This window comes from Erythranthe guttata, chromosome 10, assembly GCF_056151865.1.
Source record: "Erythranthe guttata isolate IM_541 chromosome 10, IM_541, whole genome shotgun sequence".
NCBI lineage: Eukaryota > Viridiplantae > Streptophyta > Magnoliopsida > Lamiales > Phrymaceae > Erythranthe > Erythranthe guttata.
Window position 1 is genome coordinate 4095417 of NC_142542.1, and position 251921 is coordinate 4347337.

The following is a 251921-nucleotide window of genomic DNA, read 5'->3' on the forward strand; positions in this document are numbered from 1 at the left end:
AAAAAAAATAATAATAATAATAATAATAATATATTATTATTATTATTATTATTATTATTATTATTATTATTATTATATTCTATGTATAGAATGCATGTTAATATATATATTCTATCTTTTGATGTATATTAAAATAATCATGTTGGTTTTCTTGGTTGTGGAATTCATGGTTTGAGGGTTATTCTGGCTAAGTTGCCTCAGAAAGTGTGGACAAATTGGAGATCCTATGAAAATCTATTTTTTTAAATTTTAAACTAATTAAAGGCTGATTAATTAAATATGTATATAGTCATGCATGCACCAAGAACACATCATTGGGGGATGCATGCATCTTTCAAATCACTCAGCTTCTGTTTCTCAGTTTATCAATTAAAAAATTATACAGTAGTTTATTAATTATAAATCCCACTGATTAACTTATAATTTGAATCACTTACTTTGATTACAATATTGACCCATTAATCGAATAAATTAATGACTAAATTAAAGGCAATAAAAAGCAACTAAGTCTTGGCATAAAACTAAATTATTGTAACTTGTGCTCTATTTGCTGCCCTGATGTGTGGTCTATGAGATGCTATACCCGGTGAAAATTGCTGGTGACTTTAAATCATGGTTCTATACGTATAATGGTAGACACACATATACATGAGTATATATGTAATTATGTGTAGATCAATAATGAATGATCATCCCAATGTATTTCACCAATTGTAGCATCTATAAAACTCGTGAAATGAAGTAATTAAAATTAATCAAAATATTACTCAAAAAAAAAAAAAAAAAAAATCAAAGTAGGAAACTTGGGCTTTCAGGCCCAATTATTTAAGATATGCTTCTCTCTATTGATTCAAACCAATTAAGATGAAATTTATTTTGGAAATGGTATAATCTGAAAGTTTTTCTGTAGTGGGCTTTTTTGTAGGAATGGGCTTTTGGAGAGAGGTAAAGAAAGGGGATGTGACTTTGTTTTGTGTAAGAACCCCGCTATTTAGCAATAATTTTTTTGCTTATAAGTTATTAAAGATAGCTTATAAGATATTTAAGAGATTATAAGCTCTTTGATAGTGTTCGGTAATTTAAAAAAGAAATCTTAAAAATTCAAAAAATAACTTCATTATCGAAACACTTTAAAAATTGATTCTGAAAATAGACGTAACTACTCATCCACTCTTAAAATAACTTATTAGACGTAAGAGTTTATCAGTTGTTTGAAATAAGCTTTGCCCAACCCCAATGGGCTCTTAGTCACAAACAAATGTGTGTGATTTTGTATTTCTTAAAGTGCAATAGTGTATTTTTCTTTGATTGATCGTACTAACCAAAGTATAGTATTTCGAAAAAAATATTTTGTCATTATATAGCAGATTCACGAGGCAGTGCGAGCAAGTACCGATGAATTTTGTTGGATTAATGACTCAGATAAAATAATATTGCACAACAAAGGATTTAACTAGAGAATAACTAGGTGAAGGATGTTAGTATTAGCGTATCTTTATATATATTACGTATCTTTATTATATATATTAAGTATACCTATTATTATTCTTATTTATTAGGTTACCTTGTGCATTAGGTTTCCTTGTATATTAGGTTACCTTGTGTAGTAGGTTAGGGTTTCCTACATGTAACTATATATATGAGTAATATACGTAAGAGATATCATTCTCTCTTTTCTCCAAATATATTTCTCCTATATGGTATCAGACACTAGGTTAACCTAGCCGTTTTTTTCTCTTTTTCTGCATAGCCGTGCCCTACCCCCTTCTTCTCCATGGCCGGCGAATCTTCATCTTCTTCTCCCTCCACCGCCCCTCACAATCCTTTTCACCTTGCTCATGCCATCTCTTATATCAAATCCCTTATCCCCGTTACTCTAGATCTAAAAAATCCTAATTATCAAAAGTGGAGCCACTTTTTCACGATTACCGTTGGTCGTTTCTGCCTCTCCGATCTTCTCCATGGCAAACCCCGACCGGATTCAATTTCCGCCGACGAATGGCAGCGAGCCGACTATCTCCTCCAATCTTGGATCTACGGCACCATCTCCGACGATCTATCCAGCATGGTTCTCTCAAAAACCTCCTCCGCCAGTGATCTATGGATCGCCATCTCTTCTCTCTTCACCGATAACAAAGACTATCGAGCCATTCAACTTGAAGAAAAATCCAAGTCCCTCAAGAAAGGCGCTCTCTCCATTCACGATTACTGTCAAATAATCAAGACCACGGCGGACAACTTGGCCGATGTCGGAAATCCAATCTCCGACAAACAACTCGTTCTACAAACCCTACACGGCCTTCCGAAAAATTACGGGACCGTCGCCAATCTCATCTCCTTTCAACATCCCCTTCCCACCTTTCTACAGACTCGTTCGCTCCTTCAGATGGAAGAAACAAGAATTTCTGAACCGGAGCAGACCGCTGCTGTTTTCTACGCCTCCAACGCGAACTGTCCATCCAACAGTTGCAACAGTTCCTGCAACAGTTCCCGCGGAGGTAGTTCTTCGCGCTATCAGCGCGGGGGTGGCCGATCCAACCGTCGCGGAGGTCGCAACACTAACCGTCACCCCATGCAGCACTACGGCTATCATAGTGCTCATGGCGCATCTCAACTTTGGCGCGCACCTTACCGACAACAGTCAATTCTGGGATCCGCTCAAAATACATCGGGCCACCCAGCGGCCCAAGCCTACTTTACTGGGCCACCTGAACCCTACACCGGTCACTCGGCTCCTACTCAGGCTCATCCGCAGCAGCAACCGTGCCACAGCTCCAGCAGTTTCATCAACAGTTGCAACAGTTCCTGCAACAGTGCCAGAGTGGCGGATCTCGCAAACCGTTTGAATACGGTGACACTTCAGCAGCCTACCGAGTCACAGTGGTTCATGGACAGCGGGGCGACCTCTCATATGGCACCACACTCAGGTAATTTCAATTTTGTTTTTAATCCTGGCAGTAAATTCCCCAAACATGTCGTCGTCGGTAATGGTTCCACCCTCCCCATAACCCACATAGGCCACACAATTCTTCCCACCACTCCTTTCCGCCTCACAAATGTCTATGTCACACCCAATATCGTCAAACACCTTATATCTGTTAGAAAGTTCACCCGTGATAACTCATGTTCGGTTGAATTTGATCCATTTGGTTTTTCTGTGAAGGATCTTCGGAGTCGAGTCGAGATTTTCAGGTGCAATAGCTCCGGTGACCTATATCCGTTTAGCGTCCCTCCCCCCACCTCACCTCCTGCTGCTTTCCTCACTGTCGCAACACCTTCGTCTAGCACTCTTTGGCATCGGCGTCTAGGCCATCCCGGCAAACACGTCATGTCTCGTTTATTTTCTAGCACTTTTCTTTCCCATAATAAAGACCCTAGGGAGTCTCTTTGTAATGCCTGTCAATTAGGCAAGCATTTTCGTCTACCATTTTTTTCTCAAAAATCTACTACTGTTGCTCCATTTCAAATCATTCATGCTGATTTATGGACTTCTCCTGTTTCTAGTTTTACGGGTTTCAAATATTATCTTGTGTTAGTTGATGATTTTACCCATTATTTATGGACTTTTCCCCTTCGAAATAAATCTGATGTTTTTACAACCTTTGTCAATTTTCATACACTCCTCAAAACTCAATTCCAACATCCCCTGAAAGCCTTACAAAATGATAATGGTCGTGAATTAAAAAATGCGGATTTTCAAAACTACTTCACTAAACACGGCATCCTAAATCGTTTTTCGTGTCCCCACACCTCCCCTCAAAACGGACACGCAGAACGAATGATCCGCACTATAACTAACATGATTCGATCCCTCATCTTTCAAGCCCATCTTCCTCCTACTTATTGGGTCGAAGCCCTTCATATGGCCACACACCTACTCAATATCTTACCTACCAAATCCACACAAAACCGGACTCCTCACGAAGCCCTTTACCTCATCAAACCTACATACTCTCATCTTCGAGTATTCGGCTGTCTCTGTTATCCCAACCTCACCGCCACCACACCACATAAACTCGCCCCCCGTTCTACTCCTTGTGATATGATCCTAACTACATCCAACACGAAGAATTGGAAAACAAGGAAGAGGGAAATTCGTTGGACAAGTCGAATTTCATGCATCCCGAAAGTCCCGTATAATTCTGGTAGAGTACACTATTTCGCTGATAACTTTCTCACCTCAAGTCCAATTAAGGTGATTCAAATTGCTACGGAAAGCCAACTTAAAAATCTAAAACTTTGCTGTTTTGATCCGAGGGAGATTCGGAGTGGAAGAGGTCCGAAATCGAGCTTGAAGTGGAGACACGTGCACAGCCAAATGTCTACTCGAGTTATGAAGAATGTTCGTGTCGTCGACTTGATATTTGGAGTTTAGATTTTATTAAATTACGTTTTTATATTAGGTTTAATATATTTATATTATTTAAGAGTTAGTTATGGCTAGGATTTTCTTATTTATTAGTTTCCTTATTATAGATTAGGTAAGAGTCCCTTTCCTTGTGAAAAAGGAGTGTTTTTAGATCTTATAAATATGTAGCCAATTTGGCTGATTTTAAGGGACGAATTTTGATGATTTAATGGAGTTTATTCTCTTTGGTTCTTTAAGAACTGTTCGAACATTTCGGTGGATTCCGTATGTTCACCCCGACTTATCAATCGATCTTTCGCAATCGATTGTGGCGTCTTCGCATACCAAGGTTCTTGCCTCTTTATAGGCAATGGGTCGCGGTTCCACCCCATTGAATCCTTCTTTGGACGGTCCTGGATTTGAAATCCGAAGTATTGATACCGGGTCTCGTCACGATGTTGGCGTGGTTTGTATCATTTGGTACTCAGAGCCATCTTCCTAAGAAGGTTTCGCCTATCCTTTATCTTTATTTTTGAGTCAATCTTTGTTTTCGTGTCTTTGTTTTGTTTTTCGTTTCGTGTCTATTGTTGTTGAGTCTTCTAGTCTTTCGTTTTGTTTATTTTGAGTCCGTAAACAAATAAAAAAAAAAATAATAAATCGAAATTTATTTTTTGTTTGAAGTTTCTTTGAGTCTAAGTTAGGTTTTGTCTAGAGTCCAGAAAAAAAATCGAAAAAAAAAGAATAAAAAAAACGGAAGAACGAGTGAGTTTTGTTATTCGTTAATCTCGTGAACTCTATTAAGTTTCTTTCTTGTGGCGTCAACATTATAACTTTGGTTCGTGGTTCTATATAGCCATTGGGTCAAGTTGGTTGTTCCATACTTTTGGTTTGCGTTTCTATATAAACGTTAGGTCGGAGTGCTATCAAGGAAAATTTAATCTTGTTCATTGGATGGGGGATTTCATTATTAATTGTTCGTAAAAAAAAAAAAAAAAGTTTCAAATACAGTGAAGAACTTTCTGCCTCATGGATTCGCTTTCAATACTACACGCTCATTCAAAGGATTCGAATTCGAGGACGAATTCTTTTGAAGAAAGGGAGTATGATATGATCCTAACTACATCCAACACGAAGAATTGGAAAACAAGGAAGAGGGAAATTCGTTGGACAAGTCGAATTTCATGCATCCCGAAAGTCCCGTATAATTCTGGTAGAGTACACTATTTCGCTGATAACTTTCTCACCTCAAGTCCAATTAAGGTGATTCAAATTGCTACGGAAAGCCAACTTAAAAATCTAAAACTTTGCTGTTTTGATCCGAGGGAGATTCGGAGTGGAAGAGGTCCGAAATCGAGCTTGAAGTGGAGACACGTGCACAGCCAAATGTCTACTCGAGTTATGAAGAATGTTCGTGTCGTCGACTTGATATTTGGAGTTTAGATTTTATTAAATTACGTTTTTATATTAGGTTTAATATATTTATATTATTTAAGAGTTAGTTATGGCTAGGATTTTCTTATTTATTAGTTTCCTTATTATAGATTAGGTAAGAGTCCCTTTCCTTGTGAAAAAGGAGTGTTTTTAGATCTTATAAATATGTAGCCAATTTGGCTGATTTTATTGGACGAATTTTGATGATTTAAATGGAGTTTATTCTCTTTGGTTCTTCAAGAACTGTTCGAACATTTCGGTGGATTCCGTTTGTTCACCCCGACTTATCAATCGATCTTCCACAATCGATTGTGGCGTCTTCGCATACCAAGGTTCTTGCCTCTTTATAGGCAATGGGTCGCGGTTCCACCTTTGATTCCTTCTTTGGACGGTCCAGGATTTGATATCCGAAGTATTGATATCGGGTCTCGTCACGATGTTGGCGTGGTTCGTATCACCTTGTGTCTATCTCAGTCACCCTTCCTCTCACAAAGGCTACCGTTGCCTTGATAGGTCCACTGGCCGAATCATAATTTCTCGTCATGTTATCTTCGACGAAACTAACTTTCCTTTTGCTGAGTCCACTCCCCCCAAAAACACACTTCCCCCTTCTGCCTTGGACGAAAACACACCCTCCTTGTTCCTCCTCCCTCAGACTTCGTCTAACTGTTGCAACAGTTCCTCCAACTGTTCCAATAGTGAACCATCCTGTTCCAACAGTCCGTCCAACAGTCCTCTAACACAACCAACACCTATTTCCCCTGCAGCAGCACCTGTCGACCACAACCACCTCACAACCCCTTCTCATACTTCCACATCTCCTTCTCCTACTCCCCCACCTCCCCCACCTCCCCTTGCTCACCCTATGGTGACTCGCAGTAAAGTGGGCATCCACAAACCCAAAGTCCCTTTCTCTCTCGTTGCATCCTCTACCTCTCCCATTCCCACCAACTATCGCCAAGCTCTTCTTGACCAAAACTGGCGAAACGCCATGATTGAGGAATATACTGCTTTAATTAAAAACAATACTTGGAATGTTGTGCCCCGCCCCCCGTCCACTAATGTTATTTCTGGTAAGTGGATATATAAACAGAAACTCAACTCTGATGGCTCCCTCGAGCGATACAAAGCACGGTGGGTTGTTCGTGGGTTTCACCAGCAGGCTGGCATCGACTTTGACGAGACTTTCAGCCCAGTTGTCAAACCAGCCACTGTTCGAACAGTTCTCAGTATTGCTCTCTCGCGATCATGGCCAATCCACCAGCTTGATGTGAAAAATGCCTTCCTACATCGCAATCTCTCTGAAACTGTCTACTGCGAGCAACCTCCCGGATTCGTCGATCCATCTCGCCCCACTCACGTGTGTCGTCGCAACAAAGCACTCTACGGTCTCAAGCAGGCACCACGTGCTTGGTACAAGCGTTTTGCATCTCACATTACTACCATGGGGTTCAGAGAATGCAAGTCTGACACTTCACTCTTTGTGTACTGTCGCAACAGTTCACGCGACTGTCGCAGCAATTCACGCGACTGTCGCAACAGTTCATGCGCCTACCTTCTGCTGTATGTCGATGACATTGTACTTACGGCCTCCACACCTGAATTGCTCCGCTCCATCATCGCCGCACTTAATCAAGAGTTCGCAATGAAGGATCTTGGCGATCTTCACTACTTTCTCGGCATCTCAGTCACTCGCTCGTCGAATGGGCTATTTCTTTCTCAACGCAAGTACGCCGACGAGATCCTAGAGCGTGCACACATGGCTTCCTGCAACCCTTGTCTTACGTCGGCTGACACAAAGAGCAAGTTGTCCTCGACCACTGGACCCCCCGTTGCTGACCCTACTCTTTATCGCAGCCTTGCCGGTGCACTGCAATACCTCACGTTTACTCGTCCTGACATCTGCTATGCTGTGCAACAAATATGTCTATTCATGCATGATCCGAGGGAACCTCATATGGCTGCTCTTAAGCGTATTCTTCGCTACATTCGTGGGACTCTCGATCACGGCCTTCAGCTCTCCCCCAATCCGGACCTCTCCCTTATCGCTTACTCCGACGCCGATTGGGGTGGCTGCCCTGACACTCGTCGTTCGACATCGGGATATTGTGTTTTCCTCGGCAACAACCTCATTTCTTGGTCATCCAAACGACAGGTCACGACCTCTCGATCGAGTGCGGAGGCCGAATACCGAGTTGTCGCAAATGCCGTCGCCGAAACGACTTGGTTACGCAACCTACTTTCTGAGTTGCTCTGCCCACTTTCGAAAGCCACTATTGTCTATTGTGACAACTTCAGTGCCGTCTACCTATCGATCGATCCTATTCAACACTCTCGTACGAAACATGTGGAGATCGATATCCATTTTGTCCGAGACAAAGTTGCTTTGGGGCACGTTCGAGTCCTTCATGTCCCATCCGCCTACCAGTTTGCCGATATCTTCACGAAAGGACTCCCTACTCAACTGTTCCAACAGTTTGTCTCCAGTCTCCACGTCCTCTCCTTTCCCGTTTCGACTGCGGGGGTGTATTAGCGTATCTTTATATATATTACGTATCTTTATTATATATATTAAGTATACCTATTATTATTCTTATTTATTAGGTTACCTTGTGCATTAGGTTTCCTTGTATATTAGGTTACCTTGTGTAGTAGGTTAGGGTTTCCTACATGTAACTATATATATGAGTAATATACGTAAGAGATATCATTCTCTCTTTTCTCCAAATATATTTCTCCTATAGTTAGATTTTGATTTTTTTCATTAGATGATCCTGCATTTACTAAAATCCGTTCTATATATTATGTGGTGGTGTTTGGAAAGTAATTATGAGATTTTTTTTAGCTTAGAATTGCTTTTGAAGTGTTTGCAGTGTTTTTTTACTTCTCTTAAAATAAGTTGTTTTAAAATAAAATATAAAATAATAATAATCTATTTTTAGGTGTTCGTATCCTAAATAAAATTAATATCACTACCACTACAAAAATACAGAAATGACCAACTAATAAATCTATGTCAAATTCACAATCCAAACCATTTTCCTTTGGTGATCGAACAATTATTATAGCTTCAATATATCAACATGATCATGGCTTCATAAAATGAAACGTTATTCCTGGTTTTCGTACAAGACTTGTATTCGACCGTACAGATCAACTTATCACTTCGAGGTTGACAATCGTGGTTCGCATAATGACTTAATTAGTGGAGCAAGAAAGTGCATTATATATTATTTAACTGGAGCTTTTCACATATAATTTTTGTCCTTTGTTGAAAATGACAAAAACACATCGCATATAAATTAACTTACAATGGTAAATATTTTCAGAGCCGGTTCTGACTCTGGGCTAGGGAGGCGGCCGCCTCGGACCCACATTTTCTCTAAAAAAAGTTGGGGACCCAAAAAAATATTTCGTACTTTTTATATATACTAGACTAGATGATATTTTAATTTCATCCAAAAAAAAGGACTAGATGATATTTAAAATATATGAATAGTTCAACAATTTGAATAACCATAACTATATTATTTTACATAGTTAAACATTTGTTGGAACTTTTTTACACTTATTCTTGTGTTTGATGTGTATGAAATATTTTTTGATCAATTATAATTAGTTATATATTGAATTCTTCTTTCAAACTTTTATCTGTTTCAAGATTTTCAAATTTTTTTTTCCAACAATCTTTGCATCTTTTAATAATCTAATCGTTTATCTCTAATTTCAAAGAGTTTCGGCAAGTTGAAATATATTATTTCGATTTTATTATCTTTAAATAACCGTTATGTATATATTTACTTGTTCAATAATATTTTATGATTATTTTCAAAAAAAAAATTCAGGGCTCGCCCTGAATCCGGTAAACATTTGATTTACCTTAATTTCATCAGTATTGTAGTCATATTCGAAAGTTCTTAACTGCTTTAATTAGAAATTTTATGTCCAATCGTGCTCGTTAGAATGAAATGTGGCCCATTTTACAAATTCTTAAAATTCGACTAGAGCCCCATTTCTTTAGAAACGTCCCTGAACATTTCTAGTACGTACGATATGCAGAGTTACTGCACTATGGCCACAAATTAAAGTTTACCTAATACATTTTTAGATTCAATGCGAAGTTCACTTATTGATAAAATAAAGTTAATAATCATGACGAACTTATTATTTATAATTAAAGATAAATACGGAATCCTTAATTTCTTCAAAACCATTTATTGCACGTCAACTCTTTGGATTAGGCAAAACTTGTGGCTTTTTTGCCAGATTTTGTATCAGTTACAACTCCTAATGCTACGTCCAGCTGTATTTGTGTGTGTGTGTGTGTTTTGCAAAATCTTTTTCTTTTTTTTCAAGCTTGGGTGGAAAACAGTACATATTCTCACAAATTTTAGCACTTTTCCCACTAATTTTGTTGGAGTGGGGTGAAAACATGTCTGTACATAACTATAAAGTGAAAAAAAGGCTTGGAATTTTTACCTGCTTAAGTTTGTGGAAAAAGCTGTAGCCCATGAATTAAACGGGGGTTTGGCTAAGCTTATAAGCTGTTAAAAAGAGCTTATAAGATCTTTCAAAATGTTTGGTAATTCTTTTAAATTTTTTATTTAAAAATTTAGAAAATAAGCTACTGGAAATCAAATAAGATTATTATCCAAACACTTCAAAAAATAATTTTAAAATTAGGACGTAACAACTTTATCAATGCTTAAAATAGCTTATTAAATGTAAGAATTTATCAGCTCTTTAAAATAAGTTTAGGCAAACGAACCCTAAGTCGAGATTCAAGTAAAAGTCCAGTCATCCACCTTCGCAAATTCGAAGAACCTTTTGTTTTTCTCAATTTGATTATGTTCCAAAAAAAGTAATTTTGTCACTTGCCAAAGATCAAACAAAACACATATTCATTCACACGTAATCATTCAATAAAATACTCTTATTTCCCCCCAACCAACTTTGCAAAAGTTGTACTTGCGGATTTAAAGTGAAACTTTCTTTTGCACTTACCAAATAAATAAATAAATTTCAAGATGAAATACAATATCATTTAATGTAGGTGATTAAAAATAAATAATAATAACTATTGAAAGCCAGCCGATCTTAACACTCAAATATAGGAAGAATTATAACGCTAGCTATATATATATATATATATATATATATATATATATATATATATATATATATATATATATATATATATATATATATATATATATATATATATATATATATATATATATATATATATACACACACACCATATGTAAAGGGAGATAATTCCGATAAAAGTAATTATTGCCATACATAAAAGTGAGATCCGAATTAGGGAAATTAATTAAATCAATTAAATCATGTATCAAGATTCAATACATGGAAAGCCAACTAATCTATATCTTGCCAAAGGACAGGAATGAGCTTTTTTAGTCCCGTAAGTTTATTAGTTGAGAGATTTAGTCCACCACGTTTTAAGATCAGAATTTTAGTCCTATAAGTTACAAAGTTTGAGATTTTTGATCCCATGACCTACTATAACAGATAATTCAGTGGTTGTTTGAATGAGTTGACAATTAATGTATAAAATAAACAGATTAAAAATAAAATCGATGACGTGGTTGATGGTTTGGTCAATTTTGGAGGGAAATTCCATCCTCGATGTAAAAGACTCCAAATGTAAAAGACACCGGATGGAGGGAAGAATTACAACACTAGCTACTATATACATGGAGGAATTATAACGCTCAGTCTTTGATGGAATTTCCCTCCAAAATCGCCACATCATCGATTTTATTTTTAGTCCATTTATTTTTATACATTAAATGACACATTTGGTCAGCCATTGAGTTACCTGCTATATCATGTCATATGACCAAAAAATTCAAATTTTATAACTTATAGGTCTAAAATTATGATTTTAAAACGTAATAGACTAAATCTCTCAACTAATAAATTTACAGGACTAAAAAACTCATTTCGCCTCTTCTCGAATAACAATCAAACATACCAAATATAAAAGTCACGAATTAAAATAAAATTAAAAATATTAAAGAAAAAAGTACAACACTCACATTATAAATTAAGGCAAGTCCACCATAAAAATTCCTGCACATCTTTTCTCTCTCTCAACACTGATCTACAATTGCAAAAGAAAACATTTCTATTAGAAGAAATTAATTTTTTTTCTTTTGCAAATATGGAGATAATTGGTTCGGCGAACCAAAAGAAAGTCGGGGGTGTTCAAAGATCAGTTATTAATTTCTTCACGGCCATGTCTGAAAAATTAATGGAGAACGTGAAAAAAACGAAGAAAATCGGAGAAGATGATCCAAGAAGAATAGTACACTCAATTAAGGTTGGATTGGCTCTTACGTTAGTGTCTTTGTTCTACTACTTCAGGCCTTTGTACGATGGCTTCGGACAAGCTGGAATGTGGGCAATCTTGACTGTTGTCGTCGTTTTTGAATTTACTATTGGTAAGTATTACCCTACCCTAATGCTTAATATAAAACATGCAGCTTCTCTATATATGTTATATAATTGTTTTTATATATTTTGGATTTTTTTTATTGTTTCAGGTGGAACGCTATCGAAAAGTATAAACCGAGGTGTCGCAACATTGTTGGCTGGTGCTTTAGGGGTCGGAGCCGAGTATCTGGCCGGCCTCTGCGGCGACAAAGGAGAGCCGATTGTTCTTGGCCTTTTGGTCTTTCTTCTAGGTAAGAAGTTAATATAATTTTATTCCGTCGTGGTTAGATATAATTAATTACTAATATGTTCGATTTGCAGCTGCAACATCGACGTTTACGCGATTTATCCCACACATAAAGAAGAAGTACGATTACGGGGTGCTGATATTCATACTCACTTTCAGCCTGGTTGCCGTTTCGGGCTATCGAGTCAACCTGATTTTGCAGCTTGCCCATCAAAGGCTGGCCACAATTCTACTGGGCGGGGCGACATGCATCATAATATCCATATTCGTTTGCCCGGTTTGGGCGGGTCAGGATTTGCACAATCTCGTTTCTGGAAATATCGAAAAGCTCGCCACCTTCTTAGAAGGTACATATTACGTGGAGTAATTTGTCCCTAAATTTATGTCGTTTTCTTTATGAAAAGAATTATATTTAGAAACATAACAAAGTGGCAACCCATTAGTCAGGAATAAATACATACATTGTTTAAATAATATAATTTTTTGTTTTTTCTTAATTTTTTTTTGACTAATAGTAATGCATCTAATTGAGCTAAAGAAGCTAACTGTGATTAAAAATGATAATTACAGGTTTTGGAGGTGACGATGATAAAGACAAGTCGTATCTCGAGGGCCATAGAAACGTGCTAAACTCGAAAGCAACCGAGGAATCCCTGGTTAGTAAACATGCTTCAATTATATTATATATATAATTAATTAACAACTATAAGTGATGAATAATTATTAATGATTTTGAGAATATTGATATAATATTTTTTACAGGCAAACTTTGCATGGTGGGAGCCTGGGCATGGTGGTTTTAGATATAATCATCCATGGAAACATTATTTGAAGATTGGTGGTCTTTCGAGAGAATGCGCCTCACATATCGAAACACTCGCCGCATATTCCGTAAACTCGAAAAATACTCAGGCAAAGGTATAATATTACTCATTCAGGCATTTTCACAAACACTTAAACTACATCTCTAATTTCGAACTTCAATTTGCAGGAAGCATCTTCATCAGAGCTGCATCTCAAAATCCAACCATCATGCAAGAAACTGAGCACCGAATCGGGGAAAGCCCTAAGAGAATTGGCCACCGCACTGAAAAATAAGACCTTTCCATCGGCGGCGGCGGAAACCCACATCAAGAACTCGAAATCGGCGGCCGAAGAACTCAAGAGAGTACTCGAGAACTCGTCTCTGCTGCCAACGAAACTTGACCTCCAAGAAATCATGCCCTTGCTCGTTACATCATCTGTACTGATCGACGTCGTTGCCTGCGTGGAGAGAATCGCGGTTTCTGTTAATGAACTTTCGGAAAAAGCGGGTTTTGTAAGAGAAGCGATTTCGACGGATCAGAAGCAGCTGCTTCGCCGTGGGATTGTGAAGCCGGTTGATGATGAAAATGGGGTGGTGATTGAGATTAAAGAGAAGTTGGGGGACTCAGTGGAAAATATAAAAACTGTAAATATTTTATAATTTTTCTTTTAAATTTAATTAGTTGAGAAATGCGATTATATGTCGCCCACACTAAATGATATGTGAGACCGTGTATTTTTTCATTGTACATAGGTTGATGATGTATTGTTTTTCGCCGTCAGTTGCCAGACATTTCAAAAACGCGACATCTTCTAGTTTAAATAATTATTGAAAAATAAAAAATAAAATAATAAAAAATCCAAAACAACGAGAAAATATAGTCCACAACGCCAGCCACAATTTTGTTTTTAATGTTTTTAATAATTATTTAAACTAGGAGGGGTGGTTTTTTTGTAATTTTCAGATTAATTAGATCAAACGGTGTTAAGGTTAAAGGTCCGAAAACTGACAGCGAGGGCCACATTGAGACAATTTTTCAAGTATAGGGGACAAATCGATGCAATCGAAAGTAGTAGAAAGGGGTAAAGTGATATCGAACCAAAGTACAAGGGGAGAAAGTGATATTTACCAAAAAATTATGAGAGGGCCAATAATGCTTTTAAACATGATTTTTTTTAATTCTTATATAAAATAATAGAGATTTAAGAAATGTTGAGGGGCTATGGCCCCTCTGGACCTGTGATGGCTCCGTCACCGAGCTCACCAAACTCACCACTGCTATTTTGAGTATGAGCTCATATCTAGTACTTAATATCTTGGTTCTTTTTTTTTTTTTTTTTTTTTTTAATGTTTGTAACAATTATTTTTGTAATAATAAACAGTTTTAAGCCAGAAAAACTTGATAGAACAAATGAATGGATAAATATTAGTAACTATATAAATGTAGTTAAACCTAAATATTAATGTAGATATATATTGAGATGGATATATGCACGCTGCCCACTATATGAACATAAGTGGTTCTTGGAATCTGTTTGTGCTATAGTGCTATCTATATATCTATATATCTATATATAGATACATTTATTCAGATATTTGTTTTGCCAGGGCTAGACACTGAAAAACATATACTGGAAACAAGAAACTATTTGCAAAATATATATATAGTGTTGTTTCCCACTTGAGGATCTGGTGCAAGTGGGAGAAAAAGAATATTAATCCTCATCCAATCCCAGTATTTTATTTTCTCTTTAGTGCATCTTGGGTAAAATCCTTTAGGCTGTGTTTGGATCGAAGGATAAAATGAATGGGTTTAAAATTAGGTTTTGAAACGACTCAAAATGGCAGGGATTTGAAATCCACTATATAATTGTTCAAAAAGTAACTAAAAACGAAGGTTGTATAGGGGATTTGAAATTGCTGATCAAATTCAAATGAGTCGAACAAAGCTCAACGAATTTGTTACTATAGATTTGAAATGCAGAGGCTAACCCTCATTTCAATGGGGGCAAGAGTTAAGAAAAAATGAATCACGTGGGAGAATTCGATTTCCGATTCAATTTAAGTTTTACATAATAATTGAAAAACTTTTTATTTTTGGCAATTTAAATTTTAACTACAGTACCTATTATTATGGGTATTAAATATATAGAATATGCTTTTAACAATCGATGGATAAGTATGATTAACATGTGATTATGGAAAAAGTTGTCACGTGAAATCTCCCTCAGGTGTATGTACTCCAAATTAAAATTTTATTAGGTACGTAAATAAAGAGAGAGAGAGAGAGAGAGAGAGAGAGAGAGAGAGAGAGAGAGAGAGAGAGAGAGAGAGAGAGAGAGAGAGAGAGAGAGAGAGAGAGAGAGAGAGAGAGAGAGAGAGAGAGAGAGAGAGAGAGAGAGAGAGAGAGAGAGAGAGAGAGAGAGAGAGAGAGAGAGAGAGAGAGAGAGAGAGAGAGAGAGAGAGAGAGAGAGAGAGAGAGAGAGAGAGAGAGAGAGAGTTGTAGAACTAAGAAGATGCAGAATTTTCCAATTCATATTAGACAGATTGATTAGAGGCCGATATACATATGGCTTTGACGTCAGCAAATTAAGACATGAATTATAATTTAATTAAGTGATGGCGTCAGATCATATATACTCATACATGTGATCTATTGGAGATATTAATACTAAATGATACATTTCACTAGAAGCTTAAGCTTTTGGTTGAGATGGTCATTCAACATGGTATCAGAGCCAGGCCAAATGAAAGGTCATGAGTTCGAATCCCACAGCCACCCATTTAAAAATATTTCAAGTGCAAGGCTTCAAATGTAATTCGCCTGCACTTGAGGGGGCGTATTGGAGATATTAATACTAAATGATACATTTCACTAGAAGCTTAAGCTTTTGGTTGAGATGGTCATTCAACATGATCAATTATATAAGACATATATATAACCAGTTATAATAATTTTATTTGCACGTACAATTCAAGGTACTAATTATATAATTAAAAATCGATAAATCGATCAGCTAGATACAAATATATATTGCAGCACGTGATCCGCACAGACAGCTTCATTTGGGTGCGATTAACTACCGTCACCTGATCATCAAACTATATATATCTTTTTACAGCACATTTTCTGATTAATCAGCACCAAATTAATAAAAAATTGTATGTAAAATGCTCTTTGATTTTGGGCTTAGAATTTTAAGACAAGATCTTGAATGTATGTAAACAATCTCTAATATAATTGGATCAAATTTATACTACACATGCTGAATTATGTATATATCGAGTAGATGTCTAGCGTTAATTCGTCTACGGTACATACCAACATATACAGATCGATCTACATACTTAAAATTGTCTATGCTATTTATTTCTCTCAAATAAAAAAAAAATAAAAAAAATTGTCAATGTGATTGAGCTAATTGGCACATTTTAAAGGTCGATTGGCATGAATTTAACTCGAAAAGTACAAAAAGTAAAAATCGATAGTGTCATCTGAAGAAAATATGAACGGTCGCGGAACAAAGTTGGTGTTTCGGTCCCCTCAAGTAGTCGTTGAAATTTTCGTAGTAATTAAACCAATTAAATGAAGTTGAAACATAAATTCTTATGTACATTGCGAAAATTTTGGGGAAGTTGAAAAAAATATTTCAACTATATATAAAGGGGGCAACTATTTCAAATACTAACTTTTGCTTACTTGAATACTACCAAGTTTAAAACCAAAATTGAGTACATATTTATCAGTTTTTTCTTACTTTAATACCAAAATAAAAAGAAAATTACAAAAACACCCTTTTATACAAAAAATCAATTATATCAAATTTTATTAGAAATTACCTAATCAAAAACCAAATAAAAAAAAAAAGAAAAAAATCCCTTTGTTGTAAAAAAAAAACCTCCAACCCTCTCCAACCCTCGCCGCCGCCGCCGCCGCCGCCGACGCCGCCGCCGCCGCTTCTTCGTCCATTGTTATCAACCTGCCGCCGCTTCTTCGTTCCGGTTTCATTCATCCAAGTAATAATTTTTTTCGAATTTTTTTTCTTTAATATTTACTTAGGATTTGATTGTTTGATATGGGTAATTAGGATTTGATTGTTTTAAGGTAGAAATGATCGTTAATTAGTAATGGGTGCATCTAATTTCAGTCGATTTGAGCATTGATTTGAGATTCGTGGGTTGGTTCTTCGTTCACAATTTTCGACCTGTATATGTCGATTTTTGATGAATTTTCGACAGCTTGATGTCGAAAAGTCATCAAAAATCGACATATAGTTGTCGAAAAATGTGAAAGCTTGAAATGGGATTTTTGATAATTCGACAGATAGCTGTCAAAATTGGGATGAGTTTTCGACAGCTAGCTGTCGAATATTCAACCAATTTTCGACAGCTACCTGTCAAATTAGATATGTGTAATTTTTTTTTTATTTTTTTTTTTTATTTATTTTTTTTTATATTTTCGACACTTAGGTGTCGAAAATTGTATCAAAATTCGACACTTAGGTGTCGAAACTTAATAAAATATGAATTGTTATGTTTTCGACACATACATGTCGAAAAATAAGGGTATTTTCGACCTGTATGTGTCGAAAATACATGGCGAGTTTAAAAAAAAAAAAAAAAATCAAAATCGATGTTTTAGCTCAAAAAATACATGAATACATACTTGAATGTGTTCTCCTTGCTCGTAAACTACCATTCTATTGTCATTTGACGCCATTTTGCAAGTTGTGTAAGGTTTTGATTTCTCTTGTTTTGAGGTTTTTTAGGAGGGTTTTTGGGGAGGGAGAAGAAGGAGGTGGAGGAGGTGAGGGGTTTGTGATTGAGGAGGGGAAATGTTTTTTTTAGGTTTTTGATTATTTGGTATTTAAGAAAGAAAAATAGTATTTGTAATATTTTTTTGGTTTTAATTTTCATTAAGGGCATTAAAGTAATTTACAATTAATTATTTATTTTTTATTTTTTTGGTATTCAAGTAAGCAAAAGTTAGTATTTGAAATAGTTATCCCCATATATAAAGCATCTCCTTGGAAAAAAGAAAAATCTTAAACAACAATGATATATTTTTCGTTGAGCTGTAATAAAATTAAACCAAAAGCTAGCTTTCACCACGTCACTGATTAAATTGTTTTATTTTATAAAATTAACGAATTGTTAATTTACCATATGTTATTAATTCCGAATCCAAACCGATATAAATATTATTTAAACGATGTTATTAGTTAATTAAAAATTAAATTATCGAAATTCTACGTACTAAATAAAAAGTTGGCAAATTCAGTTATTACTACGGATGGTAGCAATTGAAAAAGAGCTTGCTAATTTTAAGTCTTTGTACTCTTACTCTAGCAATAGGGTGTTGAGATTGTTCCTTTGCAACGTCAATTGCTGTTCATGTTAATAAATATTCAAATATAATGTGCCCTTAAACGACGGCAATAATTCCATCGACTGCTAAAAATGCATACATCGAATAAAAATTGGATGGGTCGCACTTTTCGAAAGTAAAAATTATTTTCATAACGTACAAAAAAGGAAATTGGCAAAAAAAAAAATAAAAGAAATTCAATCGAGTTATTTGATCGTGAGGAGTGAGAAGTGAGAACCAATTTCCGATCGAAAAAATATCCGTATTTGATTGAAAAAATGTCAAAAATGAAGAGAAACGTTTCATTTAGCATTTTGAATGTGCAAATTTGGGAAACAATAACACTAAATAATAGCATTAAACCACCAGTACACTAAGAATTATTCACCTAGCTATTATCATGCACAGTTTCCATATCAATCCCATATAAATTGTAGCTCCCCCATCAAAACTAGAATACATACCATATATACAAAAATAGAAACAATATTAATTATTCCCAAGGTTGCCCTTCCACAATATAATATCTCCAACATTATTGGAGATGAATTCGCCTACTCAAGAGAAAAACCTAGGAACCGTTGCCCGTAAATGGGATTGGGTTAAGGGCAAGATGGTAAATGCCGCAAAAACGACCAAGAAACTCGGAACCGATGATCCGAGAAGAGTTATACACGCAATGAAAGTAGGATTAACACTCACATTAGTATCTTTGTTCTACTACTTTAGACCGATTTACGATGGCTTTGGAGAATCAGCAATTTGCGCCATCTTAACAGTCGTCGTCGTTTTCGAATTCACCGTTGGTATAATTCCCGTCCATAAGTAATTAATTAACCTTTCCTTCTTAATTATTCAAATATGCATAGAGGTGTATTATACATATACGATCGATAGTAATAAATATGTTTTATTTTTTTATTAATTTTATTTACTTAATTTTGTAAGGTGGGACCCTATCAAAAAGCTTGAACAGAGGTGGCGCGACGGTGCTCGGTGCTGCTATAGGAATTGGAGCAAAGTCGTTAGCCGCCGCCGGTGGAGAGAGAGGAGAGCCGGTTATTCGTGGCTTTCTCGTCTTCATTATAGGTAGATTAATATTATACATAATATTTTCATCCTAAACAAACTTATGTATAACTTAATTTGAGTTTACTGCATTCGAGTACCTCAGCATTCAATTGATAAATTACTAAGAAGACTACGTATGACAAATATTAATTTTGCATACAACTCCTGAATGGTGAGTTCTTACTTCTTAGGGGCAATTTGCTAAAAAGAAAAAAATTGTAGGGGTTGTTTGCTAATGTTTATAACATGGAGAATTTCTTAACAATTAAAGTAAATACATGGGGTGTTCATTACGGCCTATGTAGCACGGAAATTTCAACTTGTTAACGTTTCTGCGTTTCAGAATTGTTATGTGTCGGTAACTTGAAGACACGTGCCGAACACCTTATGAGCCATTTTGCAATTTCTAAAAAGTTAGAAACATGTTTGAATAGCAAATTTCTAAATATTTTTTGTTGTTTTCCAAATTATTTACATGATTAATGATCAACTGCAAATTGATAGTTGATAGTAAAATTTATTTTGAATATTTTTGTATAAAAATATATATATATAAAAATAATAACTCATCATATATGTTTACATAGAATATTTACAAATATATCCCTATACTTTTAATATTTACATGTTTGCCCCAAGTTTCCGTATACCCATTTTTGGAACATGCAGTTTCCCCAATCCGTTTTTTCGTTTTCCTGTATCGCCGTTTCCGTTTTCGTGATACGTAGATTATAATATACAATTTCATTCCAGATTACGGGTTTTATTAATCGTGTTATATGTAACAATAATTATATATATACTTACATAACATAAAATGGTGCAGCGGGCGCAGCAACGTATACACGATTTCTCCCGATCGTAAAGAGGAAATACGATTACGGAGCGCAAATATTCATAGTCACTTTCTGTCTGGTGGCGGTTTCAGGTTATCGAGTCAACCACATTTTGCAAATGTCCCATCAAAGGCTGGCCACAGTTCTCATGGGCGGGGCGGCATGCATCTTAATATCCATATTCGTTTGCCCCGTTTGGGCGGGTCGGGATTTGCACAATCTCGTCGCTGAAAATATCGAAAAGCTTGCCGACTTCTTAGATGGTACGTACGTAGTGCACATATATATTGCTGGAAATTTTATCCTTAGTTAATTATTAATTTTCTTTAATTTGCTATGTACATAAAAACAATTAATTATTAATTTAATTTTCAGGTTTTGGGGACGAGTTTTTCAGTTATGCAGGAGATGAGAAGCCATTTCTCACAGGCTATAAAAGTGTGCTTGATTCAGAGGCAACTGAAGATTCCTTGGTAATTAATACGTAATTATAATTTATAAAAACAACTTAATTAGTACTAAGTATGATTAAACAAATATTTGTGCAAATTATAAACATATATATATATATATATATATATATATATATATATATATTATATATATATATATATATATATATATATATATATATATATATTATATATATATATATATATATATATATATATATATATATATATATATATATATATATATATATATATATATATATATAATTTTTCAGGCACAATTTGCATGGTGGGAACCTCCTCATGGAGGATTCAAGTTATGTCAACCATGGAAGGAATATATGAAGATAGGGAATCTTGCGAGGGAATGTGCCCATCATATTCAAACACTTGAACAATGCATAATTCACTCTAAACCTCAGGTATATATATATATATATATATATATATATATATATATATATATATATATATATATATATATATATATATATATATATATATATATATATATATATATATATATATAGCTAAACCGAGTCTGACCCGGCACTACAAAAAAAAAATTGAGTGACAACACCTATTTTTTACATAGTTAGGCAAAAACTGTTGTCACTATGCTTGTCACTAATGAGGTGTCGCTAATGTTCTATAGTGACAATAAATAAGGATTAAGTGACAATAAAAAGAGCTATTAGTGACAATAAAAAAGATATTGTCACTTAATGTGTGCATTAAGTGACAACTTTTGTATTTGTCACAATAGGTGTGTCGCTAATGCAACTTTTTCTTATAGTGCGGCCTTGAAAACCGGTGTTTGTGAACAAACCAATCGATATTAGTTGACTCGGACCTCAATCACCGTGTGTGTATATAAAAGGGTGTTTGTCTAAACTTATAAACGGGTTAAAAAAAACTTTTATAATATGTTTAAAAACTTATAAGCTTTTCAAAAGTATTTAATAATTTTTTTAAAAAACTTCAATAAATAAGTTGTTGGAGAACATTTAAAATTTTTTTTTTGTAAAACATTTACCCCACACTTTAATTTAAAATCTTATAGTGAGTAAAATAACTTATAAGCTCGTCTTTCAAACACTCTTTAAAATTGAATCTAAAAAAATAAAACATAACAACTTATCTAATATAAGAATTTATCAATTGTTTAAAAATATTCCGGTAATAAAATTGTCAATTCTGCATCTAAATTAGGTTTGTGGATTTAATTTTAGGGTCTACCTAATCCATAGGGGTACTTGTAAAGTTGTAATATAGCCTAGCTAATTAATCATACATTGAATTGAAAAGGGAAAAGAAAAAGAAAAAAAAGTCTATTAATTAGCTAAAATTTCAATTGCAGGTAGCATCAGAAATTCACAGGAAAATACGAAAAACATGCACAACAATGAGCAAAGAAACAGGCAAAGCCCTAAGAGAAGTGTCATCCACAATTAAAGAAAAGAGATTTCCATCACCTTCCCTCCAAAGCCATGTACAAAAGTCAAAATCCGAAGGCGTTGACCTCATAACCGAGCTCGAAGAATTCTCTCTACCCAAACACGACCTCCGGGAAACCATGAAACTATTCGTTGTTGCCTCAACACTTTGTGACATCGTTAGAATTGTCGAAGAGATTACGGTCTCTGTTGCTCAACTTTCTACAAAGGCGCGTTTCGAAAACCTGAAATCCACACCTACATATTGTGAAAAACAACGACAGCTGGCAACCGTTGAGCCCCTTGACAATATTGATCAATGCAAAGACTGCGTTGTGATTGATGTTCGTGAGCAAGAACTGCGGATATAGAATATTCTTAAATATAAGAATATTTTTTCGGGTTTCGGTTTTAGTTTATATATATATATATATATATATATACACGCGCACACATATAATACATATATTATTATCTCTAATTTTTAATGTATTATATTTGTTTCGACTCGATCAACAAAGCATTAATTAGCTAGAAAAACTATCATTGGAGTTATTTTAGGCGATTTATAAATGTCCAACAGCTTGCAAATTACACCATAATTGTTTACATTATGCAATTTAAATATTCTGATTGGATTTGCATTGTAAAGCAAATAAACTTTAAGGAAGACCAGTGAATTGAATATTACTATGAACTAGTGGCACACCTATATTAACACTTTTTCGATATCGTTGCACTTTAAGAAAAAAATTGAAATCGTGAATATAAAAACTAAAAAATAAATATGAAATATAAAATATATACGCGGACATATTACTTAACGTAAGATGCAGGCTAATACTTACTAATAGTAAATTCATCCGGACAATGATATTTAATTAAAAAGTGGACATTCTACTTTTTTTATCTTACAAATATCCATTCAAATTTATTTGATATTAAGAAAAACTTTTTCGTTGAAACTCAATTTCAACTCCTATTTCATAATTTAAACCCTAATTTAGTTATAATTTGACAACTTAATCAATTTATATAGAACACCAGAGTTTGTCAGCAGCCGGTCTTCGGCGTTGACTTTTTATTTCTGAAATTTATTTACGAACAAGTTAGCAGCCATTAACTGCTGCTCTTCGGCGTTAATTTTTTTTGTTTACAGATCAGTTATTAATATCTTCGGCCGCCTAATCTAAATAATAAGGTCGGGTCTGAGTCGTAGAGGCCATAAACATATTTTTATAGATATTATTTGTCACAAACTTATTGTATTGTTAAGTTAAATACGTATTTATTATCCTTCCAAGTATTTCCATATTTATCTGATAGGGTTAATTAAAATGAAATGTTGCTCATGTACAAATACTACTCAACACCTAATAAGGCACAAGCGGTTAATGATTGTATCCTACAATTGAGAGACCAATTCTAAAATGCCAAAGTTTAGTACAATAGAGAAACTTATAAGGAGTTGATAAAAATATCTACAACTTGTTGACTACTTTTATATATAATCTTTTTTTATTGAATGAAAAAAAAAAAAGATAATAAACATTTTATTGAGTGATTACGTGTGAATGAATACATGTTTTCTTAAGCATCCCGGCTCAATCAGAATTGGGCATCAAAAATTATCAATTAAAGGTCTAAAATAGGCCATTAAATTGTTTAGTCCTTAAAACCAACTTCAAAGAACCTACCAAAAACTAATTACAACCATGTTTTCTCTTGCATGCTAGACGACCCGTTCCACCCAACTAAGGATGTAAACGAGTTGAGTTCAGCGAGCCTGCTCGAAAAAAGCTCGAGCTCGAATTTTTCGAGTACGAGCTTTCTAACGAGTCGAGTCCGAGTTCATTCTGAATTGTGTGACTCGCGATTATTATTTTTTTTTTTTTGAATATAGTTAATGTAAAATTAAGTAATAAATTCATTTAAATAATTTATTAAATATATAACAGGTAATTTTTTTATTATAATTTCTAATAATAAAATTATAATATTAATAAAAATTAAAAAATAACAAAATGGGCTCAGGCTCGAGCTCGTACTCGCCAAAACACCAAGTTCGGCCCGTTTACACCCCTACATCCAACCGACCCGAGTTGATCAGCTTTTACCACATTTCCCTTTAAAGCTATTATATATTATTTATAATTTATTCAGGGTGTACAATATGAATAATTTGAAAATAATTCGAGTTTTATGAATAAATTAATTCTGCATAATTCCCTTTCGTGTGGTCCAAAATATACCAAATCCCCATTTGTTACAAAAAAAACTTGAATGAAATTTCCTCCTATAATTAACGGTGTTAACTATTAAAGAAAAAAATAATTTCGTGCAAAAACGAAATGAGTTTCATGCATGGTGCCCGAAGGCCGAAACTCAGAAGTAGGGATTTTTAAAAATAATTTCTTATTTTAGGGATGTGTTTGTTGAGTGCATATACCAGCTAGATGAGAGGCTGTCCTAATTTGTGGTTGTGAATTTGTAATAATAATAATAATAATAATATCTCAATAGGCTTGCACTAGCTATATATATAGCTTTTCCAGAATATATAACAGATTCGAAGAACCGTACCACCTGATTTCATATATATATATTGGCCATTATATTGTGCGTCTGATCAAGATATAAATTAAAAGTGAAGAAAAGGTTTAACATATTAAGATTATCCATTCAATGGTGGGCGCGCGTGTGGAAAATGAAACTTGTTTCTTAGGCTTTACAGTACACTTTTGGACTGTTCTCAGTTCTGTGTGCTGCTTAAGTGAATCCTGCTTGTCTTCACTCTTTACCAACATTGTTTCTCTCTCTCTCTCTCTCTCTCTCTCTCTCTCTCTCTCTCTCTCTCTCTCTCTCTCTCTCTCTCTCTCTCTCTCTCTCTCTCTCTCTCTCTCTCTCTCAAGTATATGCCTGTCATTTTCAACGGCCATCATGAGGAAACATAACTCAAACCCTAATTAACTAGTATTTGAATTTACTTTAAATGAAATATATCAAAACCCCTAAAATGTTAAAAGTGGGATATATGTTCATGAAATACAATCCAAAATAGTATTTTATCCAATATATATACACTAAATACAAAATTGAAGGACAAGCCAAAAATTAATGCACAGAAAGGAACGCCACATTTTATTTCGAAGAACAAATTCATTTAAGAAGGACCTAATCGAAAATACACGCAGTCGACTAAAATATATACGTACGACGAAAATACATGCATGCATGATATTGTCTCAATCATACATTAATTAATAAATCAATATTATTAGATGCTAATGCTTGTCTTTAAGTATTAAATCCCCCAAAGTTGTCTCCTTAATCTCTATAACAACCGTACGCTCATCATCATCGACCGGGTTCACAACACCACAATGAATCAGTCGTTGCTGTTTATTGTCAGTTGAATTTTCTTTCCTAAAACGTGCCTTTTCGGAAAGTTCATTTACGGAAATTGAGATTTTTTCGACGCAATTAATGATGTCTGTGAGTAGGGATGCAATGACAAGCAACGTCATGATTTCTTGGATGTCTGGCTTTCCGTTGGGCGATAACGAAAAGTTATCGAGCATGGTTTTGAGATCTTCGGCTGCCGATTTGGAATTATTTAAGTGGTTTTCAATTACAGCTGATGATGGAAACGTCATGTTTTTTATTGCAGAGGCTAATTCTTTCAGTGCCTTGCTCGATTCGGTGCTCAATTTTCGGAATGCGGGTTGGATTTGCAATTCGATTTCTGATGGTGCAGCTTCCTGCAAATTAGAAAATTAGTTCAAGCTCGCAATTAAAATGTATGTTGTAATATTCAATTAAATAAACTAGTGACTCTTTTTCTAAGATTAATTTAATAGATGGTAATTTTATATATTCGAATAATTGCCTGAGGTTTCGAGTTTATGCATCCGATAAGTGTTTCGATTAGACAGGCACATTCCCTGGAAAATGTTCCAATTTTAAGATATTGTTTCCATGGATGACGAAATATAAAGCGGCCATGACAAGGTTCCCACTGTGCCAGGTTTGCCTGAAAACATTGAAAATTCAATTATTAATATTAGAATCAATAATATTAATAATTGATCAATTAATTAAGTTAAAATATATATAATTAATTAATCAATTAATTATTATTTACCAAGGATTCCTCAGTTGCTTTTGAGTTGAGCACACTTTTGTGGACATGAAGAAATAGCTTGTCCTTGTCACCATCATCCCCTTGAGAAGTAAAAGATTCACCTCCAAACCCTACAAAAGGAATAGTGAATTATTTAATTTGTGGCTAATAATTATAATCTAATATAATGGTTCGTCATCGATCAGTTGTCACGTATGTATCCATTAATAAGACGTACCTTCTAAGAAGGTGGCAAGTTTTCCAATATTTCCGGCAACGAGATTGTGCAAATCTTGGCCCGCCCAGACCGGGCAAACGAATATGGATATTATAACGCACATCGCCCCGCCCATGAGAATTGTGGATAGCCTTTGATGGGCAAGCTGCAAAATCTGGGTGACCCGATAACCCGAAACGGCAACCAGGCTGAAAGTGAGTATGAATATTAGCACCCCGTAATCGTACTTCGTCTTTATGTGTGGGATGAATCGCGTAAAAGTCGATGCTGCAGCTGCATTCAAAATATTTAACACATCATTAATAAATATTTCCCCATGCATGTAAATGATTATATATATATCTAGTTCTTGCATGGTTTTGCATTTTGACGTGTAAGTATATATGAATCTAAAACAAGGATTTATATATAGACAAATATTTCAAATGACTTATGTAGGATATTAATATTTATGACTTCAAATAGAAGTTTAATTTATTTATTTTTTATAATTCAATATTAAAAAAAAAAAAAAAAAAAATCGGTTTACCGAGAAGAAAGACGAAAAGGCCAAGAACAATCGGCTCTCCTTTGTCGCCGCAGAGGTCGGCCAGGTACTCGGCTCCAAGCCCTAAAGCACCAGCCAACAATGTTGCAACACCTCTGTTTATACATTTTGATAGTGTTCCACCTAATAAATAAATATTTAAGGAAAATAAAAAAGGTAGAGGGGTTAAACTTTATTTAACAAAACAATATATATATATATATATATATATATATATATATATATATATATATATATATATATATATATATATATATATATATATATATATATATATATATATATATATATATATAAGCCAAGAAAAGAAGAATATAGAAAAATAATTACGTACCAACAGTAAATTCGAAGACAACGACAACAGTTAAGATAGCCCACATTCCAGCTTGTCCAAAACCATCGTAAAGAGGCCTCAAGTAGTAGAACAAAGAAGCTAATGTGAGAGCTAATCCAACTTTAACGGAGTGCACAATTCTTCTCGGGTCATCTTCTCCGATTTTCTTCGTCTTTTTCACGGTCCCCATAACCTTGGACTTAATCAACTTTATCGGCATAGCTTTGGAAAAACTACATTTGTGATCAACTTTGTTGTTCGTTGAATTAATTATTTCCATGGACGACGAAGACGAAGGTCTCTTTACGGGCAATGTCGTTCATGCAAATGCAGAGTGCTATTAAAGAGGGGAAGAAGAGCTAGCTAGAGAGTGTGGAAAAGTTGTGAAGAACTTGTGATTGTGGACTTGCCAATATATAGGACGAATATAATTTTAATAATGTGGTGATCAGGTTAAATGTGATTTAATCTAATTTGGAGGGCTTTAATTTGATTACATATCTACCAGAGTCTATAATGTTAGTGTTGCACGATTCTTGTTTACAAATTACACAACAGTTATATAAATTGCGGTAGGCATATAAATCATGTGCGACAAGTTTGATCTAGAAAACGTTGACAAATGAATTTAAGCTTAAATTATTTAATTATGCTCTCTCTTCATCCACTAACTAGGCAACTCTTATGAACTGGATTGTGTCAAGGAATTTGGGGTGTAACATAGCCAAGTTCAAGTCGAGCGTGATTGTTTTGGCGAGCTCGAGCTCATTTAGATTTATTTTTTTCTTTTTTTTTTGGAACTCGATCTCGATGGAGCTCATTTTGTTTAAACACTTTTTTTAATTTGTATTCTATTTTTACTTTATTAATTATATTATTTTAAATTATTTATATTATATAATAAAAAGTTACAAAATAAACAATGACTTTTAATTTGTTTCCATATGTTTTATTGTATTAATATCATATTATATACTATTTATATTTACATTGAGAAAGAAAAAAAAAACTTGTAAGCCGGCTCGTGAACTTATGATGAACCACTAAAAAACAAGCCCGAACTCGTTAGAAATCTCGAATTTCAAGCTCGAGAAAGTTAACGTTCCGATCCCCAGTCCTTTTCATTTTAGTTTTCGTTCCGGAGTACTAGTGCACACGCATTAAAAAAAACTAATAAATGTGTCTGGATTTTATGAAAAGTTTAAATTGTATTGTCTTAATTAAAATATGTTTTTGCAAATAATTCAATTAAAAATCGAGAATGTACGTAGCTCCCAACTTCCAATTTTTTTTAATCCACCTTCATCCTATTACGAATTATTACGAATTATCTGATGTATTTCACCCGATGTAGCATCAAATATATATTATATCGGGCATGCATGCCTCCTCCTCTTTACTAGGAATTCCATATATAATATATCATTGGCCAAGAAAAAAAGAAATAATAAAAAATAGCACACTTGTTCACGGGCGGTTTCACTTGGCACACAGAAATTGATAAAACCATGATATATATATATATATATATATATATATATATATATATATATATATATATATATATATATATATATATATATATATATATATATTCCAGGACATTATTCATTCATGAAAATATCAAACAACAGAACGTACTACGATTAGCACTATGTATGTATAGTCATCTTTCTCAAAACCCTAATTCTTTCGGCATGCAAGTTGGCCACTACACTCAACGACAAAATTATCTTTTATATATATATATATATATATATATATATATATATATATATATATATATATATATATATATATATATGTATGTATAATATTTGTGAGAACAAAATTTGTAAGGAATAATGGATTTAAATAGGTTTGATCGATGAGATTCATCTTTATGAGTTTTGAGTTGTTTCCCACTTTGAATTCTGTGTCTCAGGCAACTAACTGGGTTCAACAACTCATGGCCAAAAATCGTTTCTTTCCGACAGTGCGCTTATTATATATATGATATATCCAATTCCTAATTGCCTGAGAAACAAAATGATAATTATATATTATTCTGGATATTGTAATTTCTTACGTGGCATGGCAGTCTCACTTTCTCAATTGATTGTTTAGTCCTATATTAAGGGTTCGAATCTTTTTTAGTCCCTGTATTTTTTAGTAACCAGTTATAACGTTATCAATTTGTCTCAACTACAAAAATAGTGATGAGATATATATTATCATCTTTTGAATGAGAAAAAAATTAAATAGAATTAATTAATATATATGTGTAACTATATATATATATATATATATATATATATATATATATATATATATATATATATATATATATATTAGCAGCAACAAGAGCCGCATATTTAAAAAATTTCCGACATTTTTTTTATAAATAAAATATAAGTGGCTGAGAAAATTCAGAAAGTTAGTGGACACTATGTAATTTCATATCGTGCCTCTTCTTTTGTCTGTCAAGTGATACTACTTGCAGATATACAGCTATATATATATATATATATACACCAAATATAATCGGAGCAACTAATAATAAAATTATGATATACTAACTAAATTACAGGGCTATGAAATGACACACTACTCTTGGTTGAATATAGAGATTGTGTTATAATATTTTGTGTAAATTACAACTAGCTCTTTGATGTAAAATGTAATTACGGAAAAACTTTTACTTTTGCAGTTTGTAAATTTCTTATTTCCACCCCTACTAAAGGGTGTTGATGTTAACAAATATACAAATTGCAAGGGATAAATGTAATTATGAAAAAATGATGTGATTTTTTTGTAAATAGCACTTATATGGTTAGATCTACACTATCGGTTTTGTGGCACATGCTGTGGACGTAATTCCACGTAATTCCGCTGCTGAATGTATATATTATAAAGGCTCCTTCGACTCTACACCTGGTGATAAACACCGAGTAGGTCTTCTGTTGTCACGTGTCTTTTTTTTTTCTAAAACCACTAAAGGTAAACCCTTGTGAGGAAATATATTATAAAATACAAAAAAATGACACGTGGCAGCAGAAGACTCACCCGATATTTATCGCATGTGAGGTCGAAGAAGTCGTATTATATATTAGTTAGATTCATATTTATGAATAGGATTCCACTGGAAAAACATTCCTTTAATTTTTGGTTCCCACCGGATAAGCAATAATTAAATGTCAGAAGAAATGATGACTAGCCTTTTATCTTTCATTTTTCGTTTCACGAAAATAAATTCTTGCCTTTCGGTATTTGTCATATTTTAATGATATTCCATCGAAAATAATTTATGAATTATATCGTAGAGAAGCAAATAAAGAAACTGAGACAAGAGTTCTGATGAAGCTATATTTACATTCAACACACCTATCTCCATACTGTGTAACCAACCCTTCCATCACTACAGATCGAAACGACGGGAGACGAAAACAAAAAATATATATGAATATTTAAGCATTATCGATATCGAAATCCAAGTCCAAGCTAATGCTGTGATATACCCTAATATCTAAAACCTTATACGATGCAGAATAACGATTTACAATTCGTCACGTATCAGTTTCTACCACCCGTATATAGGATTCTCTACGTGCGGAGGCAAGAGACGAAGATCTTTACAGTGCTGTTTATCATAATCCCTCGTTCCCGGGGTTGCCCCTGTGCACAGCCTAAGAAACTCATTTCCTGTGAGACAGTAATGCGCAAACGCAAGCCCTCCATCGACTAGTTCGTTCAGGTTCGGCATCGAGGCCGATTTGGTCAGACCGCTATTTCTCCTACCGAAACGTCTGTCGACACCTGAATTGCTCAGAATCTTGTCGAGGTCGGAATATTCCATGAATCTTTGCGTGGCCGCTTCCCAAGAAAGGTTGTACCTTTGCTCGGGGGTGAGGGGCTGAGGTTCGTTGGCCATGGCTTCTTTGACTTTTTCGACAAAGTCTTCGGGGGTTTTGTAGGTCAAACAGTTGGGGAATTCCCTGAAGAAGTCGTTCGATGGGTGGTCAGCACAAACGACGAATTTTCCCATTGCGAGAGCCTCTGCTGTAGCTGTGCAGAGCACGTCGCTCACGCTTGGATTTATGAAGATTTTGTAACTGCAGGGCAAATAATTTGAATTTGTCAAACAAGGAAAAAAATACTAATAACAACATGAATGAAGTTAATGCTTAAATTTATCTACTTATATGCATTTATTTCACTATAGAGAAGGTCAAAAAAAAATGAAGGAAACTAACCCTTGTAGAGAATCGTCCGCATGGTCTCTGCCTTTCATAAAGTTGAGGCTCAAATTTAGCCTTTTCGCAGTGCTCTGGACTTCATGTGCATCCTCTCCGTTGCCATATACATCCAAGTTGAATCCATCGAGGTCCTTTTTGTGCTTCGATAACAAATCTATCAACTCTTTGTACCCTTTTGCCCATACCATCTTACCTAGAAAATACGCTCCCTTCGAAAAAGTCTGCTCTCCACGCTCCTTTTCTGCAGCTACTTTTTCTCCAATCCTCAAGAATTTGGGATTTACACCATGAACATTGCAAATCACAGACTTCGGTAAATCCTGAGTTGCAGCTGATAGACGAAGGACCTATACGAACGATAATTACAGTCATTTACAAGTTTCGTTTTATTCTTTTTAAATTTCTATAGTTGAAAATATAATGGTAAAGGAAAACTACGGAAAACTACCTTGTGACAGTATGCTTTCACAACCCAATTGTTTATGTGTTTAACGAGAAAAGCTTGGAGAGCGCCATTCTTTTCTCTCTTGATGTATTCCAAGTAATTTGTGTGAACAACGCCGACCACATGATTGAATTTATCGGTCCAGCGTTTACCATGATGGTACCAGTTCAGATGTTCCGGTTCTTCTAGAATTGCAATGTCAGCATCCTTCGACGAAATGAACTGAGACGTATCTCCAGCTGGTATAATACTCCGCCTTGCTTTTGAGAACTGGGACAACAAATTAGAGTGTCAAAACAACGACCCAAACTTCCAAACATATTCATAAACTATATGGCACGAGACAGAAGGCCCGATTCAAAAGAAAACAAATTTATCAATAAAATCTACCTTTCCAGGGTAAAAGGAAATATTAAAGTCAGCTTTAAAGCCAACCCTTTCCTCGAGCCAACTTCGTATATAAGATTCTTGCTCCTCTGGGGAGCTGAAAGTGAGGTTATTTGGATAAACAAGCTCTTGATCGGATCTACAAAGCCATGGAACCAAAAGAGTGACATTCTGCTGAGCGGATTTCGCTAAATACGCTGCACGGAATAGTGGATTGACAGCTGTTCCTGTCATCCAAGGAAGGCTGGCGGTGGTGACAATGGCAACATGCCTCTTTTTGTCCGACACATCGTGTTTTCCAAAGTCACTCCAAAATCCATTCCAAAAGCCACCTTCGTAACAGTGCCCTGTACTCTGGACAACACTGGCTAGCCTTATATCCAGCTCATCATTGATGTTCTCACTTTCAATCATAGATGACTCTCCTGCAGGTAAGGAACGTAGCAGAAGTTGGTTTTTGCGTTTGCTGCACAAGCTTTCCACTATCTTGTCAGATATGCCTGAAAAATATTATGAAGTGAGAACAAAATTTAACTGACAACTGAACAAAGGTAAAACCTAAATACGACCCTCATTGTTTAGTAAGATATCACTGGGTCACATTTAGTGATCTCGAATCACCCTGGGACAGGACAAAATTGTAAGTTTTTTAGCTTGCAAGAAAAACATTGCACCCTGTGTTCCCTCTTTAAGCAAGAAAAACAAACCCCTTTTTCTAAGAACCATCTGGACACAATTTCCTGGCAGAAATTATCTGATTACATTCCATTTACCACAAAATGCAAGCTGCTGCAGTTTCATATATATACCCATGGCGGGTTATAAGAGCAGACCAGACATTGCATAAAACAAAAGAATACAGAAGTATCTGACCATGGATTTTGAACTATTTGAATTTGACAGGTAAAATCAATTAATCATTGGCTAGGTCGAGAAAATGGTTAGATGTAGGAACAGTATGCAAATGACAGAAATCATTGCATAGGAACCGCATACCTTTATTAATGCCAAATTGATCCAGTAAGGGGCTAGACTGCCTCACCAAACACGCCAGCAATTCTGGTACATCAAGGGGTGGAACTTCCTAAATAAAGGTCAGGAGAAAATAGAAATAATTTAGTAAATAGGTGGAAATAACTTAACCGATAACAAGATATGTAGATGGAATTTCTCCGAGTTTTAAGTTCTGTAGATTCCTCCCTTCTTTTTTTATTAATTGACCATACATGTCATGTGCCGTTCAATTATGATTGTGAAACATCAAGTAAGATCTCGGAGATTTACAGCTACAGCAATTTATTAAGCAATTCTAATTATTTCTGATACTAATTCAATGTCTTAATCGTTTTACATTTTTCCTCATCTCGTCTCTTCCAGATGATTCAGCAGGTATTATTGAGATCGCACGCATATAACACAAATAATAGAAATACATCTCGGAATACCGTGTGGGCCACAAATAGATAGAATAACAGACTAACCTTTGACTCATATGGATCCTTGCAAATTGCTTTCTGCAAAAGATAATTTGAATGAGAAAAGAAAAGAAAATCAGTCCAGCAAAATCAAATGTCAATTCCAATACCACAACATATATATATATATATATATATATATATATATATATATATATATATATATATATATATATATATATATATATATATATATATATATACGGAAAGCCCTAAACAGACCATGTCGCCTGGAAACATTTACATCCCAAAAAAATCTGTCTTGACATTCAAATACTAGATTGTTTCAATCAAATGATTTGTGTCTAAGATTCTCAGGGGTATATTCTTCACCACTAAATTATACAAACCCAGCTTCTGTCAAGGAGACAACAGTAGCTAATTAGAGAACAACCTATCTTCCGTTCATTTTTATTTTTTAAACTTCACGGAATCAAGGGAGAAGTGATATTAATTTCTGAACAGCAAATTTAGCTCAACTTATTATATAACTTCAAAATGGTAACAGTATATAACCTAAAATCTACATACTTGCAAAATGAAACTCCGAAAAAAAGTATCCAATTTTACTCTGGCAAAACCAATTTCAGCGTATGGCTTATTTTCTAGTTCGCAATAAGACCGACTTTGCCTGCTGCGGTCACAGATAATTTTGCTGCCTATTAGGAAAAAAAATGGCAGAAAGTATGTGTATACCTAATCTCAAGAACATGAATCAACTATATAATGAAAAATTCAAATACCAAATACTGCTAGAAAAAAGTACAATGAAATGCATACCAGGCTAGACTTGACTTTCTCGACGAACTCACTATTCTTAATCCCCTCCAGAATCTCACTGGAGCTCTTGTTCTCCAATTCCCTCAACCTTGATTTTATAGTCTTTATTGGTTCCCAGAACTCCCCAAATTGCCCCTCCTCTCTCGCCCTCTCCTTAAACCTCACCCTCGTCGTAGTACTACTATTCGTGAACCTATCACTCTCATCCTCCACTTCATCCTCGCCCACCTCAGCAACAATCGCGTTCCTAATCGAGGACAAATTCACCTTAATCTGCGGCCGAGGGTAGAACTTGAAATCCGGCGACGAATACGCCCTCCTGATTTCCGATAATTTCGGCTGGAGCTTCCTGACGAAGTCAATTTCAGCGTGGGGGGCGGGATTCAGGGTGGCGGAAGCGGTAATCGACGGAACACTGAAGGGCGATTTGGAGGCGGAGTTTAGAAAATTCTCGAGTTCTCTGTCGGCTAGGTTTTTGAATGAGTTGGCTCGGTTTTTCAGCAACTGGAGATCGGCGTCGGCGGAAGAGCGGACCTCGCGCCACCCCTTCGATATGAAAGATAAGGCTTTCTCCGCCGTTACGGTAGAGCTGCCCGAGCCGTACAGCGTCGCCGTCGAAGAGGCTGACCGCGCCTCCGGCGGCTTGAAATTCATTTTTCCCCTCTTTTATATTTTATCTCTCCTCTTTTCTCCGATCGAGTTTTTTTTAGGGCCGCTGAATTTTTCTGATGAATACAAAAAAGGGTTGAATGGTGAAGAAGCTGGGGATTTTTAACGGCTAAGATATTGGTTTTACTTATGAGTATAATAATATATATTATATGTGAGAAATAAACAATGTATAAATATGCGAGGGAGTCGGGGTGGTAGAAATAAGTAAATAACTCGAAAATGGTGGGGGGTCTTGTACGCGGTTACCCTCGACGAAGGAGAGAGTGCCATGTGTGCACCACACGTAGGATGAACGGTGTTGGTTGATTCGGATTTCGGGGTGGTGATTTGGCGCCGTTTAATGTGATGAGCTGTGTGGTAGCACGTGACATGATAAGGGTTAATGGGGTCTTTGTCTTTATAAACAAGAAAATCAAAATTCTTTTGAGGCCCAAGACGAAAAAAAATATATTAATAAATATATAATAAATGAACAAACAAACAAACAAAAAAAAAATTAATAAAAAAATGTTTAGTAAAATATTTTTTTCTATATGAAATCGTATATTCCATTTTTACAAGTTAATTAAATAAAATAACAACATACATTATTGAACATATAATACTAAGAACATTATTTATTTTGGGCCATATATGAAAAGGGGCCCCAGGATCCACCTGGCCTTGGGGCTGGACAGCCAGGTGAATATCGGACGGATCGGATTGGAATTAGCAACTTTGGAAAAAAAGTCAATTTTTCTAAGTGAAAAATTAGCTCTAGTTTTGTTCTAAAAATTTAAAAAAAGCGAAAATTTAAATTTTGAAGATTGAAAAGAAAAAAAAAAAAACTTGTTTCAAGATTGGAAATTTTTGGATAAAATATCAGTTGAATTCGAAAAGTTCAATATTAATTATAAGTGAATTTTTCGAGAAAAGAACATAACTTCGGAAATTATTTTGAAAATTAAAATCAAATTAGAAATTGAAATCTCATATATTTTTTTTGTAAAAGAAATTTCATATATTTCAAGTTGAAACACGTGAATTAATTTCACAATGTGTTTTTAACTTTCCTTAACTTCTAAACTAAATCTTAGTTAGTGGGCTAAGTAGGGTTAAGTAGTGCTTAGTGGATTTAATTATGGAATTTATCTTAACTTCCTAACTAACCCACTAACCCATTATCTTGAGTGCTTTTGTGGTTGGTTTTCTTGCAGGTCATGGGCTGAGGAGTGGAAGCTTGGCAAGTCTATAAATACCAAACTCAAGACTCAAGATTGATATAGATTTCGAGGAAACAAAAATAGAGCTGAAGTTTTAATCTCGAGAATTTTAGTGTGTTTTCTAGGATCTGTTGTACGTACTCCTTATGAGTACATTCTTTGAAATCTAGAATTTTTAATATTTTTCTTTTAGTATCTAGATTTGGTTGTAAGAGTGATCTTGAAAAAGATTCATTCATAAGGAAGAAGTTTTCGCACTCTTCTGTTTGTATTCTTGGAATACTGATTTTAATATATTTTTCGTCCTGTAAAGGGCAAGTTCACAAGTCTTTACTTGTGAACATTTTTAATTCTGAGCATTGTCTTTTAATCGTTATATTTCCGCTGCATGTTGTCTCAAGTGTCATAACATTTTAGATAACATCTCTGTATAATACGAATTCGGGACCATAAATTCTTTCAATTGGCATCAAAGCCAACACTTGACGTATACTAAGTGTTTGTTCCTATTTTCTTTACAGAAACGAATTCGTGATGGATACTCAGATGACTGCTTCTATGCGACCTCCTGTACTTGATGGCACGAACTACACCTACTGGAAAGTCAAGATGAGGGCGTACATCAAAGCCATTGATGAGAGAGCATGGAGATCTATTCTCACTGGATGGAAGCCACCAACTATCACAGATGTGGACGGAGATGTTTTTCCAACTCCAGAATTACGGTGGACACCAGACGATCTATCAAATGCTAACCAAAACTCAAAGGCGTTAAATGCAATTTTCAATTCAGTAGATTTAACAATGTTTAAATTAATCTCTGTATGCACTTCTGCAAAGGATGCTTGGGAAATTCTTCAGCTTCATTGTGAAGGATCAGATAGTGTCAAAAGAACCAAGCTCAGATTACTCTCTTCCAAATTTGAGAGACTGAGAATGGAGGAAACTGAAACAATTTCTCAGTACAATGAGAAGTTGATTGATTTGGCTAATGAATTTCAATCCTTAGGTGGTCCTTTGAGCAACGAGACACTAGTGAATAAGGTATTGAGAACTCTTCCAGATAGGTTCAGCATGACGGTTACTGCTATTGAGGAGGCTAAAGATACATCATCTCTACGGCTGGACGAATTAATAGGAAGTCTCAAGTCCAGAGAGATGAACTTCGAAGATCAAAGAAAGGAGAAAGGAAAGGCTATCTCAAATGCACTCCAGGCAGAATTAGAGAAGGAAGATGTTGCTCCGGAATATGATGATGATGCAGAAGAATGCCTCAACAATGTGGCATTTCAGATTCAGAAATTCAATAGGGCGTACAGACGAAGTGGAATCAAGCCCAGGCAGTTATTTTCAGAAGGGTCTCCACAAAATCGACAAACTCAGCCCCGGAACAGATCTATTCCACAGAGAACATTTCCTCAAACACCTTCTCAAAACAATTTAAAAAATTCTTCTTTTATTCGTTCAAATTCTGAACCACCTAACTTGGATCATATTAAATGCAGGGCCTGTTCAGGATTTGGACATTATGCTAATGAATGTGCAAATACCTTGAGAAGGAGAGGAATGAGTTTGATTTGTGCTGTCAGTGATGAGGAGGAAGAACAACCTGAACAAACAGAGGAACAGCAATCCTCTAAACAAGTTCTTTCTGTCAGATATCTTACTGGAAGTTCCTCTGAAACAGAATCCCAAGGAGTCTCCCTGGATGCTGCAACACTTTCTGAAACACTTTCAATTTGTGAGTTAAATACTGATCATTATACATGTTTAAACTCTATTTCTGTGAATGCAGCAGAATCCAGTAATGAAGCAGTCAGTGATGATGAAGAAATGTGTAAAAAGCTTATCAGAAACTTGGAGAAGAAGACTCAAGCTCTAGATGCAGCCAACAAGGAAAATTCCTCCCTCAAAGAAACAATCACACATTTGGAGGTTGGAATCACCAAGAAGGATCTTGAACTGGCAAAAGTGAAAGAAGAACTCAAAAAGGCAACTCTAGCAATCAAGAGGATGAACACTGGCACAACTAAGCTCGAAGAGATTGTGTCAATGGAAAAGCACTACAAACATGAAGGGCTAGGGTTCAAAAAACAAATGAAGCCAGTTAAGAAGAAAAAAATTGTCTTTGTAAAAGAAAAGGGTGCAAACAGAAAGAATTGCAGGAAGTCCACAGTCACCACTCCCGATTCCAGAACAAGAGGTTATGTTTGTCATTACTGTTTCTCACCAGGACACATTCGTCCATTTTGTGAAAAACTCAGCAGTGACAAAATGTTGTATAAAATAAGCCACAACACTTCAAGGAACACCTCAAAGAAAAAGGTAGAATCTACCAAAAAAGAGTGTAAAATATGGACTCCCAAAGGTAAACTTTTGTGCAAAGCAGTATACACCTCTTTAAATGCTAACATTTCAGGTTCATGGTACTTTGATAGTGGATGCTCTAGGCACATGACTGGAACAAAGGAATTTCTATCAAACTACCACACACTTAATGGAGGACGTGTAACCTATGGAGGAGGAGCTAAAGGTTCCAGATCAATGGATAATTGCTATCAAACAGGTGACACCATCTCATGCAAGAGCTCAAGAGTAAGTGAAGTAGAGCTGTGGCACCAGAAACTAGGCCACACAAATTTCAAGAATCTGAAGCTGCTCAACAAGTACAATGCTATAAGAGGAGTACCAGATCTCAAGATCAAGGATATTCCTATATGTGGAATGTGCCAGAAGGGAAAACAAACCAGAGTACCACACAAAGTGTTGCAACATGTTGGTACCACTATTTGTTTTGAACTAGTACATATGGACCTTATGGGTCCTATAGAGGTAGAAAGCTTAGGTGGTAAAAAATATGTTTTTGTGTGTGTTGATGATTTTTCAAGGTATACTTGGGTGTATTTTTTAAGAGAAAAATCAGACACTTTTGATGTATTCAAAAATTTGTACAGGTTTGTTAAAACTCAATTTCAAGTTTCTGTTCGTAGGATAAGATCTGATCATGGAAAAGAATTTGAGAATGGTTTGTTTGTTGCATTTTGTAATAAAAAGGGTATAAAGCATGAATTTTCTGCTCCAAAAACTCCTCAGCAAAATGGCATTGCTGAAAGAAAAAACAGAACCATCCAGGAAATGGCTAGGGTGATGATGAGTGCAAAAAATCTGTCTAAGAGGTTTTGGGCTGAGGCTGTCAACACAGCCTGTCACATCTCAAACCGTGTGTACCTAAGATTAGGATCTATGATGACTTCATATGAAATTCTTTATGGTAAGAAACCTAATCTAGAATACATGCATGTGTTTGGATGTGTCTGCTATGTTCTAAATGATAGAGATCATCTAGCTAAGTTTGATTCAAAAAGTGATTTGAGTTTATTTATGGGATACTCTAATAACAGTCATGCTTATAGAGTATATAATCTAAGAACTCGAACCATTATTGAATCTGTAAATGTGGTATTTGATGACTTTGCTGATCTCCGCAGTAAAACAGCTGAAGATGAAGTTGATGACTTAATTGCTGAAAGAGAAACAACAGAAGAAGACACTTCTACTACAGAGAGCCCAGACACAAACAGTCCAGTCTTAAGAGAAGAAGGTGTTGAGCCAAGTGTCACCACATCTGACTCAACACATCCTACAGAGACTGAATTGCAGCCAACTTTTGATGTCTGCAGAAAGGAACCATCAAGCAGAATTCAGAAAAATCACCCATCAACTCAAGTAGTGGGAGATATTTTTGATGGAATAAGGACCAGAAGAAAAGAGAGAGTAAACTACAGAGATATGGTAAGATTTGCAAATTTATCTTCTGAATGTGCACTAACTGGAACCACTTGTTTTGTGTCTTCAGTGGAACCAAGGAATATTGCAGAAGCTCTGAAGGATGAATTCTGGGTCAATGCAATGCATGAAGAGTTGAATCAATTCATCAGGAATGATGTTTGGTACTTAGTTCCCAGACCAAGCCATGTAAATGTGATAGGAACTAAGTGGATCTACAAAAACAAAACTGATGAAAAAGGTACAGTTGTTAGAAACAAGGCTAGGTTAGTAGCACAAGGATACACTCAAATTGAGGGTATAGACTTTGATGAGACCTTTGCTCCAGTAGCTAGAATTGAATCTATTAGATTACTTCTTGCTATAGCCTGCTTTCTTAAAATCAAACTGTATCAGATGGATATCAAAAGTGCATTTCTGAATGGAGTTTTAAATGAAGAAGCATATGTAGAACAGCCAAAGGGTTTTGAAGATTCTGCCAAACCTAATCATGTTTTCAAGCTTAAGAAGGCACTGTATGGTCTTAAACAAGCTCCTAGAGCTTGGTATCAAAGACTCACTGACTTCTTACTTGAAATACAGTTCAAAAGAGGGGAGGCAGACAGAACCTTGTTTGTTAGAAGAACTAATAATCATATCATTATTGTTCAGATATATATTGATGACATTGTTTTTGGCTCTACTTGTGCTAACCTTTTGCAGTCTTTTGTAGATTCTATGTCTCACACTTTTGAAATGAGTATGGTAGGGGAGTTGAATTACTTCTTAGGACTCCAAATCAAACAAACAGGTGAAGGAATGTTTGTGAATCAAAAGAAGTATGCTCTCAATCTGGTCAAAAGGTTTGAGTTGGAATCAGCCAAGCACATGAAAACTCCAATGGGTTCCAGTCAAAAACTGTCTAAGGATGATGTTGCAGAAGATGTCGACAGCACTCTCTACAGAAGCATGATTGGAAGCCTTCTGTATCTAACAGCAAGCAGGCCTGACATTATGTTTAGTGTTTGTGTGTGTGCCAGATATCAAGCTAATCCCAAGGTCACTCATCTTAAAGCTGTGAAGAGGATTATTAGGTATGTTGCAGGTACAGTAGACTTAGGGATTCAGTTTTTCAAAGACACAAATACAAACTTGATAGGCTTTAGTGATTCTGATTGGGTTGGGGATATTAGTGACAGAAAAAGCACCTCAGGTGCATGTTTCTTTATGGGGAATAATCTAGTTTCTTGGTTTAGTAGAAAGCAAAACTGTGTATCTCTTTCAACAGCTGAATCAGAATATGTAGCTGCTGGAGGGTGTTGTGGTCAACTAATTTGGATGAAACAAATGTTGGGGGATTATGGGTTAACCAGTGATACCCTGACCATATATTGTGATAATTCAAGTGCTATTGACATTTCAAAAAATCCTGTTCAACACTCACGAACTAAACACATATATATTAAACATCATTTTATTTGTGATATAGTTGAGAAAAATATTGTGTGCTTAAAGTACATTCCTACAGAAGATCAGCTGGCTGACATCTTTACAAAGGCATTAGATTATGAGAGGTTTTCAAAACTCAGAAAATCTCTCGGGATGTGTACTCAATAAACATGTCCTGAAACGTGTTGCAGCACCTCATCAAATATCTTAAGCTGCAACACAATTTACTGAAGCATTAGCTTCATTAAATAATGACTTCACTGTGATGTATTATTTCCTAAATCAGTAACTGGAAGTCTTTCACCTTGAAACGTGATCATGCTTCATGTAAACATTTAGCCAATAATTACACTCACATAAGTCAAACTCCTCTATTTTGATAGTCATATCTTAGTAACTGAGGAACCTTCAAACTGAACACTTGATCATGTTCCATGTGAATTGTTTGACTTGAAAATAAGAGTTTATTTATATATATATATATCATATAAAAAAAAAAAAAATATATATATATATATATATATATAGAAAGAAATATAATAAATATATATAATTGTATCTATGCCTGTCAGCTATTTTTTTTCTCACTATTAATCATTAATAAATGTGTTTTTCTATTTTTGTGAATATTTCATGAGTGCTACGGTGTTATTTTTATTTTTATTGAATTATCCCTATTTATATGGGTCATGGGTACATGGGTTAATCCCTTATTTTTCCACTAAGTCCACTCCTCATTGTGCCATGTGTCACGGTTTTTATTTAAACTGCCAAGGAAATTTTATTCTCCTTAATCTCACTCTCCCCAAGAAAAACGGACACCACTTCTTCACCTTCTCCACTTCAATTTTTCTTTCTTTCTTCAGCAAAAATTAGGGCTTATAAATTTAGTGCTTCTTTTCTCAAAAACTCACACTCAAAAATCAAAAGCACAAGAAGCTATTTTCCTTCATCTACTGTATCATGGCATCCCCACCTAGAAATCCTCCTCCAGCCGTCGATGGTGATGTTCACAACGATGCTGCAGCACCTGTACCAGCAGACCCAAATCTGGCCATCATAGTTCACCCAATCAACTTCGATGCTCTACCCATCAGCTACATTGAGCCCGGAGATGAGCTGAACCCGATTGACCCAGACAATTTTGATTTTGTGGGTCCCTCTTCCACCGCCGGAAGGTTTCCAACGCGCCGGTCAAAACGCACGAACCCTTTTCCAGATCTGAATACTGCGGTGCCACAACGCCGAAGAGGAGAACACTCTCCCCGAAGAGGAAGCAGAGGTGGAAGAAGAGGAGGCAGAGGTGGCCGCACTCCAGTTCAGTCAAATCCACGAAGAGGTCTTCATCTGGTAGATGAAGAAACTGATGATGAAGCAGGGGATCCTACCTTTGCTGCACCACAGGCTCAAGCCTTGTCCTCCAGCTCCTCCGAGTCATCATCCAACAACTCACCTTCCCCAGCATCAACTTAGGGGGAGACGTCACAGCCCAGCATGGCAACAGCAGCCTCTCAACATTCTGCTCCAGAAGATGCTGCAGCACCTGTTTCTGAAGGTGTTGCTGCACATGCTCCAAAAGATGCTACTGCACCTGTTTCTGAAGGTGTTGCTGCACATGCTACAGAAGATGCTGCTGCACCTACTGTTTCAGAAAATGCTCCTCAGAATGCTGCTGAGGATGCTGGCCCTTATCAGGATGAAGAAATGCCTGATTTTTCTGGAATGTCATCAGCAGAACATGTAGACATTCCATCTGTGGATGCTCAAGACTTCACCACTACAGAAGAAACTCCATCAGCACCTCATGGAGATCCTCTGGAAACTCTGGCAGAAGCAGCAGTTCAAGCAGATGCAACTCCACTTCAGGCTGAAGAACCAGAGAAAAGTGATGACAGTTGGGAGGTTCCTCTAGCTGCCTTTCGCAAAAATTTGCCCTCCTCTGATTCTGACAGTGAATCCTCTGAAGACTCTTCTCAGCAAGAAGAAGGTGTTGCCCCACCTGCTGCATCACCTGAACCAGCATATGTCCCTGATGAGCTTGAAGATTCAGAAGATGATGTCTCCTCAGAAGAAGAGGAACCAGACTTGGATGGGAAGAATTTGTCAACTCCTTTTGAGGTAACCAATGCCTTCAGTTCTCATTTTTATTTTGAATCTGATTCACTGTTGAGTCCTCAAGTCATGAATTGTCAATTCATTGAGGAAAAGAAAATTTCTAAGGAAGAATTTGATAGGCATAGGATAACTGCTTTTCTTCACCAAAGAAAAATCCTTAATCTAGTTGAGATTGCCTGCTCTTATGATCCCTTGGTTGTGAAGGAATTTTATGCCAATTTGCAAACCTCCTTTTTAAAGAAAAACTCTCCAAACTTTGGCAAAGTTTTTTGTGCGCAATGCCATTTATTCTTTTTCTCCCAAAATTATCAACTCTCATTTACAAACTCCTACTGTGATTGATGAGGATAATTATGGTGATTTTACTGAGATTTGCAAAGTTATTTCTGGAAACCGTTTAAGAAGTTGGCCTGCACACCCAAGAAAATTTCAAGTCTCTCAACTCACTGCTTTTTACTCTGTCTTATTTAGACTCACAGTGATGAATTGGATTCCATCCAAAAATGTCTCTGTGGTAACAAAACCTCATGCTGTACTCATGTACAAATTGGGGATGGGATTACCAGTGGATTTTGGTAAACTGTTCTTTGATACTATTGGTCATCTTGCCCAGAAAATTTCACCCTCCACTCACCTTCCCTATCCTTCTCTCATCTACTCCATTTTACTCTCTCAAAATTTGGGCCAAGATGACTCAGAATATCTTCACACCCCACAAGGCATGATCACTGTGTCTCAAAATTTTCTGAGGGCTCCTCATGTTCAAGATCTTCCCTGGAATGGAGATGATTTTCTCTCAACTGAATCAGGTCAAAATAACATTGGTACTGAGGGTGTTGCACCTCATATTGACAACACTTCTAACCTTCTTGTGTCTGTTCCTAGAGATCTTCTATTGCAGCAGCTTACTCATTCTCTAGCTCAGATTACCTATCATCAGTCCATGGTGGAGATGATTCAGAAGGCTCTTTCTGATCAAAAAGGGGGAGAAAAAAATCATGAAACTGAAGCAGGAACATCTAATCCTTTGGATGCTAGAGGCAGAGAGCAAGGAGTCAATGAAGAGGAAGCAAAGAAAGAGGGGGAAGCTCAAGAAGAAAGCAGTGGATCTAGTGATGGAGGAGGAGCAGCAGCTGAAACTGAGGAGACCTTGGAGACTTTGGATATTTTACTTTAGATTGTTTTCATGAACAATATTTTTTTGTTTGTGTTTTGTTTATTTTCCCTCTGAACTTTTGTTTAGGACTGCACTTTGATTATTTCTTTTGTTGGACTATCTTGCTGAATTTGGTTTTAATTTATTATTTCTATGTTTTTCAAATGGTATCAAATTCAGGGGGAGTTCAAGCAATATCTCAGGGGGAGTCTTTGACTACGATTTAGTTTTGATCAGAAAGTTAAAAAGGGGGAGTTTGAAACACGTGAATTAATTTCACAATGTGTTTTTAACTTTCCTTAACTTCTAAACTAAATCTTAGTTAGTGGGCTAAGTAGGGTTAAGTAGTGCTTAGTGGATTTAATTATGGAATTTATCTTAACTTCCTAACTAACCCACTAACCCATTATCTTGAGTGCTTTTGTGGTTGGTTTTCTTGCAGGTCATGGGCTGAGGAGTGGAAGCTTGGCAAGTCTATAAATACCAAACTCAAGACTCAAGATTGATATAGATTTCGAGGAAACAAAAATAGAGCTGAAGTTTTAATCTCGAGAATTTTAGTGTGTTTTCTAGGATCTGTTGTACGTACTCCTTATGAGTACATTCTTTGAAATCTAGAATTTTTAATATTTTTCTTTTAGTATCTAGATTTGGTTGTAAGAGTGATCTTGAAAAAGATTCATTCATAAGGAAGAAGTTTTCGCACTCTTCTGTTTGTATTCTTGGAATACTGATTTTAATATATTTTTCGTCCTGTAAAGGGCAAGTTCACAAGTCTTTACTTGTGAACATTTTTAATTCTGAGCATTGTCTTTTAATCGTTATATTTCCGCTGCATGTTGTCTCAAGTGTCATAACATTTTAGATAACATCTCTGTATAATACGAATTCGGGACCATAAATTCTTTCACAAGTGAAGTGATAAGTACATGTTTTAAGGAACTCGAGACATTTTCAATTTTAGTTTTTAACCCATCTCACAATTTATCATCCCTCTACTCAGCTCGTTTTAAATAAAATCCTACAATTCACTCGTATATTTTATTTAGACTATTCACTCGAGCTCGGGTGTGTATTTTTGTGCAGTTGTTAGCTGTTGCACAAGAGCGCGATCTAGGTAGATTAACTTAACCTGGAAATAATTGAATTGGGTGATTCTTTTTTTCTTTCTTGTTTAATAAACTATATTACTCTTTAATTTAGAAAATTGGGAAGTTTGGTTGGCGTTTCAATTTGCATGATTTAGATTTGGTGGTCTAATTAAGTTCAAATTAGTTATATTCCAATTTTCATGCAAACCTTGTGCCAAACAACTAATTAATAAAATAACGTGCAAATTTATCTTCAATAACTGTTGATCTTGACAAAGTTGATACTATGTTTGACAGCTGCTGCCGGTAGGCTTATTCTTTAGGCCACGGACAAGTGGCATGTGCTCATTGGTCCAGCTTAGAATATTCTAGAGCAGCGAATATCCGTTTTAGGTTGGCCAAACCTAAAGCCTTGGAGCACATCCAGTGTGTGTCTGTGTGTGAATATGTCATACGCCTATTGGCTGGACTTTATGACTGCATTATGAGAGTTTTTAATAAAAAGCAATAATTCGATGCTCTTAATAAGATTACTAATACAATAAATTCAATATATTAAATTTTAATCGATAATAAAACAAATAAAAATTATGGTAAATTACGGCCACCCATGAGATAATTAATGTCAAGTTACACAAAAAAAAACCCTCATGTTTAAGTAATTACAAGCACTTCTAAACATGAATTTTCTACGTCCTCCTTTGCGAGGTCAAATCTAGTAGAATCTTCTAAATTATATGGAACATTCTCCAGTTTGTACTCGTTTTACCTCAATTTGAAACAAGATGATCATAAGATGTGTTTCTTGGCTTGTAAATATCATATTGTGGTGCATCAGAAACTGCATATTTCAACAAAACGAGTACAAACTAGAAGATATTTCATGAAATCTAAAAGCTTCTGCTAAATTTGACATCATAAAGGTAAACGTACAAGAAGATTCATAGTTGATGAGTAATTGTAATACCCAACATGAACCGATTTTTTGTACCTTGACTTTCATAAAATACTAATTTTATTCAATTACACAAGCACACAAAACCTTATCCCAGCCTATCTTAATCTTATCCTAATCGACCTTAAAATATTACTATAGTACTTAGTCATTATTCAAAGAATAATCCATGCCAAGATGCTGATTCATTTCTCTAGAAACTAACACTAAAAATTTAGTTCAACTTTTTTCCACACTCTATTAGTCTTATTAACGAATTAAGAAGAGTCTGGTGCGTAACGATTCGATTTCGATCCTCTTCTCCCGTACAATACTTAACTCAAAAATTGTCACACAATAGTTTGACATGATTTAACCGCTACAAAATTTTAGATCTTGGGTTTATTCATAAGTTGCGACGGCAAATACCGGGAAAAAATAATACTCTTCTTTATCCAATATATACTATACCCGATTTTTTTTTCTTTTCACCGACAAATATGTATATATATAAAAGAAATGTTTGGGAGATACGGAAGTTTCGAGGAACACGGCGAGCAGTGTGGTTCTTTGTAGATAAAAGTGGTTTGTGGAGTAAGAAAAGTGTGAACCCACAATAGCTTGTGAGTGTCGACCTCACTTGTCTATGCATTGTCTCAACTCTCAATGACCAATTCAACCACAAAATACACACTTTTTTTCAATTTTGTTTTTTTGTTTTTTTTTTTTTTTGGTCGACAACTATGTAACGGAAATTTCGAGAACTCGCAATTTGTGTGTTAGTGACGTTTTTATTTTAAATTTGCTAATATTTTATTTCCATTTATAAAAGGCCAATTATATTTAAAAAAAGAAAAGAAAAACAAATCGCTTACAAGCCCACATCATAAGGCAATACATAATCAGGGTAAATGGGCTTTTGCTTATATGAGGGCAATATCCAATAACGGAGTCCAACAAGTTTTGTTTATTGTCGTAACTAAATTAAATTAGATTTCAAATGGGCGGTTACATACACTTTGGACAGGCCCATAAAAGTTTAATTTGGAGGGCAAATTTGTCTTTTACATTTTGATAATTAGGGGTAATCCGGTTTGAGATAATATAGGGTAAATTACACCTACATGATGTATGTTAAAATAACTTTAAGTTCTATATGATATTGGTAATTATAGCCACACCCCTGAAACAATTACATGAGCCAAAATTTCATGTCCTGAGGACCGATATAAATTATATTTGTTTCCCGTGGGGCTGTTAATGCAAAATAACAAGGATTTAAGAAGTATTAGAACAGTTTATGTCACCCTTAGCTCTATGTTGTCTCCATAACTGCCTGAAACTAATAGTCTGTTAGAACCGTTATGGAATAACTTGCATTACTCCGTTAGGAATTCAACAATGTTTCAGAGGTGATTGCAATTACTAATACTATAGGGACTTTAAAGTTACTTTAACATACTTCAGGGGTGTAGATGTAATATACCCTATAATATAACCCGGTGGTGGTGGTGGTGGATTTGTTCGATGCTACACCCGGTGAAAAACACCGGGTGGGTCTTCTGCTGCCACGTGTCTCTTTTTTTGTATTTTATAATAGATTCCCCGCTAGGGTTTACCTTTAGGGGTTTTAGAAAAATAAAAAAAGAACACGTGGCAGCAGAAGACCCACCCGGTGATTTTCACCGGGTGTAGCATCGAAGGAACCGTGGTGGTGGGACCCTTGGGTTGTACTATACCGACACGGTGACACGATACTTAGCTGCTAAGATTCGAAATTTGCAACTAAAGTCAAGGGCAATTTCGTCATTAATAGTTGCACCATTAACCGTTGTATTGTTGCAGTGTAAATATACAAATTCAGGCACCGCCGATATCAGAAAAAGCGAAAGCTTCGAATATACAACCACCGCAGTTTCTTCCCCAAATCTAGCGCAGAGAAATCCAAGGAAGAAGAAATATGGGGCTGCTCTCCAATAGGTACTACTTTTCAATTGCTTTTTGCTTCAGCAGAGTTTCAGTATCTGTATATCTTTTCCAATTAAAAAATTCATTATTCTGATTTGGGGGTAAATTTGATTGATTTGTGTATTTTTCTGTTTTTCTTCTTTCTGTGATCGTGAAATACACGCGCAGAATCGACAGGGGCAGCCTCAAACCAGGGGATCACGTCTATTCATGGCGCACAGCTTATATTTATTCTCACCACGGTTAGTTTTCAGTAAAATATTTGTTCGAAATTCTTTGGGTGCGGCTTCTAGATTGGGTAATTGATGTATGTATATTATTTGATGCTCTTTTAATTAATAATTTATATTTTTTTGCTATTTTTCTTTTAGTTTTTTTAGTGTGGTAACTGGTAAACCTAGAGAAAGCTGACTCCTTTACAAAAAAAATCTTAACAAAATTGTGTGTACAAGTGAATTGTGTTTTTCATAGAACAGTATTTCTTCAAAGTAAGTGTTTGAGTTGTATCTAAAACTGTAGAACTTGCGCGAAATAAATAATTTGTGTTTCTACTATTTTATAAAACTTCACATAATGCTTTCTGCTCTGTGCATAAATTTCTAGAGATGGATGGACTCCACTGTTTAATTGATCATAAGTTCATTTTTTTTTTCTTGAGGCGACTTTATTCGGTTTGTTATTTGCAAGTTGCGACATTCGAGATATAAAGCAGTTAACACATTGAAACTCTCCTTCTTATACTTTTTCACAGGAAAGTCTGCTGTTGATTGTTATATTATTGTTCCTCTCGTACTTCGTTGAGCTTAATTGTTCATTTATAGTTCAGTCTTCGCAAACCAGCCATCTTTTCTTTCGACTTTTGCGACCCAAAACCAACCTTCTGTTGTCTTCTTTGCTTTGCTACGTGTGAATTAGAACCGATTTTGTTGATTTAGTCTGCGTTTAATGAGTTCTTGGAAAAGAAGCTGATTAGCCCTTTTTTTTTATGAAATCTAATTTAATGACGTTAGTTCGTTGAAGGAATGAGAAAGTTGCATGGGAGTCCTATTTATAAGTAATTGTAGCATGTTTGTGTCTATGGAAAAAATATTCTCAAAATTATTCTACATATATACCTGAAACATGTTTTGTTGCATTGTTGTTCGGACGAGAATAGGCATCTACATCGGTGACAACAAAGTCGTACATTTCACAAGACGCGGCCAAGAAGTAGGTACCGGAACGGTGTTAGATCTCCTTCTGGTAAGTTCAGGACCAAATCGCTCCCACATTCCATGCGACACCTGTATCCCACCAGTAGAAGGGCACGGTGTGGTCTCCTCATGCCTCGACTGCTTCCTCGCCGGAGGAATTCTCTACCGCTTCGAGTACGCCGTAAGCCCCGCGCTCTTCCTCGCAAAAGCACGAGGCGGCACCTGCACATTGGCAGTCTCCGACATCAACGATCTAGTGGTTCACCGAGCCAAGTACCTGCTCGAGAACGGGTTCGGGTGCTATAACGTGTTCAAGAACAACTGCGAGGACTTTGCTATCTACTGCAAGACGGGTTTGCTTGTTCTTGATCAGAGTACGATGGGGCAGAGCGGGCAGGCTGTTTCTATCATAGGTGGGCCCCTAGCGGCTGTTTTGTCTACGCCGCTCCGTTTAGTGACGACTAATGTTTATGGTATGGCGGTGACTGCTGTTGGGGTTTATTGCGCTAGCAGATATGCTGCGGATGTTGGGATGAGGAGCGATGTTCTGAAAGTTCCGGTGGAGGATCTTACTACGAGGCTTGCTACAGGTATGCTTCAGGTTCTTGAACCTAGTTTCCAGGCTCTGGTTGCCCCTGCTAATTAATTAGCTTTGTTCGGTGAATTTTTAGTCCAATATGTTGAAATATATATTTCTATGTATGGATCTATGCGTTAATTACGAGACTAAGTACTATGGTTCCTTGGTTATAATCGTGGCAAGAAACTACGGCTTTGTTGTATATGTTGCTGTACTTTATTGAAGTTTGTTGAAGTAAGTTTTTTTATGGATATTTCAAGTTATATATTGCGTGGTGTTGTGCATAAACTAGATTTTGGTGTATGTTTGCATAAGAAAAGCTGATATGTTTGCGAACTCGAACTCCCGAACTTATTAACCTGCCTGCCAGCCCGCCCACCTTCCCTATTATAAATCATGGCCCGCCATTGCTTATTGTTTCATCGGACGTGAAAAAAAAACTAAAATAGAAGACACATCCAAACGCGTAGGTTTTTTCTCGATTTTTGTTCTTCTTTTTCTTTTAACTCAGATTCTTCTCCAAACGCGTTTTATCATGGGCAAATTATCCATCCATTTTGTAGTGTGAAATCTTATTTTATTTGATAATTTGGCTGCTGAAAATTGAAGGATTCTGCTGCTGTGTTAACATCAAGCAAAAGTCACATTATGTATTATGTAATGTTAGTAAATAATTAAATACAAGTTAGCGAGTCTTTTCTATATGAAAAATAACAACTCCTGCCAAACCCCTACTTCTCCATTCATAGTGTGAAATCTTATTTTGTTTGATTATTTGGGTACTGAAAATTGAAGGATTCTGTTGCTGTGTAAACATCAGGAAAAAAGACAACATTATTTAATACGTTAATCAATAATTAAATACAATTACCAAACGCTTCTTCTATACGCGAACCGATTACTTTGATTAATGGCAAGAAACGATGCTGGTGACTGCTGCGTTATGAATAATTTACGGAGGTAGTTTGATTTACTTCCATTTGGTCATTAGTTTATTTGGTTGTTCGGGTCAAATCAATTTCCATCCATACAATAATACAATATATCCCGTAGTTCTGTCGATGAGAGGCAAATAGTTGGTCCGCAGGACCGCGACTCGGTCTCGCCAGAGTTGGAAGGTTTTAGCAGAGAGTAGACTTAGTAACAACACTAGTACATTTATTGAGACAATAACAAGTCCCAATTGAGCTGCCAATTATTGTTGTATTCTTTATCCTTTTTTTTTTTTTTTTTTTTTTTTGACAAACCTTGCGAAATCGAAATCTACGGAAAATCTTTGGAGAAGCCAACCCGTTTAAAAATTCAACGATCAATTGTCGACCCACTGATGCGGCGCTGACGGAGCGGGTGACGAGGTTTCCAGTGTACTGCTTCTTTACACCGATGTATATATAGATTGGCGAACGATGATCTAAGTGGCAAAGTTGATCGTAGTGATAATTATACAAACCTAAGAACAATGATTTAAGGGTTTTTTGGTTCCTGCGAGAGTTATGGGGAGAAAAGCAAAAAAAAAAAATGTAAAGAAAAATCAGAGCAATAGATCTATTACCACGTTAGAATATCATAAATATCATGAAAATTGAGTTGTGTATTTTTCTCCTATGGATGAAAAAAATATAAAGACTAGTTTCAATCTAACTATTTTTTTTATAAATATAAAGTCTAGTTACAATAATATTATTTTTATTTTATTTGTTAATTAAATTTTTTTTACTGTGTTGACCGATCAACACATTATTATTGTGTTCACCAGAAAAAAATTGGTTATAAAAAAAAAAAAAGGTAAAAAAAAAAAAAGAAAGAAAAAAGAAAACAAAACAAAATTCAAACGACAACAGTGACTGTCGGGGTCAGAACTGATTTTTTTTTTTTTTTTGACAAAATTGGTTATTCGTAAAATTATGGTTAAATTAAGGTATGACATTGAAGTAAATTAGAATTTGATGAAATATTTTTGTCTTTGATGGTATTTTAGGCCTTATCTAGTAAAATCGTTTTTTTTCGTTTACACATTAATTAATAAGTAGTCCACTATCAGCCCGTAGGTTAAGATCGCGATTATTTATTGACTAACTAATCAAAAATTTAATTAAATATGAAGTCATCAACATAAACAAATAATGTTGTCAATTTGCTATAGTATAGGATTCTACTATAAAACACAATGATTATAGCTTCAAATTGAGAATATAGCAACATTTTCTTCCCGTGGTTTAACACCTAGAAATCAAGAAAGGAAGATGGGGCTATTTTCCAATAAGTATGTAGTTATAATATTTTAATTATTTTTCTTTACTACTTATAATTATTTGGAAATCTTAATTGTTCTCTTCTTTTTTCTTTTCTTTTCTTTTTCTTTTTCTTTATGGTTGAATGAACCTAAACGCAGGATCAAAAGGGACGAACTCCATCCAGGGGATCACATCTATACATGGCGGCGCCTTTATATTTATGCTCATCACGGTTAGTTTTTCACTAAGACGTATATGTTTTTTTTTTAACATGATATATTTAACATGATACGTATTTGATTGGATGCGATCGAAAATATATGTATAGGCATCTACATTGGGGATGATACAGTGATACATTACACAAGTACGTTGATGGTGGAGTCCTCGAGTCTCGAAACATTCCTCGACGGTGGCAATTTGTACCGCTTTGAGTACAGCGTAAGCAGTAAGTTGTTCATGGCAAAAGTACGAGGAGGAACTTGTACGACGAACGTTTCAGATGCCGCTGATGAGGTGATCCGTCGAGCCAAGTACCTGCTCGAAAATGAGGGAATATTCGGCGCGTACAATTTGATCGACAACAATTGTGAAAACTTTTCGGTCTACTGCAAGACGGGGTTGCTGGATCGGAGTACACAAAGGGGCATAGTGGACAAATTAAATCGCGTCTCTGGCATGTTCGTCCGGATCCTCCGGCGGCGGCGGAAAGAAGTGGTTTGGTACTCCGTTAGTAAATTATAGTAAAGATCGTTATAATTAAAGGGACACTCGCATGAAGACACATGGCGTGAAAGTTGCCGTTGAGGATCTTAAGAAATTTCTAGCCACAAGAGACCTTTGATTGATCCAACTTCCAAGTGATGTTTTCTGTTTTTGTGTAATAATTAAATTACGTTCTTGGGTTTATTTTTTCAGTGCCGTACAATAAATCATGCAACAAACTTGTTCAGTTGTTGCGTATATGTTTTGGTACGTACCGCATGCATGCATGTTAATTTGCTGGGTCTGCTGGTTTGTGAAGCTTTTTAATTTATGCATGACGATTTCGTGTTGTATATATATTGAATTGGGTGATGCTATAAAGATAAGGGTGAAAAGCAGTTTGCCCCCTAAATTAAGACCTGTTTTGCGCTTTGCCCCAAACAATTTTTTTTTGCAAAATTTTACCCGAACTCGATATTTTGTTGCGCGGTTGCTATTTTCAGGCAACATCCACCGGAATCTGATACATGTGCAAATCACGTGAGTTGGAAAGGGGCAAAGTAGTCTCTTCACTTATTTTTTCCCCTCAAACATAACACTTCGTTCTTTCCCCAAATTCTTTCTTAAATTCTTTCACATTTTGTAGCACGCCAATGGCTTCTCATTCAAAGGACACTTGTTTGAAAGCCCACTATGACAATGGCTAACACCGTCGTGGAGGCCTACGGCGGCGCCGCCGCTGAAATCCCACCTTTCACTTGTTTCCTTGCCTTCCCACTTCACACCAGCTTTCTCTCGTCACCAATTTTCAAAATCCGAGCAACTGACTCCCCTAATTGGATTTTCATTCTCATATATATATCTAAACATCGATTGAAATTCAGATTTCTGCTATCTTCCTAAAATCTCGATATGCAGATTTCATTTCTCTTATTATTTATCTATCATTCAAATTGAAACCTAGATAATTTTCTAAAAACCTAAACATAAAAAAAAATCTCTGAAACAGCCGCATCAATTTGTTTGGTGGACAAAATTACAAATTCTGAAGAATGGGTCACCGTTGAAAGAAGAAGAAGATGAAGAAGAAGCGGCGAGGAGGGAGGACGCAGAGACCGAATCAGTGGATTTTTCGGCCACTCTGCTTCCACCATTTATGACCTCTTTAACCTCTTCATTTGTGGAGAGATAAAGCTCCAAACTCAATTTGCCTGCATCGTCCTCAAGCCCACGGAAACACACAAAGGGCGGAGAAGAAGAAGAAACATAGTTGATTTATGAAGATAGATGAAAAATGGTGGTGTGGGAAGAGTTTCGGGTTTTTTTTTAGTGGCCAACGGGATGGTGGCAGCTTTTTTTTTTTTTTTTTTTTCTTTTTTTAATTTTTTTTTTAATGATTAGTTTATATTAATATATAGGATATAGAATGGACAAATTTACCCCTACAAATTTCACGTGCAACACACATGGTTTCCCATTCCGGTCAAAATTGCCGGAATATTCCTTTTCGGAGGCACCGTGCAATGAATTAACAAGTTTAGGTAAAAACGTGCAATTTTTTTTTTTTTGGGGGGGGGGGGGCAAAGTGCAAAACAGCCTTTAGTTTAGGGGGCAAACTGCTTTTTACTCTAAATATAAACTGGGGCTTCATTTTAAATGTTCATCTATTATTTAATTTCTTCGAATTTTAGTTAGCTCGAAGATGAACAAATAAGATCTTTTCTACTTTTATTGGGGAAATGGTAAATATATTGATGGGTAAATTACAACCACCCCTGGTTAAATTACGAAAAAAACCCTCTGTTTGGATAATTACAACTACCCCATCAACTATAAATCTTCTTACACATCCACCCTTTCAGTGTCAAATTTAGTGGAATCTTCTAGATTATATGGAATATTTTCAATTTTGTACCCGTTTTATCACATTTTGAAGCAAGATGATCATAAGATGTATTTTTTGGCTTGTATATATCAGATCGTGGTGCATCAGAAACTGTATTTTTGTACAAAACGATTACAATCTAGAGAATATTGCACGGAATCTAGAAGATTATATTGAATTTGACACCATAAATGTGAACGTGTAAGAAGATTCATAGTTGAGGAATAGTTATAATTATCTAAATATGAGATTTTTTTCGTAATTTCACCATACCTCATGGAGTGGTTTTAATTTACCCTATATTGATTAAACAAAAAAATAAGAGGCAAATAGTTTAATTATTAACATATCTACTCTAAAAGGCCAATTTAATTTAGTGGGCCTACACATGAATCGATTCACCACACACAAAGTAAAGAATTTACCCAGTGGCCCAATTACTATTTACTGGGCCTAATGCAAGCCTGTAGGATTATATAATATAAAACTCCAAAAAAAAAACACAAATCCTTCACTCAAAATGAAAAGGCTAAATAGCATTTAACCTCCATGTAGTTTGAGCTTTTGTACATATGAACTAGGGGTGTAAACGAGCCGAGCTCGCCTCTTTTGGCTGGCTCGAGCTCGAGCTCGAGCTCGTGTTAATTTTGTCGAGCTCGAGCCCAATCTCTTTTTTTTTTTTTTTTTTTTTAATATTTTTTAATTATTATTTTATTATTAAAAATTATTTTAAAAAAATACAAAATAAAAACTAAATTGTGATTATATATTTTTTTAATATTTGTATTTATTTCTATAATATTTTATATTATTATACATTATTTAAATAAAAATAACATATAAAAAACAAATAAAAAAAAATAATAATAAATCCGGCTCGCGAGCCGTTGAACAACTAAAATTCGGCTCGTCAAAAAGCTCGAGCTCGCGAGCTCGAGCTCGAAAACCTCGAGTCCGAGTTCGAGCTTTTTACGAGCCGACTCGTCGAGCTCACGAGCCGGCTCGGCTCGTTTACCACCCCTAATATGAACCCCTTATATTTTCAATAAAAGCAATAATTTCTCTGAAGTTTGAACTTTTTGCACATAAGCCCGTTATTAATTTAATATAAATATATAACTCTTTGTACTTTTAAAAATTTCACCCTTCTAATGAACATGATTAAGAGGTCTCATCTGCTGCATTAAAACTATAAGAGAATTATGTGCGCAAAGTTTAAAATTCGTGACCATAAATCCAAAAAAGGTGAAATTCTTTCTCCTCGAGGAATACAAGGATGTTTGATTCTAGTTTCTGCTAAACATTAATCCCATGCTAAAAGCAAGAAACTAGAATATTCTTTAAAGATGCCCAACCACCAAAACGGTTCTCATGCCAATCTAAGACAAGAAAAGATAAAGATGGAGTAAAATAATTTAATTGTTAAATATTTTAAATATTAAATACTGGGAAACGGCGCCGTATCAACTTTTTTGACCAATTGGAGTTTGCTTTACCCTACATAGACCAGACAAAAGGCTTACTAGATTTTGGGGCCCAATTTGGTCCCAACTCATTGGCTGAATCAAAAACCACCTTTGCACCGCCACACCAATCCAAAACCTAATTTTTATCATTCTCTCTTAAACACTTTACCTAATTAATTAATTAACTACTAATTAATAGAAAATTAATCATTAATTGGATATGGGAGATCTTAAATGGCCCCTCGAGAAACTATTGTATCCAATGTAGTAGTATTAATAAACTATGTTGTTTTTAGTTGTGCCAGGATTTCGAACGTGATTTTGACTATTTTATATACCGAGTAAAATTCAAATCACGAAAATTGTAGTCCTTTCAAAAAGATTTCTAACCCTACTCTAATTAATTAGATCGAATGTTGGATAACGAAGTTATGCATCAACGAATCATATTTTAAATTTCAGATAACTTAAAACATTAAATTGTGGCATGCGAGTTATGTTCATTGATTCATGTATATCTTTCTCACGCAACATTCAATCTGCGTGATTCATGTTGTATTAGTAAACTAACTTGCATAACCATAATTCTACGTTTTGACGATTTTTGCCAAATTCAGCCCCAAAAACAGTCAAATTACATTTGAAATCGAAACGGTATTATTAAAATTTAAACAACATTATCACATCTTTCAAATTTTGCAATTTAAGGTACTATCTTATTGGGGAACTTGAGCTCGTGACGAAATTAAAAACAACATTAAAATATCACATCTATTGTGATTTAATAGGTTTAGTTATTGCATGATAGCTGGCTTAGCATATAGAGGTTTTAATACTAATTTAAGATTTTATCCCATAGTTTAATTTCATAAAATTTTATACTTATCAAAATCTTTTTATTTTCTCCTTTTTGAATTTTTTTTAGTGAAATTGACCAGCATTTCCATGTATGCAACAACAAATCACAGGACTAAAACGACCACCACACTTTCACATTGTTGGATATATCTTATGTTATTTATTATCCATATTGGTCGTCTTTTTCATTGCACCTACACCACAAAACGATTTTTCATTTTTAATCGGATTAATCGGTAGTTGATCGTGTAATTATCAATCAATCGACTTTCGAGAATACTGACAATCACCAGCTGACACATATCTATGTGTTTGATCGGTCCAACTTTCACGAGTGAATCTGCAAATGATTATCTAACGACTCAATTAGTAAGTAAAATCGACTTATTCCCAGCCCTAATAAATCGTTATACTTCGATTGAATCAAGTGCAAATAGTTAGTTACCTAGTAATAAAAAATAAAATTTATATATTAAAAAAGTACCAATATTAATCCGAAGGATAATAAATCATAAAATACAAATTAGAAGGTTGTCCGCGCCAATAATCTTAACGGGACAAAAATAAGAGATTCAAATTATAAAAATAAAGAAATAAGAAAAAAGAAACACACTCGAGTTAGTGCTGAGTAGTGCTTAGAATGTAGTAGCATGGCTGGACCCCGTAGGACCATGTTTGGATGTCGGTACACCCAAAACTAAATTATATTTATTTATTTTGGTCAATAATTGGAATTCAATAATTGAAAATTGGAATGGTTGGTAGCATAATACTCATGGGTTAAAACTGGTTTATATAATCTTACACCGGGTAAAATATGTTGGTATATTTATCATTATTCATATACATACAAACACGCACAGTATATGTGTTTATATGTGTGTATGCACAAAAATTAAGCCAAAGTCGGCTCAGATTAATTACACAAGTTCAAGTTGGCCACAATATAAACAAACAGACTCAAGTTAATATACTTATTCATAATTCACGAGCAGCCTAAAATTCAATTTTGAAAATCAATGGGCCAAAAGATTATTGCACATTCACTTTCAGAACAAACAAAGAAATGTCTAATACGTCTCTCGTGTGATTTGTAAGCTATTATACGATAGTGTAATTTTACCCAATACACCTATACGATTGACTGCAGATTTCTCGATTAAAAAAAATGGCCAATATATGCATGGAGTCATAAATAGCTCAGGACAAATAAACCAAGCAATGCCCTATCCGTGAAGTCATAAACATAAATACAATTATAAAAAATAAAAAATAAAAAATAAAAAATAAAAAATAAAAAATAAAAAATAAAAAATAAAAAATAAAAAATAAAAAATAAAAAATGCAGTCTGGTGAAAAGACGGAATTGCCCTCCCCATTATTCTACAAAGAAACAAGGAACACCCATATGTATCAAGAAAAAGATATCCACTGCCAACTCCTCTGTCTGAATTTCCACACATACACTCTCAATCAAGATTCACAATTTCTCTTCCTTAAGTTTAATTTTCTTCAACCCCCCTCAATGCTTGGATATACACACAGTTCTTCCTTCTCAGCTTCAACCCACTCCCCATGGCGGCCATCAATTATTACAACCAGTTAAAAATCGCGGCGGCGCTTTTCCTGCTCACCATCTCCGTCGTTCAAAGCGTCACAGACCCAAACGATTTAGCCGTACTGAACCAGTTCAAGAAGAATCTGGAAAATGCCGAGCTTCTGAAATGGCCCGACAATGGCGGCGCCGGCGACCCATGCGGCCCGCCGAGCTGGCCCCACGTATACTGCTCCGGCGACAGAGTTACGCAGATTCAGGTCAGAGGGTTGGGTCTGAAGGGGCCGTTACCCCACAATTTCAACCAATTGTCCATGCTGCAAAATCTAGGCCTTCAGCGAAACCAATTTAACGGCGAGTTGCCGTCTTTTAACGGACTATCCAAATTGAGATACGCCTATCTGGATTACAACAATTTCGACACAATCCCTTCAGATTTCTTCAGAGGGCTCGTCGATTTGGAAGTTTTAGCACTAGACAACAACCCTCTAAACGCCACAAACGGCGGCTGGGTTTTACCTTCCGATTTGCAAGATTCAGCTCAGCTTAAAAACCTCACGCTAATGAACTGCAATTTAGCCGGCGGTTTACCCCCATTTTTGGGAACCATGTCTTCTTTAGAAGTTCTGAAATTGTCGTTAAATCGTCTCTCAGGCATTATACCGAACACCTTCAGTGGCTCTCTGTTGGTGGTCCTCTGGTTGAACGAGCAGTCCGAGGGCTTGACCGGTCAAATCGACATAGTCACAACCATGAAATCGCTCGTTAGTCTATGGCTGCACGGTAACCGTTTCTCCGGCAAAATCCCGTTTAGCATCGGCGATTTGATCTCCTTGCGCGATCTCAATCTGAACGGCAATGGTTTCGTCGGTTTGGTGCCCGCCGGCCTGGCGGACATGCCGTTGGATCGATTGGATTTGAACAACAACCACTTGATGGGGCCCGTTCCGAAGTTCAGAACGGTTAACGCTACGTACGGGTCGAACCCGTTTTGTCTTCCGGATCCTGGAGCTCCGTGCAGCCCGGATGTGATGTCGCTGTTGGAGTTTCTTGATGGAGTGAGTTATCCGGACAAGCTTGTCCGATCTTGGGTTGGTAATAACCCGTGTCGAGTTTCTTGGTTAGGTGTCGGGTGTGATTCGAATGGAAAGATTATTACTTTGAATTTGCCAAATTCGAATCTTTCGGGTAATTTGAGCCCTTCGATTTCGGATCTTGATTCGCTTACGTATATATATCTGCAGTCGAACAATTTATCGGGCGAAATTCCGACGAATTGGACGAGTTTGAAGTTTTTGGCATTGTTGAATTTGAGCAAGAACAATCTTTCGCCTCCGATTCCGAGGTTTAGTAGCAACGTAAAACTTATCTTAGATGGGAACTCTCTTTTCAATCCTGATAAATCCCCATCTCGAGAAAACAACACATCCCCACCGACCGACGGTTCTAATAATTACAACCCCGCCAGTCTCACGCACGAACCTTTTAAAGAAAAACGTTCGAGTAAGTTATTCGTGATTGTGGCCTTTGCCGGGAGTTTCGCAGTTCTTGTTTTCTTGATTATTGCGCCGATTTCGATTTGTTTCTGCAAGAAGAGGAAAAATAACCGAAACCCTTCTCAAAGCTCACTCGTGGTTCATCCAAGAGACTCATCTGACAATTCGATCAAGATCGTGATTGCGGATAATAACAACAGAAACAACAACAACAACAACGCAAGTACGACCTCATTGACCAATAGCTGCTCGACAAGCGCCAACAGCACCGAATCCCACGTGATCGAGTCCGGCAATCTCGTAATATCGGTACAAGTCCTTCGAAACGTGACGAAAAACTTTGCCCCGGAAAACGAGCTCGGCCGAGGGGGGTTCGGCGTAGTGTATAAAGGAGAACTCGAGGACGGGACCAAAATAGCGGTTAAAAGAATGGAAAACGGGGTGATTACTAATAAAGCAATTGACGAATTTCAATCGGAAATTGCGGTTCTCTCGAAAGTTCGGCACAGGCATTTGGTGTCGCTTTTGGGGTATTCGGTCGGAGGAAACGAGAGAATTCTTGTTTACGAGTATATGTCGCAAGGCGCGCTTAGTCGGCATCTATTTAATTGGGAGAAATTGAAATTGGAGCCACTTTCTTGGAAGAGGAGGCTGAATATAGCTTTGGATGTTGCTAGAGGATTGGAGTACCTTCATAACCTAGCTCATCAGAGTTTTATACATAGGGATCTTAAATCGTCGAATATTTTGCTCGGTGATGATTTTCGAGCCAAGGTTTCGGATTTCGGTCTCGTGAAGCTTGCTCCGGATGGTGAGAAGTCGGTTGTCACGCGGCTAGCGGGCACTTTTGGATACCTTGCGCCGGAATATGCGGGTAAGAATTGCGTTTCGTGTTTTTGTGTGTTCTTGATCTACTTTTCGAAGAAAATTTCATCACCAAATTTAGAATAATATTTTTTTTCCTTTTTCACAATTTTCTTCATAGAGTGCATGCTAAAATAGATTTGTGCATGATTATGGGCGGAAATCGGATGGATCGTGATCGGAATTAGCAATTTCGAAACAATTTATTTTTTAAGAAGTGAAAATCTAATTCCAGTTCCGTTCTAAAGAACAATCGAAAAAATCAGAATTTTAGAAATTGGAATAAAAAAAAATTGTTCCCAAATCGGATTTTTTTTCTTTTTTTTTATCGGAATCAGTAAAAATTCGGAATTTCCAAAATGTTATGTCACCTATAACATACTATACATAATTCTAATTATATTATAAGTTCACTTTTCGAAATTAAAATCGGAATCTAATAAGTATTCCAATTCTATTAAAATCAGAATAAAAAAATATTGTTCCAGAATTGAAAATACTCGAAACAGAATTGGCGGAATTCAGAAATTCGATTTCAATTTTCACCCCTAGTTTTGAATTTTTGATCATCTAATCCTTTTTTTTTCTTTAACTATATTTCTCATGATAATTTGTCTTGTTAAAAATAAATTAATACAGTTATGGGTAAAATCACGACAAAAGCCGACGTGTTCAGCTTCGGCGTCGTATTGATGGAGCTATTAACCGGAATGATGGCCCTCGACGAGGACCGTCCCGAGGAGAGCCAATACCTAGTCGCATGGTTCTGGCACATCAAATCGAACAAAGAGAAGCTAATGGCCGCAATCGACCCTTCTCTTGACACGGAAGACGAAACCCTAGAGAGCGTCTCGATTATTTCCGAACTAGCAGGCCACTGCACGGCGAGGGAGCCCGGTCAACGGCCCGATATGGGCCACGCAGTGAACGTTCTGGCGTCGCTGGTCGAGAAATGGAAACCGCTGAAGCACGAAGCGGAGGAGTATTGCGGGATCGATTACAGCCTGCCGCTTAATCAGATGGTGAAGGATTGGCAGGAATCCGAGGGGAAAGACGCGAGCTTTATGGATTTGGAGGATAGTAAGGGCAGTATTCCGGCGAGGCCTGCCGGATTTGGGGAGTCGTTTACTTCGGTCGACGGCCGGTAGACTTAGGTTATTTATTACTCTGTGATTTTTGTTTATGATTTGTAGATATAGATGTAGATAACTTGTTTGGGTGTTTGTGTGTGTGGTTTTTTTTTTTTTTTTTTTTGTGTAATATTAATTTTGTGGGATGTAGATATAGATCAGTGAGCAGTTAGCTTCTTGCAGCTGCCATTCTTGTTACAGTTTTGGATGATATTTGTTGATTTGTTATTTTTCTTACATTTAAATTTCACCTATACTTGTGGTGGAAATTGGAATCACTATTCCGGATCCCGCCGAATTCGATCCGGGATTTTGGATTTGATAAATGTTTTTCATTCTGAATTTTGAAAGTTTCGATCCTATTTTTTTTCATGGAATTGTAATACATATTATATTTTGATTCCCGATACAATTTGCATTTCCGTAGATTTCAATTGTTTTCCAAAAATTACACTTGTAAAATAGCAATATTTATTATTTATTTTGTATTGCACTCACAGACTCACTACAACATTGGAGTTTCTGAACTCTAATGGTTCTAATCGAAAATTTCATTTTCTTTGGCAATTTCATTTTAAAAACATAAATAATATTTTTCATGCATAAGGAAAATGGTCCCATATTTCCAACAATTGGAAGTGGATTAGTCTCAATCTCACACACACACACACACAACACACACACAAAACACACACACATGGTTCTGTACCAAACACGAATATTCTTGAAGAACGCATCAAAGTCACTAATTTGATTGGATCTTCAAAAAGATGATTTTGTTTCTTTGATTTGTGGGAGAAAAAAAAAACATATATAGTGCTTCAAAAGACATTTGATTTGATTAGTATTTAAGAAAAGAAGTCATGTGAAAATGTTGTAAAATAGCAACACGTGTCGAGATCTAATAGGTTAACTTGAATGAATGATTGATCCAGAAAAGTAGATTGATTGGATGTAACATGGTGCGTCTATGTCAAGGGCTCAAGGTTTTGAGCGTTAATTTTCAGTGTTGGTATCTTAATTAGTTGCCACGTGACCAAAAAATTTAATTTAATTTAATAAAATAAAATAAAATCTTAGTTGCCACATGATCAATACGTGGTTGGCAGGGAATTATTGTTGAATTATTACAAGCCCATTATGGTTATGAGTTGTCACGTTGGCTATATGTAAAATTAGGGCAAATTACGGTATCTCAGAGGTAATGTTAGATTATGAAAATCCCTCATGTTTGGGTAATTACAATTTACAGCCATTCCCATTAATTATCTTATATATAAAAGAAAGAAACGTTGGGCTTCGGGCCAAGGGATGGGGGCCTGGGGGCGAGGGATTTCGCATTTTGGTGCAAGAAATAAACGTTGGGCAACCCTAAAAAACCCTAATGATATTTTTTTAATTAATTATTTTTAATATTTTTTCTCTACTAATTTTCAACAATTATCAATCTCCTATTTTTCATCAATATATCTCCAATCTTAAGAGACAAAGATAGAAATTCAATTTATTAAGAGGGTGTTTGGCTAAGCTTATAAGATGTTAAAAGGAGCTTATAAGATGTTTTAGAGCTTATAAGCTCTTCTAAAGTGTTTGGTATTTTTTTAGAAAAAAATCTTAAATTTTTTTAAATAAGCTGTTGGAGAGCAAATAAAATATTTTTAAATAAGTATATCTACCCCACCTTTTTATTTAAGATCTTATAATGAGTAAAAATAGAAAATAAGCTAATTATCCAAACACTCTAAAAATTAATCATAAAAATAAGATGTAACAACTTATCAGCTCTTAAAACATCTTACCAGACGTAAGAACTTATCAGCTATTTAAAATAAGCTTAGCCAAACACCCTCTAAATCTAAATTTATATATTTGGATTATAAATCTTAGGGTAAATTCCACTTTACCCCCTCGTACTCTGCCCAAAAATCACTTTACCCCCTCGTACTCTCAATTTCATCGATTTACCCCTTTGTACTTGTACAATTTCCCTATACAGCCCTCTTCGTCAACTTTTTTCGATTTTGACTTTGACGCCATTTGGTCAAGAGTCAAAATATTGACGTAAATATTGATTTTTTCGATTTTGACTCTCGTGATTAGAAAAGAGAAAGTTTCACACATTCATATATTTTTTTTCTTTGCACTAGGTGGAATCGATCAATTTTTGGGTCTTGATTTTTACTAAGTTAGGGGTTCAATTTGGGGATATCTTGGAAGGGGAAGTGGTGGGAGAAGAAAAAATGACAATATTGACGGAGGAGAAACAACGCGTTATAGGCCGTGGCAATTTTGTAATTTACAGAGTTGACCAAACAGCGTCAGAGTCAAAATTGACAAAAGTTAAAGAAGAGGGCTGTATTGGGAAATTGTACAAGTACAAGGGGGTAAATCGATGAAATTGAGAGTACGAGGGGGTAAAGTGGTTCTCGGGTAGAGTACGAGGGGGTAAAGTGGAATTTACCCTAAATCTTAATATGTAAAATTTAAACAAACTAATGTTATATAAAATATGAATAATAAATATTAAATACTACATCATTAATTTTTACTATGTTATGTACTAGATTTTCTTATTATGTATTAAATTGATTTTTTTTTTTACTCGTGAAATAATATCCCGTGCATCGGACGGGGAAAAAATGCTAGTGTATTTTATAACAAAAAACAAATTCTTCAGTAAGTAAATTTAGGGGTATTTGTTTGGCAAGACCGTACTGAATTTTCGGTAAGCAAAAATTTCGTACTGTTTACCGAATCGAAATATGCGGTTCAGTTCGATATTCGATTTTTTTTTTAATATTTTATAAATATAAAATTGTATATGTAATATTAGTATTTAAACTAACATCTATGACAAAATCATAATTTCATATATTTCACTAGATTGGACCTTATGAGTGGTAATTATTGGGCATGGTTTTGTGTTTTGTTGTTGAAATTTATTCCAAAATGGCCCATTAATAAAATAGAATATTCAGATAGGCCCACTAATTAAAAGCGTTAGGCCCAAAACAAACTTCCGTCACTCCCAATCTCCCCTCTGGTTTTGTGTCTTAAACCTTAAACTAAACCCCGCCTTTGGATTTCCGCTCTCACGGAAGCATTAGTTAACGGCAGCCGTTTTTCTTACCGCCGTTCCCCTAACGTCCGTGCAGAGAGCGATTACCGGCCGTTATCTTACCCAGCGGGAACCGACTCGGCTAAGATTATTGGATAGGTAGAAAAATTAACATTGTAAAACCACCGCGGTAGAAGAAAGGGGATAATGGGGAAACCTAAATCTCAGAAAAAACCTAGAAAAGGCGGTGTGGATTTCAAGGTAAGGATCGTAAATTCGTCTAATTAATATTGGGGAGAATGAATTCTGAAGCTCTGTAATTTTATGTTGGCAGAAAATTAAGCGGAAAATTGGAAGGAAATTACCCCCTCCGAAGAATGCTACAAACACTGAAATTAAGTCGAAAGCTATAGTTCTTCCGGAGCAAAGTATAACGGCTGAGAAGGCGGGTTTAGCAGTCAGCAAGAAGGGTTTGACATTGAAGGAGCTTCTTCAGCACACAAGCCACCACAATAACAAAGTCCGAAAAGGTCTGGTCTTTTTCTCCTTCCAACTCCGCAATTTATCTTTCAGTTATATATGGTTATGGAAATGTCACTGGATATTCAGTCGAAATGTACTTTAATTCGTTTGATGCAGAAATGAAAATAAATGTACGGCTGTGATTGAAGAAAAATAAATGATACTGAATATGATTTACAAATTTCTATAAATTCGTTTATGTTAAGGTTCTTGGACGTATGAATTATCATTTTTGTGATTCGTTTAGCATGAAAAATTGGACGGAAGTTATCTGCAATATCGACATATACATGAGATGGCAAAAGAGTGCATTATTAGTTCCCTTAGATATCATTTTAAACCTTCAATCTAGATTGGATATCTAAAAAGCTTTATAAACCTTATCGTTGACCCCTTGTAAATACCATTCGGTTTTATATGATTTTTTCATTATTTCTCACGATTATATACATTTCAAGTTTACCGAACTGAAATAAATAAATTTTCCGAGCGAACATGTACTATGTTGTGGTTTTTGTAATTTCTAGTGATTATTTTTTCCTATTTCAGATTTTTCGTCTCACTTTTTTTTTTTTTAATTATGAAATACTAACTAATTGTTTATCCGTACTTCAGGTGCATTATTAGGTATCAAAGATATATTGCTTAAGCACCCAGCTGAGCTGAGGTTGAATAAAATTGCTGTTATAGAAAAACTGCGTGAACTCATCAGTGATGATGATAAGTTGGTCCGTGAAACACTGTATCAACTTTTTAAGACAGTAATTTTCCCGGGCTGTGTAAAGGTATTTATTAATATTTATGGTATATATCGCATGCTCGAAGATATTAAAATTTATTTTTTGCATTATCCAGTGTGCAACTATCTTGGATTAAGGTTGTTTGAGATTTAACTTTATCTGAATTCTTACTTGAAATATATTAAAAAAGATATTCCAAATCTCACTTGAAACATATATGTTTTTTACTTACTCAAGGCTTTATTATGGTGTTACTTTATTTTCTAGATAGTAGAATTGGTGGTATACTGAATTTCCATGCCAAAAGGAAATCTATTACTTACTATCTTAGGATTTGTATGTATACATTCGTCATTTCTTTGTGGAGATGTAATTGGAAGGTTGCTTTTGTTAGTAAATCTTAATACAAGTAACAACTAATGACTCGGGGAGCATTGGAGTCCAGTTTTCATTGCATGGTTTAGTATGAGAGGTGTTAGTTCATCTTTCTTTCTTGTTAGATCCTCATAGTTAACTTAACTTTCCCCGACTCTCGAGGGCCAGAATATTGGTTCTTATTATGATGTGGTATCTTGTTTGTTCTCAATAGTTTAGGGGGTGGTTTTCACTTCTTGGTGTCATTATGTCGTACATCTTAATTTATTGTACCGGCATTTTAAAGATATTTTCAGTTAGATTTGAATAGTTGATATTATGATTTTCTTTTACAGGATAACCAAGGACCATTAGTTTCCTTGATGATGGCATATATTTTTGACGCCATGACTAATTTAGCACTAGATGTGCGATTGATGGCTTTTAAAATTCTTGACCTTGTTGTCCAGTTTTATCCCTCTTCATTCGCCTTGTATGCTGAAAAGGTATGCCCATCTTTTCTCATTTCCAATGCCGAATCTTGTATTTCATCGCATACATGTTTGGATTTTCAGGGATAGTTTTGTATAACCTGTAGCTGTCTACATACTCTTGAAATTAACGAGTTCTGTCATTCTCAGTGTATGCCACGGACAAATTCCACTGATGGGATTTTAGTTTGGATCATTCATCTTTCTTTCCGTATGATCACATGGCTGATTTGTGAAGTTAGTTTAATCTATTTCATCATTATTTACCTGAAACTTTGACATAATATCTGCAGATTCTCCCGAAGTATGAAGATATAATGCGGAAGAAACATTTTTTAGAGGATAAGAGCAAATTAAAGAGCATTCTAGCCGGACTGATTCGTTGCTTATCACTGTTACCATCTAATGAGAGGAATCACTCGGCAGTTAAAAATGTATTCTTTAATGAATTAATGTTACTAGCATGATTATATGCATTAAATTACATACACTACATTTATACATTTAGATTCCTAATGCAAATTTTCATGCTTAAATTTTCAAAGTTTTCTCTGTTCTGTTATTTCTTCTTAAGATACTGTGCGTGTGTGTTTTTGTTTATCAATGTAGCTTTATTTTAATGAAGCCTGGCCCTGTAATAAGTTTGGATGTATTTGCGGCTATCTTATCTCGTCTACTTTCATTAGTTGTCCTATGCTAGCCAGGTTGTCATCTTTTTTTTTCATCAACTGTGCTTTAGATTGAATACTAAATCAAGACTGGCTTTTTACAGGATACTCAGGCTGATGGCATGCTTCATGCTTATGAGCCCGAGGATGCCAAAGAATCTATTGATCAGTTCCAAAAACTTTCACTTCCATCAGGTACATTATTTTATTCTCTACCTCTTGTCAGAATTTCAATTGATTTGAGGTCCGTTTGAGAAAAAAAAAGGTCTAGAAAATTTTCATTTCTGAGTTTGGTGATATGCCTTAAACTCGGGTGTGATTCGATTCAATTCCTAATGTGGAGAAAACTGCTTAACACCAGAACACTTTGATTCCGTGTTTGGCAGGGATTAGCGACATTACGAAGCAGTTGAAGGATCTTTTGTCCATTCTAGTTGGTTGTTTCCATGATTTCATGCCATCTCTGCACAGCACAACCCAACTAGATGTGCAATCATGTGATTGTTTGCAATTTATACTTCAGAGCGTAGATTTCATTATCGGGTTTTTGGTTAGTGGGATTTGCAGAAGTGAACCGGACCCACATATTCTTCTACCTTTTCAGAAGCCCGGTGCGATCACATATGATCAATCATTATCGCCAATGATGTTAAAGAAGTTATGGAATGTGTTTCCCCTCAACGTAGTTCATCATCTCTCAGGCAAGGTATATTTTCCTATTTCAAGGAGTAGTTTATATTGCACATTTATTGGCTAATAGCTATATCCACTGAAATGAAAAAATCACGGTTAATTTATTTCCGATTTTTTAGTTGTAAATAACACCAAGAATTTCCCTTTGTTTTGGAAGGACATAAATCTATAATTTTTCTTTGCTCTATTCTTTGCAGGAAGAAGATCGGATCTTCATGCTAGATACTGTAATTACCAAAATATATTTGCAGTCGAGTAAATGCAGCTACTCTCCTTCTGCGTTGTTGGACAAGTTTCTCGAATTTATTGAGAGTTCACTGTATACAAAGGTTTGCTTATGGACTTCTATTTCATGGACATATGCATATAAGACGAAAATCGAGATTTGAGTCTGGTGCTTTGCACATTAGGCTTTAGCCAAATACGTATAGATTAGCTGGTGCGATACCATGACTTGGTTTCTTCATGAAGTTCTCTTTCTGCTGCTTCTGTTTTACCTCTTCACGACTGAAATATTTGTCCTATATATGAAATCAGCTCTGCTTTTTTTTTTTTCACTCAATCACCACAGCACATTTTTCAATATATAATGGATACATTATTCGCAGGCACAATCGGGTAAAGTTTTTCAGGAGAAACACTTGCTTCCACTTATCCCATACATTCCAAAACTTATTACTCAAATTTCTGGTGACTGGAGGTCTCGTATTCTTCAGGTTTAAATATTCAACTATTGCTTTGCCAATTAGCTGTTTATCGTCATTCTCTGTTTTATCCCGTAATATTCTTATCCTCTTTATGGGGCCTCTAATTTTAACCAACATTTGTCGTTGCAGGCTTTTACTGAGGTTTTCAGGAACTCGAGTCCAGAATCTCCGATGAAATTGGCTTGCCTTTCCGTAATTGAAGAAATGCTTGCTCCTGTAAGATGCCTATTTGCTACTTTTCTGAGTCATATCATTGTAGGATTAGTTTTAACAGTTCAACTTAGGATATTGCACTTGCATGTAACTCAGAATGTCATTTGTTTTTCAAAATAATTGCCAATCAATAATTGTGGTTTCTCAAGATAAATATTGGGTTCACTTTTTTTTGTGCATCAGGAAAGGAACCTTGATGCAAATGATCCGACACTGTTAGACTATCAGATTACTTGGATGCATTATCTTCCTTCGTTGCTAATTTTGCTGGACAACAAAAGCCCACTATGTTCCGAGGTACTTTCATGTTGTTTCTATGCTGTTTTAGAAATTCTCTCGTAGACCCTGTATCCCACGAGCGCAGCCACTAATGATTGTTCTTTCTGCAGGCTGTGTTACGCCTTCAACTTCACGTTGGACAAGTTGCTCCAGTTAACTCTATATTTTCTCAGGATTTTGACACTATGCAGTACAGTTTTAGATGTTTTTTCAGCCAACAAATCGATAATGGTAAGTATCGTTTAATAGGGTTTTAATTTAACGGTTCGATTTTTCGTAATTAAGTAACATTAAGGGTATACTTAAATAATTTGTATGTATATTCACGATATGTTACTGTACGATTATGTTTTTTTTCTTTATAATAAAAACTGTCCTGTTCCCTAACCTCCCCGTATGTGCATTAACTGCTAAATTCAGGTCGGGATAATTGCCATCACTTCATTCCTCTTTTCTTCTTGTTACATTTGCCATATATTTAATATAATATATGCTTCGCAGCTGTATGCTATGGTCCCTTTGTAAGGCTGGGAGCAGATATACAGGAGCTCGCCGTTTGTTGCCTTTATTATTTCTCGTTCATGGACGCTCAGCTTTTGCAGTCACTAGTTTCATGTTGCTTATGTAAGTATCATGTCACACACCTAAGATCCATTACTTTTCATTGTTGGATTGTTAATTGCTGCTTTCAAATTTTCTGTATTTCCGTTCGTAACTATGCCCTTGTGTCGTCACTAACCTCAGGTGATGATATTGAGCCGTCGATGATTTTACGTATCTTAGAAGTTCTGCAATCTGCGTTCAGAGCCGGACATATTCAAGTCGCAGATTACACAAGTTTCCATGTCACTTTACTCTCTCGCTTCCAAGTTTATCCAGGTATCTTAGAATTCAATTCAGCTGCATCTCGTTTCTATTGTTGCATTGAAATTATCGTAGATTTTTTCTTTCACTATTTAATTTTTTTGGATTGCTTTGCAGAAAAAATCGAGTCTGCTATCAAGTATAACGGGAAGTCCAATCCCAAAGCATTCAAATCCGTCACTAGCAGTGTTTGCTCATGTTTGTCACAGATCGGCGACGATTATCTTGTTTTTCAGTTACTGGAGAACATAATCATTGATCAAATTGTATGTTATCTGACCATAAAAAAATCACGACCATAATTCTCTTCATAATCTCCATGCTTAATAATTTTCATTTATAATAACTTTGTTTCAGTGCGGTGAAATGCCGATGGAAAATAAGTGCGGTTTCCTCAGAATGCTCGTCACACTCGACTCACGACCAACTAGACTTTCTGATCGGAGTATTGTCAAGTTAAGCCTTGCTCTTGCGCAATACTTGATCGATGTTGTATCTGTGAGCACCTCTACTATTTTTATAATTTTAAGTAGATATTTACTCTGTCATCTCGTGTCAGAATTATCAATTTACGTAGTTGCCCCTCTGTCCTTGCTGCTTTTTGATGCAGACATTTAAGGAAGATGATCAAGAGTCGACCCCTGTCACTCGTGCAAAAAGGAGAAGTTATTACTTGTTACCTTCCTTTCATCTGTTTTATGGGAGCAAAAAACTATCAAGTCTTGTCCTAAATACGATGGGATCTTGGATTTCGGAGCCTAGTTCATCAATTGGTTCCCGTCACACTCATCTCACAGTGGATCGTTCAATTACGATATGTGCCATCGGCTCAGTACTCTTCCACATGAACAAAGATGTCAAGATCAGACAAATTCTGTTGTCGTGCAAGATTGAAAGTGAGACTATGTTGCAGAATCTACTCAATTTGCTGGTATGAGCTTGACTTTTTATTTTATATAGGACAAAATGCACTTCACCCCCTATAAATTTCCCATTTTCGCACTTTCCCCCCCTAAATATTCAAAAAGGCCCCTTCGAAATATTATTTTGGCAGCACTTTGCCCCATAAGCCAATTTTTGGAGGGCATTGTGTAACAAAAATAACATTTTAAAGGGGCAACGTGCAAAAAAATAGTGTTTTGAAGGGGCAACATGCAACAAAAATACTCAATTCCGATGAATAGTCCATCAGAGTTTTGCTATCGGGGGCCTGTGCAACAAGAATAACATTTTGAAAGGGGGCATTCACTTTTAAAAAATTGAGGGGTAAAGTGCGAAAATTAGAAATTTACAGGTGGTGATGTGAAATTTTCCCTACTTTTTATTTATTATTATTATTATTTTTAATCACATGGTAATAAACCCTACTGTTTTTAACACGATGATCGTGACATCATCACTCTCTTACAGTCTGCTGAAGGGACAAACTTGACCCTAGAGGAAAGGCATAAAATTCAAAAGGCATATGATCGAATGAGAGCTATCGCATCAAACGAAGTGGTGTGACACCCCTAACTTGGAAGATGTGCCAAAGTATGTGTTTCTTCATTCTTAGCTTTGGTTGAATTGGTTAGAATTACATTCCTCGTATTCGGCAATAAATACCCTTCACAGGATTGTGCAATAATAAGATTCGCGTTTGGACTATATATCCTTCATATGCTTGATTAAAAGTTGACCCGAAACTTGAGACGAAGCTTGTTTGTATTGTCTCTTTTTATTTTACTTAAAACATTCTCTTTCTGACAAATTTCACTTTTTATGACTCTAGGATCTTGGATCACGAAGAAGACAGATTCGATAGCATATTTGATCTTGTACCGACCAGTTTGTTTGTTGGCCCATGCAAAGTATTCATACCTTAGGAGCTGCTAGTGAAATACCAACCAATTTTCCGGGTTTTTTTCCTTTGGTTTTTCCATCGAAGCAAAATTGATTTTTTTTTTTCTTTTTTTTTTAAAGGTTGTCTTCTAGTTTTATGTTTGTACGAGTAACACTATAATTATTAAGAGTACTGAAACCCTTTAATTGATATGATTGGAGTAAAGGTTATTTGTACAGTTAATATGAACACTTCATACTTCAATTTGTGCCTCTCCCTTCTTTCACAATGGAAGACATCTCTCTATATATATATATATGTAATAAATCTTGGTCCACGGTAATTAATTTGTGCCTTTCCGTTCATGAGATAAGGTATAATTACAAAAAAAAATCCTCTTGTTTGTATAATTACAACCACCCACTTCAACTATGTTATGTCTTACGCGTCTGTTTTTACAATGTTAAATTTACCTAAGAGTGTTTTATCTAGTTCGTAAACCGATTGAATTGAATCGAACGAAAATCCGTATATGCCGATTACCAAATCGTTAATTCAGTGGTATTCAGTTTTGTTTTATTATATATATATAAGTAATATTAGTATTTAAACTAAAATTAATTAAAAAAATTCAAAATTTTAAATGTTTTGAATAAAATAATGGTAATTCGGTTATTTATTGAACCCAACTCTAAACAGTATCAGTATGAAATTTTGGCTTACGGCAATTTCTATACAATTTTACCAAATGAAAGCTCCTAAATTTATCAACTGACTAGATAATATATAGTTGAAAGGTGCTTATACAAATACGAGGGAGTATTTTCATAACCTTAGGGATTATCGTAATTTGCCCATTCAAATCTCTATATATAAAAGAAAGGTTTTGGGCGAAACCCTAATCCTATTTTTGTAAAATATTTATACCCTAAGGGCTTTTCCGTCTGTTCATCTTGAAAATTTTGAACTCACCCTTTTCAACTTCTCCACTCGAATTCTCCCGTCCTTTTTCCCTGCCTCTCCGCCATCTCAGATTTTCTTCATCACCCACAAGAAAAAAAATACTTCCGTTCTAATCATGTTTTTCTCTTCCTCCAATTCATCTTCAATTTTGGTTTGTAGCATGTGAAGTCAGAATCGGCAGTAACCCTTTTCAATTTATTCTTATGACTGAAATTTAATGCTGTTTTCGTTGCGCAGGATGATTCGTTCGTCACCAAACAGAGGAACATAATTTCATCGAACATAATTTCATTTGTGCAAGGCAAGTCTTCAATTTATTGAATTCTACTGATTTCCCTTTCATTTTTTCTTCAATTTTATCTTCTTACATAATTATAGTTTTGCAGAGACAGTATGACAAATAAGAAGCCTCCATTTTTTTTTTCTCTTTAAATCAAACAATCTCTATTGGCATGTTTTTCCTTCATAATCTCTATATATAAAAGAAAGGTTTTGGGCGAAACCCTAATCCTATTTTTGTAAAATATTTATACCCTAAGGGCTTTTCCGTCTGTTCATCTTGAAAATTTTGAACTCACCCTTTTCAACTTCTCCACTCGAATTCTCCCGTCCTTTTTCCCTGCCTCTCCGCCATCTCAGATTTTCTTCATCACCCACAAATGAATAAAGGTTTATGTAAGTTGGTGCAAGGTGCAAGGTTTATGTAACTTGAAGAAAAAAAAATACTTCCGTTCTAATCATGTTTTTCTCTTCCTCCAATTCATCTTCAATTTTGGTTTGTAGCATGTGAAGTCAGAATCGGCAGTAACCCTTTTCAATTTATTCTTATGACTGAAATTTAATGCTGTTTTCGTTGCGCAGGATGATTCGTTCGTCACCAAACAGAGGAACATAATTTCATCGAACATAATTTCATTTGTGCAAGGCAAGTCTTCAATTTATTGAATTCTACTGATTTCCCTTTCATTTTTTCTTCAATTTTATCTTCTTACATAATTATAGTTTTGCAGAGACAGTATGACAAATAAGAAGCCTCCATTTTTTTTTTCTCTTTAAATCAAACAATCTCTATTGGCATGTTTTTCCTTCATAATTTTTATTAAATTCAGAGGTTTGGGACTATTGGGGTGAAGTTTTGCATCTCATGCCCTTTAGTTGCATTGGGGTGAGGTTTGTCTCTTTGAATCTTTAATTGAAAGCAGAGGGAATCAAGGCTTTGTAATTTTCGTTCAATTGACCTTTCGATTTCACAAATATTGTTAATGGTTGGATCGTTGAACCCTTTCTTTGTTCGACTAATTTATTGGCTTCACTATCCCAAGTTTTTCAATCAACTCATCCTCAAAGAATAAGTGCTATATTGGAATTGTTGTGATATTGGAGTTGAGGATGAGTTGATTTTTGTTTAATGCGGGAGGAAAGAATTAACTCAGACATATTGCCTTCCCGATTCTATGTTACGAGAATTGGAGGGTGCATTAATATATAAATGGATTTGCGAAGATTGTCGACATGTAATGTTAAACCAAAACATGTATCATTCTTCTTCTTCCATTTGTAATTTTTTTGTCTCATATTCTGCAAAAACAAAACTATTTTAATACTCATGAAGCCATTGTGGCACATTTTGAGAAATCCTATGGGCATTTTGGTTGAATGTTGGTCACCCCAAGGTATTTTTATTCATTTACCTTTAAATAATCTAAATAGTGAGTAATTTTATGAATGTTTTTTTTTCCTAAGGTCAAGACCGTAAGAAATTATTATTTAACCAAGATTATTAATTTATTGAGTTTCTATTGTATCTAACAAAAAATATATTTTATGCTTTTTTTTTTTTTTTTTTAATTAGACGCCCCGTGCTGCACAAAAATATATATTATGCTTTTCAATTATTATTCTTTTATTTTAGTAGACGCCCCGTGCAGCGCACGGGGAAAAATACTAGTTTTTATTAAATTCAGAGGTTTGGGACTATTGGGGTGAAGTTTTGCATCTCATGCCCTTTAGTTGCATTGGGGTGAGGTTTGTCTCTTTGAATCTTTAATTGAAAGCAGAGGGAATCAAGGCTTTGTAATTTTCGTTCAATTGACCTTTCGATTTCACAAATATTGTTAATGGTTGGATCGTTGAACCCTTTCTTTGTTCGACTAATTTATTGGCTTCACTATCCCAAGTTTTTCAATCAACTCATCCTCAAAGAATAAGTGCTATATTGGAATTGTTGTGATATTGGAGTTGAGGATGAGTTGATTTTTGTTTAATGCGGGAGGAAAGAATTAACTCAGACATATTGCCTTCCCGATTCTATGTTACGAGAATTGGAGGGTGCATTAATATATAAATGGATTTGCGAAGATTGTCGACATGTAATGTTAAACCAAAACATGTATCATTCTTCTTCTTCCATTTGTAATTTTTTTGTCTCATATTCTGCAAAAACAAAACTATTTTAATACTCATGAAGCCATTGTGGCACATTTTGAGAAATCCTATGGGCATTTTGGTTGAATGTTGGTCACCCCAAGGTATTTTTATTCATTTACCTTTAAATAATCTAAATAGTGAGTAATTTTATGAATGTTTTTTTTTCCTAAGGTCAAGACCGTAAGAAATTATTATTTAACCAAGATTATTAATTTATTGAGTTTCTATTGTATCTAACAAAAAATATATTTTATGCTTTTTTTTTTTTTTTTTTAATTAGACGCCCCGTGCTGCACAAAAATATATATTATGCTTTTCAATTATTATTCTTTTATTTTAGTAGACGCCCCGTGCAGCGCACGGGGAAAAATACTAGTATATAACTAGAAAAGGAGTATATATTTGAATATATACTAGTATATAATTGGGCTGAATGAAAAGTTCCATTTACCGGGAAAAAATCTTTTCAGGTCACAAAAATATTTTGGCGGGAGAAAAAAACATTCGAAAACCAATTCCTCTCACCTTTCGCCTTTTTTCACACAGATCTGCCGATCGATAATCGAAGAACGATAGCAAAATCGGCGAATCGAAGGAGAGATGCAATCAAAGATAAGCGCATTCTTCAAACCTTCTTCACTCGAGGAATCTTCTTCAAAGCTTACCCCCAATTCATTTTTTGATGTTTCTGAAGAATTACAAGAATACCCAGAAATCACTGTCACCTACAAACGCCGCACGAAATCTATCAAACAGGGGTAATTTTGTTCATAGGGTTCTTCTCAAAAAAAAAATAATTCTTGTTATTTACTGCGTCGATTTATTCAGTTCTAACATAAATCTAGGGTTTTCTCTTATTTCCTTTTTTCTGGTTGTTAGTGTTCTAGGTCGGTGAATTTTTGGAACTGAATAATCATGTTACTGTATGAAAAGTCCTAGGTTTCCTCCAATTTCAATGTTTGTTATTATTTATTAATTATTTTTTTGTTGGTGGAAATTGAGGATTCTTTCAATTCAGCAGATGTTGAAATTTTGTATGTTTTGCATTCTTTGAATTAGTCTTCTTGTTTTAGGAATTACTACTGTTATTAATTATACTGTTGCTGATTTATTTTTTGTACTCTTGAAATATTCCGATTGGTTTACTATTCAGTTAATCTAGTACCCTGGGTATTTCGGTTCAACGTTGCTCAAGTTCGAACGCGGTTCGTTTTGTTTGTCATGTAGTGAGATTAACAGCGAATCAAATTGCGGGGAACGTGATTACGAGGAAAAATTAACCAAACCGGAGCGAGTCAAGTGTAGCAAAGTTCTGAATAAAAAGAGAAATTATGCTCAGTTACATTTGGAGGTTGGTCAATCTAATTTCTTATTGCACACATGTAAAACATGTGGATTTAAGTATGCTACTGGCGATGAAGGCGATGAAAAGGTTCACAAAACATTTCACAAGAATTACACTCACGGGATTCCACTTAAGGTAGTCAACTATTTCAGTTTATTTAATTATTTATATTTGCTATTTGTTATTTATAATTTTCTCTATTTTCTTAGGGTTGGCGCAGCGAGAGGATTGTAGATACACTTGAAAAGGGGCGCGTTATTTTGGTGCAGGAAGGTGATCCTGTTGCTCAACATAATAAGGTAGTGATGGATAAGAGTTTTCGTATTTGACGAACAAATTTGGTTTCGTTTTCTCTGTTTTAGCAATTTTTTTTTAATGTTGAATCTAGTGAAAAAAATCGCAGGTTCAAGAAGTTGTGGACATGATGGAAATGGAGCTCGGGAATGGGTGGATTCTTCACAAGCACTGTAAGGTATAGCACAATACAATTCAAGAATCACAATGGTTTTTAATGCAATTAATTACCAATTGAAATCCGTCGGTCAGATACTTTAATGCAATTCTTGAGTTCAATTTAACTTGGGAAGAAATTTATGTGTTTTACTCTTGGTAGGTGTATCTATTTATTTCGTCACAAAGGGTATCCGGATGTATAGTTGCCGAACCGATAAAAAGGGCTTACAGAATTCTCTCGAGCTCAATGGGAGAAATACGTAATGTTTCAGCAAGGGGAAAACGTAGGACTCTCCAATTTGGTGGTATTAGTCTCGAAAGAGAAATCATTAGAAGAGATATTGTAAAAAGTCCCGAAGATGATGGAGTTATTTTGTGCAAGGACGAAGCGTTGCCAGCTGTATGTGGAATTAGAGCCATTTGGGTCGCTCCTTCTAACAGGAGAAAACATATAGCAAGCAGTTTACTTGATTCCGTACGGTAGGTTTAATTTATTTATTTTATTCGTTCGTCTTTTCGGTTAATAAAGCGAGTTAAGGTTTTATTTAGTTTTTTAAGTGAACTCGGGTTTTCGTTGGAACAGGAAGAATTTTTGCATAGGCTCGATTCTTGATTGTACAGAATTGGCATTTTCTCAGCCCACGACACTTGGAAAGGCTTTGATTTGCAGTTATACAGGAGTAAGTTCTTTCTTAGTTTATACGACAACTGATACGGAATAGAGTTTATTGCAAATGATAGTTAGATCATAAATCCTGCTTTCGCAATTTTGTAATTTTGGCGTAACGATAATGAGATTGGTGGTTAATTTAAATGCTTTGTCTAAATCGCGAAACCGTTTGTTTTTAAGACCGGTGGTTATTCCACCGTACGAGTCTTGCTAATCCAATTGGAGTTCATGTAATTATTAGAGTTCAACTCTCGCCATTTTTAAAGTGTGATGTTCATTCTGTATATCAATGTTGTCCAAATTTCGATGATACCAATTTCAAATTTCTTGGTTCATTCGGGTAAATTACAACCGCCTCCCTGAGGTAAAGTATAATTACAAAAAACTCCTTTCTGAGAAATTACATCCATCCCCCTTTAGTTTGTGAAGTTTTACATCCAACCCCTATAAAAGAGTGTTAATGTAAGAAATCTATAAATCACAGGGCAGTGGATGTAATTATGAAAAAAATGAGTGATTTTTTCTTAAATACACCTAACTTTAGGGACCAGTTGTAATTTACCATTCATTCTCATCTTGAAACTTAGACTAAATTGCACAAAGCAAAATGATGGTCACACCCCTCTTTTTTTTTTTTTTTTTTTTTTCCTAATGTGATTTCCTTATCAAATCAAATCACCAACCGATCTTTTTCTATGCAATTCTTGAATACACTATTTACTGAAAATGGTAATTTGAAAGCAATTTTAATTTATATGATAATTTGAAAGCAAATATTGTAGCACTGAATTGTTCAATTCCGCATTGCACATGGTTCCCATCATGCACATGACATGCTAATTTGCACAATTGTGTGAAACAAGAATATTACTTTTTTTCCTAAAAAAATAATTTCTAATTTTATTATTATTATTATTATTATTTTTGTCTATCACAAATCTCTTTATGTAATTGTGAAAGACATTGTCCAACTACTTTTTTCTCTGTTTTAGTCCAAATAATTAAAATAATGGGGCAAAAATGCAAATTGTGATAATCCTTTTTATCTATGCATACAATTAAAAACAAAAATATATACATACCAAATCGATATCATTATTCATTACTTGTTAGTCAAGTCTGAGTGTTAATATTCCCTAAAGATAGGTCTCACCCCTCAAAAAGGAAAATTACTTTGAAACAGAACCACCCCACCCCACAACCCGGAAAAGACAAAAAAAGAAAAGAAAAATAAGGTTGACTTGTAGTCAAACCCTGAAAATAGAGGGCAAAACCGTCCATTACGAAAACTACAAACAACGAGCATCTTATTTCCTGGAAATAAAATATTAAAGGGTAAATTGCGAAAACCTCCCTAGACTTAGATTAAATTACAAAAAGCACCTCCACCTATTCGTAATTACGAAAACCCCTTGAACATTGTTTATGTCTTACACCAACCAGTTACAGTATGAGTTATTCTTGGAACTAGACTTTACACAATTTTAGATATTTTCTTTTATTTCTCACTTATGGTACCAAAAGGCCAAATCTCTCGCCCTCAGACCCCCCTCCTTGGTCCGACAAGTATTTGATGGAAGAATGTAAATCATGGTGACTCAGTGGTCTGTTAGCATAGTTGACCCGAACTTGGTGCCTACAAGGAATCAATCCTCATTGGAGTTGAAATTCCCACACTGCGGCTGTCGGGGTTCGATTATAGGACCTTGTACCAACTTACGACCATCGGAATCAGTTGAGCTATACCCATGCGAACTTTATTTCTCACTTATTGAACATAATAGTAGACTGTACATTTTTCTGTTAAAACACTCGATCAACAGTTAATCAGGGGATTTTGGTTATTACGGATATGTGGGGTAAATTTCGTTATTTAACCTAAGACCAGAGGGTTTTTAATAATTTAACCAATATTAATTCAAAAATACAATAATAGGAATCACGCGGTGGCATGACAGTTTGACGGTATACCACATATACTGAATTGCTTGGAGCACAAGTAATTTCCCTTTAGAAGTGTTCTCTCGAAGCTACTCTGCAATCCCACGTAATCTTCCTTTTTAATCTTTTTTATCCCCAAACTACCCCCACCGTCATATTTTAATACCCCTGCTATCCCCACCATAAACCCCCAACCCTCCCCTTTTCTCTCTCTGTTTACATACTTTTCTTTCATTCTCTCTGTTTTTTTTCCTTCGTATTTTTCAATTTCTTTCGGTCATGGTGGAGGGCGGCGGCGGACCGGCGTTCCCGGTGCTGTTCTTCGACGGCGAAAGGGAGATGAACATCGGAGATGTCAAAATCCACCCCACGCTCGAGTACAAGCCGTTTCAACTCATGCTCAGCCAGAAAATCGGGATCTCCCCCAATCAAATCTCTATCTACCTCGTCCACCTTCCGAGATCGAACCACAAGTCGCCGTTCCCGGAGGAACGCCGCCGAATTCCGATCACCGGAAAAGTCAACTTCGGCCTGATTTGTCGCCAGAGAGACTGCTGCTTCCTCGTCGTCCTGAAGAGGTCGCGGAAATCTAGGAATCGGAGGGAGAGGACGGCCAACGCCGTCGAGTTCGCGGATTTTCTGCTGGAGAACGAGTTCTCTCCGCCGCGAATTCGGTCGCTGCCGGTGCCGGAGAATCTGATTCTCCTCCGGAGGAATCAGGCGGCGCCGCCGCCTCTGTACGACCAGTTTAATCGTTCGGATTTGAATGATCGGTTGGAGAGCCTGAGGATTCAGAGAGAGAATTATCAGATGGCTATGGCGAGAGTAAATTTCGATTCGGATCCGAATCCGAATCCGAATCCGGGTACGGGTATGGGTATGGATTCAATTCCGATGGTTGACGGTTGGTACGACGTTCCGTCAACGGCGACGAACAAGGAAATAAAAAAGGCTTATTGCGAGGAGTGCGCGAACGCGGAAAAGAACGGGTACACGGCGTCGTTTCACCTCTGCGTTAACGACCCGGTTATCAAGCCGTTTGCAACGCGGTTGGGGCCCATTAACCCACCCAACAAACCGTTCCGCTGAAATTTGCTAGGTTTTGTCATTCAATACCAACGAAAAAAATAATTTAATTTAAAATTGGTATTTGATGCGTAGAATATTCTTAAAAAAATACATTATTTGTTTTTTGGTTTTTTTGGATACACGCCTGAAAAAAAGTTCTTATCGAACCGAACGGTGGAGGGATCCAGTGAGGAGTGGCACATGGTAAGATCCAGTAGGGGCTAATTTGGGGGTGGGGAAGGTTAGAGAGTGGCGGTGTCAGTAGTGAAACGGCGCCGGATTTTCTTTTTGATTGGTGGTTTTAGTTAATTGGGGAAGGGTAGAACTGTAAATTGGTTTGTGGCCCCCTTTTGTCAGATTTTGGTGTTTAGCATCAAATTGTGAATTCTTCTTTTTTCTTAATTCCCATTTTGAGGAATTTAAATTGCAGTATAGTTTTTCCCTTTAATCTATTTGCAAGCAATTTTTTTTGGTATATTATTTTTCATGATTTTCTGCAATTTCTGCAATTCCACTTCTGATCATTTCTAGGGTGGAAATTGAATGGAATTTTCGAGTTTCGTCAATTTCGATCCGAGAATATTCGAATTTAGAGCTGTATATTTCATTCCGATTTTTTGTTTTTTTGAATTTATTTGGAATGAAATTGGAATTGTATATAAAATTGTCGGAGATTCCAATTTCCAATTTGATTTTAGTTACGAATAGTTTGATTGCTTTATAAAACATATAATATAATTTTGTGATATATTTTGTAATTCCATAATATAACTTATGTTGTTTATTAGATTTTGTCGAACTTTCTTTTGGATTCTTTTGACTCAAAAATCCAGTATAGAAATTTATTGTGAAATTTCCACTATATTTGAATTTGGAACAAAAAATTACAAATTAACATAATTTTCAAAATACTCGAAATTTCGATGATTTCAAGGCATATTCTTTTGAAACATAAATTATATCTCATCTTTATTTCCAAACAAAATTGGAAATGATGATTGCGAGGCATTCCGAAATCAAAATGGATTTTTGCATTCCTATTCTTTTGAAATAGAAATTAGAACTCATTCTTACTTCCGAACAAAATTGGAAAGTTTTTTATCCCGATTCTTCCTTCCGATTTCCGGTCCTAATCATTCCAATAGAGTAATAAACAACGCCCGTTTAAATTCCTATTATTTACATAAAATTATATTTAAAAAGATTGTGTTTAACGCGTCATGTTAATCGTGATTTTGTTTTGGTCATAAATTCTCCTTCCTTAGCCAAGAAGGATTAGTGATACTAATATTATTTCTCATTACTGTTAGACTGAGTCCAATTGTTAAATCAAATTCCAATCAAATTTAAGTATAAAAAATATACATATTAAAATATATATATATATATATATATATATATATATATATATATATATATATATATATATATATATATATATATATATATATATATATATATATATATATATATATATATATCAAATAGACTCTAGCTCCACGTAATTCTTCAACATTTGGCTGTTGGTGCTCACTGTCCAATATTAATTTATTTTTTGTTTACTACTTCTAATGTATTTTATTTTTAATTTATGTTTCAGAATATTCGGTCACCGAATTGCTTTTAAAAATATATTTTTCTTAATACATATTACATTAAATAAAACAAAGGTACATATCATAATTAAAAAATACAGGAAAGTGGTAGTTTTTTGACCTTTGTTAAATTGTTTTGAACTTTCAATTTATTTTTTAAATATATACATATATATATCTATCTATCTATAATATCTCACACCTAGATAATGATACGTTGGACAAGATACATTTTAATTTAATCTTGTTTTTTGTTATTTCCATAAACACCCTTGCCAAAATAACTAATAAGCACATTAGATTCAAATTATCAAAAAAAAAAAAAAGCACATTGGATTTTTTCCTTGCATCAACGATAATGGAACGTTAGGTGTGAATATCAAATGGAACGTATTATAACGAGCACTTTATAAAAAATCTATCTTTTGTCGGAGTGAAAAAATAATTTTATTTTGATCCCAAAAAAATAATTTCGTTTAAAAAGAAAAAAAAAAGTTAAAAATTGAGATTTTTTTAATTGGAATTTGTTCAAAATTGGAAATTTCATTTATGTATTATCACCCTTTTCCTATACAAAAATCATAAAACCATTACCACTGTAGTAGAGTGTACCCCTTGTAGAAAATCGTGGCCGATAATTGTGCAGGCAACAAACCTTCGTGCGTTAAACAATCATCGTCTTTCATTCAGCTTTTGCAGTTTGCAGAACTTGAACTCGTAACGTCAATTTAATTTAAAATTACCTTCTTTACCCCTTTCCCTTCCGACCATTAGAATTCCCCCCCTCTCTCTCCAATTTCTCTCTCTAAAATAATTAAGTGCAGAAATGGCGGACGATTTGGATGCTGAGAATTTGGAAGACGGAGAGCAGTGGCTTCCTTCTGATTTCTTCTCCATCGACGAAATTCAGCTACTCTTCTTCTTCTTCTTCCCCAAACCCCTCTCGCACGGCGGAGGAGGAGAGCTATCAAAGTTTCTCCGCCTCCACTTCTCTACAGCGCCACCCACATTACCACCATCTCTGCAAACCCCTCCCCAATTTACAGGTACATATCACACGCATGCATGGCCTTCGCCGGCGTTTCTTTTTCATTTTAACACAGGTCTTATTCAGTTTTTTGCACTTTGTTACGAGTAGTCATTTTCCGGGTTTTAAAATTTGGATTTTACAGCCTTTTGGGCAGATAGTAATTTTGGTAAAATATTAAATACTCTGCAGAATGAGAGGTTTATTGGGGAAAGAGCTATGGCTATACTGCATCATCAGAGACAGCAGCGAACCCGGTTCAGTATGAACCGGGTTTTCTCAGGGGTGGGGATGGTTCCGGGTCATGTAGGGACAGGTGTCTTTCTTCCTCGCACTGCTTTGCTCACCAAAAACAGCAACATTCATCACAACCTTAGAAAGGGACTGCGTGAGTTTTTAATTATTGCTCTAGTTAACCTTTTTTGTTCTTATTATTATTATTAATATTAATATTATAATTATTATTATTTCCATTTTAGTGATAAATGGAAGTATTATTAGATGGCATCATAAATTTGTTAAGACATATATTGTGTAATAAGAATGAGAAACCACAGAAGGATTCGAGTGTGCACAATGTCGACTAATAGATTTTGGTAATTAAAATTTTAAATAATCTATCTAGGTGCAATCACTAGCGGAGCTGGGATTTTAAGTGGAATTTTAAGTAAGTTCGCGGGGGTCGAATGCATTAAAAAAAAATTATTAGGGGGTTTGGATAATGCTAATTATATGCGATTTTTTTTTTTAATCTTTACATAAAAAATAGGGATTCGAGAATTGTTGGGGGGCCATGGCCCCTTCTGGCCCTATGGTGGCTCCGGCACTGGGAGCAATGTATGCAACATTTGTGTGTGTGGCTATATATGTTTGGATTGTTGTCTTGAACAAATGATGCTTCGCGTTGATTTGTGTGGGGGCTGTCTACTTGTTGGGCGATGCACATTAAGTACAATGTTATTGAATTACGCCTCTGTTTTCGTGGATAATTAGGATTGGACTTTTAATTGTGCTAATGATGCTTCACTTTAATTTGTATCCGATTGTGTTTATAAATAAAAATAAGGACGATTTGAAGCGTAACTGCAAATTCATCTGGTATTAAGAACAGGAAATATTGACGAGTCAAATGATATACGATGTTTTTGCTTCTGCTTTAACTCGGCTTTCGTCTTTGCTTTCCATGACAAAATCAAGTTTGAGATTATTTTCTCAATTCTTGATTCTAGAAAGTAGGAACAATCGAGTGGACACGAGTTATAAAGCTACAATTCCTTTATTTTCCGAACTAGTTCTTACAGCATATATTCAACTTCACCATCACACTATTAATTCGGAAAAAAGAAATAAAAAATTGGTTACACTTGCTGATCTGTACGTATTCTTTTCGGTGCTGAATTGCATTATGCATTATGCATATGATCTTGTGTTTCGGGTACCCGATTACTGCATAATAGGATTGCTTAATCTTGTCTGAAAATGGTTTAAGGTTTTTATCTAGTTACACAATAATTAATTTTTGTTTTATATAATATGTGACAGGCACGATGAATTCCCGTGAATATCAACTCCCCCCTCGGAAGATTTTGCTCAACAGGAGGCAAGAAGAATGGCCCGGCTACGCTGCTACTCGTCAGGTGCGCGTGCCTAATAACCGGAACTACTGACAATTTATTTCTCTGGCAATTATTTAAAGTGTGCTTCATAGTATGCTATTAAGGTGACACTCTTAAATGATGTGAAATTGAAAAAAAAAAAAGAAAAAAATGGGTGCCCATGTTTTGTTGTCTTATTTCCAATTGATTATAATCCATACCCCAAATAATATATATTGCAAATATTACACAAGAAAAGTATAATAATAAGTTTCTACAACAAAATAATCTCATATTATATTATCATTAAACACCGTACTCTACCTATGTAGCACGGAAAAGGGAACACGAACACTGCGAAACGGTGAACGGATACGGGGAAACTCCGTTCTGAAAACATTGATATGGGAATGTTGGGGAAACGTGTAAATATTGAAAAAATATAGGGGTACATTCATAATTTCTAAAAAAAGTATAATATTGTTTTTATATACATCGACAATTACATACATATACGTATCTACAAATTATGTATACATAATATTTACAGATTCCAATCCGAATTATCATTCCATAAATTACATTGGGGGCATATAAATTTATGATAGTTCGGAATTAGCATCTACAAAAAATATTAGAACATCATTAGAAGTGAAAAATAGACATAAGATTTAAGATTTTTTTCAAGGGTATGCAATTTTGAGTTTTTATTTAAAATAGGTTTTTGATTTTTTTGGGTGGAAACGTGTTTCTATATTTTTTCATGATTAGTAAAAACGTCCCTGAAACTTTTAAATATTTATGGAAACGGCCCCGAAACGTTAATGACACCTGTCATGGCTTTTTGGTTTTCCGGAATGTTTCCGAAACGTGAAAACGCGCTTGGGTAGAAGTTTCCGTGGATCAAAGTACTCCCACTAATCCTCCTCCTCAATCTAATTAAACTTGCAAATCATGTTCAACATTCTCAAACATGAAATGTAAGCAAAATTTGGGAATAAATTTGCTTTATCAATGTAAGTCATCTACAAGTTACATATAGTCTTTGAGACAGGTCTTATTATAAATAGTCAACGCTTACATTTCATCATTTGTTTGACTCTCCACCTCAAATTTCAAATCCTAAAATTGGGATAAACCATCTACAAAAAAGTTGACCAAGGATCACGTCCAACGCCTCGTTTCATTTTCCATCTTCTCAAACACTAAAATGTAATTAACAACATAATCTCTCTTCAATCAAACAAAGAACAAATGTACTTCCATCTCCATTATCATTATCACCACCACCAAATAAAACTAGTCAAACAATCATAATATTGAAAAATCAAACTTTAAAAAAAAAAAAAAACAGAGTTTCTTCACACACAATCTTATCTTTTCTTCCATTCAGGTTCTTCTTTCTCTCCCTCGTCGATAATAAAAAACAAAAAATCACGGGAGAGAAAGAAAATCCAAAATGGGAGTCCCACCACCCGAAGACCCGAAACACAAGATCGTAATGGGGTACCCTTCCATGGATAGGTACCACTTACAAGCTACCCCCGCACCCTACCCACCGCCCCCTGTTTACGGCTCGTCGTCTATCCACCACCATCAATTATACCCCTCCACATCATCACAACCACCACCACCACCGTTCCAGCATGACGGACAATATCCAAACGCCGCCCCTCCGTTGGGGGGCAATCAGTACAACCAACCGTACAACGAGTACTACTACCAACAACACTACAAGCCCCTCGTCCCACTAAACAACAACAACGACAGCGACAGCTCCTCTTTCGGTCGGGTGATGTTGATATTGATGATCGTCCTGGTGGCGAGCATGTGCATGATGAGCCTCGTCATGTGGTTCCTCTTCGGGACATACATCCCCGAGTTCGAGGTCGCGTCCCTCAAGGTCTCCAATTTCACCGCCACCGACACGACCCTGACGGGCACGTGGGAGGTGGAATTGTCCGTGACCAACACCAACAAGGAGCTCGCGGTCAACTTCGACCGCGTGATGTCGTCAATATTCTACAAGGAGGCCCTTCTGGGGATTTCCACTCTGCAGCCGTTTCAGGTGGACCAGATGAACCGGTCCACCGTCAACTTCTCCATGCCGGCCGAGCAGAAGCCGAACGACATGAAGCTGCAGAGTTGGGTCCTCCCGACCCTGTCGCAGGACCAGAGCAACGGGGTGGTGGTTTTCAGCCTGAGGTTGGCGATGAAGACTAACTTCACGACGGCGAATTTGGTTTACAGACAGGAGAACTTGAGAGTGTTGTGCGAGAATGTGCAGGTCGTCTTTACGGTGGGCGGCAAAGGGACCATGTCCCCCGGCTTAGGGAACATTTGTTTGATACGTTTGCATGACGGCGACGAGGTATCTCAGTATTATTCTATGCTGCACCCGGTGAAAAACACTCATGATAAATATCATTGTATATGTCAATATTTTGATGATCATATGTAGTTATACTTTTTTCTCTGGCAGGATTAACGCTAAAGATCGGTTGGGGATATGCATCGAAGAATCACAAACCAAAAATCATTAGAATCTTGTGTGTGTGTGTATGGTTATATATATATATATATATATATATATATATATATGCATGCAGTTACATACATGTACAGATATCAAAGCATTACATTCTTATGCATGCAGTTATTCATGTTTTGTAAATCAGTAGAAATTCGGTGGCATTTGATTAAGTATCCCGTCAAACAAAAGATACCGACCGAGGAAGAAAAGATTTCTTAAAGATTTCATCGATGACAGCGTCGATGTTTCTTTCTCGTTGAGGCGGAAAAAAATTAAGGGTGCTTAATCAGTCACCTGCACAGGTTTTCTGCAGGGATATATATAATAGAACAATTAGGTTATATATAAGGATTTATTTGTTAATCATTGTATTTGTTTTTATGATGACCTCCTTTGTTTATTCCCCTTTGATTTCTTCTTTTTTTTTTTTTGTTAGAAACATTTTTTTCCCTGTGAATATTATTTATGGTTTGGAAAACCTATCTTGTAGAATATATCACAATTATATGTCAAATTTGCAGGATAATTACACTTTTGGTCCCCCTTGTTCCAAAGTGAACAAAGTGCACCTCCAAGTTTCAATTTTAAACACTTTTGGTTCCCGCCGTTACATATCCGTTAGCAAGTAACGGAAAACACTATTCTGGGGTGAAAATTGAAATTTTAAAATCTTTTGGGGCTAAAAATAGTTATAAATTTAAAATAGACTACAGTACTTATAATTTTTAATAATAAAAAGAAAAATCAACGAAACAAATTATGTTTTGATATACTTAATATTATTATAATTATACTACTTATAATTATTTTTTTAATAATAAAAAAATTAACTAAACAAATTATTTTAATCATACTTAATACTATTTTTAATTATACCACTTATGATAAAAAAAAATAATAACAAAAAAATAAATTAAGTAAACAAATTATTTTTAATTATAATTAATATTATTATAATTGTACTACTTATAATTATTTTTTAATAAAAAAAATAAATTAACTAAACAAGTTATTTTTAATTATATTGCATAGTATTTTTAATTATACTACTTATAATAAAATAATAATTAAAAAAAAGAAATTAGTTGAACATGTCATGTATAATTATACTACTTATAATTATTTTTTAATAATAAAAAGAAATTAACTAAATAAATTATTGTGCATTATACTTAATATTAGTTTTCATTATACTACTTATGATTATTTTTTAATAATAAAAAAATTAACTAAATAAATTTCATTATACTAAGATATTATTAAAAGTTTAATTATAAGTAGTCTATTTTAAATTTCTAATTATTTTTTACCCCAAAAAAAATAAAAAATTTAATTTTCGCCCCAAAATAGTGTTTTCCGTTACTTGCTAACGGACATGTTACGGCGGGGACCAAAAGTGTTCAAAATTGAAACTTGGAGGTGAACTTTGTTCACTTTGAAACAAGGGGGACCAAAAGTGAAATCATGCCAAACACGAGGGACTAAAAGTGTAATTATCCCTCAAATGTGCCTATAGCTATAGTTATAATTAAATTTAACTTGTTATACGCGCATTGGATAAAATGACGGAATTGACCCCGGCGACCGAAAAATAGTTACATTTATACCTTGTTATACAGATTGATATGCCTCCAATTATAAAGCTTGTCTCCGATTATACGAGCTACCGGTTTTAATACAAGTTGTTGGGTGACCACAGACATTTAATTTTGTTGGAAAAAAAGATCTGAGAGACAGCAAATATTCCAGTTCTTAGGGCCACCATGAATTGACGAAGACGAAAGATGGTCGTTTGAGACAAATCGATGCAGTTGGCTGCCTCATTATCGATTTTTTAAACTCTGATCTTTATTTTGAAATTGTTTGTTTCATTTGGATAAAAGTACTTTTTTTTTTACAATGTTGCGTGTAGTTTTAAGAAATATACTTGGAAATTATTTTGTTATCTATATATATATGGGTAAATTACAAACACCCCCTGAGGTATGGTCAAATTACAAAACCCCCCCTCTTGTTTGGATAATTACATCTACCCCCTCAACTATGATTTTTTCTTAGACCTCCACCTTTATGGTGCCAAATTCAACATAGTCATCTAGATTCCGTGAAATGTGCTCTAGTTTGTACTCTTTTTGTGTAAAAAATACAGTTCCGATGCACCACAAACTGATATATACAAGCTAAAAATCATATATTATGATCATCTTGCTTCATAATGTAGAGTTTGAATGGGATAAAACGGGTACAAAAGTGATAATATTCCATATAATCTCGAAGATTCCACTAAATTTGATGAGTTGAGGGGTGGTTGTAATTATCCAAACAAGAGGGGTGTTTTTGTAATTTGACCATACCTCAGGGGGGTGTTTGTAATTTACCCATATATATATATATATATATATATATATATATATATATATATATATATATATATATATATATATATATATATATATATATATATATATATATGCATGTAATAATTAACTAGGTTGATTAACTAAATAAGAGTGTAGTGGGCTTATTTGGCATTTACTCTTTATTTCGAATCAATAAAAAAAGATCATAGTAAAGATTTAGAAAATCAATAGTAGTATTGACTCAAATAATTGAGTGGAATATATTTGTAGTAGTGAGTGAAGTGGCGAAGAAAAGTCAGCAAATCTTTAGTCCTCAGCCAATTTTCAAAGACCATTAAATGTTGGTGTCAGCCAACAACTTGTATTAAAAGCAGTTCATCTCTCTTTCCATACCGACAAAACAAAATGGTTTTATTAATTATTATAAATTGGTTTCTATATATTATCAAATTTTGCTTCACTAATTTTAGTGGAGAGAGAAAACCCATCAGGAAGAAAGATGGGGCAATCCTCTAGTAGGTGGTATGTTTTCTAAATCTATGGTGCTGGTGTTTGAAACAAAAATTAATTTTGGATATATGATTTTTATATTTGTGAAAACCAGCGTCACAATCGAAAGAAACAACCTCGAAGCAGGGGATCACATCTCTACGCTTGGCTTTGCCGGTTATTTTTATCATCATGGTCAGCTTTTTATCGTCTCTCTTGCTTTTTCGGCATCTGTAAACCATCTCTATCTCATTAATTTATTAATTAATTTCAAACATTATATATACATACATATATATTTTTCAAAAATATGATATGCATGTACGTTTGCCATTTGTCTGGATGATGAATGATACTATAGGGATCTACGTCGGGGAGGGCAGAGTAATACATCTCACGAAACTCAACGGCTGGCATGGCGCGGTCTACTCAACTTTGGATAGCTTTCTTAACGGCTGCCCCGAATTACGCCGCACCGAATATACAACTGATGATGCGGCCTCGGACAACGCCGAAGTGGTTCGCAGAGCCTATTCCGCGGTCCAGTTTGGATTCGGGGACAACATGTTGGACTGTTACGACAGCAAAACCTTTGCTATGTACTGCAAGACGGGGAAATATATATCTCGTTCAAACTACAGACACGGGGTCCCCCATATGAGAAACCATCGCAGCAGCAGCACCATACACGAGTTTCGTCGTCCGCACCACATTGATAACCCTTTTCCATCAGCGTCACACCGCCATGATATCGATCGTATTCATGCATTTAATAGGGACTCTCGTCGCCGCATGGAACATGAATCATTGCGCCCCAATTCCCGCCGTCCCTAAATAAAATAACATCTCGGTATATCTTTTATATTGGGATTTGTTATTTTTCAAATGCATCTATTAAGTCGTAATTGTTGCGTGTCCCCTGAATCGTCTATTTTGGATAAATATGGAACTCGATCCGTTAGATTTCAAAATGACTATTGTGTTCTTTTTATGAATTTCCAAGTTTTCTGGCTGGTGCTTTGTACTCTAATCTTTCCAGCAGTTACGCTTGAACTAGTACCGAATTTCGGTTTCGAAATCATAATATTATGGAGCTATTATTTCCAAGGTCGATAAGTTTAATCGTATGGTGTCTTTTTCATAATATCCAATTTATTTTTTGTTGGAAAGATGTTACCAAAATAATTTAGTCAATTAACCGAAAAAAATTAGTCGATTAGCTAAATATATGATACTGATTATGTCAGTATATTGTAGTTGACTATATCAATCAACCATCAGTATCTTATGATTAGGGACAAAGATTTCAAATTTTGATGGGCAAAAATAAATTAATAAAGTGAAATAACTTTATTTTAATGAATCAAACAATTTCAAAGAAAGGAATTCAATCAACTGCATCTTTCGCCATTCCTCCGACCCTTCAAATAGGTGTGTAGCATGTTGTTCTTCGCCCGGGACAAGGATGACGAGTTGGTTTGTACTCTTTCCAGTTATGGGAAGTTTTATGCGAAGGATTATTGGGACCTTCTTGCAGTTACAAGAGGGCGTCGCCGGTGGGCAGAGAAATTGTGGCAGCCATATATCCCTTTTAACCCGTCGGCCTTTTTATGGAAAAGATTTCACTACGCTCTCCCGGTGGATATGACCGCATAGTTCAAAAAGGAGTCCATATTGCTTCGAAATGTAACTGTTGTCTAGTGGCTCGTTCGGAATCCATACAACATTTGTTACTTTCCTCAGATTGTACCAATGAGGTGTGGAGTCACTTCTCGCATATTTTTCACACTCCTTGAAACAAGAACTCTATTGTGCACAACTTGATTTTATGGTCTTATCAAACGAAGGACTATACCTCGTTTGCGGCAATTAAATTGTCGGCGTGTGTATTAATTATGCATGGGATATGGAAAGCCAGGTGTAGCGCCCGGCTTGACGAAGAATTTATAAATCTTTTATCGATTATTCGGAGAATTATGTATCAACTGGGATTGGTGGCGATGCAGCTAAAACCAAAAAAGAACTCTCCGCTCCAAGATAACATTCTTCAAAGTTTGAGGCTACCGAGTGCTTTGGTGCGCGAACCGGTTTGCCGGTGGTTCTGGTGGGAGAAGCCTCCGTTAGGTCATTATAAGCTGAGTGTGGATTGGTCGTCTAAGGAGGGGTTGTGTGCGGGTGGGGGAATAATCCGAGATGGTCAGGGGAGATTAGTGGCCGCTTTTTCTTCTTTTTATGGTCATGGTTCGAATAATAAAGGTGAATTATCGGCTCTCTTAGATGGATTACAGGTCTGCCAAGACTTGCAGCTGAGTAACGTACTTATCGAGAGTGATTCTATGATTGTAGTCAATGCTATACAGGGGAGATCGTCAATTAGTTGGGACCTTACATATTTGCTTCGCCAATGTAGTTAAATCTTTCCGTCGGGTTATTCAATTACTCATATTTTTCGGCAAAAGAATGTTGTGGCGGATTGGCTAGCGGCTTGGGCATACAATCACAAGGGGTATAAAGATTTTTTTCAAACTCGGGATCTTCCAAGCTTTCTTTGGGGTATGTTTCGTTGTAATGAAGATGGCGTGGTGGGCTGACCTTTTGATATTGCATAGTTGCCCCAGTATGAGGCATACTGATGTTAATGTACTACAAGTTTACAGGGATTTCGTCGTTTCGAGGTAACTCTCACGATTTTTTTTTTCAGTACACATAAAATAGTACAAATATGTGAAAAATTCAAATTAATATAATCATCTGCAAATTTTGGGAGAAATTCAGAAAGATTTAGAGAGAAAATTGATGAAAATGGAGAACTAGTAAATGAATTTTGTCTAACCTACCTTCTATTTGCAATTTAAACCCCCGTCATATTTTCAAATACAAAAGAACCCCATACTATAAAGAAAAAAAAAGTTTCTCAAAAATCAAGGGTGTGATATCCTCAGGTTTGGAATGGAATACAATATTATATTTTCCAAAAAATAGCATATTATATTATAATTTTCTGATTAATACATAGTTGTTGCATTTTGATTGGATGCATTGGAATGTAATATATACATTGGGCGCGACACGTGATACATTACTGATTACACTAAACTCGGGGAGGGGCAAGGCGTGCTCTCCTCAACCCTAGCTAGACACCTTTCTCCGCGGCGGCAAACTATGCCGCTACGAATATTCTTCAAAACCCGTAGCGGTTTTTCTAAAAATAAGAGGCACACGCACAACCACCGCTGGCCTCCGATGAAGCCGATGCTAAACAGTTTCAAAGTATGAATTTAGAAAAAATAAGTTGGTGCCGTCGTCAGCCAACAACTTATATATTAAGGTGGTGTTTACAGAAAATTTCCGAAAGAGCTTTTGAGCTCTTCTTTTTTTTTTTTTTTTTTTTTTTTTTTTTCTTCTTATAATATGTTTTTAGGTGTTTGTAAAATCAACTTTTAATTATATTTCTCTTAAAATAAGCTATTTCAAGATATTTTCTAAAAAACATTCATATATTTGCTTTCCATTTAAGTTGATTTTCAAGCATTATTTGCAAATATTTCCAATTTTTAGAAATAATCATTTAATATATATTTACTTAATACACAATCAATAACTTCTACTTTTATAATAATACTTTTAGAATAAGTTTTAACAAACACCACCTAGGAAAAAAATTAACTTAGTAGGGTGGTCAGTTTAAATGAGTGTTATTTAGACATTTTCTTTTCTTTTTTTCTTTTTTTTTTTCTTTTTTTGTTTTTTTTCTTTTTTCTTTAAAGAAGAAAATGAATTGTTGACTTCTAAAGTCTCCCCCTGCATAAATATAAATATTAGTTAGTATGACTTCAGGCTTATATATTAATTTTTCCCGCGAAAAAGCCCCACACGGCCACGAATCTTTGAAAATCGTAAGCATAGCTTACTCAATCATATCATTTATATTTTTTATTTTTTTACTTCCACTCGTTTGTGTGGTGCATATAGGAAGAAGAATTTTCCTTCCAGTATACTTCTACACACGTTATTATTATTATTATTTCTCACACCACCGTGTGTGATAGTGTTATATATATATATATATATATATATATATATATATATATATATATATATATATATATATATATATATATATATATATATATATATATATATACTACTCATATTTTGATTCATCATCTCTCTTTCTATATCGAAAATTTATTTAATTATCTGCTTAAAGTGTTAATATCTGCAAGAAAAGATGGGGCTACTCTCTCACAGGTACATATGTAGTTTCTTATAATTACATTTTCTTAGTGTAGTTACAATATATGTATCTATGTATCAATATTCTAAATAATATAATAATCCGGAAATTCAGATTTTCGAATTACCTGATTCTTTTGCTTTGCTTCGATATTGAAATACATATGATCAGATTTCGATTTTTTTTTACTTTTTTCTAGTTTCTGAAAATATTTTCGAAAGTTCGTACTTTTTTTTTTTGAAATTACGCTAAGTAGTTATGATAAGTTTGTTCTTCTTATAAAAACACTTACGCACATACAGAATCAAAAGGAGCAGTCTGGAAGTAGGGGATCACATCTATGCATGGCGCATCGCTTATATTTATTCTCATCATGGTTAGTTTTCAATTTTCATTCTCGAATTATAACTGATCCGATCTGATGAATTACTTGATGAACTAATTTTCCCCATTATTTCCTTGAGTTTCTTGATTTCTAGTATGTATACTTGTGGGAGTAAACTGCAAAAAGTACCCCTGTGTAATCTCTAAATAGCGAAAACCCCCTATGATAAATAAACTAGCAAAAACTCCCCTGTGAAATTATTTAAATAGCACACTCGACCCATTTCTTATTTGAGTGTTGACTTCATATAAAATGACACAAATACCCCCGGGATTTTGCAATTAATAAATTCTTATGTTTTTTAAATATTTTAATTATTTTATTTTTGTTATATCTTAATTATAAAGGTACAATGAGGTTTTTAATTTATTTTTATTTTTATTATCACATAATTTTTGTATATATTTTAAATTATCGCTACATCAAAAGAAAACTTTAATTCCATTATTATTTATTTAAAAAAATCTATACTTAATTTGATTAACAAATTTTTAATTATTTTTTAATTTAATTATTTACTGTTTTTAACAATGTTTTAATTTCTAAACAATCAAATTAAAAGAAAAATATATATACATATAATATATATACATATAAATACATTTTTAGGGTCAATTTCGTTATTTCACGTCCAAAAACCAACTACCAGTCGTGCAACCCGTGAGTGAGCCACACTTAAGTCAACCGGGGGTTTTTTTGCATTTAACTAAATTTCACAGGGGGGTTTTTGCTAGTTTATTTATCATAGAGGGGTTTTGCTATTTGGAGATTACACGGGGTACTTTTTGCAGTTTACTCATACTTTTGGAGTATACAAAGTATGTGTATTTAATAATGAATTTTTTTGAACAGTCCAGTAAAATTGAAAAACAATGGCTATGTTTGGTAAGCTTTTGGGCTTTTATTTCCATTTTATTCTGGAGAAAGATGTTTTAGGAGAAGAATTTGAAAATAAAATAAAGTTTGTTTGTGTTTTGAGAGGAGACAATTTGTACTGTGGCAAGTCAAATCATATCTAAAATGTGTTGGAAAAAGTTATTTTGAAAGAAGAATTTGAAGGATAAAGTGATTTTAGTTTGTAATTTAGTGAAGACAATTTTCACTGTAGCAGTCAAATCATGTTTGTTAGATAGAGAAAAAATTGAATTCTTTTTGGGGAAAGTTTTTGAAAATATTTGAAAAATATAATTTTATTTTGAGGAAAGAATGAAAAGAATTTGAGAGGCGTAACAAACATAGCCAATGATATTTTTATTACATGTAGTCAAATTGCTTCGCGCCAAACAAATATATTCATATTTCACTGCACCTACTTTTTGAATGTTTAATTTTATTTCATGTACTAAACTAAATAAATCTTGTAGCTACTAGCATAGTCTATTAACTGTTCAAAAAAAAAAAAAAACTGTTAAGATTCTAATTAATAGTAGATCTTTAAATTAAAAAAAAAAAGAAAACAGGAAAAAGAAAAAGGTAGTAAATAGCATTTACGCGTCCTGTGGTTTAACCATTTTGCACATAATTAACTTCACTGTACTTTTAATATAAACACATAACCCCTGTATAATAAATAAAATATTATTATACAGGCATCTACATTGGAGACGACACAGTCATACATTTCACAACACATGGTGTGATCTCCTCAAGTGTGGATGAATTCCTAAGCTTCTGGGAAGTGGGCCGCTCCAAACTGCGCCGCTACAAATACTCCTCGAAATGCTCCTCCGTCGTTTTAAAACCAAGAGGCACTTGTACCACCGCCGCCTCAGACGACGGCGCCACGGTGGTCCACCGGGCGAAGAAGCTCCTCGAGCATGGGTTCGGGAGCTACGACTTGGGCAAGAGAAACTGCGAGAACTTTGCAGTTTACTGCAAGACGGGGCTGCGGGTTGCGAACGGTGGCAGCGGTGAGGACATAGCAGGGCTGAGCGCACAGGTGGCGTCCTTCACCTGCAAGGCCGTCGTTGGCACCGCAGTTGGTGTGCCCCTTATTCTCTTGGCCGCCATTGCCGCCACTGCCGGCACCGAGGGTATTGTGGTCATATCGGTGCTGGCGTCTTATGCCGTTATTTTCGGTGGGGTTGTGTATTACTGTATACGGCGATGTGATAAGGACATTGGCATGAGGGATGATGTGTATGTTGCCTATTAATTGCTATCTAGCTCCCCATTGTTCCTTTTATTTATATATATATATATATATATATATATATATATATATATATATATATATATATATATATATATATATATATATATATATATATATATTCTGTTTGATGTTTATGCATGGTTTGTAATATTTGTGTGCATGTTTTCCTTAATTTGTAATATGTATTGTTTCGTAATATATGTGACATTTGTTTAAATACAATAAAATAAAAATATAGTATATTTCAAGTTGCCGAAGTTATTTGAAGTTATGTAACTAATTATAATTTAAGATATTTCATTCACATCAAATACAAAAATAAGTTTAAAAAATTTCAAATACTTCAACTATGTAAAATAATACAGTTATGGCTATTCAAATTGTTGAACTATGTATATGTTTTGATAGAGGTTTTTGTTCGTCATCATTTGATCCTGAGAAATTATGATTGCATCAATGATAAATAAAAATAAATAAAAAAGAAAAACCCTAACTAAGCGAGCTCCGTAACAGAAATCCAAATAAGCGAATTCCATAATAGAATAAATGAATGAAGACCATATAAGAAGTCTATGATTGCATCAATGATAAATACAAATAAATAAAAATAAATAAATAAAGAAAAACCCTAAATAATTAAGCGAGCTCCATAAGAGAAATCCAAATATGCGAATTCCAAAATAGAATAAAAGAATGAAGACCATATAAGAAGTCTAATTATAAGTGAGGAGATTGGGAAAGATTGTCTGCAAATATGTGAAAAAAATCAAAATTAATAAATTTATCTGTAAATTCTCGAAGAATTTGGGAAAGATTTCAGAGAGAAAATTGATGAAAAATTCTAAACGATTGGTAAAATCAACTTATATTGAGGTAGTGTTTACAGAAGCTTTTAGAAACACCTTTTGAGTGTTTTTTTTTTTTTTTTTTTGCTTATAATTTGTTTTTAGGTGTTTAAACAATCAACTTTTGCTTGTATTTCTCTTAAGTTAAAAGCTGATTTAAGCTATTTTCTAAAACAACACACATATATCTGTTTTTCTATTTAAGTTGATTTCAAGCATATTTGTAAATATTTTCAATTTTTAGAAATAATCACTTAATATATATTCACTTAATTCACAATCAATAACTTCTACTTTTGAAAATATCACCTAAGAACGGTCGCAAAAAATAGCTTAATACGTGTCGACTCAAGACTCGTGAGGCTTATATATTAATTGGGGACCATTTCGGAAATTAATGTTGTTAAATACTTTCAATCCCTTCCCCAAATTTTTGTAACTCTATTTTGGAATGTAATATATCTCCCCCTTGCACCACATTTTTTGAGCAATTATGAGATATATTTAATTTAAATGAAGCTTCAACGAATTTTACTTCATATGGGGTTGACTACATAGACTATAGTCGTCGACTGTATCAATCATTATTTTTCGAGTGGGGGTTATAATTGTCCTTTTTTTCAATTTAGATGAGATCGAGTATTCAAATAAAAACAAGCTAAGTGCCAGTCCCTAATTGTCCATTTTTTTCTCGCTGGAATACCCCTCTTAATTATGCTTAGAAGATTTTAAATTTAATTTTGTAAAAAAAAGTTAATAACGAAATTTGTTTATTCTTATGGATCAAACAAATTAATTTAATCCAACAAACACTAAAAAAACATCTTTTTAGTTACAACACTTATTTAATTAATTACTTAATCAAAGTAATTAATTAATTAATCAAAGTGAACAAAAAAGAAAATCACACAACGCTGTGAAAGGGGTGAAGTCGAGAGGGTAAATACTTAGAAGGGGAGGTGTTGAAAGCGGGCGACTTCTTTGGATTTAGCGCCGCCCCACTCCGTTTTCAGTAAATAAGGCATAGCAGATTTTTTAAAGGGGAATATTTTTCGTGGTGACTAACAAAGTGGGCTTTCTAGCACCTTATAAATAAATAAACAGAAATTTGGCCCATTTTATGTTTGGATATTACATTTATATTATGACTTGACCCAAATGTTGGCCCATTAAAGTGTTAACGTCACATGTTATTTCTTATTTAAAATATAAAATAACGCTTAGAACTATTAAGTTAATTTCAAATGTATTTTTTTTTTTATTAGAGGTCGAATTCGAAATATAATATTGAATGACAACGAACAATGTCGAATCCAGTATCGATGTAGCTTCATTTAATTACCAGCCTAGACAAGTTCCCGTTTTTTTCAATGGAAAATTTATCAATAGGACAAATTTCGGCCACTCCCTTGAGGTAAGATCAAATTATTTTAAAATAAAATTGTTAAGATAATTACAGCTACCTCTTAACTATGTATTTCCTTACGAAAAAAACCTCTCATTCAGTAAGTAAATTTGACACCATAAAGATGGACGTGTAAAACAATACGTAGCTGATGAAAATGTTTGTAACCACCCAAACAGGAGAGTGAGTTACGTAATTTAATCTTAACTTATGAGTTGGTCATAATATATACGAAAGAACGTTTTATTTCTCTTTCATTTGAAATTAATTAATTCCAAGAAAACAATTCCATTCTACTTATAGTTCTGTATTGTAGAGTTTGTATTTTCCGACAAACCTATTTATTTATATTTTCCCACTCTCGTATTTCCACCTTTTTCAAGGGTGTGCAAGAATTCCAATCTATAAAGAATTATTATCACATGTCTTTTGTTTTTTTATTTTTACTTTAATTTTCTTTATTTTTATTTTTATTAAGTTCAACCCTTTCGAAATTCAACTCATGAAGGACGAAGCAATGTGGACTCGTTAATGTTGTGATGGATTTGGGACCGACATACGATGTGGTTCTCTCGCTCTCATTGGTCGTAGACAAAAATCAAGTTGCCCACTATTCTTGTTGTCCCAATTCGATTACATTTTGGGTTATTACGCACATACATATTAAAAAATTCGACAAATGTATATATAAATTATAGTAAAAAAATATAGAAAATTACTAAAATATTTTCACATTAATTATTTTACAACTAATTAATTCAGAGTAATAAAGAATAAAATTAATTAAAAATAATGCGATTAATGCTTTCATTTGAAAATTTAAAGTTACTAATTTGAATGCCTTTTTATAAACTAACTAGTATTGCACCCGTGCGATGCACGGGTCAATTTAAAAAGAATAAAAGCTTTAGATAAAATAATAAATTGCATCTCTGAATATTTGATATATAATATGATATAACAGGTAGGAAAATAATATTCATTCTATTTGGTTCAAATACTAAATTAAAATATAAAATATAAAATATAAAATTTGTGATATAAAAAATAAGATACATCACATGGTAAAAATACACCTGACACTGCAAAAATAATTATACATATAAATAATTAAAAAAACCATAATTATACGTATAAATAATTAAAAAGAACACACACGTGTTTAACAATGCGTAATTATATATCAATCCGCTATGTTTAGACATACTGGATTCTTATATATTGAATTGAAAAAATGTGAATGTTAAAAATATGTAAAATTAGGGAATATTTGAATTGATTTATCCGTCATTATAGGCATTAATTCCTAAATTATAATGTTAAAACATAGGAATTCCACAAAATCATGTAGATATATGAATAAGTAATATGTAAAATTGCAAATTTATAAGGATGAAGGAAATATAATTGAAGAAACATAATCACAATAAAGAACCTATTTACATGTAAACAGTAAATAGATTAAAAGTACATTAATCCTTCACATCTGTTACACTTTGTGTAGATATCTAAATCTTGCTTCAGCCAAACACGGATAATTTATTTTGCCAATCATCTACATTCCTCTTACTTTATATCAAGGGATAATTTGTCACCACAAATCAAATGTTCAGACAAACTATCCATTAAAAGTAATTGCTTTCGCAAGAATTCATGAAAGAAAAAGATACGGGAAAATAACCTCGTGGTACATGTGCTGTAATTATATTAACAGCAAAGGGTTCTATTTGAGGCCAGCCGAAAATCGATGAACCATCCACTTGGGCCACAACATCGTTCTTTATAACAACAGCAACACCAAACTACAACCACCAAGAGACAATTTTATATAGTATAGAAATTAAGAATATCAAATCAATTAATATCTACTTAAGAATTAAATGGATGGATGGAGGTGCAAAAAAACTCGTCTACTAATTTCTGAAGGCTCCCCGAAAACTTTAAAAGGAGTATTTGTTTGACTGACAATTCACCTCTTCATGATAAATGTGTTCTATAAAGAGCAGTGGCACTATATCTCTACTGTCATGATGGCAAACCTGTATATATATATATATATATATATATATATATATATATATATATATATATATATATATATATATATATAAGAAAAATATATAATAGTAAAAAACTTAAATTTACGGTATGTCTAAATGTTTGTTGGTGTGCAACAATTCAAACATACAACGACCTAAAAATAAGAAACTCATGGCCCTTTTAGTAGTAAAAAACAAAAGACAAAATATGAACTCAAACAAATTCTTAATTTTGCTTACTACCTAGTGACCATATCCCTGCTTAATATACATATGAGAAAGATCCGGGCAACCTAGTTTATTAAACAGGGAACATATAATTGGGGTGTTTCGGTAACCTAGTTTGTGGCCATTGTATAATTCATAACAAAGAAGCAAGACCTCCCTCGTGAAGAAGTGTTGCCAATACAAAATCCCCTGTAAATTCAATACGGTAAATAAACTATATCATTGTTAACCTTGAATATCAATTTAGCTAAATAAAAGATGCTGAAAGGGTCAATAAGATTGTATGATATAAAATGCAAAGACCTGTAAGTAAACAGACAAACATTTTAACATTAATTTATAATCTTACTCACCTATCTAGTAGTTTGTGTGGCTTGAACTTGCATTTCAACATTAATGGACATTGTTTTTCCCTCATCACCACTTTAATATAACGGAACGCTGAAATACACTTACAGTTGATTGTAAATGAATGAACATCTTCATACCTAGTGGAAGCAAAATCCTAATCCAGAAATAATAAGATTGAACAGAGAAAAAATTTCTAAAAAATAATAAAGAAACAATATAGACAGTATTAAATAGATGGCTAATGAAGATATATTAAATAACTATACAAAAATCTCAAAATTAGATGTAATATATCACCAACCGAGCACAAATCAATCAAAATAGAGAATATACAAAAAAGCAACATTTGAACTGTCACATAACAGTGTTGATAGAAACCAATTCCGACGCAATAGTACGTTTTGTCGAAAATGACATCCATTCAGATTTCATATATTTTTCATAAGACATTTTAATATCTTATAGAACAACTTTTGATTTGTTAACATCGAAATTGAGGGGTATTTACTTTACTCGGGTTGTTGAAATTTGGGGAATGATTAAGCATAAGAATGCACAATATTATATAACATATTCGTCATTTTATCGAAATTTTAGAAACTAATAAAGCAAAGTCCTTATCAGACATGCATATTTGCAAAATTGATCTTTTTAAAAACTCCAAAATTCAATTGCTCTATCAGGGAAAAAAACATTGATCATACTGCATATGTAGCAAATTACACACGCAACAAATAAATTAAACATGGAAAATTCAATTGCTCTATCAGGGAAAAAAACATTGATCATACTGCAACATGTTGAATGTAATCGGACAAATATATTTTGTCGGAAGCAGCCTCAAGAAAAAGATAGTTACCTCGAGAACTATTGCATTAAAAAAAGCCTTCTCGAATAGATGGTGCTATATATTGAGTAAATTTGTAAATCATGGAAGGAAATATTTGAACCATGAAGTTCCTCCAAAAACATACAGAATCTGAAAAAAAAAAAAAAAAAAAAAAAAAAAAAAAAAAAAAAAAAACCACTGCTGCTAATAGGCACACATGCACAATAGCACAAACATCACAATGCTTGATGGAAATAAAATGCATATCAATCTTAAAAAACCAAAAAATACAGTACTCTAGATTTATGAAATTTAAAAAATAAAAAATAAATAAAAAAAAGGGAAAAAAAAAAGTAGAGAAGAACAACACTGTAATAAAAGACTAATAAAATTATAAAAGAATGCAAGAAAACACCCAAGCGAAATTACCGTCCCACATATTTGCAGAATTTTTTTATCGGAAGTTATTATATATATATATGATAATAATAATAATAATAATATTAATATTATTAAGACAAGTTGTTCATGATTTTCTCGGAAGCGGTTTTGTAAAAGAACAAAAGAGATATTCAGATTTTTTTATTACAAAACTACCGAGGGAAACATAAGAAATTACAAAAACTGCCCTTAGGGTTTCTAACCCTAAATGTGCCATGTGTCAACATATTAGACCAAGGATTGTCTTTAGGGATGGCAATTTGACCCGCCCCGACGGATCCCCGCCCTGCCCCGCCCCGAAATTTTCGGGTATTACCCGCCCCGAAAAAAAATGGGGCGGGTATGGGGATTGAATTTTTTTTTTGACCGGGTACGGGTACGGGGATGGGTTTGCCTATACCCGCCCCGTACCCGTCCCCGTACCCGCCCCGCATTATTTATATATATAATATATATTTTTTAATTATTATATTAAATATAAATAATTAAATAGTAATAATATATTAAATATTAGTTAAAAAAGGGGATTTTTAGGTTTCCATTATATAATTAAATATTAGTATTATAATTAAATATTGATTTATTTGTTGAAATAAACCTTTAAATTATAAGTAAATTGCATATTTATTTAATTAAAAAAAAAAAAAAATAGACGGGGATTTTTACCCGCCTCGATACCCGCGGAGATTTTATGGGGCGGGTATGGGGATTCTTTTAATACCCGTGGGGATTTTTGACGGGGATGGGGATGGGGATTTCCATAGCGGGGCGGGGATGGGGATTGCAAAACCCGCCCCATACCCGCCCCATTTCCATCCCTAATTGTCTTTTTATATATATATAGATTTGTTCGTGTGGGAACAAAAAGGACATGGCAACATTAATGCAGGAATCAACTTTTAATTACTTTTATCAGTACAGTGCAAACTCTTTAAACTTGTATTTAGTTGACTAATTATTAATTAACCCGTATCGTAATTAATGAGCAAACGTACTTTGTATAACCGACACATTGTATTATTTTAATATTTTTCACTTGTGACCAACAAAAAATTCCAATTAGATCAATGGTGATCTTGTTCATTAACACAAGTCTTGGCCGACCTTTTGGAAGTTTTGTGCCGACCGTTAGGTGAAAAATTGTCGAGTTACCGTTAACCCGAGCATGTATTTAAGAAATCGGCGATATGTATACATGACGAGAAGTTACATGCTACATCTGATTATTTTACGCTGAATGATTATTAATTTGTGTTATGTGAAGATCTACAATTAACAATAAATCAAAATTAAAAAGGAAATCAGGATGGAAATTGAAATAACATTTTTCGAATTTCATCAATTTAGATAAGAAAATTTATGACTTTACAATAAATATTAAATAAAATCATTTCGTTTTTTCTTTAAATTCAGATAAAATTCTGTGTACCGACTTCCATGATTATTTTCTTCATGAAATTATAATACCATGATTAGGTTTTGACCATTTTTATTAATGTGGGACCAATTACAGCCTACCACGTGTCAACCCTGGAATTTCTTAGTCCAATCCCCATTACTGTGTCTGTGAGGGTTTTCATACTTGCAAACTTTATTATTTTTGTTTTCGTATTTTCCCTGTAATTATTAAATTATTTTTTGTTTGCCAGATTCCACTTGATCACTTGCACTAATCAATATATTATACTGCTTATTTAATTTCAATCACCATTGATTACTGTTAATGGTGATTAAAGAAGCTTAATAGAATTGATGTCAGTCCAACGAATATTATATATAAGTTCCCCAGTGAAGTTAATTACGTATATTATTTTCATTTAGGAATCACATTAATTGGAATTTTGATATTCAACTTTCCCGAGATATAAAAATGCATCACACGGACATAGGTATCAAAAAATTAACTACTCTGATAATCTATATGAACTGATATGAGTCAATTTTAAATATTTATACTTATATATATAATTGAGTAAATTACCACCACCCATGAGGTATGGTTAAATTATGAAAAACCCTCTCATGTTTGGATAATTACAATCACCCACCTCAACTATAAATCTTCTTACACTTTCATATCTACGGTGTCAAATTTAGTGTAATCTTCTAGATTGTATATTCTAAATTTGGTACCCGTTTTATCCCATTCAAAGTCCACATTTTGAAGCAAGATGATCATTAAGATGTGTTTTTTGGCTTGTATATATCAGATTGTGGTGCATCAGAAACTGTATTTTTGCACAAAACGAGCACAAATTAGAGACCATTCTACGGAATCTAGAAGATTATGTTGATTTTGACGCCATATAGGTGAACGTGTAAAAAGATTCATAATTATAATTATCCAAACATCAGAGAGGATTTTGTAATTTGACCATTCTTCAAGAGTTGGTTGTAATTTACCCTTTAAAATTTGATAATTTATGTATTGCTTGTGTTTGAAGCAAATAATTATCAAAATAATAAAACTAGCATTAAATTAATATTTTATGATCCATTTAAATATTTTGCATGGTCTACCACATCAAATAATATCAATTAATTAAATAGTATAATTTCACATAGTGGATCAAAATAAAAGAAAGACCCAACTAGGTAGTAGGTCGAGTTTGTTGGTCTTTATTAAATACAATTGAGCTACAATGCTGAAATTAAGCCAACAGCAATATCTGTAAAGACTCAAACGTTCACAAAGACTTTGAGGTCAAAATATTTATAATACTATATTTAATTTTGTTTAGGAAAATTTTAAGTGAAAATACATCACATTGTCTTCTAATTAGTAATTACAATTTGTGAAAGTAGCATGGACAAAATTATATTATAGTTACATATATAAGACTCTTAACCACCGGTACGATGATCATATCAGTTTAATTTATTATATGTTACAACCGGTGAAGATCATTAAATTATTTTATTTTATTATGATACACTGTACGTGTAGATCCATACATATTTTCATGTATATTTTTTCTTAAATACTAGACACAATAAAATTAACTTATGATATATATATATATGGCATACACGACATGATCAAATCATTGAATCCCACGTACAACACGAGCATAAACAGCGAGTATCGATCTTTAAGCCTTTTTCATCTGAAATAAAGTTGGTCTCGAACTCAAATTCGTACATCCTGATCAGAAAAGTCCTGTTAAAAATAATAAATTCAAAATATTTCAGTTTTTATTCCAAATCCACCCCATGCCCTTTATCACTTAATAGAAATTAATATTGGTACATATGACCATACCATATCATAATTAATAAGCTCTTTCTTCTTTATTCATTACTAAAAACTTCAAATTTTGTGAGTCATTCTTTTCTTTGTAAAGTTGTAGATTCCCCACTCTCATTCTTTTTCACTTTTAATTCCTTTCTTTTCCATCTTTTACGCTCAAAACCAAAGCTTCTCTTTATTTCCGCACTGAAAGTGAGGGAATTAAATATCGAAAATAAAGTATAATAATTAAATATTTTTCAGGAAAAAAAAAATATTGGAATTGGTTTTAATCCTCGTAAGTCTTAAGCTTGAATGATCGAAAATAAAGAGAATGTATGTAATTTATAATTCTTATCTAAAGTACTATTGGAGTCAAACTTGCTACTAAAATGTGTCATTTAATTTCTGGTTTTTTCCTACAAAAATCAGCCTGATCACTTTTGTGGGTTCACATATGCTTTTTACCCTCACAAAGTTTCTTATATTTACATTCAAATCCATCTACAGCTCACTAATATCAGAGATATTATATTACTTAAACGAGGCATTAATTAATGCCTCAATTTTGATTTTTTCCAAAAATATAGAGTAACTTAAGAGAGGAATCAATGTTATTTCTATGCTACACCTGGTAAAGGTTATACCGTGTGATCTTTTACCATTGATCTACACACATTAATGTTTGTGTTTGTGTTTGTGTGTATATAAATGGTAATGATCTACCCGATGTATTTCACCCCGTGTAGCATAGTATAAATCGAGGGATCAAATATTCCTAACAAATTGAACTATTAAATTATCATTTCACAAGATGGCATATAGGATCGGCAATTGACCGAGGTCTAACCGAAGTCGGACGGCTCGATCTGATTATATTTGAGCAGTGTCTATTTCTTAGAGAATTGAGCTGAGTTTTGAGTCATTTTACTAAACTCGATTTATATATGAGTTGAGTTTGAGTCTATTGGGTTGGGTAAATTACGAGTTCAATAAAAAATATCAAATATAGTTTAAAAACTTCAAATTGGTTTGGGTAAATTACAGCCCCCTTATATAAGGTTAAATTACGAAAAAATGTCTCATGTTTGGATAATTACAATAACCCCTCAACTATGAATCTTCTTACATGTCTATCCTTGCAGTATCAAATTTAGTGGAATCTTCCATATTATAATATTTCTTGGAATCGAGAAAATTATGTTAAATTTAACACTATATATATGGTGGACGTGTAAGAAAATTCATAATCAGGGAATAGTTGCAATTACCCAAACATGAGAGGAGTTTCGTAATTTAACCTTACTTTAAGAGTGGCTATAATTTACCCAATTAGTTTCAATGGAGCAAGTTTTCACGGCTAACTTTATTGTGCACCCATTGGTATAATTATTCAAAGCAAACATTAATTAGGTTCCCCTGCCTTTAATTTGTATATATAAGTTGAAAATCAATCAATCATTTAAAAAAATAAAGTTTATGCTCAACTAAAGTTTCCAAAAACAATAAAAAGTAAAAAATAAAAAATAATATCAATTTAACAATATTCACACACACACACTACACACAGTAAAAGGCACACACACACACACACAAAAAAGTCTCCCCCCATATCTTAATTTCTCAAGGCCTATATTAGCAGACACCCAAAGCCTCATCTTCTTATCTCCTCCACACCTCCACCTAAAAAAAAACCCCAAACCACCACCACCACCACCACCGCCTCCGCCGCCGCCGCAACCATGTCGGACAAAGTGTGCAGCCACCACAAGAGCAAGAAGAGAAAGATCCTGCGGCGGTGCTGCGCCGGACTGCTAATCTTCAACTTCATAATCCTATTCCTAATCCTACTAATCTGGGCAATACTCCAGCCCAAAAAACCCAGATTCACAATCCAAGACGCCACCATATTCAACCTAAACGTATCCGCACCTAACGTCATCTCAACCACCGTCCAAGTCACCGTCAACTCCCACAACCCCAACTCCAAGATCGGCGTCTACTACGACAAGCTCGACGTCTACGCCACCTACCACAGCCAGCAGATCACCTACTACACCGTCATCCCGCCGGTGTACCAAGGCCACAAGGACGTCAACGTCTGGTCTCCGTTCATCTACGGCGTCAACGTCCCCGTCGCCCCCTACAACGGCATCGCCCTCGCACAGGACCAAACTAACGGCGCCATCCGGATCACCGTTAAAATTGACGGACGCGTTAAGTGGAAGGTCGGGACGTTTGTCTCCGGCCGTTACCACCTCCACATATCCTGCCCCGCCAATATTCCGCTTGGCAATAGCAAAAACACCGGGGTTATTATCGGCAACGCAGTTAAGTATCAGCTTTCCCAGAGTTGTAGTGTCAGTGTGTGACAAATTTAAATAATAATATTTATAATTTATAAAAAAAAATTATCAATTTCCGATTATATTTTAATTTCCGTTTTTTTTAATTACTATAATTTACTGGAGAAATTGTACATTTTTCTGTTGAATAAACTACGTTAATTAAAATGTTGTAATAATTAAGAATTTGTGCAATGATTATATCTTTGATTAGTGGGTTATTAGTGGAGGTTAAGGTGTCAATTTCTTGAATTAATTAAAAAAAGTTTTAAGTCCTCTGTTTTAATTTAATTAATGATATGCTTCTTCTTTACTCTAATCTATCTCGATTCTATTAATGATTTACTTAATTACAGCTTGTTGATATAGTTCTCCAGTAGTTGGAATATTGCTTTTAATTTTTAATAAACTTATTTTATATAGTATTATATAATAATAGTAATAATAATATTGTTTATTAAATGGAAATTCAACTTGTGTGAGCTGTATCTGTCTAGCAATATAGAGAATGGGCAGGGCATGCCATGTGATTTTTGCTCCTCCTATATTTGCTCTGCCAAACAAAAAAATACATTTTTTTTTTAAAATTAAAATTCATGGATGAATTATAAATTAAATGCAAATTGTTTTCTAAAGGCCAAATTAATGCCGCGGTTCCTGAGGTAAGCTTAAATTACGAAAAAGAAACTCTTATGTTATGATAATTGCAAGCACTCCTCAATCATGTAATAACCCAAATATGAAGGGTTTATTCATAATTTAAGTATATCTCAGGTGTTGCCGTAATTTGACGAATTCTAAATGAGGGTTTGTTTTTGTTTTTGGCTGTTGTAATTGTCATTATTAGTAATGGGAGAAGGTTATTTTTCCCTTCCATATAAAATTTTGCAGTTTAGTTCAATTAATATTTCATCAACTGCATTAATTAGAGAGAGAGAAAAAAAAATAGTTTTCAGGTTGCTAGAAACATTAATATGCATATATATATTTTTTTAATGGCAATTACTACATTTAGTTTGTGCAAAAGGTTATATTAATATATATAAGTTTGTTATTGATTATTGATTAAGAAAATGTTTGTTACAATTGAGTAAGGTTTGTAAATTTAACCTATAATTAAACTCGTAGTCTAATACTCTTTTTTTTATCACATAAATTTGTGGGAACAAGAAAAAGAAAAAAAAAATATATAGATTTGTGAGTTGCCGCATAAGACAAATATGAAATCAACTTTACATAAAAGATAAAGGGAGGCGTACCAATAATAGGGATTGGTGACCTAATGAAGTCGAAAATATTAATAAGAATTTAATGTTGCCTACATTATCATCACATAAAATTCCACCTCTTCATAATGTAGGTGGGTGCATCTCAATTTATGCTACGTTGCATCGTGTGAAATATACTGGATAAATATTTATTATTAATAAACACACAAACACATCCACACTTATATTAATGTATAGATCAATGATTAAAACAGAGAATTAATAGTGCATATGTATGCTATGCATTTCTAAGAGTCTTTGATAAATAAATAAAGGGATGTGATAAATGTTGTTTTAGTTTTCATAATGTTGTTTTGACTTCAAACGTGATTTTGACCATTTTAGAGTTTGAATTTGGCAAAATTCAGAATATGGAATTTGTAGTCCTTTGAGTTAGTTTTCTAATCTAATTTGAATCGCCAAGATTGGATGTCGGTTGAGAAAGTTATGCATGAATCGATGAACACTGCCCGCAAGTTTGATGTTTTAAATTATGTAAATTTTAAAATGTAACTCATTCATGCATAATTTTACCATCCGACATCCAATCCAACTGATTCATGTTGTATTGAAAAACTATCTCAAAGGACTACGGTTTTCGTATTTTGAATTTTGCCAAATTCAAAGTAGAAAATAGTCAAAGTCACTTTCGAAGTCAAAACTATATTAATAAAATTAAAACGACATTTAACATTTCAGATAAATAAATCACCAATATCATATTTAAATATATAAACTTTTTTTTGGCAATATGTTTTCATCCAATAATCACCAATTCCATTTAAATACAATCGAATGGATACATTAAATACCGACCTTGTTTACGGCTACAAGTCACATGGATTAGATCTGAAATATATATTTTTGAAAAATTCTAATATTTTTCGAAAATCGAATAGCACTTGTGATTCCAAATCGAACTTTTTCGGAATTCAAAAATTGTTCCTAAGCCCAAAATTTAAGGAAATTTCGGAAATTCCAAAAAAAAATCACAATTGAAACAATTTTTGGATATTTAATTGAAAATAATCATAACTTAATTGGAATTTTTGAAATTTTCAAAAGAATCACAAATAAATTGTATCTATTTTAATGAATCTTTATTTAATGAGCTAACTAAAAATTACCCACTTATTAAAATATAAAATATGTGATATATATATATTTGTATGTATAATATTATTTAATAAAATATCTCAGAAAGAATCGGATGTATCGGAATTATTTTGTCGGTGTCAAAATTAGATCGAAAATCGAGTTTAATTTCTAATATAGCTAACACCAATAATTCCTAATTTCAAAAGTTAGACTTAGAATAATGTGGAGAGAAGAGTGTAGGGGTCTGTCTTTCTTGATTTTCCGTTGTGTCATTTTCAGTGTCCATTGTTAATAATTGCGATACAGAAAAAGACTTTTAAATAAAATAATAATATCATTTTCAATTTCCAAAATATTTAATTTGTGCCAGGTTCATATAATAACTTTTCACTAAATACATAAATATGTACATATGTTGTGATTATGTGCAGATCAACGATTAATAATTAGGTGACTTATGTGTAGGCTTGGGGGCTTCCGCCCTTGCAGAATTTCTTTTTTCTTTTACCAGTTTTTTGTTAGTTTTTTATTTTTATTTTTGGTATTTATCTATTTATTAATGGACTTTGGCCTCTCCAAGATTTAAACTTTGTACATTTTAGTACAGAAAAATATTTTTTTTCTTCTCTTAATTTACATCCATATTTTGGCCGTTCCACCAAAAAACCCTTACTCCGTCCCTGTTAATAATCACTCGGTGTATTTCACCGAATGTAGCATCAAATAATTGCATGTTTTAAAAACCCACTGTCATTTACTATTTCTATTGTAAAAAATAAAGAAAGTGTTTTATGTTTAATTGCATTGAATGTTTTAATTGAATGTTGAGAACTTGAGATGAGTATTATAATTCACTATACTTGAGTAATGTATTTTATAAATTAAATGCGTTGATAAAATATAATATAAACAAAAATGGTATGGAGTATCCAACATAGGTTTCGATCGATCAAAACTAGGTTACAACTTACAACAGTAATTGAGCTTATGAATCCGGCCCAAAATGTAAGTTTCTTACGGGCGTGTATAAATAAAGTTGGCCCAAAATATTATGCACGTTCTTTTAACATTGAAAAATTACAATTTCCACCACTCGAGTTTGTATTGATTTCACATATGCCCCCATCCCATGTTCATAGAAAATACATTTGGTCTCTCATATTTCAATAATTTAACACTTTCCGTCAATTTATCGTTAGTCCATCAGATAAGACAGTGCTGGACACATGCTTGATTCCGTTAGTACTAACAGAAATTACTAAAAATGTTGAATTTCTGAAACATTATGGACCAAATATGTTTATTGTGAACATGAGTGATCAAATGTGAAATTGAGGCAAACTTAATGATCGGAAATCGTACTTTTTCCATATTATAAAAGAGAAGAGACCCGATAAATGCATAACGACTTTGATACTTGATTTAAAAAGTCAAAACCTAACATCCCCATCTTATTTTTCAAACATTTTTTTGGTCTGTTTTGATTATATTATTTTATCGTAACATTAATCATCAACGAATAAAGTTATCTTATTTAGAGCATAATACGGTTCAGAATGACACAATTTATACGACCAAATTTTACTTCAATCCAGTAAAATAGTTAAAATTCGAATTTCAACAACACTAGACGTAACGTAATAAGTGCAAATGGTAGAGTATAGTCGAGGTTTTTTTTTTTTTATTATTTAGAGTTGCTGTTGGAAGGATGATGAATGGGTCGAAACGGTTGAACAATTGATAGAATATATCTTTTACTAAAAGTCGTCATGCAATTAACATTTCCGATAAAATAAGTTGATATTCTTTTTTTCTTATTACTTTTCAAGATTCTTCAATTTATTTTAGATTTGTCTAATTCTTTTAGATTGTAATCAAATTTTAAAATTTTCTTCAATTACAGTTTAAGAGAGAGAGAGAGAGAGAGAGCCACCTTGGCAATTTATTTTAGAATGTATCACACTTTCCAAACATAAAAGACAGAAAAATAAAACCCAGAAATCAATCCAACATTAAATTATAATCATTACAGATATCATAATCAAATACATTTGTCTAACTTATTAATACATAAATAAATTTCAAGTATTTCCATTTTCATCCAAACATACATTTGATACCAAAATTATAAAGAAAACAGTCACCAAGTATTTCATAATTAATTTTTCCAGATCCCCTTCTTGAATATATTTTTTTAATAAAAATCAAATAAACGTATATTATCTCTATTAGTTATAAAGTATATAATATTGCGACGCTGTCGTTTCACCTGCCACATTGCTCAATTACTACTGTTATTTAATAAAATTTGCTTCAGATACAACTAAAAAGAAAAAGGAAAAAACATATTCAAAATTTGAATTATACATTTATATTTTATACTGTAACGTAAAGCTCCTGCTACCAATTACTCCATGGGTCCCACTTTTTTTTTTAACAAAATGCCGTTTGGATAATACTTTCTCAAGTTTTGACCTCTTCTCCAACGGCCACTTTACTTTATCTATTATCTCTACTAAATTTTTTCCAATTAAATCGAATAAAAAAACCATGGAAAATCATAAAATATTATATAAACTCGTTATTTACTCACATAAAATATGAATAAAAATTAAATTGAAATTAAGCAGTCGAAAGGAGATTAAGATCTGTATCAGCCGACTGATAAACAAAAGAATAATTGAAATAGCAAAAAAATTCGAAGCATCGGAAAATTATTATATAAAAGTGCAATTATATATATATATCAGCGCCAATCGAAATCGCACCTCTGAGATTGAAAAGCCGCCGGCGCCGCCGTGGCGTTTGAACTCAGCGGAATTCTCAAATCGCAGTCGATCTTCGGCTTCACTTTGCTTGATTTCAGGAACACAAACTTCAATCGGATCCGCAGGTAGAGCTTCACGTCGATGCTGTAGGTGCCGGAGCTTTTATCGTCGTTGTATTTCGACATCTCTTTGGCTCCGAGCAGAACCAGATTCTGGCCTTTGAATTCGGCTCTCTGAGAGCTGGTGTTCTTGTGGCCCTGGTAGAAATTGGGGAGCTGCACGGTGGAGAATCTCTGCCCCTGGTAGAAAGCCCTAGCTTCGATTTGGTCGTAGTAGATTCCGATCCGCTTGTTAGGGTTTCGGATGGTGAGGTTCAGCGCCAGATTGTAGCGGAGCGTGTTGTTGCTGTTGATGGTGAATTCGATGAGGGAGGCGTCGTCGGCGTAGAATTTGACGGTGTTCGGTCGGAAAATGAACCAGATTACGAGGACGGCGAGTCCGGCGATGATGAGGATGGTGAAGACGATCTGGCAGATGCAGGTGCAGATGCAGTTCATGATGCAGCTGCAGCAGCAGCTGAAGGGGTTGCAGCAGCATCCGCCGCCGCCGTCGCGGCCGGGGCGGTGGTAGGTCTTGGACGGCGGCGGGATGGAGGGGCCGTAGTAGGCGCCGTTCAGATGCGGTTGTTGTCGAGTTTCTCCCATTGGTGGAGAAAACTTTTGGGGGAGCGGTTGAGGGTTTGGGCGTAGCAGATATTTTTGTGTGGGGTTCAGATTAAATAGGTTTCTAACTCCTCTATTTGTACAATAGAATAATAAAAATTAAAAAAAACCATTTGTGTATTTATAGGGAAAACTTTCCTGGGGCTGTCTACGGTCCGAGAGGGTCCGTACTACTCGGACCGTACGAAACCAATAAGAATGCGCCACGTAGGATTAGTACGTACCCAGTAAAAAAATGTACGAACCCTGAATTACAGATAAAATTACATAAAAACCCTTTTTATATAAAATAAAAAATATAATTAGAAAATCAATAATTTAAAAGCTTATTACAATATAATTATTACGATCTAATTATTCTCATTAAACCCTAATCTCTTCAATCCTTTTTTTTGTTTTCTTTGTTTATTCATCGTCTAAAAAAAGAGAAAAAAACAAATCTCGTCGCCATCATCATCAATAAAAATAAAAATCATCTTCATCAATCGTTCTTTTCCTGCAGGGATATAGTCGAGGTATAATCTTTCTTCTCTTCTCTACGAATTAAGGAAAACAAGAAAGTTAAGGTGTAGGGTTTTAATTTTTGTGTGTATTCTAATTCATGAATTGGATAAATCCATATATAATTGTGTTTCATGGAGTTATTGTGTACAGGAAAACAAATTTGACAATGTTTCTGGGGTTATCAAAGATTTAGACGGTTGTTTATCGGTTTATCAATTAATTTCTTCAATTAATTTACTTAGAACTACGTGTTTGATTGATTTTTCGTAACAATCTATTTGGAGTTGGGCTTATTGAAGGATTGCGTGTTAATGATTAATTACAGTTCACACCATACTCGGTGTTCTAGTTTGTCGGTTTTTGTCAGTATGAGAGGTCGACAATTGAGATTCCATTCCATGAATTGTACAGAAAACCAGACATCCACAATTGTTGATGTTTAGAATGATAGTAGTTTCAAATAAATATATATATAGTTGGAAGCACAAAGAAATTCTACTACAGATCTATCACTGTGATTTAGTATAATTAATTTCACAACTGAGAGCAAACCACTTTAATCAACCCCAATATAAATTATATATTTCAACTATTGGAATTAGTGGTGCCTTCTATAATTTGTTGTTACAACATATATATCCAATATGGTCTCTGTTGATTTGTAAGATAAACAAATAATGATTGATAAATCTTACGTGGTGTACTGGTGTTTAATTAATGAGGGTTCGGTGGCGGGTTATACAAGTTTAATTGCAAGGTTGGGCTATGTATATAATCATTGTCTTCAGGGTCTACAGCATGTACATGTCTTTTAAAAGATGTTTTATTGTTATTGACATATTTTTTCAGAAGTTAAGATTATAATAGTGTCCAGTGGCTTAAAGGTGAGATTTGAAGTTTAAAATTGTATGGTTTCTCTTTACCTATTTATGATGGCGATAGCCTGATCCTTCATATTGTGATTACAAAGATTACAGTTGCCAAAGTTGCTTAATTCTGATTATAGTCATATCTTAAAAAAACTGAACAAGATAACACGAAAGCAGGTACCATGGAACTGCATCATGTAATTTTATTCCTTGAGCTTTATAACATCCTTGATTTTGTATTTTCTCTCTTTGTAATTGTAAATGAAATTAGAATTATATGTCATAATCATATTGTCCATAAAATATTTTATATTACAGTTCTGTGTTGAATTGACATTATTTTCACAAACTTGAGTTGTTTTATGTTCTAGAATATTTATATTATACCATGGAATTGATCTTGATAGTTGATGTGTTTTAGCATATTTTCCGTGTTTAGCCGTTGTCGGTACCAATTTATATCGGTACCAATTTCATTTATTTGATATTTTCTCATTCGACTTAGTTGCATCTAGTGACTTAGTCGCATCATATATATATATATATATATAATTAAATTTTATCTATTTATCCATATCTTGTATTATAAATGCTTTTCTAAGCGACTTGAATTTATTCAAAAAAAATTTATTTTCTAAGCTCAAATAAATATCTACAATGTGATTTTTAGATTTTTTTTTTAAATAAAATAGGCACAATGGATTTCAATATTGGAATTGAGGAAGCAATCCCAGATTCATCCGATGATGAAAGTTATTCCAGACACAGTAGCAATTGTGAAGATCCACTCAATCATGGTTTGGATGGGGGAGGCAATTCAGTTGGTTTTGATATGAAAAGTATTAATGAAGATGTGGTCCGGCAACTCATATTCGAGAGTATTGATGATGCTGAAAATTTTTACTCATCATACGCCAACTCAGCTGGTTTTGGAATTCGAAAACAAAGTGTGAAACGTAACTCCGCGGACCTTGTAAAGTATAGGGAGTGGGTTTGTACACGTGAGGGGTTTCGCAGACGGCCAAAGGATGATAATAATAGAAAACGAGAGGCGAAAGCTCTTACTAGATGTGGTTGCAAAGCTGGCTTACGTGTAGCACATGATCGTTTTTCAGGACATTATATTGTGACGGATTTTGAATCTCAACATAATCATGATTTGCAAGGTTTCAAGAAGAGGTACATAATTTAATTGATTCCTTTCGTTATAAATTTTTTGTCTCAAACTCATGCAATTATGGACTCAAATTTATTAGGTAATTTTGTGTACAGGTACATTTCAATGCCCGATAAATCCATGCTGAGTTTGATGACAGATTTCGGATTTAGGCCATGTTTGGTTATGGATTTGTTGAAGCAACTTGCCGGAGGCGCTGACAAAATATCTTTTACAAAGAAAGATGGCTATAATTGGTTGAACAAGGTACGACAAGAAAGAATACAAGGAGGCGATATCAACACATTACTAGCCTTATTTGAGAGTATGAAAGTAAAAGACGACGACTTTTTCTACAAATACGAGGTGGATGAAGAAGGTGCGCTTTCAAGGATTTTTTGGTGTGATGGAGCTTCAAGAGCTGAATATGGACTTTTTGGGGATGTTTTAATTTTTGACAGCACGTACAAGACAAATAAATACTTGTATCCTCTCGTTATTTTTTCTGGAGTCAACAATCATGGTTCAACATGCATTTTTGGAGCATCTTTCTTGAGGAATGAGACAATTTATTCGTATCAATGGTTGTTGGAAGCACTTCTTGAAGCGATGAACGGCAAAGTTCCTAGGTCTGTTTTGACAGATCAAGATTCATCTATGGTAGCTGCTATTCTTTCAAAGTTTCCTAAAACGAAGCATCGGTTATGTGGTTGGCATCTTGGAAGAAATGTTCGGCAGAATATCAAAGTGCCGGGTTTTTGTTCAGATTTTTTGAGATTGTTGAAGAAATCATGCTCAGTTGATGAGTTTGAGGCACGATGGGCAAATATAGTTGAGATGCATGAGGTAGCAGATAAACAATGGGTTTTGGATATATTTGAAAAGAAAGAAAAGTGGGCCGAGGCATATTTTCGCGGACATTTTATGGCAATGACATGGACAACACAAAGGGCTGAGTCAATGAACTCATTAATTAAGCTTGCCGTCGATCAAAAGATGACTATTACTGAGTTTGTGAAGCACTACAATTGCACGCTACAGAATCTAAGGAGTAATTTTCTTACTGAACAAGATGATTCAGAGAATACGAAACATGCAATTAGAGAAAGTCCTCTTAAAAGGCTCGAGGAGCATGCAGCCAGTATATGCACGAAAAAAATCTTTCATGTTATACGTGATGAGATTATAGCAGAGCAGGGCCTTTTAATGGAAAGTAAACGTGAGATAGGTAGAGAACAATATGCATTCTTGTTTGAAAATTACGACAAACCTGATGGTGCGCAACATTCTGTGATTATTGACAAGTTAAATCACGATTTCAAGTGTGATTGTCTGATGCTTGAGTCTGAGGGTGTACCATGCCGACATATCATAGCAGCCTTCAAGTTAATGCGGATTACGGAATTTCCATATAACAGCATACACCATCGTTGGCTTATTGACACAGGTAGGATACTGAAAAATAAATATCCGGAGGCTATCCCCGTAGTCGGAGCACAGCAGACACGATTTGCACTATTAAACAAAGAATTGTTAAATTTGTCATACACATCATCACAGACGGAGTTGGGATTTAATGAAACCTTAAAACGGGTAAGGAAATTTTCTGACGAGGCAACAAAGGAATGCTTAAAGCATAATGACATTGGGGCTCATACAGTTGGAAACGGTGTTGCTGATGCTTCGAAGAAATTTTCTGAACATGTTGGAGACCCTCATTTAGGTTGTAATGTGAATGATCCTGGACGAATAAAGACTCGAGGTGCAAAACGTGCTAAGCAACAGAATTGTGGTTTTTGTCGGTACGTGCTCATTCTTTTTTGTAAAGACAAATTTCTGACTTAAATTTAATTAAATATTTCAATTAGTACTTATGATTTCTTTTATGGTGTTTTTTGCAAGGGAGCCTGGCCATAAAACTACCACGTGTATTAGAAATCCCGTCAACATTGATCGACGTACAAATGCTTGTGCCAAGAAATCAAGAAATATAGTGGAAACTAGCAGTACTCAATATGACTGTAGTCAGAATTCAATAGGATCGTGTCTATAGATGGATGGTTATGGTGACCATAGAATAATTTTGATTATGATTATCCTTGGATTTTTGTTTTTACCGGCGGTTTTGGCATATATTTTGTTAAAGATTTTGTGTCTATAGATGAATATTTTTTTTTTTTGTAATTCGGGCGAGAAGGAAAATGTTTTCTTTCGTGTTTACCTTCCTAAGAAGTGCCTGTACTGTAATAAAATCCAAGGGGTTCTCCTCCCCGACAAATCCTTCGACTTCAAGAAATTATTCTTCAACACGTCACATTGAGCTTCCACTTTATATTTCAAATTTTGCCAAAATTCCCCAAAGCTAAAATCCCAGTTGGAATAAAGCTAAAATCTGATTTGAGGTTTCTCAAAGTTTGGAATTTTAAAATTTAGTCCCAGCTTTCAAGTTTATTTTTGACTAAATATACAATTTCAGAAATTACACATTTACCAATTAATCAAGATTTTCTACGTTCGGAAATTAATTTGACTAAAAAAATTTAATTACACTCCAGCCTTTCAAGTATTAAAGTTTATGGATTTGGGCAAGGGGCAATTTTTTTTAGTATAATGGAACCTGCTTCTAACAAATTTTTAGCTCACCTATTTAATGTTCTTGATGACATTGCTATCAGAAACAGAAAAAAATCTATCACTACAAAAATAAAAAGATAAAAATATAACTCTCCAGGCCGTAAGAACTCATTAAGACCCACAATCCATCACTATAAAAATCATTTAATCAATAAAATCAAAACATACAATATCCCCAAAGTCCGTCGGATTCAAATTTATCCTAAACCAAAACCCAAATTCAATAAAAAAAAAAGAAAAAAATCAGTCTCTAAAATCATCTGCAATTAATCATTAAACGAAAGAGAAAGAAAAATACGGAGGACCACAAAATATGCTAAAAGCTAACAAGAGTAACTGCTCCCAAGACAAACGAGCTCCAAGATTAACTATGCACGAAGATGAAAAGCTAAAACTCCATAACACCTATCAAAGCACAAAATAACAATGAATTAGCCCCACAAATATACCTCGAAAGAACCACTACAATGCAATACAAAATGCAATACATAGATAACAAATGCATTAAAATCATACTTACCATTATCAAGAGTCTATATCAAGCATAAAAGTTCCTATCTCGGCGAAGCGAACATATTGTAATTGCTTCTGTATAGATTAATGGCAATTTGTTGTCGGAAGATATCAGATTGCTCCTAATAGGCAATAGATTCATTAGGCCACAATAAAATTAAGCATATATGTAGAAATTAAATTATGAAGTTATCTAATTAAAAAAATTACTTCTGACAGCTCAAATGCCCCCATCTCAAACATCATCATCATGCACACATATACTCCACAATCGAACCTGTTGTTACATTATGCATACTGATTAATGGTGATAAATAAATTACAGAATATCTTAACACATTTATAAATATGAATAGAAATACCCATTTGGTTGTAAAGGAACCCAATCTGGATCCATATAATAGAACTTATTCGTTATATTTTTTATCTTGTACTTCTCTGGCTGCCATTTTTGAAGCACCTTCTCCATTCGAACGATCTGCAATTATAAAATAATATTAATAGAATGGTCGAAATTTATTCAAATAACATGTTCGATTTTTATGTATTTTTCCAACCGCATTATTGACTATCTTTTTTCTATATTCACGCATCCCACTGACAGGGGCTGAATCACAAATGGAGACAGTCCCCGAATCCAAGTCAATAATAGCAAGGTACCAATGACGATCACCGTCATGTATTGGTAAGTATATTTGAGCACAGTCTTCTATTCGACTTTTACAATAATGAAGCATATTTATGATCTTCTCATCAGCATAGTGTTTCATCGAAATAACTTGCTGCAAATAAAAAATTATTTGTATTAGTAATTAATAATATATACAAAGTTATCTAAAACTCAAAACTTTAGAATTAAAATTAGAATAGGTATCGCATCATACCGCAAACATCGTAGGGAAGCACCATCGATCGTGATACCTCGGATCCTCTGTTGTACTTCGTGTGCACATATACGCTACACAGTCTATCACCTATATTTTCAAAATTTATGTAAAATTAGCTACCACCTAAATTTGCAACATTTTATGTAACATTAGCTATCACCTATATTTCCAACATTTTATGTAAAATTAGCTGACAAATAATCAAAATACTATAAATTGAAATTATGCATATGCTTACATCTGCAACTAAAAACTTGCCAGGCTCCAAACATTTCAAGGTACTTCTGCTACATCCCAGTCTTCCAAAGTTTACCACCCAAGTGCTGTACATTATATAAGAAAAAAAATTAAAAAATAAATTAAAATGTACATAAGATAATTAGAAGTGCCTAATTTACCTCGAATCCAAGTTAGGATTAAACAAGTATTCAAGAAGGACATCGTCTGTTGTTGTTAGGGGGTTCGGTGGCACGCTCTCACGTTTCGGGGTTAGAGGTTGTTCATTGTCAGGGATGACAATTACAGAGTTCTCTTTTTTTTTTCTCAACATAGAATCATCGGTGTCGTCACCTGCGACATTAATGTTTGATGAAATAGGAGTGTTACTCGTGCTCTGACTGATTCCAAGCAATGTATTCCGGATTATTAATGGAATTTTGGACTTCAAATTGTGCAATTCTTGAAGTACACTGTCGATTTTGTCAAAAGATTCTTGAATGCTTGTTTGGTATCCAAATCGGTCTCCATTGACATGTCGGTTCACCAGCTCATCCATTGTGCTCATTAACTGGGCAACTTGTTTCTCGCTACTACTTACTCGTGCACTTAACAATGAAAACTGAGTTCTACTGCCAAAGTCATCACGTACGCAATATTTTTGTTTTTCAATGCTACTTACTCGTGCACTTAACAATGACAATTGTTCTCTTGTGTGTAAGTCATCACGCACATTCTCGATTTGTTGTGTCACATGTGGATTCCCGATCGCCTCGCACACATAATTTTTTTGTTTTTCGATGCGACTTAATCTTGCACTTAACACTGACAATTGAGTTCTTATGTATGAGTCTTCCTGAACATTCTCTTTTGGCACATGTGGATCCTTGACCTCATTACTTTTGAATAGCCCAGACACTCTACAATCACCACCTTGTTTGTTCACAGACCTCCGTTGCTCACTTGGCGAATCTTCATTTACATCATGAACTACTCTCCTCGCTGTGGTTTTATCCATGGAATTCGTAGGCATGGACATGTCATCAAAACCGAAAAAGTTTGCCTAGAATTTTTTTTTAAATGAATGAATACAAAATTTATTTGAAATCTATAACTAATGATAAACAAAACATAAAGAATAAGTTACCTTATCATCACGGATCCCATTTGAATCTATGACCTTATCATCATGTTCGTCAATCAGTACATCAGGAACTACTCTCCTAGTTGTTGTGTTATCCATGGAATTCGTAGACATAGACATGTCATCAAAACCGAAAAAGTTTGCCTGAGGAAATTTTTGAAAATGAATGAATACAAACTTTATTTGAAAACATATAATTAATGGTAAACCAAACATAATGAATAAGGTACCTGCTCCCTCAAATATCTACTATCTTTTTGCACATCAGCAGTTAAGAAATTGATCCTTTGCTTCGTTAGAAAGGCCAAGAAAGGCCTTTCAGTGGTTAAATTGAGCACAAACGGTGAATTTTGTGGGCGTACAATTGCAAGATAGAACACCTATAAATGACAAAAAAAAAATTCAGTGAAAATGCTTTATCAAAATTAGATATTGAATTTAAATGATTGATAAAATTTATACCTGGAAAAATAATAAACATCCAGATATGTAAGTGCCTTCTTTATTCTTCCACTTCCTGATTCCATCATTTAGAGTATTTCGGATGAGACCCGCCCAATTAAGGTCTACAATATTATCTACGGCCACCAAAAGATTCAAATAGTGTACCGGGAATTTTTGACTGTAACTCGGAAATAAAACCGTGCCAAACAGTAACACCAAATACATTAACTTAAACTCTGTATCAGTACTCGTGCAACTTTGAAGTTTCTCCAACAAAGCTACTATGTCTATTCGTCCATCAACGATTTTAAAAATATGTCTATACTTTTCCAGCCCCTCTGTGCTTGTAGTGTCTAGTGTAATATCTTGACCTGTTGCAGGTACCCCTAATGCATTTCTAACATCTACATCACTGATAACATAGCGCTGAGATTCAATACTAAAGCAACTACTTTCTGGGTCATATCTCTCTATAAACCATTTCAATGTAACTTTATCTATCTGATCGAGCTGAACTTTGGTAAGTGAACCAAATCCCATTAGTTCAATCACTTTTATCTGAGAGCTGTGAAGATTCTTATTGACATCTATCAACTTCCGGAGAGAAGTTCGGTGTTCGAACATTGTAACCTAAAAAAAACAGGTTCACAAATTAATATTTAATTATATATCAAAATTCATTTGTAAAAAGAATTACCATATAAATTCATTTATGATTAACATGGCCATAGAAAAAAGATACATGCCTTCTCCTTATTAACAAAATCGTGACATTCTTTGCGATGCCGATCCTCGTATTTATTAACAATCTTGTCAACGTTACTCAATCTTTTTGCTTTCTTGACATTCGTAAGTTTGGAGACATGCATTTGGTGTAAATAAAAATAATATCAATTACTTACTGAATAACTTAAAAAATAATCCAAAATCAAACAGCATGATACCTTGTTGGACTGTGTTGATGTCGATGGCAACTCAACCTTCTGTAACTTTTGAAGAGTTTCCATTTCATATTCCAATTCCCAGCTCAGTGAACGCTTTAGTTCTGCAGATCCTTTATCACCACCCCTACAAACAAATATGAATAAAATATGTTAAAATATCCTTTATCATCATTCCACATGTAAGACCTCGTTCATACACTTTTCTCCTCTTGTCCCAATTTATAAATGGCAAAAATGTGTTAAAATTCCTCTTCATGTTACAGCAACACAGTTTCTATGAGCTTATTGGAACAAGGCCAGAGGCAAAAGTGGACCGGTAATGTCCTGATTGTCAGTCCCTAAAACTTTGCACTTATAATGCCGAGCAGCAAAATCTAGAAATATAAAACAAAAAAAAACGGTGGACCGAAACAAGAGAAATATGGACCTATTTTTTTCAACAATACATTGAGAGGGAAAGGAACATTCATTAGTCTGATATTGGGCATCAATTTCAATTTCATCGATTCAAATATGACTCTATATAAAACTAAATTTTAAACGCATATACTATTAATCTTTACAATTATAACTGAATATTAGTTTCCAATAAATATTAATTTTTCAGATACATAGAAAAGGGGTTTGAGTAATATAATCACTTACATGAAGCAGGCAATACCAATGACGTCCTGGATGAATGACTTGACACGATTGGAGAGAGGAGCGTGTGATAATTGTTGACCTAGAACACAAAAAAAAGAAAATTTTATGAGCGCGTGAAATTCTTAACCTAGAACGACAAAAGGGAAATTTTACGATTTGTATTAGGGTAGGAATCTTAATACGCAAATTGAAATAAGCAATACCCAGTATTCCAGCCCAGCCAAGCCCAGCTAAGCCCACCCATTAGCATTATACTTTCCCAATTCGTATTCTCTTCGTCGTCGCGATCAGCAAGAAACACCCATAAGACCGTAACTAGACTTGCTTTTTGCGGCTGATTCCATCCATCTTGAAAGGATATAGGCAGATTCGGGTCATATGTGATTGAAGAAAATATACGACGAACATGAAAATGAAAGTAAAGAGAAAAACGAAAAAAGATGTGGACTTTGTCTGTCTGTGAGAAATTAAGATGGGTCATATCACACAGCAGGAAGGTGAAGAAAGAAAGCATAAGGGAAGACGAGGAGGGCAGAGGGCTTTGGGTTGGGGAACTCTGCGTGAAGAAGAAAGAAGAAAGTGGGAGAGGAGTGATGACATTTTATTATTTTTAATTTCCAATACTTCCCATTAATTTACTACATTTTATAATATCAGCATTACCCTATATTTTATATTAGGGTTAAATACAAAATCACCCCTGTACTATGGACTTTGTATCAAATATCCCATGTACTATACATAAATACAAAAACCCCCTACTGTTATATTTTTTCTAAAATCTAACGAAAATACCCATGTTAAGCCAATAAATATAGGGGTTTGTTTGAGCCATTTTTCACTATATATTTTACCATTTTCGGTCAACTTTATGTGGAAAATTTTGGTATTAATATTTTTTCTCAAAAACATCTAATTGCTAAAATTTTTGAAAAAAAATGTAATGTGAGGGGGTTTTTTGTTTTAATTTTTTAGTTCTTCCAAAAAAAAATTTTAAAAAAATAAATACATTTTGGCTATGTACCACGAAAACTTCAACTTCTTAACGTTTTCGCGTTTTGGAAATGTTTCGTGTCAGAAACTCGAAGTAACATGCCAGACAACTTATGGGTCATTTTACAATTTCGAAAAAGTTAGAAACATGTTTGAATAGCAAATATACAAATATTTTTATTGTTTCACAGTTCCATTAGGCCAATCTTCATGATCAATAGTTTTCAGGATTGCAAATAATGGAAATGAAGAAATCTCTCGATCAACTTATTCTTTACAAAATAGAAGATACAATATATGCAGATGTAGTTACAAAATATATGCAACAAAATGGAAGATGCAATAACATATGCAACTACGATTTGATCTATTAATGTTGAATTTGTTAAGAGTAAACTGCAAAAACTACCCCTGTGTAATCTCGAAATAGCAAAAACCCCCCTGTGATAAATAAACTAGCAAAAACCTCCCCTGTGAAATTATTTAAATAGCAAAAACCCCCCTATGGAACTATTTGAGGGTTGACTTGATATAAAAAGACACAAATACCCCTGGAGTCTTGCAATTAATAAATTCTTATATTTTATAAATATTTTAATTATTTTATTTAAAAAATAATCAATTTAGTTGTTTACTATTTTTTTTTAATTTCTAAACAAACAAATTAAAAAGAATAAATATACATATAATATGTATATATATAAATACATTTTGAGGGACAATTTTGTCATTTCAAGTCTAAAAAATCAGCTAGGGGGGATTCTGCCTTTGACTAAATTTCACAGGGGGGTTTTTGCTAGTTTATTTATCACAGGGGGGTTTTCGCTATTTCGAGATAACACAGGGGTAGTATTTGCAGTTTACTCAATTTGTTAAACTATATTGTAACATCTGATAGTCAATAATAAATTTAAGATCTTCTTAGAAGTAACTTAACGGCAATATTCAATGATGTGGAGTTGCAGGGAAAGAAAGATTGGGATGAATTAGTTTTGGTAGATTCCAAGGATATTCAATCAGCAGGTTGTCTCGAAAAAGATGTTCAAAAGGGTATTTCATCGGCGGCATTTAATAACAATAAGCCTTATCCGAGTTCAGCAGCTTCACCTTTACCAGGTCTTGCTGAGCTGTCGCAGCCTGATTGGGGACATTGGTTTACTCTGAGGGATCTTCAAAGTGCAACAAACAACTTCTCAAAGGATAATGTTATTGGAGAGGGCGCCTATGGAATTGTTTATCGTGGCCAACTCGTAAATGGTACAATTGTGGCTGTTAAAAGGCTCATAAATAACTTGTAAGCTAACTACCTTGACGATGATAATTAAATTGAGTTATTTTTCATTATTGTAACTCTGTTTTTATTTATGTAATGCAGAGGTCAGGCAGACAAGGAATTTATGGTGGAAGTAGAGGCTATTGGTCATGTGCGGCATAAAAACTTGGTTCGACTTCTGGGCTATTGTATTGAAGGCACCCACAGGTAATGAGCATGTAAAACACATTCAATGATTCCATATATATATATATATATATATATATATATATATATATATATATATATATATATATATATATATATATATATATATATATATATATATATATATATATATATATATATATATATATATAAGGCCGTTCAGTCGGTGGACTTGATGATGATGATGATGGATAAGATGAAATTCAGGGTGTTGGTGTATGAGTATGTAAACAATGGAAATCTGGAGCAATGGCTCCATGTAGGAGATCAAATGTTCCTAACATGGGAGGCCGTACGAAGATTCTGCTTGGAACTGCCAAGGCGTGAGTATCTGATTTTATCAACTGTATATATATGTTTGATCTTACTGTAGAATGAAATTAGTGGCGGTTGTCATGATGTGTAGGCTTGCATACCTGCACGATGCAATAGAGCCGAAAGTCGTGCATAGAGATATAAAGACAAGCAACATACTAGTTGACAGAGATTTCAATGCAAAGATATCTGATTTTGGACTAGCGAAATTGATGGGTGCTGGAGAGAGTCATATTATAATAAGAGTAATGGGAACATTTGGATATGTAGCTCCAGAATATGCAAGCAGTGGCATCCTCAATGAGAAGACTGACGTTTATAGCTTCGGTGTCGTCCTTTTGGAAACTATAACCGCCCGGGGTCCAGTTGATGACAATACTGGAAATCTGGTTGAGTGGGTAAAGATGATGGTTGCAGCAAAACGGTGTGACCAATTGTTGTACGCAAATATGGAGATGAGGCCATCCACATCTGCCTTAAAAGAGCTCTTTTGACAGCACTAAGGTGCGTCGACCCAAACTTTCAACAGAGACCTACTATGACCCAAGTTGTCCGAATGCTCGACTCTCATGAATATCCATTAATACCAAGACAACCTCGTACAAGACACTGATTATACATTAATAACACTGTAACAAATATACAACTAGTAATATACAATGTTTCATCCAATATTCCTCACAATCAAATCAAAGTACTTTTACAAGAATCAACGAAACAACCAGGTCCACAAAAGAATGCTATTTGTAATCTACATTCAATAGTTTTTTGTACTTTGTTCCCCTACACTTGAAACAGGTCTTGATAAACTTATCAATAGCTCAAGATTTAGTAGGCATTCAAAACTCTCAATACCATCAAAAGATAAATAATAATAATAATAATAATAATAATAATAATAATAATAATAATAATAATAATAATAATAATAATAATAATAATAATAATAATAATAATAATAATAATAATAATAATAATAATAATAATAATAATAATAATAATAATAATAATAATAATAATAATAATAATAATAATAATAATAATAATAATAATAATAATAATAATAATAATAATAATAATAATAATAATAATAATAAATAACAGCCACTTTCGTCTTGTAGCACTGATAACAAATTTATTGTTTCAATAGTTTGGTGTTTCAGTAGTAGGAGGTCCAGATCGAGTATTCAAGAGAGGCTGGCGAGCTTTTACTACAATGCTCATGTTTGGCCTAAAATCAGCTTCATATTGCACACACAATGCCAGCAACTGCAGCCACCTGTTTTTACCAATCAATAATCCATTAGTTATCCGAACACAAATTCAGTTTATTAAATGTTTTGGACCGCAAAAGCACACTCAATAATTACCTTTGCAACAGCCTTAGGAGGGTATTCTCCATTCAGTCTACCATCCACGCACTGCTTTACCTTGTCTTCGCTTAACTTTGGTGTTGCCTGATTCAATTTTGCCCATTAATCAATCAGTCATGTTCAAATTACAATATATATATATATATATATATATATATATATATATATATATATATATATATATAGAGAGAGAGAGAGAGAGAGAGAGAGAGAGAGAGAGAGAAAATGGCATAATATCCATGTTACAAGACTCTGTTGTCCCCTAGGCAGTGTATGATCAACTGGTTTACGCCCGTCAATAGTATATTTCTATGGAGAAAACAATGTATACAATGAATGAAAGTATATTCCATTAATACTATATACAACAGAAATGGATCAAATTGTAGTTCAAATTAGAGTTTCAAAGGAACTCCAATTCATTAGTCATAAGAATATCATACCCCATAAATCGAGCTCTAGATCCCTAGCTTAGAAATCGTCCCAATCCTCAAAAGTAAACAAAGTCTACGAAATTCCAAATTCATACATCAACTACAGATACGGAATTCCAGTTCCAGACTTTCAATTCAAACAACAATAACTAAAATAACCAGAAGCCTAAAATTTTGAAAGCACACTTTTTATCAACAAAAAAAAAAAAAAAACCCACCTATATAGAGCTCTGAATCTTTTTGCATTAATTTTTACCATTTTAGAGTTCCATTAATCTACAAAGGAAGCAATTTACTGTGAAAACAAAAGAAATAAATATTTAACAAGAATTTCAGTGATACCTTTGCGGAAGTCTTCGATTTCTCCGGTAGTGATTCGAAGAGACGATTCACAATAAAAAGTACAAAATCGAAATGTATATCGTTTTTCAATCGGTTGTGAATCCCGAGCCGCATTAAATAACCCAATAATTCCATCTATCATCCACCAATCCGAAGCAGTCTCTTGGCCATCGGAGAAGATTGAGAGTCGGGGCGGAGAAGATTGAGAGTCGGGGCGGAGAAGATTGAGAGTCGGGGATGAACACTTACAGTAATTTTCTCGAAGAATTTTCTCGAAACGATGAAGATTGAGAGTCAGGGCAAACGATGAACCAGTCTCTTGGCCACCAGTAATTTCTCGAAGAATTGTGTTGGATAAAAAATGTTAATTGGTAATTAGGGCTGAGATTTGACTTTTGAGGAAAATAATTAAAAGCTTTTACGTTTTAATATGTTATTGATTTTTTTAATTCTCAAAAAAAAAAGATTTTTTTAATTCTCTAGTTTAATTGTGTAATGGTAATATTGTAATTTTACTTGAAGTACGATGGAGTACGATGAAGTACGATATGTGTACGATCTAATTTTACTGGGTTCGTTCTAAAATTAATAAATACCTAGGTTCGTACTGAGTCATACTTGGATCGTACTTCAAATCAGCGGTTATAATTTTTTATTTAATATTTTCAACGCACCAGATTTATTCGTTTGGGTCCGAGAAGTACATACCCTCTCGGACCCTAGACAGCCCCCAACTTTCCTTCTATTTTTGAAAGCAAATTGGAGTTATTACTTATTAGAATGTTTATCTTTTAATTATGATGATTAAGATATATTAACATTTGAGATTAGATTATATTAGTCATGGACTAGGAGTCTAGGACCCATAATTAAATTCGATTTTATCAATTGGGAATCTTCTTGGACTTGTAGCTATAATCGTGGGCTTGTAGTTGTGATTTTGGGTTTAGGCCCATTAGTAGCAAATTATAGGAATTTAAAATCCAAATAAGTGATCTCGAATTGCATGGATTTTACAATTAAAGATAGAGCTATCTTAATTTCATTCATACAAATCCAAACTGAGCAATTTGTTTAGTCTAAATAAAACAAAAAAAATAAAAAATAGGTTTACCTAGTGTACCTATGTGGCTGGTTGCAGATTCTTTAATTACTAAAAAGGAAAAAAAAACGAAGCTCCAAAGCTATTTAAAAGTTACTACATTTTCGAAGCAAATAAGAGTATAAGACAAACAACAAAACCCGGATATCAATCTCCCGTCGAATTAAAGAATCTCACAATGCATAAAAACCTTATAAATTGAACATTAAAATCATATACATTAATTTGTCTAGCTTATATATAACATAAGAGTGAAAAGCTTCTCAATTGTATATTCCTTCCTTCCTCTAAAAAAGAATATATATTCCTTATTTTGAAATTTTCCCTGATTCCCTTTTTCAAATATATTGTCAAAATAAAAAAATAAATTAAAAATTAAAAACGACCAAATCATAGCACATATTTTGAAGAAGTATAAAACCTTTCATTTTTTATTTTTTTATTTTAGTTTGACAATTCAGTAAATATATTAATATATAATCTTTCAAGTAAGCAATTTTTTTGTATTATCTCATTTTATTCCTTTTTATTCAAAGCAAGTTTATAGGGACGTCTGACCTGCCACATGCTCACTTATTAATATTATTGTCAACTTGTGCTGCCAATTCAATGTTTTAATTTACACTGCAACGTGAAGAAAGCCGTTTTTTTATAATACTCCTGATTATCTATATGATTGAATGGATTTGATTCGTATATTTGATCAAATAACTACCAAATAAGTATACGTATACACACATGAGTGTGTAATTATGTGTAGATTTATGGTTCAAATTCACCTAGTGTAATAACTATTTCTAAATACACCCGATAAAAAAATCATGGAAGTAACAGAATGAAAACTAGTCGTTATTTATTCACAAAGAACACGTATGAAAAATGAAATATGTATGATCGGAGGACGATCGTATAATTTCATGACTAAACAAAAGAATAATCGTATAGAATAGCAAAATGATATATAAGAGGTAAATCAACGCACACGAAAAAATCGAATTAAAGCAGTATATCGGAGAATATATATATATCGGAAAATGTGTATAAGTGCGATCAGCGCCAATCGAAATCACACCTCTCGGGTTCGTAAACCCCAGACGCCGACGCGGTGCCGTTGGAAGTCAACGGGATTTTCAAATCGCAGTCAATCTTCGGCTTCACCCTCCATGATTTCACGAACCTGAACTTCAATCGGATCTTCAGATACAGCTTCACGTCGATTTCGTATCTGCCGGAGATTTTCTCTTCGTTGTAGTCCTTCATCTCTTTGGTTCCGAGGAGGACGATTTGCTGGCCTTTGAATTCGGCGATCTGAGAAGTGGTGTTCTTGTGGCCCTGGTAGAAATTGGGGAGCTGCACGGTGGAGAATCTCTGGCCGTGGTAAAAAGCCCTAGCTTCGATCTGGTCGTAGTAGATTCCGATTCGCTTGTTAGGGTTTCGGATCGTGAGGTTCAGAGCCAGATTGTAGTGGAGCGTGCTGTTGTCGAGGGTGAACTGGGTCAGAGTGGCGTCGGCGGCGTAGAATTTGACGGTGCTCGGCCGGAAAATGAGCCAGATGATGAGGACGGCGAGTCCGACGATGATGAGGATGGTGAAGATGATCTGGAAGACGCAGGTGCAGATGCAGTTCGCGATGCAGCTGCAGCAGCAGCTGAACGGGTTGCAGCAGCATCCGCCGCCGCCGCGGCCGGGGCGGTAGGAGGACTTGGCCGGCGGCGGGATTGAGGGGCCGTAGTAGGCGCCGTTCAGGTGAGCTTGTCGAGTGTCTGCCATTGTTGTTGATTGATGTGAGAGAAAGTGTGTTTGGGGGTTTCAGATAAATTCAAAGTGGTGGTGAATCGTGTATTTATAGGGTCTATAATGCAATTTAATGTAAATTATTAAATATCAAATATGTACGCGTTGTTTGATTGTTTGTTTGTGTGTGTGTTGTTTGTGTGTGTGTGAATAAGAGAATAGGTAAAAGGAATTAAGGAACACGGTGGTGGCTCATTTTGATTTTTGGGAATTTTTTTTTATTTTTTATTATTATATATATAGATACAAGGTAAATTACAATCACCCTAAAGTATGATTAAATTATAAAAAAAAAGCCTATTGTTTGAATAACTACAACTATCCATCAATTACGAATCATCTTACGTGTCCACCTGATGATATTAAATTCAACATATTTTTTTACATTTCGTGGAATGTTCTCTAATTTGTATTCGTTTTGTGCAAAAATGCAGTTTATGATGCACTACAAGCCGATATATACAAGCCAAAAAACACATATTATGATCATCTTATTTCAAAATAAGGAGCTCGAACGGGATAAAACGGGTACAAATTTGAGAATATTTCATATAATCTAAAAGATTCCACTAAATTTGACATCGCAATGGTAGACATTGCGATAGACGTGTAAGAAGATTTATAGCTAAGAGGTGATTGTGATTACCTAAATATGAAGGGGTTTTTCGTAATTTGACATCACATCAAGGAGGTGGTTGTAATTTACGTTATAGATGTATGTTTTAATTTATTAGGGTTTGAAGTGTTGAAATTAAATTAAAATTGACGCGGTTGCTTGATGGGGATGATGTGCTATGTTTGTCTAAGAGGGTGTTGCTTGGTATTTACCTAGATATTGACTAAATAAGGGATGGGTCCCATTGACGGAGCTTCTATGGGGCAGGGGGCTGTTGCCCCCCAGAATTTTTTTATTTTTTTTACTACTATTATATATATATATATATATATATATATATATATATATATATATATATATATATATATATATATATATATATAATATGCTAATGCTTATTGATATTGAATGGATATATATACACAAATAATTAGTAATTGGTTGGTATATTATCTACTATTGTATATTAATTTTTTATTTACAAATATTTATATATGGACATTAAAAAATAAATTATTATTTCCACCTTTTAAGTTGAACATTCTATTATAATTTATCCTATAAAATATTTTTCACAATATCAATCCCTTATCTATATTAAAGCTTATGATAAAAAAATAATATAACATAAAAAAGAAAGTATTTTTTTTCTTTCTTCTCAATGTTTAAAGTTTTCAATGTATCGAATTTCTATGTATTTCAAGATTTTATTTTTTAAAACACTTTTACGTATTCAACTAAATGTATACTATATTACAATTTTTTTACATAAGTTTATGAATATTGTTTTGACAACAATATCTATTACTCATTCCTTATTTGTGTTGATTTTTTTTTTATAAATATCCCTAAAAAATTTCGGGGCGCTGCCCCTGAACCCCCGCCATATTATTATTAACTCTCTAAATTTTTCGGCCCCCTACCAAAAAATCCTGATTCCGCCCCTGATGGGTCCTGTTCTTGCAATTTGGTTGTACTTGATATTATTATATACATATAAATATAAATATTTATTTTTCAAATTGCCACTTTTATTCATAAATTAATACCAAATATTAATTCTCACAAATAACGAGAGTAATAAATAAATAATTAATTAATTATTGGAAAGTTTAAATAATAGTTATTAGAATACTAGTATTCACCCGTGCGATGCACGGGGCGACATATTTTTGAATGAAAATACATGTCTCAAAAATAAATTTAAGCAGATAACAATTATTACGGTCACTGAATCTAAGTACATAACGTAATCGACCAACGATAATAAAAATATGTTATAAGTGTCATGTTCTTCATAGTTATAATATAAGAATACTATTAAATATTAGTATATCGTCAAAAATAAATCGTAAAGATAATAAGAATTGCACCGAGCACCATAGGGAAATGACTGAAAATAACATCGCACCGGGGAAAATATATAGATAAGAAACACCTGCAAAAGAATAAGTTCTTTAAAAATAAAATAAAAAACATGTTACATGAATAAATGATAAATATGAAAATATTTTCTACCTTCAAATTCGATGAAATACTTCCTTGTACACGACATTTCTAGTAACATTGGTGAGTTCACCCGAATCCGACTTGATGAATATCTTAATGCCACCTCTGCTCTTAACTCTGGACACTGCAACATATAGTTGACCATGGCTGAAGACAGGCCTAGGAAGATACAAACCAACATGCGAAAGAGTTTGGCCTTGGCTTTTATTTATCGTCATTGCAAAAGAAACAATCAACGGAAATTATCTTCTCTGAAATTTAATTGGCAGTCCGGAGTTAGATGGTATTAAAGTCATCCGAGGAATGAACATCATGTCACCGATATTTTTTCCGGAAAGAATTTTGCAACTCAGAACGTGAATTCCAGTTCTAATAATTTGAAGTCTGGTACCGTTGCACAATCCTCTAGCTTGATCGATGTTTCTTATTAGCATAACGGGTGCACCAACCTTGATCCTCAACGCATGAGAAGGAACTCCGGAGCATCTTATTGTGTTGAGGAATTCAGTCGAATAAATTTCTGCATTATCCTCCGTTGTGTGCTCGTCCCTACACATACTATCTGAGCTCAGGTACACCTTCTCCTCTCCTGGAAGGAGAGACATTAAGTGATCGTTCACAGACTCGACGCATTCATTAGTTGGTGCAAGAATTGCCCTCCCTTGAAAATAATCTCGATCGTACATGTTACTCAACAAATCCGGGTAAACGAATTCGAGTAGGTCTCTGAATGGATCTTATGAATCACCAATCAACATGTCATCTGGAATCTCTATCGAAGCTTCACCATCATTGTCTTCCCCAACATCCTCATTACCAACATTCAGTATCCAGTCTCCAAATTCTTTTATCTCATCCACACTAGATGGAGAAGAACATGACTGCAATTTCATGTTCTTAGTCAACTTCATGACACGACAGAAATTCCACAGCGGAGAGGAGTTTATTGTAGCATGTACTATGTTCTGCCTTGATGCTTTGAGCACAACTGGTAAAATCTGCCTAAAATCACCTCCAAGAACAACCACATTACCACCAAAGGGTTTGTCAGCCTGTAATATTGACTTCCTTGTCTTGTCAAGGGCTTCAAAACAGTATCTATGCATCATAGGAGCCTCGTCCCATATAATAAGCTTTGTCCTTATGAGCAACTCTGCCTGTGGACTTTGTTGCGATATGCTGCAGGTGGAACTCTCATGTACATTTATGGGTAGTCCGAATGGATAATGAGCTGTTCTTCCACCGGGGAGCAATAACGATGCTATACCACTCGATGCAACGTTAATTACAATCTCTCCATTCGAACGAACTGCAACCGGAAGAGTTTTCCATAGAAACGTCTTTCCCGTTCCACCATGGCCATATAGAAAGAACATTCCACCACTGTTATTGGTTACTGCATCCATGAATACATCATAAACCTTTCTTTGCTCATCTGTAATGGAAGCAAGACACTGTTGAAGTTCTCTACCCATTTCAAACCGGTCGTAATCCAGTTCATCTAACACCAATATGTTTTATGTGTCCTCATATGAGTATTCGATTGGAACTGGCATAGGCGCGTAATTTTGCAGGCTTTTACCATTGCTTTGCAATATTTTTTCTATTTCGGTGAGAGTATAGTTCTTCAAGCTTTCATCCGATATATGTAAATCTTCAACAATAAAAAAATGGATAAATTATGTGCATCTAGTTGAAATTGTACAGAGACAATATTAAAAGAATGATTAATACGTAAAATCTAATTGAATACAATGCCATACAAATTGCCATACCTGGATTTTTATGAAGACGTTGTTGTTTGTAAGCAATACCATCAGCCAAATCCAACCAACAACTTTGCCAAACATGTTCGGGCCGACTTAAGCTATTGGAAAGCAGCATAACCGCAAATAGCCTTCTTATATAAGCATCTATGTATTCTTTGTCGTCATCTAGCAAACCCAACACATAACATGCATCCCTGAACGTAGGGTAGACGATGTCAAAAACTTTTCTGATGTCCTCGTAGCACGTGCATCCCTTTTGAATGTTAAGTAACAACCTAAGGTAATAGTCTTCCCCCTTTCCAGGGGGAACATTCGCAATCCTACCGATAGAAAATCCTTTTTTCCTTGGCACCCAAGTTCGAGAATCCTCTTTATACACAAATTGTTGTGGAAAATCTCCGTACCTCAAGTCCCTTGCATGTGGATAGTTCTTGTTGGCCTCAAACCACGCCAGGAACATAGTTTGCTTGGCAGATGGCCTATCCAACACACTTTGTAACGACTGGTTTTCATTGAAGACAATTGGCTGATGATCGGGGAGATGAAAGCTTAGCTTAATTACGGATGGGTCTCTGTAATGAATATCAAAGTTAAACAACCTCCACATTGCCTCACACGCCGAAAGATATCTGCAGTCGTAGTACATCTTTATCTCATCACGAATCTCAGCACCGCCATCTGTATTGCGTGTCTCATAAAATGCCGTTGTGACTCGTTCATGCCCCTTGTTTACGTATTTGAACAGGTATTTAATTGACTTGTTTTGGTTGTATAGCTCGATATTAATGTGAGCTCGGTATTTACTCAACAATATACGATTGTAGGGGACCACAAACCCATTATCAAGAGTAGTCTTCTTCTTCGTAACTGTTCTGCCATCTTCCCTTTTCCTATACACTGTAAACCCATCTGCATCTGATTCAGTGCGCTGCACAAACGGCTTTGGAAATCGCTTCGTGCAAACTCTATCTTTCATACATGGAGATTTCAAATTCGCCTGACCGCACGGTCCATGTATCATATACTTCTCCACCAACTGGTACATCTTTCTGTCGTTTTCTTCGTCAGGAATTTCAGCACATATGATCCTGTCAATTTCTTCTGGATTCTTGGGCTTGTCGTCATTATGTAACCACAATAAAATATGTGCATGCGGTAGACCTCGTTTCTGAAATTCTATTGTGCATACATCTGCATAAAAAATGTAAACATACGGTATTAAAAAATAATTTGAAGAATGTGGCTTGATTATTGAAAATAACATTGGGTTAGGTAGATTATATAGTTTGGAATATACGCATAATTTGGAAATTAGATTAAAAATTAAAAATTCAAATTTTAAAATGAGCTTTAATCTAGGAATAAATGATATATAGTGATATTTTAAAAATATAATTGATTTAAGTTAACATTGCATAAATTAATACTCTTTCTATAATCAAAATATTTCAAAATATATGAGTATTTAAAATAAAGTTAGAAAACACACACACTATATTCATATCAATATTTAATTATTACAGTCCACGGATTTCATAATTAATGTCAAAGTTAATAGAAAAAAGACTAAAAATCTTATATAGATGATTAATATATTTGCCTTAAATAATGTATATTTTATTGAAAATATCGGATCCTATTACCATAAACACAACGCGAGATTAAAAAACATAAATATTAATAGGTTTTAGTAGAATGTAAAATATTTAATTTCCATATTGAAAGAGGCATTTACGTGTGAATAAGTTGGTTACTAAACATGTTATAATAATTTATTATTGTTAATTTAATACATGTAATTATAAAAAGTATTTTAACCGGTATTAATTTATCAATTTTATTTGAAAATATATTAACACATGGGTGATTAATCTGATTCATACGTAAATGTTTCATAAAATATATTACGTAGATCGTAGAATATAATATAAATTATTATATTTATAAATACAAATATTTACGTAAAAATAACAATGTTATCTATATGGGTACTCTCTTTCGTATGTCAATGTATAATCTTTGTAACGCAATTAATGTTCAAATATATAAACAATTTTATTAATATGCATAATTCATTTTGGCATAAATGAATAAATACGTTTGCCGCATTAAAAAACATAAGTAACTTTATTGAAATAAGCTTCATGCAAAAGTATTAAGGACATTGTCTCAAAATAGAAAAACATATTGTGTCTCTAAATACGAAATACCAAAGAAAATCGAAATGAATAACAAAAAATGACGAATAAATTTAAATAATACATTACTCCATTTTCTCTTGTTTGATCTTTTTCAATAATTTGGTGGATGATTGCTGGACGGTAGGATCATTGAGAATACTATCCAAAATACAATCGTTGGATCGCTTCATTGGAGTAATAGCGTTGACATCATCATCCACAATAGCATTAGTTGTGATATCACCATCCACAACGCCATCGTTAAAATTAGAACACGTTCCAGAGTCCTATAAATTAGCAAAGAATTACGTAAAATATTTGTGTATTTGTGAAACATCTCTTACGTGCAGTGCAACATATGAACAATTAATCAAAAATAAATTGTCAACCTTTGATGAGAAGATACACCCATCGTTGTCATAATTGACACTCAGCGACGATGAACCATTATCATGTTTCTGCAATATTATAAGATACATACACATTCAAAACCACGTATTAAAATTAAAAGAAAGAATTATATTAAAGTTAATTATCAATACCGCATCCATTTCGTAATGCTTAAAAAATGAAGCAATGATAGCATCATCTGTGCAAACTTTTTGGACATTGTACGTTTTATGATCTTCATTGGCAACATTATCACCCTTGATAGCAATTTTGAATAACATTCTTCGATCAATTAACCCCTCAAGTTCCATAGGATACTCCACAAGTTCTTCTCCCTTCATAGCATTAAAAATAAATAAATGATAAAAATACAAAATTAATTGATTACTCTAAAAAAATATATATTTTAGATAAAAAAAAAAGGATGAGTGGTTGATCAATGTACCCTGTTTTGGACTGTTTGAATTAATACTTCTACAGGAATATCTAGCATCCTTTCAGCTTCTTTCCCAAATACAATCATCGAAGCTGAATTTGTATCGTCCATGACAATGACTTCAACTTTATAACTAAAGACAATAACAAAATGTGAATGAAAAGTATTTGTAGAATAGTAATATAATTAACCCAAATAAATAAATTAGAATAATAAATAATTAATTAATTATTGGAAAGTTTAAATAATAGTTATTAGAATATTTGATAGTCAAACATTGAAAAGACACTCTGTTTCTTAAATTGACTTAGCATGAGTAGGGATTAAGCTTCTTTCATTTTGTTCCCATATTAATTCAAGCTTTCATTACTAACTTGTAGAGAAAATAAACCGATTATCAAAATAATAATAATAATAATAATAATTATTATTATAATTATAATAATTGTGTTCACCTATATGCTCTATCCAAACGGTTAGCCCACCAACACAAAAAATCAACTTTGATTAAAGGCGGTCTTACCTTTTATACTTAACTTAAAAAATATTAAATTAAGATATAGCGACTATACAAATTCAAAAAAATAATAAATAACTTAAACAAATTGAAGTTGTAAACTAAATTATGTAACAAATAAAATTAAAATATAAATGAACATCGTTGACTAGCTAAAAACTAAATTTCGTAAATTATAATATAATAGAGGAATGCCAATAAATTAATATTGCGTCCAAAACTTAATTATTAGGAAAATAGATGCAACACAAGAACCAAGGCCGCCATGTTTCATGTAGTCCGTTCTTATATGTACATCAGTTCGTTTTTAGAGCGTTTTATAGATGCTACACCTGATGAAATATACTGAATGGTCATGGATTATCGATTTATACATAATAAAACACACACACATTATATGTGTGTATTTAGTGTACAGTTATTTGTATAAATCGATAGTGCATTATCACCAGTTATATTTCATCGGGTGTATCATCTCATAGATCGTTTACATTGCCATTTAGCAGATCCTCGAGCTTTATGAAACCACGAGCTAGGCTCATGCAAACTTGTTGCCCTACCTGAGGTTCTTTTTTGTTTTTCTATTTGTTAACACCTCTACTTTTAGGGTAACTTGAAATTTTCAATATAATAATATAGGAATTCAATCATTTTGAATTTATTTAATGGGGGGGAAATGATGAAAATATGACGATTGCAAGAGGTAATTTCAAAATCAAGATATTGATATTTAAAAAATGAAAAAAAGAAAAAAAAAATAGAAATCGAGATGCGTTCGAAGAACATTGTTGGGCTTCTGAGATTACTTTACAAGACTCTTTCGTTATCCAATCAAAAGGGCTACCCATTTTCGGCCTTTTATGGAATTCAAGTAAGCAACTTTGCTTCTATGTGGGCTGTGGCCCTATGTCTAAAACCCATATATTTGATGGATGTAATAACTATTAGAAAAAAAACAATTCTTTTTTAATTTGGAATTTGTAGTCACTAATGATCAGATAAACCAAGATTTCAGAAAAAAAAAAAAAAAAAGATCTCGTCTTTGTAAGTAAACCGAAAAATCGTCAAATTATGCTACGCCGGTGAAATTTACCGGGTTGTTTTTCACATTTGAATACATATGTAAAATATAACCCGATAAAATTCATCGGGTGTAGCGTATATCACATATTTAATTTCATATACATTTTTGTTGATTTTGGTTTATATAGGATTGATGGATTAGGTTGAAATTCAACTTTGACCTCTATCCAGTTTGTAACAAATTAATTTGACCACTTGAGCCAGTGATTTGAATTTGAACTCATTAACATATAACAAATAAATTATGTAGATATCTTTTTTTATCAAATAAAAAATCAAATTGAAATATAGATTTCTGATAATATATATGTATAGATGTAGGGACAAATACATTAAATAATCTGCACATGGACACCCATAATTTAAAAGAAGAAGAAAACAAGAAAAGAGCACGGGAATATATATAAGAGTAAAAAGCAATTTGCCCCCTAAACTATGGGTCGTTTTGCACTTTGCCCCCTAAACAAAAAAATTTTGCACGTTTTTACCTGAACTCGTTAATTCGTTGTACGGTGCCCCCTAAACTTAAGTTTCCGACAATTTTGATCGGAATGTTAAAACACGTGCGTTGCACGTGATATTTGCAGGGGTAAATTCGTCACTACATTAATATCCTATATATTAATTATGAATTAATAATTGAAAAAATAAAAATAAAATAAATTTAAAAAAAAAGTATCATCTTCTTCTTTCTGTCGCCCACCACCCTTCCAACCCATCCCAACGGCCAACCAGAAAATCTCGCTGCCCCCAGCCGCCGATTCACAACCTTTGACTCTGGACCCTGAAGAAAAATAAAACCCTGTCCTAATTGGAGGCTGCAAATAAAGCTCAAATCCTCAAAAAAAAAAAAAAAAAAAAAAAAAAAAAAATCTTTCATACTTTCATAATCAGAATTAAAAAAAAAAATCTTTCATAATTTCAGAATCAGAATCAAAAAAAAAAAAAAAATTGATAAAAAAAAACAGCAATAAAATCGTCAACTCCTCCAAAGCTCAATTTCACTTCTTACAGAGCTTCTAGAAGAAAATCGTCAACTCCTCCAAAGCTCAAGCATTGCTTCCATGTCTGAAAATCAATTACACACAGCAGTGCTTCTGGGACACGTGGAATTCATCAACAAACTTCTTAGCACAAATTCCTAGCTATCAAAATCACTGAATTCAAAAGGGTCTTCAGCCCTTCACTTTGCATCAGCAAAAGGGCACGTGACAATAGTGAAGGAGCTAGTTTCGATAGATTCTTCGATGTGCTGTGTTTTGGACGGAGATGGGAGGAGCCCACTTCATCCGGCGGCGATCAAGGGCAGAACGGTGGTTTTGGGTGAGTTGCTGAAGTCAGACATGAATAAAAGTAAAAAGACAAATTTGCCCCTCCAAAACTCACGTGAATGGCACGTGCGTGAGATTCCGGTCACATTTGCCGGAAAATACCACATTTAGGGTACCGTGCAACAAAAAAATGAGTTTAGGTAAAAACGTGCAAAAAAAATTTGTTTCGGGGGCAAAGCGCAAAACCGGTTATAGTTTAGGGGGCAAACTGCTTTTTACTCTATATATAATATATATATATATATATATATATATATATATATATATATATATATGGTTGTTCGAATATTTACCTGCATACACTCAACAAATTGAAAATCAAATTAACCCACTACCACAATCTCCAGTTACTATCACTAGTGGACGGTGTCGTTTACCACCATATAAAACAGCTTGTAGATAACTGCAGATTCTATCCTTCAAAAAATCAACTAACATTGGTGTTATATTTCAAATGTGCATAGGTTGAATATATTTGATCATACTTGAATTACCAAGGCAGGCCAAACTCAGAGCAAACACGGCGTACTTCAAATTAAATCGAACAAAACTCGAACATTTAAATCGATATTTCAAAAAGAAAAGCATTTGATTTTAGAAAAAAAAAATTAAAATTAAAATGAACAACTAGTGCGAGTAGTATACGAAAGCCATGTGATAATTCCAACTCACGTTTGTTTGCATTCCTAATTTCCTAGGTGTTTCACATGGCCACCCGATCTTGCGCGTTGGCGATGAGCTATCAATTCCATCTTTTTCGCAAACCAACTAAATGCTTTGTTGACGACCGCACACTGGTTGTTTATCTCCACCTAATGCCTTTCTATATATCTCGGCTCTCGCTAGTAATTACTAATATATCATGTAAACTCTATTCACAAATTACAATTGATCTTTTCGAGTTTTCATATTTTGGAAAACTTTCATTTTTGTGGCATTATAAATTCGGCTAATTAATCTGTTAGGCTAAACTGGGTGGATTAAAATAAATAAAATAATACGATATCATGTAATATAAATTATTTGAATTGAGAGTGGGTTCAAGTTCACCATATAGTCAAAGGGCGGACTTCTTTTATTCGGTCGACCTGTTCTTGATCTTTGAATTGGAAGAATAATGATGCAGCTCAAATGTATGTCGATTGAGTAAGTAAAGAGTTTTTGAACTCAAATGAATGAAAAAATGTCGTAAATCACTGCCACGTGTATGAGGTAAATATATTGAGCACGACGACGAAATCATTTGTCATTTTCCTTGGCACATTTGGTACCACCATAACTCCATTTATTACCCCAATTTTGGCTATCTTGTGATGAGCATTTATTTCCCAATTCCAAAACCACAAAACAGGAATTGCTAAATATATGTTAATTAACGGTGAGTTAAATGCTACACCTGATTATTTATACTGAGTGGATTTGAACCGTAGAATTTATTAAATAACTATCCACTAAACACACATACACACAATTGTATGTAATTATATGTTAATTTACGGTTCAAATCCATCAAGTATAAATAACAAAGTGTGGCATCTAATTTCCCTTAATTAACCTCATTTGCACAATTGTCTCTTGAATCCAAGCCTCTCATTTTCCAAATCATACTCCATGTAAAAATTCTGCTGCTGATAATTACCCAAGATAATTGCAGGGCCCGGCCCGATTCCCTCCCGGGTCGAATTGTTCGTCACTACAGTCATGCAAATCACCGAATCATCCAAGAAAGAGAAGTAATCCGCCAACGGCAGAACCATTTCTGCACCCCCTTTGAAATGGAACGACAACTCCGGCAAGCTGACGGAACCCTCGCCGGAGACATTGAAACATGGCCTTAATCCCGACCGATCTTCGACTTCGCGGGCTCTGCTGTAATTTCTCCGGCCGACCTGCTTCTCGAACTCCTCCGCCACCGGCTCGAACACCCGGCTCTCCATGAACGTGAAGGTGGTGCCTGAATCCACTATCGTGCCGCCGTCGCCGGCGGCATCCGCCACTAGGAATTCGTACGGCGCCTTCACGTGGACCCCGCCGACCGTGATTTTCCGGAGCGTAACGTAGTAGTAGACCTGGAATGCGGGGTTCGCAGACTTTGGGTTCTTGCGGAACGGGGTGTACTCAACTCCGGCTGCGGCGCCGGCGGCGCCGCCGCCGCCGACCAAAACTAGATCGCTACTTACCGGCTCGTCGTCGAAGCGGTGGGAGACGAGACAGTAAGAGAATCTCTTAAGACCCATCTGAGCCGGTAAGGACTCCGGGCCGCGGCCGAATCCGGCGATCCCCGCCGGCTGCCGGGATGAAAAAATTGAGCAGCCGACGAAGAAATTTTCCACCGATTTTTCCGGGAAGAATAGGGTTTCGGACAGCAGTAGCCCAGTCGTCGATCCTGAGCCGTACTGGATTATGTACGGCGGGCAGAATTCTTTGCAGGTGGTTGAGTTTTGGTCGCAGTTCTTGCACTGGACGTCGGGAAAAATCCATCTGCATTTGGGGTTCTTGCAGCCGATAATCATGGTGGAAGAAGACGATTTCGGCATGAAGATGGATATATTAGAAGGGTTCACGTTCACGAAGTTGCAGGAATTGCAGGCGTAGCGCTGGGTGCATGGGAACCAGACGAGGCTGCTGCCGGTGTCCATGACGAAGGGCAGTGTCTGCGGCGGCGTTCCGAAGCTGAGGGAGATGGAGTATCCGCCGTAGCCGCGGGGAAACAGTGGCGCTTTGGTGGCGGCGGCGGCGGAAGTGCTGGTGTTTGGGTGTTTGAGGAGGTGGGCTCTGGTGGAAGACGCGGCGGAGAGGTGGTTGAGCCTCTGCCATGGATTGGCAAGGGGCGGCGGCGGCGATGCGGTGGTGGGTGAGAGGGAGAGGGTGGTGGAGTAGGCGGAAGAAAGAGAGAAGATGGAAATGAGAGAAAACAGAGGCAGAAGAGAAAGGGAAGAACTCATTTTTTAATTTGTGTGGAGTGTGAGGAGGAAGTGAATTATCTGTTATTGAATTCTTTTTAATTTCTTTTTGGGTATTTTTTAATAGGGTAAATTACAACCACCTTTGAGTATGTTAATTTAAAAAAAAAATCTTATTGTTTGGATAATTACATCTATTTTGTCAATTATAATTTTTTTTTTACACATGGTGTCAAATTCAACATAATTATCTAGATTTCGTGGGATATGCTCTAGTTTGTACTCGTTTTGTGTAAAAATACAATTTCTGATGCACCACAATCTCATATATATATACAAGCCAAAAAACACATATTATGATCATTTTGCTTGAAAATGTGAAGTTCGAAGGGGATAAAACGGGTTCAAAAGTGATAATATTCTATATAATCTCGAATATTCCACTAAATTTGAAACCGCAAGAATGGACGTGTAGGAAGATTTATAGTTGAGGGGATTATTGTAATTACCTAAACTAGAGGGGCGTTTTCATAATTTGACTATACTTAAGGGATGGTTGTAATTTACACTTTTTAGTTTTTAATAATATTTGGACAACAAACGTTTGCACTTTGGTGGAATCTTTGTTTGATTATATGATCCAGTTTTTGGCAATGGAAAGTTTCTTTGGGCCCCACTGGTTTTAGGGAAAAGGAAGATAGAAAAAAATATGTTCGATTTAACTTTTGGAAAAAAAAGTTAAATTTTTTTTTTTTAGTTGAGTAGGAGATATTTTGATTCCGTGGTGATTGATTGGAGCATGTTTCTTCCCATCTAAGAATATAGGGTAAATGACTAAATTCCATAAAAAATCGTGAATCTTTTTCCATGTCTACCTTTATAATAATTAAATTTAAATTCATTTAAAAACAAGATTTTTTTAAAATACAATTAATTATAATTGTTCTAGCAATCACAAACTTAAAAAAAAAAATTAAAAAAAAGATACAAGCAATAGATTTCGTGCCCGTTAATGCTTCATCGATGACAAGAGGGAAAATGTTGAATTGGAGCCCACTTAGCCGTTGTGAAAAGTGTACGTTACAAATGAAAATTCAATTGTTAATTATATACTTTTGGTTGGCTAATTTAATTTTTTTTTTAGGACAAAAGGAAGAATTTCATTAGGCTATACTAGCTAAGATTGGAAGGAGGTGAAATCGGGCCATCGTTACATGATTTGATTTGTCGAGCAAGTTAAAGCGTGCGCGAGACTATTACTCTATCTCGTAAAGAACGAGAAAACACAATAATTAATCGAAGTAGCTAGCATAATGCAATCTACAATACACGCCATGAAGGGAAGCAAATAAGTATATATTGCCATCTTGTAAAGTCTCAATAACCAATTTTGTATCTCCTTCAAGCACAAGGGAATTCCACCCTTTGGACACCAAAATAGAAAGCGTCGTTTGTGCTGCTCGAGCTTCCCATTCAACAACATCCGGCTGACGGAAAACTCGCTCTACGCTCTACCAAATGCACTTGCTGTTCCCGTAACGAAGAAATCCTTCTCGGGAGGGAAAGCTACGTAGAAATTGACCTTGACTTGATCCTCACTATGCAGAATCCATTCTGATTAGAAACCGTGAGCTGGTTCCAAACACCATGGAAGAAAAACTTTACTAAAACTAACAATATAACATGTAGTATCGCCCTCAACGTTGTGCACTTCATTGTTTCGCATTACAATTGTTGCCAATAGAAACATGTTCTTCACTAGAAAATTGCGGACGAAGTCAACCTAAATTTTTTTTTTCACAACGATAAGAATAATTGTCTTTGTTTGTTTGTATTTTTTTTTTGAATAAATTCTAGTCCATTATAGGGGAAGTAGGGGAGGGAGGACTCGAATCCTAGACCTTTACCCTATTGATAAATGTTAGGTACCAAACCAACTCTCCTAACGAGGGTTGGTAGAGTAAAAAATGCCCTCCTTATTGGTATTAAGAATAATTTAGAAGAGTGTCAGTGAAATTCTAAATTTGTTAAAGTGAAATTTTCTAAACAACTATTAAGAATTCCAAAATTTCTTTCTAATTTTCATTTGATCATTTTTATTTTTTCATTTAAATATTAAATATTAAATATTATTATTATTATTATTATTATTATTATTATTATTATTATTATTATTATTATTATTATTATTAATAATAATAATATTATTATTATTATTATTATTATTATTATTATTATTATTATTATTATTATTATTATTATAATTATTATTATAATTATTATTATAATTATTATTATTATTATTATTATTATTATTATTATTATTATTATTATTATTATTATTATTATTATTATTATTATTATTATTATTATTATTATTATTATTATTATTATTATTATTATTATTATTATTATTATTATTGATTTGTGAAACGGGTCAAGGCTTATAACAAAGTCCATTTCATGGGCAAAAAGTTATTACTCTTCATTGGATTTATAGCAGGGTTTGGGACAATGGGCCATAAAACTGGACTGAGGCCCAATAAATGAAAAGGACCAAATTACCCTCCAATGTACCATAAATTACGTTGCTTGTCCCGGGGCATATTTGCAATTTGTCGATCCCCTTCCCATTTCGCAGACGGGCAAAAACCAAATTAATTCCTCATCTAACGGAGTACACCTGCGACGGCGTCCACCACCACACCCACCGGCGGAATTAGGTTTTGTTCCGCTCTCTCAATTCTCTTCTTTTCAAAATTTTCTGTAAAAATCATTTCTTAAACCTTATCACATACGAAGCAATGATGGTTAAATTCGTTTCAGTTCTACGGGAAACCACCATTGACAGACTTCTGATTTTTCGTTCTCTCTCTCTCTTTGAAATTGTAATTGAATTTTTTTTATCGCTTGATTGGATAGGGCAATCGTCGAAGGGTGATTTCGGACTCTAATTTTTGTTTTGTTGCGGCGCTTCATGAAATTGGAGCAGAATGGCGAACTATTCGGGAAAAGGTGCCCCAACGAATGGGACTGTTTATGTTTGTAACTTGCCTTTTGGTACTGATGATGATATGTTAGCTGAACACTTTGGTACTATTGGTTTGCTAAAGGTATTCCCTTTTTTTTTCTTTTTTTTTTTCTTTTTCCGAGTTGCCTTTGGGTATCCATAAGATCTAGTGACTTTTGTGTGTGGTTGCAGCTTAATGTGAACATATGTTTGTAGAACTGTAAGAAGAGTTGAGTTTTTATGCATGTGCATGTGTTCGTTTATAGAGTTACAATTTGGATCTAGGTTTCACAAACTTTACCTCCCATTAATCCATGTTTCCGTGTTTGCACATTCATGGGTGTGTGTGTATCTGAGCATTATTTGTTTCGTAAGTTGCTTGTGGACTGAAGTAATACTTATGTTTCATAGAAAGACAAACGAACCGGGCGCCCCAAGATATGGATATACCATGATAAAGTGACAAATGAGCCCAAAGGTGATGCCACAGTCACGTACGAGGACCCGCATGCTGCGTTAGCTGCTGTTGAATGGTTCAACAACAATGATTTCCATGGAGCAACAATTGGAGTCTTTCTGGCGGAGTCCAAAAATAAGGACGATAGTGGGAGTCATGCTGTTGATCAAGTTATAACTAGTGAAATCAATGGAGTGGAGGAAGGAGCTGTGGATGCGGATGTGGATGTGGATGTGGATGATGGGGCTGGAAGAGGTCGAGGTCGAGGCGATGGTGCGGGAAAAGCATGGCAGCAAGATGGAGATTGGACGTGTTTGAATACAAGGTCTGTGATGTGATCATTGGTGAGCTGCTCATTCTTGCTCTTTTTACTTATCTTTTCTTGTTTCGCCCGAAAAACTTGCTGTGGACACACTTACTTATACTCTCCCTCTTTTTTTTTTTTTTAATGGAAACAGTTGTGGCAACGTAAACTTTGCATTTCGAGGTGTGTGCAACCGTTGTGGAACTGCACGCCCTGCTGGAGCCGCTGGTGGTGGTGCAGCAGGTGGTGGCCGAGGAAGGGGCCGTGGTGGCCCTGATTCAGGAGGTGCTCGTGCAGTCGGAGCTCCAGCTGGAGGAGGGCTTTTTGGTCCAAATGATTGGTCTTGTCCAATGTAAGAATTTGTATGATTTACTTGAACTCCCATTCCCCCAACCCCATCTCTTAAAAAAGAAAATAATAAGTTCCTTCACGTTGAAATGATGTTTCATGGTTTAGTTATATCGGAGAGTGGAAGTACACCTTTCTTTCATTTTTGGGTAAATTTCTAAATCTTTGAATTTTTTCCAAAAGAAATGAATAATCAGAAGTGGTCCAGGCAGTTTGACTGGCCAAATGAACATGCCATTCCAGTCCGATTTTTAAATCGTCGCTTAAATCAGACAAAATCATCTGGAAGTCAAAGCTAGTGAATTGGTGCATTGGGTACATGTCAACATAGGTAGTTTTAACTCTTATGACTCGTAACAGTTATACACCGTTTCCTTCAAAATAAGAGCTTCCATGACTAGGAATGCATGTTGAAAAGATGCCATAGCATTTATTGAGCTGCTGCTTATGTCTCTTGTAGAGGAGTTTTTTTTTTTTTTTTTTTATCATTTACTGTTTAGACATTGAAATTTCAAGAAGAACATGTTCAGATATTCACGACCGAGAAGTAGAATCTATCGGATATATAATGTACTTTATCCGTTGGGTGCTGGGTGGGCAATATCGAAGTAATAGTTGTATATAGACTGAGTGGGCAATAGATTAACCACGACCAATGTATTTTGAATTTTTATTGCTATTTATAGTGTTAAGTTTGTGGCATAATTTGTAAGTTTATACATCTAACTATCAAACGGGAAACCAAGAAACCAGATCTGGGTTTAGTTGGAATTTGGAAACCTTACGTGTTGTTGCTGGAATCCTTTGTATGGACTTCCATGAGATATTGTTAGGAGACGATGATTTCACTATGGATGATTGTTCCAGTCAAGGTTTTCACAGAATCTTATGATGTGAATGTAAGAAGGCTTGGCATGCTTGATTTGTTTGTGTTCGTTTTTTTTTTGCCTAAAATAGCAGTCTTTTGGTTCTAATTGAATTATATTTCAATCTGTTATGTTGCTGTTGCTTCCTATTGTAGTTCTTTATTCATGGAACTGGATTTGCTTCCCTTGTTTTGATGCTCACGTGAAAATCCAATTCTTTGATTAATCTTTTTTTTTTGTTTGTTTGCTCTTTCTACATAGTTTCTTGTTTCTTTGTTAATTCAGGTGTGGGAACATTAATTGGGCAAAACGTTCAAAATGCAACATCTGCAATACCAATAAACCTGGAACTAATGAGGGAGGTGTGAGGTATGTGAAGAATATTTTTTTTCATCTTTCTGGTCTCTTGATGTATCAACTCCTTTACTTTACTTTTTAATTGAATTACACGAGAGCTAAGAATTTCAATTTCATGATACCAATTATTTACACTTTCGTATTTTTTAATAAGATCAATTAACTATGGATTTCATATCCACTCAGTATTGGAGTCTTTTGAAACCCGTAGGGCTAAATATTCCTGGAATCCAAATTGTCAATCTAGACATATAGAGAGGTGTTCCTTAATTCAAACATGAATATTTTTTTAATATAAGCAGGAGGATTTTTTTCAAGGATTGGGGTTTGCAACTTGTTTATTGTATGGGATAAGTTTGTTTCGGGAAATCATACAAGATTGACGAATATGCATATTGCCCATTTTCTGGACCTTAATTTAACCTACCTTTTATCTGTCAACGTATATTTAGGCTGTAGGTCGTAGAAGAGAGGCCATTGTTATCTGTCTTTTTTACTCTGTATAAATATATCTAGCTCTTGTCTGAATACTGACCTTGTTCCTTTGTTGACTTTTTATTTAGAGGAGGGCGTGGTGGAGGCTACAAAGAACTGGACGAAGAAGAAATTGAAGAAACAAAACGGCGACGACGAGAGGCTGAAGAAGTATTATATTGCTCTTCTTTCTTTAGAAGTGTGGTTCAATGTACGTAATCTCAGTCAATAAATATGAATGTGTTTATGTTCGCAGGATGATGGTGAAATGTACGACGAGTTTGGCAATCTCAAGAAAAAGTTCCGTGCAAAAACACAGCAAGGTGAAATGGCTCCTGGCATCCCTGGTGTTGGACGTGCAGGATGGGAGGTTGAGGAACTAGGTATTTTTTTTTTAATGGATTCTATTGTGTTGTCTGAATCTCACATATGCTCATTACATTTGTAAAAAGTAGTTACTACAATGAAGAGATTTACTAAATGTATATTAACAGGTGCAGGTGAAAAGGATAGAAGAGAGAGAAGTAAAGAGAGGGGAAGAGGGCGTGACGAGAGAGAAAGAGACAGGCATCGCAGTCGAGAACACGACAGGCAGAGGGAGAGAGATCGAGGTTACGACTATGACCGTGACAGAGATTATGGCCGTGAACGAGAACGCGATAGGGACCGCAGCAGGTACCGCAATTGATGATGTAAGCGTATGAGAAATGCTTTTTTTTTCTTTTCCTTCTCTCTCATGGTTTTTTTTTATAATGGACGGAAAATGTGCTTAACTTTGTTCGAACAAGTTCGATGATTGTCATTTTGAACTTTGTATTATATCCTTATGCCATGGTTTAGACCTTAAAAATATATTGTGGTATTGAAAAAGAAAAGAAAAACGGAATGGCAAATGTGTTGCTGAATTTTGATTGCAGACAATGAAAGAAATGATTGTGTTTGAGCTATATATATGTTTTTTGCATCGATGTTAGAAGGACCTGGAAAAATGATTGTGTGTTATTGCGTGTGGAAGGGCAAACATGTAATTATATACAAAAATGAAATTTGCTTTGGTGATCTGATATAAGATCTGCTATGTTGTTTCTATGCAATATTTGTAATCTATTATTTTGTATAATGATTAAATTGCGTTATAGTTTATAAAATATTCGAAATATTCGTAAGATTGGACGATGGGAGCCTACAAAAAGTTCATAAGGTATAGCATTAATCAAATCGTCTTGCTATCAAAAAGTCGTTTCTGTTTTAATCGTCGCTACAAAAATAATGTATAATTAAATCTGTTGCGATGTGTCTGTATTCGTAGCAAACTGGGCGCGAGAATTTGGGAGGATGAAAATTATAGCGTCGTCGCAACTATTTATTACAATAACACTAAAAAAGAAACAAATATTGATCCCAAGTGCAACGTTTTTCAAAATCGTCGCAATTTGAGCTGGGAAAAAAGTAAAAGCAATACTGCTGCGACATTCTTCCAAATTCGTCACCGGGTTAACATTGTTAAAAAAATGTCTAAAAAAAACATTATAAAAAATAAAAAAAACTAATTATTTTATTTGAGACAATTCAAGTTTCGTCGCATGGATGACCACAAAACAAATTCTATGAAATTCATTGCGACGATTCGTTGTGTTTCTTGTTGAAATGTAATTATGGAATAAAAAAAATATTTAATATGTAAAAAAAAAGGCGGAAATAATTTTTTGAACCAGAAATCAGAGCAAAATATTCGTCGAATAAAAAATAAAAAAAATAAAAAATCCATCTCATGAGGATGATTTTCTTATAGAAAAATGTTTAATTTTTGTATTTCAATGAGTAATGAATGGTGTAAGTATTCAACAGTATATTTGGGCATAAAAAAAAAAACATTTGTTCCACCAGTCATATATGTCTTAACAGACAGCACAACATTATGACAAAACTCAAGTAAAAAGGTCAAAAACCAAATATATATGTAGTTCTGTAAGAGATGTATATATCCATCATACAGCAACTTTCAATGTCTAAACGATATGTTCACTGCAAGTTGCTGTACTGATGAAACGATATAACACGAGCAGCAGAAAGTTTTATAGTACTAGTTGTCACGGACCGCTAGTTTTGGCCCAATACTTTGTCAGTTTCCCTTGGGTTGGGAGGTTAAGAATTCCAAAAGTTTAGCCCAAATATGATTAGACCCAAATTGACCCAAATGTATAGATTTGTATAGAGATATGTAGAGATTCTTGAGGATTCTAGAAAGATTTCTAGAACTCTCGTTATAGATATGTTCTAGTGAACCACTCCTAGCCATTAGATCAAATAGATATTCACCGTCCATTAAAGAGGTAGTCTATTATAAATAGGGGTAGGGTCATCTCATTTGTAATGATTCAACAAGAATCCAACAAAATCCAAGACATCTCAAACATGTTTTGATGTTCTAATAAGATAAACCTAATAAGACATACTCCTAGTGTAAAATTTATGTCTAAAATCTCGATCTCGAACATAAATTTCTGTCTAAAATCTCGATCTCGAACATACTGACTTGTTCTAACTCCTTAGCTGTAAAATTTCTGTCTAAAATCTCGATCTCGAACATACTGACTTGGTGTTCTAACTCCTCAAGTGTAAAATTTGTGTGTAAAATCTCGAGTGTTCTAACTGTGTAAAATTTCTGTGTAAAATCTCGATCTCGAACATACTGACTTGGTGTTCTACGATGGTGTAGAACATACTGGTGTTCTAATAACATACACGCCTTGGTGTTCTAATAAGATATACTCCTTAGGTGTAAAATTTATGTGTAAAATCTCGATCTCGAACATACTGATTTGGTGTTCTAAGATACTAAGTGTAAAATCTCGATCTCGAACATGCTGACTTGGTGTTCTAAGACACTCCTTAGGTGTAAAATATCGAACAGACTGACTTACTGACTTGGTGTTCTAAAATACTCCTTAGGTGTAAAATATCGAACAGACTGACTTGGTGTTCTGAAATACTCTTTAGGTGTAAAATATCGAACAGACTGACTTGGTGTTCTGTGACAAACACAGTAAGATTTGTGACAAACATAGTAAGATACTCCTTAGGTGTAAAATCTCGAACAGACGTTTCAACCTCTACCTCTAGTGGAAGTGGTGCCCCAAAACCGATCGGGCGTAAGACGGTTGGCATATCTTCCCGATCGGGTGCAAGACGGTTGGCATATCTTCTTGATCCAACGGATACAGTTGAAGTAAGATATTCCTCAGGTGTAAAATCTCAAACAGACGTTTCAACCTCTACCCCTAGTGGAAGTGGTGCCCCAAAACCGATCAGACGTAAGACGGTTGGCATATCTTCTTGATCCAACGGATACAATTGATGAGCAAACTGCAAAAACAAGTAATATGAGGTAATTCAATAGATGCAAAAAAATAAAAAGCACAATCACCAGCCATGGTTATTTAGTTACTCTATTTAATAGAGATTAGTCATTTTAATTACTTTTTGACTTTCAGCAACTGCATAAGCTAGTTTGTTCATGCTTTTAGCAACTAATGCAATCTGGTACGTCCCGATCATATTTATTAGACCCCCGTTGCAAGTAACAACATCAGCACCAACAAATACAATGTCTATGCAAGAAATGTAATGGGCCACAACAGCTTAACATGAATGCGAAGTTGTACAAGCTCATGGCATAGACGTATCCCGTCCCATGTGCGCCCCCTCTGCATTTCAGAGTCGTTCTATAAGGAGAAGAAACTCAACATACTAATGAAAAAGCATACTATCATTCCCAACTTTCTATCATATGTATCTCTATCATATGCACTTCAGAGTCGTTCTATAAGGAGAAGAAGGGCAGACCTTTCAATAGAGAAGTGCGAAATTGTTAAGCTCTCTCTGTTACTGGATCAAAATATGGTTGGATGAGTTTATATTAATTGACTGATGGATTATTTATTCCTTTCGGCACCTCTAGATCTAATTTATTCTCTTTGCATCAGTTTTCTCTAAGCAAATGCTTGATAAATTTTGCTTCATGTTGCCGATATATTGACACTTGAAGAGGTAATTCTCACTTTATCCTTGCAATAAAACTGTTCTCCTATTGGATGTTTTTTGTTAGGGTAAATTACAAACACCCCCATGAGGTATGGCCAAATTACAAAAACTCCCCTCTTGTTTGGATAATTAGAACCACCCCCTCAACTCATCAAATTTAGTAGAATCTTCGAGATTATATGGAATATTATCACTTTTGTATCCGTTTTATTCCATTCAAACTCTACATTATGAAGCAAGATGACCATAATATGTGATTTTTAGCTTGTATATATCAGTTTGTGGTGCATCGGAAACTGTATTTTTTACGCAAAAAAAGTACAAACTAGAGCACATTTCACGGAATCTAGATGACTATGTTGAATTTGGCACCATAAAGGTGGAGGTCTAAGAAAAAATCATAGTTGAGGGGGTAGATGTAATTATCCAAACAAGAGGGGGTTTTTGTAATTTGATCATACCTCAGGGGTGTTTGTAATTTACCCTTTTTGTTATAATGTTGTAGTAGAATATAGTAATGTGATGCAGGTTTTTGCAAAATATAATAGATATCCTCACAGCTTTATAGTTTCTCAATTTATATGTACGAATCAATAACATATGTTTATCACTAAAATCTAGACATTCATTACATGAAATTTGTAAATTTAAGATTTGGTGAATTTAAGATTGAACCAAAAGAAAGTTTGTTGTTATTAAAGCTAGTTTTAAGAAACATACAGATGATTATTATTTACTTTACAGGATATCAGAAAATTGAACATCTTGTTTCTACATTTCTTGTTACTTTATAAATACTAGAACAATTTATCTATGTACTTATAGCAAATTTAATTACTGAGACATCTGAGTTCCACCTATTCATTTTATGACAGAGCAAGTAGTTAGAATGAAAAGTGTGGAAAACAAACATTTATAAGAATATTGGGAGAACAATAGCAACGAGGGTATGCTACAAAGTAAAATACTTAAGATAGCGTTTTGAACAATTTTCTTGTCAAATAATAACACAAAATATGTGCTATAAATCAACTGAGCACAACGCTAATAAAATGCTATTATTGGCTAAACAATAGCTAAAATGAAACGCTATAAAACGTTATATCATAGCGCAAAATAAATGCTATTGTAAGTAGGAACTACGATAGCACGTTAGAAACGCTATAGAAAAGACCGGACCTATTACAGCTCCGGCAGAAATAACATTTGTAAAAACGCTATAATATACTACCATAGCATTTTTTGTTTGAGCGCTATAGATCACGTTTTATGTTGTAGTGACTAGTCTAGGCATATGTAGTACATTCATCATATTAAATATATTCATCATGAATTAATCCTAAAATATACATGTATCTAAGATTCATGATGTATATATCATATTGTGTGAGACACTCGATCTATACAGTTTTGTAAGGAAAAATATCAAACTCCGAATTGGTAGTCGCTGCGCTCTTCTTATTACACCAAAAAAGTCATATTTGCAAAAAAAAAAAAGATGGAAAACAAAAATTAGATTTTGCAATTAGGGCTGTAAGTTATCTACATAAATTATACAAACATGCATGTATTTGTAATGTTCGATTTGTTTTAAGTTATTTATCGCTTGAAGGAAAAAAAAAAAAAAAAAAAAATCTTCTTCCATGGAACATCATTCTCTTAATTTTGTCATTATTACTATTAATTGGTTGTGAGAAAGGTGGTGAAAATAAAATTAATTAAAAAGATATTTTGGTTATATCATCTTGTATATTTATAATGTTTTTAACGATACATTGAACTTTGGTTGGGAACGTTTTGGACCGGATACTCCAATTCAAAATTTGAAGGAAGTATCATTTTATACTTTAATTTGACCAGATACTCTAATACAAAAGTTGATATGTTTTACATTAACGTAGTGGTAAAGCACTTGAAAATTGAAATTAATTAGTAGTGTGTTGAGGAATTATAAAATATGATTGATATAAGATTTATACCAGAAGATCGTGGTTGGAGCGAGTGAGCCAGTGTCAATTGACTCAAGTTCGAATATTATTGTCAAATGTCGCTAGGTGGAGTTTGTCATACATAGTTAGGCTAGTGTGATTTACCTCTCTCGTATGGTTTGTAAGCTATTTTACGAGAGTGTAAGTTTACCCAGTGCACATATATGGTTAGTTGCCGGTTCCTTCATTACCCAAACAAAAAGACAAAAAGAAGTCCGAGTTACAAAAAGTTAAGGGATTCTAATATGAATAATCGTTATATATTTTCATTGCATATATAAAGGTAACTTATACATGATTAATTTGTAATTCGATAAAAGAATAGGGAAAATAGTTAATAGTGTAAATGTGTAATATGAGATATTTAACAAGAATAAGTCTTGGCTTTTATTGATTGGGTGAATTAGATTAATTTGGATTGAGTTGAATTGTATTAAAGGTTTATTATTCATAGTGTTTTTTTTATCAGCTGCACAACTTGCACTGCGTAATAATTTATTTGTTGAGATATTCTTTAATTTTTTTCAAATTATCTCAACCTTCAAATCTTAAGACTTTCCAAATCGTCATTTTTTTAATTGATAGTATCAATTAGAACGCAACAATAATTATCAATATGACCGATATCGATCCCAATATTGAGGTAAAAACAAAATTATTTTGGTCGAAATTCGACATTTTTTATGCATTTCGTACAAGATTACATGAAATGAGACATATCATTTCGTGTAATCGTGCACGAAATGATCAACATATTTTGTTTTTGTATTATTTCGTATAGAATTACTCAAAATGAGATATTGCATTTTGTGTGATTCTTCGCGAAATGACACGTAAAAATAATATGTTGTTCATTTTGGGTAGGACTACATGAAATCACTAGTATATTTCTCTTGTTTTTTTTTAAAGTGTCTAACTAGTTTATCTTTCTTTGATTCAACAACAAGGAAACTAAATGACTCGCATTTTGATCTTGTTGTTTTTTTAGCCGCACCAATATGAAGATTATGCTCACTTCTCCAAAGTTGGTATTGTACTCGATATAGTAGAGAAGAATTAATTAAGTGAACAAAAGACACTACATTTAATCATTGTCAGTCTAAAAGGGACAATATAAGGTATTTGACGTGTGAAAAATACGTACATGGTCGACAAAAGAATATCGATATGAAAAATCTTAGAAATACTGGATACAAAAATGTGATTGTCCGTTCAAATTAATCGGTTATAAGCAATGAATGTTTGATGAATTATGGCGTTTGACTGTTAGTAATAATGGCAATCATAATCATCGTCCGGCCCGGTGTTGTTTCCTCACGTACATAATACGACTAGCTGTATAACTCTAGAAACTAAAGAATTGAGAAATTCTCACGTGAAACTCATGAATAGATTGAGAAATGATGATACAAATTCGAACTTCATTCAAACGTAATATAATAACTTTAGCTAATTTGTATCATTAACTTAATGTTTGGGATAAATAATAGGAATGCGTTTATATCTTCTTATCCATGAACTAATAATTAATTAATTAATCAAGCATCCTGCACGATTGAGATCTTAAATTATTCTTAATATTTTTGGAATCTCCTGTGAGTTGATTCTATATGTTACTTGAATAATCTACAAGTGTTTGTTTATTTATTGAGATTGTGTTTGTGGAGCAAATATCATTTAAATTTAATATACACAAATGATCGTTCATGTATTATTTTCTAGATTTAACTAATAATTTATTTATTATGTTGTACCCGACTAGCCAAATCTATTGTTTAAATTAAATCATTGATTAATTGAAAAATTAAATAAATTTATTTGGAAGTGACAAGAAGATTGGGAAAATGTGGAAATAAGTTTAACTTAAATGTGATTCGATGTTTTAGACTGACAAATTAATCATTGCACTTTTTGCTTGATTTATGCTCTTTGACTGATTGATATGTTTACAATTTCTTGAGAATTGGAGATATTTACACAAAATACTTTATTTACTACTTTCACCTTTACTATCGGATTATGCATATTTAGTTTCATTTTTAAAAATTATATGTTAAACTTTTAATTGTTAATTGTTAGTAATTGTTAATTGTTAATTATCTGGGTGGATTTGGCAATCGAAGTTTAAGATTATGCGAAGCACCAATTGTAACTTATGGTATTTGAATTTTTCTTATACTATCATCCTACCAAAAAGTGCAATATAGTAATTTACTAGTTTTTTTAATTTTGATGAGAAAATATTACATACTCAATTTATGATATCACGTAGAGCGAATTTATTCATGTGTTTAATAATTAAAACCAAGATGGGTAAATTACAACCAATGGTCAATTTACGAAAAAAACTTATTTTGTTTGGATAATTACATTTACCTTCTCAATTATGGTTTTCTCTTACATCCCCATCCTTATGGTGTTAAATTCAACATAGTCATCTAGATTCTGTAGAATGTGCTCTAGTTTGTACTCGTTTTGTATAAAAATACAGTTTCTGATGCACCACAACCTATATATATAAGACAAAAAACACATATTATGATCATCTTGCATTAAAATGTGGAGTTATAATGAGAGAAAGTGGGTACAAAATTGATAATATTCCATATAATCACGAAGATTTCACTAAATTTGAAACCGCTAGAATGGACGTGTAAGAAGATTGATAATTGATAGGTGATGGTTGTAATTATCCAAACATAAGGGAGATTTTTGTAGTTTAACCATAGCTCAGGAGGTGCTTGTAATTTAACCAAACCAAGATATATACGAAAGGATATAATGAAAACAAATTAACGAGAATAAAAAATATAAGATATTTGCCAAATACGTTTTTGGTACAACACCAATAAATGCTAGCTATTATACTTTGGTTTATTTTTCCATAATTATCAGTTGGTACTTGGTAGGCAATGATATTCATTAATTTTTTAATTTAATTTATTTATTTGTATAGTACAAAAAAAAATCCATATTACCAGACATATTAGATTGAGTTCGTCACACATAACTAGACTAACGTATTTTACATTTACGTTACTCAAATTCTATTACGTCACTCAAATTCTATTATTCGGTTTGATCTTTGAATTTGACTTAGTTATAGGCGTCACCGTCAACGGCTGCATCACATGTGATGGATATTTTAGAGTTTTTGACACATGTTTTTTTTTAATGAATTAATTTTATTTTATGTTAAAATTGGGAGGAGAGATTTTGTATTAATTTCATTTGATGTAGAGATTTTTGGTGATTTGATTTATTATTAGTGGAGAGATTTTGAAGGATACGGTATAAATTGATTATACATATTTTTGGCACATATCATATAATAAAATATAGAAAATAGAAATTATGAGGATTTTTATTTATATAAAATTAAAGAATTAAAATAATTAATGAAAAGATATGATAATGAATAAGTGGGATTAATACTAAACCAAACGGCAACCAACCAAAAGAGAGACCAGTCGTTTCAAATCTTTGTTGAACACACAATTCCTTATATATATATAAGATTATATATTATAGAACCCTGATACTCGTTCTCACTTATATATTAGAATCATTTTTCATACTTTCACTGTGTGTTGTGTGTGTGTGTGTGTGTGAGAGAGAGAGAGAGAGAGAGAGAGAGAGAGAGAGAGAGAGAGAGAGAGAGAGAGAGAGAGAGAGAGAGAGAGAGAGAGAGAGAGAGAGAGAGAGAGAATGGAGGAGGAGAAGAAATCAAGATTCAAGAGAATTTGTGTGTTCTGCGGCAGCAGTTCCGGCAAGAAACCAACCTATCAAGAAGCCGCCGTTGAGTTGGGAAAAGAACTGGTATTTTTTTTATTTTTTTTTTTAATTCAACCATATTTTATTTTAAAGCTTTTTTCGTGAATGGACGACTCTCTGTAGCATAAAATTCGAGTTTCGAATTTTTTAGGGTTTAGGGTTTGTTTGGCATGAGAGAGAGAGAGAGAGCTGAAACTGCAAGCTGTCATCTGCCTGTACATTAGAGCAGTGTTCTTGCGTGATCTTAAGTTCGTTGTAATAAATAAAAAAAAAAAAAAAGAAAAAAGAAAACTGGTTTTGTAGGGGGAACCAAACGTGCCCTATTGATATGATAACTGTTTTCGGCTTGTCCATTTTTTTTCATTCATGGGGATTCATTTCTTTTCATGCACGTGTAATTATACATGTATGCCCTCCAGCATTCCAAATTCCACACCCCTAATTTTATTTTTGTTTTTTCTATTAATATTTCTAATTTTATTTCGATGTGTGTGTTTTATTATTATTAATTAATAAAAAAAAAATAAGGTGGAGAGGAAGATTGATTTGGTGTATGGAGGTGGAAGCGTGGGTCTGATGGGTCTTGTTTCTCAGGCAGTTCATGATGGTGGGCGCCATGTTCTAGGGTACCTTTCTCTCTCCTCTCTCTCTCTCCTCTCTCTCTATCTCTCTCTCACACACACACACACACACTCACACACATTAAAGTGTGTCAAAAGACAAACATCATTTTTTTCTACCATCTTTTTGTGTCCTTGTTTAATTCTTACCACCCAAAGGCAGACATCATGGGATATATATATATATATCTCAAGTTTCTGATTTTGCAAGTTTTTTTTTTCTTTATGTATGCATACATATATATATATGTATAATCACTAATATTAAGAATTTAATCTGATTATATATGTTGCAGGGTTATTCCAAGAACTCTTATGCCCCTAGAGGTACCAAAAATAATTTATATTTACTAAAGAAAATATTTAAGTCCTAATTCTATAACTACTTAAAACAATAATGTAACCCTTTTGTTATTCTATGCATTTTTTTATTTTTATCATAGTAAATAACATTTGAAGTTCTAATTGTGTCACAGATAACGGGACAAACGATTGGAGAAGTACGAGCTGTATCCGGTATGCACCAAAGGAAGGCCGAGATGGCCCGACAAGCCGACGCCTTCATTGCCCTTCCCGGTATTTTATTACATCGTACATATTTTAGATTTGATTTAACGAAAAAATTGTTGTGAAAAAAAATACGTGATTCTTTCGAATAATCGATTATCCTTTCATTTTTGTTTATTTTAGGTGGTTATGGGACTCTTGAAGAGTTGCTTGAAGTTATTACATGGGCTCAGCTCGGAATCCATCGTAAACCGGTAATCTACTCATTCCCTAATTTCGTAATGCCGTTTATATATATAGCGTATTATTATAGTACAATATATGTGTGTATTTTGTGTAATTGAATGTGTTCCCATTACCAATTTTGCACACATCCATATGTATATATATATATATGTCTTGATTGTGTACGTGTCTGATTATGTGTAAATCTATTGTATAAAATTACTCGTGGCGTAGCATCTAAAAGACCGATATTCTATATGTTATTACATGTGACTTATTTCCCTTTTTTTTTTTGCCTTTCAATTATATATACGATTACGGTCAAAAGGAAAGAAATAGGAAATGTATCAATCCATGTGGAACTTGTAATATATTGCTTGTTTCTTTATAATTATGTAGTATATAGAAAATTAAAATCGGATTAGAAAACGGGTTTACATCTAGCACGATGTACTTTCGTTATTTGTCTAGAACGAGACAATACTAAAATTATCAATATTCTTATTAACGATACGATCAAACCGCAGGTGGGGCTGTTGAATGTTGAAGGTTACTACAACTCGTTGTTGTCATTTCTTGACAAGGCCGTTGACGAAGGCTTTATATCTCCAACTTCTCGTCGAATTATTGTTTCTGCCCCGTCAGCAAAACAGTTGGTCCGAGAGCTTGAGGTATATATATTACATTTCATTCATTCATTCCCTATAACAATAATTAATATTAATAAATTTCTTTTTTTGTTGGTTGAATTTTCAGGAGCATATTCCAGAATACGATGAAATTACATCGAAGTTGAACTGGGAAGATGTTGAGAGACTGAATTACATTCCTGATGAATCTGATGTTCCAACGTGACGCAGAGATGACGAAAAAAATGTCGATTTTTGGCTCTAGATCAACTTTCTAGCATATATGACTTTATTTTTGCTGCACAGGAAATCCTTTTTTTATTTTCTTTTTTTGGGAAACTATGCTCAATTCTTGACATCAGATGGTATTAGTAGGCTTTAGATGAATGTTTACATAATTCAATCTTTAATCTTTAATATATATATATATATATGTCCAATTACCTTGACTATATATCTTAATGTACATGTTACTTTATCAAAAAAAAAAAAAGGAAAAAGTTTTTACAAGAAAAGTTGTTGAAAGTCTATTCCAAGCTTTAATTAAGGAGTGGAAAATAATAACTAATGTTTATTTACATATTAAGATCATATGTATTAAGATTCTTCATCATCTAATCAACATATTGTACATTATGTCATCATCTTAAGATTCATAGCCAATCTGTATCATATTATATAATGATTAAATTTGATGGCTTGTGACATGTCTTAGTTGGTAGAGATTGATTTGTAATTCGCACATGAAGGTGTACATGTATGGTTCTGATTTCACCTCGTAGGTTCTAAAATTTCGTTAAATAAAATCGGAAAATTAGAATGAAAAACCTGTGTCCAAATTTGAAAATTTGAATCGTAAAATGTCGGAATTCAGACTTTTTTTTAATAAATTACATAGTAATATTATTATTATAATGTAATCTTCGAAAGAAAAAAAGAACTAGAAATTAAATTCGGACTAGTCTCATTATCATATATATTCCAATTTCCATAAAATAATTCGGAAACTTACGAGTTCGGAATGAGGTATATAAGAAGAATGTAACATCTAGGAGCGAATCCTAGAGAGTCGATTTCAGACGATATATAAGATGAGATCCTACACTAGATGAAACACAGACCAAAATTACATCTATCATTAATCGACGCACAATAAGACATTCAATATCTATCATTAATCGACGCACAATAAGACATTCAATTTGATCGGGGGAAACCATTCAATTTTAAACATTAATGTCATTTTCCAAAGCGTTGTTCAGAACTCAACAATGAACTCCAATAAATAAATTAAAAAAATAAATTTAAATAGTTACATGAATAACAAAACTTTCTGCAGCCTCTTTCTAACAAACAATCTCGATTCTCATCGAAGAGCTTAAATAGCAGCAAAGTAGTCCTTGCTAAGCTTAGGGTCTGGTTTCATTGATTTCTCCCCAGGCTTCCATCCAGCTGGGCACACTTCATCTGGGTTATCTTGCACGTATTGCAATGCCTGCACGATAATCAATCAACCAACACGTGTGAATTCCCCCGACACTTCCGAATTAGAATGTTCTGGAAACGGCCTAGGATGTTCTAGAACATTTCGTAACAACTTTATATAATTCGACCATGATAATGTTTTTTATGTTATAACATTACCTGGAGTGTTCTCAGTGTTTCGTCAACACTACGGCCGATTCCGAGATTGTTGATAGTGGAGTGTTGAATGACTCCCTCCTTGTCAATGATAAAGAGTCCTCTCAAAGCAATTCCCTGAACAAAGCACCACGAAATAATCAGAAGATCAATATAATAGGATCATTATTTTTTTATTTTTTCATTCGATACGAGAAGGTTAACTATTTGCAGCTGCAATTTTTTTGGATCATAATTCATAAATGAAGGGAAAAAAAAAGGAGGAAATGAAGATATTACAATACATACCTGGTCTGGAATCAGCACGCCGTACGATTTTGCAATCGACTTAGTTATGTCAGAAACCAATGGATATGTCAAATCACCCAAACCCCCGGACTTTCTTTCCGTTTGGACCCATGCAAGGTGGGAAAACTACAAGAAAAAAATAAGCAATCAATCACACGGTAAAATCAAATTGGGATTCGAAAAAAGTCGTCCTATACAATGTAACATGAAAATGGCCAAAATATTCAGACAGCGCAAGATTTAAAAAAAATGATAATAATAATGCTTACCACACTGTCTACGGATACACCGAGTACTTCTGTGTTCAATTTGCTAAATTCTTCATAACGGTCACTGAAAGCGGTGATCTCTGCAACATAATGAATTGAACGATATGTAAAATGCAGTTACCGTTTTTGTGATGATGTGGCCAATATCAAACCAGGGTTCAGTTTCAGACTTACCCGTGGGGCAAACAAAGGTGAAGTCCAGTGGGTAAAAGAAGAGAATAACATATTTCTTCCCTATATACTCAGAGAGCTTAACCTGCACCCATAATAGCTCTTATCGGTTAAAGATCGTCACTATATATGACAAAAAACACGTTTATTCACAGTGTTGAACCCACAGTATGCCGGAAAGTATGGGGTTATGTTTGAAACTTGATCGAAGTAACATAGCTAACTATTCCAGAAATAAATCTTTTTTTAGAAAATAATGTTATCGAGTGCATGATAGAAAATCCATTTATTTTAGGATAATTTAAGTTGCAGTTGAATCCACGCAGTCTTCCGCCTATATATCTTGTGCTATTTGTTTAAATTGTTATGCTGTATTTTTTTAATCCACCTAAAATTCGATTCGTTTTTTTTTCTTTCTCAAATCCGAATCCTTCCGGCAAAATGCAAACGTAGGTGAATATTAACCCTTCAATTGACAACTCGAACCAAAATTCATTACATACTATCTAATGCTGTAAATAGAATCAACACAAAGTTAAATAAAAAAAAAAAAAAAAAAGTAACTTTAAAATGTACGATGTTCGAACATAAATCGGCATTCTGGTGGAGATTACCTTAATAAATTCCTGATCAAAAACTGCCTCTGCCTCAAAATCCGGAGCTACGTTTCCAACCAGAGGAAGTTCACTCTGTCAAGGAGAAAAAATATCTCACGATGAGAACATTGGTAAAAAAACAAACAAAATAATCTAATGAATTACATAATTCAACCAAATTGAACAGCAATTAGTCTTAAATTAAATCGTTAAATACGCATTCACGGGAAAAAGAGAGAGTCTAAATTCTTTTAGAACCGGTTACATAAATTCCTTGTTACATTGAATCAAAATTTATGTAACTATATATACGTAACAAGGATTCCTCGAGAAGAAATAAAAAAAAAAAATGTGGCCACATTGTAGAAATCTGAAGCTCAAGTAGTGAGTTAACTCAGTACATAACTGAGTCAACCAAAAAATCGAACATTCACGCCAACAACAATCAGAGTTCAAACCAAAAAAAAAAAAACAAATGGAAAGTAAGAAATTAGAGTGAACAGGAAAAACTTACAGCACGGACGACCAAACTACGTCGTTTCGAAGAAGAAACAGAGATGGAAGAGCGAGAGCGGGATTTGCCGGAGAATGAGGAAGCAAGGGAAACGGATTGGGGAGAGATGGAGCTTTTGGGAGAAATGTGAGCTTTGGGATTGGGATTGGGATTGGATGAGATAAGAGCGGCCATTGACGTGGCAGCTGAGCACGCCATTGTTGTTCAGTCTGGATCTAACGGAGAGGAATAACTGTGGCTGATTGGCCCAAGTTTTTGGGGGGTTTTTAAAGGTGGAAGAGTGGTTGGTGGAGGTAGGAGAAGAAGATAAGCGCGTGAATTTACTGCAGAGCTGTTGTGGGCTTGGGCTATGGGGATTGGGTTTTTCCTTTTTTTTTTTTTTTCCCTTATTTGTGTGAATTTCACCATTTTTGAATTATTTATACCAAAAAGTCCTTAATGAATTTGAAATCCAAAAAATGGTTTAATTTGCACCCTTCAAATATAAATTTTAGCACTTTACACCCTCAAAACACAATAATCTTGCATAATGCATCCCAAATTAATTTTTAAAGGTAATAAAGGTAATTTAATATTTTTCATGGTAATTTTTTTGGATGACAAATGTTAAATTATATTTTTTTATTCATCAATCATTTTGAAACTATATAGTGCAAAAATAAGAATACTTCTCATCAACATATCTAAAAATTATTTTTTTTTATAAAAAAAATATTTTACAAGAAAAAATTATTCAGCTATTTCGTTATCAAATTATCTGAAAATCATATTTTCTTCCAAATATTTTTATGTAATATTTCCACGAGTTAAAAAGTTTGGGGGGAACCCTCTTCTCACCAGAATTAACGTTGAAAGTCGGCATTTCCCCTTCTTCCTTAGTGAGATGGAAGTTTCTAGACATGACTTCTGAGATGCCGTCCATATTAAGATGAGAGATAGATGAAGGTGCAGTTAACAAATGAAACGAGTCTAGCGCCGCCGTCAATAGGGTTCTGAAATGGGAGAGCGGAAGAAAATAAGTTAAAAAATAGGAAATATTGACGATAGATAAATCATAGTAAATAAAGGAGAAACAAAATACAAGTAGAAAAGTGATTAACGATCGAATCTGCCAGATTCCTGAAGACAAGATCAAGAACCATGTAGATAGAAGAGAGAAAAAATGCATATTTCAATGCTTGTTAATCCCTTACAACATGTACATCTACACTATTTTTACCATTCATCTTTCGTACCTTCTATTGTAAAAAAGAATACGGGTTGAAATCGGAATGAAATGTACGATTGCACCGACTTCAATTGAAAAGTTTCAATTTTGGAACAATATTTTTCACTCTCTGATATTCCGATATTTTTTTTTCTCAGAATTGGAATTACATATATAATTCCCATAATTTCGGATTTTTTATTAAAAAAAAAATCGAGAAAATACATGTAGTGTCAATATTATTATGTATCTATAAAATGCATTTAATTATTTTTCAAGTAGTGAATTAACTGTTATTAGGGGTTGGGCATTTAAAATTAACTTATTGGGTCAAATCCAACACCAATGTTACTCAATAATAACATTGGGCTGCAAAAATCGATCTGGGCTAAACCATGTGCAAAAAACCTTCAATATTTTACGAATTAAAAAAAAATAAAAAAAAAATAGCCCTTTTAACAATGGCACGTGGCACGATGAAGAGGCAGTAGCACGAACCACTGTGTGCACCGCGGCTGCAAATATGCTAAACAACTTTTATTTTTAGGGTTGAATAAGACGCGAGGAACGCGGATACTGCCCATCTCCCACTTCTTTCTTTTCATTGCACTGCTCCTCTTTTTTCTATCCCCTTTTGCAATTCAACCCCCCCTTTTAGCTAATATTCTAATCACCTCCTAACATTATTAATACCTTTTATTGTTTCATCAACTTTGAATTAACTAGAATAATATTTGCACATACTGTCACCAAGTTAGCATTTTGAGAGTAATATACAAGTGCCTATAATGGAATTAAATAAATTTAATCATCATTTATAATAATGTTTCAGGAATATAATGTTATGTCATCTATAAATTCGAATACTATATTATTTATAAAAAATATGGAATTTTCGTGATATTTTCAAGTTCATATTTGGAATCCTAACTTGTAACCAAATTACAAGCAACATGACAATAATAAACCAACTTAAAATTATCATATATACAATTTAAGGTCCTCTCGATGCTACATTTAATCTCCGTCATCTGGTATTTATACTTCATATCATACAATACAATTTAAGGTCTTTTCGATGCTACATTTAATCTTCATCATCTGGTGTTTATATTTGTGACGCGTGTCCTTGTCATTTAAAATTACTTAATAGTAAAAAGGATAAGGATTAACTAAATTACGTCGCCAACTCGCATAATTAATACCTACGATAGAACAATCAGTGCACGATTTTAAATGAAAATAAATGCTATTATAATTCAGCTACATGCATAACAAAAAGAAAAATTGGAATGATATGAAGTGGAGTCTATTTACCTCTAAAAAAAACTCATTTTGTAAATGCTAAAACGGGTTAAAATTGAAAATAGGTTAAAACAGTAACAAAAGTAATTATACGAGGACCAAATAGCAAAAAGGGGGATTCCTCAATTGATTTTTGACATATTTCTCTCCACTTCCCTCCACATCTATCCGAACCAAAATTCCCTCCCTTCCCTCGTTTTCTACTCCCACCCCCTCACCCCCAATACGCACAAACACACACACACACACACACACACTAGCACTCGCACACCAAACTTTTTCTCCCACAGAAATTATCTCAAAACCCTCGTTTTCCCTCTCTATCTGGAATCTAAAACCCCTCCATAACCAATCCTCCAACTTGATTAACTTGATTCGATTAATTTTAATCACCTTAATTTTAACAATTCAATGGCTGGGCGCGGCGCGCCGAACCGCGGCTCCGCGGCGGCGGCGACTCCTCCGGCGTCTAGTGGACAGATCCTCCACCAGCAGCAGACCCCGCCGGCGTCGATCAGGCGGCATCTCCCCTTCGCGTCCATGAAGCCGCCGTTCGTTTCGTCAGACGACTACCACCGTTTCTCCACCCCCGCACGCGCCGCCGCCGCCGCCTCCTCTGCCGATCACGCTCCCGAAGCTATTGTCGTCAAGTCTCCCGTGGGTTCACAATTCACTGTATCGTCTATTTAACTGCTGTTTTTTGTTTTGCCCTTGCTAATTTCCGTGAATGTAACTATTTTTTGGTGTTTATTGAATGGGTTTTCACTGAGCCCTGACTTGTTGAATTTAAGCGATTCAAACCAGTGAGTACAAGGGTAGTTAGATTTCTGTATAGATCTGCATGTTTTATAATTGAAATTTGGAAATGGGGGATAAATTGATTCTAGAATCATATAAAGGGGAAGTTTCTTCCTGTTTATTTTGTAAAATTGACACATAAAATGTGCTCTGACCATTCGATTCCCTCTCGATTTGTAGTTTGAAATACTCCATGTCTATTTTAGCAGCTTCCCTTGAGGTTGTCATACCATTTCTTTTAAAATAATCCATTGCCACTCATTAATTGGTCTGGGTGTTTGACGAATTTGATGTAGGTTCTGAAGTTCCTCGATCTCATCGGTAGTTTTAACTGTAAAGTTATAGTCTTTTTGTTTGATGTGTATTACATCTGCTGACTACAGTATTGTCTATCAGCCTTTGAAGAGGAAGAATGGGTATCAAAACAATGACGTCGAGTCTAGTGAGTGGGCAGCAAGTCCAGGATATAATAACATCCCCAACAGCCCCTTATGCACACCTGTAGCTAAAGGAGGAAGGAGTCGTTCGAGGGTCACCAAGAACAATAAATCTCTACCGTCAACCCCCATCTCTAATGTTGGTGAGACATATTCCCCTTTAATTTTCAGAAGTTATACCAATGTGTGACCAACAATTGTGAGAGTGTTTTTCCAAAAAGAATAATTATTTTAGTTGTATTGTGTATGCCACTGCCGTTTTCTAACTCAAACTTTTTTATGTCCTTGACAGTTTTATTAATGGTTTATATAGACGTAATTCTGATATTGTTGTAACTTTTTACAGATGCGCCGTCCCCTCTTACTCCTGCTGGCAGCTGCCGATACGATAGCTCTCTGAGTAATAACACTAATCTGGATTTGAGGTTTCAATGCTAGCAAATTGTAGTTGCAGATGGTGTGTTGCTGATTAATGTTTGCAATCGGTTTCAGGTCTCTTAACTAAGAAATTTATCACATTAATAAAGCATGCAGAAGATGGTGACCTTGATCTAAATAAAGCAGCTGACACCTTGCAGGTGATTATAATCTGTTAGGTGAATGTACTTTTTTAAGGGTATCAGAATTGTAACTGAAGTTCTGTTATGCAGGTTCAGAAGAGACGTATATATGACATAACTAATGTCCTTGAAGGGATTGGTCTTATTGAAAAGAAGCTCAAGAACAGAATTCATTGGAAGTAAGACTGTGTTACATCTCAGAAATATTATGGTGCTATGCTTTTATATTTCATGTCTTAATCAATATGGGGAGTGGCAATAAAACTAAGAACTTAATGGGGATCAATATTTACTTGCCAGGGGGCTTGATACTTCACGACCTGGAGAAGTGGACAAGGATGCAACTCTTTTACAGGTGAGAGTATACATAGTTCAATCAAATGATTTTTTGTTTGTCGAAAAATGTTTTTAATGTTAGCTGTTGTAATTGTCAATGGGATCTCCCTAAACTTGCAAGCCTTGATATTTATTGTGTTAGACTTTTAGTTTTGACATGTTGTTAGGTTTGAATAATCAGCAATGTGATTCTATCTCGTTTTCATCTGCAGGCAGAAATTGAGAACCTTTCCATGGAAGAAACAAGTTTGGATGATCGAATAAGGTTTAATAATTCATAGTTTATAATCTCTGAGAAGGGAGTGTTGCTATCCCTGTGTTTTCATGTATTGTGATTACTCGAAACATTACAGGCAAATGCAAGAGAAGTTGAGAGACTTGAGTGAAGACGAGAACAACCAAAGGTATATTTCTTTCGTATTCTTATTTACTTTGCTTGAATATACTGAAAGGAGTTTATTATTTCCTAATGACCTGTTTCACTTTGGCTGTGATAGATTGCTTTTTGTAACCGAAGATGACATTAAAAATTTACCCTGTTTCCAGGTTCATCTTTTATCCTTCTATGGCAGTTAACGTAACCATATTTTTAGTTATATGTTCTTATTCCGTAACTGTTAATGCTGGCAGAACAAAACCCTCATAGCAGTCAAAGCGCCGCATGGGACAACCCTTGAAGTACCAGATCCCGACGAGGTATATCTAAGATGACTGAGCTTGTGGAGCTGCACTAGAGTTGTTTCTGACCATTTAACTAATTGTACTTTTTGTACATAGGCTGTTGATTATCCACAAAGGAGATATAGAATTATACTTCGAAGTACCATGGGCCCTATTGATGTGTACCTTGTCAGGTATCATGGTCAATCTCTTTATGTTTTGCAAAAGATTATTTATTATTCACTCCTTTCACTTTTTGAAAGTCTTTCTGTTTTGATTCAGCCAATTTGAGGAGAAGTTTGAAGAGATGAACGGAGTAGTGCCAGAAGCAGAGAGACCCTTCTTGGCGCACGATGCTCCACAAAATGAAGCTCAGAATCAAGAGAGTCACGAGGACTCTGAGCTTGGTGCTTTGCAAGAAAATGCTGGAGGAATGACGAGGATTGTCCCCTCAAATATTGATGTAAGTGAAGTTAATTTGTGCGTTTGCGTCTTTATTGGCTTTACTAAATGTTACCCCACTGATATAACCTCTTGTTTGTCTTTTCATTTTTGAGTATCTATACTTGCTACCCTGATTAAGGAAGAAAAGTTTTTTGGTTACCAATACAAGATTTTGTCAGCGAACAAATGCTCATTTGGCTAACACTGTTTATGAATTGAAATTACCTTACGGTGCAGTTTATTAGCTATATGGAATGCTAATCAAGATCATCTAGTGTATTCTCAACCTGTCCCTATTTTTCTCTACGTTTGATTTACTGTATGACCTGAAAATTTTCGTGTGGCTGCAAGAATGCTGTCTACCTCTCTAACCAACTCTACATGAAATTTTTTCAGATGTTATTAATTAATCTCGTCCTTTTACTTTTGCAGTTCAGAGACACATTTTAGCTATTGGTTACCTTAATAATATGCTCAAATCTAATGTCGTTTTTTTTGCTTCTCGTTTTGCAGAATGATGCAGACTATTGGCTTTTATCAAATGCAGATGTCAGCATGACAGATTTGTGGAATAGAGAATGTATGCATTCTTCTGCAAATGCTCGTTCGATTATTTATTTTTTCCCATACTTAATTTTTCGTTCATAATAAATCTTGTTTGAAAGCTAATTTTCAAGTCATAATGCGCAGCTATTATGGAGTGGAATGATGTAAATTTGCTGCCCCCCGAGTTGGAATTGGCTGCTATTGGTACACCAAGATCAGAGACTCCAACATCCGGCATTGCAGATATCACACCTAGGTGATTACAAGACTATGTTATTTAGCTCTCTTTTCATTGCCGAACCATTTCTCGAGTTACTTCCAAGATATTTGTTGGCAGTGAAGTAAAATTTCGGAGGAGGACACACCAGAAGAATGAAGGTGAATTGCTCGGCCTCCTTCATACTTGATTGGTGAATAAATATTATTCGATTTTTGTGTCATTTCCGTTAAAATGTAGAGCGCGTTATATAACATGGACTAGTTAATTTACTCATATAGAACATGAGCTGAGAGTGAAAATCAAGATTTCAGTTATCTTGAACTCTTGATTCAACAATAGGATTTTACAACAACATTTCATTGTGAACTGATGTAATTTATTCTGCTATCTGTAGTGCATTAAGATATGAATCAGTAAACATTATTACATGTTTAGAGATTAGTAATTTGATTATCAAAGCAAATTGCTTGATTACGTTACGGACAAACAACAAAATTATGGTACCTTGTACGCTACTAGTTGTCTTAAAATCAATTGATGTAAGGAAAGATGCAAATCCTAATCTTATAGTACATTCAACATAAATAAGTGTCTACGGCATTTGATTGTGGGCCGTCCATATTCGGGCCTCCTCGTGTGAACAAATGCCATCAAATCCAGGCTAACGAAAATCCCTCCAAATAACAATATATGGGCATTTGAAATCCCCATATATATATATATATATATATATATATATATATATATATATATATATATATATATATATATTCTTTAGCGGCTATGTTTGGTAAGCTTCTCAAATTCTTTTCATTCTTTCCCCCAAAATAAAATTATATTTCTGAAATATTTTCAACAACTTTTTCCAAAAAGAATTCAATTTTTTTTTACCTGTAACAGATATGATTTGATATAATTTGACTGTTACAGTGAAAATTGTCTTCACTAAATTACAAATTAAAATCATTTTATCCTTCAAATTCTTCTTCCAAAATACATTTTCCCAACACCTTTTAGACATGATTTGACTTGCTACGGTACAAATTGTCTCATCTCAAAACACAAATAAACTTTATTTTATTTACAAATTCTTCTCCCAAAACATCTTTCTCCAGAATAAAATAGAAATGGAAGCCAAAAAGCTTACCAAACATAGCCAAAATGCTCGATCTCGATTACAATAAACGAATCTAAATCAAGCCATACTAGTCTTCCATATCCCTTAGCAGGAAGCGAAAGAAAATTGCACAATAATTACGATATTTATTTATATATATATAATGTTGAAAATCTTATTAACTATCCGACATTATTATACATAGAGTAGGAGAAGTCGGATATGATATGATGGAGGAAGCATTTGTTCGAAGCGATAGGCAACGATCGTAACCGGAACAACCAACTCTTCAAGTTGTTGTTCACGGCTCCTTCTCATCCAAACACGATCAGCAACTAATTACGGCTTTATGCCGTCTTTTAGATCCGCTCAGCAAATTCACGAGTCCTGCGCAAAAGTGAGAAATCATATTATTAAACAATAATTTGTTGTACATTTATTATAAACCTGTATCTCGATCCAAACTGTTAACCCTTTCCTTTTTTTTTTATAAATAATAATAAATAACACACACAGAAACACTCGCACACAGAGAAGTTTATATAATTTACCTGTATATAAGTGAAAATTTCCTATACCGCCCATACCAACAGCATTTGTTGAACCACCATTGTTGGCGATTTTGGACAAATGAAGCACGTGATCAGCACGGATCTTCAAAATGGAACCCATATTTTTCTCTCCTCTATTTCTGCAAATTCTTGTTTGAGTTGCAGAAGATTTAAATAAAGTAATATGGATTGAGGTCGGCCAGACTAGATGCCATTGACCTCGTAATTAATGTCCCTTTTTTGTCTTTAATTATTTTTCATTCCAAAAAGAATTAGTTTTTGTTTTATTGAACAAGTTGTGTAGCAAAAAAACAAAAATTCATTTATCCTACATAGCATGCATGTGTACAATTGGGAGTTGAGTTGACATTCTAATTTGTCCTAGAGAGCAATTGGAATTCCTTTGTCGGCTTACAATTAAGATTCATGAAATGCACCCTGTAATTTTAAACCGTACATCCACATAAATAATTATACACTAAGCATACATACACATAAATATGTGTGTTATTATGTGTAGATCATTAGCGTAAAACTAAATATGTACTTCACCGGGTGTAGATTCTATAAAATCCTGAATTGCCCGTGTTGTCCATTTCTAGCGGTTTTCCCGAGAGGCTTGTACCTTGTGCATTTTCTTTTGTACCAATATAATTGCCCCACTAGTTCTCGTATGACGTCTCGTGATTGGACAATGCTTATCGATCCACTTGCCTTCCTTTTTTTTTTTTTAATTTCTAATTTAGTGTGAATGGAACTTATAAGTTCGTCTCCAGTCTCCACTAGGACTGACCGAGTTAAATATTTAAAGTTTATTGTATTCAGTACGACGACCGTTTTACATCGAATTGCTAAAAAAACTATTCATATCATAAATATTAGCAAAATATAGAAATTGTGGTAGTACCAATATTAAATAGCAAAAACAAGATTAATTCTTAACAAACTCCAAACAACTCATCAACAAAGCTATTACATGCAACAAATAAAATTAAAAGCCACACCCCTAATTAAGTAGACTCACTTATATAAAGGTTATATATATATTAAAGAAAAGAGAAAAAGGAGAAATAAATAATAAATATTGCATTTTCTATTTATTCATAAATTGATTTATTTTTTGGAGAAGTTTGTTGGCCACTTGCGAGAAAGGCTGGTTGACGAAAAAACCATGTTGCTCTGCTTCGAATACCACATATTCAATTTCTTTGCCCATTTCTTTAAACTTAACGGAATATTCCTCGATTCTGTCCTTCATAACTTCACTCCCTCCAACAAGAACCAAAATTGGGTCAAGTTTTGCAGAATCCAGATTTGGGCTTAACGGCCCAAACGGGTTTGCTAACGGATGGTCCGCTGTGTTTCCATCTGGCACTGCTAATCTCCAAAATCTAATTTTTTTTTTGTTTTCCCAATTTTTATAAGAAATAAAAAATTAGGGTTAGCCATATAGCTAGGGTTTTATATCTAATAAAAAATAAAATTGATTGAGGTTTCTATTGTAGAGAGTGTTAACAAAAATGCATTCGCTATATATCCAACAACAAGTAATTAGATGTTACACCTGATTATTTGTACTGGATGAATTTCAATCGTAGATTTATATATAATTACGTACACATACGTGTGCATGTGTGCTTAGCGGCTGATTATTTAATCAGACCTACGATTGAAATCCACCCGGCATACATAACCAGGTATACGTTTATTAATGACATTGCAAATTCATTTTTTTTTAACTAAAACTCATTTTTAATTAAATTAAATTTAATTAACCCAAGCCCACGTATTTGTTTGACTGCTTCAAAGATTTGAAGGAGAGTTTGAAAAATGGAAGAAAAGAAGTTTGAAAAATTGAATTTCTTGGCCTTATTTTATTTATTTATTTGACTGCTTCAAATGTTTGAAGAAAAGAAGTTTGAAAAATTGAAGATCTTCAAGATTTGCTGACAATATAATATAGGATGATGTCTCATTCTCAATTTTGCAATAATGTAGATGGGAGTGTAAATTAAGACATTTCAACTACGTCATTAATTAACTAAGATTTTTTTATTTTTTTTCTATAATCATTATCGTATTGAAAATGAGATAATTTTTTTTAAGACTAGAAATGAGATAAATACAAAGAGGAGAAAGAGATGTTTTATGTGGATAATGTTTAAAATATTTTACTCTTATGAAATACCAGTAATAATTTTGGAAAAAAAATGACTCTTGTCAATTCAAAGTAGTTAATGATGTGAAATAACCTCTCACTAAATATATATACACATAGTTGTGTGTTTTATTATGTGCAGATCTATGTTTATCTAGTGTAATTAATCGAATGTAGCATATTTTCTTCTTCTTAATTCTGTCGATTAGATTTTCATTTATATTATTCAATGAGTCAAAAGATCAACTTATTGTGTCGTCTCTATATATTAATAAAAGAAAATTCAATTTTTGGAGAAATATTTCATAAATTCCTTGTTTTTATGCAAAGAATCTTTTGGTTCACACTAATAAGATCTAAAATTTGCCTTTGAGAAAGTGATCCATGGTCCTATAATCCTAAAATTACCTAGAGCAAATGGGATTTATACAATCCGATCAAATATATTGAGTAGATCTTTAAAATTTATATACTCACACATCTACATAGGTGTGCGTAAATCAACGATAAAAAAATACATTGTAGTCTTCACTAGGTATAGCATAAAAATAACCAGCAAATAAATTATCATATGTTGCACCAAGTAAAATACACCGAGTATATATGTAGATCTCCAAAACTTGTGAAGGTATATTCATTCATACACATATTCCACACAAAATCTATTGTCCAATCATAGAAAAGTGGGAATGACTAAGATAAGATTGGGAAAAGCCAATCTTATGAATGTGGTTGTTAGTGGATTCCTATATATTCTTCATGAGTCTAATTAATTAATTAATTTCCCATGTTTTAAAAGGCCAACATTCTTTTACAACCACATAGAGGCATATGTCACACACACACACACACACACACCTATATTATATATATATATATATATATATATATATATATATATATATATATATATATATATATATATATATATATATATATATATATATATATATATATATACTTTTCTAATGTATATTGGGACAACTTTGTCTATGAATGAAAGTCTCTTGTCTAAATCTCAATGTCTCTATCATCATAAAGTCATTATCAAGAAAGATTCAAAGATCCAACACTATCACTTGTTCCACTTTTATATATGTCACTAGACTCATTCTTAAGTTGGTATAATGCATAGTATTTGGTAAATTAAATTAGATCATATAGTAAGATTGTATTTTAATTTAAGGGGTTACAATTAAATATAATAATTGAGTAGTAACCTTTAGATTCGTAATATTAGCTTAATTTATTAATTAATTAGATGCAAATTAATCATGCACCAATTCGTATTTAGGATGTACAAAAAAAATTAAGGGAGAACAGATCATTTTTTTTATGTTCTCTAAAGTTGGGTTTCGCTTTCATTGCTTTATGAAAATAGTACTAAAGTGGATTATTGGAGCTCTCTCAGTTGTCAACATTATTTATTATTATTATTATTATTATTATTATTATTATTATTATTATTATTATTATAATCATTATTATTATATTTATTATTATAGTTATTATGACTATAATAATAATAATAATAATAATAATAATAATAATAATAATAATAATAATAATAATAATAATAATAATAATTATTATTATTATTATTATTATTATTATTATTATTATTATTATTATTATTATTATTATTATTACAAATTAATTTATTGTTATCATTGTTACCGCAATATAAAGAGCCCGATTGGATCAATTATTGCACGATAAAGTGTCACGCTTTCAGTACTCGCATAAATAACTAATAATTATACTATGTTACCCCACCCACAAACGCATCAAGATTATTATTATTATTATTATTATTATTTTTCTTTTTAATGTTCAGATTATTGAAAAATTAGGTTGGAAGAAGAAAGAAAAAGAAAAGGTCAATTCCAAAATATGAGATTGTGCCTTTTTTTCCCTGATTTCTTATTCACAATTTAGAATAGATATATTATTTTATCATTTTTTTGTGGGGAGGTTGATTTTTAAAATTTTATATGTAAAAATCTTACTATTTTTCACTAAAGATATATTTTGATATACTATTAAATAATTTAATTCATCGAATAATAAATAAAGTAGCACTTGAATTTTTGATTACTAGATAGAAAATAATTTAGTACTCCATCTGTTCCACAATAACTGTCTATTTTTTAAAATATTTTTGTTCCATATTATCTGTCACTTTAAATTTCCAATACTGCATTAAATGCATTTTTCTTGTTTTAACCTTATTAATGAAACTCTAATCATTATTTTTCTCTTATAAATCATTAAATAATAAAAGTTGTTTTAGTCATTTCTATATGATTTTTCTAAAATGAAGATATATTTATTGAGTTTCTTAATATTTGTGAAAAGTGAAAAGAGAGACTTGTAGCTCTTTAATTAAATACTATAATATTACCAGAAAATGAAGTAATAAAGCCGCCAAAAATTAACCTAATTCATATTCCCATGCAAATTGAAAATTTTCACGTAAAATTATTATTAATATTAATTTAATAAATACCTGTCGAGAATCTCTATGTTCAAGAATTGCTCAGGCGGCCCTTCTGCTTCAGACTTGGTTCTCACCGTGCCGCCAAAAAACGGAGCCATGAGCACGTAGCCGCGCACACGCACCGGCGCCAAGCTCGGCGATCCACGCCGGAGCTCCACCGCCAGATGATGGGCCAGGTTCCCGCCGGAGGAATCTCCCACCACGAAAACCCTGTCGAAGTCCACGGATCCTTTCGCCAGCCATTCATCAGCGCCGCCGTCGTCGGACAACAGAGCCTGGCTCTGGAGCCACTTCACGGCGGTGAAAGCGTCGTCCACGGCGGCGGGCAGCCTGTGCTCCGGCGCGAGGCGGTAGTCCGGCGCCACGACAAGAACTTGCAGCGCCGAAGCGAGGCGGAGGCAGCAGCTGTGGCAGTTGGGCCACGTCCTGGAGCCAACGCAGAAGCCGCCGCCGCGGAAAAAGTACAGAATGGGGAGCGCGGCGGCGGCGGCGGCGGAAGGGGAGCGGGGTTTGTAGAGGCGGAGGCTGAGGTCGTGTTCCTTGTCGAACAAGCAGTCCTTCCATACGGCGGAGCCGTCGTCCTGAACTTCCATCGGGAATTTAACGTCGTCGGAGCGGCTAACGGAGCCGTCGCTAAAGAGCTGGACAATACCTAGGCAGTCTTCGACTATATGAGGAAGAGAACCCATTTCTCTCTCTCTCTCTCTCTAGAATTTTTCTCTCTCTAGATTTGTTTTCTGGTGGTAGGGTTTAATAATGTTTAATTAGGACAATTCAGCCATATAAATAGGCCGTGGATTATTGATGGCAACGGAACCGGAAAACTGAGTTCTAATGGATAATGAGAAGGGCATTTATGTCATTCCAATTAATGGGGAAAAAAATAGCTAAATAGATTTGGCCCCATTATACTATTAATTATTTTTGGAATAATTCATTTAATAATGAAAACGTTTCTTAAATCCTCTCATTAAACCCCAATCCTGCATCCAAACACACCGTAGAGGTAACTCGGATTGGAAGATATGATTTTGGGAAACAAATTTTAAATAACAATAAATCAAAATGAGATAAATTTTCAATCCACCAATAAAAAATTAGCTCAAAATAAGATCAAAGGATTTTAAATTTATTGTAAAATATAATGTTCATCCAAACAAGTTTAATTGATTTTATTATGGATTTTAAAACTTACCCTAAATCCAAATGTAAATCCAAATGAAGCCATAAGGTAACTGTCACGTGATTAAGATTATTTAATGTTGTAATTTCCAAGTTCTTCGATTCTAGTTAAAGAGATACTCCTTCCTTTCGATTTTATTTGTTACTTTGCGCTAAAAAAATTGCCGTAAATTCTTATTAATTTAAAATTTCAATGAATCATTAATCGCACTTTTGTTAACAATATGTCATTGGCACTAGCATTAATTCCAACCACACTTTTGACCGTACATCTTGGGGTGATTTAGAATGAACTAGCCAAGATTTTGTAGGTTGGACTAATTTTGAAGGAAGATAAAGTAGGCGGTCGTCTACGGCCCCCATATTTTTAAGAAAATTTAAGGTTCTTAAATATTTTAGGCCCATTTGGTTGCCAAGATAAGTCGCGATTAACTAAATAGTTGGACTTAATTTAATGTTTAGTACTTCTAATAAATTGACGAGTCGACCCGCCAAAATATATAATCTTGGCTTATCTTGCCTTATATGAGACTTATTTTTTGGACGTCGCGGCGAGCTCCAATAAAATAATTAGGTTTTATTAGATTATTTAATCTTATCTTGGCTAATCTTATATTGTCAACCAAACGGGTATATTAGTACTTTTTTTAAAATTCAGGGCTTCCGAGTTGTTCTTCAAACCTCGTCTCCCCCCTCCCTAATTTAAAACGGATTAGTTAACCCGATCTACGAATTTATTGTGACTCAGTGGAATTTTGAAACCGAGTCAATTCTTTCAAAACTGAGTCACTTGTCCATTGAAAGTTAGAGGAGAGCAGGAGACGACGCTATTCGCCACTTCTAAAACACCAAAAAGCCAAAAAGATAATAATAGTTCATCGGATAATATAATTAAAATTTATTTTTGCCACTTCTGAAAATCTAATAATTACTAAATAGGGGTCTTTACAAATAAGCTCATCAATGGTACTTATTTATAAAGAGATCAAGACAAAAAACTCATTTACCAATAAGTCCACACATGGTCCAAATTTTTGTAAATGACTAAAATAACCACTCATACAGTCATACTTTAATATGCTCTAATTTCATCCTTAACTTTATTTAACCTCAATTTGACCCCAAATTTCACAAATTATTCAATTTTGACCCAAAATTTTTATTTTTTCAAAAACTTTTTTTTCCCGCCGGATTCCGGCGTTGACTTTTTTTTTTCTTCATCCGGATATTTTCGCCGGTTTCCGGCATTGACTTTTTCAAAAAAAAAAAATTCTTCTTTTCTTTCTTTCTGTAACTTTTTTTTTTCGTTTACACAACAATATTGCTGTGATGGACAGTAATATTAACTATCTTACTGTTAAACACAGAAAAATTAACTAAACTACAGTTTAACACTGTAATATTGCTATATTAATCTCTAGCACAATAATATTAACACAACAAAACTCATTATTATTGTGTAATAGAGTAATATTCCTATGTTGACCGTTCAACAAATGTAAACATAATAAAAAGCCAAAAGAATTAATATTACTGTGAGTGACAGTAATATTACTATAACAACAGTAATATTACCGTCAACCACAGTAATATTACAATAATAGACAGTAATATTATTACGTTACTCCGTGAATAACTCAAACAAACAAAAAAATACAAACAAAATAATAATATTGATGTGGTTGACAGCAATATTACTATAACAACAGTAATATTACCGTCAACCACAGTAATATTATTGTGTTTACAGTAATATTACAATAATAGACAGTAATATTATTACGTTACTCCGTGAATAATTCAAACAAAGCAAAAACCCCAAAAAAATAATAATATTGATGTTGTTGACTGTAATATTATTGTGTTTACAGTTATTTTACTGTCAACGACAATAATATAATTACGTTGACTTGTCAACAAATCAAACAAAATAAAAAAAAATAACAAAAAATAAAAAATAATAATATTACGTTAATTTACTGTCAACGGCAGAACAATTAGATAAATGTATTGTCAACGGCAGTATAATTACGTTAATTAACTATCATTGACAGTATAATTACGTTAATTTACTGTCAGAGACAGCACAATTACGGTCAATGTTTAGCGACGGACGTAAAAAAAAAAAAAAAAAAAAAAAAAAAAAAAAAAAAAAAAAAAAAAAAAAAACTTAAAAAACTCTAAAAAAAGTCAACGCCGGAGACCGCCGAAAAAATCCGGAAGAAAAGAGAAGAAAAAAGAAAAGAAAAAAAAACGAAAAAAGTCAACACCGGAAATCCAAAAGAAAAAAAAAATTTGAAAAGTCAACGCCGGAATCCGGCAAAAAAAAATATTTGAAAAACAAAAAATTGGGAAAAAAAAATTGGTGTCAAAATTGAATAATTTGAGAAATTTGGGGTCAAATTGAGGTTAAATTAAGTTAATGATGAAATTGGAGTATATTAAAAATTAGGTATAAAGGGTTGAGGGTAATATTGGGATATACATGAATGTTTCCTTTATTTATAAATAAATATTAAAGGGATGGGCTTATTAGTGAAAGAGATATAGCCCCTAAACTTAGAATATAAAGGTGTATGGTTGGAGACTTCACAAAAACCTCATCTAAATATTTTTATATATATTATTTCTCAAGTCTGAACCTTATCTCTAGCTTAGTTCATCGGATTTTTTTTTTAAAACACAAGAGTTGACTTTGCAACAATATCTAGATCTTAATCAGATTTTCTTTCCTACTTAAAAAAAATCTTGTTATGTTAGAAAACGTGGAAATTGAAGCTTAATTGACCGCTAACTTGTCCTTCTCTTCGTATAATCTATTCGACAAACTTAGAACTTGCCTGCATGGGTGTAGCTCAACTGGTTCCGGAGGTGGTAAGTTGGTGCGAGAAACTTAGAACTTTCATTTATTTTTATATAATAAATGTATGTGTGTATTATGCAAATTCTGTGGATGTTAATGTTAGTACTGGATATCTTAAAAATAAGTTGTTTGAGAGCTTTTAAGATATAATTTTAAAAAGTATATTTACGCCACGTTTTAAATTTAGATCTTATAATTAATAAAAGTAACTCATAATGTCATTATCCAAACTTATTAAAAAAAAATTAATTCTTAAAACAAGGTATGGCAGTTTATCATCTCTTAAAATAACTCATCAAACGTAAGAATTTATAAGGGTTGCGGCTATATGCAATACTCATTCCACTTGTGCAAGACCAAATTAAAGAAATATTCCAAAAGATTCTATTTTATTAAGATGGAATAATAAGTATGCCCATAAATTAAATTGACTTTTTTTTTTCTCATGTAAGACCAAATACAAATAATGAGAAAAAAACAAAAATCGACACCAAGGTGTCGAAAAACTATGCTACAAATCGACACTTAAGCGTCGAATTTCATAGGTAAAAATCGACATTGACATGTCGAATTTGTAGCACAAATTCAAATGTCGAATTTTATACCTCAAAATCGACATCTAAATGTCGATTTTTACCTGTAAAATTCGACCTGCATGTCGAATTCGTTTGCGCGGGATTTTTTTTGGAAAATCGATATTACAGCTAAAAAAACCTGTAAATGCATACATTTTTTGGTTCTTCCATCGTAGAATCTTCTATTTTGATGTCTTCTGACTCCATACTTGCCATCTATGTAAGATTTGTTGAGTTTTGATGATTTTGAATTTCTAGGTTTTGTGGGTTAATGGAGGAGGAAGGAGAAAGGTCTTGTGAGTTTTGGAAGATGGAGAAGATGATAGTTGGTCTTGTGATTTTGTGGTCTTGTGATAGGGTTTTTTGTGTTTTTGAATTTTTGGTCTTGCATATTTGGAATTTTTTATTTTTTTAATAAATAAAGGTATTATAGTATTTATACATTGAAAATTTTAATTTGGTCTTGCACAAGTGGAATTAGTCTTCCATATAGCCGCAACCGTTTATAAATTGTTTAAAATAAGTTTTGTTGAGCGGAATCTTACATAAGCCACTATATGCAAAAATCATGAAGCAAAGAATAATGCTACTTGATCTATAAATGGAAGAGTGTTGTAACGATATATATATATATATATATATATATATATATATATATATATATATATATATATATATATATATATATATATATATATATATATATATATATATATATATATATATATATATATATATATATATATATATATATATATATATATATATATATATATGTGATGATGCTAAAAAGTATTTATATCACCTGGGGTGGTGTAGAAAATGAACTGGGAGAGCAAAGCAGATCAGTAGCTTGACAACTTGATGATCCTGAGGTACCTGCGATCATAGAACACATGAACTAAGCCGGGGGTTGATCCGGCGGAAACCCCTCCGACGCTCAAGTCAGACGTGCTGATCATAGAAATAGTCCAGAGAATACGCGTTTTTGTATTGCTCAGTTAATAGGACGTACCTTAATAAAATGAGTAAAACCTCTATTTATATGTCGTTTATTGGGTTGGGTTTGCTTTGTTGGGCCCAAGCCTTACTTGAATGTGTTTGGGCCTCGGTGATATTAGTCTTCGATATTGGGCTCGTAGCCCAGTAGGTAAAGAAATTGTAGGCCCATTGGGTTGGCCCAATTAGGCATATCATTAAGCCCCCCACTCTCGAGTCGATGTGGGGGCCATGTTGTAATGGGTCTCAAATCGTGTCGAGAGTAAAAATTGTAGAAGTCGATCGTTGACGTATGGCCTAATGGTATGCGAAAACGCGTTGGAGCGTGTGTCGGAGGGGCGTGAATGCGCGTTGGCGCATAGCGCGACAAGGTCGTCGCGATGTAAGTTAATTGAGTCGTCGGTTTTGTCCCGCGACGATGTAGTAGCGAATTATCTCCTCGTGGGAGTTGTCTCGTCGCGGGGTAATAGTGTTGATCGAGTTATCTCCTCGTGGGAGTTGTCTCGCGATAATGTAGTAGCACGGATCAAGTAATCTCCTCGTGGGAGTTGTCTATGGGGTAATAGAGTTGATCGAGTTATGTCCTCGTGGAAGTTGTCTCACGATAATGTAGTAGCACGGAGCTAGTATTCTCCACGTGGGAGTTGTTATTTTTCGACATTGTCGATGTTTTGACGCGTTGCTTATATGTGTTTACATATAGCCTTGTGCGTGATGTACTTGAGGAGGGGATCAGACTCTCAAGATTTTTTTATGGGGGTCGTGCCCCTTGTTAGACCTCGTGGGTCTTAAGTATGTTTGGACCGTGGCCACGTTTTAATGAGGGACCCGTCGAAAACAAGTAGATAAATTTGAGTAATCAAGCTGGCCAGGCTATATAGATTCTCATAATATTTCTAAGTGTTTCTAGGGTTGTAATCGTGCTAACTTGAGCTTGCGATTACATAGTGAGTTTCGGGCGAGTTGTCTCCTCATGGGAGTTGGCTCCTCGTGGGAGTTATCTCGCTGAGGGTTCGTAGTACCGAGTGAGTTGGCTCCTCGTGGGAGTTATCTTGCTGAGGGTTCGTAGTACCGAGCAAGTTGGCTCCTCGTGGGATTTTCCTCGCAAGGGGTTGTAGGTCCGAGCGAGTTGTCTCCTCGTGGGAGTTGTCTCACTGCGGGATGTAGGACAGAGCGAGTTTGCTCCTCGTGGGAGTTGTCTCACTGCTGGATGTAGGATAGAGCGAGTTTGCTCCTCGTGGGAGTTGTCTCACTGCTGGATGTAGGACAGAGCGAGTTTGCTCCTCGTGGGAGTTGTCTCGCTGCTGGTTGTAGGACTGAGCGAGTTTGCTCCTCATGGGAGTTATCTCACTGTGGTTTCGTAGATCCGAGGGAGTTGGCTCCTCGTGGGAGTTGGCTCGCAACGGGTAGTAGCATTGAGCGAGTGGACTCCTCGTGGGAGTTATCTCGCTGCGGGTTGTATTACTGCGCGAGTTGGTTCCTCGTGGGAGTTGTCTCGCAAGCCCCCCACTCTCGAGAGGATGTGGGAGCCACGTTGAAAAGGGTACCGGATCTTGTCGAGAGTAGATCGGTGTTGTAGTCTTGCGTTAAAAGTTGGCATGGTGTGGAGAAATAATTTTTTTTTTCTCCATTTGATAGCGAACGCAATTTGGTAGGTGCGTTAAAGAGCTCGCGCAATTTGGTGGAACGCGTTGAAATTCTCATGCGATTTGGTGAAGCGAGTCAAAATCTACGCGCAATTTGGTGGAAGGCGGTGAAAGTTGTGCCCAATTATATGGGAGCGCGCGCTCCAAGGTTGCCTTGGGAGGCGCGCGCGCGTGCATGGGAAGGCGCGCTCCTCTTCCCCTTTTTTTTTTTTTTTTATTTTTTTTGCTGCTGGCGCGTGCAGTGCACGCGCGCATCTGGCGCGTGTAGGCCGCGCGCGCGTGCTGTGTACGCGCGCGTACTGGCCCTTTTTTTTTTTTTTTTGCTGCTGGCGCGTGCAGTGCACGCGCGCGTCTGGCGCGTGTAGGCCACGCGCGCGTGCTGTGCACGCGCGCCTCCTGGCCCTTTTTTTTTTTTTTTTTTTCTTTTTCCGCGCGCGCGCGGACCGAGGCTCCCTGGCCAACCGCGCGGTGCTGATGTGCGCGCGCTTCCTTGTATTTTTTTTGTTTGTTTTTTTTCCTTTTTTCTTTTCTTCTTTTTTCTTTTCTACTTCTTTTTCTTTTCTTCTTTTTTCTTCTTCTTTTTTTTTCTTCTACTTCTTTTTCTTGTTTCTTTTTTCTTCTTCTGTCTTCTTCTCTTTTTTCTTCATCTTCTCTTTTTCTTCTCCTTTCTTCTTCATCTTTTTTCTTTTTCTTTTTTATTTGGTTGATATTCACCCCCTTGGGGATGTTTTATTTTTTGAATAGGGATATTACCCTCATTCCTTGAGATGGGATGTGCACCCCTCTTGGGGATGTTCTATTTTTTAAGTAGGGAGATTATCCTCGTTCCTTGAGATGGGATGTGCATCCCCTTGGGGATGTTCTATTTTTTGAGTAGGGAGATTATCCTCGTTCCTTGAGATGGGATGTGCACCCCTCTTGGGGATATTCTATTTTTTAAGTAGGGAGATTATCCTCGTTCCTTGAGATGGGATGTGCATCCCCTTGGGGATGTTCTATTTTTTGAGTAGGGAGATTATCCTCGTTCCTTGAGATGGGATGTGCACCCCCTTGGGGATGTTCTATTTTTTGAGTGGGGAGATTATCCTCATTCCTTGAGATGGGATGTGTACCCACTTAGGGTTGAAAGGTAAGGGTGATGCCCAACCTTAGGATGGGGATAACTGCCCACTGTAGGATGAGGCGTTCGAGACCTATGGTCTGAGGTGGATGCGCATGGTTGTGCCATTGGTTCGCGCGTGCGCGTCATACCATTTTTTCTGTTTTTGAACTAGGGACGTGAAACACTTGATGGGATGTGAAACCCCTTGGGGTTGAAAGGTAAGTGGATGTACCACCCTTGAGATGTGATGCCCAACTTTAGGATGGGATAGCGCCCCATTTAGGATGAGGCGATCACGAACCAGTGGGGTGAGATGCCCCACCTTGGCGATATATGGTGCCACTGATTCAGTGGCAGCACGAGTTGAATCTTCCGTGATCATACGCTGAAGGTCTTCTTCGGTTATCTGAACCGTTCGAGAATTAAGTAGAAATTGATCATGTTGAGGACCCAGTGGGGCCTCACGAGGAGGAGCGTTGGCTCCTGCTATGACGAATGAAATGTTTTGGGGGCGATGTGATCCCCAGGGAGTCGATAACCCTTGGCGAACGAAATATTTTGGGGGCAGATGTAAGCCCCCAGGGAGTCGATAACCCTTGGCGAACGAAATATTTTGGGGGCGATGTAAGCCCCCAGGGAGTTGATAACCCTTGGCGAGCGAAATATTTTGGGGGCAGATGTAAGCCCCCAGGGAGTCGATAACCCTTGGCGAGCGAAATATTTTGGGGGCATATGTAAGCCCCCAGGGGGTCGACGGCGGTGGTGCCATAGATGGCTCCACATGTGGAGCAGGTGCGGATATCGCGTTGGGAGCATTTGCTCCCATCGTGCCGATATATTAGGTCACGGCCTCTATGGCAGCGCGAGTTGAAGTTTCTGCTATCATGCGTTGAAGCGCATCCTCGGTTATTTGAACCATTCGAGGAGCAGGGAGCGGTGGATCGGCGAGTGGTTGGTCCCCAAGGGGGATCACCTGAACCTCGCGAGGCGGATCCATGGGATGTGGAGGAGGTGGCAAGCCAGAGCCTCCACGAGGTGGGAGGTCGTTTGCTGTGTCCTTTTCTCTCCGAGCAGACACCTCAGGAGGATCTTGTTGGCTACGTGATCTGGTTTGCATCGTTCCCACAGACGGCGCCAAAATGATGAGGCTAATTACTATTTATATCACCTGGGGTGGTGTAGAAAATGAACTGGGAGAGCAAAGCAGATCAGTAGCTTGACAACTTGATGATCCTGAGGTACCTGCGATCATAGAACACATGAACTAAGCCGGGGGTTGATCCGGCGGAAACCCCTCCGACGCTCAAGTCAGACGTGCTGATCATAGAAATAGTCCAGAGAATACGCGTTTTTGTATTGCTCAGTTAATAGGACGTACCTTAATAAAATGAGTAAAACCTCTATTTATATGTCGTTTATTGGGTTGGGTTTGCTTTGTTGGGCCCAAGCCTTACTTGAATGTGTTTGGGCCTCGGTGATATTAGTCTTCGATATTGGGCTCGTAGCCCAGTAGGTAAAGAAATTGTAGGCCCATTGGGTTGGCCCAATTAGGCATATCAATATATATATATATATATATATATATATATATATATATATATATATATATATATATATATATATATATATATATATATCCCTACAAACTTTCCAAAAGTTTGATTATAAATGTGATGATTCAAATATATGATGAGATGATGACTATTGACTAACCTAAAATTGCATGAAATTCAAAAGAGTCCCCTTTAAAAATGAAAAGATAAAAATCACTCAAGAATCTGCATTTTGGAATTAATTTGAATTTCAAAATTTTATTTTTCTCGAATTGCTATTAAATATTTTGAAACTGATAAATGCACATAGCGAGTGGAACTAGGCAGAATGAACATACTTTTAGTCCAAAATTTTATTTTATTTTGAATAAACTAGGTGGCGGCATACCAATTAACCAACCCATTGTGGAACCAAATATTTGGTTGTCAACCATCAACCGACCAACAAAGGTTGGTTCGATAATGATTTTTTAAAATTAAAGCAAAGTTAGTTTGTCAGATAGGTCGGTTTTTGAGCCGGTAATCGACGACCCCAACCAGTCCCAGCCCTAAACCTATTTTTCACCATCCTCTGTCTTGATATAGATCAAGTCGCTATCATGAAAAGTAATCAAGATTATTAGATTATTATTATTATATATTAATTACTAGTGCTTAATTACTCTGCATTGATCGACAAGCACAGCTTATCTACTTTTCTTTTCGAAATAAATAATGTCACAATATATATGGCACTATAAACATTTTCACATTCTTTATCACATCAAATATATTGGTGTCACATAATCAATAATATTGCTGGGATTGTGACCCGGCCCGGACGCGAATGGATATGTGCCCAAAAGTTTATATATATATATATATATATATATATATATATATATATATATATATATATATATATATATATATATATATATATATTTGGTAATGGTAGTATTTCATTTGTTCAACAAGTGTTATTTTTTCTTTTTACTAAATATAATTAATTCCTAATATTTTTTGAATAAAATTTTGGATTCGTCATCAATTGTCAATCTTAAAATGTAATGTATATAATATAGATAACGGGCAGATTACGACCACCCCTGAGATATGACAAATTACCAAAAGAAAAAAAACCTTATTATTTGAATAATTACAGCCTCGTTTTAAATAGTTTTACATAAAATTTATGTAATTCGGTTATTTACCGAACCAAATCGTATATTCAGTTCGGTAAACGGTATGAAATGTTGGCGTACCGAAATTTCAGTTCGGTTTTACAGATTTAACATCCCTAAATTTACATCTGGAGAGGTAATTTCGTAAGATGATACGTAGTTGAGAAGAGTGACTGTAATTAACCAAACAAGAGTGAGTTTTCGTCATTTGACCATAACTAAGAGTGGCTATAATTTGCCCTATAGCTAAATTATTGTACTATTATTATCACAACAATATTGATGACGTGGGGATTTACTTTATAGAAATCTAATCGACACCAAAGATTTTATTGCGATATAATTGGATGTCATTTTCATTCTCTTTTTCTCACATCTTTTCATGGTGGCTGCTCTCGTAAAGTCAAGAATTGGCCATGATTTACATCCTCCATCAATCCTTGTCGGGCCAAGGGATGGGGGCCCTGGGGGCGAGGGATTCGCCTTTTGGTGCAAGAATTGGATATATTTTAAATAATTTTGTAATAAAGTTAAGAACTTAGTTACCATATAAATTAGGGACTATTAGTCATAACCCCCTCTAGTGTTTTTTTAATAATGGGGGATCCAGCCATATTTTCAATATTGGTAGGAAACCCACTATTTTAATTAATCCCGAAAATAGCCTTTTTGGAGCCACGTTATGTCTAATAAAAAATCACTAAAAAATCTGGAAAATAAACTGCTGAAACGTGTGAGATTTTCTCCCCAAATCTCGTTCTTCCTAATCTTTCCATAACTCCCACTGCAAAACCCTAATTCTGCTAAACAACTACGCCGGCGACAAAACCTATGGGTAGAGAAATTGAATCGCTGCCAAATTCTTAAACTCACTCACCCACCATAATCTGCGATACAACCACGCTGTTCCGTTACCTGGGTAAAAAAAAAAAAAAAAGCGACGAAACTCCCAAAAAAGTGAAATTCTTGAAGCTATGAACACATCGCAGTCGAGAAATAAAGCAACGCCTGGGAGCAGTAAGTATCCCCCTGAAATAGTCTTGTTTACTCATATCCTCTTTTCGATTATATCAAAAAACACAGCCTTCAAATGTGTTTTTTTTACATTTTGTTTTTGTGAACAGGAGAACGCAGCACGAAAGCATTGAACGACATTCGGCTAACCGACGCAGGTAATTATTTTGATTTCCTGCTATAATTTGTGCGATTTGTTTGTATGACTTGAATCCCTGCTATAATTTGTGGGATTTATTAGTGAACTGTTTTTGGTAACTTTTAACAGACTATTTAGATAATAATGCAGTAGTTTTACATGACAATCTGTAAATAGACTATTATGCGTAGATATAAATCGACTATTTTGTATATTAACTATATTTTTTAAAATAAGCCAATCTCCATGCCATTGTGAGGCAGAATAGTCTATTTGCTTGGGTGTCTTGAATGTTGTGTAATTATTATTGAACTATAAATAGACTATTCTGCCTAGATATAAATTGACTATTTTGTGAATATACTTTTTTTTTTTAAAATAAGCCAATCTCCATGCCATTGTGATTCCAAATAGTCTATTTGCTTGGCTGTCTTGAAGGATGTGTAATTATTATTGAACTGTAAATAGACTATTCTGCCTAGATATAGATTGACTATTTTGTGAATATACTTTTTTTTTTTGAAAATAAGCCAATCTCCATGCCATTGTGATGCCAAATAGTCTATTTGCTTGGGTGTCTTGAGTGATGTGGAATTATTCTTGAACTGTAAATAGACTATTCTGCCTGCAAATAGTTCATTAGTATGTACATAGACTATTCTGTAAATAGACTATTCTGTAAATTAACTATTATGTAAATATACTATTCTGACAAGATTTTTTGGGACAAATATAATCAGACATGAGAATGGGCAGCGACTGTTTGGGCAACGATTCCTAGGGCAAAAGAAGAAGCCAGCACCAATAAACGGGATAGTTGTTTTCAGAGGGCAAAAGAAGAAGACGACGTCATTAAATAGGATAGTTGTTTTCAGAGGGCAAAAGAAGAAGCCGACACTGACGGGCAACGATACAAGTACCCGTTTTGTTATTTTTCCAAGTTGCGGACATAAATTGTGAAGATTTTCTTATGTTGGGGAAATCATAAGCACATCAAGAAGATTAGTTTGAACGATAACGCCGCTTGATTGTTTTGGTTTTGTGTTGTTAAAAAATTGCTTAGCATTTCTTTTGTTTTGATGTTTCTATGTTGACATATGGAGTATTTTTTGATTGAGTTGTTTTTCATGAAGATGATTTTGGAATTAGACCTTTTGCACAACGATACATTCTTTTTTCTAACAACTTTTTTGCTCGACAATATGAATATCTGTTCTGATGATAGCAGATTTTGGGTAATACCTGTTTTCGGTTAATAGTTGTTGTTTAGAAATAGTTGTTTTTTATGATAATAGTCGGTTTGCAAGAACTTGCATTTGGATAAAATTTGTTTGTTGATATTATCAAAAAGATTATTTCCACAATTTTAGCAAAACGAATATGAATCCAACTATATCCAAATTAATTGTTATCAAAAGACTATTCTGGAAAAATAACTAGTAAACGGTTATGTTTCAAAATATCTGCACCTCTAAAAATCAAATCAACATAAACTATGTATACTAACAAAATTATAATGACATGATTACATAACAAAGACAACTACAAATTGTCGAAAAAAAAAAAAAAAAAAAAAAACACCCAAATTTCCAACGAAAACTACTATAAATTCATTATTTCTATTCTTTGTCATAGCATAGAGAGAGGCCAATGTCATCTCACAACTCCCAACAATGTTGGCCTCAAGAAGCCCTAGCCTCCAGTGCTCTAATACTACAAAAAGAAATTTATGAAAGTCAAAATCAATTACAAAAGTGACATAAACAAATACAAAAGTAACAAAATAATGACAATCTTCCCAAAACAACTACAAATATTATGGAGCCAGTAGAAAAATATGAAAATCTCCTCTGGTGCATTCTCCCATAGAGCTCTACAACAAGCTTTCGGACATCTTCAAATTAAAGTATATTCAAATACCTAACAAGACATATTAAACATAAAAATTAAATTATTTACCAACATAGAAATCGACTGTATAAACATAAATGCATACATCGACTATAAAGCCTCCGCATAATCAACTCAGGACAATCGTTCGCACATCTGAATCCAATTACAAAAAAACTTCATGTAATTAGTACGGAATGCAATTAAAGATGAATTTCAATTTATAAAATAAAAGCAACAGTAAAAAAATCGTTCACACATAGGAACAACATAAAAAATCTCGCCTTCTTCAATTACAAAACCGCCGATGAACTCGATGAGATCCTCTGAACCAAAAAACGAAACACCAGTTCGCATATACGAAATCAATTAGAAGCCACTTTCTGCAATTACATCAGTTCACCATATATATGAATCCACATTTGATGCATCGAATCAGCAGTAAAACACAACTGCGTTGCAAAAAAAAAAAAAAAAAAAACTCAGCCTTCTTCAATTACATTCGTCGACTCTCTGAACGGAACGAGATATGAATATCAACACGCGCCTTTGGAACGGTTCAAAAATTAACACGATGTTTGAGAGAGATGAGGCGGTTATGGAATATGCCGATATATCGTGATTTCAAAGATTTTCTTCAAATCACGTGTTTAAAATAAATTAATTACACAAGGGTGAATATGTAAATGTCAATTATGAAATTATTCATAAAAATTCGAATTTAATACATGGGGGGTTTCACTAATTATGAAAAGGGGGTTAAACCCACCCTAATATATGTAAATGATGTGGGGGGTTTTCACTAATTATCCCTATAAATTATGCCCACAATTTCACCGATTAACCATTTTTATTGTTGACCACCATGGACCGCCATTGACCGATCAATTTCATTTATTTATTTTTAACCGCCGATCTCCGCCTTTGACCATTAATCGGTTATTTCTTTTGGTTCGACTATTCAGTTGTTCGATCAACACAAACACAGTATAATAGCGGTCTACACAATAAAATAGCTGAAAAAGTAATAAAAAGGAAAATTGATCGGTCAACACAGTAAAATAACAATCCAAAATAAAATTTTAACCAAGTCAACACAGTGAAATAGCGGTGAACATTTTATTTTACGCCGGTCACTATCAAAGAGCCAACTGTTGAAATCCGGATTAAATTAGGGTTACAAAATTGAGTTGAATGCGTTGAAAGAGGATAAACGAACGAGTAAAACTAGAAGCAAATATGGGAAGGAATGAGCTTCCCAGGATTCATAATCCCATTGGGATCTAAAGCATCTTTTATCCTTTTCATAGTCTTCAATGCCTCTATTCCGAGCTCCTTTTCCAGATACTGAAACAAATTAATACGACGATTATTTCATTAATAATCACAAAAGCGATAATAATCAAATTCACATTCATTTTGATAAAGTTGAGATTTATTTTGAAGTGTTCGTCGGTGGATCCGAACATTTACCTTCATTTTTCCAGTGCCGACACCATGTTCCCCAGTGCATGTTCCTGCTCCACCCATAAATTCGAAATATATTTTTAAATACCGAAAAAAATATATTAGTTTCATTTAATGAGTAGATAATTTTGATTGCAATAATATATACCTTCCATATCTAAAGCTGCATGAACCATGAAATGGTTCAACCTCTCAGCTTCCTTTCGCTGTTCGTCTTTATTGGGATCGAATAAAATGACTGTGTGGAAGTTTCCATCACCAGCATGAGCAATCACCGTGCTGTTATGTTGTATAGAATATAGGTGGAATTAGGAATGGCCAAATCAATTAATTGAATTATGGGTTAATTACTAAAAAACCCCGTAAAAGTTCAAGAGAAGTACGATCTACCATACTAAAGACGAAGCATCAAGCTCTTGCTTGGATTTCGATATTATTTCAGCAAGGTGTGACAGTGGAACACATACATCCTGCAAAAAAAAAAAAATTATACAAAATAAGACACGAGTTGAATAAGAAACAAAATACATGTCCAACTAGAAGAATATTGATGGAATTGATCGATTGATTAAATTGGATGGGATTACGTTGTCCAATATAGTGTAATATGTGGTTATCTTATGTTTGAGATGTATGATTATACAATCCTTGTATTGGGTAATATCCTTCATAGGATTGTGTAAGAATAGCGGTTGTTTCAAAAAATCCGCTAAAAAATGATGATCTGTTATTTTAAACAGAGAAGAAAAAAAGGAACTAACCGTTATCATTGCTTCGAAATTTGGTTCCATTGCAAAGCAAGCCCAAAGTGCCTCCTTTCTTATCTAAATGAGAGAATTTAGAGAATCAGCATTATTACATGATAGAAATAAAAAAAGAGCATGCAAAATATATCTACAAAACACACTGTAATAAAAAATACATAGATACGCACAAACAAAAGTAACAATAATAAATAGATACGATAACTGAAAGCCAAATCTCCAAAGAATCTGAGCCAAACACTTCTGCTGTCAAAATAATATCTGATAAATGGGCTACACTGTTTTACGTAATGAAACGAGGGAGTTATATCAGAGGGTAATGAGTGAATTCAGAAACTCTGGTTCCTTCAAAAACATTAACCTACAAGTTATATAAATCAGACCCGAAGGCTTAATATTCAAGATAGTGAACAAGCTGAGTTTGTGGTTCACAAATTACTGCAGTCAATTGAAATGCACATTCGAATATCAATGAGCAAGCATATAATGAAACTCTTCAAAATATGATGAAACTCTCTTGAAGATTACTTGAAGAAACTTCGAAAACCAGTGCAGAGAAAACAAAAAAGAAAAAAAAAATGATTTAACGTACGTATGATCGGCTAAGATGTACTCCGGAAAGGAAATACCAAAGCAAAAATTAAGATATTCATACAAATTGATGATGACTTGGCCATTAAGTAGTCGACATTAATGTGAGATACCTTCCAAAGTTCCTTTTTTGCTTCGGGATCCTCTGCAAACACAAAATCTGACCCATTGTGCTCTGAGGCTATCTTCTGAACTATAAGTGTCTGTTCGCGTGAGTATGCTTCTGTGGAGAACCAAAAAAAAAACATAATCAGTTAAAAGGATGAAATCGGGATCTTAGATAGAAAGAAATATGATACAAGCGTCACTTCAACTATCTCGCTTTGCCAGTCACTTCCTAGAGCAAGATGGCAAAAAATTGAACCTCAATCAATCCATTTTTTAAGCTAGAAGAGTAAAAATATGCGTATCGGGAGTTAAATCAATTCACCTGTGCCAATAAATTCAAACATCAAAGTCGGGGCTTCAGGCAATTTTTTATCATTAGCGAGGTTGATTGCTCTCACTTGGACTTCATCCAAAAGTTCCACTCTCGATACCTGTTACAGGATAAAAACAGAAGATGAAGAAACAACAGAGGAAATGCAAAACTCAAGTATCTTGTATTCTAGTTAATCATATTTGAAATTTGCATCAACTTAAGATGTGAGTATGATTCCTCCTTCACATAGATGAAATAACCAAGAAAATGATTGTCCAAATGTTTTAAATGTATGGAAGAATATATGTCTTAGTACTTCACAAGATGATTAGAAGTGCAGCATGCACTATGAAGATGGAACTGCTGCAAGAATTTAATCTTTATAGCAGAATGCTCTTCTTTAGGTTATCTTTTTTTTTTTAAGATGGTTTAGGTTTTCTTTAATCTACTAAAAGAGAGGCAATAAAGATTAATCTTTTTCTCTCCTTGTTTGTTTGAACAATTTTGAGGACTCAAAGAATAAGTAACAGGCGGAACAGCCGGACAGGTCTTATAAATTCAAAACAAGAAATATATAAACGTGAAAAAGAAAACGACACGTAAGAATCATGATGATAACTAGAAAATTGAAAAATAGCCTTGAAAAGAGCAATTTCAGCAAAACTCCCTGACCTGTATGCCAGACAGCATAGATGCAATAGCAACATCCGCTGCATCTTTAATTGTAGGGAAGTTACACATCGCCACCTGTTAAATATTATCGACCGGAAAAGGGAATTACTCACTTAAGCGTGCATGCAATTTCAAAATAGACTAATTATATCAAAACTAATGTCATATTACATAAATCTTTTTTTATTTCAAGTGAACTCTCTAGAGAAATTGAAAACCATTTGAATCCTAGACAATGGCAACCCACATAAAACATATGAATGATTATTTGTCATCATCATTATCATAGATTCATAGTTATTACTATTTTACAGAGGTAGCCCTCACAAATTTTATATATTACATGTGATGAAGATATTAGGGGTATCTAATAAAATCAAGCAGTTTTCCGAAAAAAACTTCAAATCCAAGAAATCTAAACTGCATCTTCAAAGTTTTCTTAGTTATATTCAATTAGTGATACTATCACTTCCCATACATAGGTTACTTGAAAAAAAATTATATACGAGGTAGAGACTTCACGTTTTCAGTTGTATGTTGCAGCTCTATTGTTATGATGGACAACTGAGCATGCTGCCATGCAATCTAGTATTCTGAAGGCGGTCATTTTTCGGTTTGAGAAATGAGAACAATCATGCAATTTGTGGAAAGGTGGCTAGCCAACTCCTGTGACGTTGAGGAACAGTATACATATTGTATAATTTAGGACTTTTCTTTTACATGTCAAAACAGCATTTTGATGAGAGATCTTTCTTCTTTCGATTAGTTTGATGGATAATGGGGTAGTGCAGTAACTAAGACAACCTCCAGTAGTCCTCACAGCAAATAATGGAGACTAGGGTCGAGAGAGAGAGAGAAGCATAATGGAGTAATAATGACATACCACCGAGTATTGAGGGATCTTCTGCAGGCGTAATGTAACTTCTGTTATAACACCCAAGGTTCCTTCACTTCCAATCATGAGACGTGTTAGATCATATCTGTAGTTCCACAAGTCAGTAATGTTACTTGGTGAAGATGACCAAGTAAATTAGTTTAAACAAAGAAGATACTAAGATATCCTTAACAAAGATTTCATACGTCACAAAAACAACATTTTATAGGTAAGATGACCTTTTCCTACAATAAATTGAGGCAATGCAACATGATATTGTAATTTTAGTGAGTAGAAAGAGAGTCAACTCGAAATAATGCCAGGCTAGATATGCAGACTTTGTGATCAAGGAGATGGAGCATCGTGCATACATCCACATATATAATTAGCTTCAAGTGGCTTAAGAAATGAGGACAGCAAAAAAACAAAAACTTACCAATCTCAATTAAAATGGTTAGTTACACTTTACCATCTGAACTACTCATGATTTTACACTTCACCCCCCAATTTTTTTTGTTAAACTTTTCCTCTTGAACTTGATAGTCTTTGCACTTAAACCAATAGAAGTAAAAAATGATGATTTTTTTAACCATAATTAAGTTGGATGACCAGCACTCGTGACTTGATTAAAAAGACGGCCTTATTAGAGAGCAAACTGCAAGTGATGTGAGCTGGTCTGGTTAAAAAACTACCTTTTCTTAAAAATCCTGGAGTACATGAGGCCTTGATAACAGGAAAAATTCAGCGAGTGTAGTATAAAATTCATAAATAATTAATCCGGCAAAGTCTAACTAACCGCAATTACAAATAAGAAAGAACTATTTTATGTAGAAAACATCATAAGTCATATAGCACCAATGGTTCCAGATATTTCTGTCATTTTTATTTGCCTAATACAGCAAAAATATTATAAGCTAAAGCTAAAATAGTGCAGTGGGAAGGAAACAAATAGATTATGTAAACAATACAAAAATACTTCCAAGTTCAATACTAATGAGAATATGGAAAATAACTACTATTGGTGCAGATTCAAAACAAGGACCATACCCTGCGGCACTTTTCCTGGCACGAGATCCAGTCTTGACAACCTCTCCATTGGCTAGAACAACCTGTAAGAGAATAAGCATCATGGCCATGATCTCTATGACCAAAAGGCATTAATAAGAATAAACAAACCTTAAGGTTGATGACATTTTCGCGCATAGTTCCATACCTACATGCTAGAAACCAAATAATTAAGCTCAATTAAGAATGCGTAGAATACTTTAAGAAAGGCATTTTATTTCATGCCTCGATTAGTTAAGAGTTAAAACCCATTGTTATAGAAAAACTTGACCAAGTATAAAAACCTAAATTAACACACAGTGCAGTAACTAATGAATGTTGCAAGTAAGTTAGAGTAAAACATGTATGTATATGTATCGTCAGCCACTACTAAGTTACCACAAACTCATGCTCAATCACAATGCAATACTTGAATGTTTGGCAACTAAGATACCGTGAGTATGGTAAATGATCTTTATTCCTGTAAAATTGAAGGCAAAGCAACTACCTTACAGCTAAGGAACCAGAGCACCGTGTTGCACACATTCCACCAATGGTTGCTCCAGGACCTGAAGATCAGCTCTAGTTTAAAAAACAACATGAAAGTTATGAATGTCTAGTCAATTTGTAAAAACATGGTAAAGAGACAGAATGCCACACTAAAAATATCTAAACTTCAGAAGAAAAAAAAAACCCAACTAAGGCTTAGCCTAGTGGTATTGGAGCTTCTTCCATAGTGGTGTAGGTGAGAGGTCCGAGGTTCGAATCCCTTTGGGTGTGTGTGTTGTAACGCCATGTTCTTTTAACTTCAGGAAAATTTTCAATATAACCAATTAATGTAATTTTCTATAAGTTCTTTCCCCGCTTGGCTACAAAAGCTCAATCACCTACTCAATATCCTCAATGCAAACGGTCTTGTAAATTACAAAGCCCTCGGCATCATGTATGAGCCATTCTCCACCATTAATCAAGGCTATGTATGGTACAGACGTAAAGTCTTACAAAGAGATTCATAAAACTCATCCTAAATCATAAATAATCATATATCTATAAATAAAAAACAAAAGCATCACATAACCAAGACATGAGAAAAATCACCAGGATCCAGAGGGAAGAATAACCCATAAGGTTCAAGGTATTCATTAAGCTCCATCCACCCAATCCCAGGTTCAACAACAACATCCATGTCCTTAACATTTAGTGATTTGACACGCTGCAATGAGAATAGTTTACAAGGTAAGTAACAAGGATTACTCCCGACTGTGGTTACATTCACTATTAAAATCGAACACAGGCCCGTACATAAAATTCAAAAGTGAAGAGTAAGAACTTGCATAGAGAACAGCTTATCAGCAATTTGACCAAAAAGACTTGATATCTTCCAGAGAAAGCAATTGAGATACCAAACAAAGAACTGAAGAGAAAATCAAACTATTTCTATAGTCATTCATACTTTCATTAGCGTCATGTCAATGCACACTCCACCACTAGGGCATAATGTGTGGCCTTCGATTGAGGTCGCTCCGCCGTATGGCACAATAGGAACCTGTTAGCACAATTTGGAGATAATGAGTCAAAACTTCCTCACGATTCAAAAAAATCAAACTATATACAGTCTATAAATCGTATAAGTTACCAAAACGCAACAAGATCAGAAAAGATAAACCAGTAACTGTAATGCACAATCATTAAGTTTTGAAATATAATAGCAGCTCCAAACCTTGTGCTTGTCACAGGAAGCAACTATCTTAGAAACCTCCTCTTCTGACCTGCATATTAGTAGGCAGATGTAAGAAGTGCACATAAACTGCGCAACGAGAAGACTTGCGCAGCTAAGGCCTAAATGCTAAAGTGAAATAATCGAAATCTAAAGTTAAATAATGAGCCTAGATTCTGACTTTACTTAGTTATGTTGCTGTTAATCAATATCCTTCCAGCACCTATATTGGATTCTCAACGATAGTTTCGCTTCTTCCACCATTTGCTGTTTGATTATATCGATCCAAATATCTAGGCCAATCACATAATTTTTTAGAGTTGCGATCAATCTTACCTTGGGAAAACGATAATATCCGGGATGTTCACTGCTTTGTGGAAGCTGTTCTGTGGCTTCCCATGAAAGTATCTTTCATCATAGTCCATTGTCATATTATCCTGCAACGAATAGTAAGCATTTCAGATGTTAATCGTTTCAAACCCCCACCGGAAACAATTTTAACTAATAATTAAAATTGAGAAATAATACCTTGCAGATGAGCTTCAATTCTTCAATAAGCTCCTGTGGGATTTTTTTGAGTGAGCCTTTCACCAAGTAGTCTGTGCTATCTTTGCCTCCAATTCCCTTACTTCAAAAAATCAAATGTAATCAAAATACATATCACTAACGCTATTTTAAGCTTCAGAAACAAATTCACCCAGCCAAAACATGAAACTCCAACGGCGAAGCATAGCAAACAAATACACGATACTTACGTTTGATCGAGAATTGGGGATTGACAGTAGGATGGGCAATTAACGCCGTTTGATTGAGAAATAAAAGAGCCGGCGGAAACGGCAAGAGCCAGTGGAAGTAGGGAGCGAGCCCAAGGTGATACGGGTGGTTTCCGAATATGCCGACATCGCAGAATTATTTCCGCGGCGAGACTTGGCGGCGGTGCGGTAGTCGTAAAGGAGTTTCTGAATTTGGTGTAAATTGGTTTTGAGGAAGAACGCAGGCGAGAAATCCACGAGGAGAACGCCATTGATGCAGCTGTGCAAAGCTGGGGTGGGGGGAGGAGTGACTGAAACCGAAGTCACACGGAGACGATGACTATTAAAATCATTATCCGAAATGTCTAAAATGCCCTTCGTTAAATAAATTTGTATTCTCTTTTTTCTTCCTCATTTTTTTTATCTATACAAGTAATTAAACACTTTTCTCCATCATTCCAATATATAATTAGACCCGGTTTTTTGTTTTTCCATTTTTAGATGTCAAACCCGATTCATCGACGGGTCATGGTTGAACCAATTTGACCGATCGATTGATCCAGTCCAATTCTGACAACATTGCAAAATAGAATTGACAGTACAAAATTACGTAAAATGATACCAAAAAATAAATGACAATAGAAAAAATAAAATGCGATTTATCCTGAAATAAAATCAACCAACAATTTATTGAAATCTATTCTTATTAATTATTTACTATTGACTATTGAGGCACATGCATGCAATAAATGGATTGCCCAATACGCATAATCATCTTTTCTGTACAATTCATTCCTGATTCATGGATCCGAACCATCCATACACTAGTTTTTTTTTTTTTTTGAAATAATTGTATTTAAAGCAAACTTAGTATTCTTTATGACATAATTATTATTTTTCTTTGATGAATATTAGAGAAAAATGGCAAATTTTGCTTTTGCTCCAATTTCCTTTTTGGATTATGAAAGTGACAATTGCATACAAGTTATAGCCTATAGGACCGGCTCATGGATTGGAAATAGTGGTGTAAATCAGCTGAGCCGGCTTATGGCCTCGATCGATATATAAGCTGGCTCAACAAAAGCTCGAGCTCCAACTCGAATTTTTCGAGCTCGAGTTCTACAAGTTCAGCTCGACTTGAACTCGAATTTGAGTTCGAGAGTTCGAGCTCATCAAATGAAAGGTCGGTGAGCTTGAGCTTGAGCTCGAGCTCGAGCTCGAACTCACCAAATATGACTCGAGCTCGAAAAAACTGGCGAGCTCTATTTGGAAGAAGGTTTCTGGTCTTTATATAACCTAGTGACGTCTGGGAAAAAGAAAAAAAAAAAAAAAAAAGCCAATACAGTTGAAAACTAGACCGAAATAATATAAATTGATTAATCGAACCAAACACAATGAATCAACTTTCATTACTTACAATTTCTAACTTTCTGAAACTATACTATATATAATTTAATTAGTTGCATCATCTGAAAGTTGACCGGTTGATCCACCGGCCGGCAGCCCGCAGCCCCTTCTACCTTCCATTCCTCATTCCCCCATATCCACGTTCAAAATCAACAATACAAAATAAATAAATAAATATATATATATATATATATATATATAGCTCAAAAAGAAAAGTAAGTAAAATTAAAAATAAAATTGAACATGCATGTGAAATTAAATTAAATTCCCGAGGTAATTGCAAATACCACCCCTGTGTAATCTCTAATTGTCAAATACCCCCCTGTGGAAAAAAAACTCACTAACTCCCCCCTATGTTAACAAAGTCAAGGCATCCGGACCCCTAGAGGCAAATCGTGCATGTCACTCGCGGAATGTGCGATTTTTTATTCTATTTTCAGGGTGAAATGACATAAATATCCCTTTATAAGAGGAAAAAAAACCAGATTGATTTAATTATAAATAATCTAAAGTTATAGGACTAAATTGTAATTATCAAAATTGTTAAAACAAACATAAAGAATACAGGAAAAAAAAGAATAAAAAAAAAATCCGAAGGAATTCATCGTCTTCTTCCCCAAATTTCTTCTTCCACCGCCTCCCCTTTCCTTCCACCAACCGCCTCCTCCACTCTTCTCGTCGGTGATACCGTCCATAGCAGAGGTTATTCCCTCTTCGCCTTCATGAGTATCTCATCCTCCATCGCCAATTTCTCTTTGTCGCCGCAAAGTTCTTGAAGAACCCCACCCCTCTGGCATTCGTCGTCGATAATGAGGATTTTCAGCCCTTGCGTCCTTCAACCACGGTTTTCTAGCGAGAACGACGAATGCGGGCAAATTTTTCCGACGAGATCTAAGGGCGCGGGCTGGTCCAAGGTAGGTTCGACGGGGCAGGCTTTTCGGCCAAATCTTCCGACGAATTCTGAAGGTGGGGGTTTCGTTCGAAGTAGATTCGAGAGGGGCCAGTGTTTTCCGGGCAAATTGAACGGAAACACTTTGATTCCGGCGAGTTGTGAGGCATTAATATTGAAAAATATTAAGAATCAACGAAGATAAATGTCTTCTTGATGATTTAAATGAAGAATTATAGATTATAGATTTGCCGCCGAGATCTCTCCGCCACCAGAACATAGATTCGCCGCCGCAGGTTGAGATTGTGGTGGTGGTGTAGCAGGGCGGCAGCAGGTTGAGAAGATGGAGAAGATGGTTGTGGTGGTGGGCAGAGAAGAAGAACTTTCTTTTTTCTTTTTTTTTTTAATGATTATTGTTATTTAATATAAAATGTAACAAACAATTACAAAGCATATAAAAATACTATAAAAAAAAAAGAATATAAGAATTTTTAATATTACAATATATATTTAATTCTTGTTTAATTTTAATTTTAATTTTTAAGAATTAAAAATAAATACATAATATTTATAAAATTAAAGTGATTTTAAAATTTAGGTATTATACTTTACTAATTGGTAAAAAACCCCTAAGGGTATCTTTGTCTATTCACAGTTAGTCAAAACCTAAAATAAAAAAGGGTGCAGTGTGCTTCGAAAACGTTAACACAGGGGGGAATTAGTGAGTTTTTTTTTCACAGGGGGGTATTTGACAATTAGAGATTACACAGGGGTGGTATTTGCAATAAGCTCTAAATTCCCCTATGTTTATTCTAATTGTAAAACAATTCATATGATTCAATTTCTTTAACAAAAATAATATCCCATAAATATGTGTAGTTTTATAACAATTCGATATAATACAATGATATTAAAATGCAGTAAAACTCAAGATATAAGTATCTATGATCTAGATAATTCAAACTGTAATTTTGTAAGTATATATATATATATATATATATATATTTAATTATATATTATCCGTTGGGCCTGGTTGCTAGTGGAACCACCTCAGCCAACGGCGTCGACAGCGGCGACGGCATCGGCGACGTCCGGCAGACGGGGCACGTGGGGTGGCGGCGCAGCCACGGGTCGACGCACTTCAAGTGGAAGAGGTGGCCGCAGTCCGGCAGAACCCTAAGCAGGTCGCTGCTCTTGTAGTCCGCCAGGCAAATGGAGCAGCAGCTGGCGGTGGAGTCCCTGTGGTCCACCTTCGGCGCGTCGGAGTACAGCATCTTCGGGTACGTGCTCAGCGTCGACTCGTCCAGCCCGGCCTCCACGTCGTGGTCTTCCGGCGGCTGCGCCGCCGTCCGTGGATTCCTCTGCGGCAGCACGAACGCCGACGCGGCGGCGGTGTTTCTGGTGCAGTAGTAGGAAGCGAGGGTTATGGTGGTGATGAGGAGGAGGATCCCGACGGAGACGCCGATCCCGTAGCCGAAGCCGCCGATGTTTTGTGAGCCGAGGAAGCCGCCGCTGGCGGTGGTGCTGTTCATGATGTGAGAGAAGGAGATTTATTATTGCGGTTAAGGTGGTCAACGGCCATGGGTGCAGGGGTTTGAGGAATGGGGCTTATTAGTTGTTTCTAGGTTGTTCAAAGTCAACGGTAACAAATTGGGGGAGATTTTTATTAAGGGAAGGTACATTTGAATTTAAAAACACTTATATAATAGAGAGGTTGACGATGAAAATATTCTACAATTATGATACTAAAATAGATACATACTTCAAATTATATTATATTATTTTATATTAAGTAGTGATTGCATAGTAATTAGTATTTTTAATCAATAATGTAAAATATAGGGTTTTTTTGCAAAAACCACCCCTGTGTAATCTCGAATTGCTGAAAAACCCCTCGTGTTAAAAATATTAGCACAAAACCCCCTGTGAAAAATAGTCAAAGCCAAAAAAGACCCTACGAGCTCGATGTGTTATACACTCGCGCTTTGTGCGACTGGGCCTCGTGTTTAGGAACTAGAAAGACCTAAATACCCTTTAAATCAATTTTTGAAATTTATAAATTTACCCAAAATATTTTTCATAAGCTCAAAATGAAGTTTTCAGAATTTTCAATTCAATCCCAAGTAATTTCAAAAAAGCCCTCTCTCCAAATTGCATAGAATTCTAATTGCAATTTTCATAATTACTCAAAACTTCATCATCTTCTTCCCCTCTCCTTCAGATTTGCTGCACGCCAAATAAAAATAAAATAAAAAAAGAATAAAACAAACAAAAACCACCGATTCATCTTCATAACCTGCCCATTTGCAAAAGAAGAAAAAGCAACAAAAGTTGCTTCCTCCATCTAAACCCGCTAGAAGAAAAAAGCACTTCAAGCACAAAAAACACAGCCCTAGTACAATACACACACGCACAAAACGTAACTCGATCCAACATCTTGATTTACAAGAGATACGAAAGAACCCATCAAACATAAAGCATATTTTTTTTGGGGGTGGGGATGCGGCGGTGGTGCGGCCGTGGTGTTGGTGATGCGGCGGTGGTGCGGACGTGGTGGTGGTGATGCGGCAGTGGTGCGGCCGTGGTGCTGGTGATGTGGTTGTGGTGCGGCCGTGGTGGTGGTGATGCGGCGGTGGTGCGGACGTGGTGGTGGTGATGCGGCCGTGGTGGTGGTGATGCGGCGGCGGAGGGCTCGATGGAAGAATTGGGTTGCGGCAGTGGTGCGGACGTGGTGGTGGTGATACGGCCGTGGTGGTGGTGATGCGGCGGAGGGCTTATGGAAGAATTGGTTTGCGGAAGGAAGACGATTGCCTGGGTGAATTTTCTTTTTCTTTCTTTTTTTTCTTTTTGCATTTTATTTATTTAATTAAAACATAAACTATTAAAAAATATGAGGGTTACTTTAGTCATTTCATAAAAGTCAACTGCTAATTTCGAAATAAGGGCCAGTGTGCTTTGTCAAAAATAATATAGGGGGGTCTATGCTAATATTTTTAACATGAGGGGTTTTTTAGCCATTCAAGATTTCACGGGGGGTTTATGCAATTAGCTCGTAAAATATAATATATAAGTGTTGTAATTTAATTTATATAGACCAAAAAAATTGGTTTACGTGTCTCTCGTATGATTTGCAAGCTATTATATAAGAATGAAAGTTTCTTCGGTTTGTTGTAGGTTCCTTCATTATAAAAAAAATGTTTTCTAAAATTAAAGGAAATTAAATAAAAGAAATGAATAAAGTATTGGCCGGTGAACAAAAAATAATATAAATTGTCAACGGTTAGGAGATGCCCTTTACGCTTTTATATTTATTTAAATAATAATAAAATATGAAAGAAATAAATGTTGTAGCTATATATTTAATTAAACTCTCTTGTTCAACGCTATCTGTCAATCTTGCACTGCACGATCTAGGCAGCATTACTTTAAGATCAAAATGGATGTTCCTATAATTTAAGTATGAATAGATTTATTTAAGATTAAATATGTCGATCGCATTAATTGTAAATTAAAGATAACTTATATTTACAAATAACAAATATATATCAATAAAATTATATATATATATATATATATATATATATATATATATTTGGTTTTTTAAGAAAAAATATATATAATATATAAAGCTCACGAGCCTGCTTATGAGCTCATGAATAATTAAAAATGGGCTTCAGCTCGAGCTCGAGCTTTTGTCGAGCTCATTTACATTCTAGTAGAGATCAATGGTGTATGACCATTTCACTGTATTTCACGGAGTCTAGCATCTATAAAACCTGATACACTTATATTGTTTACAATTCAATCGACTAAATTTTCAAATACATTATATACATCGGTGGCTATTGGGCCAGTGGCCCAACAAGCATACATAGTAAAATTTATCTTTTGAACAAAGTAAAATGAAAGTAGAAAATCAACTTGTTATTCAAAATTAATTTCATTTTAAACTGATTAGCGTGTTAAATCCTATACTAAAATTTACTAAACTTCACACATAATTAAAAAAAAAAATCTCTCTAACTTCTCTCTTTGATAATTTTATCTAAGTCACTCAAAATTCGTTAATTTTTCACGTAAATAATTATAAAAAAAGAGTTCAGTTATTTAGTATTTATTCAATTTCATTATGCCTTTTTAATTATTCAAATTCATATCGATTCGAATTTTTCCTCAAATTTCAACTTTATTTTAGTTTGAACACGTGGAGATTTTTTCAAATTCGAGCTTGAAATACTAGGGACGTTTTTAGTGTGTGTTTGTGAAAAAAATAGCGAAAAAAAAAAGCGTTGGAAAGGAGAAGAGAAGATTTTAGAGAGAAAAATATTTTCAGTTGTGTGCATGATTTGATAACATTAATGTGAGATTTAGCATTCCAGTTAAAAATATTAAGAACAAGGGATAAAAGTTAGAAGAGGTTATATTTTGACTATTTTCTTAGTTTATGTGGGAAAGTGTATAATTTCCATATTTTGATGGGCAAAGTTGTTAATTATACATAGTTGAGGGGCAATTTTGTCATTCACAACCAAGTCCCCCAGTCCAACAGCAGAAGAATCTGCCCAGCAAAATCACAGCTAAGCCATCTTCTTCTTCTTTTTGAACTTCTTCAACTCCAACAATGGCGATTCACCGGCCATTGATAGCTCTAGTAGCTCTACTGAGCATAATTTCTTCAGGAGAATCTAAGAACACAAACAACGTCTTCTCTCCGTGCGGAGACGCCTCCGTGCAGAGATCCGACGGTTTCACATTCGGGGTGGCGTTCGCGCAGACAAGGGCCTTCTCCTTCAACGGAACTCAGCTTTCGCCGTGCGACAGCCGCCTCTCTCTCACCGGAAGCTCTCAGGTCGCCGTTTTCCGCCCCAAAGTCGACGAGATCTCCCTCCTCACCATCAACACCTCCACCTTCCAACCGGTACTGTTTCCCTTTTTTATACTATTGCACTTAGATAATCAATTGACCGTCGTCTGATGCTTATGCGCTCAAATTATTACCTTTTAAAAGAAAAAATTAAAAGTAGCAATTTGTGGTTTTTCCCTAACTGTGTTGAAACGTATGGTATACGATTTTCCGATAGAAATTGATATTTGCGTCCATTTGAATAGAAGGAGTTGATTTGGGTAAGGATTTGAAATTACTCCAATTTCGAGTCATTCGAAATCCACCCCAATTGCTCCAAAAACAACTAAAAATGAGGGGTGTCGATTTGAAATTCCTTGGCAAATCCCTCGCTCCAAACAAGTGCAAGGGATTTGTTTATTTACTTTTGGACTTGCATATGTCCTTAGCTTGGGCTAGTGTTTGGAGAAACGGGGATTTTTCGTTTGAAGTCGAACATAATTCTTTACGGAGAAGAGTTTAGTTACAGGTGTAGTTATTTCATTTCCCTTACAAAGTGAAGTTTGATTACAAGTGTAGTTATTTCTACATGGTAAAAATTGTTGAAAATCTTCGCTGAATAATAGCAATTTGGGCAACAAAAGACTGCAGATGGTTTAGCCAAGGAAGGGAATATTCTGTGTCGGACTTACCGACTATACTACGATTAAGAAATGGCCCAAGGGTTTACATCTAACTACATTGGCATCTTCGACATCTTATTACATACACCTTCGCACTTCTACTAAGAGACATAATGACATATTAGGTGAAGCTTTGTGAAGTTATAACTAAAGAAACCTTCGTTTTAAGCAAAATTTAGCCATCTATATGGCCCGGACACTGAGTAAAACCAGGGTAATGTTTCAGTCGGCATGTTATATAAATTGTTGGATTGATTTAGTCGGCATGTTTTCGTATGGGGTCTATGATTAACATAAGCTTTAGCCAATAATTATTGATTTATCTCTATGACAAAGTGAGGATGAAGTTTCGAACTTAAGGTTGCACCAAATTTCAATGACTTTTTCGTGTGGTTTTCAATCCTGAAATAGACGGTTGAACGAGCAAGTCATTACCATTGTTAATCATGTGAATTCTGGGAATCTTATATTACATGTAAATTCATGAGAAGAATTGGCATAGCTAAGCACTGAAAAAGCTGTTCTGTAAGAAAATTGCATTTATATGCATGTACATTATCTTCACAACTTCAAGCAGTTCAAATAAAACTAGGATAAAAACTTTGTTCTCCGTTCTCACAATGTTTTTTATTAAGAATGTTTTGATCTATATTTCTTAACCTCTTCCAACTTTTTCTATACCATTACAGGATTCCGTAGGAGGTTATATGGTGGCATTCGCTGGTCGAAAATACGCCGCAAGATCCATGCCTGCTTTTGTTGCAAACAGCACGTACATCGTCACCAGTTTTACTCTGGTAAGAAAGTCGGCACTTGCCACATCATTAATGCCCACCTCGAGTCGAATCCATTCCCATAATTAAAAATGATTTTTTTTATTTTATAATTTTTTTGATTCAAGGTTCAAGAATTCAAGAAGGGGAGGCTTCAAAACTTGTACTGGAAAAGAGACGGATGTGCTTCGTGCTCGCGCAACTCAAGCTTCGTATGCCTCAACAATCAAGACTGTGCCATCAGAGTCAACAACTGCAAAAACCGAGGTGGGAATGTGGACTGCAGCATCGGGATACAGCTGGCGTTTTCTGGCACGGATAAGCACGAATCGGTTTTCAATTCCTGGTACGAGGTTCAGAATCTTCGACAGTACTCGCTTTTCAACCTGTACTCCAATCTCAGGGACTCTCTCACTAGTCAATACAACAGTTTCTTCTAATTGCGCTTCACTTGTCTGTAGATTTTCTTTTCTTCTTTGCTGTAATTCTGTCTTGTTTAAGTGTGTCAACCAAACTCCATTAATCTCTGTAACTTTTCTTTTTCCGTGTGTAAATTTTTATTTAAATTTCTTCACCACTGGAGTTGGCGATTTTTCGTCGGGTGCCGTTTCTTTATCTTGATTTCGGTAATTATTGATTTCGATGTTCAATGAGAAATATCATATGATGACTGTAATATCTTGTGACTCTCTCTCTCTTATCTGAACTTTCACTTGCAGCTTCTTATTTAATTTTTTTTAATTCAATTAAATATAAATAAATATGTATACACATGGGAAGTTAAATATATATACTCTGCTTGTTGTTGAATTTAAGGATCTGAAATGAATGACAGTAAACATTTGTAAACATGCAAATGGGAACACTTTGTACCAGAAGCTACAATTTGCTCTTCATCATTTTGCCGAGAAAATCATACGCTGGTGCCGCCATTTCCAAGACACCGTTTCACAGAAACTTTTCTCGGCCACCGTCGCAACTCCTCCAATCAGAAAACTCCGGTAGTCCAGTCGCTGCCCACAACAGGCAAAAGCACAGGCAATATTTGGGCAAGCTCCTACTTTCGCCGCCGGAAAATATTATCGATAACGTTCTTTACTACAAAACAGTTCATGGCCAGATTATTTCATCAGGGCTCGCATCAAACATTTTCCTCGGTAACATTCTTATCACGGCGTACTCAAGGGAGGGTGATTTACAGAGTGCAGCTTACCTGTTTGATGGAATGCCCGAGAGAAACTTAATTTCTTGGTCTTCGATGATTTCGGGGTATAATCAAAATGGTTATAACGCAGAAGCCTTGACTTCGTTTAGGGAGTTTAGAGAAAGTGGCAATGGCTATCCGAATGAATTTATTTTGTCTACTGTCATTCAATCGTGTACTCGGCTAGCTAGTACCGTAGACGGTCTGCATTTGCATAGTCTTGTGATTAAATTTGGTTGCGATCAAAATTCCCACGTGGGCAGTTCTCTTATCGATTTCTATGCCAAAACTACTGATTTGGACGCAGCGAGATCTGTTTTTGACGAGTTGGGAGTGAAAAATGTGGTGGCATGGACTGCAATTATCACGGGATTTTCGATAAATGGAAGAGGTGATGTATCGCTGAATATGTTTAAGGAAATGGTGGAGTATGATATTCTCCCCGATAAGTACGCACTTTCCAATGTGTTGAGAGCATGTTCGACGCTTGAGCTGCTCAAAGTCGGAAAACAAGTTCATGCTTTTGCCCTGAGAAGAACTGGTGCCCACATGGATGTATCAGTGAGCAACACGCTTATAGATTTCTATTCCAAGTGCGGAAAACCGGAATCGGGGCTCAGAATCTTCGAACATATGCTTGTTAAGAATTCTGTTTCTTGGGCAACGATGATTTCTTGTTACATGCAGAGTGGGCTCGATTACGAAGCGATGAATCTGTACAAGAGTATGAACAGATTAGAGATGAAGGCAGACGGATTTTCTTGCACGAGTGTCCTAACTTCCTGTGGTTGTGTTGGGGATCTAAATCTCGGTAAGCAGGTCCATGCTTACACCATCAAAGTCAATCTCGAATACAACGACTTCGTTGCAAATAGCTTAATCGACATGTATTGTAAGTGTGATTTCTCGACTGATGCCAAGAAAATATTTATTGCTGCTGGAAAATGTGACACCATAATCTCTTACAATACGATGATCGAAGCATACTCGAGAAACGGGAATTTGTGTGAGGCAATTGATCTTTTCAACCAAATGAGGGATAATTTAATCCCACCGAGTCGACTAACGTTCGTCAGCCTTCTTGGTGTGTCGGCTTCTCAAAGTACCCTTATATTTCACTCTCTCGTGATAAAATACGGGTTTTGTTCGGATAGCTACTGTGGAAGTGCCCTAATCGATGGTTACTCAAAGTGTTCGTTTATGGAAAGTGCAAGACTTGTATTTGAAGAAATCGACGGTAAAGACATTGTTGTCTGGAATTCGATGTTGTTCGGGTATGCGCTTCTCGGGTCGGAAAACGAGGATGCTCTTAGGCTGTTCTTAGAGTTGCTGCGTGTTGGAGAACGACCAAACGGGTTCACATTCGTTGCCGTAATCATGGGTTGTAGTAATACGGCAAGTTTGTTACACGGTCTCCAATTTCACTGCCAAACCCTAAAGACAGGCCTCGTAGAAATCGATCCGTTTGTCACGAATGCGTTGATGGATATGTACGCGAAATGCGGGGTTGTAGACGCGGCGGAGTTATTATTTAATCGTGCCGTTATAAGAGATATCGCGTGCTGGAATTCGATTATATCAACGCACGCGCATAACGGAGACGCGAATAAAGCCCTCGAATTATTCGAGCAAATGAAATCCGAGCGCGTAATAAGACCAGATTACGTCACGTTTGTCGGAGTTCTCTCTGCATGTGCAAATGGTGGTCTTGTGAGAGAAGGGTTTCGTTATTTCGAGTCCATGATTGAATTTGGAGTGGGGCCCGGCCCGGAGCACTACGCATGCATGGTTTCTCTATTGGGCCGGGCCGGTGAATTGGAAGAAGCGAGATCGTTTATCGAAAATATGCCGTTCGAGCCGAATGCTTTGGTGTGGAAGAGCTTGCTTAGCGCGTGTAGAGATAAGGGCGATGTTGAGCTGGCACGATACGCTGCTGACATGGCGGTTACTTGTGATCCGAGTGACAGCGGGGCGTATGTATTGCTTTCGAATATTTTTGCGTCTAGAGGTATGTGGATTGATGTAAAGAGTGTGAGGAAGACGATGGATGAAAACGGTGTGACGAAAGAAACGGGGTTTAGTTACGTTGGATCGAGATAAACGATCGAGTTCACTCGTTTGCTGCATCCGAAAATATTGAAGATATATATAGATACAATTTTGAGAAAATAATAATCATACATTAGAGGGTTTATTTTCTTCTTTTAATTTATAATTTTGAATGAAAAAATCATAAGAATGAAAGTAAGATGGAATATTCCATCAAATGTATGAAGCTAATATTAAATTATAAGTAGGATTAGTTTTCTTGCTAATGTCAATCATGAATTTGGTTAAATATAATAATGATTTTCAGCAGCTTGTTGTTGAAGGGAACAAAGAGGATATTGAATTGGTCAAAAATTATTATTTATTAATTTGAACTTTAAAAAAGCTAATTTACATTCTTTAATTGTGGTTTAGTACACAAATATAATTAATTAATGTAATTGGAAGTGTGAATGAATGTGATGTATATGTTTCTTTCAATATAGCGTGAATGGGTTAACAAACTACTCCATCCTACTCATTTTATACGTCAGTTTTTTTCGGTTGCGCACATATTAAAAATTACTAACAATATTCTTTGCTTGATTATTTTTCAGGTAATTAATTAAAAATAATGAAGGGTAAAATTGGAAATAGTGCAATTAATTTTACATTAAAGTTGTAAAGTGACAAATAATATGTGACATATGAAGTATATATAAAATTTCATTCAGACTGAATTATCAAATTATCTTGAGGCCAAATTAATGACAATAATGACAATTATCTTTGATATTAATATTTTTCAAGATTCTCTTAACTTAGGTATCTTGTATATTGAGATTAGACAATGTCATTTGGGCAAATTGTTAGTTGGTTTTAATATGTGCTAGTAGCAAAATGTAAGCATCAAACTTCATGTTTGAACTAGTATCCCAAATCACTTGAAAGTCAGCTATGTTTTGTCCCAAAATAAAATTTAATTTAATAATAAAAATAAAAATTTAATATCCAAAAAAAATTAGAGAAAAAAAATTAAAGATTTATCTCTCCTTCAAATATGATTTCACTGCAGTAACAAATCTAACTATTAACATAAATGTTTTTATTCAAATATTTTTCTTTTAATGATGTGTTTGTTACCCCTATGTTATAGGTCGTTCTATATTACACAATAAATTTGACTGGATATCTTGCCATAAACGTACATAGATCGATACATATCTTCAAACATCAACCATATGTAAAATAAAATAAGATGAAAAATTACTCAATATATATTTCATCGGATGTAACATATAGGAAATTGTTCGATGATGCAACACAAATGAAGTTTTGCCCTCGGGGCATAATGGGCATAATGGTAGAGGATATGGAGTGATATTATGTGTTCGAAAGCTCCCACGTGGGGACCACTTTATTTAAGTTTTTAATTGTAATTTAATTGTTTTTTTGATCATGTATTTGTTTATTTATTTATATTTATTTAGAGAGGTGGCTCTTCTGACCAGCCCGCCATTCCAAATATACCCCTTTTGTCTCCCAGCTTTGAGTTTTTCATCACAACTGATAATCCTCCTCTCTCTTTCTCTCTCTTCCATCTCTCTCTCTCTCTATCTCTCTCTCTCTACAGAATTTCACGAAAAACGAAGCACAAATCGAATTAACTAGAGAAACAAAATACCGAAAACAGACAAAAACAACGCCCAATTTTTCTAGGGTTTCAAATTCCTCCCTCCAATTTCCACGGGCACTGATTGATTGTTCATTAATAATTTCCATTTTTTTTTTAATTCCACCTCAATCGCCATTTTTTTTTTCCTCTCCAGGAAAACCGTTTCCTCGTTCAGATCAGAATTAGTAGCGAAGAAGAACGAACTCCTATTTTTTTTTTTTTGTTTCCTGGATCAGAAATCACGATGGGGAAATACTTTCCCGGGAAAATTTCAGCTCCGGTTTATGGCCTTCTTTTTCATTATCAAGCTGCAAGGTACAAAATCACCATGCACAGTCTTCATACACGAGATATTTAAATCTATCTGTGCGCGAAAAAATTCGAAAGCTACTGTAAAGTGTTGAATTTTATGATTTTTTTTATTTAACATTTTGTAGGTAAGTTTTGGAGATTGTGATTTGATCCGAAAGCGTAAGTTCTATTTGGTTCTCTGAGGTTGAGAAAAAAGAACAGGAAATGTATGTATAATCTGAAGTGAAATTTTATCAGTGTGTAACCGCGGGAGGTATTGATTGGAGCTTTTGGTGTTTGTGGATTTTAATTTTTTAAAGATTAATTCTTGAGCATGCTTGTAGTTTGGTGTGTTTGAGGTTCTGTTGTAATGGAGTCTGATAATTCGACCCCGTCCACCAGCCTGATAAAATGCTGCGACTGCGACTGCGAATATTGCAGCAGCTCTTCAATGATGAAGAGGTCTCTTTCAAGTGCTTGTCTTAGGTCTGTGAAGCGTAAGTACGACGAGTTTGAGGAAGAAAAAAATCAATTCACAATCCCAGGTTTCATCGTGCCACAAAATGCACGTGTAGAGATAGGAAATGAATGTAACGTGCTTCGTGAAATGGTCACCAATCAGCAGAGTAAAATTCAGGACCTCATGTCCGAGCTGGAGGAAGAGAGAAATGCCGCCTCGTCAGCTGCCAACGAAACACTGTCCATGATTCGTAGATTGCAGAGGGACAAGGCGGAGGTTCAGATGGAAGCGAGGCAGTTTAAGAGGTTTGCGGAGGATAAAATGGCGCACGACCAGCAGGAGATTCTGCGATTGGAGGATTTGTTGTACAAGAGGGAGCAGACCATACAGTCACTTATGTGTGAGGTGAACGCGTATAAACACAGGATGATGAGTTATGGGCTGACAGGGCCGGAAGCAGATGGAGACAGGGGTACTTTGAGCCGGAACACTAGCATGATTGAGTACCCGGAAGGGCAGATTGAGTTTCCTCCTTATGAAATTTACCCTCCTTTAAAGTGCAATTCGAACGATTCACAGGCTTATCCAGATGGAGATGATGAAATTCATGATATGGAGAAATATACGTATGGGGAAACTCCACATCCTCGGGATCAGTTGAAGGATTTGGAGGATCGAATCAATAAATTGGAGAGAAGTCCGAGGGCAATCCAGTCTGAAGGTGAATTCATTAGTGCGAAAAACGTGCTTGAAAAGGTAATAGTGGGTCAGTCTCCAAGACTGACGAATCACATTAGGAAGTATTCTACCGACAGCACGAATTCAATTCATGCAATGGGCCCGGATCTTGCCAGAGATTCTCCCAAGTATGGAACCAGTTTTAAGAAAACGCAATTTTCCTATCTTGAGGAGAATTCTAATTCGAGGAAGGTGGATAATGCATCGGAAGTTGAAGAGGACTTGGGTGACAGGGTGTACACAATCGACTCTGTTTATCAGGCAACTTCTATTAATGGTCTTATGGGTTCCAAGGTTTCTGTTGGAGTTGGTGGTGATGAATGTCTCGACGCCCCAATGGAGTCACTTAATCATTCTGATGATAAAGACATAGAGATCCAGAAGCTATATGCAAGGCTTCATGCTCTTGAGGCTGATAGAGAATCGATGAGGCAAGCCATTATTTCTATTGGGACTGACAAAGCACAGGTTGTACTGTTGAAGGAGATAGCTCAGAACTTCTATAGAGATATGTCTCTGCCAAGGAGAATGCCCGTAAGGAGTCCGTCGGTGGTTGCAAAATTTTCCTTCATGTCGATATTCAAGGTAACGGTGATACTAAAATTATTTCTGTTTGGTGCAGAAAATGTTAATTTTGTTTAATTCCTTTGTGCTTCCATATCGCAGCTCTAAATTTTAGCATATGTATTACATGATTGATTAAATAGGTAAGTTTCTAGGTAATATGATTGATATTCGAGGTTTGTTGGTCCAATCTTGCCTAGACCCCAGAAGACAACAAAGCCTCAGGCACAAGATATTAGTTATCCTCGCCGGACTGTAATCGGTGCAACGGTCAATTCTTGTTTTACGTGTCACAAATTTATTTTAATTGGAGGATGAATAAAAATAGCATAGTCAGTGTTTGTTTGTCCTAGTGTCAGTTAGCAATTACTAAGCCAGAGACCTTCTAAAATTGCTCACGAAAAAATCAGTAAACTTTATTGTAGAAATCAGTTTAATTCTGAGTTCCTTTCTGTATTTAAGACGTTTAGCATTGGAGATATTAAATGCTAATGCGAGATATGGCTTTCAGATAATGTGAAAATCTAGAGTCCAGCCAATTAAGACTATCCTACTAAGATTGTCTTTAACGCTGCCTGATTTTTTGCACGTTAGTGCATGCTGAAATTATAGTAGGAAGGAACTCGGAATCAAGTTCTCTATTTATATGTTATGCTGCTTCTGTTTGAGAGCATGCTTTATTGCTATCTCTACTACAAGCATATGTAATTTTTTTTTTTTTTTGTGTGTGTGTGTGTGTGTGTGCCCGCTCTTATCTTTTCACTTTCCTCAAGTCAATTCTCATCATTTTTCTTCTTATACAATACCATAGTATGGCAATTGTAAATTACAAAATGATTCCCGGAAAAGGAGTTCATAATGTTTATAAGTGAAAAAAAACTGCTATGCCTATCTTTGAACCATTTATGAAGTCTGAAGGTCATTATCATCTAACATTTATGGTTTGCCCGTCATATTTTAACGATCTCTGCAATGTATATTATTATCATCCATCTTGTATCCTTCTTAATTTTCTCATATGTTCTATAAGTATGGATTTGTTCCTTAATTATGTGACACGAAAGATATTTTATCAGTTTGACTAATCCCAAGAGCGTACTATTTCGTAATGATCAATAATATATTTCTCCTCTTCTGATCAGTGGCTCGTTCCCCTTGTTTTCTGGAAAAGAAAAGCGCGCAGATGCAAGTGAGTGCATATATCTATCAAACTTTTATTGATTGACCTGATAAAGTAGTATCCATCATATATGTCTGTGTATACGTTGTCTGATATACTTTAGAACTTCAAGCAACTACTAACAAAAACATTACATAATGTGATAGGTACATGTTCGGTTTATCAGCCAACAATGCAGGCCTACTATTGCTTTTGGACCGAGGTCCTCGTGTGGGGCAGTGGAGATGTATATTCAGTACGAACATGCAAGTCAATAATACGGACTAACATATGTGTGTCACTTATCAAAGGTTTCCGCTTTGTTTCACGTTTTCCTTGTTATGGTGGGATTGCAGGTATTCGTTTTCGTGTAGGATTGCGTTTTATTGGCAAAAAAAGGAATACTTAGTATTCTTGTGGTCGTTATATCCTCATTTGGTTTTGTTCAAATTTAGTCGAGGTTTTTTTGGTTCTTAGTTTGTTTTTCTGCTGTATATATACAAAGATTGTTGATGGATTATCCGTTAGAGGCTTAGAGCACACAGTGTGTTATTCTTTTATAAGTGAAGAGCTTTCACGTTCAGTTGCCTCTTTTGTTCACTTGGGAGTGATGTTCCAGGTTTTTGTGGATTTAGCATCTATTCTGGTAGTGGTGGAAATCGAACAGATTATATCAGAATTGACACTTTCGGAAAGAAAATCGATATTTTCAATGTAAATGACTACTTTCAATTCAATCCCCAAAAACAAAAAAAACAAAAAAAATTGATTTGTTATTCACCTACAATATGAATAATATTATTAATGTCGATACTATCATTGTAAGTTTTCTTTTTAAATAACTGGGCTTTTCGGAATTTAAATCGGCAGAAATTTTCGAATTAGTAACACAACAAAAAAAGTACGTCACGATTTTCAGCCTTTAAGACTAGGTATTGATCCAGCAGCACCTGTGTATCATTTTTTCAAGCTAATAATTTATGTCTACCATCTCAATAATAATTTCTTGTTATATTTATTTTCAATTCAACATGACAGATGTTCTAAATCCCAGCTGCACAAAAGTTGCTTACATCAAATAAAATATAACGGAAGTCGTTAAATAATGGCAGAGCTCAAAATAGAAATCAAATGAATGAGCTGTTGTTGATCTTTTACAGTACTTCAAGTGTATTTACAGAGATCAATTCCCAACTCTTACTCGCCTATCTGCATTCGAAAAGATTACAAAAAACAATTCCCCCTCCCATTTTTTGCAGATTGTATAGGCCTGAAGAGCTTATAATACAAATCAAAATTGGAATTGAACATCACACACTTCTTACAAAAGGCGAAAGTCAGTCCAAAAAGGACATGGAAATTTTAAGTTACAACGTCGTTAATCTATTCAACCGGCGATAGAAAAGCTGTGTACGAGCTATCTCCACACTTCAATTCTCGTACATAGGCAGAATGTCCTTGAAGTGAAAGAGTTGTGTTTGGAATGCCCAAAGAATAACCACTTTCTTCCAATAGTTTCTCTGCATCGGCTACCGGAAGAGGGTTGACCTTTGTTGTGTCTAGACCAATATTCAAGCCAATCGAAGAGGACTTCGTCACAAATCTGTAAACAAAATTCAACGAAAATTAGAAAGAAAAAAAAAAGAAAAAAAAAAGTAAGAAAAAAAATACACCTCTCGGATAATCAGACACTAGGACACCCCAAATAATCAGATCGTGTAATAAACTGATTATTTGAACAAGTTCTAAACAGTGATTTCAGCTTCTTATCTTGCTTTGTGCAATCAAAAGGTTGAGATTAATATTACGAGGAACCAATTTTGACGGTTTTAGGATTATTACGTAAATTGCAGTAGACATAATCTATCAGCAGGATTCGAGTTTTGGCAAAAATGAGAATTTGGGATACCTGGCTTCAAAATCAGCTCCATTAGAGCGCATAGAATTGCAAATGCCACAAACTATCCATGGCGGAATATAGGTATCTCTAATTTCAATACTATAGTGCATGGCAGGAGATGATCTGCTTTTAGATTCATTATCAATATTAGATCCCATTAGCTGGGAACCCGTATAGTCGACCTTCTTCGTCTGTTTGCATTTCACCTGCACAATGGAAAAAGAGCTGGCTAGTGATAAGAATGAATTTTGCAAAAGTAACTCGGAAAAGAGAATAATGTAAAAAAGTAATGATAAAAGGTCAAGGCACAAAGGATAATTTTATGTGAATTCTTATGTCAACCCACATTCACACATTCCTTTTCAATTAATTTTACTTAAAATGAAGGTGGTAGGGTACACCCATAGCTAGACAATTGATTTAAACTGATTTAACCAATATTTCCATTCCAGTAAGATCTGAATAAAATTGGAGAATATCTCTAGACTTCGTGGTGACATGATATTCATTCCACAAAATTTACTAAAACAACCGTTATTCAACATGTCCAATTAGTTTAATCAAGAACAGTTAATGCATATTGCTTTGTTGATAATAAATAACTGTGCCTTACAGAAACCACATATTAGTGGGGGCTCACCTCCGGAGCAGAAAGAGTGGCATTTTCAAAAAGAACTGGCGAATACAGCATGGGAACATCACCACCAGTAAAAGATGCAAAAAGGGATCTGGAATCAAAACAATAAATCAATTTGAGATAATTACTACATCAAATAAAAAATGTTAAAATTGCATGTTATAAGCACTTTTCTCGGCAAATAAAATTTACAGAAGCAAGCAAATACCATATACCAACCTATAATTTAACAGAAAATCATACAACGCATGTACATTCTTGTTCCCAGTAAACATCAATAAAGATTGTGGGGTTTTATCAACATCAACCGTGGACTCCGTAGCTCGAGTCTGCATCATTCAGTTCAATTATGGGTTAGCTGCAACCTTAATAAGTTTATGGAATCAAAGGTAACCAACAACTCTTATATACCAGGAAGAATTTAACATCAATACAAATAATGGAGTTGACTAAATTATTTCATTTTCTTTATGCAAAAGGCCCCTTGGATAGTAGCATCGTGAAAATTATATTTTGCATATTTTGGAATGGCCAAGAGCAATACCTCACCGGAATGGGAAATTAACAGCCACTTCTGTTGATAGCTCTCTATAAACAGCAATTTTTTATTTATGAAGTTACTATCAATCCAACAAGGGAGCAGTTATAGATCCCTAAATCAAGGATACCAAGCAGACATCATCCCTAACATGCTACATAGTTTATCCTAGACCTCTGCTCCGACATTCCAAGAGATATAATTAACAGAAAATGGATTCAAACCTGCCCCAGATTGTATTTTTCAATTTGAGAAAGTTCAACAAGGTCTTCTGCTGTAACTTCTTCTACTTTAGAGCGGCAAAGAGGCATCGAGAAAGACACGTCCTGCAGTCAAATATGGCATAATCTTATTTTGTCAGTAACAAAGTAATACTCACACAAAGAAGCAGAAGAGCCACCAATTTACAAGAAAAGTAATTCGAATAATATGGACAAACTTGGGTATGTGCTTATGAGTACATAAGATTTCTACAGGCTTATCATTTTTAAGAAGAAAATAGACTTACATGTTCTTTAAGGAGTGACCTCAAATTTCTCGTTGACTGAGATACATAGGCGTAGCAAGAGCACTCAGTTTCTTTTGGAGAATCAGATGCAATGAACATAACTACAAACTCCGCACCACACACTGCAAAAGATCAAAGTAAAAGTGTAACTGAACTTGACCTAGTATGGATGTCCTAAGAATATACCATACTGCCAATGATATGTCAACTAAAAAATTCGAGTGATGTCCAATCTTAATGCCGCTTCAAAAACCATAGTGTGTGGGTATTTACAACGGATCATGTTAAGAAACTGAGGTACTGGGATTTGAGATAGATAAGAAGATGGCACATCAGAAATGAAACTGAGGGTACATAGCCCAAACAAGAGATGGATCTCTAGCAAACTTGGACTATAATGATATCATAGATGGGAATTTCCTTGAAGATAGTAAAGGTGAGGATAAATTGCGGCAGCAGCTAGTACTATACGCATGCTCAAGTAAGAGCTATGACCTTATCCACCAGAGGGTAGAACTGGCCTTGCAAGTATATACATTTAAAAGTCTAACACTGACGGATGGTCCAAGTACAAATGCAATTTGATCAGAATATAGTAGAACATACCACTGATTGGTGTAACTCTAGCAATGAATATGGTCAAAACATAGCATTCCTTCTATGAATAAAATCTGTGAGAAGTTGTGTTGGTTCATGGATATTTTAAATATTATATGGCAAAAGATCATTACCATAAAACATTTTACTAACTTTCTTCCGCAGCATGTAGTAAAGACATCGAAATGAATCCTCCCATGCCTGTTGCCGTTTACTTAGGAAGTCCATTTGCCCTTAATAAAGGAAACAATATTAATAAGGAGGTACAAGGAGATAGATTGAGGGTACAAGAATTAAGGTACAAGATTCTCAACAGAATACCTCCTGATGCAGAGGTCAGTGCTGATATAACTTCACGAGGTAGAGTAGATTGAGGGTGCACCCAAGAATGAAAATTACCACTAGTGGAGGTAGGTTCTGGCGAGCAGGCCATACTTTGACTTTGACAACCACTTGAAAATAGTCCCATGTCATTTAAGGTGGCACAATTTATAAGTCGATGAAACCTACAAGAACCATGAAGTATATTGATGAAGCATATTAGTATGAGATAATACATGCTTAATGATTAGAATCGTAACGAGAGAGAAAATACAAGAAAAACATGCCAACATAATCGCATACCTACTTTTATATTAACTAAAGATAAAATAAGGACAGCAATGGAACGTGTTGTTGGGTTTAATTGCCAAGAATGAGAAAATAAATTCTTATTGCACAGTGACTGCAAGGGATAGATAGATATCACAGATGATAAATAAGAGTCAGCAAAAGACCCTACCAGTTCAGAATACGATGCCAACAATAATTAGTGAATACAAACAACATGAAGTACATGGTTAGAACCACAAGTCCCTGATATACTACTATACAGATGGTATTTCTCTTTTACATTTACTATCTATGGACCTATGGTTTGTCCATGACTTTACATCATCTAGATGATGATAGTATTTGCAGGATTCAGAAATGTGGCGGTGGACTTACCAATTCACAGGGAACGAAGACGTCAATCGCATGCTAGTTTTTAGAGTCAAATCTAGCGGAATCTTGTGGCCAGGTATATGAAGTTCCGAACAAAAGCTTTTTGCCATATTTTTTCCTGTCTTATCAATAGACTCAGGGAGTAGAGCTGATGCAGCATGTGGGTCACATGATACCAGTCCTTTCAAAGCTTTACCCTGTAGATAAAGAAGATTGTTTTACCAGACCTCGACATACTCCTTTTATCTTCAAATACAAGAGTTATAGGAAAAGAATACCATATCCACATATGAGAAGCCATTTAAATTTTCAGCACCCAGTGATAACTCCCGAACGCTCTTAAAAGTGTTAATTGGATTTGAAGAGTCTTTCCCACCTTCTGAAGCAACACTGTCACCCTGACTTCAAGGTCATGCAGAAAATTATTTCAATCACAAATGCGAAGAGGGGGTCAAGAATATACATTCGTAATAACCCATACCATGAGTTCTGCATTTGATTTTGGGCATTTAAATTCATCGGAATACTGAAACTCTTCAGACTGCCAACACACCTGTTAGGAACATTTTCCTGCCAATTGTACATTACATCACACTATCAAAAAGTGAAAGTTATCATCTAATAGTCTTAGAACGAGATACAAATTATAACATGTAAGCCTTATAACGAGGTACAGTTAGTAAAACTTATACAGTGTGTGATATAGGAGAATGCATTGCCAAATTAGACGTAAAAAGAAAGTCTTATAACCTTAGAATTTTCCTTTCTGGAAAGCAGCCTACTTGTTTTAGTGATTGGATAATGATCATCGATCCGTGTGGATCGTGGTGCTTTTGATGAATCCAATTTCTTGGCCTTAGAAACTGCTCCATCTGCATTCCTAAAGGAACAAAACAATTTATCACAGATCTTGAAGCAATGTAAGAAAATTATTGGAAGAAAGATCTACCTCATAAAACTAGTAATGGATGGAGATTCGTCTGCAAGCTCCACTAAGTTCTTTGGCTTCAGTAGTTCTCCCTATCAAATAACGTAAAGAAAACATCTAGTATGTTACATTTATAATAGATGCAACACAATAGAATTAGAAGGTAGGTGCTGCTTTTCACTCTCATTCAATTAAACAACACGAACGGAAAAAGAAGCCTCCATTGCCTATTATATTGTATTACAATTTAATCTCATTTGAACAAATCATTTACAAAACAAATTAATGGAATTACACCACCTCTCTAAACCTTTTCTCTGCAATTCATTGCCAAAGTCAATTTAATTCCACTCAGTTCACCAAAGCACACAACCACCACTAACACTAAACATCGAATACAGAACGAAGCATGTAAAAAACCACATTGCAAGATCTAGGGCTGTAAATATTACCCTTAACTCGGTGGGTGTTTTCCGCTTCAAAGTGCTGCCGCCTACTGAGGCCGCACCGCCAAAATTAAGAGTACTAGATTTGGGAAATTGACCGGCTGCAGCAACCTTGGCCATCTTCCCGGTGCGCAAATTCTGCATATAACCAAACAAAAATGTAAACTTTACAAGATGCGCACATAGAGATTGGCTTAAATTGGGGGGAGAAAAAAAAATCCCCAAAAATTGAATATTATTCACAAAATAAGAACATAACCTAGATTACTGAGAAGAAGAAAAAAATAGGGTTTCAAATGAGGGAAATCTTCACCTGAATTTCGCCGGATTGTGCCGAAGGGGAGAGGAATTTTGAAGGGCGGGATTTGGGAGCCCTGAGGCGGCTTTGGATTAAATAGCAGACGACGCAGTTTTTGGGATTTCGGTTTTTGAATTATTTGGGTTCCCTCTACTGTGGATGAGCCGTTAGTCGACGTTACTGATTTGACGGCCGTTTAGCGAAATGTTGGCATTATGGGTCGGACCCACTATCTCCGAACCGAAAAGGATGTGATGGGTCGGGCGAGTAACGACAACTTTAATTAATTCCAGGAAAAAGTTGGATTAAAATATTCAACAAAAGATTAGAAATGGGAATATTGTTATTTTTAATCCTACTAGCATTTTTTCCCCGTGCGATGCACGAGATATTATTTTAAAAGTGAAAAAAATAATCAGTTTAATACATAATAAGAACATATAGTATAGATTTATAATCCACATATATAGATTAAGATTTAACGAATCGAAATTCTATTTTTATCTCTTAGGATTTGAGATATATTGACGAAAAATAGGAGATTGATAATTGTTGAAAATTATAGGTAAAAAATTAGTAGACAACAAATATTAAAAATAAATAATTACAAAAGAACCGTTAGATAGGATTCTTCAGGATTTAGTTTCAATTTTGATAATTGTTAAAAATTATAGTTAGAAATTAGTAAAAAAAAAAAATATTAAAAATATTTAATTACAGAAATATCATTAGGGTTTTTTAGAGTTGTCCAGCGTTTCTTTCTTTTATATATAAAATATAAAAAATGTGATAAAAATCAAGAAAAAAACTGAGATCGAAAATAAATAAAAAAATACAAAAAATATGTTGGAGATAAAATAATATTAAAAATGTGATAAAAATCGAAAAAAAATAATATGCAATATGCTGGAGATAAAATAATATAAAAAATGTGATAAAAATCGAGAGAAAAAACTGAGATCGAAAATAAATAAAAAATTTACAAAACATATGTTGGAGATAAAATAATATTAAAAATGAGATAACAAACGAAAAAAAAATTGAGATCGAAAACAAATAAAAAAATTACAAAAAAATATGCTCGAGATAAAATAACAAAAAAAAAATTGAGATCGAAAATAAATAAAAAATTATAAAAAAATGTTGGAGATAAAATGATATTAAAAATGTGATCTAAAAGAAATAAAAAAATTACAAAAAATATGCTGGAGATAAAATAATACAAAAAAAAACTGAGATCGAAAATAAATAAAAAAATGCAAAAACTTTGCTGGAGATAAAATAATACAAAAAAAGAGATAAAAACTGAGATCGAAACTAAATAAATAAATGCAAAACCTTTGTTGGAGATAAAATAATATAAAAAAAAACTGAGATCGAAAATAAATAAAAAATTACAAAAAATATATTAGAGATAAAATAATATTAAAAATGTGATAATACAAAAAAAAAACTGAGATCGAAAATAAATAAAAAATTAAAAAAAAAATATGCTGGAGATAAAATAATATAAAAAACAAAAAATTACAATTGAGATCGGAAGTAAATAAAAAATTACAAAAAATATGCTGGAAATAAAATAATACAAAAAATATGCTGGAGATAAAATAATATAAAAAAAACAAAAAATTACAAATATGACATTAGGGTTTCTTAGGGTTACCCAGCGTTTCTTTCTTTTATATATAAGATATATAATATAGCGTAAATTACACCTACACCCTTAAGTTATGTTAAAATAACTTTAAGGTCTATAGTATCGACGATTATCATCCGATGATATAAGAAATGTTAGGGGAGCCATGTCACCCCCAACTCTATAAAACTAATAGTCCGTTACATAATGGAATAAGTTATCTAATTCATTATCTCGTTGGAATTCATTATCTCGTTGGAGTTTCTACCTATATTTCGATAATTCGAAATATGATTCTTTTGTTTAAGGTAAAACCACTATGAGAAAATTATATTGTTACCTTTAATCAAACACAAGACCACGAACACATACACCCAAATACATAAAATTCACAAACCCCTCAACTTCTTCGCAACTCACAAAAACCATCTTCATCTTCTTCTTCACAACCCACACAAATACTTATAAAATGAAGTTAAAAGACAACAATATAGTAGTTTAAATGGAAGAAGAACCCAATGATGATATCAATATGTTAAACAAAATGTCACTTTGTACTTGGTAGTAGATTTTTATGTTCAAAAACATTGCATGTATTCTTTCTTGATATTTACCAATCAAAATCGTTGAAGTTTCGACATCTATACGTCAAAATTTCACAACAAATCGACATCTAATTGTTTTTAATTTTCAAAAAAAAATGAATTTTACCCAAATTTCGACATGTAAATGTTGAGATTATATTAAAAATCGACATCTATGCGTTGAAAAATGAATGCGTCAACCCAACAAGAGTCAATACATAATCACCCAAACCGTGAGCACCCAACACGTTGGAAGCAATTATATTTCAAAGGAAAAATTTAAACAAACTTGTTTGTTTGTTTGATGATTGTCTTCGAACGATCATGGGGTTCCTCCGATGATGAGCGTAGTTTCCAGTGATGACAAAAGTGTATATGAATGTGTATATGTACGTCAAAGGTGCGTGTGTGAAAAGCATGTTCGAGTGAGTGTGTGCGCCAAAAGTGTGTGATTGTGTGTGTATATGTTTATGAGCGTGAATATGTGTAAGTGTGAAAATTGCGTATAATGGATTTTAAACCAGATAAGTTGAGATACTAAACTGTACATAGTGAGTGAGATATACAATCTCATAAATTGAGATATTAAAGGATATAACTTGAATTGAAGATGTAATGAATCCAAATCCAATACACGTTAGATATTCGTGTAGGTTGATCCAATTACGCGGACAAACTTACATATTTTGCAAAAGTGATATCAGGTATATATATCACCACTTTATATGTTGCATTTATTGATGTATTAAATTTGTACATATTTTATTTTGTTTTTTATATATTAGAATATGGAGTGGTACCGTACTACCATGCATTGCATGTCATATCAAATTGATCACGTGCAATTTTAATATTACACGCATGCAGTCTGGTTCTGTTAATCGCCTGCTAATTTTGCGTGAAGGAATACATGTAAAATCCAATTCCAATTGATTTTACTGATCCCACTCGCGTTATCCGCCGAGTTGACTCACACACTCATGTTTCTCTCTACCGGCCAGTTTTCTCTCTGTGCTTAGATCCTTTCGCCCTTGCTTGAATTTTGAAATTTCGATCAATCCTACCGGGGCTCCGCAGTTGCATCTACTAATTAATCGTAATTAACGACGTCGAAGAATTGAGAATTTGAAGTATTTCGGCAATTTTTTTCTCTGCTTCAAATTGACGTTTCAGTCTTCAGCAAAAATTGCATCAATTCCCGGGCGTGTTTGTTTTAATTTGATCCGATCTCTGCATATCCGGCCAATGGCTGTACATTGTGGTTAAACGGATCAATAATCAGATGTTTCAAATGGTGAAATTTAAGAGGCGTTAGCGAATTTTTTTTTAGGGATTGTTTGATGGGGAATACATGCGTGGGCCCTAAATTGGGGAACAACGGCTTCTTTCAATCGGTGACCGCCGCCGTCTGGAAACCACGGCAGACCGAAACCCTACCTCCCCCAAATCAAGAGCAGGAAGCCAGCAGCGGCAAAAACAACAACAACATTGATAAAAACCAGAACACCACCGAGAGCTCCGTCAATTCAGACAGCAAAGGCTCCGGTTCCACTCGCTCCGATGTGCAGAGCACCCCACCCACTCCGATCAAAATCGCCGCCGACGAGGCCAAGGCTTCCGATCCCCAAAAGCAAGCAGACAATCACAACAAACAGAACAAGCCCAGTCATATAAAGAGACTATCGAGTGCAGGATTACTAGTCGAATCAGTTCTACAGCGGAAAACAGAGAATCTGAAGGAGAAGTACAGTTTAGGGAGGAAATTAGGGCAAGGGCAATTCGGGACTACATTCTTATGCGTGGAGAAGGAAACCAGCAAGGAGCTTGCCTGCAAATCAATTGCGAAGAGGAAGCTAACAACCGAGGAGGATGTGGAAGATGTACGGAGAGAAATTCATATAATGCACCACCTTGCGGGCCACCCCAACGTTATATCTATTGTCGGAGCGTACGAGGATGCGGTTGCAGTACACGTTGTGATGGAGCTTTGTGCAGGTGGGGAGCTTTTCGATAGGATTATACAGCGGGGGCATTATTCGGAGCGAAAAGCTGCAGAGCTTGCTCGGTTAATAGTTGGTGTTGTCGAAGCATGCCATTCGTTGGGGGTTATGCACAGAGACTTGAAACCGGAGAATTTTCTTTTTGTGAACCAGCAGGAGGAATCGCCGCTCAAGACCATCGATTTTGGTCTCTCCGTTTTTTTCCGGCCAGGTACTTGTTGACGGATTTTTATTCTCGAAAGTTGATTGAATTATGGATGCTTATAGTAAGTTATACTAGCTCGATGTTTTTTTTTTTATGGAGTTATGATCGTAACTTTCTTGGAGTTGTGGAGAATGAGTTTATACATTGTGGTTTGATATCCAACAAGTTGTGCATTTTTCACTATGGTATGAATGAAGAGTTTCAGAGTAAGCATTATGATAACCGATCTTCCGTCTCCATTCCTGCCATTTAAAGTTTCTATATAAATATGTAATCTTCTTTGTCTCCTTATTCAATTATAGACCCGATATTCACATAGAGAAACAAAATCTGCCAATAATCATATTTTTTTGTTTTTTAGAAAGTTCCATATCTGTACTTGCCACCTCTCTATGATTTCTGACTAATTCCCCGCATTTCGGTCACTCTTTATTTAAGTCCGATTAAATTCTGATATTGTATATTATCAGGTGAAACATTTATTGATGTAGTTGGAAGCCCTTATTATGTGGCCCCAGAGGTACTAAGGAAGAATTATGGTCCAGAATGCGATGTTTGGAGTGCTGGAGTTATCATTTACATTTTGCTGAGTGGAGTTCCGCCGTTTTGGGATGGTAACCAATTATTCTTGATCACTATAGTTTGCTAGCTATGTTTAATTATGTTTTATCTTTATCGAAGTTTCTTGCATGCTTTGTATCAGAAACGGAACAGGGAATTTTCGAGCAGGTTTTAAAAGGGGAACTTGACTTTATATCCGAACCTTGGCCTAGTATATCAGATAGTGCAAAAGATCTCATAAAAAAAATGCTTGTTCGAGACCCCAAAAAGCGCCCCACAGCTCATCAAGTTCTATGTGAGTGTACTGTACGTGAATAGAAAAATTGCACGAGTAATAAGTACTCCCAAATCATGTACTTACAGAACAAGCTTTGTTGCGATTTGCATGCTTATGCATATATAGATACAGTGTTTATACAACATTCTAGAAGGATGGGAAATAGCGTCTAAAATCCAAATATGTTTTCTCTCTCAGGCCATCCATGGGTACAAGTTGGTGGTGTAGCGCCAGACAAGCCTCTCGATTCCGCTGTTCTAACTCGTATGAAGCAATTTTCTGCTATGAACAAACTCAAAAAGATTGCAATCAGAGTAAGTCCTTCCACTGTTTTATTAAACACACCAATTTCAGCCGGTCGTAAGAGTGATTTGAATTCGTAAGGAGAAAAAAAAAGTTATTAATTGATTTATGTAAAGAAGCTGACAGTGTCTATCCGCATAGATGAATGTTACTACTATTAATACCCTTGAAAATGAAAAAACAAGAATCGAGGTTGTCTCTTTAAATACATATATCTTGTTCTCCACATCACATGAAACAAATGTAGAGGAAGAAAATTGTATCTATTGTTCGATACTCAATGTTTTCACAAGTTACAATGGGACAATTTCATGCTATATTTGACAAAAACTATTCTCTTATCCTTAGGTTATTGCCGAAACTCTTTCCGAGGAGGAAATTGCGGGATTAAAGGAAATGTTTAAAATGATAGATGTGGATAACAGTGGACATATTACCCTCGAAGAACTCAAGAAGGGTTTAGAAAGAGTCGGTGCTAATCTCAAAGATTCAGAAATCGTGGGCCTAATGCAAGCTGTAAGTGCAGAATACATCGTTTTTCTTCCCCCTCCCCCCCCCCCCCCCCCCTAAAAATTCCAATTGAGTTAGAAATAATTATCTAAAACCAAATTCTGATTGCATCCGCTCGATTTCATCTATCTTGTATAGAATCTATATTGTGTTCATTTTTCCTGATCGATAATAGCGCAGGCCGATTTTGACAATAGTGGAACAATAGACTACAGAGAGTTTGTAGCGGCAATGCTGCACCTAAACAAAGTCCAGAAAGAAGATCACGTGTATGCAGCCTTTTCGTATTTCGACAAAGATGGCAGTGGGTACATTACAAAAGACGAGCTTCAACAGGCATGTGAGCAGTTCGGACTAGGAGATGTTCACTTAGACGAAATTATCCGCGAAGTTGATAAGGATAATGTATGTATACTTTCTTTATTTTTATAGTTTACAGAAAAAAAAATTCCCACAAGTAACGAACTTCTGTTTATTTCAGGATGGTCGTATAGATTATAGTGAATTCGTGGCGATGATGCAAGATACGGGTTTTGGGAACAATGGATTGCAGAACAGTATAAGCATGGGGATGAAAGGTGCTCTTAGGTCTGGTAATTCTTGAAAAACTTCATTTATTTAATTTTTTTTTTCTAATTGTGTAAATGTATGTATACAAAATAATTTGAAGCATTTTGTTGTAAAGATAGTCAGGATTTACAACAGGATATCCTTTTTGACACACTTGTGTGATGTGTAGTGATTAAATACCATATTGATTTATTTATTTATTTATTATTTTTTAAGATTAAAAGAAAAAAACAAATTGAGACTTGTGTAAATTGTAATTGATATTTATTAGAAATTAGTTTATTTTTGTAAGTTTAATAGTCAAAAGATTCCCGGGATAAAATATCAAAGCTCAAAGTTTGCGGCTCTTCCCTTGTGTTAAAACACTTGGAGTTAGCCTATTGCTTTGGTTTGGAGTCACTTGAAGTTTCCGCTCCGAGCCTTACTTCGCTTACGCTTACGCGTCTAGATGAAGTTTTGCTCGAGAACGTTCCAATGCTAGTTGATGTATCTGTCGATTGTTACTATGACGGCCGTAATTTTATAGAAACATTTATTTACGTAATGTCTCGCTGCATATTTCAATTGGAGACTCTTAAATTGGTGCTGACACAGTGTCCCAATAGCATAAAAGAAAATGATGAGCTGTGCAATTTTCCTCAAATGCCCAAGTTGAAGAAGTTGTTCGTTGAATATGGTACGTTTGATGACGGAATTCTTATTACAATGGCTTACTTTACAAGGGCATCTCCTTACTTGCAGGAATTTGTTTTGGAGGTAGGTCAAATTTCTCCCCCATTTGTTTATATATACTATCTCCGTTCCTAAATATGTCTCGTTTTTCACTTGGCACAAGTCTTATCTATAAATTATAAATATATCTTGATTTTAGGAAATAGATGTCGTTAGACCAAAATATATTTTCTTAACTATTAATGTAGCATTGGAATTCTAAAGTGGTGGATAATATATAACAATTTTTTTTTCTCAAAAGTGACAGATATTGTGTAACTGTAACTGCTATAACTCTCTTTGTTATATTCTCCATTAATTGCGGGGTTCTTATCATAATTTTCTTTTTTCTCCCCATGTGCAGAATAAATTGCAAAACCCTTTGTTAAAAATTAAACCAGTGATTGGCGTGGTAGCTAATGTAAGGTTTCAGCACGAGCACATTAAAGTGTTCAAACTTTGTGGGTATCGGGGCCGACCAATTGACGATGCAGTATTGGGTTTCGTTTTGGAGAATTTCCTTGTGCTTGAGAAAATAATTGTCGATCCGTCAGGTGTAAATTACTGCTTTAACAAATATAGGCGCTTAAAATTGAAAAATGCTGCAAGAGACGTGGCGAAGCAACATCTTCAACCGCAGTTGCCTCATCGCGTTGAATTGGTTATTCTCTAACTTTGAAAACAAATCATATTATTATTATTTAACTTCGAACAAGCAATAAATAGGTTTTTCTTGAGATTCACTTCGAAATTTGTATGTTTTTTCCTTCTTTTTTTATTTGCTAATAATATTTATAAAATTGCAGCATAATTAAGAATTTAATTAAAATAGTAATTGTGTGGTTGGATTTGGTTAAATCTCACTTTAATAGTTGCTAAGCTTTATCTTGTGCTCTACGTATTATAAATTTATATTCAGTACGCATGTGTTATATTGAATTGCTAAAAAAATTACTGTATTATAAATATTAACAAAATTCTCTTAGAATGCATTTTTTAACATACGACCCCCTAATTAATAAATTTGTAGGGGTAGTTCACTTAAAAAATTGCATTATGTGAGAATTATCGCAAATATTTATTATACGCAGACCTTTTTAGCAATTCGATGCAACATATGGATGCTAAATGCAATAAACGCTTACAATTATTATTTTTAGATTTAAAAAAAAAAAGAAGAAAAAAAAAATTGAGACGTGTGTAAATTGTAATTAATATTCATTAGAAATTAGTTTATTTTGATAAGTTTAATAGTGAAAAGATTCGCATAATTTTGACATCCAATGAACATATTACAACTTGCAATCAAAGATGATGATGGGGATGCACTTCTGGGAATATTCGAATCTCATCATTTTGTTACACAATATAAGAACCCCAAATTAGGATAATAAAATAGTGATAATAACAACATTAATTATTATATATAATAAAAAATTGTAAAAGTTTTGGCCCGATTTGAAAATATTCATTTTTCTTTTTGCAAAATGAATTTACGTCTGTTATATTTTTCAATCTAGTCTTCTTCAATTTATAACATGATTTAATTTATTTTTTAAAACCAAAAAAGCCATATATACTTATGCATGTCTAATAAAGACCATATTTATATTAAAAAAAATAATAATAATAAAGAGCATATTAAATATAGGGCAAACTACCCCTACGTAATTTTAAATAATGAAAATATCCTTATGTTTAGGTAAACTTAACACCGTAAGGATGGACGTGTAAGATAATACATAGTTGAGGGAGATGATTGTAATTACCCAATTTTTTTTTTTATATTTTTTTTTTTTGGTAATTTGCGCTTTAATATAGTGACTCAGAGTGTCAAGTTGTCAACAATGTCACATTATTATTTCAAAGGAGAAATATTTATTTAAAAGAAAAAACATTCCTATTATAATATTATTAATGTGTGAGGTTACTGACTTCTGACATCACATATATATTTTATATATGTGGCGTAACGGTTGGAGCAAGAGAGTTTGGGACCCAAGTTCGAATCCCCTTGCCAACGGTCGCTAGGTCGAGCTTGTCACACATGGTTAGTCTAATGTGGTTTACATCTCTCGTATGGTTTGCAAGTTATTATACGAGAGTGTAGGTTTACCCAGTGCACCTATATAGTTGGCTGCGGGTTCCTGCATTAACAAAAAAAAAAAAAATAATAATAAATAAATAAAACACACGCCAGAATAAAGCCAAGGAAATTGGATCCAAATTTTATTTTATTTAAATTATTTTTATGTCCCTACAAAAGCAGAAAATTATCTAAAAGTCCCAAAAAATGAAAGGCCTACAATCCAATTTTTAACGGTTCCAATTACAGATGCCAGCATCTCTCACTCTGCCATTCCTACGCTACCATCAGATTCCAATTCCATCACCTTTCCACCTCACTCGCTGCTCCGCCACCACCACCACCACCACCGCCGCCGCCGTTTCTCAGGTGTATTATCTCTCTCTCTATACTCTATCCATTCGTGTTGCATATACATTATTCTGTATGTATGTATGTGCGTATGTCGGAAAAGCGAACACGTTGATCGAATCTTCAGATCGCGGGAGCTTTTTTTTTTTTTCTGTATTCCTTTCACAATTCTCAATAGAGTGAGATTCTTCAGTGTGATTGCTTTATCAATCGTGAGCGGGCATGTGTGATAGATATATATATTTTTTTTTTGTTATTTCTGAGTTTTGTTAGAAATGGAAACCTCGCTCTTGCGAATTTTTTTTTTGTATCGTAGTGGTTTTTGTTTCTTAATTTGTAAATTGTGATGGGGCTTTCATTTGAGGGTTATTAATTTGCCTAGTTAATGAAGAAGACTCATATTTCTCAATTCCAGTGTTTCTTTATTATTATTATTATTAATTTTTTTTAGTTGACAAAAATCAAAATTTATGGCTTTCTCCGCTGCCTGATTGTGTCGATAATCAAATTTGGATTTGTGATTCATAAGGTTGAAATATAGATGGGTTTTCTTTAGGCTCTAATTTTTTGCCTAAAAAATCGGTTATTGTGAGTATAAAGTGGCATCCAATCTGCTATCCTATCAAACCAAATTATCGGTAGTTCTGATGATTTTCCCTTGTAATCAACTTGTTGGCAATTGAACAATTGCACTTTGCAGAAATCTTTTAGACAAATGTATTATTGTGAGTTTATAAATAGACTTGAATGAATTTCGATATAGCATCATAGGGATGTGATGTGATGCAGTCTTTTGTTACATTCATCTACAATAGCATCAATAGTAACGGATATGGATATTATTGCCTCATTTTTGTTTAATTATTTACCGGTCTTGCTGTTGGATCCAGAAGTTTTGACAGATGATATTTGTTTTTTAAGGTCATTGTTTTCACAATTTTATCATGGAGCCTTTAGTCGTAAATTCTGTGGCCTACGTTTAAACTGCTCTTATAGTTTCTCTATTACTCTTTCTTAGTTGCATTCTACATGGAATATACGCATAGTCTAATTCGTATTCCAATTTTGAAAAATTTAGATTAAATTCGCATATCTTGTAGTGCTCACGCCTTTGCTTCACGAGTTGGTATAATCTTGCTTAGTACTCAATCAATGAGTAGTTAAGCACTGAGCTCTTTACATTTTAACTAACCACCTGCATGGTTACTTATTTGTTTGCAGAGTGAATCCACCCGTAGAAAAACAATGGATCGTCTGGCTGAGAATGCGCGCCTCATGATTGTGTCAGATCTTGATCATACAATGGTTAGTTCAGAGAGTTGTAATTGTCCTTTGTTATTCAGTTTAAGGATTGTTTGTCCTAACGAGAGACAATAATACTGCAGGTGGACCACCACGATGCCGAGAATCTCTCCATCCTTAGATTCAATGCCTTGTGGGAAGCAAATTACCGTGATAATTCTTTGTTAGTTTTCTCAACTGGGAGGTCTCCCACACTGTACAAGGAGTTAAGGAAAGAGAAGCCCATGCTAACCCCTGATATCACAATAATGTCTGTGGGAACCGAAATAACTTATGGTAACTCTATGGTACCCGATGATGGCTGGGTTGAAGTCTTGAATCAGAATTGGGACAGAAACATAGTATCCGAAGAGGCAAAGAAGTTTACAGAACTTACTCTTCAGGTATGGGAATAGAAATATCGTAAGGCTTGGATATTTCTCTAGTCAGACAATCCTCTCATATTCCGTGCACTAATCTTATCACACGTTGGATATGGTATTCTTTTATGCGTCGATATACAAACTAGCTTTTTCATGTCGATATTATTTCTATGACAACTTTTCGGCATTGTGCAGTCTGAGACGGAGCAACGACCGCACAAAATAAGCTTTTATGTCCAGAAAGACAAGGCCGAAGACATTATGAAATCTCTTTCGACGCGCTTGAAAGAGCGCGGGGTAATGAAATCTAGTACTTTTTGCTAGTTTACTCTTATATTCGGCCCTTTTTTCCACTCTCGTTAAACATGGCTTTGTTTTGTGATTTGTCAGTTGGATGCGAAAATAATATACAGCGGAGGAATGGACTTAGACATTTTGCCACAAGGTGCTGGAAAAGGGCAAGCACTTGCTTATTTGCATAAAAAGTTCAAGGCAGAGGGTAAATTACCTAAAAACACACTTGTATGCGGCGACTCGGGAAATGATGCCGAGTTGTTTACTATTCCAGATGTGTACGGTGTCATGGTTAGTGTTTCACCTAATGTTTTGGATCAACAATGTGATTATCTTTGTTTTGGTGGTTACCATTTTGCTATGTCGAGTAATTCTGATTATCTTTTTAACAGGTTAGTAATGCCCAGGAAGAATTATTGCAGTGGCATGCTGCAAATGCAAAAGATAATCCTAAAATAATTCATGCAACAGAGAGATGTGCAGCGGGTATTATACAAGCCATCGGCCACTTTAACTTGGGTCCAAGTACATCTCCGAGAGATGTTATGGACTTGTCTGACACTAAGATGGAGAATTTCGATCCTGCTTATGAAGTTGTGAAATTTTACATGTTTTACGAGAGGTGGAGGCGTGGCGAAGTTCAAAATTCTGAGCTTTATTTGGCGAATCTGAAATCTGTTTGTGTACGTGCGACTTAACTTTTCAATTTTCACCTGCTAGTTAAAAAATTGCGTAATGATTCATGCCTTGACAATTTCTGCTAGTTTCTGTTTGCTTTTGTCAAAATCTGTGTCGGAAAATTCAATTCATTTATATCTTATGATCCGCAAGGTACGAGGTCTTTGATTCCTGTCACATACATATAATGGAGATCTTTTCCTATTCACGTAGCTCTGGTGCAATTTCATTATTAAGAGCTGGTTCTGCAACTTTTAGTCTTTCTTATTACCAGAAAAATATTAAATAATAATAACTGACCGTTTCACAATTTCGCTACTTATATGATCTTATACTTGCTTTTTTGTTATTTTTTCCGACAACTGGACTCGTTTACATATGTATATTTTGCATATGGATACATACGAACTTTATTAGAGTTCAAACTTAATTGCTGGAGTTCTGGTTGGAGAAATTGAAATAGTAATTACATCCATTTGCTGCTAGATTCTTCACAGGATTATGCTCCTATTAAGCTTTCATATGGTGCATGCTTATTTCTTATGGTCAACTTATAAGTTCTACTGTGTGGACTGTTACCGACTCAAAGCTACTTTTAAACTTCCTTTGTGGATAATCTTTTTTTCTTCAATATCTGATGACTGTGGGCCCCACTTTCGATGTTGCTATTTGCAGTGTTCGTCTGGAAGTTTCGTTCATCCTACTGGAATTGAACAACCACTTCACGACTGTGTAAACTCACTGAGAACATGTTACGGAGACAAGCAAGGGGAACAATTTCGCGTTTGGGTGGATCAGGTTTTACCTGCACAGATTGGTTCAGACTCTTGGCTCGTCCAATTCAAGAAGTGGGAGCAATCTGGTAAAACCCTTTCTATTCCTGTTTTATTGTTTTGCAAGTAGTGCGTAAGATATTAATTACGAACCACGGCCATGTTTTTTTTTCAGGTGAAGAAAAGCAATCTTGTGTAGCAACTGCTGTGTTAAGTTCAAAAGTAAGTCGGTCGGTAAATTTTCTTGATCGAAAAAGGTTTCTTCGGTTTCGTTTTTGACTTTTTGTTTATAATAATAATAATTTCAATTTGGTTTGTTTTCAGGATGTAACTGTTGCAGAAGGGCTGACTTGGGTTCATGTTCATCAGACATGGTTGAATGGAGGAGGGCAAAACGGTCAAACAACATGGTTGTTCTAGAATGCCCAACCCCCCTTGCTCTGGAATCTCATCATATGTTCTATTTAAATAAAAGCAACATGTTATTACATAATGTTGTAGCTCTGAATGCTGTTTATTTCTCTTATTGTTGATTACTCATAAGTCATAATTTCTCATATTTAAGGGATACATCTAATATTTTTTCGATTATTATATGTACGACTACTAAGTCTATGAGATTCTACACTTGGTGAAATATAGCAGGTTTTTTTTGCATCATAAATTTACGTAAATAAACACTCACTAAAAAATATAGATTAATGGTATCTAACTAATGTAGCATCGACAAAACCACGACTACTATATGTCTATGCATTATTTATAGTAGAATTTGATTATCATTCGTACTTATTTTTAAAAAATGGACAACTTGGAAAAATGGGCTAAAATGACCTCATCACACATTTTAACTTCGTTTTGCAAATGCTATACCCGGTCAAGTGCATCAGTTAAGAATCAACATACAAACCTACTCGATATATTTTATTTTAACCAATTAGTATAGCATCTATGACATACTTTAGGATAAATTATAGCCAACCCTCTGAGTTAAGGTCAAATTACAAAAACCCCTCATGTTTGGGTAATTAAAATCACCCATCAATTATGAATCTTCTTTCACGTCCATCATTTGCGGTGTCAACTTTAGTGGAATCTTCTAGATTATGTAAAATATTCTCTAGTTTGTACGCATTTTACCTCATTCGAGCTCCACATTTTGATCATAAGATGTGTCTCTTAACTTGTAAATATCAGATTGTGGTGCATATTTTTGCACAAAACGAGTGCAAATTGGAGAATATTACACGGAATCTAAAAGATTCCACTAAATTTGACGCCGCAAGGGTGGACGTGTAAAAAGATTCATAGTTGATGGGTCATTGCAATTACCCAAACATGAAGAGTTTTTTTGTAATTTGACTTTTCCTCAGGGGTGACCGTATACCTTTAACTTTAATTAAAAAGTAACCCCAGTAATCTCATTTTCTTCTTTTTTATATCCCAAAATTTCCACATTGGGCAATAAATGATGCCGCAGTTTGCTATTTATTGTCTCTATCTAACATATAATAACTGACAACAACCGCATAATAATAATACCTCAAATCTTGGATCTCTTTTACTCTCTCCCAAATTCAAATCAAATCAATCAATTCGATGGCTCTGAGGCTACTCTACAGTCTTCTCTTCCTCTCTTTCTCCACCGCCTGCTTCCTCTGCCTCCACCTCCTTCTCCAGCCGGTCTTCTACTTCTACTCCGCCGACGCCTCCTCCCTCCACGGCGGCGCTTAGGTCAGTGATTTAATTAGTTTTACAATTATTTTTATATATTAGTAGCGTTCGGAGATTCTACCGGCGGTGGTTGAAAACGGAGGAGAATTTTGGATCCTCTGTTCTCCACCGCCGTGGATTTGTTCTTCCGGTGGTGGATTAGGGCATACGTTTTATTTTCAATTTTAAAATGTAATGCCAAGTTTATGACCGTTGGATTGTAATACTTTTGTACTTTAATTAATACTTTGACTAGATCAACAGCTTTTCATCTTCAACTCTTTTTTATCAACTTAATTGTTTTCGATCTCGTCCAATATTACAATATTATCGGTTCTCGTAGATGCTGCACCGTGTGAAATACATTGTATTAATTTAAATCATAGATCTGCATACAATCTTGCATAGTGAAATAATGTAGATCTCTATTTACATTTAGTTTTGCGTTTTTATTTTTTATTCTACCAACCATAGATCTTGTGTTCAAGTAATATAACACATGTAACTCTAAACTTCAAAACCATTGCACCAAATTCTTTTACTTTATTATTTGTGTAAATTCGCCTCTATTTCATTTTATCTTTTTACATTTTTTTTATATCGTTATTAATTGAAACTAACATAGATTTGTGCATATTTCACCAAAACGAGATATTTTTACGAGACAAATTTATTCATTTAAAACTCAACGTTGTTCCTAAAATATACGAACACGACTATTGGATTAGAGGTTTTGTGGATGCTATATCTGGTGAAATTTCTTGGTGATTTTATACCTGCTTAGTGGGTGATTATTTTTCATAGCCAATGTAGCATCTCATACAAAAGCTGAGTTTATATTATAAAAAAAAAAAAAACCATATAAAAAGAATAGAAGATTTTACACGGTACAATAAAAAATAAAAAAAATGTTTTTGTTATATTTTAGGAGAAGATGAAGTTGATCTATCACCGCCTTCTGTTTGGTAGTTCATTGTAATAAATAATCGCACGTCATTTTCCCTTGTTGGAGATGGTTATATTCAGCTTTTGAGATCCTACACCGGGTGAAATACACCGGGTAGATCTTTACCATTAATATACACACAAACACACACACACCCACATTGGTGTGTGTAGATCAACGGTGAAAAATCACCCGGTGTAACCTTCACCGGGTATAGGATAGATAAAACCGTTATAATCAAGTGCTTTTATTAAATATTAAATACTGAATATGATATTAATTATTATAAGATTCATCATAAATATTGGATGAATTTTAATAATAAAAGGAAAAAGTCAAAACTCTTCACATTCATTTTCTTAAATTTTCAATGTTATTATTTTATGACAATAAAAAATATGACATCATTAAGTTTACAATACTATATGGTTAAATTTGAATTTAGATGATTTTCTCCAATACAATCTATAACCAAAATCCTAACTTTTTAAGTTTCAAATTTCAGCAATACACTATGTAATAACGAAAATAAAACAAATATTGAGGCACAAGTGTATAATATAAATACTCACATAATTAATAGTTAAATATGCATGAACTTGTGGACAATTCAAGGGTAAATTACGAAAACCCCATAAACTTAGGCTAAATTATAAAAAAACACTTCCACCTATTCGTAATTATAGAAATTCCCCCGAGTTTGTCTCCATCTTACATCGACCCCGACGGTTTTTGTAATTTACCCTAAATTCAATACTAATATGCTGTAGGAATAGATCTCAATGGACTGCCTTTTATAAATGTGATGTATGGTCACCTGTAAAGGCCCAAACGCTGTATAGTAACTATTTCAATTATCTAGCCCATCCAATTTATTTTATTTATCTAATCCATTTGATATTTAATTTCACATCTAAATTTAGGAATAAAGTCTAATAAGAAGAAAGTAAAACTCAATTAAACATATATATATATATATATATATATATATATATATGCTTTACTTTACTCTATTTTTATTAAAATCTCTAAATTTAATATTTACTCTTATTTATTAATATTTTCAATATCCATAAAATATGGCGAGTACGTTCTTAAAAGGAAGAAACAAATATTGAGTTTGTTATAGACTTGTGACTTACACGATTATTATATTGTTTTTCTTTTTGAATTATTTATAGGTAATTAAGAATTGTTATTCGGACACGAAACATCGTGCAAGAAAAGTTGATTTTGATACTTGAATTTATCGAACAAGTTAAAATTAATTTGGAGCATATATATATTGATGAAGCATCACAAGTCCCTTTCGTACCTCTCCCTTCTAAAGTACAAAATAAAAGAGTTAGACAAAGTTAAGTTGGAGAACCAGCTATCATTCTTTTTCTACTATGGGAAAATATAAATTCAATAGATTGATATATATATATTATATATATATATATATATATATATATATATATATATATATATATATATATATATATATATAGAGAGAGAGAGAGAGAGAGAGAGAGAGAGAGAGAGAGAGAGAGAGAGATTTTGCATGCACAATTTGTAGTAGTTTAAATAGTTAATAATGTTGTTCAAATGTTGATTGGACAACTCATAACAATAAAGTAAGGCATGTTGAGATCTGATTATGCCACATGTTCGAGGTTAGTTGAATCAACAACTCCAGTCGTTGCTGATCAAATATCGATTGAACAATTGCAGAGTATTTCAGCCCGCAAGAATAGAGACCGCAAAAATTTATTAATACGCAGATGCACTTGATATTGTTCAAATGCGTCGTCGATTGAGCAACACAAAAAAAAAATTGAGCCCACAAAAGAAGAGGTCCACTCGTTAACCTACATGCCTATTTGTGTCTTTTCATTTTTTATTGTCACTTCATTAATATTAGAATAAAGTTGGATAAAAGGAAATTGTCATGCTTTGAAATTTTGTTAAAATATATAAACACGGTCAAAATAACACTTAAATATAAAAGTACTAAAATAGGTAGGGCCAGAAGTTTTCATTGTTGACCATTCAACTCCCTCAATAAACATTATCACAAAAAACAAAAGAAACACCCCCTCGATAATCCCAATATAGGGATTATTAGTGAGAACCCCCCACTATATTAGGGTAAATTAGAATGGATCCAACCCCTTTTACAATATTAGTGAAACCCCCTCCATTATTTAATTTTAATTATTATTTACGTAATTATTAGGTGCTAAACCTATATTACCCTTAGTTGCCAAATTTTGTTAAAATAAACCCTAGCCGCATATTTTATACCAACAACCGTTCTCTCATCGACAGTCATCTCCACCACTTCTCTTCTTTCTCGATCTGGGAATCCCGTAATGGCGGTGGAGGCGGCGGCTAAACGGAGGACGAAGGTGGCGCCACATCTCAACAACGACGAAGGAGTCGTTCTCAAATCTCCGGCACCGTGAAGAAAATTAAAGAACAATAGCCGCTATGGAGTCGATTCTCGCTTAGTTCGCTTCGTTCTCAGCCGCTATGGAGTCGATTCTCGCTTAGTTCGCTTTGTTCGTTATATTCGTTCTCAGCCGCTATGTTCGTTTTTGGTAATGGTTAACCCCTCTCTACCTCCACCCTCGTCTCCATCGTCAGATCTGGTAACATCGCTCTGCTCCACCGCAACCATAATTTAAAAAAAAAAAATCGGAGATGTTTTTATTGATGGGTATCTTTTGCAGCAATATAGTTGTTTTCGTTATTCTACTATTTAGTATAGTTGTTTTCGTTATTCTACTATTTTGTATAGTTGTTGATGGGTATCTTTTGCAGCAATATAGTTTTTTTTTTTTTTTTGTTCTTTCGATTTTTGGAAGCATTCATGGAATCCTCGTCGGAAGACCGCCTCCACCACCGTTGTAATGGAATAGATTGACCACAAGGAGGAGGTATTGTTTGGGAGGCTGGTTTGTTGAAATTGTGTTCGTGTTACTCAAAAAGATATAGTTGTTTTCGTTACGGTTGTAGTTGGTTTCAATAATAGTCGTTTTTGTTGGAATGTTGGTATGTTTTTTTGCTTTTGCTTTTGTGGATTTCAATAATTTGTAGTTGATTTAATATATTTGTTTTCGTATAGCAATATAGTTGTTTTTACACAATAATTTTATTGTTTGAATAAATAGTTGATTTAACAAATAGTTGTTTTAGAGATGTTTTGATTAAATAATTAATTAATCTTACAATGGAAATAATATAATATATAATTAACTTAATAAATTGTGAAATTGATGTATCATTGTTTTAATACTAATTGTTTTAATAATAGTCGTTTTAATAATAGTCGTTTTAATTATAGTCGTTTATTGGCATATAGTTGTTTTAACTGAAAACTAAAAGAATATAGAAAATGAATATTTAAAGAAAAATATAAAAAAAAAATTAAAAAATTATTATTTTTTAAAGAAGAAATAAATAAAAAAATACGAAAATTAAAATTAAACTATAAAAAAATAAAATAAAAATATCAAACTAGTGGATAATAGGTAGTGAATAGTGGGAGGGTAAATTTGAGAATATAAAAAGAATGGGTTTCTCACTAATAAAGGAAAATGAACTGGACCCATCCCTATTAAAATAATGTTAGAGGGGTTCTCACTAATAGTCCCTAAAATATATACATTAATTTATTGCCATTTACTATTTCTTTTGTTACTAGAAATTATTTTATCACGAACTTAAAAAGGGTCAATGGATCTTTGACCGTGTAAATAAACTGAATCTAAAGAAAAGGCTTGCTAGAAGCCAATCTAATAAAATACATTAGACAAATTTATATATATGTATATATATATATATATATATATATATATATATATATATATATATATATATATATATATATATATATATATATATATATATGTGTGTGTGTGTGTGCAATTTGCTAAACACTTTCGGACACATTAGAAAGTTGTTCACATTTTCGTATTTTACTCAAAGTTCATCGGGCGCTTATTAGAAAGTTTAGACATAAGTAGTCATTATAGACTGAAAATTCTTTATTATCTCCGAAGTCCGAACACATCCACAAAAAAGAATTACATTTCTTTTAGTCTTCCATCTCTCCCTACCAGTCCTCGGCCGTTGACCGCCTAAATTCCGCCAATTACATCATTGGGATATTAAAAAAAATATTGTCTAAAATGTCTATTTTCAGTTGGAATTCTTCAACTAGGGTTTCCATTTTCAGTTTAAACTCCTCAAACTTAGATGTTTAAACTGTCTACTTTCAATTTAAGTTGTCCAACTATACTGTCCTAAGGGACTTTTAGCAAATTCGAAATATTCGAACGAACCGTAAGCTATGCAAAATATTTTTGAGAGAATTTTAGCCATTACCCTCTAAATATATAATCATAAAATATGTATAGATCTCCTTCCAATTCAATTTGTCACTACGGATCTATACATATATACGGTCGCGTACATGTTAATAATTTTTAATCGGGTGTAGCATAAAATAAAAACTCGTGGCCTTTGGAAAAATAGAAATAATAAAGTAATGAATGAATTAAAAAGATGTCAATTTTCGCCGGCCAACCAAAAAATCAGTTATTTATTTATTCTCCAACCACCAAAATTCCTTCGACACTTTGTTTGAAGTATTCTCGTCAAATTAATGCAACCTCCTCTTAGCTTTTGTCTTCTTCTCACATATATATTTCATGCAACATCAAAATTATCGAAAACAATAGAAATGATTTTTCTCATGGCTTTTCATGTTCCATAAATAATAATAATAAAAATATATATATATTAAAAAAAAAAAGAAAAGAAATGGATAATTCGTTGAAAGCAGGTTTCATGGCAGTTTTTGCAGTTTCAGGAAGCGTGGTTTTCCTTTCCATGCAAGCCCACAAACGCCTTCTCTCTAATTTCTTCAAGAAAATGGAATTCGAGATCAATCATAATTCGTCAACAGGTTTCCCTTTTCCTTGTTCTTTTTTACTTTTTTACTTTTTTACTTTTTAATATTATAATTAAATTATTATTCTATTTGTTGTATTATTCAAAAAAAAAAAAAAAAAAAACGACGCGGTTCTGAATTTACATGTACCTACTTTAGGGCATGTGAATAAAGATGAGCCCAAGAAGAAGGTGAGATTCTCCGATGATGTGGCGGCACCACAGCCGCCGCCGCCGAAAGCTTGTGGGAAAAAGCATCCGCGGAGGCCCTCCGCCCGTCCCGGGCGAGATTGTGGTGAAAATTTGGAGGCTATGCCACAAAATTGGCAAGTCATGTACAAAGGGATTTTACAATATAGGAACCTTAGGGCCTAGCTAGAGGGGGTGGGGGTAATTTAGTAAATATATATATATATATATATATATATATATATATATATATATATATATATATATATATATATATATATATATATATATATATATATATATATAATTTTTGAATTTGACCGTATTAAATTTACGTTTTTTATTGTGGTGGAGCCCGTGGTGGATGGTGGTGGCCGGTGGGGGTGCGACGGCGGCCAACCGCCGTGAATACCTTTTGAGGTTGTATTAATTAATATTGTAGGAGTAATTGGTTTTGTTAGATGGATATTTAATTCTCATTACATAACATGTGTATTTGAATTATTAAAATTGTTGTAATTAATTTATGGTTTTATAGTTTTTTTACACAATTAAACAAAATGAAAAAATATTATCTCAAATTCAAGAGAAAAGAATGTGGATTATTTGCAAGACAAAATATTGAAATATATATTAATTTTATGTACTAGAAATAAATTCAAAATGCTTTTCAAGCGATTTTATGATTAATTTTTATATTACTCATAATTATTATACACTAATTTATATAAATTTTAATATTTATTAAAGTTTTTTTTTGAGTAATAATATTTATTAAAGTTCATACATATTTTAATAAAAAGGCATTATTTTGCAGTACATTTATTATATTTATTAAAACTAATATCAAAATTTATGAAAAGATCATCAATGATAGGAATGAAATGTTTTATTTTGCAAAAATTAAAAAAAAAAAAAAGAAAAAAACAAAAAAAACAAAAGAGAAGCACTTGTCTTCCGGTCCAAATGAAATACATAAATGGGTCCCATTAGAGAGACCGTTCATTGCTTTTATCCACGTGTCATCATGTGTGTGGGAGTCCATTTTTGTGCTATTAACGGAGCGGGTTTTATCTATCCTACACCCGGTGAAGGTTACACCGGGTGGTTTTTTACCGTTGATCTACACACACCAATGTTGGTGTGTGTGTGTTTGTGTGTATATGAATGGTAAAGATCTACCCGGTGTATTTCACCCGGTGTAGGATCTCAAAGCGTCCGTTTTGAATGTTTTCTCTTTAAATAATTAACACGCATTATTTATTTATATTTTGATTAATTATTTCTTTAATTAGGATTACTCTCTTGCAGTACTAGATTGGAATTTCAAGACATTAACATACATATTAATCAAAATCGACGGATATGGACATTTCGGAAAGATTCAAGAAAAAAATCGTACTTATAATTAAACCTCGTTTTATTTAACCGTACGTATGTCCAAGAACTCCGAAAACACCGGCTCGACCCTTGCCGTAACTTATAAATAAACCCCATTTTATTCAAGAGTTCAATTACCGGACCGCGATACGTAATATTTGCATGCAATATGTACAATATAAACCCTAAATATTTGTGTTTCCAGCTTCATACTGTTTAAGGGCACATTTTTTAATTTTGGCAACGACTGTGAAATCTTAAAAATATATATATATATATATATATATATATATATATATATATATATATATATATATATATATATATATATATATATAAATGAATACAGTCGTAATTATCAAAATTGTATTAATTTAGTGAAATATTAAATTATCAAACCAATAATTTAGTTTACTTTTATCGAATCGGGACCAAAAGAAACTATTATTTAAACAAAATTATTAATTTACGGAGATTCTACTTCGTATTTTTAAATAATAAAAAGGCAAACGGTTCTGAATCACGTCACGAATGCAAACCCCACAGTCCAAAGGCCACAACCATCCCTTCACTCGAAAGAAAAAAGCTACAGAATTTTGAATTTAAAAAAGGACAAGAGAAAACCTTAATCCACAATTAATTAATTAATTAATTAATTATGCATCTAATTTAATGTGGCGTCTTTTCATAAATACCAAAGACTGTCACGAGTCACGCCCCATGAAATTATTTCTATTTTATTTTTATAAGATTAAAATTTCAACGAAGATTTCTTTTTGTAGAATGAAGGAATAATGGATGGATTATTCCTTAATTGTGAGGTTTACAAACAAATTATTTTAATTATCGACCAATACGATGACAAATTCTAAATAATATTTCTTAAACAAATGGCTTATTATAAGTGCTGACACATCACCCTCCCCAGACTTATTTAGTTATTTAATCATTTTTATTTTTAATATAATATTAATGCATGACCTATGTATTTAAATATAAGTTTTAGATGAGTCACAATGTATTAGAAAATGATATTTATTTATTCATTTATTGATAAATAAATAAAATGTTAGGCGTCCAGTCTATTGATGGAAGTTGCAACTTTAATTACAGGGCGACAATTTTTGTCGTTTCCAATCTCTTTCTCTATTTAATATATACTCCACATAATATTTGTTAATAATTAATAATATTGTTAAATATACATTTGATTTGTGAGATGAAATTTAGTTACATATTAATTGGTATTTATATAATAAAATTCATTATTGGTACTGAAATATTCAGAACAAGCGTCTAATCATGCCAGCTCATCAGATAGCTCGTGAAAAGCGCATTTACCGGTTTAACAAACACGAGATTGTTAGTAGTACACGTCATCGAACAAGGACTATCTCTAAAATTAAGGTAACTTACAATCATACCCTGGAGACATGGTCAAATTACATAAATACCCCTACTGTTTCGATAATTACAATCACCCTTCAACTATAAATCTTCTTACACGTTCACCTTTGCGGTGTCAAATTTAGTAGAATCTTCCAGATTATATAGAATGTTCTCAATTGTGTACCCGCTTTATCTCATTCGAGCTCCACATTTTGAAACAAGATGATCATAAGATGTGTTTTTTGGCTTGTATATATCAGATTGTGGTGCATCGGAAACTATATTTTTCACAAAACGAGTGCAAACTAGAGAACATTCCACAAAATCTAGAAGATTATGTTGAATTTGACACCATAAGGGTGGACGTGTAAGAAGATTCATAGTTGAGGGGAATAGTTATAATTATCCAAACATGAGGGAGTTTTTCGTAATTGTGATTTACCCCTAAAATCAATATTTGAGAAGTTTTTATTTTTCTTCAAAACGCACTCTCGAAACCACGCGTTTGGCTGTGGTTGTAAACAAATAAAAGAAAATATCGTTACATGGCCAAATGTTTGGTATGGAAATAATTGAACCAGAAAAATATCAAAGAAAAAAACAGAGGAATCGAAGATAATTGCTGAATTAATTTATTTCCAATGAACACGTATATGATAAATAAATCTTTTAATTAAATTTTAAAATGGTGTGACGTGTGATATATTGATATTTGGCTATCATATGTAAATATGTAATTAATATGCTTGGTGTTTTGATGATTGATGTATATATGTGTAAAGGAAAAGAAAGGAGAAGAAAATAATGTATTATTTTAATTAGGTATATATATATATATATAATGGTTAAATTAATTTGAAGAGTAAATTACAATAGATATAAAGTTTTGACATGTTTATTTATATACATAAAAAACAAAAAAATAAATTCATAACTTTCATATAATTTCAAGGGAAAATTGGAATGAAACTTTTTAATCTTGTCAAGTCATATATGAAGATTTTCAATTTTGGAACGATATTTTCATTTCAAATTCTGAAAGTTTCGATTTTCAATTTTGCTGATTTTTTTAAATGAAATGAGAAATGGATATTAGATTCCAAAAGAAAAAAATCTGAATATTTCAAAATTTTCAGAAAATTCTATTTATAAAATTATATAATCATGTTCATGTCTTT

The 251921-nt window shown here is 34.4% G+C and overlaps 34 protein-coding genes, 4 long non-coding RNA genes and 2 pseudogenes across 47 annotated transcripts; 24 read left to right on the forward strand and 16 right to left on the reverse strand.

The window, feature by feature from the left end:
• The first annotated feature begins 11886 nt into the window (after positions 1-11886).
• Positions 11887-14094, forward strand: LOC105949947 (aluminum-activated malate transporter 8). Its single transcript, XM_088823923.1, has 6 exons — positions 11887-12249; positions 12352-12492; positions 12563-12835; positions 13059-13144; positions 13251-13406; positions 13480-14094. The coding sequence occupies exons 1-6, from the start codon at positions 11970-11972 to the stop codon at positions 13951-13953; spliced, it is 1410 nt and encodes a 469-aa protein (XP_088680049.1). The 5' UTR covers positions 11887-11969; the 3' UTR covers positions 13954-14094.
• Positions 14095-19127: 5033 nt separating this feature from the next.
• Positions 19128-22904, forward strand: LOC105949884 (aluminum-activated malate transporter 8). Its single transcript, XM_088824103.1, has 6 exons — positions 19128-19467; positions 19610-19750; positions 20559-20831; positions 20944-21041; positions 21296-21442; positions 22381-22904. The coding sequence occupies exons 1-6, from the start codon at positions 19206-19208 to the stop codon at positions 22825-22827; spliced, it is 1368 nt and encodes a 455-aa protein (XP_088680229.1). The 5' UTR covers positions 19128-19205; the 3' UTR covers positions 22828-22904.
• A 2703-nt stretch (positions 22905-25607) lies between these two features.
• On the reverse strand, positions 25608-28077 carry LOC105949885 (aluminum-activated malate transporter 8). Its single transcript, XM_012973190.2, has 6 exons — positions 27699-28077; positions 27347-27487; positions 26818-27090; positions 26601-26710; positions 26346-26489; positions 25608-26217 (listed from the first exon to the last, which is right to left on the reverse strand). Exons 1-6 carry the CDS (start codon positions 27976-27978, stop codon positions 25741-25743), a joined length of 1425 nt encoding a protein of 474 aa, XP_012828644.2. The 5' UTR covers positions 27979-28077; the 3' UTR covers positions 25608-25740.
• Positions 28078-31029: 2952 nt separating this feature from the next.
• On the reverse strand, positions 31030-36124 carry DGD1 (UDP-Glycosyltransferase superfamily protein). Its single transcript, XM_012973288.2, has 7 exons — positions 35021-36124; positions 34247-34279; positions 33762-33849; positions 32769-33265; positions 32382-32648; positions 31931-32280; positions 31030-31789 (listed from the first exon to the last, which is right to left on the reverse strand). The coding sequence occupies exons 1-7, from the start codon at positions 35672-35674 to the stop codon at positions 31258-31260; spliced, it is 2421 nt and encodes an 806-aa protein (XP_012828742.1). The 5' UTR covers positions 35675-36124; the 3' UTR covers positions 31030-31257.
• Positions 36125-49209: 13085 nt separating this feature from the next.
• LOC105950007 (NC domain-containing protein-like protein) lies at positions 49210-51408 on the forward strand. Its single transcript, XM_012973327.2, has 3 exons — positions 49210-49384; positions 49541-49614; positions 50529-51408. The coding sequence occupies exons 1-3, from the start codon at positions 49365-49367 to the stop codon at positions 51209-51211; spliced, it is 777 nt and encodes a 258-aa protein (XP_012828781.2). The 5' UTR covers positions 49210-49364; the 3' UTR covers positions 51212-51408.
• Positions 51409-59602: 8194 nt separating this feature from the next.
• Positions 59603-63688, forward strand: LOC105949985 (receptor protein kinase TMK1). Its single transcript, XM_012973303.2, has 2 exons — positions 59603-62218; positions 62848-63688. The coding sequence occupies exons 1-2, from the start codon at positions 59869-59871 to the stop codon at positions 63354-63356; spliced, it is 2859 nt and encodes a 952-aa protein (XP_012828757.2). The 5' UTR covers positions 59603-59868; the 3' UTR covers positions 63357-63688.
• Positions 63689-66364: 2676 nt separating this feature from the next.
• On the forward strand, positions 66365-74013 carry LOC105949887 (uncharacterized). The gene is made up of 19 exons (XM_088823631.1): positions 66365-66657; positions 66731-66926; positions 67534-67703; positions 68369-68518; positions 68797-68937; positions 69276-69366; positions 69558-69877; positions 70062-70193; positions 70473-70580; positions 70701-70787; positions 70968-71081; positions 71174-71294; positions 71565-71687; positions 71808-71942; positions 72045-72193; positions 72285-72425; positions 72538-72858; positions 73338-73460; positions 73699-74013. Exons 1-18 carry the CDS (start codon positions 66604-66606, stop codon positions 73431-73433), a joined length of 2649 nt encoding a protein of 882 aa, XP_088679757.1. The 5' UTR covers positions 66365-66603; the 3' UTR covers positions 73434-73460; positions 73699-74013.
• Positions 74014-75338: 1325 nt separating this feature from the next.
• On the forward strand, positions 75339-79786 carry LOC148767313 (protein CHROMOSOME TRANSMISSION FIDELITY 7-like). 3 transcript variants are annotated; one of them, XM_088823636.1, is made up of 8 exons: positions 75339-75387; positions 75574-75637; positions 77686-77897; positions 78367-78619; positions 78694-78783; positions 78888-78956; positions 79098-79417; positions 79521-79786. In XM_088823636.1, the coding sequence occupies exons 3-8, from the start codon at positions 77740-77742 to the stop codon at positions 79657-79659; spliced, it is 1029 nt and encodes a 342-aa protein (XP_088679762.1). In that variant the 5' UTR covers positions 75339-75387; positions 75574-75637; positions 77686-77739; the 3' UTR covers positions 79660-79786. The 3 variants fall into 3 exon arrangements, with proteins under 3 accessions (XP_088679762.1, XP_088679760.1, XP_088679761.1); XM_088823634.1 differs by lacking the exon at positions 75339-75387 and adding an exon at positions 75420-75516; XM_088823635.1 differs by lacking the exon at positions 75339-75387 and having other exon boundaries at positions 75427-75637.
• Positions 79787-81532: 1746 nt separating this feature from the next.
• On the forward strand, positions 81533-83088 carry LOC148767314 (uncharacterized). Its single transcript, XM_088823639.1, has one exon. It carries the CDS (start codon positions 81828-81830, stop codon positions 82635-82637), a length of 810 nt encoding a protein of 269 aa, XP_088679765.1. The 5' UTR covers positions 81533-81827; the 3' UTR covers positions 82638-83088.
• Positions 83089-85362: 2274 nt separating this feature from the next.
• LOC105949942 (uncharacterized) lies at positions 85363-86834 on the forward strand. The gene is made up of 2 exons (XR_016033715.1): positions 85363-85626; positions 86781-86834. It is a non-coding gene; the product is annotated as an uncharacterized LOC105949942 (long non-coding RNA).
• A 1181-nt stretch (positions 86835-88015) lies between these two features.
• Positions 88016-89901, forward strand: LOC105949888 (uncharacterized). Its single transcript, XM_088823638.1, has 2 exons — positions 88016-89204; positions 89316-89901. Exons 1-2 carry the CDS (start codon positions 88293-88295, stop codon positions 89319-89321), a joined length of 918 nt encoding a protein of 305 aa, XP_088679764.1. The 5' UTR covers positions 88016-88292; the 3' UTR covers positions 89322-89901.
• A 2296-nt stretch (positions 89902-92197) lies between these two features.
• LOC148767315 (protein LEAD-SENSITIVE 1-like) lies at positions 92198-93322 on the forward strand. Its single transcript, XM_088823641.1, has 3 exons — positions 92198-92248; positions 92331-92410; positions 92577-93322. The coding sequence occupies exons 1-3, from the start codon at positions 92226-92228 to the stop codon at positions 93047-93049; spliced, it is 576 nt and encodes a 191-aa protein (XP_088679767.1). The 5' UTR covers positions 92198-92225; the 3' UTR covers positions 93050-93322.
• Positions 93323-96353: 3031 nt separating this feature from the next.
• LOC105949939 (protein LEAD-SENSITIVE 1) lies at positions 96354-99019 on the forward strand. Its single transcript, XM_088823640.1, has 3 exons — positions 96354-96466; positions 96755-96828; positions 98427-99019. The coding sequence occupies exons 1-3, from the start codon at positions 96447-96449 to the stop codon at positions 98990-98992; spliced, it is 660 nt and encodes a 219-aa protein (XP_088679766.1). The 5' UTR covers positions 96354-96446; the 3' UTR covers positions 98993-99019.
• A 3912-nt stretch (positions 99020-102931) lies between these two features.
• Positions 102932-105004, reverse strand: LOC148767316 (uncharacterized). 2 transcript variants are annotated; one of them, XR_016033717.1, is made up of 4 exons: positions 104720-105004; positions 103863-104014; positions 103216-103281; positions 102932-103044 (listed from the first exon to the last, which is right to left on the reverse strand). It is a non-coding gene; the product is annotated as an uncharacterized LOC148767316 (long non-coding RNA). The 2 variants fall into 2 exon arrangements; XR_016033716.1 differs by lacking the exon at positions 102932-103044 and having other exon boundaries at positions 103053-103281; positions 104720-105003.
• A 4913-nt stretch (positions 105005-109917) lies between these two features.
• NHL1 (NDR1/HIN1-like 1) lies at positions 109918-110925 on the forward strand. Its single transcript, XM_012973326.2, has one exon. The coding sequence runs from the start codon at positions 110102-110104 to the stop codon at positions 110729-110731; it is 630 nt and encodes a 209-aa protein (XP_012828780.1). The 5' UTR covers positions 109918-110101; the 3' UTR covers positions 110732-110925.
• Positions 110926-115621: 4696 nt separating this feature from the next.
• LOC105950018 (NDR1/HIN1-like protein 3) lies at positions 115622-116664 on the reverse strand. The gene has a single exon (XM_012973340.2). It carries the CDS (start codon positions 116540-116542, stop codon positions 115817-115819), a length of 726 nt encoding a protein of 241 aa, XP_012828794.2. The 5' UTR covers positions 116543-116664; the 3' UTR covers positions 115622-115816.
• A 1945-nt stretch (positions 116665-118609) lies between these two features.
• LOC148767317 (protein FAR1-RELATED SEQUENCE 5-like) lies at positions 118610-121243 on the forward strand. Its single transcript, XM_088823632.1, has 3 exons — positions 118610-119112; positions 119206-120891; positions 120992-121243. The coding sequence occupies exons 1-3, from the start codon at positions 118631-118633 to the stop codon at positions 121140-121142; spliced, it is 2319 nt and encodes a 772-aa protein (XP_088679758.1). The 5' UTR covers positions 118610-118630; the 3' UTR covers positions 121143-121243.
• A 608-nt stretch (positions 121244-121851) lies between these two features.
• Positions 121852-124355, reverse strand: LOC148767318 (ubiquitin-like-specific protease 1). Its single transcript, XM_088823633.1, has 8 exons — positions 123522-124355; positions 123362-123446; positions 123121-123210; positions 122794-123018; positions 122599-122714; positions 122447-122513; positions 122244-122358; positions 121852-122128 (listed from the first exon to the last, which is right to left on the reverse strand). Exons 1-7 carry the CDS (start codon positions 123905-123907, stop codon positions 122278-122280), a joined length of 1050 nt encoding a protein of 349 aa, XP_088679759.1. The 5' UTR covers positions 123908-124355; the 3' UTR covers positions 121852-122128; positions 122244-122277.
• Positions 124159-126862, reverse strand: LOC148767319 (uncharacterized). The gene is made up of 9 exons (XM_088823850.1): positions 126720-126862; positions 126517-126595; positions 125872-125995; positions 125674-125766; positions 124946-125557; positions 124714-124863; positions 124487-124627; positions 124232-124402; positions 124159-124164 (listed from the first exon to the last, which is right to left on the reverse strand). Coding segments are annotated over exons 2-9 (1299 nt in total). The 5' UTR covers positions 126519-126595; positions 126720-126862.
• A 94-nt stretch (positions 126863-126956) lies between these two features.
• Positions 126957-130206, forward strand: LOC105975945 (putative receptor-like protein kinase At5g18500; annotated as a pseudogene).
• Positions 130207-133383: 3177 nt separating this feature from the next.
• On the reverse strand, positions 133384-134555 carry NHL3 (NDR1/HIN1-like 3). The gene has a single exon (XM_012973353.2). The coding sequence runs from the start codon at positions 134323-134325 to the stop codon at positions 133606-133608; it is 720 nt and encodes a 239-aa protein (XP_012828807.1). The 5' UTR covers positions 134326-134555; the 3' UTR covers positions 133384-133605.
• A 1816-nt stretch (positions 134556-136371) lies between these two features.
• On the reverse strand, positions 136372-137266 carry LOC105949890 (uncharacterized; annotated as a pseudogene).
• On the reverse strand, positions 137212-142123 carry LOC105949891 (uncharacterized). Its single transcript, XM_088823954.1, has 7 exons — positions 142062-142123; positions 141259-141382; positions 140966-141148; positions 140813-140881; positions 140596-140710; positions 138250-139434; positions 137212-137975 (listed from the first exon to the last, which is right to left on the reverse strand). The coding sequence occupies exons 1-7, from the start codon at positions 142121-142123 to the stop codon at positions 137212-137214; spliced, it is 2502 nt and encodes an 833-aa protein (XP_088680080.1).
• Positions 142124-145384: 3261 nt separating this feature from the next.
• Positions 145385-147328, reverse strand: LOC105950011 (Eukaryotic aspartyl protease family protein). Its single transcript, XM_012973331.2, has one exon. It carries the CDS (start codon positions 147123-147125, stop codon positions 145737-145739), a length of 1389 nt encoding a protein of 462 aa, XP_012828785.2. The 5' UTR covers positions 147126-147328; the 3' UTR covers positions 145385-145736.
• Positions 147329-149677: 2349 nt separating this feature from the next.
• On the forward strand, positions 149678-153848 carry TAF15 (TBP-associated factor 15). 2 transcript variants are annotated; one of them, XM_012973323.2, is made up of 8 exons: positions 149678-149806; positions 150006-150196; positions 150505-150875; positions 151009-151206; positions 152354-152437; positions 152989-153070; positions 153156-153282; positions 153394-153848. In XM_012973323.2, the coding sequence occupies exons 2-8, from the start codon at positions 150077-150079 to the stop codon at positions 153585-153587; spliced, it is 1176 nt and encodes a 391-aa protein (XP_012828777.1). In that variant the 5' UTR covers positions 149678-149806; positions 150006-150076; the 3' UTR covers positions 153588-153848. The 2 variants fall into 2 exon arrangements, with proteins under 2 accessions (XP_012828777.1, XP_088680009.1); XM_088823883.1 differs by having other exon boundaries at positions 153400-153848.
• An 8566-nt stretch (positions 153849-162414) lies between these two features.
• Positions 162415-165107, forward strand: LOG7 (Putative lysine decarboxylase family protein). The gene is made up of 7 exons (XM_012973241.2): positions 162415-162750; positions 163234-163331; positions 163622-163652; positions 163802-163901; positions 164016-164086; positions 164585-164728; positions 164814-165107. The coding sequence occupies exons 1-7, from the start codon at positions 162640-162642 to the stop codon at positions 164910-164912; spliced, it is 654 nt and encodes a 217-aa protein (XP_012828695.1). The 5' UTR covers positions 162415-162639; the 3' UTR covers positions 164913-165107.
• Positions 165108-165887: 780 nt separating this feature from the next.
• On the reverse strand, positions 165888-168561 carry LOC105949997 (2-Cys peroxiredoxin BAS1, chloroplastic). The gene is made up of 7 exons (XM_012973314.2): positions 168166-168561; positions 167670-167744; positions 167059-167140; positions 166885-166964; positions 166616-166741; positions 166331-166444; positions 165888-166181 (listed from the first exon to the last, which is right to left on the reverse strand). Exons 1-7 carry the CDS (start codon positions 168361-168363, stop codon positions 166065-166067), a joined length of 792 nt encoding a protein of 263 aa, XP_012828768.1. The 5' UTR covers positions 168364-168561; the 3' UTR covers positions 165888-166064.
• A 2244-nt stretch (positions 168562-170805) lies between these two features.
• Positions 170806-175141, forward strand: E2F3 (E2F transcription factor 3). Of its 2 annotated transcripts, none has more exons than XM_088823885.1 (14): positions 170806-171334; positions 171872-172055; positions 172259-172312; positions 172405-172490; positions 172563-172651; positions 172773-172827; positions 173021-173073; positions 173162-173212; positions 173306-173354; positions 173439-173504; positions 173586-173662; positions 173751-173931; positions 174426-174492; positions 174603-175141. In XM_088823885.1, exons 1-14 carry the CDS (start codon positions 171089-171091, stop codon positions 174716-174718), a joined length of 1374 nt encoding a protein of 457 aa, XP_088680011.1. In that variant the 5' UTR covers positions 170806-171088; the 3' UTR covers positions 174719-175141. The 2 variants fall into 2 exon arrangements, with proteins under 2 accessions (XP_088680011.1, XP_012828776.1); XM_012973322.2 differs by having other exon boundaries at positions 170840-171352.
• A 581-nt stretch (positions 175142-175722) lies between these two features.
• LOC105949936 (uncharacterized) lies at positions 175723-176525 on the reverse strand. Its single transcript, XR_001172144.2, has 2 exons — positions 176347-176525; positions 175723-176182 (listed from the first exon to the last, which is right to left on the reverse strand). It is a non-coding gene; the product is annotated as an uncharacterized LOC105949936 (long non-coding RNA).
• Positions 176526-177235: 710 nt separating this feature from the next.
• On the reverse strand, positions 177236-181865 carry LOC105950033 (strigolactones hydrolase CXE15). The gene is made up of 2 exons (XM_012973357.2): positions 181014-181865; positions 177236-177737 (listed from the first exon to the last, which is right to left on the reverse strand). The coding sequence occupies exons 1-2, from the start codon at positions 181691-181693 to the stop codon at positions 177440-177442; spliced, it is 978 nt and encodes a 325-aa protein (XP_012828811.1). The 5' UTR covers positions 181694-181865; the 3' UTR covers positions 177236-177439.
• Positions 181866-192648: 10783 nt separating this feature from the next.
• Positions 192649-194372, forward strand: LOC148767320 (uncharacterized). The gene is made up of 3 exons (XR_016033971.1): positions 192649-193104; positions 193212-193259; positions 193981-194372. It is a non-coding gene; the product is annotated as an uncharacterized LOC148767320 (long non-coding RNA).
• A 1815-nt stretch (positions 194373-196187) lies between these two features.
• On the reverse strand, positions 196188-203866 carry LOC105950010 (FAD-linked oxidases family protein). Its single transcript, XM_012973330.2, has 18 exons — positions 203436-203866; positions 203209-203308; positions 203017-203117; positions 202684-202732; positions 202417-202509; positions 202062-202176; positions 201472-201532; positions 201096-201132; positions 200967-201028; positions 199929-200025; positions 199046-199120; positions 198383-198491; positions 198066-198175; positions 197359-197421; positions 196988-197067; positions 196746-196876; positions 196604-196647; positions 196188-196477 (listed from the first exon to the last, which is right to left on the reverse strand). Exons 1-18 carry the CDS (start codon positions 203702-203704, stop codon positions 196358-196360), a joined length of 1716 nt encoding a protein of 571 aa, XP_012828784.1. The 5' UTR covers positions 203705-203866; the 3' UTR covers positions 196188-196357.
• Positions 203867-206569: 2703 nt separating this feature from the next.
• Positions 206570-207392, reverse strand: LOC105949992 (RING-H2 finger protein ATL70). The gene has a single exon (XM_012973309.2). It carries the CDS (start codon positions 207258-207260, stop codon positions 206745-206747), a length of 516 nt encoding a protein of 171 aa, XP_012828763.1. The 5' UTR covers positions 207261-207392; the 3' UTR covers positions 206570-206744.
• A 2865-nt stretch (positions 207393-210257) lies between these two features.
• On the forward strand, positions 210258-212703 carry LOC105949991 (Expp1 protein). The gene is made up of 3 exons (XM_012973308.2): positions 210258-210646; positions 211944-212051; positions 212156-212703. The coding sequence occupies exons 1-3, from the start codon at positions 210350-210352 to the stop codon at positions 212465-212467; spliced, it is 717 nt and encodes a 238-aa protein (XP_012828762.1). The 5' UTR covers positions 210258-210349; the 3' UTR covers positions 212468-212703.
• Positions 212704-212854: 151 nt separating this feature from the next.
• Positions 212855-215587, forward strand: LOC105949893 (Tetratricopeptide repeat (TPR)-like superfamily protein). The gene has a single exon (XM_012973198.2). The coding sequence runs from the start codon at positions 212878-212880 to the stop codon at positions 215329-215331; it is 2454 nt and encodes an 817-aa protein (XP_012828652.2). The 5' UTR covers positions 212855-212877; the 3' UTR covers positions 215332-215587.
• A 1143-nt stretch (positions 215588-216730) lies between these two features.
• Positions 216731-220729, forward strand: LOC105950001 (myosin-binding protein 7). The gene is made up of 4 exons (XM_012973319.2): positions 216731-217249; positions 217372-219008; positions 220130-220176; positions 220314-220729. The coding sequence occupies exons 2-4, from the start codon at positions 217596-217598 to the stop codon at positions 220432-220434; spliced, it is 1581 nt and encodes a 526-aa protein (XP_012828773.1). The 5' UTR covers positions 216731-217249; positions 217372-217595; the 3' UTR covers positions 220435-220729.
• Positions 220730-221244: 515 nt separating this feature from the next.
• On the reverse strand, positions 221245-227137 carry LOC105949975 (downstream neighbor of Son). Its single transcript, XM_012973290.2, has 15 exons — positions 226998-227137; positions 226691-226822; positions 226260-226330; positions 226061-226190; positions 225792-225880; positions 225589-225712; positions 225314-225507; positions 224648-224832; positions 224461-224559; positions 223730-223851; positions 223446-223547; positions 222903-223012; positions 222687-222774; positions 222056-222252; positions 221245-221749 (listed from the first exon to the last, which is right to left on the reverse strand). The coding sequence occupies exons 2-15, from the start codon at positions 226802-226804 to the stop codon at positions 221530-221532; spliced, it is 1845 nt and encodes a 614-aa protein (XP_012828744.2). The 5' UTR covers positions 226805-226822; positions 226998-227137; the 3' UTR covers positions 221245-221529.
• Positions 227138-229755: 2618 nt separating this feature from the next.
• On the forward strand, positions 229756-235169 carry LOC105949976 (calcium-dependent protein kinase 20). 5 transcript variants are annotated; one of them, XR_016034126.1, is made up of 10 exons: positions 229756-229906; positions 230070-231413; positions 231878-232021; positions 232111-232263; positions 232444-232559; positions 232897-233064; positions 233239-233463; positions 233540-233651; positions 234234-234384; positions 234704-235169. XR_016034126.1 is itself a non-coding variant. In XM_088824983.1 (9 exons), exons 1-9 carry the CDS (start codon positions 230543-230545, stop codon positions 235010-235012), a joined length of 2244 nt encoding a protein of 747 aa, XP_088681109.1. In that variant the 5' UTR covers positions 230009-230542; the 3' UTR covers positions 235013-235169. The 5 variants fall into 5 exon arrangements, 2 of the variants coding, with proteins under 2 accessions (XP_088681109.1, XP_088681110.1); XR_016034124.1 differs by lacking the exon at positions 229756-229906 and having other exon boundaries at positions 230009-231413; positions 234223-234384; XR_016034125.1 differs by lacking the exon at positions 229756-229906 and having other exon boundaries at positions 230009-231413; positions 233540-233646; positions 234223-234384.
• Positions 235170-236509: 1340 nt separating this feature from the next.
• On the forward strand, positions 236510-240650 carry LOC105950000 (Sucrose-6F-phosphate phosphohydrolase family protein). The gene is made up of 9 exons (XM_012973318.2): positions 236510-236794; positions 237998-238081; positions 238162-238461; positions 238636-238737; positions 238831-239025; positions 239127-239417; positions 240088-240274; positions 240361-240407; positions 240510-240650. Exons 1-9 carry the CDS (start codon positions 236675-236677, stop codon positions 240603-240605), a joined length of 1422 nt encoding a protein of 473 aa, XP_012828772.2. The 5' UTR covers positions 236510-236674; the 3' UTR covers positions 240606-240650.
• Positions 240651-247629: 6979 nt separating this feature from the next.
• LOC148767321 (uncharacterized) lies at positions 247630-248217 on the forward strand. The gene is made up of 2 exons (XM_088824115.1): positions 247630-247801; positions 247946-248217. The coding sequence occupies exons 1-2, from the start codon at positions 247657-247659 to the stop codon at positions 248158-248160; spliced, it is 360 nt and encodes a 119-aa protein (XP_088680241.1). The 5' UTR covers positions 247630-247656; the 3' UTR covers positions 248161-248217.
• The last annotated feature ends 3704 nt before the right edge of the window (positions 248218-251921 follow it).

Coding starts and splice junctions, on each gene's coding strand:
- LOC105950007 (XM_012973327.2), top strand. CDS start 49,365: ATGGGGCTGCTCTCCAATAG. Junction 49,385..49,540: donor ATGGGGCTGCTCTCCAATAG/GTACTACTTTTC, acceptor ATACACGCGCAG/AATCGACAGGGGCAGCCTCA. Junction 49,615..50,528: donor TTATATTTATTCTCACCACG/GTTAGTTTTCAG, acceptor GGACGAGAATAG/GCATCTACATCGGTGACAAC.
- LOC105950033 (XM_012973357.2), bottom strand. CDS start 181,693: ATGGGTTCTCTTCCTCATATAGTCGAAGACTGCCTAGGTATTGTCCAG. Junction 177,738..181,013: donor AACATAGAGATTCTCGACAG/GTATTTATTAAA, acceptor AAAAAAAATTAG/ATTTTGGAGATTAGCAGTGC.
- LOC148767315 (XM_088823641.1), top strand. CDS start 92,226: ATGGGGCAATCCTCTAGTAGGTG. Junction 92,249..92,330: donor GGGCAATCCTCTAGTAGGTG/GTATGTTTTCTA, acceptor TGTGAAAACCAG/CGTCACAATCGAAAGAAACA. Junction 92,411..92,576: donor CGGTTATTTTTATCATCATG/GTCAGCTTTTTA, acceptor ATGATACTATAG/GGATCTACGTCGGGGAGGGC.
- LOC148767314 (XM_088823639.1), top strand. CDS start 81,828: ATGGTGGAGGGCGGCGGCGGACCGGCGTTCCCGGTGCTGTTCTTCGAC.
- LOC105949893 (XM_012973198.2), top strand. CDS start 212,878: ATGCAAATGGGAACACTTTGTACCAGAAGCTACAATTTGCTCTTCATC.
- NHL1 (XM_012973326.2), top strand. CDS start 110,102: ATGTCGGACAAAGTGTGCAGCCACCACAAGAGCAAGAAGAGAAAGATC.
- LOC148767317 (XM_088823632.1), top strand. CDS start 118,631: ATGGATTTCAATATTGGAATTGAGGAAGCAATCCCAGATTCATCCGAT. Junction 119,113..119,205: donor TTGCAAGGTTTCAAGAAGAG/GTACATAATTTA, acceptor TTTTGTGTACAG/GTACATTTCAATGCCCGATA. Junction 120,892..120,991: donor CAGAATTGTGGTTTTTGTCG/GTACGTGCTCAT, acceptor GTTTTTTGCAAG/GGAGCCTGGCCATAAAACTA.
- LOC105950000 (XM_012973318.2), top strand. CDS start 236,675: ATGCCAGCATCTCTCACTCTGCCATTCCTACGCTACCATCAGATTCCA. Junction 238,738..238,830: donor CGCGCTTGAAAGAGCGCGGG/GTAATGAAATCT, acceptor GTGATTTGTCAG/TTGGATGCGAAAATAATATA. Junction 240,408..240,509: donor CTGCTGTGTTAAGTTCAAAA/GTAAGTCGGTCG, acceptor GTTTGTTTTCAG/GATGTAACTGTTGCAGAAGG.
- LOC105949887 (XM_088823631.1), top strand. CDS start 66,604: ATGGGGAAACCTAAATCTCAGAAAAAACCTAGAAAAGGCGGTGTGGAT. Junction 69,367..69,557: donor AAAACTTTCACTTCCATCAG/GTACATTATTTT, acceptor CGTGTTTGGCAG/GGATTAGCGACATTACGAAG. Junction 71,082..71,173: donor AAAGCCCACTATGTTCCGAG/GTACTTTCATGT, acceptor TTCTTTCTGCAG/GCTGTGTTACGCCTTCAACT.
- LOC105949884 (XM_088824103.1), top strand. CDS start 19,206: ATGAATTCGCCTACTCAAGAGAAAAACCTAGGAACCGTTGCCCGTAAA. Junction 19,751..20,558: donor CTTTCTCGTCTTCATTATAG/GTAGATTAATAT, acceptor AAAATGGTGCAG/CGGGCGCAGCAACGTATACA. Junction 21,042..21,295: donor AGGCAACTGAAGATTCCTTG/GTAATTAATACG, acceptor ATAATTTTTCAG/GCACAATTTGCATGGTGGGA.
- LOC105949991 (XM_012973308.2), top strand. CDS start 210,350: ATGGCGATTCACCGGCCATTGATAGCTCTAGTAGCTCTACTGAGCATA. Junction 210,647..211,943: donor ACACCTCCACCTTCCAACCG/GTACTGTTTCCC, acceptor ATACCATTACAG/GATTCCGTAGGAGGTTATAT. Junction 212,052..212,155: donor TCGTCACCAGTTTTACTCTG/GTAAGAAAGTCG, acceptor TTTTGATTCAAG/GTTCAAGAATTCAAGAAGGG.
- LOC105949985 (XM_012973303.2), top strand. CDS start 59,869: ATGGCGGCCATCAATTATTACAACCAGTTAAAAATCGCGGCGGCGCTT. Junction 62,219..62,847: donor CCTTGCGCCGGAATATGCGG/GTAAGAATTGCG, acceptor AAATTAATACAG/TTATGGGTAAAATCACGACA.
- LOC105949997 (XM_012973314.2), bottom strand. CDS start 168,363: ATGGCGTGCTCAGCTGCCACGTCAATGGCCGCTCTTATCTCATCCAAT. Junction 167,141..167,669: donor TTGATCAGGAATTTATTAAG/GTAATCTCCACC, acceptor TTATGGGTGCAG/GTTAAGCTCTCTGAGTATAT. Junction 166,445..166,615: donor GCGTGCTGATTCCAGACCAG/GTATGTATTGTA, acceptor TGCTTTGTTCAG/GGAATTGCTTTGAGAGGACT.
- NHL3 (XM_012973353.2), bottom strand. CDS start 134,325: ATGGCAGACACTCGACAAGCTCACCTGAACGGCGCCTACTACGGCCCC.
- LOG7 (XM_012973241.2), top strand. CDS start 162,640: ATGGAGGAGGAGAAGAAATCAAGATTCAAGAGAATTTGTGTGTTCTGC. Junction 162,751..163,233: donor TTGAGTTGGGAAAAGAACTG/GTATTTTTTTTA, acceptor AAAAAAAATAAG/GTGGAGAGGAAGATTGATTT. Junction 164,087..164,584: donor TCGGAATCCATCGTAAACCG/GTAATCTACTCA, acceptor ATCAAACCGCAG/GTGGGGCTGTTGAATGTTGA.
- LOC148767318 (XM_088823633.1), bottom strand. CDS start 123,907: ATGAGCACAATGGATGAGCTGGTGAACCGACATGTCAATGGAGACCGA. Junction 123,019..123,120: donor GCTTCCCTACGATGTTTGCG/GTATGATGCGAT, acceptor TTTTATTTGCAG/CAAGTTATTTCGATGAAACA. Junction 122,359..122,446: donor GGGCATTTGAGCTGTCAGAA/GTAATTTTTTTA, acceptor ATTGCCTATTAG/GAGCAATCTGATATCTTCCG.
- LOC105949888 (XM_088823638.1), top strand. CDS start 88,293: ATGGGAGTCCCACCACCCGAAGACCCGAAACACAAGATCGTAATGGGG.
- LOC105949947 (XM_088823923.1), top strand. CDS start 11,970: ATGGAGATAATTGGTTCGGCGAACCAAAAGAAAGTCGGGGGTGTTCAA. Junction 12,250..12,351: donor CGTTTTTGAATTTACTATTG/GTAAGTATTACC, acceptor TTATTGTTTCAG/GTGGAACGCTATCGAAAAGT. Junction 12,493..12,562: donor CCTTTTGGTCTTTCTTCTAG/GTAAGAAGTTAA, acceptor TTCGATTTGCAG/CTGCAACATCGACGTTTACG.
- LOC105950001 (XM_012973319.2), top strand. CDS start 217,596: ATGGAGTCTGATAATTCGACCCCGTCCACCAGCCTGATAAAATGCTGC. Junction 219,009..220,129: donor CCTTCATGTCGATATTCAAG/GTAACGGTGATA, acceptor TCTTCTGATCAG/TGGCTCGTTCCCCTTGTTTT. Junction 220,177..220,313: donor AGAAAAGCGCGCAGATGCAA/GTGAGTGCATAT, acceptor ATAATGTGATAG/GTACATGTTCGGTTTATCAG.
- LOC148767313 (XM_088823636.1), top strand. CDS start 77,740: ATGCAATCAAAGATAAGCGCATTCTTCAAACCTTCTTCACTCGAGGAA. Junction 77,898..78,366: donor ACGAAATCTATCAAACAGGG/GTAATTTTGTTC, acceptor TTTGTCATGTAG/TGAGATTAACAGCGAATCAA. Junction 78,620..78,693: donor CTCACGGGATTCCACTTAAG/GTAGTCAACTAT, acceptor CTATTTTCTTAG/GGTTGGCGCAGCGAGAGGAT.
- LOC105950011 (XM_012973331.2), bottom strand. CDS start 147,125: ATGAGTTCTTCCCTTTCTCTTCTGCCTCTGTTTTCTCTCATTTCCATC.
- LOC105949976 (XM_088824983.1), top strand. CDS start 230,543: ATGGGGAATACATGCGTGGGCCCTAAATTGGGGAACAACGGCTTCTTT. Junction 233,464..233,539: donor GCGAAGTTGATAAGGATAAT/GTATGTATACTT, acceptor TGTTTATTTCAG/GATGGTCGTATAGATTATAG. Junction 234,385..234,703: donor TGCAGGAATTTGTTTTGGAG/GTAGGTCAAATT, acceptor CCCCATGTGCAG/AATAAATTGCAAAACCCTTT.
- LOC148767321 (XM_088824115.1), top strand. CDS start 247,657: ATGGATAATTCGTTGAAAGCAGGTTTCATGGCAGTTTTTGCAGTTTCA. Junction 247,802..247,945: donor CAATCATAATTCGTCAACAG/GTTTCCCTTTTC, acceptor TACCTACTTTAG/GGCATGTGAATAAAGATGAG.
- TAF15 (XM_012973323.2), top strand. CDS start 150,077: ATGGCGAACTATTCGGGAAAAGGTGCCCCAACGAATGGGACTGTTTAT. Junction 150,876..151,008: donor TGGACGTGTTTGAATACAAG/GTCTGTGATGTG, acceptor TAATGGAAACAG/TTGTGGCAACGTAAACTTTG. Junction 152,438..152,988: donor ACTAATGAGGGAGGTGTGAG/GTATGTGAAGAA, acceptor CTTTTTATTTAG/AGGAGGGCGTGGTGGAGGCT.
- LOC148767319 (XM_088823850.1), bottom strand. Junction 125,767..125,871: donor CATCAACACAGTCCAACAAG/GTATCATGCTGT, acceptor ACGAATGTCAAG/AAAGCAAAAAGATTGAGTAA. Junction 124,864..124,945: donor GATGTTTATTATTTTTCCAG/GTATAAATTTTA, acceptor TGTCATTTATAG/GTGTTCTATCTTGCAATTGT.
- LOC105949992 (XM_012973309.2), bottom strand. CDS start 207,260: ATGAACAGCACCACCGCCAGCGGCGGCTTCCTCGGCTCACAAAACATC.
- E2F3 (XM_012973322.2), top strand. CDS start 171,089: ATGGCTGGGCGCGGCGCGCCGAACCGCGGCTCCGCGGCGGCGGCGACT. Junction 172,828..173,020: donor AGGATGCAACTCTTTTACAG/GTGAGAGTATAC, acceptor TTTCATCTGCAG/GCAGAAATTGAGAACCTTTC. Junction 174,493..174,602: donor AGATTTGTGGAATAGAGAAT/GTATGCATTCTT, acceptor CATAATGCGCAG/CTATTATGGAGTGGAATGAT.
- LOC105950018 (XM_012973340.2), bottom strand. CDS start 116,542: ATGGGAGAAACTCGACAACAACCGCATCTGAACGGCGCCTACTACGGC.
- LOC105949885 (XM_012973190.2), bottom strand. CDS start 27,978: ATGGAAATAATTAATTCAACGAACAACAAAGTTGATCACAAATGTAGT. Junction 27,488..27,698: donor TGTCTTCGAATTTACTGTTG/GTACGTAATTAT, acceptor TTTATTTATTAG/GTGGAACACTATCAAAATGT. Junction 26,490..26,600: donor AAGCAACTGAGGAATCCTTG/GTAAATAATAAT, acceptor CAATGTTTTCAG/GCAAACCTGGCACAGTGGGA.
- LOC105950010 (XM_012973330.2), bottom strand. CDS start 203,704: ATGGCGTTCTCCTCGTGGATTTCTCGCCTGCGTTCTTCCTCAAAACCA. Junction 202,733..203,016: donor GATATTATCGTTTTCCCAAG/GTAAGATTGATC, acceptor ACTAATATGCAG/GTCAGAAGAGGAGGTTTCTA. Junction 196,478..196,603: donor TCGGCACTGGAAAAATGAAG/GTAAATGTTCGG, acceptor AATTTGTTTCAG/TATCTGGAAAAGGAGCTCGG.
- DGD1 (XM_012973288.2), bottom strand. CDS start 35,674: ATGAATTTCAAGCCGCCGGAGGCGCGGTCAGCCTCTTCGACGGCGACG. Junction 33,266..33,761: donor TCAATTTGGCATTAATAAAG/GTATGCGGTTCC, acceptor AATATTTTTCAG/GCATATCTGACAAGATAGTG. Junction 31,790..31,930: donor GCGGACGATTCTCTACAAGG/GTTAGTTTCCTT, acceptor TTTGCCCTGCAG/TTACAAAATCTTCATAAATC.
- LOC105949939 (XM_088823640.1), top strand. CDS start 96,447: ATGGGGCTACTCTCTCACAG. Junction 96,467..96,754: donor ATGGGGCTACTCTCTCACAG/GTACATATGTAG, acceptor ACGCACATACAG/AATCAAAAGGAGCAGTCTGG. Junction 96,829..98,426: donor TTATATTTATTCTCATCATG/GTTAGTTTTCAA, acceptor ATTATTATACAG/GCATCTACATTGGAGACGAC.
- LOC105949891 (XM_088823954.1), bottom strand. CDS start 142,123: ATGACCATTCAGTATATTTCATCAGGTGTAGCATCTATAAAACGCTCT. Junction 141,149..141,258: donor TTCAAACAGTCCAAAACAGG/GTACATTGATCA, acceptor AATGCTATGAAG/GGAGAAGAACTTGTGGAGTA. Junction 140,711..140,812: donor GGTGTATCTTCTCATCAAAG/GTTGACAATTTA, acceptor GCTAATTTATAG/GACTCTGGAACGTGTTCTAA.
- LOC105949975 (XM_012973290.2), bottom strand. CDS start 226,804: ATGGCCAAGGTTGCTGCAGCCGGTCAATTTCCCAAATCTAGTACTCTT. Junction 222,775..222,902: donor GATTTTCTGTTAAATTATAG/GTTGGTATATGG, acceptor TTTTGATTCCAG/ATCCCTTTTTGCATCTTTTA. Junction 222,253..222,686: donor CCACTCTTTCTGCTCCGGAG/GTGAGCCCCCAC, acceptor TCCATTGTGCAG/GTGAAATGCAAACAGACGAA.